Raw genomic sequence first — 259,552 nt, 5'->3', positions numbered from 1 at the left:
AGGCCATCCCTTGGGGAGACGGACACTTGAATTGCGTGGAATAGCTCTCAGCTTTGGTAGTAACCCATGATCAATTTTTGTTCTGTCTGAATGACAGTGCTGATATCATAGGCTTGATATTACTGTGCCATGTGGTTAGCTTCATAAGAAAAAAGAAAAACCTACTTTTTTTTCTGTTCTCCTATCCCAGATTAAAATTAGCTCATCATTGTATCTATTAAACTTGATTGCAGTCCTCTTACCTAACGTGGAAGTAATAAGATGAAAGCATAGAGAAGCTGACATATCTCTTGTCTTTCTTTATCTGTGCAAAACCTTTTAGATTTTAGCTATTTTTGAGCATGGGAAATGATTACTTTAAAAAAACTTACTAAGTCCTATTTTCTGCTGAGCAGAAATAAAGATTTAGAAAGATAACTCCTCTTTAGTGATTAGCATATGAGCATATGTTTTTATAAGAAGAAACTACCCATCTACATGTAGTTTTAAAGTCATGTAACGATGGCTAACCACATAATTCAATGCACTTAGAAATCAGGGGAAGGACTTCTATTAATTTCAGTGGGTCCTGGGTCAGACTTTGAAACAAGATAAATTGGTGCAGTATACCTCAATTTTGGAACTTGGCCTGATTTAAGCTTGGGTATATTAATGGATATAGATGTCTTCCTGTGTTCACAAATGTAATACTTCAGCATTTTGAAGAAAATAAACAATGCGAACGGACATTCTTTCCTGCATTAAATGAAGTCTTGTTAATATTTACTTTGAATGGGTGTTTGCTTAGTGCAGCTAATGTGGAGCAGTCTACTTTGTCCAGAGAATGACATTTCCAAGTGCTGAGTAAATGGCTCAAATTATAAAATTAGTCATTCAAAATTTAGCCATAGGGATAATGTCACATTCTATGCAATTATGTATATACTCCAGGTATTAAATAGGTTTTGTTTCACTGCTGAAGTGTAACAATCCAGTTGCAAATAGAAGTGTTACAAGATTTTATTCCTATCTATTTTAAGAGAAGTATAGCATTATGCCTTTTTTGTATATTTTTAAGTCATATTTAGCATGAAGCACTTAAAAAATACCTCACTGACATTGTTTATACTGTTTATACAGTACTTTCCATGCACAAAAATATTATTGTGAATCCAACAGTGAGCACACAAAGAAAACAACCTGCTAAGTTTTTTTTCCTTTTTTTTCCATGTTTATTTTATAACATGCTGCACTTCTATTTATAGGCTAATGTTTCACAGCACACTCATGCCCTGTTTCTGTGCAGCTTCCTTGCCTATAGAAGCTGGTTCTTCTGTGCCAGCAGTCCTACTGCTGGATTCATTTAATTTCTCAGCTTTATTTTGGATGAGGAATAATTTTAGATTTGTGTGACTGATGCAGGTCACCTTCAGGCAAGGAAGGTCATTCTTACAGAATGCATCATACTCGGTATATAGACAATTGCCATAATTTCATCTAGATGGTCTGAATGATGCCCTACTATGACTGCACATCACATCATCAATCTTCAGAGAAATATTTAGATATCTATCTTTAATAATAACCACGTATCATCAGTTGTATATAAAACATGAATTAGCACCTTTTGGGGAGCGAGGAATATGTCCATATTATCAGGCTATGGGAAGGTTATGGAAATATAACCACATAGCAATTGCTTTATTATTTGTCACAATTTGTGTTTCAGTTAATAAATCTGATTATAACATAGGTATTGTATTAAGAAGCAAAATTAATATAACTGAATACCACTATTGCTGTTGTATAATTAGAGACTATCTGCTCATGGAGAATAAGATAAAAGCTAATTTCATGTGGATTTCTCATAATTAGCTGCTGATAAATGTAGCTTGATACTTCTTGTGCTCTTCTCCAGGTAGTCTTTCAGTCTGAAATGTATGGCAAAAAGAAATCCACTGATTCCTTTCAGCACCTATTATCCCTAAATATCATTTCATGTTTAACACCTACCCCCCTTTTCTCACAGTCATGTTAACTGCCATAACTATCTCTGTGGGGACTATTATGGTGAAGAATTGTATGGTCTATAACTACAACAGTGTTGCACAAAGTTAAATCAGGAGCAGGGAATAACTTTTCATGGGTGAGCTTGAAAATCCTGAGCGTCAGTGTATTTATTGGAACTGCATAGAGACAACGGGTGAAATCTTGGCTTCACTGCATGCAAGTGGCAAAGATCTCACTGCCTTCTTCAGTGTAGCCAGGATTTCACTAGTTGAGTATTTGAAGTGGTAATCCCTCTCAAAGGCTGACTGTTGTGGAGTGGCATTGGCAGAGCAGCAGCTATCCTACTGCAAGCCTTTTCCTCCCGGCTGATGAATTGGACGCAGCACCTCCTGTCAGGCTCTGACAAGAAGCGCTGATTGAGGAGTGCTGTTTCAGGGTACAAGAAGCAGCAGCACAGCTGGAGTGAAACTAAGTGATAGGCCAGGTTTCAGCATAGAGGCCTGATTAAAAGTACTTTCCAGTGGGCGTATTTCAATTAAATTTAAATTAAAACAAATACATGTGTTCAACAGCATTAATAAGGAAAGAGGTGTGACTGACAAGAAAGGAGAACAGTGGGCAGGGTCATGGAAGAAAACTGAGGATCAGAACATTTTAGTCAAGATTTACATTTATGTTGTTGGAGTTGTTCTTAGTCTTTGTACTTCCTCATACATATTCCTGTTAATGTAGTCTTACAATAACCTGCCCCCATTCCTCTTTTACAAATGGTGAAAATGAAACAAGGCAATGTTAAGGATAAGACTTATGTGCTCAAAAGTGGCTATGAAATCAATCTGCCTCAGAGGGACTCCTTACTCCTTCAGTCCTGTCGTGCTCCCCTTGCACCCTTCTGGTGCTTGTCTGACCACAAGGTAAGATGACTCAAGGAGCTAATCCAGAAGATATGTAAGCCCCCACAAGTGAATATTTCTGCCAGCTTAGCCCCCTGGATCTGTGAGGTCAGACCTGACCCAAGAAAAGCAGAAGCAGCTCGTGGGAGATAAGGTGGGAGCAGGACAGCCCTTTTACCAGCAGCTAGCCAGCTGATCAGTTTTGCCATAACATGAAACCTCACTCTTAGTTACTCAGAACTTGGCTTCAGATTTTTATGACTTCATCCAGAGAATATCCCATCTGACTGCAAGGAGAACTGCAGGTGTCCTGCACTTTAGAAAAGACAGGCTCAGTGTCTAAGGCAAAGCATCTGGAATTAGAAGCTGCTTTTAAATATCTGAATCTTTGTGATTCATGCGGTTAAGAAACAAGCCGGTGGCACAGTCTGAAATAGAACTGCTGCCTCCTGCCTCTCAGCCGTGCTCTCTATGCAGTAATTCTCATGCTAGACCCTGCCATCTCCCACATACTTTGTGACTCATTCTGTCCCTAAAATTATTTGCACCTGGTGTTTTATTAATGGTTTAAAATACGGCCTTCAGAAGCATTTAATTAAACCACAATAGTACCTGTATTCTTCCATGGCATTTTGCCCTTGACTCTGTTTAGCAGCAGTTAGGCTCAGATGCACAGATATGGTGAGGATGCAACTTCCATCTCCCTTACCTCCTGTTTCTACTTGGTATGCCCCACATACTCTTCTTTGTCACCATTAAATCCATCTTCAAAATTCACTTCTTCCACGAACCTTTCCTCCTGTGCTCCTCAGCAAAGACATCACTGTGTTTTTTGTTTTGTACTGTTCTGTGTTGCTAAGTCAGAGCATAATATCCTTAGAGCTGACACATTGCTTTACTAGAACACCAAAGGCACCTGCAGTGCTCATTAATATTACTACTGCCATCGCTCCCTTGGAATTCTTGAACTCTTATTCCCTTTTATAGCATAATCGATTCCCTGTGTATGGGTTTTGTATATCTTCTGGCATGAAATTAAGCAGGGCTGGGTTTGTGAATGTGACATGCATATCCCAGAAACTAAAAGATGGAAGTAAGCTAACTAGCCACCTAGAGATCCCTCTGATAGTGTAGCCACTTAGGATTACTTTGGTGATAAAGGCATAACATTTACAAAGAAGCAAACCTGTATAAAGAAAATACTGTGAGTACTGTAAGCCTTAAAATGAACACTGCATTTATGTTTGTTTCGCTCCTCCCTTCCAAACATGTTTGGACGTTCTAGTTGGAGGAGGAGCACAAGGTCTGTTCTGGCTTCTTCCCTGGGAGAAGGCATGAGAGCTACTTTCCACTACAGAATCATGTCCTTTGCTTGCTATTCTGTTGCACAGCAAATCTTGCTTCTTTGCTCACATCAGCTTCAATAGCCTGTATTCTGAGCACTTGGATTGTCTCCTGGGAAGGGAGATATGCGGACTTGAATTCACTGAGGCTGAAGAGGGATCTGAACTTAGATTTCCTACTTCAGATAAATGTTCTAGCCATTAGGTTGTATGGATAAGAAATTACCTGTGCCACTGGGAATGGGATCTGAAAGGGACAGCAAATGCAATTGTATTTTGTGAAGGATCTTATTCTCTCAGCTTCAGTTAAGTGTGCTTGGAGAGCATTTATGGAGCAAGTTTTACATGTCACTCTGCCAGGTTTCTAGGTCCTGTGGGATGGAGTGTAGAGGCTTGCCTGCTCTGGTGGGAACAGTTACAAATCAGATGGTACCTATGGGACTCTCAGGCCCCAAAGTTGTAAGCCTAATTTATAAAGTGGCCATTGTGTGGGTGAGGGTTGGCATCCCAGGTAAGGACTTAAAGAACCTCAAACATGGTGAAATCTTGCTTTAATTGCTCAAATCCTTTGCTAGATCTGACTAAGGCTACATATGGTAGCAAGCAGAAGAGATGGGAGTAGAATCCAGGATATTTTCTAGACCAGATTGTTTTGCCCCAAATCTCTCTTCAGCAAAACTCGTGTATGTAGGTCTGAGTGTATAAGGTCTCACTGATTTTTACAGCCTGCTTGGTTTATATAACCCCTCACTACACTGTATTAGTCTCAAATGAGATTCTTTGTTCTAAGACATTTACCATTTCTGATTTTGGTTTCCCAAGGAAAAAAAAAATTAAAACAGGCTGTCCATTGAGCTGATCCAGTGAGGAGTAAATCCTGGACACCACCCACATGGGACATGATTTGTTATCAGCATTTCAACCTTTAGTGCTTCAAAGAGAAGAATGGAAAGAAATGTTTAAAATGAAGTATTTGCCTTTCCTGCCAATTCTCAGGTATAATGTGTGACATTATATGATTTTGTTAAAAATAACTGATTCATTTTCAGCTGGAGTAAATGATAACCAGCCTCAGGTGGCAAGTTTTTGGAGTGACATTTCACATATTGGAGTGCCATACTTTTACTAATATGCTAATAAGCCTTTGTTAGGTGATCTAAAAATAGCTTTAGAAGATCTTTGGGGATAAGGGGTTGGGTTTAAAATGAGGTGTCAGAGACCAGGTATGTATATCTGTGATTAAATTATAGAATAACATTATAGACTAACAGATTTTTTAAAATAAAAGCATATACTCACCTGTCTTCTGTAGCTGAGACCAGTAGATTCAGATCCTTTCAGTCAGTGGTCAGTGATGGAGGTTTCACTTCTATTCATGAATTTGTGGAGCAGAACTAGACCATTCATAGTTCTGGGCAGCCTTGACTCCTTCTACCATCAGGAAACAGTTTCTTTCTATGACACAGCCTGATTTAATTCTAATGTAGAAGCAGCTACAAATAGAGATGAAATCAGCTTTTCTGAGGACAACTGAGCTGGCAGCCTATCTTTGTCTTCTGAGAGTTGTAGTTCCCTCCCAAATTTAACAGTGTGTGTGTGTGTGTGTGTGTGTGTGTGTTTTAATTTTGTGGAAAATACACAATAAACTGTAATGATCAGCAAAGAATGACAAAAGTACTTGTGGGTTTGTAGGCAATTACACCAGTCCTTGTAATGGTAAATGTCAGAACTACCAAGGAATGCTGACACAGGAGAGCCATCACATGTTCTTTCCTGCATATTTCTCATGTTACTAGTTATGTGTCCATTTGAATAGAACAAAGACATTCTTTATTTTGTTGGTTTAAAATAAATTATGATACTATGTATTGCATTATTTTACTGGTCTTGGAGCAATGGTTAACATGTGATAAGCTCTCCTCAGAGCAAAGGCATTAAATTGTTAACAAGTTGAAAAGTGTACACGTGTAGGTTTTACAGTATGGTATTGGATGTCTGCCACGGGGCTTCTAAGAGTGAGATGCTGTCGATTAAAATCTAGTTTTGCCACCAGCTTCAGGAGACCAGGATTTCACAGATCATGTAGAGCTACTGGAAAGAATTTTGAGCAGAATTCAGTATGAAGCAGCGTATTTCTCTCTCACTCAAGAACTTACTTAGTGTGCAACTAAGTGATGTCTTCATGAGAACTGTATGCGAATCTTACGACAAGAACTAGGGTGCATTTAAACTTGATGAGAAATATTGATTAAAAAACCCAGCAAGATGAGAGAAGTTTATTGCTCATCATTTCCTTTCTGGGGGACAAGACTCGCCACCACCCTACATTCCAGTTAGGTATTTGTTTTGGAAAATGTATTTCCTCTGATTCCCCACTCCACCCCTGCATGGAAAGTATCTAACCAAACAAAAGCTTCAGCTGAAAACTTCTAAGATAAGTGGTTTTAGGCAGCGATTGTTCAGCTATAGCCACCAGTATGCTATGGAACACACAGGACACAAGGCAAACAGAACTGCCTATTTGGTTTTGACTTCCTTAATTTTCAGCCTTCAGAATTTTTCTTCCTGAACCTGAAACCCCTCTTTTTAAAAAGATCTTGGACAGCATGGAAGTCACTGGACATTTTAATATAATCCTATCTTAAATTTAAGTCTTAGTGATTATATATTTTAATGTCTTCTTCAGTGACCACAGTTCAAATCTGAATTTTCTCTGTAATACCACTTTCCTGTATCATTAGAAAAAGAAATAATTACAGCAGAAGCTGACAAATGCTCTCCTTTAAGTAGCAGACACAGTCTATAAAATGAACGAGTTCTTGTCTAGTCCAGTTCCTAGTAAACTTGCATCTGTGTCTCAGAAACCACTGTCATGTCTTGTTGACCAGCTATACAGAATGGCTCACAAGAATGACTGGATGTTGAGACAGACCAGTGTTCTCACCTTTACATACAGCCTCTTCAGTAGCTCATGGTGGATTCCTGTGCTCTGAAAATGCTTTTGAAACTGAGAAGAAGAGTGCATTCTGAAAGCTGCAGGAGCAAGCTTTGCATTCAGGTTAGCTAGATCCAGAAAAAAATGCCCAAAAGGTCCTGTCGCGTGGATGTATTCTGGCCAAAGGATGGAAATCTTGTTTGTAGAAGCACATCTGTTCTCATGGCATGCACAACTCGAGGCTAAATTGCCAAGACTTTTCCTCTCTGAATCACAAAACCTAGGAAAGTGCTGATAGAGCAGAGCAGCTCTAGAGAAACAAGTATTTCTAACATTCGAATGAATTGTTAGAGAGAAATTCTCTTTGCTGATCAGATAGTTTTGCAGGTGGCAATTAGAAATTACGTAATACTTTTCTGCAGGGGCAGATCTTTGATGTTTTACACAGCTTTCTCTGTCCCCGTGAGTAGTGGCGGAGGCTGGGGATGGCTTATTTTCAAGTGTATTGTTTCAAAAAAGCCCAAAGAAATGTCTGGGTATATTCATTTCATCAGCACTGACAAATAATGGCCATTGTAAGATTCAGGACATTTTATTTCTCCACAGCTTAGTTCCATTTTTCAGTGAATTCCATATTTTGCTGCCAACATTACTCTGGATTCATGGTAACATGACTTGGCGTTTGTTTGTTTTTGTTTTTGTTTTTTTTAGTAAGATCTTTGGTTATTTCTCATGCTAACAAAACTAGGAAAATACATTACTTTTTCTTTTTATCCTTTAAGTTACGTGAATGGCCATTACTGTGCCACAAAGGCAATGTCACCAAAAAACTATTTATAAGAAATTCAACAGGTTTCTAGAAGGGAATCACAACTTGAAAAGAAAATGAAGGAATATCCCTGCTTGAAGTGGAAAATTCCATAAAAATGTAAAATCATTTTGAAAAAGCTACACTTTGAAGAGACATTGTGAGGGCAAGTAACATGATTGTTTGCTATTTATTAAAAGCACAGCAGGAATGAGGGATATGCTCTCACACTGAAAATGGCTGTTACTGAAGACAAAATTGACTAGCATTTATTACTTAAGAGAGACAGGTACATAATACTGAAGTTTTCATGTAAGTAAAAGTATGAAACATCCAGTTTAACTTGACACCATGTTATTTTGAGAGAGACTTAAGGACAAAATAATAGTCTCACCCTTTAAGCTTATATTTTTTTTTCTGTGTTTGTCTCATAATCTTAGTGTTTTAGATATCTATGAAGGATGGATAGAATGTTACTATTCTAAGGCTTACAGTAACATTTACTCTGTATATCATTTATCTATCAGACAAAAATGAGTTTGGGGGACATTCCAGTGTACTATTTCAATGAAAAATCCCAAATCTAGATAGCCAATCCGATAGTTTAGAAAATGACTACTCTGATAAATGCACTGCAGTGTTTATAAAAACATGTTTTATTTCTCTCTCATACACATTTAATCTCTATATTAGATTGTAAAGGTATAAAGTCCAATAAGACTTTAACGGAAAGAATTTGGAGCAAGCATGCTTTGGCATACATTTCTTATGCAGATCATCTTAAATTTACAGTAGTAAAACCTTCACGGTACCTGTGAGCATTAGTGTTTTGCCTATAGAACTTATTTTATATTTTGTTTTTTTCTCCTTCTCTCTCTTTTGTGCTTTTCTCTTGGAGGTACACTGTTTTACAGGGAAATAATTTTGTTATTTCCCTAGAGATTCATCATTGCATTACAAATCAGTTTTAATGACTTTTTAAATGTTCACAGTGGTTTTTTGATAAGTCAAATTTTGTGATTATCCTTACGATGACATGTGGTCAAAGTATGCTTATTGTTACTAATAACAGACTCATTCCTTCCCATTGTATTATTATACACTTCTGGTGTCTATGTCGTATACCTATCAAGTTAAGATGAATTAGCAAATACAGCTCTTGTGTCTTACCGCTTTGATATTAAGGACTGACTGGGAAATAGTTTAGGAAATGCTTCTGAAACTGTTTTGTTGTGTGAGATGACCTCTCATTTCTTGTTTGTTTTTTTTAAAATCCCCTGCTGGGTTGTGAAAAAAGTGTTCAGTGTTAATGTGGATCTACCCAGCATGCTTGTTCTGCTCCTAAAGCCAGCCAATCAGTAAATGGAGCACGGGCTACTTAATAACTATTAATCCCCAAATTATGTAGGAATCATATATGTTTAAAATACCAAAACAGGTAAAGCAAGATCTCTTTACATAATTCTGCTTAAAAAGGGTTGTTGCAGGATTTGCCAAGTGAGTAAAACAAAGCTGGCAAGTAAATCCATGTTAATTTCAATTTTTCTGGTCTTATAGTCGATAAGAAATTAAAATAAATACTCTTGAATAATCAGATTCATGTTGTAATAATAATAAAAGGAAGACAGGACCTTCAGTTTTCAAGAGCTAAATGCAAAGTCATAATTGCATGTTAAAGATGATTCCCTTGACATCTTTGTTTTTTAAATCTAAGTTTGTTTAGCTAAGTGGACAACATAAGGCCCAGATTTTGGCTCCGTTATAGCCTTGTCCTTTTACAACGTCAGTGGTCAGTATAATGGCAATATAGGAACATCCCCAGGACAGAGCTACCTGAGGCTGAGTTTTAAGCAGTTTCTGCTTCAGGGAGCTGCAGAAGCTGAAGTGGATAAGGCCGAGCAGGCTCATTAGCCTGGGCCCTGGACAGCCATGCAAGGCAGTCACGCAGAGACTGGTCCCTGGTGTAGGCTGGAGAACTCTGCGGGACGTCCTAACGGGGGGGCCCTTGTTACAACTCATGCCAGGGACCCTCACTGGAGCACTTCAGTGCGGTGCAACAGCATGCATACTTCACCACCTTGGCCTTTCCTCAGGATGAGCTGAACTTCTGTGTTGCACCTCCTCCGTGTTTGAGTATTCATTAAGTATTATAGTTCTTGCCTTGGATGCAATGAAAAGTTTGTTACTGACTTTGGTGGGCTTTGGCTCAGTCTGTGGTTAGCTGATGATCATCATCAAAAAATCACCATGGATATATGTATCTAATTTTATGTTTTAGAACTGTGATCTTCCAGCTGTGCTTCTGCAATTACAAAGACCTATCAATTAAAAAAATAAAACCATTTCTTTATACAAACAGCAGCTGATGCAAACTATCAACTAGGGTTTTTTTAAATCATCTTATAAATAGAAGTTCTTAGAACCCTAAACACATGCCAAACAATCAAAATCATTGGGAGTTTGGGACAGAAGGAATGCTGTCTTATTACATGCTCTGTCTGATGTGCTTCAGATGCAAACCCCTCCACTGGACACTTTTGCAATAACAGTCCCATAAGGAAAAACAAAAGGGCACTTGCCTTTTGGGATTATTTTTGCAATTGGCCCTGAAAGATGTTTGAGAAATTATAGCTATAAGACTCGACTGCATGACTAAATCCTACGTAGTTTGGGCTCTTAAGGGCATCTATAAGACTAGTCACAGTTATACTGTTAACACATGCTACAACCACATGCACACATGCTACATTGTCTAAATGTTAAGGCCTTGACAACTTTTGATCTTTGCTGTGCTTGTGGGTATGTTCAGGGCAATGGCACAGAACAATCTGAGCTATTAAAAATTCTGCTGTACACTTCCTTCTACTAGTGTGAGTGTGACTAACCATGAAATGGGACAGAAATCATACACAGGCTCATAGCTCAGTACTATAACACAGAAAAAAAAGTTCTTTTAACTACTTGAATTCCATGAGCTTTTTTCATTTCATCTCATCATTTTTCATTTCTTTTCATCTCTTTTTTTGTTTCAGGTTATAAATATTAGGCCCAATCATTCTGCTTACATCTCCTTGGGGTTAAATCCTGTTCATCTTGTATTTGTGCGTTTCCACACATTCCACCAATTTTGGTAGCGCTACATTTATATAAATGTATAAAGGGGGATCCCAGAATAATTGGAATAGCTCCGTGTTGAAATCTGTAGGAGCAAAATATTGTCCAGGTAGATCAGCAAAAGGTCCTGAGTTAGTTGCAATAGTTTTTTCAGTTGTTCTGATCCTTAAACAATCGCAAAATCTCATGCCCTTGGACTGTACAAACAGCTACGGCTAAGAATAATGGCAGCAAATACAGGTGGGAAAGGTGCTTGTACTGTACCTTTCAGCAAGAAAAATCCCCTTTAAAAATATTTTTCTTCATTTTATGGAAGAAAAACCATACATACCTGTGAATTGCAGACAAAGAGTTTAGAAAAATCGTAACCAGTGGAGAGGTTGGGGGTGAGCCACGAAAGAATGTGGTGAAAGCAGGGACGAGCTGTGCTGCTGCTGCTGTTTTGCTACTCCTTTTCTTTCGTTTGGATGCTCCTTACCAGATGGAATTTTTTTCAAAAGGTCACAGCTCACCTCCTTTCCACTCTGCCTTCCAGCAGAGAATGGCTCCAGTTCAGTGGTTCCCCACAAAAACACTGGGTATTGTCTCATAAATGCTACTTTTTCACCTGGGCAGGCATAAGAAAGAGCACAGGGCCAGTTTAGTAACCTGGCCCTCATAGGAGGGACTACAGCTTAACAGTTTGCTCCAGGCTGAGACTATGATTCTGCTTCTGGCTCTGCCACTGGGGCGTTGGGTAAACTGGGACCAGTAATTTCATCTCTTCATGTCTTCATTTCCCAGTCTGTCAAAGGTGTGGAGGGGGTCGGGGGGGAGGGGAAAGGAAACACAGGGGTGAGCACCGGTGATAAAAAGTACTAAGTTAATGTTCTATTTTCCTTTTTTTCAAAGAGGTTGAACATTTTATCAATATTGCAATTTACTACTAGTCAACCGTAAACAACAACTAACTGCAGATAGGGTTCTAATATACGTATTCAGGGATCTGCTGTGTAGCCTATAAGACATCACAGTCCCTAATCTGCCGGCCTTCTATTGTTGAGAGGAGAGCAAAACAGGCAGTGCCTGCCTTTGTTTTTCAGCTCTACAGCAAACTTGTCATTGGATATTTTTTTCCTGTGTGCCTCTTTGATGTATATAAATATATATATATATATAACATAAAAACTGACTTCCAAGCACATCACCTTTTTAGAAATTATTTTGCCTTAAAATGATATGGATAGCAAGGATTCCATTGGAGCATTATAAAAGGAAAGCTAATTTTTCAGCTTGGGAGAAATGGCTGCTAATTCTAAACTACCATTTTCATTTTTCTACAGCAGAAATGCACGTTTTCCCCAACCATAAAATTTTCTCATAATAGAAATGAGCCAGTCCCCAAGGGTGTGGTTATCAAAAGATAATCTCACCCCAATCTGATTAGAGGCATAAGGCTCATGCCTCAAAATGCTCCAGGGTGTGATTATCTTATGATAACCATACCCTGTATCATGTCTTATTGATTAACTAATAAAGCTTCAGCATTATTATTCAGAGGAGGAACTAAGATATCAGCAAGAGATCTGATTCTGGAATGGGAAAGATTCTTTGAAGCTCTCCAAATAACCTCTCTTGTTCCAATTATAACCTCTCTGAAATTATGGGGTCACCAGATGCCAGTTTTTGTTTCTTATTGGTGATTACATTGATGGTTTATATAAACTGAACCATACCCAGAAATATACTTATGTAAAGACACATTTTCACTAGACTGGTCCCATTGCCTTTATATTGAAGATTTAGATTACACAGTAGAATAGAATTAAGTTTTCTGGAGAGAATTTTGTAGTCCAGATGCTAACTGAGCACTTCATTCAGGGCAGCTCTAAGTCCTGTGTGTGGCTGTGGTATCGAGGGAGCTCTACTCCACTCCTTCCATGCTCACACACTGTATGTGAAGGGGGGATGATAAAGCCAGCCCTTGGGCTCCTGAGTCTCCCAGTCCAAGTCATCCAGAGTTACAGATTAGCACAACTGTTTAGCCCTTAAACCTCCTAAATGTTAGCACAAAGAGGCCTTAAACCAGCGCATGATCCTGTGCAGGAGCTTTAACTACAGAGCCACCTCCCCCTCTCTGCAGTGTAGTTTCAGTTCTGTAAAAAAAACTTACTTAATGATGTGGGACTTGCTCGAACAGGCAGTCTGAAGGCTAATGTCACAGGCAGCAGATTCTGATCTCTGCATCAATGAAAAGCTGGAATTATTTCACTGACTTCAGTGGAGCAAAACCAGGTTAATAGATACATCTAAGAAGAAAATGTGGCTGGTGTATGCAAAAAGAGCTTCACTAGGAATTTACTTGCAGTGTAACTTCTACACATTGACGGAAAGGAGGCAAAATGTCCCTCTCTGTTAGAGTTACATATGATTTTTGACACAAAAGGTAACATTTACTTACGCATTGCAGTCTTTTTTATAAAAAAGTGAAATGAGAATCTAAAACGATGAAATGTTTGATCAAACTTCTCTTGTAGGGATGTGCAGCTTACACCTAACAAAGGGATCATTATACAGCAATGCAATCCACACTACAGTAATCCACTGTAATGAATTCTTTGGCAAATTTGCTGTGTCTGTTGTGTTGCCATACGCTCCGTTAATGGAGAATGTTAATTTCTTTAGCTGGCTGGAGAGCTGTCAGCCTGCCCTTTCATGCTGTGTGGCAAAAATAGCTTGCTGTTCCTAATGCCAGCACAGCTCCATTCTGGATAGTCGCAGAGGGAATGTGGGTATAGATCAGGCTCTGGAAAACACTGGCATTTTCAGTATCGCGTTACCTGCAGCTTCCCAGAGCAGGTTCACGTAACTAGTAGCCAAAAAAGGCTGTTTTCCTTCAGCATTCTCACAGATACTTCCACCCCTGTGGCTGTGCTGCCAGTTTTATTTAGGATTGAAAGGGAACTGCAAAATCTCTAGAATAGACAAGGTGTTAAGACTGTAACCAGTCTCTATTCCAAATGTCTTTTGTGGGATTCATTCTACTCGAGCCATCTAAAGATTAGGCATAATTACACTCTGGGGTTTTATCATCTAGGTTCTATCTGCAGTCAAGGGAAAGAGATTAGGATCTTCAGAAGGTGAGTGATGCTATCCTAGGATAACAAGAGGCAGGAGAAGTCACCCTCTGGAGTGCCTGTCTCTCACCACTGACAAGAGAGGGAGCCAAGATGACTAATTTGGACAAGATGCCTAACTTCTAATACAACCATGTGAGGATGTATAAAAGTTTTTATATAACCATGTGAGGATTCCCGCCTTATTATAACATAGTTTTAACTAGACCTTGGATTATCAGTATTCAGATTCTTCACTGTTGTATTCCTTTCCTGATCCGCATGGTAAGTGCTGCTTTGCCAGGCTGCACACCATGGAGCTCTGGGCAGTGGAGCTACCTCTCTCCTGTGCCTAGGGTTTAGTGCCAGGCTCACTCTTGCGTCTCATCTTTCCCTGCACAGTGGCTTTCCTGCAGAGAGACCTACAACTCTTGCCAAGGACACATCCTAATGAGGAGGTTTCCCCCTTCATCAGTACCTTTCTGTTCCATTGTTAATCACTAAGAATAGAGTTCATCCTGAATCTTAATACATATTCTTCTTATCTTGAATACGTTACATTCCAGGTGACAGAAAGTGAAAAGGCAGAGCAGATTTAGAAGCCCAGAAAGTAAAATACACCCCCAAAGTGGTCTTATTTTAAATTTAAAGGTATTTTACCACTCTCATTCACCTATCTATGATAATCCTAATTTTGTTCTCCTGTGATGTCTATAAAATATTTTTCTGCTTTTGTTTCTGCTTTTGTCAATATGTTTCTTGTGGAAAATGTCATGTTCTCTATTCTAAGAACTATGGCCTTAATCTTCCTCCAAGAATTTTTTTTTCAGAGAGATAAAAAACAAATGGTCCTCCGGACTATAAAAAACAAAGTCAGTATCTTTCCATTTGCTGAAACATCCTAGAATGAAAAGCACACCTTCGGGACAGGGCAAATGGTTGCTACCAAAGTGAAGAATTCACAGACACAGTACATTATGCTGTCTACACATCTTAAGCAAAAGGCTGCTGGTTTATGTACGTGCAGAAAAGCAGTTCTCCTCCTCCTGCTCTCCACAGTGAGATGGACAAGGGACCTGACTTACTTACACTTGAAAAAGAGCGTTACAATGCTTGTGTACTCCAAAGGCCCTTTTGAAACTTAAGAACTGATCATCTGTTTCCAATACAATTACTTTACACATATGAAATGTATAGCCCAACATAAAATCTCCAGTCCTTCAAAATCTGTGGCACATCATTAAGTATAAGAAAGCATCTTGAGGCATGCCCTGCTGAATTCAGGCTTACATTCAATGGCCGGTGTTTTTTTTTTCCCCCAAACCTGTCTGCTTTCCTTGCAGATATACAAAGCAACAGCAGATACTATGAGACTGTTTGTTTGCCTTCCCTTCTCTGCATATGGCTTCTCTCTGCCTGCTCTGCTTGCTTGCTTGCCCTGCATCTTGCTGTGGGTTCCTGTCTAGCACCTGCCCCAGTGAGGCCCCCCCAGATGGGAGCAACAAGGAGCTGAGAATACTGTGCAGCCTGTGGAGCCGTGCAAGGAACTAAGTAAGTAAGTTCACTGATCTTCCAGCCCCCTTCAGCACACGCACAGATCATCAGCAACCAAACGTGTCATTTCAATGAGCCAAGAATAATTCATCCGAAATATGGTGGGCGCCCTCAGACAAGCCATTCTACACTATCACAAACCTGAATGTGTGTGTGTGTGTGCGTGCGCACGGGTGTGTGTTTGTGTGAGCCAATATTCAGAAACTGGTAGTACCTCATTTTAAACTTCAAATTTTCCTGACTTCTTGACTCATTTTCTCAAAATCTTAACAATATTTTGAGCCTCTTGGAGTAACAGAACATATAAACAGACTTCAATTTGGAGCATAGTAATTTGAAAAACAGTAAGTACTTCATTAAACTTGTGTGTGAGTAAAATAAAGAAGTAAAACATGTTTTGTCTGGACTATATTAATCCACAAATTCATATATAGTTTGTTGCTCATTTAAATGTAAGGGCATGCAGTTAATCACAAGGCAGGATTTATTGTTTATTTGTTTGCTAATTTGTTTGAGTTTTTGTTGGCATTATCCTAGACCATATATTGGATTTGCTACATGGTTGTAATTATGGAGGCACCACTGTCATGAAAGGTTAGAAGTTAATATCTTTACTATTACTGAAAGGTATTTTATTCCATAGATGGTTTCACTGATTTCAATAGGATAACTTGCAGAGTAAAATATTCCTTAATATCAGAAAAGGAATCAGAACCTAGCCATGTGTCATTTGAAATGTATTTTTGTCCACTGGAAGTTGGAGAGTAAATTTTAAAAATATGTGTTATTTTCATCCCTGCAACAGGAAATGCAGCTGCCTAAATCAATGTAAAAATGCATCCTATGTATTTAAACATGGTACCTAAAAGCAGTAGTGCAAGAGAAATGTTACTTTCGACCCTGAACAGTGCTAATTTTTTAATAAGGAGGTTTTGGCAGATTTTAATTTTTGTAGAGACCACAAAGTGTTGTTATTGTTGGATAAAAATAACAGCTGCAAGGGAGGCTAAAATTCTTTCTGAGATAACAAAGAACAAAGGAAGGACTCTGCATCAGGATTTGTGTCAGCTTTAACAGCTAAATTGTGCTCTCAGCTCGGTGGGCAGAATTACCACTGAAGTCATTGTGTGTCCACATTTGGCCATGTCTTTGGGTAGAATTTGGCCCAAATGAATGACCAAATTCAGGGCTGAGGGCCAACAGCCAGTGAATGAATTGTCCTTTCACTGAAGCCTTCCAGAAAGTGAAGTTCATACTAATGAGAGGCTTATCTTTAAGGCTGTGCACATGAGAGGAAAGGGAGGAAGAAGAGTTTAAACCATGTCAGTCCTCTACCCTGGCTGACAGTGCAGGCCAGCCAACATCTGTGCTAGCACAAGTGAGCAGGGAGTATATACCTCTCCTGAAGAAATGAAACATACCTGAGTGCCATTTTTAGAGTGCAGATCATGTTTATGCTGTTGCTCAGAAAATGAGTAATGTCTCTAAATGAGGCCCTTTGTTTTCAGGTCTATGACCAAACAAAACACAGTACTATCCCTGCTCCCCTGAGCCAGGAAAGGGCCTTTGTGTATGATGTGTATCAGTCTGGAATGTTTATTCTGCACAAACCAAAGAACAACAGGATAAAGCAGAGTTTGCTCATTCCTGAATAAGTTAGTATATGTGCCCTGGAGAGGTTCTGATCTTTGGTCTATGGCTTCTGAAAATTATATGCTGTTTCTAAGTCTTCGACTTTTCAAAAGACAATAGGGCCAGCCCTGCACAGTTTGGCAGTGCAGTGTGAAATGAAAAATGTAGATATGAATGATTTAAGAATGTATTTTTTTAATTATTGGAATATGTGTTTCATTTCACTGCAAATACAAGAGACAGAAGGGACTAGCAATTTGGGAGTCCCTGAGAGACTGAGGCCAAGATACAATACATAATATTCTCCCCTTGAACAGTGGCCCTGGGTTGAACTGACATAGACCAGTGACCTATCAAGTGCTACCTTTACTGTGTGCAGAGCTCAGATGGAAAGATGTAACTCACATCAGGGCAGACCCAGTACAAACAGCCACTTACATGTCACCAAAATCCTCAGTATGAAACTTACTTGGGACCTAGACTAATGCATGGCTCTGTGCAAGGGAATACTTCTGTTGAGAACGTTTTTCTCATTTTAGAAGTCAATAATATAATTTACCTGTAGTTACTGTAGATGTATGATGAGTTTGCTTGATTTAAAGCTTTTCTCCACTTGGGAATGAAGGACAGAACAGAATAATTTCATGTTGGACACTTTCCTGCTCTGTGGGTGACTTACAAGTTATATTTTAAGCACAGTCTTATGTTCTCCTAGCTTTTGCCTTGAGCTGGATGATATGAACCCCTGTCAGATGCAAATCCAACCAAGCAAATCAATCAATCAATCAATCAATCAATCATGACTAGATGTTACTGCTGAGCAATACACGTCTGAAAACAGGATAAAGGGAATGGAGAGATGTAAAATGTTTGCTTGAATATGAAAGAGATGTTTGTGGCCTTTTTGTTTGCTTCTTACAAATATTTGCATGCTCTCTGATTATTGCAAAGATTGAATATTAAGCTAGATATTTACCTGAAGCAAATAAACCCTCTATCAGAGTTTCACAGTTTGCACCAAGTCTGTAAAAAGTATACGAGCCCCTCATGAGCCATAGCACCTTGCTCATGCTCTTCCACTCTAAGCCGAGACTGTTTCAGCAGTGGTCACCTATGAGGGACTTCTCCTGGGTCTGTCACACTCAGCAGTATGGCTTGTTTGAAGTCTGTATCGCTTTGGCCCATGCTCTTACTGTGGCACGTGCGCCTATGGATCCTGCTGTAAAACTGGTGTCTTGTTTTCTTTTCTTTAGAAAGGAGGGGACTTAGTATCCAGTGCTTTTGCAGATTGGAAATTAGCAGTGCATGATCTGACACAGCCCAGAAAGAGGATGTCATTCCTACCTAAAATATATGTGAACAGCCCCTTTCTCTTTCCATATGGCTCTTGAGTGTCTTTGGGCTATATCCAAAAAGGGACTTGGACGTTATAACGCTGAAGGTCATAGTTCCTGAGTTGTAGGCACCCGTTGGCATTTTTAACATCCAAATTTGATCCATGGGTATGCTGGAAATTTGGCGCCTTGGAGTGGGATTTATAGAAGGCAGCTGAGTGGGGAGCTGCCAAAGCTGGGCAATAGCACTGCCAAGGAGAGAGGGGTACATTTTAAATTCTGTCCTTTGCTGAGAATTAAAAGTCTGACTCTGGGCAACAAAAGATGCCATTTTGGAATCACTCTCCTGAACCTTGTCCTGGAAGGTCGTCTTCTTTCTCTGAAGGAATGGAGGACTGTGTTTGGCTTTGAGAAAGTGCATGTTGTCCTGGTGTTTAGGAGTCTGCTGTAAGCCTCTGAAGAATGGCAGCTTGTTTCCATCAAGCTCTTTTCTTCCATGACATTTACAGAAGCCTGAATAAATCAGGCTACAGATGTGCAACGTGTACTGCCTGACAAGCTGACCATTACTGCCATTTTTCTTGTAGTTCCCTCTGTACCTACCTGTTGTCTCTTTTTTACATTAAGATTTTAAGTCATATAAGGAAGGAAATGTCATTTTGCTCTTTGATTTACTTTTTGACCTTTGCATGACATCAAGTTCACTGTGGTCCTAGACAAAGACAGAAATGAATTCCTCTGCAGATCTTACTCTGTGTGTGTTTTTACATCTATTCAGGAGACAGATGCAGTGTTGTCTGATGTGTAACCAAGAGAGCAGAAATTAGGACTATTGGCAGTGAGCATTTTGCAAACAGTTTGTTGGTAAGGAATTACTTGCTGACCTTCGTCATGAATAACTAACTTGGAAATCTGAAGTGGTGGGTAAGTTCAGAGAGTCTGTATACTTTATATGATATATTTATGCAAGGCCTGCCACCTTTACATCTGAGCAATTCTTTGCTGGCTGCTGAAACAGCAGGGAGTGGAAGAGAGAAACCTTTCAGCATCTTCCCCAGAATGTCATGGGCTCTGTGATATTTGTGATAGACTTTGATTAAAAGGCTACTATGGCACAGGATGAAAATGGTGCATTAATTGTCTTATGTGGAAACAAAACTGCTGCTAATCAACAGGCAGATCTGTAAGAGCTGGTTTGACCTGTTTAGCTACTAAATAAATATTTGGCTTCAGATAAGAGTTGACATTAAAAAAGAAAAAATCAACATCATTAACTTTGTAGAAGAACAGCTGGGAGATAGTATCAAAAGGAAACTCATATATCCCATGTTTATTTTTATCTATAGTGTGTGGACCTCATCTCACCTAATTTTTGCCATCTATAAGTTAGACACCTAGTTGTCTAGACTCCCTCTCTAGTCTATGGAGAAAGTGCTAGATGGGATGAATTGCCTGCCACAGGTGCCTCTCTTTAGAGATTTGTCTCATATGGCATGAATGTGTCTCTGGAAATGCCTGTTTCTCTTCTTTGACTGCAGGTGGATACTTGTGACTACCCCAGCTAAATGCCTAACTTTTAGATAGGCACAGCTAAGTAAGAGAAACCTTACGCTTCTGTGTCCTCCCTCCCCATCTGCTCCCCAAATCTGCTTTGTTTCACTGGAGATGGTAAAACTTTTTGATCAGGAATTTGCTTCTGTGCTAGCATGATGGGGTAGCCCTATACTACCCACTCCTTACTGCAAGGTTATTGTAATCACAAAGAGGTCTGGGCCAGAAAAGGCAGTCCTGAGCTGATGAGACACCTCTCATCTCCTTCTGAGAATCTGTGGGAAGTGCCAGGGCTCGCAGCTGCACTGGGAACATCAGGACCTCCTGGCCTCACAGGGCTCAGGGTGGCATCGGTGGTGGGGCTGCAGATTGCTTGTGGCCATGGTGCCAGCTACATATGCATGTGCCCCAGATCTGAATGAGCTAGAGGAACATGTCAGCTTTGCCTGGGGAATAGGAAATAGAGAGATTTCCATGCGGAAATAGTGATACGGACATGGAACAGACATAATTATTCACATGAGAGAAAGATTGGCAGTACTGCTACTATGTCCCCTCCTAGAGAGCTTCTCCTTTGCCCCTAGTAATTCCATATGCAGTGAATGCATAACTTTGGGTCCTTGTAGGCAGTGTGGAAAGAAATCAGACTGTGGTTGCCTCTTGCTTCTGCCAATAAAGCAAGAGTCATTCAAGTCATTCGTTCTTGTGCTCCATGCAATAGCAATCATTTGTGGGCAAGCTGAAATTGCCAAAAATTCACTTTTCTTAGCAAAAAAATTAATAAACAGCCTTGTGAAGCTCATGTGGATCTAGCCAGCTTAACCAGCTGCCAAACCCTGCTCAGGAAAGAAGGCAGATAAAAACAAATACGTTATCACTACACCTTGGCTAGCCCATACTGCAAACTTCTTTCTCTCCACTTGTCTGCTACTCAGACATCTAGACAGGCTGTCATTATCAGCCACCCGCTGCCCCAGCTTTGCCCCAATTTTTTTAAGCCCTACAGCACTGTCATTTGATGTGTCTGGTGAGAGAATTAAAGTAGATGAAGACTGAGGATACCACTCCCTTAGGTAATGATATATTCTGATTCCCTCCAGCTATCTTCCTGACAACCCAGTCCTCCTCATTCTGGCCCTACTCCCCTATTCCACAGACCAGAGAATAATTAAAACTCCTCTACATAAGGCATGGCTTCATTCAACATTCAGCTTAGTCTCTGTTAAAAATGCTTGTGACAGATGGGGTATATTCTGTGCCATAGCAGTAAGTTAGTTGGCATGCAATAGCCAGCAAGAAAAGCAGACAAAAATACCTGGCATGCAACAGACAGGAAGGAAGGGAGACAAAAACACTGAAGTGCTGTGTACTTTTGAAATACAGCCTTAAATAAGGCCTCATAAATATAAACAGCAAATCCTAGACCTTGAAATTATTGTGCAGGTATTATCCCGAATGCATTCAGCAGAGATAAAATCACAAAAATACATCTCCTGATCCATCAGCTATGCAAGACACATTAAGATGAGATGGGCTGTACAGTTATTTTGGAAATCCAGCAATACTGCAAGTCAGGAAAGCTGCATCTTGGAGGTCAGCATGATTGAGTCAAAATTACTTGCTCCAAATCATATTGGAAAGCAAAAGGGGGATCTTTAATGAAGTGAGCTACAGTCACTTTGAGTTACCTAATAAGGGAACTTTAGGAAGAAAGTTTCTAGAATAAGCAGCTCAGATTTCTTCAGCCTGTCAACATGTGCATACTGGGGTGATCCTGGAAATGTTCATTTTCAGAACTTGTGCTTTCTATCAGTAGTTCTGCTGGTCTCTGGTGTAATTAGTCACATGTTTATATGCGGCAGTTAGCACTAGGAAACTTCCTTCCTATCCTAAAGGTGCACACAAGTGAATCAAAAAGCTGTGTTCAAAAAATGCTACGAAAAATATACAGCTCATTTTTAACCCAAAGGCACCCATACCCAGTCATTCTGACAAAATGATACTCTCTTGAAAAGCAAAGCTCTCATGACTTGTGATATTATCACAGCCTTGGAATGTGTGCACTCGCAGAGTTACTGTTTTTTTTTTTTTCTTAATTGTGTTAAATAGTTGATGGATCACATGCTATTGTAACAAGAAAAACAGGTTTGTTAAAATGAAACAAATATTCCGGTGAATAGAACATGTAGTGATAGTTATTTTTTGAAGAGATAAAATAGGCAAACGTGAGAATTAGGGCCAGAATAAAACTGAATGTGCTATAGTTTCCTTAATTATGTGGACAGAGTTTCATGTTCCTCAGAAGCTGTACAAAAAATACACACTAGCCTCCAAATGATTGTTCTCTGAGCAGTTTTTCTTTGATAAATGTTGGGTAAGGCAATACGCATGGCTCTAACCCAGGCCCTGAAGGGAGCCCTGGCTGTGACGGGTCAGGCAACCCTGCAATGTTCATTTATTCCATTCTACAAACTCTGTATTGATTACAGTGCAACCTCAATTGTCCATTTTAAGTCAGGAAATAATAGAGAATGTCTGAGAAACTGAAATAGTCCTAGAAGGGTAAAAACCAATGGAGTAGTATTGCCTGGACAATGGAGGGTACTGCAGACTGCTAGTAACCCTTGGTGAGCAATTTTAAAAAGGGGAAGGAGAATTGCACCCAGTGAAGAGGAAGGAACTCACACCATGACCAAACTGGAAGAGTGATCATGAATACTGGGGAGCAGAAAAGATTGCACTCCCCTGTGGGATAGCGACAAAAGGAAAAAGAATCTCAGGCATAATGGGGATCCCCCAAAGGGCATATATTATTTTTTGCCTCTTAACTCTCTTGTGTTTTTCTGTGAGTGAAATGGGTGACTGCACGGTCAAGAAATTTGTTTGTGAAGGCTGTAAATGCTTTACCTACCACGTAATCCTCAGAGAGTTAAACTGGGAACTGGAACAGCTATGTCACAAACTGCATAATCCCCAGATGTACCAGAGAAAGCACCTACACCTGAGGAAAGTCCATGAAGGTGCATGAAGACTTAGAGACTTTGTGGATGTAATTGGCTTGAAAGCAAATAGGGTCCAAAAGGTGGATTCAATACATCTGTCCTGTGACGGCTCAGAGAAGGGAACTCAACCAGAGTTCTCTTGGGTAACGGTTTTCCTTGGGTCTGTGGCTGAAGATGTCTGATGGTCCCAAAGGTAAGGCATTACAAATTTTGTGGCCCTGTTTTTTGGTTTCATGACCTTCATGAATAGTTTCAGTTTTCAGGGGGTGTGGTTTAGATATCAGAAGTCATACATCAGCAGTTATAAGTTTATTTGCATATATAATCCTATTGCTTTTTCACCAAATAATCTAAGAACTGTCAGCTACTGTTATTTTCCTAATTGGTTGGTGCTGGTAGCCATGACTTCGGGCTAACATGGTGAAGAGAATGGATAATATCCAAAGGGATGGTGGCTGGGTAGAAGAATTGTTGTTGCTAAGTGTGAGGTATCCACTTCACCCACAGGAGAAGCTAGCTAGTTACAAAACAAAACAGAGAAAAGTTGGTCCCTGGTCAAGAGATCTTGCTGGAGTGGCTAATGTGAGAGTCTTTCAGCTAAGCTCATGAAAAGGAGGGTAGGGAGCTCATGAAAAAGCTCATGAAAAAGAGGGTACATGTATACTCTCTTACCTGGCAAGATATGCAGAAGGTAGCTTCCAAGAATTGGGGTCTGCTCAGTATTGCTGAGAAAGAAGATCTGAGTTTGTGGATTTTCCTTCTAAAGACAGCAAGGCTGAGCTGACTGGAACAGGAAACTATATTACTTTAAAGCATGGACTTTGCTTTGATATTTCCTGGTTGATAGTTGACCTCCTTGTCTGCGACTCAGAGGCTGTTTTATGGGAACGGCTCTACTGAAGATATAAGTTTCAGTATGGAAGACTGGGTTTCCTTACTTGTGTCCATATCTAATAAAGGAAGAGGAGTCACTTTCTGATCTATGCATTCTACCCTCTGTTGCCTATTATTCATGGAGATACCTAGGATAACAAATGATGTACTGAGCAGACCCAGCCTAACTATTTGGAAGAACATTCACAACAGGAAAAGCAGAGGGAGTGTGGAAGAATGTGGGATGAGAGAACAACTTTATTCTTCAAAACTGCTTTTGTAAAAAACCCTGTTAGACATGGGTGGCTCCTGATCCTTTTTTTTTTTAACGGAAATAAACTACAGCAGAGCATACTGCCCACCAGTGATTGCTAACTATGCCCAGCAATAGATAAAAGAAATACATTTAAGAGGTTTTTTTTAAAAGAAAAATTTAAAAAGGTATCAAGTTTGGTATTTCAGTATGAGTGAATTGAGCTGAGATTTGTCCATTATAACAGGAATACCATATCAAATTAAGTCAGAATGCATTTTTAATACATTTCTAGTTTTCTAAGCAAGTCAAAGATTTAACATGGCACTCTGATGACAGCCTGAGAATATGACTTTTCCGTTAGTAGTAGTAGTTTTGCTTAAGTTTCCTTAAATGTTTCTGAATATATATGCTCATGAAGTAAAAGTAATGTTGGGATTGAGAAACCAAATACTGAAAGTCAGAAAATTCTCTGAATTCAGTGTGCAAAATGTGCATCTTGTATTTTTTATAGGAGTAAGCCAATAATGAATTGCCATAGGCTTTCATTAGGAGTACATGCATAATATGGTCAGAATACCTGGGGCATTCCTGACCATACACAGCTAGTGGTCTGAAACCTTCTGCTTCTCGTAGCAAGGGTGTCAGAGCACACCTAAGAGCAAGTGGTTTGTGAATCTGCCTGCTTGTTGTTACCTCTCCTTCTCCTCTTCATTGCTCCCCCCCATCTCCTTGGTTATGGTTTCCCAGCTGGAGGTTTTTTCGTTGCTCCTACCCCGATGGCTCCAACTGCTCCTGCAGCTCTTTAGCTGCCCTCCCTCGCCCTCGTACTGACTCTAGCCAGTTCTTTTCCAATCTCGGTCACAACCTCACAGCTCCTGTTGGCTACCCCTCCCTCATTCCCACCTTCAAGTCTCATTGCAGAATATAACAAAAAATATCAGAATTGAGAAGTGAAATAAAATGTGAAACTTGGGGAAAAGTTGTGACTGCTTTGATGCTGATCACGCAAAAGATCTTAGCATGAATCTAACTGCATAAGCTTCTTTCTGCAGTGTGACTGAGAGTACGTGCATCTGCTAATTCTGACTCCACCTGCACCTAAGACTATGTTCATTTTCACTACAGAGCTATTATTCCTCCCCTTAGTCTCTTATTTATCTATCCCTGCATAGTGAAGTAGCAGGAACACTTTAAGCCTCATAACAGAAGAGTATCAAGAGAGTAACAGAGATTAATGCAGGCTGGAGTGAAAGAGAACCAGTGACAAGAACATTAAAAGTTCACTATTTGTGATGTATATTATGTTTTTTTCAATATCTGAGAGGCATTTGGAGAAGCAGAACATTAGGTCTTTATTGATGGAGCTCTAGAGAGATGTAAAACAGTGCACTCAAACAGGTAAAATGCTGCTGAAAATAATTTTGAAAATATTGTAAGGGGAAATATTGAATGATCATTCAAGGCCTCTTTTCTGTGATATGAACACTTGCTGCCATTGTCGGTGACACTAAATTTGTGTTAGCCAACATGATTTATAGTGGCATAAATATTGGGGCAAAGATTTAGCTGAAAGTCTCTTTAGAGATATCCCCCAAACTGCAGTTATTTTCTGGGAGTGTTACCTACCCTCAGCTGTAGCCCCAAACCAGTTGTTATCACCACAAAACTCAGCAATGACCCAGTGGCAGTGAAAAACTGAAGCTCTCTAATGTAGCTCCAATATCTTTTTCCCCGGCATCTCCTCCCAACTCTTTTGTTCCCTATCCAATAACAGAGGTAATTTGAAGACCATCTTATATTTATTTAGGACATCTTCCCATCTCTGCTTAAGAAATTATTAGGCTTAGTGGTTTCTTTAACCCTGTTCTTTTAAAAGTATAAGCACTGGGAGGTGAAAGCTGTAAAGACAACTAGCATAGATTTAGAGATGAATGCAGAGAAAATAGTAGGAAATGGAGAGTGCTGGTATTCTCAGTCATGGGTGCAATCAGTTGCTTCTTGACTTCAAGTGCTCTAACAATAACCAGTGATGTGGGGACCTCAGCAAACTGATAATGCAAAATAATTCAGTGTCATGCTGTTGGGTCATCAGGATCCATTCTAAGGCAAGCCCAGCGATAAATGCATGTTAGACAGGCAATGGAAAACTTTAATCCAGGTAAGGGAGTCCTCTCTCCATTCCCCTTCTGCTTACTCATGCACTGTAATTTACTTAAGCAATTACTGTGCAAATATAAACCAGTGCTGCAACTTGTATGGCACCTGATATTTGTACTTAAGCAAAGAAACATAACACTAGGAAAATAATGCAACTGCTTATTCTTATACTGTGTTATGCATCTTGCAAGAGCCTAGAAAAATGCAACAATAGGTTTAAATGCTCTGCAAGAGGCAGGACAAAGAAGCCCAATCTTGCACCCGGACACTACATGAAGGTATGTAGTCAGATAATGTACACACTCTGAAGCCTGGCAGACCAACAAAGGAAGTAAATTCAGATCCTTGGCTTTTCACTGCAGACATGTTTTTTCCATTTCTCAAGATGAACTGCTTGTGCCCTTGGTCTTTAAGAGAAGTCCATGATCTCTGGATACCTTGCTTTGCATCCCACTGTTTTTTCAGCATGGATGGTGCAGTGGGCAGACCAGGACTACAGAAAGGTAACACCAAGTGGTGGAGTAAGAAATGTATTAAAATATTTCTATTTGAGACAGTAGAGTACTTACTCATTTCTCATATACACCAAACATGAATCTCACTTGTTAGTTTAATATTATAATTACACAGCTAGGTGGATGTCAGTGATCTTCATATTTAAGAAAAGGAGCATATAATGGTTTCTTGACTGTAAATACACTCATATATATATACACACACACATATATATATGTATATATGCAAGAGAGACAAAAGACTGAGTCACTCTGCCACTGTAAGGTATGGAACATCCTATATCTGCTTAATATCCACATTGTTTCAACATCCAAAGATGAGGTAGGCCTAGAATCTAGCACAAACCAACCACCACCCATATATTAAATAGGAAACCCTTTTGATGACAGCAGGTCATAGGAAGCATGCTAAAAGTTCTTCTGACATCAGCATTTAATCAGCTTGTGTATCTATTTCATTTTATTTTATTTATAAAATTTATATTTCATGACCAACAAATCCAGTATTGAATTGGAATTATTCAGGCCTCCTTTCTTTGCTCCTGTCAGGAGGAAAAAAAAAAAATCAAAACCCAAACCTTGGCAGAATAATGGTATCTATTGTCCTACAGATTTTTATCTCTCAGGACTCCCCACAACCCAATCCCAGTCAAGAACTTCTCTACAGAAAAAGGGAAGCTTTTCTATGCATTAGGCATCATGAAATTGGTTGTTCACAAATGGAAATTATTTGGTGAGTTAGCCTAGATCTTGCTGCTGAAATGTTGCTAAACTGATACACAAAACCTGAATCTCTGTATGTTAATACGATTCAGATCAGAACAGGTATAGTTAGACAATGTATTTATTAAAGGCATATATTAAAGGCTAGGTCTCAGATTTCAGTGATGCAGAGATAACCAAACCATTATTTTCTCTTAAAACAGAGTATATTAGCTTTTCTAATTAAATTGCAATGTTGGTAGAAGATGGTGCTTGCAACACGTAAGTAAAGCGTACGTAATCCTAAATGGGAGCTACTACAGCTCTGATTGTAGTATTAGTGTCTGCGGTACGAGCAAAGTAGGGAGTATTCAAATTGGTAAGGATTTAAATTCTGGAATGATTTAACTTGTTTTTATTGTTTTTAATACTAAAGCAACACTTTTCTCATCTCTACAGAATAAATACAGAGTATTAGTTTTATACTATATTAATTTTTTTCTGTAATGAGTGTTCAGTGTCTTCTAAAAATCTCCAGCCAAAAAGAGGAGGAAGATATTTTTATTGCATATGAATATTTATTCTGCAGCAATTTTGCAGATCTTTTCATACCTAAAGACCAAGGCAAAGGCCAGGGCACTGGTTACATCCAGAGGTCCTTACTCAGGCAAAATTCCAGCCCACCATGTCATTATAGTGATTTGTAATATAATAGAACCTATGGGTCAAAATCAAATCTGGATTTCACAGACTGCACAAATCCATACCAAAATGCCAGCTCCTGTCCCAAAATGTTCTAGATTTATTACATGGTGTAACAATTTTTAGCAAATGGAAGGTAAGGGTGGAAATTTGAGAGAAAACAGAATGAGTAGGGTTTGCACAGCACACAAGAGTTTTTTCACCTGCTTAGCTGTTATCAACTGGCACTGTTACGTAGTATCTGTTACAACTTCAATCATTATAATTATAGGTTCAATTAGGACTTGTTTGCCTTACTCAGAATGTTCCAAACCTTCAGCTGGCCCAACCAGAAGATGAATATCCTTGGCAAAATATTTATTTGCAGTACATATACAACTATTTTTTTGAGCTTTTAACTAAGTTTGAATGAAATAAGACTGAAATTAAACTGTTATGCACACTCCTTTCTAAAAAATCCTCAAGATGGCTGCAATATTCATCAGACTTGCTTCTTCATTTTATTAATGCCTTGATATCTGCTTAAGTCCAGGACTCACACTGTAAGTGCTTCAGGCACATGGATAGTCTTTTTGTTCTTTATACAGCACCTAGCATGATGGGAGGCAGAGAGGACCTCATCCATGGGCAGGTGTAGGTGCCAAGGTGCCACATATAACAAATGACTGGAAATGAGCAGTGTCAGTTCTACCTTAGTCAAGTGGCGTGTGAGATGCAGCCTGTCTTTGCCTTCGCCAGACGGGCATGTGAATTCCCACTACCTGGAGCATTTCCCTCGCATTCTTCTTTCCCCGGCGTGCTCAGTTCCCCATGGGCCCCCCATTGCAGGACAAGTGTGGGTTACATTACAGGCTGTACTGTTTCCTCTGCACTACATTTAGCTTTTCATACTTGTTGGGCAAAGTCCTCAGCTAGTGCTTGGGCTTTCTCCACTTCTTTCAATTTAACTGGATGGATTTCTTAAATAGTAAAGTGTGCTTTGGGTTTTTCAAGTTTTAAAGGGGATACTAAGATTATGTTAAACTTGCCTTGCTGCTGTTCCCCATCTCTGTTCATCTGACTTTAACAGTGAAAGCAGACTGGTTGTTTTCACTTGCAGGTTCTCACTGACAAACACAAAATTGTTATCCTTGTTTCCAAAACAGCAGTATTTTTTTAATATTATAATTGTTAAACTTGCCTCATCTCCCTACTTTCACGCATTCCAAAGTAAAAAATCACAATAAATCTGAAATGTCTCAAGGAAGCACAGACTGTTCCTACATTGTCTCCTCAGAAAACTGTGATGCTGTTTCAATGCATGCTATCACAGGTAAGGAAATACAGTAATTGATTTGATGCTTTTAATAAGCTCATATTTTTATTAAATGTTTTTCTCCATTCCTTTATGCAAAAAAACTCTGAGATTTTTCATGTCTAAGACATATTTTAATATTGTTTAGGACATTTTAATATCATTTTCCATAGTTTTACATATATACTGGGTCTTAAGACTGTCTATGAATATGGTGGATACTGATGAAGTAGAAATGTGAAACTTGTGCATCATGTAGAACCAGAAGTGGTACACAATATTGGCACAAAGTTATTGTATATTTATTTAATGAATTTTTGTTTTGATTCTGATAACATCTTGTAGAAGTCAGGGCTAATGCAGTTCTCATGAAATTTTCCACAGATTATCTTGAGGCAAACATGTAGTAACTGGGTGTTGAAAAAATGTACTGCAGAAACAGCTCTAGACAAGTACAGTCTGTATTACTCAGGAAGTTGTAACATGTAAATACTTAAAGTGCATCTTTGAAATATAATGATACATAAATTCCTAGTTTAAGCATCATCAGCACAAGGACATTTATTGGTGTGGATGGAAACATTTTAGGGATAGAGGATTTGGTTTTTTTCTCTTTGTTATGTTAAAGTGAAATATAGTACTAAAGATACAACAGAGGGCTGACAGCTGACTTGGAGAATTCCAGAAAATTCTCAAGATGGTCAATGGCCTGTAAATATTTTTGTCCTAGTGAGGAATAAGTCTGACTGGAAAGCAACAATTTCATCGTGAAAAATTTCAAAAGGTGTTTTATTTGTATACTGTCACCGGATAGATCCTTTTACATTTTAAAAAGAGAAAAGACAATCCCACACAAACCTGTGGTCCAGGCGTGCTGGTTTTTCCCCGAGGCAGGGCAGGCTCGCACCTGGCTTCGGCTCCAGCTCCGCGCAGGGACCTCAGCTGGTGTCACCCCTGCCGAGGGGAGCACCATCCTGGGGGAGCCCCTCTGGCAGGCCTGCTCCCCCGACTGCTGCCCGTTCATACAAAGCAGAATATCTCTAGCGGGCACGCGCAGAGGGCTGAGCGCGGCTCAGCGTGAGAACTTGGGCCCGGGATGTGGGAAACCCCATTTCTCCCCGATGGGGACCCAGCTGCCGGCTGGCCCCCACCAGGGCTTTTCCCTTCTCACCCCCTGTAGTTACCCTGGACTACGGACACCTTTCGCAGGATTTTGTTTTGTCGCTGTTGTCCAAACTGTTACATTCCTGTGAAACATTCAGTTTCAACCAGCTGTTATTTTTAGATGGAAAAAAGCTTCCTTCAAAATGTTTCCACCTGCTGTGCACGCGCCTGCGCTTCAATAGAGCTGTTCAGGGCAGTCATTATTTGTGAGATCTTGGCCACGAACGGGTACCCCATTATTTTAAATGGGAAAAATATTAATGAAAAACCAAGGGCCCTATTTTGAATTATTTGAACACTTAAAGCTGTCCCTAACTTAAAAATCAGGCCCAACATAACCAAAGCTCCTGCAGTCATCAAGGTTGCCAGCTAACCGAAAAAAACAGTTGTTTAAAGGATTTGGCATTTTGTCTTTAAACTTCTCAGAATCAGTAATGCTGACTGCCAGCTTTACAGGAAGAGAAAACTTCCAACACTTGCCTATGGACATTTTTCAAAAATAAAAATGTTTATTTGGTTTCTTTTTTTTTAACCGAAATAATAGAAGCATACAACAAATGAGAATGATAAGTTAAAATACTGCTGTCTTAAGTAACAATGAAGAGCAAAGCCTGCTGATGCCTTGACCAATCTGACAGAAGTGTATCCAGGTAAGAAAGGTCTTAAAATGAAAAACAGGATAGGAAATGTGTCCATTTCTTTTAGACATTAGCTTGTCGAGTCTCCTTTCTCTCACTAGAGCAGTACTAGGGCTGAGTGGAGCACAACCGCTTTCAAGCCAGCTTGAAGCTGGTGGCTTTTTGCATGCAGACTTACCATTAGCCTCCTCTGCCAAGTACTGAAATGTTCCAGAAAGGTGTCATTTGGCAGGGGGAACATTATCAGGCTTTAGGACTCCTTTTACAGAATTGCTTGGTAATTACAGAAAATAAGTTCTGATTCAGTATTTACATTGTAATTGGATTTATCCAAGAAAATCATTTTGGATTTGGTTTGACAAGGTTTGAATTACAAAACAAGCTTTGCAAATACATTAATCAAGTCAGCCTGCTATCAGAATGACAGCGTGTTTTGCCACTGTGAGACTTTTTTGTTGATAGACTCAAGTGCCAAAATAAGCAGAAATGATGTGCTTGTTCTCTAGGGGCAAGTACAGGCCAGTGTGTTTTCAATTCACCTTTTGAAGACCTACCCACAAAATGATATAGGTGTAAGTCCTGTCAGAAGCTACTTGTAGCTGAGAGGAAAGTGGTCAGAATTCTCTAACGCATGAGCTTATTTAACAGACTGGCATTGTCTCTATTTGCAGCTTACTTGCAAGGGAAAACTCAGTTTAGATGTAGCATTTGTAGTTCAGCAATATGGATCCTTCATTTACCCTCTTTTCCAGGGGCATAAAAAGATCAGGGACTGAATAATGAGCCTGAACTTGAGCAACCTAGTAGCTTATGATCCATGATTGCAAGCATAACTGAACTAGGTCTAGTGGGCTCGCAGGTCATACCCAGCCCATCAGAAGAGTTTCAGCCCATGGCTGTTCCATGATGCTCTTTCCCAGGGCCATCCTTTTGGGCCAGAGAATTGTTCTGGCAACTGTTCCACCCTCTTTCCTAAGGGCTTTGTGTATCTTTCATTATATGCTTGGAAATGCACCCATCCATGCCCATGATGTGACAGGTCTATTCCTGTGGTATGAGAGTATGTAATAGACTCTCTTCTGACCACATTATTATGGAAAGACTGGGAGCTGGAGCCTGCGAGCGCTCTAACAGGAGGTGATGTGGCCCACCCCCAATAAAAAAAATCAGATAACACTGCTCTAATATAATAATAACCTCTTATGTAAGCACTTTTGATGTAAATGTTCACAGAGAAGAAAAGGTATTTGCCAAGGTCCTGTCTTGAACCCCTTAATTAGAGGAGTAGTCCTGTTAATTTCATAAGATTACTTGCCTAAATATGTACCACTCCTGAGAGGAAAGTGTTGTATTATTTAGCCCTAAACAAATTAGACTATGCCAAGCAGATTGACAGGTGAGGAGACCATTAAAAGATGAAAAGGAATCATAAAGCCTGTTTTGTTTTGAATGTTTGCTTGATTATTCTTTAGAAGGATACAGAGTGGAAGACATTTGGATCTTGTATTTATCAAGACTAAGCCAGTCCTTTCCTAATCTTTATTTTGTTTGGCTAAGTAAGGCAACATACAAAAATGTCTTTGATTTGCTATTTTCTTTCTAAGAGTAGTTCCTATGTATCCCCTGCACATTCTGGATCTGGAAGACTTGCATCCCCCAAGCACTCCAGCCTGTTTGCTTTCCTAACCTCCTACTGTGGTTCGGCTACCTCTTAGAAAGTTTGGAGAGCTTCTCTCACTGAAGCCGATAGCCTCTGGGAAAAGGGAAAGCTTCTGGGAAAAGAAGCTGTGCTGCTTCAGGGTAAGCTGGATAAGCAGCACCTAGAAAGCAAAAACCTGTTCAAAAGTGCTAGGTACATTGGTGGCAATATAAATAAAAATTAGAGAGGAGCATGATCATTTCTATTTAAATCATGTTTGCAGTGCCTCATAGCTTTCTGCCTAAAGGCACATTTTTTAAAAGTTCAAGCAATATCTTCTTCTGCAGAATCAGCTTTAGGGTCTAAAAGTGGGGGCAGCAATATAAAAGTTAGCACTCAGCCCCGTAGCAGAATGCTTCTACATGTCTCTGTGAATTCTGGGTTTACTTTGAATGTTAAGGTATTGAAAATTAAATTTATGTATGGTCATTGATAACTGTTCTTATAAACACTTGCCAACGACTGCTAAAAATCTGCCCTCTGCTTTTTGCCTTATTTATCTATCCTTAGCTTTTTAGAGTTCTGACTTATTCCAAGCAAGTCAAGTCCACAAATCCAGATGTTTTTGCCAATAATCATGCCTGATGATAGAAAAAAATACTGTTATTTTTTTTCCCTTCCTGAACTTCTGTCTTTCAGTTCAGTGAAGAACAGAGATGTTACTAGCTGGTGGTAGTAGAATATATTTCCTTTAACATCACTGACTGTTTACAGGCTGTCACCTTCTACCAGAGTTTCAAGGTATCATATTTTGACAGTTTGTTAAGAGTTTTTTGATGAAAGATGCTTTATAAAGATATTTAATGGTATATTTTAATTCACTGAGAAGTAGTGTATCAGATCACTTGTTTCATTAAGGTATGAACCTCGAAACTTAACTTAGTCAAGGCTACAGGATAAGAGTATAAGCTTTGGTTTCTAAAGAAGAAGTTGACAAATGAAGTCTGAATTAATGGGAACAAAATAGATATTTATCTAATTTTCTTTATGCACAATCGCTTTCTGCGAATGTTGGGTTTTATTTCATGTACTTTCTCTGGTAGTGAATACTGTCAAGGATGAGATAATAGAGAGTGAGGAACTCTTCTGTAGTATATACTAGTCCTGCTGTTTTACATAAACCAGGCATATAATTTACTGAATGTAGGTTTTTAGATTAAAATATAAATTTAGGTATTTAAGGCAATATAAGTAAAAAGCCCTTCAAGGTAACTAAAAGACTCATTTTTAATTATAGCTCTATTATCACAGATTTATTAAAATAATTCTCAGCAAAATTAATTTCCTTACAAGGAGCAGAACACTGAATTAAAAGAAAAGTAATTCTGAATCATGTGCTAAGATACCCAGTAGTGGTTAAATTTAATCAGTAAGCATCACATCTAATGAGTTCAGTTGCAGAGCTACCCAATTAATGTGTCCTTGCTATGGTGGAGTTAGTCTCAATTAAATACATGCTACCAAGAAGGAACTAGCTATTTAATCAGCTCTGTTAAGACATTAGTTTTTTTAACCTGTCACTATCTAAACCAGCAATGTAATGTTTAAAATATATCTGTCATTAAAGATAGGAACTTGATAGCAAAGACTGAGCCATCTCTTTTACTACAAGTCTTGAAACAGCAAGTTAGTTCTCTTAAACAACTAAAAGGAAATTTTTCTTTGGTTTATCCTTACTAAATGTTTTTAAATAAAACAAAAAGTATGGAACAAAACTTGAATGAGTGAATCTGACAAACTAATGCCGAAGAAATCTTATTAATTTAACATTGTTGAATGGGTTGAGTGGCAAAACAGCTTGGAAACCAGAGTGAGAGAAACATAAAATTTAAAAATGCTGTAAGCTCTAAATAAAACATAAAAACATTTTGTGTGTGGGGGGGGGGACCATTACACATAAGTCAGTGTTTGATATGTGGCATATAATTACAGGAAGTTTGTAGAAGGTGCCATGATACCTGTCAATTATCAGCAGGCAGAAAATGCAGATAACATACATAATTCATCAGCATACTGCCCTTTGTTGTTAAGCCGACAGATTTAGCTCCATAATATAACTGCTTATTCAAAACAAGACATTTAAATTCAAATGAAATACTGTTACCTCTACAAAATGTGATCAGTTATTATACTGATTCAGATGTATATGTATGCATTGCTAAATGTTAGCAAGAAACAATACAACTACACAAATTTACATGTGCACACAAGTCTGTTGTATTATGAGGAAAAAAAGAAGTGTTATCAATAACAGAAAAGCCAGTCCTTCTATTCTTGTATGCTAGAATGTTTTAGCCAATTATGACTTTCTACAGAAAACATTTAACAATTCAAACAATTTCAATATGTGCGTAATGTGTTATTTATTTTGCTATTCTCACACCAATTATTTTTAATAATTGAAAGTATACTTTAAAATTAATTAAAAAATCAGTGTATAGGTCAGTTCAGCTTGATTTTTCCTGTTATGCTCTTTAATTGTGCCTGCTTGAAGTCAGGTGGATCCTAATAATAAAACCAGCTCTCTAGATAAGAGCTAGCTGTAAGTGTGTTGATCAGATTATGTGTGGAAGGTTTTATGCTTTTTTCTGAGTGTCCTCACCTGAAATAATATGCTCAATTCTCTTTTTACCTGTTTTAAAGTAAAAACGTAAAAACAAAATCTATCAAGATTAAAAAGCCTGACAGAAAAATAGGGGTTCTAGAAATTACTAGAGTCCAATGCTTGTGTATGAAGAGATAGAAAACAATTCAATGCTTAGGAGGAGACAGATCTAAGATACAATAGAAATTTCTGTACTGTATACAAAAATTACAGAGGAGAGAAATGAGCCTCTTTTATTTAATATTTCATGATACAAGAAGGAGGAAGCAGATTGTGAAACCAGAAGGGCAACAAAGAGAAAACTTACTAAGGGAAATACATGCTATATGATAGACAGGTTGTAGCAGTTGGAGTTCACTTCCACAAAGTGAGAGGGAGCAAAGAGTGCTTTGCTTCTAAAGCAGGGAGCTTAGTAGGATTTCTAAAATGTTTGAACTTTTATGAGCGAAGAGGGCATTCAACACCTGTATATAAAGAAAGCTGTGAATGTTCTCATTTTGTATAAAGGTCCATGCTACTGTACCAAAGCTCCACTATCTGATGGATACATTTCCCTTATGAGTAGGTTGTCAGCATTTCCCGTGCTGTGGCTGGTACTGGATAGGTAGATATATTATGTACCTACAGTATATTAGATACTGTGTATTACTTAGAAATAAGCATAAAAACCTTCCATGAGGCAAATTTTTTTAATATCAGGAAATTATTTTCCTACAATATCAATTTCCCAGTGAAACTCAGTTTTGTATTATAAGGTAGCTCTTATGTCACGCCATGCCTGTCCTTAACTGTAGTGACAACATTTTGGGTCATACAGTGTACGTTTTTGATGGCAGCTGGATGTGAGGATGAGGAAAGCATTGGATTGCTTGTTCTACTGGATACACAACAATAGGCCTGGTCAGAGATATAGTTGCTATGGTCTTGTGAAGCTGGGTTGCTTTGCTCTTTTCTCCTCACTGAGAAGGCAGTGCCCAAGTCTTGCTGCTTGATGTTCACATACCATTCCCAGGCTGACAGGACCTACACATTTTTTTCAAATGACACTGCTACTTAAAGGAGAGAAGGATCAATTTGAACTCAAGCCCCTCTGAGTTTTAAACTTTTGACCAAAAAGACAGGGACATTCAGAGCTGGTGTTAGGGACTGCTCAAACTAGGTGAGGTGAGTATTCATACATGAGATCTAATGTCACTGAGGCAAATGGTGTTATTCTAGACTGTAGATGTAACTGTTCCAACAGCAGTGGTGAGCATGGCTGACAAAACATAGTCAACAAACTTTGTAGGCTAGCCCAAGATTAATGGAGTATGCCAGAACAGGGAGGAGCAGGATCACAAGGAAAGCACGAATAGTAAGACTGTGGTTTTGCTTAGGTTGTTATTTCTCTGCTTTTTAAGGGCAGTGTAAACTAGCGCTGACACGAAATTAGTGACAGAAGAGGGTAGGAATAAGGCTCCATAGTTGTGGAAGGGAGACTGGGCAGAGAAGGATATCAGGTGGCAAGGAGAAATAACAAAATCAAGTAAATCGGATGACATGTAGAGACACATGACAGAACTGATTCAGAAAAGGAAGAAAGGTAGAAAGATGGGCCAGGGATCTGTTCTGTCCTCCTGGCTTGCAGCTGACCCAAGACCCTTGCTCCCAGCTTGCCCTTTCCAAGTTTGTGTGTTGTATTTCCACTGCTGGCCTGAAAGAGACACAGACCAGAGTAAAATCTCACATAGTTCAGCCTGGCAAAATGTTTTTGGCACAGTTTTTGTAAGATTTTTGATGGAAATAGTGAAGCATTTGATTACACCCCAGCTAATATATTTTAAACAAAAAGAGGGACTGGCTGCAAAATTAGCTGTGTGGGAGGAGCTGGTGCTGACTCACTCCCCCCCCCCCCCCCCCCGAAGACTGCTGGAGCACAAGCCCTTTCCTCCCCAGCTGCCAAGGTAAGGGCTGCACTGCTGTTCCACTTGAGTAGTTGTCGCTCAGATGAAACCATGCCTGTACTTCTTCAGGACTGTGAATATCCCTTGAATGCAGAGTTGGCACAATTTGAACCAAAAAAAACCAACAATTGGTGCCCTTAGTGTATGATAATTCACAGCAGAGGGACACATTAATTAACAGTCAGTCCTCTTATTTCTGATACACTTGCTATTTATAAAATTTAAAAGGACATTGTTTTAATTTTTGTATGTGCAGCTGGGTGGAATGGCTATTTCAGTGCCTCTTATAATTACATGGAGAGGTGTTCAGGTAAACATGTGAAGATAACTTCACTTGACTTGAAGTTGAGGGTACTGCATCTCATTTTATATTTTATCATCCAAATCCCTGTCTGCCATAAGAAGCTATTTAATCTACAAAATACAGGAATCCTACAAAATTGAATATCCATAATTAAGATCAGTTTTTGGATATGGCAATTTGGTTAGCTGCAAATAAATTCAAATCAATTTGCCAGCATGTCAGATAATGCAAGTGCTGCCATATTTGTGTCCAACACATAACATACAACACATAACATACACCATTTATCTATCCATAGCAGCATTGTAAATTAACACAGGAAGTTCCATCTGAATATGAGGAAAAACTTCTTCACTGTGAGGGTGACAGAGCACTGGAACAGGTTGCCCAGAGAGGCTGTGGAGTCTCCTTCTCTGGAGATATTCAAAACCCGCCTGGACGCAATCCTGTGCAATGTGCTCTAGGTGACCCTGCTTGAGCAGGGGGGTTGGACTAGATGATCTCCAGCGGTCCCTTCCAACCTCAACCATTCTGTGATTCTGTGATTGTAAAAACTAAATAGCATATTACAGAGCACATGTAGAAGAAATATTCTTCTCGTGAGTAAAGCTATCCTCAAACATACATGTTGCATAAACAAAATATTTAGTATGTTTACAAAATGTAAACCCTAAATGTAAAAATAACTGTACTTCTGGTTATTTCCTCTGAGTTTATATAAAATACTCCCAAGGGAAGAAGACTATCAGGCTAGTTCAAACACACCTCAGGCTTACTGCAGACTCACTGAGGTGATGTTCTCCATGCATTTATTTGTCTTTGTTCCCCTTTCTCTTGCCCTCTGTGATTACTTTATACAGTCCCCTAAGTGGGATCAGAATGATGGCAGTGAGCCTCACAGAAGAGTGAGGAATGTAAGAGCTGAAAAGCAGATACAGTTTGGCAGAGGTAGGGGACATTTTCCCTCTGCAGTAAGATGAAGGAGTCACCCTAAAGGGGACAGTAGTCAAGGGTAAAGGCACTGGGAGGCAGGGAAAAGGCGAAAAGAGCTAAGTTTGGGGAGATTCTTGCTGAAGTTTTGCCACCAACCTAAAGATAAGGACACTTTTCCTGTGCTTAGTGGAGTTTGTTTACCTAAGGTTAACAGGGTCATTTTTGTCATGCTTATGTTTGCACCTCTAAAAGGCTTGTGAAGGGCAAATGTGTTTCTTTTGCAGGTACCAGGCACTACTGGATGATGCTGCTACAACTGCTATCTAAAGCAACTAACCCAGGATCCCTTAACCAAGGCTCCTCTACTGTAGTAGGACCTGACATGCACTATCAAAATACCTCCCACAATTTAGGATCGTAAACACTCTATGTAAACAGCTAGTTTCTTTGGATTGGTGAGTCATAACGTATACTTGTTTACACATTTCTAAGTGAATTTGATTAAGGAGGAAAAAGCAAAAATGCTCCCCCCTTGCCCACACCTAATACCATAAATGGGGGTTTTAGGGCTTGGAGCTAGCTAGAGATTTCTTAAAGTATGTATTAGGGTAGTATGAAGAAGAGATGATAGCAGAGGAAACATGAAGCTCTAGAGATGTAGAAGATGAGCTTTGGGTAGCAGGAAAAGAACAGAAAAGCTCATTTCCTATAATCCAGTATTTTGTTATCTATCAATGCTTCAACTCGTGCATACCAGGAAAAAAGTTACTTTTGGGTCCAGATGGATGTAAAGTCTTTGTAAAATGTAAGGACAATCAGACCAGTGATTTCTGAGGAACAAGTTGGAATGAACCTTTTCTTTCTCACTAACCTGCTGAGGAGGGTTTTTGAGCATTGACAGAAACTTCTGTCATTCACTAAAGGTGTCCCCACTGAGTAGCAGTCAAAGAGCCTGTCTGGACCAGGTCTGAATGTGATTTATAGAAAGGGGGCTGTTTAGATCTATGTGCTGTTGTTACTAAAAGAAAGAGCACAACTGTATATAAATTTTAAAGTAATTGGGGAAACAGTTTCATGCTTTATGGTACAAATAGTTCTTACAGGCAAAACTGCATAACATACTCCAGTAAATCAAGAACTATAAATAAAGAAGACATATTCTCTTCAAACATACAGTGACAGACATTTTATTGGCAATATCACACACTGGAATAGGTCAGAGATCATGTTTTCTAAAAATATTTTACAAATTCTTACCATATTCTTGATATAGATAGTTGATGTCTATGCAATCTCATATTCTTTACAAGTTCAAATGGATACTAAATACTGAGTAATGTTCATCTGGCTTGAAGATGAATATAGAAATAAAAAGTAAAACTCATTAAAGTGATAAAGCTAAGTAGCTGCTCTAAAATATCATACATAACAATGTGCAATGTTCATGGTCAGCATGAAGATATGACTAGCTTCTAGCAGAGCCAAACTCACAGGCTTCACCAAAGGAATGTTGGCTTTTTGGGTCTCCCGGCAAAGTTGCTGTCAAGGATTATGGTAGTCTCTGTTCAACTTTCATTTTTGCTAAAATACAGGACACAATGCCAGTTACCAGGACACAGGGCAGAGAACTCTAATTCTCTAGTATGCAATGGTCTGCTGGCAGATGAGTAACAGCTATTAAGATAGCTAGATTCAGGCACATACTAGGCACTTATCATTTTTCAGGTTAGTTATAATAGCAGCTGCTTTTCATTACAGGGTTTTCAAATGCAGAACCTCAGCTGGTATAAATTATCAAATCCATTGAAGTCAACTGGAACTATGATAATTTACACCAGATGAGAATCTGAGCTATCGTTGAAGATCCAGTCTCACTACAGGAATCTTAAATGAGAAATGCTGCCTAGTGGATACAGCAAAAAGACTGGAAAATCATTCGATCTGATTGTGTCAGTCAGCCCATATGTTAAAAGCAAGGTGTGATAGTCTGGGGAATGACTGCCAGTTTGTGGATATGATTTCATTGTAATTTAAAGTGCAGATTAGACTCTCCATTTTGTAGCAGAAGCAAGATGATATCTATGAAGTTGAACCAGCCTTCAAGAGTACTGCAACCAGGAACACTTTCAGCCTGCTAGAGCAATTGGATTGCTACTAGTACCAACAAACAATTGACTTGTGTTGCAGCACTCTGACATAAGCTTGGTGCATATTCTGGGAAAATCTCATCAGAAGTAGCAGACAAGATGCTGAATCTGCTTTCAAAAGACTTGGGCTCTTTCAGAAAAGAGACCTCCTTCAAAGACAGAGAGCAAAACTGCTGAAAGGAGGATGGAGAAGGTTTTGCCTCCTCTCCTCACAGACACAGACCAAAATTTGTTTCCTCAGATAATTATGAGAAAGAGGGAAATTATAGTCAAGTATAGTTGTGTGTACACCAGCAAATGCTGTGCTGAGTGAGTGCATGTGAGAAGCTGCTTTGCAAGATCTGTTCTTGTGACTTTGCTGCAAGACAAACTACAGCATGAGAGGCGAGAAGGCAAAATCAACTGGAGGCTGAGGGGCTAAGGCCTGGTCTCAGGACAGTTGTACTCTTAGTCTCCTGTCTCAGTGAGAGCTGCTGGGCAGAGTTTGTACCGCAGAGGGGACCCCAAGGATCCCAAGTTAAAGATGATTCTTAGAAGCACAAAATCCAAAACTGGAGTTCCCCAGGCATGGAACCATGAGACCTGAATCCACCTGAGATTCAGACCTATAATATAAGACCTAACTAGAAATCAGATGTTCTGCTTAGCTGTAGATTTTCAGAGTATTTTCTTTTTTAAGTATAATCAACCAGCTATCTGATTCCTCAGTGGATGAGGAGGCAGTGACATATCAATGACCAGTGAAACTACAAAGAATACAAAAGGCAGTCTGATGAGAATGTCACAGAGAAAAGCTACCCTTCAAAGTGAATGAAGAGTCTCCTTATTAGTAAATGTGACTCTGTTTGGCAGCCTACCTGGAAATACACTTCAACTGAATACAGACTAAGCACTGGAGCCTACTCCTGCCAAAGGCAGCAGTCAGTGCAGTTCCTTTATGGTCAGTGCCGCAACAACCATGTGACCAATGCTACCTACTACCTTCAGGAAACTACTGGCACTCTTCTTTCTGTTGACTTCTTAAGACCATTCAATTTATTAGCTTCTTCAACACTGGACAGGAGAACACAGGGGCCCTTCCACAATGCAATTCTTTTAACACATCCCTTGATATCCTATACAAATCTCCTAAATCCAGTATCAAAGCATTTAAAGTTTAGAAGATCTGTGCAGGGTGCCAAGGCCAACTTTGCCCCAAAAGGCCGGTAAGATGGATTGCTATCAGGTACAAGGTCTCAGCTTGGAGGAAGCTTAATAGAAAATTCAGATGATCAGTCATAAAAAAAAAAAAAAAGACTGTGAACAGAGATACAAATATCCAATTCTTTTTAGGGACTACTTGGAATGCTGATCTCATTCAAACATGTTTCCCAACTTATTTTAAACATCTTACGTAATTGTATTCTTTTTTCAAGTTCCTGTCACTGCACAGAGGTCCCTTTTGTATAAGTTCATATTCAGGTCGAGTTCAGAGAGGCTTCATAGCCATCAGAGACAGGATATTGTCCTTCTGCCAATGTGGTTTTGCCCCAAGCTGCAAGAGGGCTGAAGTAACCATTGTAAGGGATCTTTGCATTTGTTATTGCTCAGAGAAAGGAAATTTTCAGCTAAGCAATGATATCGTTTTAATTTTCTATGTACAAAGAGGGAAATGGGTTATTGTAAATAATGATAAGCAAATGTTACTAATTACTTTTGTACATTTTATTTGAAGGACTAAATATCACTTTGTAAACAAGAGTCCAAACTCAAGTTGTGAATTTTGGGCAACTCAAAAGATCAGGTGTCTATATGTTTCCTTGGTGCATTTAAAATCAGGCAGGAATAAATCAGTTGATATGTGAACTAGGACTGTTAATCCAAAAACAGTATTCTACCTTCTGTATACGGCCACAAGCTTATATACAGCATGGAACTACCAGATGCATTATTAATTCACAAGATTGTTGCTCAGAAACTGGAAGAGGCAGGAAAAAGAAGTGCTAAAATTCCATGTGTGGCTGACTGTCTTCTGTGTACATCTTTGGGACAGGCTTTTCTGCAGTCTGGCTCCCTTGCTGTACTATACCATTTACATCGATGATTATGCCCTTTCTTAGACTACTGCAGCTGCACGAAAGCTACAGTACAACTGTTAGCATCCATAGGTAGAAAACTGAAGTAAGCCTATAGCAGAGTTGAAGGAAGAACCAAAAATGCCTTGCTCCACATCACAGATAGGGCTAGAATATCCTCTGTGAACATCTGGGCTGATCTGTTTCATCACAGAAGTCACTGGGATTTCCTGGATTATTTCTGAGCTCAGCTAGAATATGTCTTTTAAGATGGACATCTCTTGAGGTTAAAACCACCAGAGACACAAAATCTATTATAATTCTCAGCAAACTGTTCCAATGGTTAACTACTCCTCATCATTTAGGAAAAATTGTACCACTCAACTCCAGTTTGATTTTGTTCAGCTTCGACATCCAGCAATTGGATCCTGTTATGTCTTTGTCAGCTAGACTGAAAGCCAGGTATCAAGTTTCTATTTCATTGCAGATACTTTTGGACCGCAGACAATACACTTTTATGTCTGATATACCAAACAGAAAAACTTCCTTCCATCCTTTACTCTATGCCACATGAATCAATTATTTTTCTGGCTCTTCTCTGAACCTTTTCTGCCTACCAACACTCTTCTTAAATCCTAGAACTGGACAAAGAATTCCAACAAAAACTGTTTCAGTGCCAAACATAGAACTAATTGTCTCTGTAGTCTCTAGAGGTTTCTCTTTTTATAGCCAAGAACTACATGAGGCTTTTTGTCCGCAGCACCATATCTAGGAGTTCATTCACTGTTACCTTTGATACCCCTGCTACCTCTGCACCCCTTCATTTTTCCTCCAAATCCCCAAATCAACAAAAAAGCTGGTTAACAGAATAAAAATCCCAACTAGCATCTTCTGTTCTTCTTAAATCCAGCAAAACACAAATTTCTGAAAATGAAAAAAGGCAAAAGCAGCATTAACTTTGCCCTAACATGATTAGTGATTAGACCATGTGAAATTTGTTATAGCTGTATCAACAGACTTGTTCAGAAATGATCTAGAGCGATTTCGTAGAGCTCTAACTCTGATATTAGTGAAGCTTGGAAGGCCATAGAAGAATGAGCACATGGAAAGAACAGTACATACGTTATTTCAGAGATCCTCTAGTTTTAATACTGCCTTGTATAAGCTGGGCCAGTAACAGAGCTAAAAGAGCCTTTAACATGGGGATTGTTTGCACAGGGGAAAAACATGCTCTATACGCTTGCTGATGATAAGATGGAAATGTAGTCCTGAATGATATCATATACATATAAAAAAGACTGATTCGATAATGTTCAAAAGTAGAGTAAATCTATAGCATGGGAATATTACAGCATTACTCTGAGATGCCGTAATAAAGTTGTGTAAGCATATAACATAACTGCGTGTTTCAGAGATGATCAGTCAAGATACACACAAGGAAACCTGGGGAAACAAGTCAGAGGCTTGGTCTCCCCTAAAATAAGAGGCAGTGTTTTCTAGGGAATTGTATTTTGAAAACACCTTGTTCAGCTGGCTCCCAAATTTGGAGGTCCTCTCTGTTCTTTCTTGAGTGCTGGTATTTGGTGGGCAGATTGAATAAACAGGTAAAAAGGACAGGCTGCCTTCACTGTTCACTGATATATTACTTTACAGTTAGCCACAAAACACTTGTCTGCTTGCAACCAACTTATTAAACAAAGTCATCTGGATTGCATCAGTGACTTATCTTTGTTGTTTATTACATCCCCAATCTTTTGGGTCATCTATGAGCTATCATTAATAACTCTGTAAATCTTGGATATCATTTAAAACAAACATTAAATAACACATGGCTAAAAGCAATTCCTAAAATAATCCCTGTATGGATATACTTGCTAGTTAGAATTCTTCATGTACTGTTTCATTTTGAGTTGTCAGTTAACCAATATTCAGTTAATTAACAGGCCATATTGATTAAACTAGCATGATACATAAAAAGTGTCATGCAGCAATAAGTCAAAATGTCTGCAAAAGTCTAAGTATTATATAAACACTGCTATTACATAAACACTTATTTCTATCAAGTGTGTTGTTTAATAAAAATGGGGTCAATACATCTGTTTTTCATACACCCATATGGACTGATATTAATTTTACTGACTTCCTTTAAAAGCTTACTGATACGACTTGTATGAGTTATCTATTATTTTGCCTAGATAGGTGTTAGACTGATGGCGAATAAACGTCTGGGTCGTCCTACTTACCCTTTTTACTATGACTACTCTAGCTACATCAAGTCCTCCGGATTGCCTTTGTGTTTCTAATTTACAGAAAATAACAAATCAGAGAGCTGCTCAGTCAGTTTAAAAATAGATAATGAAAGTTATCTGAATGTGGTTCTTTAAACCTAACTTTGATGGCTAACAGGCTCCTTAGTTACTGCTGGAGTAGGATGCATTTCCTTCCTTGTGAGGTGATAAAAAATTAGTTTTTACCCACATGCGCCAAACAGAACAAATATTCAGTGTTTTGGTCTTTTGTGTTTTCCTAGTGACAATTCCATCATTTCTATAGATCCATATCATTGTTAGGATTAACATACCCGTCCCTAAGTGTATCACTTCTAGTCTTGAGGGCAGCAAGGGAGATGAATGACGCTGTGTTCTTTGCAGACGTAATTGTCATTTACACCACTGACTCAGAGGAAGTAGTAATTCTGCATAAAATATTCCATCAGACTGGCTGATGTGTTATCCCAAAATGGTATGCTGAGGCAATAAAGAACAGTCACTTTTCTGAGCATCTGTTAAAAGGGCAGAGTCAGCTTAAAATCTAGCCAACTTATAAAAGTTAGTTAAAAGTAGTTCTACATTTTCCTACACATCTCCTAAATGATTTATGAAGCTTATTTGTAGAAACATATGTCTTTATGTGACAGATGCACACAAAAGATGAAACTGAATTAAACAAAAACAGTGAAGTTAGCCACAGATAAAAGTGCAGGCAAAAGTAACCAGGGAAATATTTTTGTTCAGCATTACTTGCAACAGCTGGTATGACTCTCAATAAGAAATGTGTAGTTACATTGATTATGTTCCTTTCAGAAAGAAGTGACCTGTGGAGAGACATGAAGAAACAAGCTATTATTCAGTCCAGCTTCATTCTCTTAGACCACCACTTCAATGAAACAACAAGCAACAACAAAGTTAGCTGTTAGATTAAGTTTATCGATATCAATAGTTAACCAATACATTACCTGGGACAGCAAAGGACTAACTCAGAAAGTTTCTATTACATCCCTCTCTTTATTTGCATTGACCCCTCACCTCTTTTCTTTATATGCAAAAAGTAGAACCTTCATCTTGTCTAGGAACTGTAATCCTATATATTTTCCAAGCAAAGTAATTTTAACCATCCAACCAACTACAGTTGAGCATAAAAGGTTATTAGCATTTGTATTTTTAGGTGTACTTCACGCAAAATGCTATGAGGCTTGTCAGAATCAAAGCTGGATATATGTATTTATATCATTATGCTTTTACTTAGACAGGTAAGACCTATACAAATGATACCACAAAAACTTTTGGTGAGATTACCTTAAGATGAAGTAGTAAGTTTTGCATAATGTTCACTCTGCAGATGCTGAAGTTTATCATTATCCTGACTGTAGTCTGAAACATGATTTTTAGCTCTCAAGCCACTTTCAAACAGTTGTCTTCTGACTGCTAATTTCACTCTTGTGTTGGCAGATCCATACAGAGTGTGTAATGAATGTTGCCATGGTTATACTCCCAATTTAGTAAACAGTATGAAATAAACCCACATTCAATGGCAATAATGGAATTTAGACTGATCCCTAGGTACTATTAAAGTGGTTCCTCTTCATTTACATTTCTTAAAAACCTGAGTAAACAGAAGTTGCATTTTCATTTCCAAGTTGCTAATATTGGGGATACCATTCCTTTCAAGAAGTGCTCAAACTCAGCAAACAATTTTTCACTCCTAGGTCCATCACTGCAGAGAAGGCAAGAGATTCTGAACAAAGGGAAAAAGTTGCCTTCTTCCCCTTAACAGATGTGGTGACTACAACTCATGAGTACCAGATGGAGGTCATCACCACAGCATCAGTTATTGGGAGAGGAAACTGCAACTTTTGTAAGGCCCAGAGTTATTTTAGGAGGATTTTCCTGATGTTAGAATCAGTCCAGGGTGGATCCAATTTCCCTGGCAGCAAATGCCATTTAGAGGGTGGAGCTGGCAAAGGGCTGGGCGCTAGATCATCCTCCAAATCTTGCTTGCATTACTTCTGCCCTTCTCTTCCTCAGTTCTTCCACTCCTGACTGATTCCCTAGTGATTTCTTATTTTCCTGTTAAAAAAAAAATCTCTAGCTTTCCTACAGAACATGAAAAACAGCCATTCAACCACAACTGGTAAACTTTTGTTTTAAAATACAAAAATCAATGCCTTTATGTTTGCAAAGATAAGCTGAAAGGTCAGAATATGGTGGAAATTGATGCAGTATTGGCTGTCCAAGTTTGCATTTGGAGAGCTTTGGTGCCTTTGCTGCTGCCCTGAGCAAAGTGAAAACTGGACGGCATCTGCCAGGCTTTGCTGCTGCTACTCAGAACCACTGAAACCACAGAAGAACAAGTTGATTTTTGTACTGGTTGTAACGAAGCTCTGAGAAGCACGTATGCAAGTTACTAACTGGGAAGCAGTTCTGACTCAGGGTACTGGAGAGATTCTTCCTTCTTCACAGTTTGGGGAGATCAGTAATATAGCATTGGACCTTCACTGCAGCCATCACAGCTCAATAAATTTAGAGGCTTCACAGACACCTGTCCCTACCCAGAACCTCCATTTTTTGGAACAACTGAAAAAATGTATTTTACATGAACACACCAGAACAGATTTCTATCCTTCCTGCTCATGGATCACAGCATCCCTAGGGTGACTGATGGTGACATCTGCCTAAGCCTGCAGCCAGCCTGACACAGTATCTCCTATAGCATGTGAAGCACACCACAAATAGTGCTTCTATCTATTGCTTCTGAAGGTCCCCAAATACAGCTCAGTAGAGGACAGTGTCTAGCAATAAAATGGATGTCCCATGAGTCCTACCCAATTTATTTAAGCAAAGAAACATGGATACATATTAAGTATCAAGAAGTCCCTTCCTTTTCAATAGCTAAAACTGAGAAATACTGACAAATTCTTGCAGATTCTAATATCCCCATGGAAGAGGCTCAAAGCACTAACACTCTGGAAAAGTAAGAGTACATTGTGCCACTGTTATTCCAAGTGTAGAAGTGCAGTGGAGGCATATCTCTCTGCTCATCTTAATCCCTGGAGCACAGAAGAGGAAAAAGAATGTTCTCCCTTTCTATTCAGAGCAACTTCAAAAGTTGGATGCTGTTTAGCCACATGCCAGTGGAAAAAAATTAAAGCCCTGCTCCAAGAAAGGGATTCCAATGAAACCTTTGAAGCTACTGAAGTAGAAAGTAGTACTGGGGTTCCTAACAAAGTTTTACTGCAGAGCTCTAACCATATTTTATCACTATCTTCTGAATTTGATTACAAAGCTTAGCTGAGATATTAGCTCTCATACAATTTCCAAGACTGCGGAACAGGAAGAATAAGAAGTAGGTACATAAGTGGGCGAAATGTTTAGGGGGCATTAGTTAGAAAAAAGAAGTATAATGTCTGTTTCTACACTGAACTGTCACTGTCAAAGGGATATGGGAAAGAGAAAGAAGTGATAGAAACAGACTAATATACAAAGAAAATATATACAGTTAGTGTAAAATAAAGTAAAAGCATATCAAGATCACCCAAGATACTCATTGGTAAACTGTGTTTAACTTAGTTAACTGCTCCAATGGGATGCAGCATCCCACAGGTCAGTCACTTGGCTTTGCAGGAATAGCATGATAAAACAAGCATACATCATTCTAGTTAGCACTTGGGCTACAAAATTTCTAATACTTTTTTTAAGCCCTGCGCCAAATGCCAAAGTTTTTACTTAGTTCAACCCAATCTGATAGAATACCACAGCTTTTAAATGGCAGTTTGCTTAAGGATGGAGCTGACACCAAATACAGCTATGCAGCTACAACAAGTAGAAGATGAAAACTGAAGAGAGTAAAAACAAATCCCCCAAAGGTTATATCCTCTCATCAGGTCTTTCCTAATTATTCTTCCATGTTGTTCTCTTTGCCTAAATGAAGCTTAACACGATGGCACATTTCTGCAATACAGGAAGTCTCAGTCTTTTATTTCACAGAGTGTCTGAGTTACAAAGAAGCCCTTATATCCAATCCAGATAGGCTGAGAAACAGAATAAGACTTTGTACTTCATTAAACTATTTTATGAAAAATAAAGAGCTTAGTCCACATCACAGACTGTATTCACTGTGTCCTACAACTGAAAAAAACCAGGGGGCACTGTGTCACAGAGCAGCTACAATACTACTTGGGTTTTCTGTTTCCTGTGAGAAATTTTGAGTGTAGGTTTGTCTAATTTGTACCTGAAGACAGATTCAATTACCCCAAGTTGTGACCACAGTTTGAGTGGGCTAAAACTGCACAATGGGAACCAGCTGCTAGACCACTACCTTGCAAGCTTGTCTCTGATACAACCAAGAAAAGACTACTCTACAAATCTTAACTGGATGTATTTCAGCTCCAGCAAAGCTACAGGCTGGTTTAATACTCTTTGAATATTTGTGAATTAAGCATTTAACAATCAGTAGGAATCAAAGCATAAATGAATTGTTAAGAAAATTCACGCAGTTTCCCCAGTTTGCCATATGCAATCACTGGTGACTAAGTTAGAGGAAGTAGACATTGTACCTAGCTTTTTAAAAGAATGACGGTTGTTTAAACAGGAACCATTTTAATATTGCTGAGCAATGTCTGACTTTCCTCTGCCTCCATAACTTCTGCAGGTCCTCAGTTATCATTTATAAAGGCAGAGCAGTTCACAGAAGACTGGCAAATAGTCGAAGCAATTGCTGGCTAACTAGCTGTACTTTCTTCTCCTTGCACTGCTGTCTTGGCTGGGTTGGTGGAGACACAGAGGCAGCAGCACAGCAAGGGCCCTACAAATAGGCACCACATCTGTACATCATAGGGCAGGAGCTTCAACTCCTGCAGGGAGCATAGCTTTTCAGTTTTTGGCAGATCTAACCTGTTTCCTTGTAAGTACAGCGCTCTCACCATCACAAATGAATCTGGACTCAGGCTTACTGAGATGGGAAGAAGAGTTTTTTTCTTTTTTTCTTTTTCTTTTCTCTCAGAGCTATTCTACCAGCACTTAAAAAATGGACTTTGGAGTACTTTTAGTTACAGTTGTGCGGGTAGTCATTTTCTCTTTCTTTGCTACAGGTAAAGCAACTGGGTAAAGCATCTGGATAAGCATTGATTTTTGTTCCTGACATTAGTGGATTGAGGTTTGCATGCTCTTCTTTATGTAGAGCTTCCAGCCAAAAATACATTGCCTGCCATAGCCCAGTGGCTATTGGGTAGGATCTACTACAAAGAAGTCTAAAGTGGTGGTGCAGTTTGAAGGGAGGAAGCTAGAGGTGATAAAAGTTAAGTTTGTTAGTGTAGAATGCTTATCCACAAGAAGCCAGTCCAATTATATTTCCATTTAGACCATCAGTAGCATAATTTTGACTAAACAGTACTTCACTATCTGTACATTATATATGCTGAGAAGTTCCTATAAATGTTGGAAGACAGATCAGTGGCATTTTGCAACTGATTAACTTCTGAATTGGTCTATCACATTTCTGGGAGAGAATGTGTGACACCAGAACAGGTTAAAGCTTCAGGAATCTTTTGCTTTTATTTTTTGGATTTCACAACCACCTTACCATAATTAAGTGTACGTAGTTGCATTAAAGGGGAAAAAAACCATACCTAGATGGAAAAGTTTTTGGCAAACTTATATTGAACCTAGAAAAATATATACCTTTAAAAATAAAGTTTACAAAGATTTGCAAGAGGAATAACACTATTCTAACTTTGAGAGTTCAAAAATTTTGCAACTTAGATCTGTAGAAGGTCACAACAAATCTACAGTGATGTTAACTCCAGCTTCCTCTCAGAGACAGAATTTTCTGCTTTAGACTTTTGCAAATGTTAAATGAATAAGTTAAAACTCCAAAGAAAGGTGAGATGATCTTATTCCTCTATTCCAAGACTTTGAAATTCTGAACCTTCTAAATCAGTTCAACATGTTTAATTTTCAGGAGTCACTTGAACACTTTCACTTTACTTGCAACAGTGATGCTTTTATCCCTAGTAACTCAGTAGTGAGCTAAACTGTCCCAACAGATATCCCAACACAAGGCTCCTTATAAGGAAGAAATAATTCATTCCCAGGGTCTATTCTCAATAAATGTAAACTGAATGTGCTCATTCCTTGAGGAAATACAGAGCAGTATTAATTCACACAGCTCTGGGACTCTGGCATACACAATGCCCTCCCCTTCAGTCCATCTCAGAATGACTTCATAAGTCAAGTATCAAGCCACAAAAAGGCAGAGGACATAGCAATGAATGTCAAGAGGATTTAGCTCAAATTAAGATGTTTGTCTCTTTACACTATTCTAGAAAACCGGTAATGCATGCTTAGTATTTTAAGTACATTTTCCTAAATGTTTTTATATTCCAGCATCTGACTCTGGTTTTGGAATCACTGCAGAATTTAATTAGAATAAAAAGCTGCATTTTGAAAGGTCTCATTCAGTGCTGCTAGTTTATTTTCACTTTAATGGAAGGACTCTAAAGTCTTAAAAGTACTGGCAATATTTATCCTAGAGTGTTTGGTTTGATTTAAAAGGCTTTTAAAGGCAGACTTTCTATTTTTAACTAATAGGTAAAAATAGTTTCTGAACACAGTGAATAAAGCTATTTAAGAAAAAATTTAAAAACTGAAGCTATTGATCAAATAACACTATTTTCTCCACCTACAATCTTAAGATGATCACTTCATCAGTTCTCATCCCTGCTGTCTGTTTTCCCAAAGAATTTGATAACTGTGAACTTCATGCAACTGACACAAACTGTAGTGGTATTAGCTGCCTTTTCCTACAGCATCATTTTTCAAGCTTTCAATCAATAAATACATTTGGAATCCATAATATCTATAGCTTTCTTACAGGAATTAAAGTGCTTAGTTATCTGAAAAAAACTTTAAAGGAACAGATTAAAAAAAAAGATGTGTTTAGCATTGTAAATTCATCTGCTTCAGTATACCCATCAGCCTTTCTTGTACTCAATTATTAAACTTTTAATTAACTCTTAGTAATTTTTCTTAAAGCTTTAGCTCTGACATCCTCCCAATTTCAGCCTCCTTTCCCAAATTTTTTCCTCTGCATCTCTGACCCCCTGCCCTCCCAGTGTTTAGAAATATTTCATGCAAAGCATGAATTTGGATTCTTGTTCTACTTAAATGCAGTAATGGCATGTCTCCCCTTAATGGTTATTGTTCTCGTTTTCATCTTTCCAGACAAGTTTCAACCACCAGGGTGACTTGTGTTGTCCAGCACTCAGTTGTCTGAAGTCTAGAGTTTTCTACATACAGATCATTTTTTACTTCCTACAGAGACAACTGTACAGCTGTATGTGATTTTAAATAAGCAAAACCTATAGAATACCTAAGCCTTGTATGTGTTACTGCAATGACTGAAAATGATCACAAGTGGCCTAGTGCTTTGAAATATTATTAAGAAAGGGCTTAACTGAGCTGTTGCCAAGGCTGTATTTCCAAGTAGCTTGCAGAATAGCCTTTGGCTAAGTGCAGGATGTTAACCAAGTTCAGGTTGCTGCTCTGCGGCCATTCTTTCCTCTCTGCGCAACTCTGGAATACAGCCCTTCTATAAGCATGAAGCAGAAAAAGAGGAAATGAATGCTCAGTAAGGTCTCCCCACAAAAGAGCATCCAGTGAAAGAAAAACTAACTATAAATTTAACAGTTATGGTATGGCTTTAACACACCTTAATTTCTTCCCTAGGATTAACGTTACTTCCCAGTTGCTTTCAGAGAGCTAAATGATCTCAAAGGGCAACACTGGCAGGACAGAGGAACTTCAGGTTTAGATTACAACTTGTAAGCTGTTAGTGCTACCGCTGTTGTACAGGTACATCAACGCAGAAGGAGCACAGGAGAAGTGCACCTGATGCTTGTAGCATAACCTCAAGAAAAAAGATGCCATTACTTCTTCATTTACTCCCTAGCCCATAAAAGAAAAAAGCTTAAGCAGCATCCTGTGTAGCTATTAATATTCATAGACTTAATGGAAAGCAGCTATTCCTGCTGAGTGTAGATGAATGAAACAGGTGCATCTATGGGCTTTTTCATCTGCTTTTCTCTAGGATTTATGTCAACTTTTTATTATCATTTTCCCCAGATCTGAAAAGGTAGAAAAATTACTAAGTTGAAATAATTGACTCACAGGCTACTTCTGCTTGTCATAGATATTTATTTCTCATTGGCATACTTCTCACTCTTCTTATTTCTCAATTTTTAGTGTACAGCTTGTTTATTATGACATGAAGAATTCTTCCAGTGGTATTAGGGTGTTATTTTTATTGCAGCAAGTGGCTAAGACTTGGTAAAGAACAAGTCATTACCCAATTTAGAAGAGTATTTTTACTGACTTGCTAGACACTTGTTTAAAACAGAAATAATGCTCGAACAACACAGAAGAAAAATTGCTTCAAGATGTGGAGAATTCTTAACAAAGATTAAGTAATGGGGACAAAATTAAATATATATTTCCTCTGTTCTCATATATATAAATATATTTATAGGCAATCATAAAGTTGTTCATTTCTTACTTTCTACATTCCCTTTTCTCTACTCTCAGAAATACTGAAGTCAATACTATTTTAATAGCAAAAGAAAACACGATGTCCTCATTTTTTGCTTGTAGTGTTCAGGCTCCCAAATATCCCCCAAATTTAGTCAAGTTAAGTATATAAATGCAGTAGATCCCTTGGAAGATACATGCCTAAAATGATGAAAAGCCAGCTGACATCCTAGCAAAGTGTCTGCAAATTTGTGAAACCAATGCCTCAAGAGTGATTATTTATACTTGGGAAGCACCTTGCATCACTTTACACTCATTTCCTTTCCAGAAGGTAGCTCTCATGATACCAAGGAAAAAAAACAAGTTGTAGAATATACAGAAAATAAGGTGCGCTGAACATAGTTTAGACCCTGTTAGTCTGCAGTTTAAATTTTGTTTAAAACCATTAACTGCTTTCTTAATATGAGCAAATGATGGTAACAAAAAAGCAAAATAAGTTCAATTCCTAGCCACAGGAAAATTCTCTCGAGAAATTACAAATCAACGCTACTAAGAGCTTAGTAGCATACCAAAAAGCCAATACTCGCATATTCTAAGCCATTGTCAGGTTTTCCACCGATCTTTCTCTAGAAATCTAAATCAGCAAGTTTGATAAAGTAGACTGAATTTCTCATCCATTTTTAATGGAAAATGCAGTTTCTGCAAAACTATTCAATCGTCTGTTTAAAAAATAAATTATTGCCCTAGTCTAGGTTTTTGGTGAAAACAAAAATAGGTATTAAGTTTCAAATCAGCTTGATGTTATTTGTATTTCCCAGATCTTATGCCTGACACCCTTGACACCCTTGAAGCAGTATTCCCTGATGGAGCCATCTCCCCTGATGTGCACCTCCCAACTACACAGTTGCATTGCATCATGGAAAATGCAGTCCAGCTGGATAACTTAGCCTACATGAGCAAATGAAGCAATAAGGCACTCAAACTATGGATTCTGCATAACATGTCAGCAACTGCTATTCATTGTTAAAAGGAAGCAAGATATATAGGTGTTTTTTCCACTGTAAGTTACTAAAAAATGCTATTTTCAAGGTAAGGTTTATCAGAACGTTTAATTCCACTCAAAAGAAGAAAAGTTGATTGTTCTAAAATAAGGTTATATCAAAGTCTCCCTCCACGAGGAAAAAAAAAAGTTATCAGTTTCATTAGTTAGCCCTAATCTTTCCTGTGTGGTATTTCTATAACATTTTGCATCAGCAGACCAGCTGTAATTAGGGCTAGAGTTGTATCCATTATTCCCTGCTGCAAGCAGAGGTAACTGAACACAGACTTCATTTGGGGTTTACTCCGTTTTATTTAGGAGTCTTATATTCTGATTTTGAGCCTGCTATTGTGTTTTCTTTTTCAAGGAAGGACATTTAATTTGGACAGCTAGTATGACTTTTGAATGGTTTATTTGAGTGGATCCTGAAAAAAAAAATCCTTTTTACTTTACACACTGTGGAAACTGCAAGCATTACACCCATTATACACACTTGCTAAAAATTAACCAGAACAGATGGTTAATATCATTTTTTTTTTAAGGGATCTTTCAACACCAAGGCAAACATAATATTTTAATTGCGTTCAATTTACTCACTGCGAGTTGTGGCACCAAGCCCTTCACCTTGGGCTACCGGAGCGCTTCCAGCCCGGACCATCTGCGGAGCGAGGCGGCAACGTCCAGCTCGCCCCCCGCGCTCCTCGCGGGAGTAACGGCCGCGGGGCCGCGCGTGGGGCCGCGCGACTACCGTAGTGCCTCTGATAGACGGGAGAGCTTGAGGGACGGGGGAGGGGGGAGCTGTTTGCGTCACGCGTGGGGAAACCGACCGCGGCTCCTGCCCCGGGGGCGACCTGAAACTGGCTTCGCCCCACAGAGCCGCGCCCAGGGCTGTTTCAGTCGCGCGTGGGGAAAACGACCCCGGCTCCTGCCCCAGCGGGGGGCTGAAACGGGCGAAGCCCAGGCCTCTCTCTCCCCGCGCGGGGCCGGAGCCGTTGCGAGCCGGCTGGGGGCGCCTCTCACCTGCTCTCTGCCGCGTCTCCGCCGTCTTGCCGCAGCTCCAGCGCCGGCGGCGCCCCGGCTGAGAGGCTGGAAGCGGAACAGCCCCCGCCTTCCCCCGGGAGGCCGCCGCCGCCGCTCCCGTGTCATTACCGTATTTCTCTGCGTTCGCTCCCTCCCCCCCTCAACCCGGCTTTCCCAGCAGAGGTGACCGGGTTGAGGCCGCGGCGGCTCCGCCCCCGCATTCCATTCCCTACATGGTGGCACTGAGGGCGCCGCCAGCACCACCCCCTTTTCCCACCACGCGCGCGAGGCGCGCCCGGGCTTGCGCGCTTGACATCAGCGGAGGGTGCGGGGAAGAAGAAGGCGACACATCGGCACGGCGTCCCCGCCCCGCCTCGCCTCGCACAGCCGGAGGCAGGCGAGAGAGCGCGCGCGCCCCTCACCCCCTCCCACCAGCGCGCGGAGCGAACCTTCCTCGGGCCGTTCTATTTATGTTTGTGGCGTCGATTTGCATACGCCGCCGCCCCCTCGCCGTGGGTGAGGCGGGAGGCCACGCCCCCGAGGCCATGTAAGGGCAAAGGGGGCGGGGCGCGCGGCGCTCGCGGCCGCTCGCTCGCTTCCTGGTGCCGTTTATAGGGTACAGCCACTTCCGCTGTCTGCTTAGAAGCGGCGCGATCATGGCGGAGCGCGGTCAGCTCCCTCCCCCCGCGAAGCGCCTCTGCTGCAGACCCGGCTATGGCTCGGGGTGCAGGCCGGGCCAGCGGGCGGGCGGCGCCGGACCCGGCAGCGGGGCGCTCTGCGCCGGACCCTCCTCTGCAGCTGCCGCCGCCGCCCTGGGGCTGCTGCCGCTCGGCAAGACCCAGAGCCCCGAGTCCCTGCTGGACATCGCGGCTCGCAAGGTGGCGGAGAAGTGGCCCTTCCAGCGGGTGGAGGAGCGCTTCGAGCGGATCCCGGAGCCGGTGCAGCGGAGGATCGTCTACTGGTCCTTCCCCCGCAGCGAGAGGGAGATCTGCATGTACTCCTCCTTCAACACGGGCGCCGAGGACCCCGCCGCCGCCCCCGGGGGGGCCGCCGCCGGCACCGCGCCCGGCGGGGCCGCCGACACGGCCGCCGCCGACGAGAACCGCCTGCCCTTCCGCAGGGGCATCGCACTGCTCGACGGCGGCTGCGTCGATAACGTCCTGCAAGTCGGTGAGTCACTGGCCGGGGCCGCGCCGCCGGCCCCCTCCGCGGGCAGGGCGCCGCCGGCCGTGCCGTGCCCCCGGGCTCCCCCGGTGCCGCCACCTGCGGTCCCGGCGCCGCCCCCTACCCTCCCCTCCCTTCCCCTCGCCGCCGCCGCGCCCGGCGGCTCCCGCGGGAGCGCGGCGCCCGCCGGCCGCGGCGATGCGGGCCGGGAGCCCCCTCGCCCGGCGCTCCGGTGCGCGCAGCGCCGCACTTCCCCTGTAATCCCGGCCGTGCAACTTCCTCTGCCGGTCTCCTCCCCCTCGCCCGGAATACATAACTCCTTCGGCCCCTTTGCCGGGCACGGCCGGGCCGGGCGCGCCGCCCCGCCGCTCCCGGCACGTAGCGCTGCCCGCCGCGGCCGCCCCCGGCCCTGCCCGGTGATGGGGGCCGCGCAGTGTCGCGCGGCCCGGCCCCTCCCCGCCTCCAGCCCGGTAATCCGGGTCATCCTGGTACCCCGAGCCACAATGGAGCGGGGCTGCCGCCGCCGCCGCCCCCTCCCCCCGGGACCGCGGCCGCGGGTGGAAATGAATCAGCAGAAGGCCGCACAGGGGGGCGGAGGGGGGAAGGGGGCGGAATGCGCCGTTCGCCGAAATAAAGAAATAAAAACGGCGGCGAGACCCCGCGAGCGGATCCGCGGCGCGAGCGCGGCGGCGGCGGCGGGGGCAGCCGCGAACAAAGGCATTTCCCGGGCAGCGGCGGCGGCCGGCGGCGGCCCCGCACCCCGCGGCCGGGCGGCGGGGGCCGGGGCCGCCCATGACAGCACCGGGGGGGGGGTCACACGCCGCCGCGCTCCCTCCCGCGGGAACAATGCGCCCGGCCGCCGCCGCCGCCGCCTCGCCGCGCTGGCCCCGCGCCCGGCCGTCGCGGGCGCGCAGCCCCGGGCAGTGACGCCTCCCGCGGCCCCGGAGGTGGGTGCCCGCCCCCGCCGCGCCGCGGGACGGGGAGTCCCGGGGGCGCGGGCCCGCATCGCCCCCCCGCGGGGCCTGGCCGGGCGACGGCGGCCCCGCCCGGGGGGGTGTCGCTCCCCGGTGAAACTTCCGCGGGGGGGGGGGGGGGGGTCGGGCCGCGGCGCTTTGTGCGCGCGGGGCGCCCGGGCGCGCTCCGCTCTCCGCGCCCCGCTCCGCACCCCGCGCCGCGCCGCCAGGCGATGCCCCGCGGAGCAGGAGGGGGCCGGGCACTTTGTTCTCATTTTCATGTTTATTTGTGTCCTTTTCAGTTTTCTGTCGCTCCCCTCCCCCCTCCCCGAAAGGGGAAGCCAGACGAAAGAGGCTCTTTATTTCTTTTCACTGCCGGCGAAACGGCGAGGCTCTGACAAAGCGGGAGGAGGGCCGCCGGGGCCGCGCCGCGCTCCCGCCGGCCCGGCCCGGCCGTGCCCGGTCGCCGCCTTTTGTTGCGGGAGGCGGCGGGGCCGCGCCGGGGCGGGGGGCGGCGGGGAGCTCGGCGCCCGCGGCCCGGCTCCGCACGGCCGCCCGGTTTCCGAGGGGAAGCTCTGCTGCTTTTCCTAGGCTCGGTGCCCTTCCCTTCTGCCTAGGGGGAGTTCAGCTTTGAGACAATCACTTCTTTTTTTTTTTTAATCTAATTAACTTTCTTATAAGTTTCATCTTTGGCTTTCCTTCTCTTTGCAAAGGTCTGAGACACATCTGTGGTTCCTCAGGACTGGCAAAACCAGAAGTAGGGCTTTCTTAGTTTGGCAATGCTGAGATTTTTTTTTTTTTCTTTTGCTTGCACTTGATTCTGTTTGCAAGCGATGAGGAATGACAGGAGTGCACATAGGGAGGGTTTCTTGGCTGATTACATTTAAGCCAGGAATTCACTGTGAAAATAAAGCCAAGGGGCGATAAATAAAAGATGCAATCTTCTCCAGGAGACAGACACCCAGCATGGGCTTTGCTTTGCTTGCTTTCAGCAGTGGAATAGGCCTCAGTGAGTAGTTGTGAAAGAAAAAAGTAACTTTTTGTATAGCTTCAAAAGGGGGGGGCATTGAGTAATGTTGGCAAGGGTCAATGTGAAGAAAGAAAATATGCATAAATACGACTGAAGTGTTGACTGCTGCTTCTGGAGCCCTTAAACACATTCCAAACAAACGCTATACGTACTGCTGAAAACACGCTCTTTTTTAACTTAGGAGAGCCTCTTCTGGAAAGCTGTACAAAAATAGTGGAAACTGGTGATAGGAAACATGTCCATTGCTCTGACAGAGGCTTTGGGCTTGGCCAGGGAGGGAGCAGTGGAACGCTTCGGGTGGGCTGGTTCTCGTAGGAAACTTCATGTATAGTTTGGGGTAACTGTGTCATTAGGGCTGGTAAAGACTCTTGCCAGTGAGATACTCCTTGTGAAGCAAAAAGGGGCAACTGTGAAAGCAAATTCAACTGCACTGAGTTATATTGGGTGGAGAATGGAATTGGTTCCATATAATACGGCTGAATATGTAGCATTGAGGAAAACTTAATGTTGAGTTTATATAAGTGCATGTTTAGTGACCATATAAATGTGAACTTATGTTCTTTGCGGTATGAGTAATGGAAACTCTGTAAATGTTTACTATTGTACTACGGAAAAGTGCAGTTATTGGACAAAGTACATTTTATTACATATCAGTTCTAACAGCCTTACTTGTTACACTAAGTATTACTATAAACGGGGAATGCAGGATTTGATATCTGAGGGAGACACATAAATTCCATTTTAGAGCTAGTTAATGGAACCATTTGCTTCTGAATTTTACATTTTGCAATCTAGCTGTGTATAAACATCCAGTCATATTTATCATAGCAACTTTTTTTCAAGCAGTAGATTTTAAAACCCTTATTTCTACACTCTTTTTCTAAAACTCTTCATCTTACACTGCTTCATGCTCCCCTTTAACTTTTTGTTTCCTATCTGTAATTAAAAGGAAATCCTAAATAAAAGGAAGATAACACATTAGTCATACACATAAGTTTTAATAATCAAGCAGAAATGCTGTCTGCTACTGTATTTTGAAGTTAAATGATATTGCTCCAGCATAATAATTAGTGTCACTTCATTTTGAAAGATTTTTCTCAAAAGAAGTTGGCTTAAAAACTCTATTTGCATCAAATTTATTGATGGCCTTTCTCTTTCCTTTTTTTTTTAGTGTATTTTTTTTTAAGTGGTATGTTTGAACCAGACAAAGGATTTTTTTTTCTTAGCTTATTAAAAAAAGATTCAGAATTCAGGCTTCTAAAGCAAACCTTTTCAACTGTATAAAACAAAGCTTTTCTACTATACTTGTTTTTTGTTTATTTCAAACTAAATATTTTTAGTGATAATTGCAGTCTAAACATGAAAATACTTTGAGTAAGTACAACAATCTGGAAGGAAAATTAGAAATTGACTGTGTTTCATTTGGTCAAATTTATAAGGATGCCAAGAGTGAGCAGACAGTTTTAGATGGTGAAGTGTATGTTTGGTTTCTGAGGTTAGTCCTGAATTAGTATACAGTGCTGTATTGTCGTCACAGCTGTGTCTGTCAAGGTTAGGAAGAGGCGTGATCCCTCAATAGCACAGTTGACCTGGCGAGGGCCCTTAACTAACGCAGCTATTCTAGGAGAAGGGAAAAAAACCCTGTGCTGTGTGTTGGTATGACTCTTTTTGCTTGGGGAGAGACAGAGACTGCATTGGCTGCAGTGGTATAAAGCTCAGCTTTGCTGCTGTAGCTGCATCCACATTGCAAGTACTTGAAGTGATTTTCTGATATGTCATGTAAGTACTCCTAGAATATCCTTGTCCATCTTTAATTTGAGGTCATCTTGTCTTTGCTGCATAGACCTTGCTTGCTCATGCAGGCCTTCCTTTAAGGCATTACAGCCCTGTACACAGTAGTGCAAGACTTTATAATCACAGTAGTCATGCCTCTTAGGTATGAATGGCAGGAGAGTGAGTTGGAGGGAAGAAACTCCTAGGGAAGGAAAATAATGTAAAGAACTAATTGACTGGTGCTTACCACAGCTCTAGAATTTAATGTTAATATTGTAAGCTAGAAAAAAACCCTACCTTGCTTCTGGAAGAGGGTTCAGCTGAACAGAATCATCAGTGTAGAACTGCAGATTCATTTTCTACAGCCTATCAGTGAGATGTGATCAGGGGGATGTAACTAAAAAGTAAAATTTCTCAAGTGTAAAGTAACTGTTGGAACTCCCTGGATGTTTCCTTAGTTGATTCTTAAATGAAGTTAAGGCTTGTGATTTTTTTTTTTTTCATTTTTCTTTTAATGAGAAGTATTTATCTTCTGACTCAGAGGTGCTTTTATCATCTACTGTTACAGCTAATTATCCCCCCCCATCTTCTTTTTTTTGCAAATATGAGCTAAAACTTGGTAATTGCTTTCAGAACCAGGAGAAGCCTTTTTTTTTCCACCAGGAACAGAAAGCTTTACAAGACCGTGTTGGTAACTGCTCTCTCTAATTCTGGTTGAATGCAATCTATATGTATTGTGATCAGCAACTTTCAGATCCTTTCAAAGGATGATGATTCTAGTAAATCATTTTTTTGTTCTTCATAGCCATCTTTGCCCAAAATAACATGAAATTGTAGAGCAAGCAAAACAAACGGAATTTGTTTTGTAAATGTAAAGTTTAATTGTTGTAGTGCCAACAGTATTGTGTGAAACACCTTTCCGTTGATAAAATGACACTGCGTATTTTATTATCAAAGCTGGCACAAACATCTTTGTGCTATGAATCGAAATGCACCTTTTGGCAGACATGATGTTCTCCACTGAAGCGTGCAATATATACCTAATTGTTGATGAAACCTGTAGGGCATGTGGATTTAGTAAAACCTTTTTTAAAAATGTAAGTAATACTAGATTGCATTACTCTACTAAGGCTGTCATTTCTGGAGCTGTAAGCAGTCTGTTTTGCATTAACTTTTTGGTGTCCTCTGGTTCTGAATTATCCTGGTATGTGTAGTGACCCTCTTCCAACGGGAGAAGGTTGTGTTAAACTTCTTGTCCTCCTCAAATAGGCAGTTTGGCATGTCTGCTGACATGCCAAAGAAACAAGCGTGGTTTCTTCAGCAGTTGGCCTGATGTTGGGGTTTGGTTAGGAATGTATGACTAAAACAAGTAATCCAGAATTTGTTAATACAATATTGTGGTAGGGGAGTAAACAAATGATGTCTGACTTCTTGCTGGATTTTTTTTTTTTTGAATCAGTTCCAAGACTATTAGTCTTGCAAAAATATCTTCAGTGATTCCAGTTTCAGTTCACTTTAAGAAGTGTCTACCAATATTTCTGAGTTACGGAACAGAAACCAGTGAACTCATTTTTAAAGATTTCTTCCTGAAAGAGAGACATGTGAATTCATTCCAGTTTTCTTGTTAGACTTGGAATGCAATGCATTAATTAGGGAACACGCAAGCTATTTTCAGTGTGTGCATGTGTGCTCTAATGTACTATCCTTGACCTTGAATAATTTATTTGGAAACCTTAAAAAAAAAATTTCAAGACCAGATTACTAAACGTGGAAAACTTAATAAATCAGCTTATGCCTTTTTTTAATCTTTCCTAAAATATCTAATCTGAATTTCAAGAGAAAGTAAGTATTTTAAAGAGATTCTAAGAGGTAAAAATAAAACTTTCTACTATTTTTCTTTGTAATTATTAATGTAGAATAATTCTTTAAAAGGACAGTGTTATTACTTCTGTTCTAGAGTTATTTTTAAGGAGAAACAATGATCTGTAAATCATTTCCCATTAAAATTTTTAAAACACAGAAACCTCTTTTATAGAAACATATTGTGTTGACCTAAAAAAATTTCATTATTTGTTTTTATGTCAGTTTTCATGTTTCTCATGTTTCATTTCCCTCCTAATTTCAAGGCTTTCCTCACTTTCAAGTAAACAATTTCCATTTTCAAAGCTTGCTTTCTGTTTAAGAAAGTGATTCCATCTCTGTATATGATCAGATGTTTTGGTATGTAGCAGTTCTTGAATTGGAGCCAGTTGTCATGCCAGCAGCTGATGCTTTTTTTTTTCTCTCTCTCTCCTCTAACTTTCAGAGATGAACAATTAATTAAAAGCAAAATCTGTATGTCAGGATAGGCTGAAGCTATTTGAAAGTCAGCACTGGACAAATTGGTTCCCTTAAAAATCCGTAACTATTCCTGGTTGCCATGTTTTGCCATAGTGTTTGCTATTTTTCTCATAAACCTGTTAAAATGAACCTTTATATAAGACTAGGTGACTGACTATTAACAAAAAAATAACCTATTTATAATGGGGGGAAGTGTGCTATCATGTATAGCAGTTTTTACTGGTGAAGGATAAAGTATGCTAGGTTGCATGATATACGATACATCTTTGTGGATTCAATTTTAATGTAACCTCCTATCTAGGTAATTAGTTATTATGTCAAGACAAATCCTGAAGCTTTTTAATAACAAAATACTGGTGCAAAGTGTTATGGTAGTTTAGGAATGCAGTTGACACCCCTTAACTTTCTCTTTAGCAGATTTTCATTGGGGATTAGGTGGGAGAACTTAATGCATTTAAAAAACAAAAATAAAAACTATTTTAACTGACAAAAGCTATCCTAATTTTTGAATATGCTCTCTGTGACAGGAACTAATTTGAAATTTTAAAAAGCTTTCATCTGTAACAAGGGTACAGATTTAATGTGAATTCTGATTGCCTGGAATGCAGTCAGCCTGAGAGCATGTGAATACTTGAGTACTGTCCAATAACTACACTTGTTGTTCTGGGAGATCTGTCTCCTTGAACTTCCAGTTTTTCCTCTTGGTTTACTATCTAAACTACCTATGTAAAATGCCGTTCTCTGCTGGATGTGTATGTAGTTCTTGACATGGCTTCATAACCTTCAGTGACCTGGATCTCTAGAGATGTCGGCTGGTGCTGTGTGCTGGTTTGCATTCTCCTTCTAGCTACATGCCAATTACCATGATTTATGTGATGTCCTTGCGATGCATTACCATGCTGTCTTTTGACTTGGTAGCCATGTGCATCTAGTCTTTTGTTGCATTTGCCCTACTGTTAAGGGCCAGGATGTCTAGAGAACTTGTGATCTAAGTCATGATCTGAAAATAGCTTTTTTCTGACTTAATTCTGCAGATGTGTAAACAGACCAGGGGAGTGTAGCCTTCTAATAGTAACTGAAGAGTAGGGAATTCCTTTGTGGTTAAGTCAGAACTGATAAAAGGCCTCCTGTAGGAACTTAGTGGTTGTACAAAAGACTTTTTCTGATTTGACACAGCCCCTTGTAGACTGAAGTGTCTCTTAATGCAGACTTTTTACCTATATTTGATTAAACCTTTCTGAAAATAGAAAAACAAAGTGTGGAAGAGGAGAATCCTTATCTGTATTTAAAGTCCATTTTAAGATAATTGTGATGTCCACCATCACATGCTTTAAAAAGGAGAACTTGCTTTTTTTTTTTTTTTTTTTTAAACTCGAACCCTCTACTCCTTGTTGCAAGTGAGTGCATTTGACAATTTTTGAAATATCTGGAAGTTTTTGCTTTGCAAATGCATGGGCAATGGCTGAGAAGGTCTGACGTTAATTGGAAGGATGCAGTAAAACCTGTCAGTAAGTTTAAATGCGCACTAGTAGAGCTAGCTGATCAGATAAATCGGAAGCTCATTTACTGAATTAATGTGCTAAAAATTCAGGTGACTTACCTTTTGTCCTGCTTTATTTAACAATCTGCCTGTTTACATAAGTCATCTTTCATTGTTAATTGGTGTCAGACCTCTAATACATTATGGAATTGTCTGAAAAATATGTGGGGGGAAATGGCATAATAGGAAGAAATTTCACAGAAGTAGGCGTTAATATATTTTTATTGTGTCTTTATTGTATTTTTTTTTCTTGGCCAAAAGTTAATTACATTCAAACAATCATTTTAAAGACTGAGAAAATCAAATGTTGCATAGCTGTATGACTTCTAAGAAATGAGACGCTTTGTTGTATGCATGCCAAGCTTAACTGCTAACTGGTTACTGACAGCTGGTAGTAATGCAAATACAGTGCAGGAACTGTGCAGGAATTGTGCAGCTGACTACAATGTTTAATTTACACTGACTAATGATATAAAGAACATTTGACCATTGAGGCACTTAAAATTGGATAAACTGTTTTATAAAGTGTGAGACAATTTACAATCTGTAATACACTAGATAAATCAAGTTCACATGTATTCTAATTATGTTCATATTTTTAATATTAAACTTGCGTTAAAAGCAATATTTTTGGTAAAGGTTTTTATCAGCATTGGCTCTTTTGGATTTGTTTCCTTTTGCTTAGAGTTTAACTTCTTCCTATTTTATACTAGTGGCTTGTCTTCTTTCTGCATACACATGCTCAGCAACGCGTGCTGAGCATAGAGGCAGCACAAACTCTCTTCATCAAATTGGCTTCTAGCTTACCCTTGTCAGGAGCAGCTGGTGAGTTTTATTAATATTTAATTTCTAGATTCAGCTTTGATATTTTGACCAGTCTAAAGTTCATAGAGCATCAATTCATATTTGGTAATTAGTGATGAGCTTAAGAGTACATTTGTGGAAAGTACAAGTAAATGCAAATAGTGTTGTCACCAGGGTTTCACATGCTTGGTGACTGGTTGTCTTTGCCAGTTTAGTTTTGGCTGTAACATAATGGTGGATAAAACGCCTGTGTTAAGAATTTATTAGCAAAAATGTTTACAGGTATTCTTCCTGGAATCTTCTGGAAAACAGGAGCTGGTTAGTGAGTTTGTGTGAAGGATCTTACAGTAAGCTATTGATTACTTGCGCAGCAGTAGCCTCAGTGGAGTGCTGCTTTTCCTTCTTGTTTTTGTGGAATACAGTGCACTGCTCTGGGCGCTTGAGAAGTAGTCTTGGTAAAACCCTCGTTTGCACATTTACAAAGTTGGCCTCAGTGACCACGCTAAGTGTGACATGTGATGCTTCATGACATTTCTGCTGTCCATTGGCTTTAACAGTTGAAGAACAGGGAAGAACTGATAGTCTAAATGTATTGTTTAATATATTGACTACTGGAAGGAATCCTGGAATGGTTTTATTATGAAATACTCTGTTATGACCAATGACAACTGGGACAACTGGCTGTACTGCTGCTGTTGTAGATGCAAAATGAGTCTCAGTCCCTCCATTGATTTAGGTTGTAAACTGAAACCTTGCAAACGGACTACAATTAGTGTCTTGGGGATAAAATATCAAGTCCATTATATTCTGTATCTGTGTCTGGATTTAGTGTAGCTATATTACATAGAAGCTTGAAGCTTCAATTTTGCTGCTTCTAGTGCAGAGGGATGAGGACAATATAAAATGTGTAACTGTGTTTTTTTAGCTCTTTGTTATTGCAGGCCATGATATGTGAGAGAACCATTGTGCAGTTCTCTTGGTCAAACCTAAATGCATGAATTAATAGAGATGATTTCAGCTGTATGTGCTACTCGGGAATGGTAGATGGTGACTAGAAATGGGACTTGATGTAACAGATGCCATGGTAGTCTGATGGGATAAGGAAGCTGACAATAACTTGATTAGTGCTACTTAGAAATTTTAGAAGCAACATACTGCTTAGTTTTACTGACAGTTTTCTGACTTTACATTGTTTGTCATGTATCTTGGCAGTAATTCACAGGCATTAATTTCTAGTTACATAGGTGGTAAATAAAAGTGACTGGCGGGAGTGAAGAAGCATTTGGGAGTGAATAAGAGTTTGGCACATGCTCTTGGAGAGAAGAAAGATAGTAAACTGCTGGGCTGACCTTTATAGGTGAGAGGCTAGGAGAAGTGGGGAGGTAATGATATGTGCGATAAGGTAGAGGTCAAAGAGAGCTCAATAGATCCTGGAAGCGGTGTATTTAGTGAGGATACAGTGCGAATGACTGCTCGCTCTATCTGATCTACTTCCAGTGGGTATTAGCATGGAAGCTGATGGATTCTTTCCTACAAAATGAAACAAAGCTTTCAAAATGGACAGCAGATTGGCAAGCTATAACCTGACTGTCCTGTAGCTTTTGAAACCATAAACGGTGCTTAAGGTTATGAACTGGGTCTTCTCTGTTGTTTTCCATTTTATTTATAAAACTGAAATTGGGATGTAAGGTATCTGACACACTGAGGAAGTATTTTTTCTTCAGAAAGTGCTAACCTTCTATTTAAACTGCAGGGTGTTTGTCAGACTGTACTTTGAGTTTATCAAAAGTGGAAGCTACTTCTCTTGGGTCACAGAGGCCCCCTAGTCACAATGGTAAAACAAAGCCATTGACTCCATTTTGTACAACTGTTTGAAACAGATTTATTCATAGGATTAAATGTATATTGATAGGATCCCATATAGAATAAAACTGAATTTGTTTTACTAAAAAGTATAGTCAAACGGTGTCTTAAGTTGCCTTAACAAGCAATAAGTGGCTTAGATTTAAGGCATTCTATATTGCAAAAAGAGGAATTGGGCAGGGATGTGTTTTCTTATCCTATTTTTTCCTAGTAGTAAATATTTGTGTCACCCAGACACATGAACAACTGATTTTGTTTTGGGTTTTTTTTTGGGGGGGGGGGCTATATATTGTATATATTATATATAACCCTGGAAAAGTTAGAAGTGTAGAACAAAGGTGAGTATTGTAATCTTAATAGTTAAAAGATCCAAAGTTTTTTTTTTTTAGGTTTGAAAGACTTACATTCGCACAGGAAAAGGGGGACAAGGAAGGGTGCTGATGTAGTCAGAAAACTGAATACTCCCAGTAACCTCAGAAGGAGCAAGATGGCAGCAAGATCAAAGCTGCTACTTCCTGATTACTCAAACATGTGAAAGGATAGCTAGTGAAATGTTAGACTGGATAAATGGAGAGAGCGTGAATCATGGGCAAGCACTTTAGTGAATCCCTGCCTATAATGAGGTCTGACTTCCCCTCCCTTCTTGAATAACAAAAGGAAGTTAAGAAGTAGGGATAACTGTTGAGAAACATCTACTGAAAGGAGGAAGCAGAGGAGGATGTCTGTGCGATGAAACACTAAGCTGTGATTTTAGGAAGTAAAAAGAGAACCACAAAAGCCGGTAAAGGTCAAAAGTTCTCAGAGAAGAGTCGTCAATCTATAGAAGCACTGAAAGGTAAAAGAATCCAAATCCTGAAGCGTATCCAGAAAGATCTTTGCTGGAGACGTCAGTGAGAGCAGTTGCAGTGCAGTGGCATCACGCTGGAACCAGAAAGTGCTCAATTGTAGAACGACGTTCCAGACAAGGGCCTCAGTGTACTCAGCTACTGGGCCATGAGAGAAGGTAGTGTTGTGGGGAAGGTGGTATGATACAACATGAGCACCTCTGACAGGTTACCTGGAGGAATGAGGTGGGGGAGAGAATGATATGGGTGCAGTCAGTAGCAGCAGTGTGCAAAAAGAAGTCTGTATATTAACAGCAAATATGTAGTTTAATTGGTAGGCAGCAGGGAAGGTTATTTATAACTGTATTTTGGGCCAGACAGCCTGGAAGGGGTAAATCGGATAGGACCTTTTGTAAGGAAATTTATGTCCTGAGCCTGGGGGTGGGGGAGTGTGGTGTGACAGAGTAAGAGGAAGTCAGAGCAGATCCACCTATCCTGCTGGTGCTGCCAGCTTACGCTGGGTTGAAGTGCCTATAAAGTACAGTGGGAAGGGTATCTATGCAGTGTGGTCTGGAGGTGAGATGCAGCTGAGGTAGACTTGTATGATTTAATCTTCGATGGGTGGCTTGGGTACAAGTAGCATAAGTCACCAGGAGCATGTTCAGCACAGCCTGGGGGGGCTTGTGCCCTGCAGAGCTCAGTGCCGTCACGCGCTGCTGTCAGCACCTGAGCAGCTCCCTTCTTCCACAGGCAAAAGCACTGCCGGGCTTTTGGTCAGTTTGCTTTCCTAGTGAACCGAATATATCTGTGAGCAAGGGGCTGTTGTGAAGTTTGTTGGTAGCCTGCTCTCCACGTGTCTAACAGCAGTGTCTAGTGTGGTTGTTATGGCTGATTTAGCCCCAATGTGGGCATGCTAGTGCAGTGATACAGGTACGGGGAGCTGGCCTTTTGATGAAGGGGCCTCTGTTAGCTCCAACTGTGCATGTCAGCTGTTCAGAGCCTATTGCCGGCCTGCGAATCCTGGACTGTGTCATAAAGGTGATGTACTGATCAAAGGCTGGCACCAGTAGTCTAAGCTCTCTGTAAATATAGATTTAAAGCTAAAATATAAGCCTGATGTCTATTTTCTTTCTAAGACTGGTAACCTTAGGTTGCTTTACAAAGATTATAAATAACAAAGGCCATAAACCTTTACTCTGAGACAAGCTGAAAGTGTATTTCCAGTTACAGTTTAGCAATGTTATCACTCTTTTCCCCTCCCTTTTTCTAGGGAGTGGGCACATTCCTCACTGACCAAGCCTGCTGCTGTAAGGAAACCTGCTGAAACAGCAGCAAAGTGTGGTCATAACGCTTCCTTGTGAGCTCAGGACTTCTTGTTCTCCAGAAGTCTGTTCTAGCAAACTTGCTCCCTCTTGTCATTAGGTGAACTCTTCTGAGGACGGACTGTGAAACAAGCCTATCAAAATAAATGTGTTCCATTGTGAAATACTCTAGTCATGAATATGGTAAATTAAATAACTGACTCGTTTACTGTGCTGTGACTCATTTACTGTTCTGTGTCTCATTGTGTAACTCTTGGAACAGAAAATATGTATTGCTGTGTTTATAAGTTTGTATTTTGAAAAGGTTTTTCATGAATCTCATTTTCCAGCTTCACCTACTGTGAAGACCACTGTGTGTGCTTCATGCTAAGGTTTCATGTTTGCTTTAGGCTGGCTTAAACGCAGGCTACTATCAAAGGGACATTGCTATTCTCCTCAAGCTCTCGCCTTGTGCCAGAGTTCATGTAGCTGCATGGTGAGCCAGAGAGAGAACTGGCCTGGTTGAGGATTTGGGTTTCACTAGGTGAGTTTTACCTTGTTGATTGGCCATGTAAACGCTACTGTTGATTCAAGGGAGAGGAAATTGGAAGAGGGGGGTGCAGGAAAGCATGAGAAGATTATGAAGCCCTGACTACTGCCTGGAAAGGAGATGGCTGTCATGCTTGAGAATTCGCTCTTGGCAAAAGGTGACCTGATTGTTCTAGAGACTGGAATGGATTGTGATGTGTGTTGGGCTTATATGAGTGAGGATAAGATGGATCTATCTTCCACACCTATTCATTCATAATATTTTTCCTTGTTACAAAACTTTGACTAAGAGATGAATGGTTCCCCTCTCCCCCGCCCCCCCCCCCCCCCCGCTTTTTCCCTCTCCTTCTCCCAGTGGTTAAAAGAAAGCTGGACAAATGTTTACCTGAAGAGTACAGGAAAAGGGAAAGAAAATACTTAACTATTTCCTCTGATCATACATGTTCACTTATTTCTACATCTCTACAGCTCTTGCAACAGATGCTGCTCCCCTCCAAGTTCAAATGTTGCCTATGCTGGTGAGACAGAACTGAGCTTCGGCATACCTATGCATAAGAAAGACTTTCAAGGCAATTTTTCCTCCTTATTCCCCAGTTGTTTAAATGGTGACCAGGTTACATGTTCCGTATTTTTCTTTCATAGCTGTTGACTTAAGTTGCTAAAATAAGTGTTAACAGCTTTTTGTTCTGTTAGCCCTGCTGAGCCAACATAGCTAAGAATGAGCTGGATTCTCCTCTTTGTTTCTTAGGCTTCGATAAGTTACACCTCTGCAGCCTCTCTGAAGGATGTAAGGTCATGCAGGTGTAGCAGAGATTTTAGCTGCTTTGTAGAATCCTTATTACTGGTAGTAATGCCGGTAATGGAAGGAAATGATACAGTGTGACTTGCAGATCTCAAGCTGAGTTTGTAGGGCTGGCACTTGGGGGGGCAGGGAGGGGATCCTTACTGCTTGTAAACTGAGAACTTTTGATACAGACCTCACTGAGAATCTAAAATGGCTTTGGTGGGTTCCACTTTCATTGCTACTTTCCCAAGTAGAACATCAATTGAGCAGAATGTTGCTGCTTTTGTATAGCTTGTGCAGTGTGCTAGGGCAGACAGCTGCTCCAATAAGTGAATCCTGTTTACTGAAATGATCTGTCTTCAAGACTAGAATAAAGCAGATGTGTGATCTATTCCAGATGGTTGTGAGTAACGCAGAACTAAGCACACCCATGACTTTAAGGGGGGGGGGGGAGAAGTGCATTGAAAGCCCTGTTACACACTCAGCAGTGTGGAAGAGCAGAGCAGAAATGGCTTTCCTTTACTGTAAAGGGAAGAGATTTGGTGGGGCTTTGTGTGGGATAGGATGCTTTGGCTTCCTCAACTGCTTGGGCTGGGGGAGATGAAAGCCTTTTACTGGCTCTTTTTGTTTCACTGGGAACAGATTGATCCAGGTTGCTCACTTCCTAGAGCCCTCCTATGGCTCTGCCTGGGGGATTATGGCTCTGCGTAGACTCCTAAGGCATGCATGGGTGAGAACCTAGTCCTTAAGTTGTACAGTATTTAAACAGAGTATTTTACCTTTCCCGGTTGTCTGCTGCTGGAAAGGAGCCTGCATGACCTCCAACCCTAACTGAAGTGTCTAGTTTCCTTCCTAACCTCTGCAGATAGTGTTTATTGTCATTAATGTACGTGTTTATCTAGGCTCCTAAACCAAATATATTCTCATTGGGGAAAGTGAAGTTATTCAGTCTCATCTCTCCAGCTCCATGGCTGCACTGCTGACTAACTTACTAAATTAGATGGTTATTCTCTGTCAAATCATATTTTAGGCTGATCACAGGTGTTTAATGTCTCACTTGAGTGAGATCACCATGATTTCTGCAAGCCAGGTTCATTAAAGGAATGCCAGCTTGAACTTTCCTCCACTTAAAGAATGAAGAGCAGAGCCAGGTACATCACTCCTTGAATTTTTGTACCAATTAGTCTGGTTTCACAATTGTCTTCCTTTTAACCCATCCACCTCTACCCCCACTTCCTCTTTGCTATTTTGAAGACAAATACAATTGGGGGAAACTGGCTGTTCAGAACAGTGTACTGAACTATATACAAAGTGTTATTGCTCCCATAAAGCTGACATAGAAGAAAGAGCAATCCTCTGAGTAATGCAAGAGGTTCTCTAACACAATCAAATGAAACAAAAACAATCAATTTTGAAGCTTGGCTAAGATGTAACCAGTGTAAGAAGTACTATCCCAGGAAGGGTAAATGGCTTGCAGGACTTGATTGGGGGAAAAGGAGAGGAACAGTGTTTGTAGGATTCATTTCTCTTGATGAAATTCTTAAATTATTTCATCTGCTATGGATGAATTTGTATACTTTTATATTTACCCAAATCAAAAATCATGACACAAATTCAGGTTGGTTTAGGAAAAGTATTTTAAGTCACATTTTATTCATAACTAAGTATATTTAATTCTTCATCTTGGGAATACTTTTTTTTCCTCAGTGAAAAAGCACTGTTTTGTTGGAAAAGCATTTAAGAGGGTTAAAAACCTGGGATTCTGTGTGCTACAAATGAGCAAGCCTCCCCAAACCTCCAAAACTTAAAACTCAGTGGGTTTTATTTTTCTTAATGGAACAGACGTGGCTCACAACGGATGTTCTCATCAAAACTCCGGACTGAGTGAAAAATGGTCGATCACCAAAAAACCTGAAAAACCTACTTAGTTCTTTGTGTACAGATTTACTCGCATGTTTAGAATTTTGCAAAACGGGATCAGAAAGCTTGACTTACACTTACTGTCCTTCCCAAAGCCATCCAGAAGCGTTACATAAATACCTTCATACCAGCTGAAGGTGAGAATGCTGCCTATGGGTACAAGGTCAGAAGCTGCTACATGTCAGCTGCTCACTGTAATTTCCTCTCTTCAGAGCTTTATTTTACACCTTCCTGAAAGACAGCTGACCCCTTTCCACCAAGGGGTAAAGTACTGTGGATTACTTTCCAATCAGTGTTGGGAGACTGTCCACAGGGCAGTTTCCACAGTGCAATGAACCTGTCACCAGCCGTGCCTTTGCATAGTTTTTGTTCCTGCAGTAAATGGGAAGTTATGCAACATTGTTTGGCCTAGTAGACAAGTCTAAGACAGCTCTTTGATTTTAAATTTTGAAGATATGAGATAGAGGTCGTACTGGGTTCAGGTAACTGATACCACTGAAATTTTTCTTGTAGTTTTATCCACTTTGGTGTTGTTTGAATTCAGACCAGACAGTTGCTGTCAGTTACGCTGTGCAGGTGACAGGTCTGGTTCATCCAGCAGTCTCTTTAAATGTATCCATCTTTAAAGATAAAATCAAGCACAGACTAGGGTCTGGGACTCATGAAATTACTTTCACCACAGATTTTCTGTTAAATACATCCCAGCAGACCTTAAGACTGTGTAAAATGATTTGGTAGGCTTCCATCGGGTTGAATCTGTTACAGATTTGGGATACGAGTACTGGCTCTGTTTTCACTCAGGATACTTAGGCAGAAAGAACAGACATAAAACTGACTAGCCCAAAACTTTGAGGTGCACGCTTTTTTTAAGAGGTAGAGTCTTCCCAGGAATAACACTGCACCAGATAATAAAGCAAATAAAGATGTGTTCTGTGTAAACTGATTGAAACCTTTGCTATTGGGATGCCTCAGAACATTCTTCACTCAAATGAAGTATATGAAACTCACATTTAGATGGGAATGGCTATTCTTGATTTTAGACCTTTGCAAATGTTTAGTAAATCAAGACATTAAAAGCAGTGTGTCAGTTTTGGAAATACTAGCTTTCTCAAAAGAAGGAAGGTCTGTATTAGGTGATGACTTATGGTGAGTATACAGGTCCATGCTGTACTTACCATCATGAGTTTCTCATAATCAAGCATCATGAGCTTCATGATGCTTTCAGTTTATTTCCTTCTCTTCCTTTTTTCCCCCACCATGTAGTGATGACAAGAGGAGGAGGCAAAGCTGAACAACCTCATGCTGCCTATCATGAGAACACCACTAAACACAGAGATGGTTCAGATTTAGACCTTCTGATTTATAAGCAGAATGTGACATTGACCTCATTAGATGCAATAAGGTTGTGAATGTTTTGAGGTCCTTTAACTCTTAATTACTAAAAACTTGAAATTCATTCCTGATGATTGCAAACTTTTTTATAACTTGTGTTCTGGTTATTTTGAATGCAGGTTGGTACATCTTGAGAAGACCTGCTGTAAGCTGATGCATGCAGACAGAATGAACAGAACTCAAGTGACAAATCTTAGTTCTTTCAGTTGGCAATTGAAATAGCTGAACTGCACTCAGCCTTGTCATTTAGGAAAAAATGTTTCCTCAGAAAATGGAATAAAGTATGCATGTGCTGTGTCTTGGTCATCATTTGAAGTTTGATATTATGCCTGAAATAGAATCTCAAAGCAGAAACTGTAGCATAATTGTCAGGTTATTTTAGAATGAAAAATATAGCAAGTGAAAGGAATCTGTGGCTTTTAACCAATTCACTGAAAGTTATGCAATTCTTGAGTATGCCTGTAAAAGCAGGAAAGCCTTTTTCTTCTGTTACAAAATTCAGAATTGATGTACATCTGCCCTGTGTTTAGATTTGTATCAGCCCACCTAGCATTTTACACAAAACAGGAACATGACTGTAGGAAAGCCTTCATTAACCCTATGGGCTGATGATGACTCCGCTGCTCCTCTTGCTAATGTTTTTGCATTTCACGTTAGCACTTATCAGGGAGATATCCTATTTTTGGCACTCTGAGGTTAATTAATTTTATCATGCTGTTTACACAGTAATTTTGAAGGCTCTCACAAACAGATGCGGGAGTGAGGGGGGGGAAAAAGATCTTTCAGAATATATTGAAATGCTTATGTGTTTTGGAGACTTTCTTCCATTATAAGTACAGAAAATACTTGCCAGCTTTCATTTTTCAGCTAGTAGTAATAGGTTTTCCATGCATCCACAGCTGTTTATTGTGTGAACAGCTGACAAAAGCTCACAAGGCTTTCAGGGGTAAGGTGAGCTGGCCCCTGGGTAGAACAAAGACCTTTGGTGGAGGGGGAAAGGATTTTTTTCCTCAAGAAGCACAAGTGTAAAGGCAGCTGGCAGCATGACTGCGAATCAGAAACATATCTGGAAACTTAAGTCCCCCAAATATGGTGTTACTGAAGTGCAAGGATTTATTTTTACTTTATTGTCTTTGAAGGATGTTAATATTTAGCAAATAAAATTGCAAGGCACTGCTTTTTGGATTGCAAAAAATGCTGTAATGCACAAAGAATAATCCTGTTGAAATAAAGGGAAGGAACTGCTTGCACAAATGGTGTGCTTTGTCTTGTGGTGGGGAATCGGTGGGGGGGGGGGCGGGTCGCTGGGGTTAAACTAGATTAAATAAATAAACCCTGTAGGTCTTGGAGCTGTTGGGTTTTCCTGAATTTGGCATTATGTGGGAGTGTTTTGGAAACACTCATTAAAAAAAAAAAAAGCAACCCCTGATGTTTGTAAACCAATATCTTGATGTGCTTCCTTTGTAATACTCTTTCCGCAGCCACAGTACCTCTTATTTTGCATATGTATCATTACTTAGATAACCTTAGAGGAATGCTGCTCAGCTCCCCCATATTTTTTCTAGGTATCTAAATCATTACCACCAACCATTGATCTGCTGTGTGACTGCTTTAACTCTTAAGTTGTTTGTTTACTCTGCCATTTAACCATATAACTAGGCAGCAATGCTCAGAAGTTTCTTAAGGAGAAATGCATGTTCTGCTTTGAAGGGTAGCAACTGCTAACATGTGTGACTGGGCTGGGGGAGGGTGTGTGGGGGGAAATCAAATCGAATTCTCCAGGCACAAAGAAGAACTTGAGCACAACAGCATGATAATGAGAAAGCAGTGCAATTTCACTGTACAGGCTAAATGGCGTATAGAAAGTAAACTCTTGCACAAATGGATCAAGACAATGTTGTATAATTCAGCTTGTTCATTCGCTCAGAGCAAATTGCTTTATCTTGATGAACAAAATAAAAAAAAAAGCTTTATTATAACCTTCATGGTTGGCAAACAGATATTTTTGTGTTACTATTTATAAATTATGTCACAAACGCTACCACTTTAAAACCAACAGTGCAAGCTACTTGTGTAATTTAAAGAGTATTTCTAATATGACTTACTACCCCCTTTTAAAATGTGCACTATCGAACACTTCTGGAGTCTGCCTGGAAGAAAGAGCTATTAACCTAGCTGAGTTATGTGATCTCAAACAAAGTAAAATTTCTGAGTTTAATATTTTGTTTGGAACTTAACTGATACCGAATATGGAATATGAAAATATTTAACCAATTAGAATAAGTTATTATAGTATACTAGTTGAAGTACTTTTTTTTTTTTTTAATCTTGTTCAGTCCCATGCCACTCATAAAATCTTCCTAAATAATGCACCGGTCTAAATTCCATGTTTTGCATACAGTAGGCATTGAGCTTAGTTACAGCAGACTTGAGTGCTCAGACTGCTTTTACAGAGGATAAGATGCAATGTGTTCATTGAGCAATAGAAAGCAATTTAAAATTGGTTACAGCCACCTTTTTTTCTCAGCTCTTTATGCTGCTTTTAGATTACTCTGCTTTGCAATTATTCAACTATATTGTCCATGAAGAGCAAGAGATTGTCACATTTTAGGATTCTTTTCTTAAAGGGCATAGTGCATATTTGAAAAGCTGTTGAGCTAGAACAGTTCACTGACTTATGATGTATAGGGCTATCAAAACATAGCATGCTCAACACTGAAAAATACAGTGAATTATGTCGTTCGAAATGCTCTTCTGTATTAGAGGTAATGTTGAGCTGACTCTGACACAGAAAGATCATGGATGGCAATCATTCTGTTCCCCCACCAAGCCAAAATGACCTGTCTCTATTGTAGAGGTGAGGCTCTTTTCTTATCTTGCTCGTGGCAAGCTCTTTGTTAGCTATCGAAGGCACCTTCTAGATTATGGAGAGCAACATTACCTGAGCTCAGAAAGTCATTTGGGGATCTCTTTAGCTAGATACTGGTATCAACATGCTCCCTTTTCTCTTCTCTGAAGCTCTCTCCCAATTTGTTTACTGTACTGTGTTCATCTGTTACAACTGGATAATGAGGTGAAGTCCATTGTCAGTGACCCTCATTATATTTTTTTCTTATCTCATGTCTTCTGAAAGCTCTTGTACTTTGTACTACTTGAATAGAACAAATGATTGTTGACAGTAAGAACTGATCTGTTGTGTATTGTGTGTCTGAAACCTTGTATAAAGTGTCTTACCTTCTTCAAGGGCCATTTTCAGTTCTTGAAATATGGTTCATTCTGTGAAGAACTGCATGCAATAAGGTTAATTAAAATATAGTTTGCTTTTTCTTTGCAGTTTTAGAATGTGATTGCCTTTATAGAAAGATGGGGCTATGCTGTACCAAGAAGGTGCATGTATTGGCACTGTATGTCATTGGACAATTCCTGGTATTGACATAGGTTTAACATAGCTTTGGCTACATCTGCAGCTGAAGAACACGTACTCTGGCAGTGTTGATGGGCCTTAAATTGAGTTTACATGACATATATGTGCTTTGAAGCGTATACTGCTAATATGGAACTTACTGAAATTTGATAAATGATTGAAGAACTTGAAACTAATTTTCACTGAAAATGGAAACCCTTGTAGTCCTGTGTTAAGAGTACTTTATACCTAAATGTGTGGACAAGTGTATAACTCAACGGTAGTTATGTAGCTAATCACTTGGTTCATGTTTGTATTTGTTGGCACTAAAATGTCTTTTAAATAAATAGGCCCTCACTGGTTTCTTTCAAGAAATAACTGCTCCATGAAGAATGAGCTTTAACAAGAGATTTTTAAACAAAAACAACTCTGCCCCTTTTCTTTTGAACCTTTCAGATCTTTCAGCAGTCATTAACCACTTTTGATGGCGTCTTTGCTGGCAGCTGAATTTAAGCTTTAGAAGTTTTTTGGGCAGTTATCAGTATAGTTTAGGCCTATTGTCTCCTTAAAAAAAAGAAAAAAAAAAGTGACTAGCTGAGAGTTGAAACTCTTGAGTCTGTATTTTTGGCAGAATTAATCCTGGGAGAATTCTGGGAGAATCCTGGACTAGTAATTTTGTTTCTGAGATTTTGAACTCTCAGTCAAGATTGAAGAATATTGGCAGGCATACCTGTCAAACTGATAAAGCAATACATGCAAACTACTTAGGAATCAGCTATTTTATCAGACTCTTTCCTGAGATTTCTAGTTAGTGTTCCAGCCATGGCCTGGAAAATGCTGGTAAGAAAGGATATGTTATTTTCTTCTATATGCTACTTACCTATATGTGGCAAGTAAACTTAATAGAATTTCATAAAACCAGGGTATTGATCAGAAAATGCTTTTCTCGCACTTGGAAAGCTAACAGAAGGAAAAGCTGGATCTAATAGGATGACTAATTTCTCTTATTTATATAAACTCTTCTGCCTGTGTGAGGCTTGTATCTCAAAGGTTAGATCATCTGAAGGAGTGCAGCAGCCTGCCACTGGAAGGAACTGGTTACAAATAATGGAAGCATGAGGCTGAATTTTGATAATTGTTTTATTTGGACTTGGACTCCAAAGAGAACATGGCAAAGTATGAGAAGGGGAAAAGACAAAGCTTTATGAGTAGCTGTCAAAATAGTGCTTAAAAATATCTTGATGTCACTGCCCAGAAGCTTGCACAGCGGGTACTGCATGAGAACTTGAGTTGATTTATTCTTGGGCACAAGAGGTTTTTCCCAAAGAAGTTGTAGCCAGTCTAGTAGATTCCTTGGGTCTGAGCCTGTGGTAACTACCTTTTTTCTGCCCATGGAACTCCATATCAAATTTAGGGTCTTAGATCTCTTTAACATGCTCAGTGGTCTGGTTTAGTTTAGTTTAGAGCAAACCTGACTACTGGGGCTGACAAATTATCTTGCACTCAGTAAGAGCATCTGCTAAACTGACCAAGTCCCAAAGTAGCTTTAAGAAGCATTCTTGATCTTTCAAGTACAGTGTGCATCACTTTGGTTAGCAGAGAGCCTTATAAGAAACATCCTGCATCCCTTTATTCCTCAAATCTACTTAGATTTTGCTTGAGAAGGGGGATAACTGTTGGAGCAGGAAGAAAAGCTACATAGAAGTAATGCTAGTCATGTTTTTAATCTGGGATGCAGATACCATGGAGATAGCTGTAAATAGTGATCGTGTTTTGAAGTTTAAAATTCTTTTCTGCTCTATTTTGGAGTGCGAGTCCCACTCGCTGTAGATCTTGGAGAAGTACAGCTTGGTGAAAGTAATTTGCTTTTTTCAGTCTGGAAGTTCAGGGTAGTTAATGGTGGCTCTGGCTGCAAATAGAATACAAATTATTTCCTTATGAGTATCTTGGGTGCCTTTTTCAAAGTTATTCTAAGCTTGTTAATGAATGAGACCTTGGACTTGTTTGTGAGACTGGAGTTTCTGTTGTTTTATTGATTTTTTTTTCCTAATATAAATGAAGAGTTTAAGCATTAACTTTTTAAGCTTCTAATTATTTTTCATCCATCAATCAAGAAACAAACATAAAAAGAGAGTAATTTAACTTTTTTTAGCTTCAGAGTTTCAGACTCCCCTTAACCCCAAAGAGCAGCGAAATAAAAACACTTGTTTTAATTAAAAAACAATAATGAATCCTCATTTACCCTGCCTGTGTAATTGGAACAATTTCATTCTTAACTGTAGGAGGGGGGAGTAGTTTTAAAGCTTGAATTTACACCACCAGCATTAATACCTGTAGGTTGGTGCATGGGGTTTGGAATTGGTGCTGCTTTCATTTGGGAGGAGCTACAGAATGACTCCATTAATTGTGTATTTTCTCCTCTGTTATCATATTGTTTGCTAACCAGAGTATGTTTGTCATGGTTATTTCTATGACTTTTTTGGATTTCTGCTTAATAGAACTTGGTTGCAGGTGATCCATTTGCTGCTTTCCTTCTCGCAGACAGATTTTTGGGGTGTAGGGGTAATAATGTAAGGTTTACCTGGATTGCTCCCCCCAGCTCCTTTCTGACCCCCAAAATTATCTTGAATAGAGCAAAGCATCCGTAAGGAAGAGTTAAGGATAATCTCTTGGAAAAGCTTTTGTTTGATTACATCATCTCTTTTGCATACAGTAGGCAACTACTACATTTTAAGTAAGTGTTTTTAATAGAAGATTTTCAGAGCGCTATGCAGTAGTTTAACCTTCTGGCTCTGTTACCAGCCTGCTTTGAATCAAAACAGTGGTGTGGGTTGAGAAGGCTATCCATTAGGATCTGGTCCTTGCTCTTTCTTTTTCTTCTCTCTCTTTCTGTCTCCCTTTCACCAGCAAATATCACAATATAGCTCTTTCTTACTCTTCCAAAATGTAAGTATTTCTTATGATGAGTCTCCTGCAAATGAATGGTACTTCAAAACAAAAACTGTAGTTACAAAATACATCTGAGTGTTTAGTTTCTGTTCAGATCAAGTAGAATGTTTTAGTGTAGAGTTGCAGATGGGGAGAATGCTGAGAGCTAAGTGGTTTTCAAGACAATGATTATTTGATCTTAATAAGCATCTCTTTTTTTAAATTGGGTTCATCACAGTTATAGAGAAGGTAAAAAGGAAGAAAAGCAGATGCAAAATTACGTTTGAGAAGTGAAATTATTTAAATACTCTTTAAACAGCACATCTTTTCCTGAAAGTGGTCTGAAAGACTCTCAGTTTTCACAGTCTACACATGTGACTTTTCTGTGTACAGTAAAGCTTACAGAAGAAGCATTTTCATACATGTGAATGGATAACTATATATGACTGCTAAACTATATATATACTTGCTATAATATAACAAGTATATACTGGTGGCTTTATTCTCTTCCCTAAAGAAAAGCTGGGGTTCATGTGTACAGTTCAGTTCAGAAGCTAGCTGTCAAATGGAAAGGGAGACTACTGATCCATACATTCATCCTTTCTGCTCTTCCTTCCACACTGAAAGTCACTTCTAGTATCTGCAGAAGCCTTTTTTAGCCTCTCTTGAGATGGGTAGTGCAGGAGGAACTTAAAAAAAAAAAAAAAGTAGTAAGAAAAAATTACCACATTTTTAAATGGGTTTTATTTTCTAAAACTTACATGTAGAGTCCATTATTGTTTTTGTTGTCATTGTAACAAGCAACTTTAAATTACTCGTGGTTGCTTTATTTTTGGATTACAGGTAGGCTGTGGTTTAAGGAAAAGACTGGCATATGAATAGATGACTGGAATGTAGATGATTGTGTGTATATATGTGTGTATATATATATGTGTGTATGTGTGTGTTACACACACACACACACATATATATATATAAGTATATATATATGTATAGCCTTCCAGTTGAAGTTTTAGCCGTCACTTACCCTCAGTGAATTTATGTTTGTTTTTTTTCCTGTTTATGAATTTATTTCTTGTCATGTAGTTGAAACAACTATAATATCATAGGTCCAATCTTTTGTCTTGTGACCTTTAGTGTAATCAGTAGTTCAGGCCTGATGTAATGAAAAACTATATAATCTTTGTTCAGATTGACACATTTCTTGAGTATAGTGCAGTTTATCTTTGCAAGGTAGTTGTACCTAGTTAACTTTGCATATGACTGCATTAACATCAAAATATTTGCCATGTAACCACGGTTTCTTAGATGCCAGTGTTACCTGTCAAATTTCAGTTTAGCACTGTTCAAAAAACAAAATAAAATTCTGCCAATGTGTCTTTGACTACTGTGTGTGCTGGGCCCCTGTCTCAGTAGAATTGTAGTAGTGTTTCCTTTGCAAATTCTCATGTTTTAAAATCGTCATCCTTTAGAGTAGTTTAAACAAAATTTCCTAAACCTCATTTTTACCTGTGAAAATCTGCTTACGTCTTTGAACACTTGGTGGAAAACCTCAAGCATTTTTAAGCATTACCTCTAGCTATGTAAGGATGACGTCGTAGCCACAACCTAACTGTCAGACACTCGCTTCTCGCTGGGCGTATTGCTATGGGTGGACCTAAGCTGACTTGGAACCTTTTAAACCGTCTTTCTACATACTCTTGAGGACATACTGCAGCAGGTGGATATAAACATGCAGGAAAAGTTCATGGTAGAGATTATTTGGCTGCTTCAAAGTGTTTTGTTTAGAATTCATTGCAGAAGCATTACTGTTGCTGATAAGAGGATGTCTGAAAAATTTTAAGTTAGAGTTACATCTTCAAGTCACATCTTGAATGTAATACAGATTTTGTGATAATTTAAGGTAAGTTCGTGTATTCTGTAATGGATCATTGAAGATGTAAGACCTAATAAAATCTCATGTGTTTAAGGTCATGCCAGACATAGGAAACTCTCTCAAATACAGCTAGAGGACTCAAAATTATTACATTAATGACAAGTGACCTACTAGATGCTTGCTCATTCATATTCTCTCCATGCCATGAACACATTTAGCTAAGTCCCCACCAATTCCACCCCACTAAAATTTTGCTGCTCCCTTGCATCTTGGCTAAAACTACTTTTTTTCCAATCACCAAAAGGGGTACGGGAATGTTTAGTTTGAGTGCAAGGAAGTTAGTGTAAATTAGAGTCTTCTAAAAATAAGAGTGAATTAGGCAGAATTCTGAGTATTACAAGTCCACGGTCAAATGACACAATAATGGAATGTGGGGACTGAACAGCATGTTAATGGCTGGATCTAAATAACTAACTAAAGGAGGCAAATGGTTACTTTCAGTCCAAAAAAGGCAAGGATATTTGGGTCTAAGCAGCTTGGTTTTGCAAGGCTGTTGGTGCAAACATGTGGATAGTTGTTGTGGTTCTGACAGGGAAACCAGCAGCTAATAAAAGTTATCTTTGGCTCTTTCTGTTTGTTCTGTTCATGTCCTCTGCGTCTACAGTTCACTCTCTCTCTCACTGGAGAGCAGTATGTCTGAGACAACGTTGTCTGCTTTGGGATCCTGAGCAGAATTTCAACACATTTTTTTCAGTTTTCTGATCTGTTCTGTCAAGACAGCAGTGACAGAAGATTTCCCATCAGCAGAGGATGCAAGCAGGCAAATGGCAGTCTGTTGACTCTGGCAGGCAGTGCTTTGGATCCTTTTGATGGTAATTAGAGTGGCAGGTTGGGCTAACCTCTCTTGCCTAAAATGTTTGTAACACAAAATAGACCTACGTGAGGTTCAGACATTGTGAGCAGATGAGGTCTGGATTTGGCAGAGTAGAGGTCTTTCTTTCCTTCAGTGACTTTAGATTAAGAAGTTTTTACTTTGCTCAGAGATTAGGCCATTAATATGTCTTGTGAGGCAACTAGGATGAAGCCATATTTCCTTCCCAGTTCTCTCATTCCTTGCAGGGCCAGTGAAGCAACAGGAGAAAATAGCCTGCAAATACCTTGGTAGAGTCTGTTTAGAACTTGCTTTCTGCAAAGCAGGGACTTGCTTAAGACTGTTGTCTCGATTCGCATCTCCTTTTTCTTCAGCCCATTTCATTTTACAGAAAGGAAAGTGGCACTCTTCTCGCCAGCACCATCCCGGAGGGAGAAGATAATGTAACTTTATGTTTCAATTAGAGAAATATTTTCTAGCTCAGAAGCAGACGTTGCTGCAACCAAATCTGTGACAGCAGTTAACTAAACGCTTTAGTTTCTTCTGTAAACCATTAATGTCTTTACCTTCTACAGTGACTTCTAAGGTCGTCCCTTCTATCAAAAGGCAGTGCTTCCTTAGGGCCTGAGACATGGAGTGATTTCTCAGTAGGGGTTTTGGCTTAGCTTTGGCTTACACATTATAATTTATGCCCCCTGCATTGTGACTAAGTGTGGTATCAGGTTTTCAGATAAAATCTGAGGTAATCACCACCAGTCAGTTGCCTAATTGGAAGACTTGCAAGGCTGTTCTTTTTAAAGATAATTTTTAAAAGTTGTATTCCCAGAAATAACATCAATGAAATAAAAGGGTATGAACTACGGAATTTTACTGATGATTTAGCCCTGGAGAAATAGGGTAGTTTAGGAGCAACAGGAAAGAAATTTCATTTAAATGTTGTTTGTACTTCATTGTTGGTAAGCCCTTTGTATTAAATCTTCAGGAGACTTTAAACTAAGTTGACCATTCTGAAGAAACAGGTGGCCCTTGGGGACCATTTTTTTCTGAAAGATCTTTGGAGAAAATGAGTTACACAGGGTTGGATTGGTTTCCACATCTCAATTTTGCGAGGCCAATTTCTATAGTTCTGTCTGTTGGGAAGTTTCCAGGAGGCTACTAGGTGGCTGCTAATCTGCATTGACCTTTACCCTTACCTTCTTAGAGACACTGTCCCTTTTACAAGGGCAATCTGGATTGAACTCCCTGGGACCTCAGCACTGTTACCATTAGCTCAGACAGTCCTTTTTATTTTATATCCTATCCTTAATTTGGGGATGAAACCACGTAATACCTCAGGATACAAATGAAGCATTCTGTAAATAGAACTGGAGCCCGGCAGCTTTGTAACTAACTGTTAATATTACCCCTGTAGGCGGTGTTGTTGCTATGTTCTTTAAACATCCTGCAAAGTAGCATGTTTGGCATTTTACTGCTGTCTCAACTTTTTTTCTGTAATGGTCGCTTTTCTTGGATGATAAATGTGATATTACCCATTCTTTTGGCATTTGTTGGGGTAGTTTTGAGTCACTAATGCCTCTTAATTTTGCCCTTTAGCAGTTGCACTGCAATGTTTTAATGGACTTGGCAATCCTGTTTGTTCATTTTATTTTATGTTTTGCCTCAGCAATACCACAGTTTTAACAACTGGCTTTTCTTTTTTTGGTGCAAGGCAGGAATTTTTCCAATTTTTTCTGATCCATTAAGAAGTCAATAATGAGGGGTGATTCCTCCGAAGGATCCGTTTTGAACAGATAATTGGCTAGCAGCTTATGAACTTACATTAAGTCTCTGAACTTCCTCCTTTGCATGATGTTTTCTTTTGCCCAATATATAACTGTAACTACTGTATTGCTGGAGCATCCTAATATACTGCCATTGCATTTTTACTTTGCATTTGTACCCTGTGATGACACACTTTCAAACCAGAGACTTTCAGTTCTAACTAGCTGATGCTTTGTTGCAGATGAAACCATTTTATTATGAGTGCTATATTGTAGGCAGCAAATACAGCAAAGGTTCTAATTTGAACGAGAACAGCTCTCTCTGAAGGTTGGAAAATGCCATAGTAAACTCCAGTAGGTTATATAAACAGGCTTAACACTTGTTAAAAGTTTGTAGAACTGTTCTGAAAGAGAGAAACGAGCAATATATTCCCCAAACGAAGTCATAATGAAACACAGAAGCTGGAACATGAAGTCTTTTACTTAAAATTGGAGGGGGTACGGTTATGTGTATTCAGAGCACTTGTGAAAGTTTCAGGCTGTTTCAGGCGTGTTTGTGCTGTGGTGGCTTATTAGCTAAAGTAGTGCTCAGAATAAAAATGTTCAGGAACTGATATTTTCATGTGAGATCAGCAATTTAACCGACAAATATGTGGCTTCTGGGTTTTTTAGAATTTGACAGTTCTCTGAAAGTACAGTGGGAGAGAACAAAGGTTACTGCTGTGCATGTGCATACGCACTATCTCTGGGTGGGAAACTCTTGCATTTTTGGTTCAGCCAGTCTTATTTTGAAATGTATGTTTTAAACTGGTGAAAACCTATTAAAATAATTCCTAAGATAGGTTAAAGATTTGAAAGTATGTCTTACTATGTGCTGTGGCCAGTGGGGGAACTCAATACATACTTAAGTAGGATTTAGGCTGTGGTTCCGTACATGTTTCTTGCAGTGTCAGTATCAGCTGAAGTTGCTCTAGAGTGTTTCTGTGTGTTTCTCTGTGTGTGTGTGCGTGCATGTGGCCTGGTGGTGATGTGGATCAGGGAACTTATCCAGGGAAAGATGGCTTATGTTTTTTGTTTTTTTTTTCTCCTAGCTGGGTCCCTTCCTTGATTTAGGTCAGGGTGCAAGAGCATGGAGAGGAATTTTGGTATACCTTGAGAGGTCAGAGTGAGGGGACAAGAATGAGTGTCAGTGGCTAGTGACATTTTCTGCAAGCTCCTGGCAACACACATGAAGCCGTGCCCTTAAGTGTGTTAGCCTGAGGTACTACGGATTTCCCAATGCTAATCATAAGCCATTAATGGTATACTTTATTGCCTTCTTTCTTCTAATCTGTGCTTATGCTAAGGCAGCAAATCTCTCTTGAAGGAGGAGAGGGGAGCCCCTTTTGTATCTGGCTCATCTAGTTTCTCCAAGCCAGCTGTTAAATTTCATCAGGCCTGGCTGCCGGCAAAGTTGTTCCAAAGCACAGAATTGGAGGGGGGATCAATGACCATCCCTTGTAACCCAAAACTAAAGGGAGGAAGAAAAATACCTGACAACAAAACATCCCTTTCCCCAAAGTGGTTCTTCCAAGGATTTGATTTATCTGATGTAGTTCTCCATGTAAAAAAGTCCATACAATTTGGCCTTGGTGGGCTGGTTTCTTCCTATTTTTCTCTCTGCTGACTGGAAAAAGGGAATATATGCTGCCCTGCTTTCTGAAATGTATCCAGGCTGGCTGAGAAAATTGAAGGAGTGTCGTTCCATAACTGCTAATGTGGGACTGTTCCCTCTGCAGCATCTGTCCCTTCTTAGGTCTTTGCTGTAGATCTCTTGAAACGGCCTGGCCCACAACACTTTGTTTTTAGCCCTAAGAAAGCAGGCAATAGGCCACAGTGCATCTTAATAAAGACTGTTTGAAAACGCATAGGATCTGTGCTCTTAACTATCTGTTGTAGTACAAATTGTAGCAGTGAAGGAAGAAAGGGACAAGTAAGGTCATTGAAACTTCCTTTTTTTGACCTCCTAGGAATGAAATATGGGCTTGCGGAGATGAGCATAGACCAAGAACTAGATGTTTTGAGAGTGCAGAGCTCGCATGAGAAATCCATGCCTTGGTCTGCAAAAATAAACCATAAGAGTTCAGTTTGTTCCTAAATAGAACCTGTGAAGAGTTGCCAACTTTAAAAGGGTGCAGTTTAGCATTGAAGTTTGTCTTTAAATATAATTGCAAAGCTTGTAATTTATATGTAACTGCAATAAAAATAAAGATGCTTATTGGTTATAAGAATGACCTTAGCTTTTCTCTTGAAATGGAAATTTGAGCTGTATGATCTTCATGCTGAACTGTCCTTTTGCTTCCCTTCACTTCCTTGTTCGTCTGTCAAGTTTTCCTCCCTGGATTTCCGGTTTCGAACTGTTCATGTTTAGAGGCTTTTTTAATACCATATTCATCCACCTTACAAAGTGTGAATGCTTTGTTTAGAGTTTATAAAGTTGTCTTTGGTTGATTTGACAGAGGAGTTGCCCCTACACGACTAAAGGAAGGATTTCTTCAGGGCATGTGGACACAGCCTCTACAGTGCTTTCCCATCACCTCTGCCCATACCCACCTGTACGCTGCTGCACACTGTGTATTATTTTATCCTGTTTGTTGTGCTAGATCCTGTACAAACTCATGTTACTGGTCAGTCCTAGCTTTGAAAAGTTTAGTCTTAAAATATGATGCAAAAAAGTGTAGCAAAAAAATGAGGAATAAGGTATGAAAACAAACATGAATGTGTGGTTTCACAGACTAAATAGGTTCATAATTACACAGTATTGCATAACTGTCAGCTAAAGTGTTCAAAAATCGTGATTGATTTCCTCTGAAATCAAAAGGCTTAAAAAAAATTTAAAAAGAGATATTTTTGAAATTCCATGGTTATTTGCCTTTTGTAATGCTTTATGGGTTTGCAGTTTTCAAACTGCTCTCTGCAGCTAAAAAGAGAAGTTTAAAATCAATCCAAAGGCCAAAAATGGGACACAAATAAAACTTAACTCTGTTAAATGAGAGAGGCTCAAAGGCAAATAGAAAACTCTGAGCAATTTAAGACTGGGATTATTTTAAGAAAACTTTTTGACAGTAGTGGGAATTGCCTGGGCTGGTATTGAGATGTTCAGCTTTTTCAAATGGTAAGCCAGTAGTGAAGCACAAATTTGGTAATAATAAATGCTGCTAGAATTGGAGTGGTTGGTAGACCATCAGTCATTTTCCTGTTTTCAAATCCCCAAGAGGAGCCAGAAACAGCACTTAATGTGATTGGCTTCTGTGCCGATGATCTTTTTTTTTTTATTTTCTTTTGAGGACTACTGAGATAATTGTGATGGTGATACAGCAAAACCATCAAAATGACATTATTTTCAATGAGATGCTGCCTGCATTAGTCTTGAGGAAGTATTATAAATAAGACATAAAGCTAAATCTAAATTAAAAATATATTTCTACTTCTACATCTGTAAATAATATTAATTTGAGTTTTATAACTCTCTCTGAAGTGTCTAGAAATGAGATGTACTAAATATCTCTCAACTTGTGTTTTATCAGAAAAGGTGATTTAGGAGCATAACTGGAACAAAAGTAAGAAGGAAGACGCAAGGGGAGTTATTTCTAATGGTTCATGCAAGTGCCGCAAAAGAAAACCTAAAACTGGGAAAATGGAAACTCAGTAATTGAAATCCCTTTAACACCACTGTCAGTTACCCAGTGGAGCATTTGAGTTAGTTTGTGGAACTGACATCATTAGGGTATTTCAGGAAGGTAAATGATTTTATAAATCTGTGAATCCTGCTCTGTAGTGATAGAATAGATCAGATAAAGCAACAGATCCTTTCCAACCCAATTATCTAGTAAATGCAAGATAAATACAGAGCTGGCATGTTTAAAGCAGAGACCAAATTTGTAAATGTCAAGAAAACTAAAAGTTATGGCCCCCACAGCAAATATTAAGTCATTCCCTAGTGCATTTGAGTTTTTTTGTGTTGCTCTATACGCTGATAAAGTCTTGCTTTAAAATATATGTTGTGGCAGTTATGGTAACTATGGGGAACTTTTATTCAAATAAGTGCCCTGGTGCTTGGAAGACATTGAACTGATTCATTCCATGCATTTAGATACTGGTGTCAGTTAGGCATTCAGATAAAATGCTTTTACTTGTAGTAGTTAACTGTTCAATTTGTCCAGTTTGCCAGCAAATGCAATCCATGCAAGATTTATAAAACTTTAGATGAAAGGAGAAGTAGAAATGTTTGGTAGCTGTTAATATTTGAAATCCTTTGTACTATCAGTTAAAGTAATATGTGGCATATGTGTTGCAGTCTGCTAACATTGTAAAGCTTCAACTCTGGAGAGCCTTGACAGCTAGAGCTTCTGTGCTTCCTGAGGGTGGTGGTTACAGGAGATTGGAAAAGGGAATTTCTTTCAAACCGTGTTTCAGATTGCCAATGCAGCATGGAGGGAGTGCTAGGGAACAGACGTCCTTTCTTTTTTCCTGTCCTAGCTGCTCATGCAATATAGGAGCACAGGTATTGGGAAGCTGAACTGGTATTCTGTAATATCTCTTCCAAACTGAAATGTAGTGTGGAAATTACGGTTTCAGAAGACAAAGCTTTTATTGTGCTTTAACCATCCCTGAGCACTGTCCAGTTCTGAGGAATGCTAGATTTTTTTTTTAAAGTGGGGAACTTAAGTTTTTCCAATTAAAACATGAACACCCATTTTAAGAACTTTTAGTTTGTCATTTAAAAAAAAAAGGTAGTCTGTAATGTTATGAGACTTTGCCAACACTGTATTTGCCCCTCTTCAGGGAGTACACAGATGTTTTTTTCCTTTGGGCTTGTGTCACCTGACATGGTTGTAGCAAGGTGTCTTGTGTTGTGAATGTGCATTGCCAACAATTTGTTTTCTAGCTGAGTTAAAACTGTACTTCTGAATTTACTCTGATATTGCTCAGAGATTATCTGATTCAGGTTTTTGGTATCTGTGAAGTTATGGTGCTTATCTAGTGTTAACAATCAGAAGCAAAGAATTTGATACAAATATTTCCTAGGGTGACCGTTAATCTGTTTTAAAATTGGTGCCCCTTAATGGATGAGGCAAACTATACTGGATAGCTGTTCATCTAGAAGGGCCAGAACCCTGACATGTGCTAGAAGAGTATTTCTGTATGGCATGTATTCAGAAAAATAGAGCTAAACTTGAAGGTCTAGCGTAGGGTTCTGTGATCAGCAGGTGTTACAAAATGGAAGACTGCAAGTACGCTTTCTCTGTGAATTTGCTGCATGCTGTGGTTGACCCTTGCACTGGGCACTGTTAAACTGGTTTTAGCTCTTGTATATAATTTCATTCTTAAAAGCTTCTTTTAAAAAAAGTGGTTCAGGAGAAGTGAAGCTTTCTTTGATATTTGTCGTTCTTGGTGTTAACTGTGAAACAACCGGTGAGTGTTTTTGCAGTGTGCGTGTTTGGACAGGGGAGCGCCTGAGCAGTGATAATCCCGTGGCCGTAACGGAGAACTGGCATCTAGGTTCAGCACTCTATAAATGGGCCGCCTTTTTCAGAGGTCTGCAGCAGTGTGGGTGCAGTGGTGGGAAGGAGTTTACTGCACTAGACTGTCTTAATAGCTCTTAAATAGGAAATGTGAGGTCTCAAAAATATTAAGACTGTGTGAATGAAACATGGAAATCAAGGTTACATGACATTCAGAAAACTTCCTTTATTTTTTTCAGATTTGTAGAGATTATTGGAAATCATTTGCATAGTTTATGTATGTACCAGACTATTACCACAGCTATTCTTAGCCTCACCCCCACCTCTAGTTTTAGATCCACTTGTTTTCGGTCTTAAGTTAGGTTGCCAGCTCAGCGTGACAAGAACCACATCTTCCTGTGTTTGTGCTGCGCCCTGCGCTGTGGAGCCCTGAGCCTGGCCCGACCCTTGGGTTCCTGTTGCAGCGCACATAGCCAGCCTCCAGTGTGGCTGGTTTATATGGATGAATCCGTATGATCAGAGTGGCATTTTCATGTTTCAGGATGGTAAGCATCATATATTATATATAAGTCTGATTAAAATCAGAGCTGCAGAAAATACAGTATTTGCATCTGGCTGTCTCTCTGTGTCAACACACACACTCGCACAGAACCAGAGGAAATTAAGGTAATCTTTTGGCTGTGAATGGTACTGCTTAATTTGCATGTGCTTTGTGGTACTTCAGATTAGTTCCCCCTTTTTTCTTTTTAGACATTTACTTTTGAGGAGTAAAAGTGCAGATAGCCCCCCTGGTTACTACGGCCTCTCAATTTGTTTTTCTGTATTTCTAGGAACTGCTGGACTAACACTGCATGAGCTGGTGACATGAAAGAACTGCAGCTGTAAACTCTATTCAGGGGTGAAAAGGGGTAAATAAAGGGTTAAAGGTGGAACTGGCTAAGGCATTATGCAAGCTGTTAAGTAAAAAGGAAGTGCATTACAAAATGCTGAGCTCAGTAGTCTGGCTTCCAGCCAAGCCTTTGCTTTCTTCACTACAGCTGAGGGCTTTCTAAGCTTCCCACCAGTGGGTTTGTCTGCACTGTTCAGGAATGCTGCCTCAGTCGCCAGCTGACGTCAGCGCAGGCGGTTCAGCCGAGGGCCAGGCGGGCTGACAGCGCCGGAGGGACCGCCGCCACCGCCACCACCGCCACCACTGCCACCGCCACTGCGTGGGTGGCTGCGGGGCGCCCAGCCCCGCGCGCCGCCTCCGCCCTTGCCCGGACCCGGTGCCCGGAGGTGCCCTCTTCTCCAGGTGGCTCGTGCTTTGTGGAGATCTCGCTGGCGTTCTGGCGCTTTTCCCCCCTCTTCGCCTCGGGCCGTCGTACCGGGCCTGTGCTGTGAAGGCAAAGTGGGAGCGCAGCTGAGAACAATTAATAATAACCGCCCTCCCCCAACAGCCTGAGCTGTGTTTTCATATTTCCTTTTCAGGACTTCAGATGATCAGTTGAAGAGGTGAAGAGGGCGGCAAAAGACCGCCTTTAGCTTCTGTGGTTTCAGGCTTGGAGGAGCTTGGGAAATACTTCAGCCTGGCTCGCGGGCTGTGTACATTTTCCACTGTCAGAACTGGAGCTCCTTTCCCGCCTGCCTTTCCGGCTGTCTTCAGTTCAGCAAGAATTCTGAAGCAGAAGGTAGCAACCTGTGCGTGTGTTGTCTGCCCTTTGCAAGGAAGTGACTTGTCTGGTGTGAATTACGGCCAGAAGAACTGCAGCAGCATGGATGCCGCTGTGCCGTCACAGGTCCTTTTTAAAATTGAGGGAAAACTTCTTTAGAAATATATTTCTAGGATGAAAAGGTGTAAAGTTTTCTGTTCTTAATGAATAAAAACAGCCTATTTTTAGATCTGATTGTCTTCTGGATTATGTTCTCTTCAGCTCTGTAGTGCAGATTTATGGTTTTGATATTATGAGAAGAAGAATACAAAATATGTTTGTATCTGGAAAATATGCAGGTCTCAGGAGAGTGACAGAAGGCACGTTTCAATTTCAGCATTACTGGCAATATCAGTAAATGAAACATTACTTATATGTCTGTTTTTTTGATTTTAGGAGAACTGTTGATTGTAGAGGCTTCTAGACTGCCTGGATGCTTGTTAAACAGGTCCAGGAAGCTTCTTTGAAGCGGCTCCCTTGTTTTTTTTATTTAGTTTCATTGTTTTGGACTACCTCCTGTAACCAGTCTTATTGCTTCTAGTCTTCACTGATAGATCTGCAAAACTTCTGGGGCAGTGTTCCTCATCACAGATCTCCAGTCAGTGCGTACTTGTCACTAAGTCTTCTATAAAACAAACACTTTAATCCTGTTGTAAATTAGTGGAACAGAATGCAGGACTCCATTCAGAGTTTAAATATAATTACATAATGGAGCTGAGGTACTAACAGAGTTCTGTGTTGGAGAAGGGGAGACAGAAGAAACCAAGAAAAGCCCTGTTCTTTCTGTTCTTCCACTTCCTATCCTGTGAATGATATTGCAGATGTAGGCGGCATCAGTGTAGTTTACCCGTCCATAATAATAAAGAAGACAAATGAGAGAACAGTCAGCAGAATGGACATACCAAATTTTGAAACTAATAAAAGGAAAAACTTGTTTGTGCAAGGCAAGACTAGTCCATGAAATTCGTTGTCAGATGGTACTGGGGCCAAGTTTTAAGCAGAGTCAAAAAGACCAGATGTACTAGTATGGAAAACACCTTTTAAAATTTGTGTTTCACACATAACCTAGTCAGTGGTGGGGCTTTAGGAGTCAGAAGAGATGAATTTCTTCTGTACCACTGCGCTGCTGTATGACTCTGGGTGAGTCACGCTCTTGTGCGTGTTGCTTTCTCCTCTGTCCTTTTCCTGTCTTGTCTGTTGGAGATTATTAAATTTCGTGACTGCTACTGGACAGCGCATACCACAGTGGTGCCTCAAGTTTTGTCTGGGGCATCCAGGCAGTAGTGATACAATAGCTTGACTACGTTGAAGCCTCTGGGTTGCCTGCATGAATCAGACTACTTTTACACCTCTCATTCCAGTGAGTGCAATCTGGGATTTCCTCTTCAGCTGTAAAATGACTAAGGCTAGTTAAACGCAGCACTGAACATACAGAACAGGACTTTGGAGCTTTCAAGCTACCTAAATGTTGCTGTATATTGTATAGGAATTGGGTTTGAGCAATGAGACTCATTGATGTTCTGTGTTTCCACAAAGAATAGGCACCACATAAAACTTAACATCTCATAACTACTTCTGAAATTCACTTTTAGAGGTTTAATATGTGAAAATGGATTAAATTTCTGGGTTGTGGATTTTACTAAAATGTCTATCTAAGTGTGCATTTCTTTCCATTTGTTCTTTTTTTGTTTGTTTGTCTGTTTGTTAAATCTGTGAATTAACGTGACAGAAGCAATCTTTATTGTGTAGTTAGTTTTCATTGGTTATGGTCGATAGCGTTCTTCATAGTTGCTGTTTCACTTCGCTGTTTTGGAGCCTGGTTTGCAAGGTGCAGTGCCCCTTGCACTTGCACCTTGAAGTCCCACATCATGGTGACTCATAATGAAAGAAACCTAGAAGCAATGTGGGAAAGAAATACTCTTCCCCTGTAAACTGAAGGGGAATGTATCCAGAAATGTCTCTACTAAGAAATCCTGTGTGGCATATTATTGGCTGTGATTTTGGAAAGACTAGGAGAAGTACAGACCAGTGCTATAGTGCTGATATCCAGGTGACACCCTGTTTTCCCTTTGTGCTCTACCAGCTGATGGTCCTGTCTTGTGTAGGTCCTGCCCGTCTGTATTGATGCAGTATTAACAATTCAGTAGGATGTCAGTGTAAGTATGTAGGAACAGACCACCCGAATGCTTCTAAAAAACTGAAACAAAATAGCAGCAACTGCTCTGTAATTTTAGGTGTTGTCCTGTCCCCCTGTTACTAGGCAGAGGATAGCAGGCAAAGAGATCAAACTTCTAGTGAAGGCCATGAGTGTGCACTCACTACGTTCAGTGGGCGATCTTCCTTTCCCTCACAGTCTATTAAGTACCATGTTGATTTTTTTCCTGTATTGACTACTTTATCTAAAGGGTCACTGGTGCTAAAATTGCACCCTTGTCTGAGTTCTAATAACTGAAGAGGTTTGAAACAGAGCATGTCATTGTCTCAGTTGTTTTCTAGAGGCGATAACTAAAAGGCAACCTCACGTGCAGCTTGTACAGAAACTACCTTAGCAAGGCTAACTAAAACACCACTTCTTTCTTGCCTTCCTTTCCCCCACTAGGTCTATCTTTGGGGACTGCCCATCTGGTGAACTCCCTAAAGCCAGAGAGTTGAGAGCAGAGCTCTCCCTCACAGCTGGTGGATCATTTAGAAATAATAAATTAGGCAGTTATTTGATTAGGTAAGAAAATAATACTCAACAGAACTAGTTTCCTGAGTATTATGGGCAGCTAAAAAACATTTGTTTTAAGTGCAGCAAAAGGCATTTCTAGTCATTCTGAGTAGAACTTTTTTGCAGAAGGCGAATGTGGAGATTTACCAAGTGTCACCCCCCCTCCCCTTTCTAATGTGCCATGGCAAGTAAATGGCTTTGTTTTGCAGCTGTTACTTGATTTTCATGGGGTGTGGGGATGGAGATGCCCCTCTGGCTACAAAAAAAGGCAGAGTCTTTCTCTGTCTCCCTTCCTTCCTCCCTCCCTCTGGTTTGCTGAATGAGGAGAATGGAAATCTTTCTTGCTGATCACTTGCCTTGATAGGTTTTGGACACGGTGGTGGTGGTGACAAATAAACAAACAGTCTTTCTGTCCCATCCCATTTACTGCATATCACTTCCTTTTCCATCTCTCCTTCCCCAGACACTTGGCAGCTTTCGCTTCAAGTCTGTCTGCCCCACATCCCATATTGTTCCTGCACCAGGATATGAGACATCGTGGCGTAGTAGCTGGTGCCCTTTGCCAGGAGATCTTGTGGGACTGCAGAGTCTCGGTAGAGCAGCAGTGATGGGGGAGTGAATGCTAATATGCCGTCTTGGAGAGCCCCACGCCAAATGCAGGGTGTAGCTCAGAAAGCTGTTACGGGCAATGCAGACTTGACTGTGTGTGGCTAGCTTGACCATCATAATAGTTATTTACATTTCCTCTTAATGCTTCTGATAATAAATTAACTGTATCCAGGGGGGACTGTAGCTACATAAGTGAGTTGAGCCTTTCTTAAAAACTGTTGTTAAAATGTCTTTTCAGGCCCTGTAGAAGGTACTTGGTTAACTTTGAACTTGATTGTAGCTTTTTGACTTGAACTTTTTGATGCCAACCTTATTCCATTTTTTGCATTTTTTTAAAAATATAAACTCTGTTTCACAGACTTTAGAATATAAATGGCATAATTCATCATGCTGACTCTATCTCTTGTTTGCATCCCAAAGGAAGAACGCTAGTTGGCATATTTCGTATGGGTTTGCCTGTCTTAGTAGGAGGCCCAGAATTAGGAAAAACTGGATCTTGCTCAGTTACAATTTGACGAAGAGATTTTTGAATAGTCTTTGCTGTTAACTGCTTCTGATGGCTCAAGCGTGCATGATTAATTTCTGTAAAACATGGTGTTCCCTACTTTTATCCTTGAAATGTATTACAGAGCTCTTTTGTACTAGTTGACAAATTCTCATATCACAGTATGGTACTTGTGTCACAGAGGGACTGTAATAGTACATTGAGATACAGCATCATGTGTATTTCTCCAGTGCTTTGAGATCTTTAGTATCTGTAGGTGTAGACCAGAAGAATAAAAGCCCATTTTTGGCCAACCTCATGAAATCTTGATTTTTTTTTTTCTCTGAAAGGTTATTTCAAAGTAGGCTCTTTGAAGTCAGAGTTGCTGCACAGTTCCTTGTAATGGATAGTTTACGGTAGTGCTAGCTAAAATTAAAAACAGTAAGGAAAAGGATTCACATAAATTTCCATTTGTTGCTTCTACCTGGCTGGAATTACTTTGCTGTTTTATTAAAAGTTTATTACAAGTTTATTGGTTGCAGAATTGATAATGTAAAAGTATAGTATCTGGCTTTTCATGCTGAGAACTGCACACACCAAAAGAATAATTCTGCTGTGTTCGGAAGTAACATCTGTGGTTAACTCTGTACTAATACTTTTTCCTTTCCGTGCATTGAAGTTTCAACAAATAACACAAACAACAATTGCAGGAAAGTGACAAAGCAGCACTTTATAAGCAGATTTATGCAGTTTTTTTTTTTTTACTCACTGCTTTTTTCCCCCATTTTGGCATAAAACAGTGAGATAATTTTCCCATATCAACAGGTGGAAACATGAAGAAAATTTTGACTTCACTTGCCTTGTGTAAGATTCTGTTGTCTGACATTTTTTGCTGTCTTCAAAATAACAGCTGTTTTTGTACCAGCAATTTACAATTGTATTTACTATGAACTAGTGCCTAGCAACATCTAGGCAATGTTTTTGTTGCTGCAGATTGCTCTGTCACAGGGCTTATATTATCTATTTGATTTTTAGGTGAGCAGTGTCTGTTTAAAATATGGTGGAGCGCCTGAGTTTGTGAGTCTTGCCCTGTCTAGAACTGAGGCATTGCGTTTGGTACAAGGTATTTGAGCTTTCCTGTATGCTGAGCCTGAAATAGTTATGATTGTGAAAGAGCTTAGAGGTTCTTCTTTTCGGCAAAAAGATTTAGATAATTCTTAAAAATTTTTCTTTTGACTGACTGAGCATGTGGCTCGTTTTCCATAAATACGAATTTCCCATTTGAATGGAGCATTAAAAATCAATCCCCCCTGAATTGTGGGCGATGCTGTCTGGCAGGTGAGGAGGTTTCCCAGGGCGATTGCCAACATAAACACGTTGCGTTGCATTGCATTGCGTTGGGCGCTACCTTGGGCTCCTCCCGCCGCCCCACCTCTCTGCAACCCCGGGTGGCTGGCGCTGCCTGTGCCAGCCGCTCGCTGGCTCGCTCGCTGGTGTGCAGGCTGCTGGAGCTGTGCGAGGGCTGCTATTGTTTGGGGCTTGTTGCCTAAAATTAGAAGCCCTTTAGCCAGCAAGACCTGCATATGGCAGGGAGCGTTATCTGCAGTTTGTATTCCTGTCTCCGTCTGCTGGGACGGGGAAATGAATGCAACACAGCTGAACAGGTTGCAGAGAGCTTGAGAAAGCAAATGAGCAGGTATGAGCTTTTGCTCAGATTGTACCTGTTTGGAATAATTTATGAGTTCAACTTGATTATTTTTGAAAATTATTTGGGAATGTTTTATAGGCTTGTAAGGCTTTCTCTGAGATACAATTTTTCATTTAGGTGATGCTGGTTGTGAAGAGTAGATGAAAACCACAGGTGCTTTTAGAGATGGGGAGTGCAGGGCCTAATGTTTAGAGAACTTGATCCCAAATATTTATGGTTATCTAGTTTAAAAGCACATAGGCTTTGTTTACTTCTTAAAAAAAAAGAAAAAAAAACAGCACTTATAAATAATTGTATTTGTGTTACGAGTAGAGACTTAGTTTATTAAAACCCGGACTAGCAAGAGCAGTGTTGTGTGAAAGATTACAAGTCAGTGCAAAGCATGCTAGGGAGTTGCTGCTGTCAGTGGGGATTTCACGTTGGGAGTATTGGAGCTGATGTATGGGCAGAGGAGAGAGGAAGCTGTATATGACATGCCAAAAAGTATTTCTTTGGTAATTAAACAATATTTTTTTTTGACACCATTTCAACTACCTGCTTAATTTGTGAGGTTTAATTAAGATATAGTCAGCTTGTGCTGACATGGACGTAAAATCAATGCCTAGTTTGCCTGAAGAAAAGGCTCTCTTTCCTTTTGGGGTCTGACCAAGTCTTTTTTTCTTTTTCTTTCTTTTTCTTTTTCTCTTTTTTTTTAAAGCATTAGCAATTCAGAGAGCAGAAGCAAATAGCCATTTTTAAAATTCATGTCCTCAAATGTTAATTTGATGCTTTGAGGCATAAATGACCTTTCTAACCAGCCCAAACTTGTCAAACAAAGGAACGATAGAAACAAGCTGCTTTGTTCTAATACAACAGGCTGCTTTTCAGGGAGAATTTCAAAACAATTCTGCCTCCCTCTTCTCAACAACATTAAATTAAACTTTGGCCTGTGCTACATTTGAATTCAGATGCGTATGCATCATTGGAGAGATGGTGATGGAATCTAGACAACCTGTGCAAATTGAACCATAGACTTCGGCTTCTGAAGCCCAGGGCAAGGGAATAATGCTTCCATCCATAGCTGCCCCAGCTGGTATTGCTTAGTCCTGGAAAAGCAGTTAGGTGTGGGTCAGAACAGAGGGGAGAATTAAAAGGGGATTTCTTGTTGTCTCAAACCTTGGGGGGATGGAGGGGGAGAGCAGATACAAGCATCACCACCACTTCTTGAGACCTTTCATTTAAGTGTTTAGACTGAGGTATACATCTTGGAAATCAGATTTAAAAACTAAATACAGATTTTAGTAACTCCTAGGGTTTCATTGAGACTAAAACTGTGTGTAAATATGTGCTATACAAACAGGAAAAACAGTCCATGCATCAGTGCCAACTCTCTATCATTATGAGATTTACCAGATAAAAGAAACACGTTACAGGTGGGGTGGAAGATGTAAGGCAATATCAAAAATGAATGTATTCTTTTTTCTGTCTCTTTCCAAAAAGAAATTAGAATAAATTTGTTACTTGAATATCCTTCTCTCCTGCCTTCTTTGCTTGTAGAAATCTGAAATTAAGCTCTGAAAGAGTGATGTGTTTTTGAAGCATGCAATACAGTAAATTTTTTCTCTGGAAGATAAATTTATATTCCAGAGTTAAAGAATAATAACCTGGTGTTGTAGTTCTTGTGTCTTGTAATTTTTTTTTTGTCTTGGTGAGTGTTCACCCATTGATCCACATCCAAAAAAGGAATATCCAATTCCTAAATTTGTTTCAACATTTAAAAAAATGAAAGGAAAGTCTTTTAATTGTTCACAATTTTTTCAGTTACTCATCTGTTCAGAGCTTTTTATGGCATGTTCTGCTGTGTAATCTGTGTTACTTTGTTTACCTAAAGTGCAGACCTGCCATAAGCTTCTCAACTGGATGGAAGGAGGCAGCGTTGGTCATTCTCAGATATACAGCAGCTGAACAGTATCTTAAAATCCAAAAATCATGTTATTACTGTTCATTAATATTTGATTCATTGAATCTTTTAAGTTATAGTTTATTTTATTTTAAAAGTGTAATATGGGGTGTGTTAGGGAAATACTTGCAGCAAGCTAATGTGGCCTCCTTAGCTTTTCTTTTTAGATAATATTCTCAAAGCTGTTTTGTATAATATGGCAAGAAAAGAAAATACTTACCTTGTTGGTTTATCTTTCTGGCCTAATAGATGGTTCACATGGTAAAACCTCTAGTGCTTATTTTTCTGACAATTTTACCCTGATAGACCTGTTGATTTCCATATTTATTGCATGATTTTCTTACATATGAATCAAATGTGTATTTAGTTTTGTTTTAAAGCCTTCTATTTTTTGATCACTGTTTTATTTGGTCAGATACCAAAACTCTTGCTATTCCTTAGCAAGGAGAAACTGTTTCGATGTCCTGAAATCTTACATAAAGCCCTCCTGTCCACTTAGGCTAGAACTTGGCCAAATGCTGTACCTGCGTCAGTCGTGGTGGACCAGAACATGTGACTGGGGTTATCTAGCTCCAAGGATAGGAGAAACAAAAGTGAAAACTTAATTATTGCTTCCAAGAATGCTGAATTCTCTCTAAAACATCAACATGTGAACAAACTGTAGCATGCAAAATTCTGCTTTCTGGATGAGAACAAAGAGACCCTTCTTGTGTACTACAGTGTCTGCAAAATCTGTCTGCAGAGCTGTTCTGGACTGTAAGGTGCCTTATCAGTCTGCAGTCGTCATTCAGATCCAGGAATTAGCTGTGACTGCTGCAAGGAATGCATATGCATGTACCAAACTTGTACCAAGTTGCTGGTAGAAAACTTGGGCCAACAGCACATAGCTCAGCATATTCACGTAAGTATGAACTACACTTGTAATTATCCCATAGCTTATTAAGTTCACAGTTGATTCTGGTAGTTGATCCAAATTGCTGTCAGACTGTATTTCCTTACACACAAACACATGTGCTTTTGCTTTAAATTGGTACAACTACTTCAAACCTAGTTGTGCATATTTTAAGCAACTGTTAGGTTATTTTATATTTGGTTATTTGACTACTGAAATGAATAGATAGCTGGATAGAGCTCTAGGTGAAGTTTAACCACACACACACAAAAAAAAAGCCTGTTGTAATTACATTAACATTGGCCTTTATCCAGTCAGGGATTTCAGTCCTCCGAGGCTGTGAGCCTTTTTTTAATGATCAGACTTCTTCTATATGCTGGATACCTGTAAGATATCCAAGTAGTAAGCTGCTGAAAATGCTTCTTCACCTGTTTGGCCTTGAGAGTGTTTTGTGCTGCCATGACAACTTGGTCACAAAGAGCCTTGGGCTTGTGGTTTCCAGCCCTGATTAATACAATGAACTGTAATTAGGAATAGGAAAAACCCCCACAGGCTTTTTTCCAATTTAAATATTCCCATTGCTCCCAAGACTTCCCCAGTTTTCATTGTGCATTGTTTCAGATTAGTCATAATTGAAATATTTATTTTGTTTAGTGTGGCCTAGACATTGGGAAGAGTCCCTGGAATTTATCAGAACTTTCAGCCTCTGAACAGCTTGGTACTGGGGTCTCTTTGAGAGATTTGTATAATTTGATAAGTACCCTAAGTACAACTTGAAGTACTAGTATTACAACATTTCTACCTTTATAGCACCAGTACTCATCCAGAAGGGAATTACATGTAATATAAGCAAGACTACCTATTTAGCTCTTGACAAATTCTTCAGTCACTGTTACTTCTTTCTTGTGTCAGTATAGATGGGAAATAAGTTGGTGAAAAACATTAAAAAGAACATTAAAGCAATGAACTGGGAAAGAAAGCAAAACACACAAAGCTACATATCTTTCATTTTTCTAGGTGCAATGGTAACTGGTTTGATAAAACATTTTTAGAGCTTTTTTTTTTTTTAATGTGAATTGTAACTTAACCAAATGGTATCACTTAAAATTTTTGACTACAGCTGCTGTGGAAATGTGTGCACAGCTACTGTTTTGGTAAACAAAACCTAGTAACCAGATGGCAGTAATATTTAAAAAGTTGAGCGATATGGTTTGGGAAGCATCCAACTGGAATATGCTGTGCTTTGCCTAGGTACCTTAGATTTAGTACACACTGGAAGACTTTAAATGTGTTATCACTGCAGTGGCTTGAAAGAACAAATAGACTATTATGTAGAATACAAATAATGCTTATTAAGCTTGCAGTTGATTCTTTCTGATAGATGATCCAAATTGCTGTCAGACTATATTTACTTACACATAAACAGATGTGCTCCTGCTCTAAATCAGGGTAACTCTTCCAAACCTAGTTATGCATATTTTAAACAACTGTTAAATACTGTGTTTCAAATAATTTCTGGCTTCATGAAAACTTAATTTTTGTAATAGGTCCTTTCCTCACCCTGATTCTGTTCAATCCTTCTACTTCAAATGGTAAATCTTAGCGTATTTGGTTAGCTGCTATATGATCGAAGAACTACTGCTGAGGGGAGGAGGAAGATAGTTTTTTGCAGACAGTGGATGTCCAGAGAACTCCACTTTTCTTTGTATATTTTTAATCTGTCAGATAATTGTTTATCATGGCACATTAAAACAGTCAGTTTAGTGTTTTTTCCTAGTTTCTAAAAGTAAGCTGTAGACCATGTTGAAGGATTCTTAGCACCAACTTAGTTACCTTCAAATTAGTAGGGAGATAATGGATCAGATACAGCTGTTGGTGACACAACTATGGGAAAATACGGTCTTTGGAATACTAAGCTTGAACCTTTTCTAAGACTTGAAGTAAGTCTAATGATAGCAGACTTCTTTTTTTGTTATTAAAAATAAGGTAGATCTTTTTGCATCCCCTCCTCACCGTTTTGATGTGTGAAGAGTCTTTACCGTGAAACAGTTGAAGCAAACAAGCTGAAGTGCTCCCCTGTGCCGTCTCAACTGCCTGTTCCTCCTGCAAAGATCTTCCTTGGCCCAAACATTGCTCGCAGGTTATGCTGCTCCGTCATGGGCTCTCTTCTCCTTTCTTATTGAGTTCACCTCCTGTTGGAGTTATGCAGCCTTTCATCTGACCTTCTGTTTACCCATTTTACCCTGAAAGCTTTTAGATATAAACTTCTGTTTTTTCAGACTGCTGCAAATATGAGCCAGTTTTTGGCAACTGCAATCTGTCGGCTCTTCTCTCTGGGGTGAAGAGGCCCGTGTGCGGTAAATGCGTTCCTCATGGTCAGTTGTCAGAGTTTCTGTGGCTTAGCCCAGTCTGCCACTGTACCATGCCTGCACTGCTTTCCTCAACTCTGCAGTGCAAAATCAATACTGAAGGGAGAAATGCGTCTCCCCCAACACACACCAGTGCCAATGATTTTTGTGGACCAGGAGCATAAATAATGCTCTGTAGTGCTGCAAATGCTAGCCAACTGCCTCTGGTGTTTTTGAAGTTTCTTCTCTGCCCTTTGAAGTGGTTGTGGAATGGGGCAATGGTACGTGACTATCCAAGTGTTGGAGTGAGTTACTTCCTTACAGCAAGGCCTTTGGAGTCCTGGGAGGGGGCAACTTCATTAGGTGGTTGGAGACATGGGTACTTAGGAAGATTATTGTCATTTTCTTTTTGTTCACCACCCTTAAAGAACACTAAGAAGAAAGGTCTTCTCAGCTTTGAAGAAAGGAATTTTCTTTTTGGAGGCTACCAGGCCAGGAGCTCTGAATCCAAACAAATTCTGTCTTCTTTTATTTCAGCTTTTTTTTCCCCTTGTTTAGCAGTGTAATTAAGAAAAAAAAAAAAACAGTAGTTTTGTTTCAGTAAGTTTTACTTCTGGATTCAGTATTAACTCTTCAAAGAATAAATACAATACAAGTAGTATTTGTTTTGAACTGGTCAGATTCTAGAAACTGTTTAAAGTAATTGCTCCTTCTCTTACCACCATGCCATTGCAGCAATAGGTACTACCAGTGTCCTCAGAAAAACTTTGCATGTTTGGCTATAAAAATTAATCCCTGTAAAAATTTCCTGTCCAAGTGTGGTAAATGATAAGTTTGTAGGAGACAAATAGACTAAAAACAAGATTTTTGAAACTCACCTAAAATAGAAAGAATGCTTTTGGCTTTTTCAGAGAAAATATCAAGGTTACCTCTCTTAATATCTGGGACAACTTTTTTTTTTTTGGTCTAGGTTTTTTCAGAAAGAAGAATTATAGTGCTTTAAGGAACTGTTTCTTCAGCCATCTTTTTTTTTTCATAGTCTAAAAGGTTTGGGATTTACATTGCCCTCTCATGCAAAAAGCAAACATCACCTTTCAAAACAAAACATGTGAACTGAGACATCCATACCCTTAAAAAGAAAAGAAATGTTTTTTTCTGGAACAATTTTATCTCTGGCAAGAATATGTTAAAAGCCTACTAAATTTGCAAAACCCAAATGTACCAGTCCCATTTTCTACTTCATGAATTTTATGTAGATGAATAAAAAAAAAATAGAAATGAATTAACCTTTTTTAGAAGAGACTTGATTCAGCTTCATGATTTGGGTATTTGGGTTGTTTCTCTTCGTAGGGACTGCAAGGTGATTGTCCTTGTTAAATCTGCCTGTGATGGAAGGAAGAAATGGATTCTGTTCTGATTCTGCCGTGGTTTATATGAGCAGTGGCTCCACTTAAACCTCATATGCTTCACAGATTTCAATAGTTGTGACTGTCCTTCCTCACTGACTGGGTCACCATTACTCTAATGTTTTATCTAGGCAAGTCCATGTCCTCATCATCTGGAGAGGTAATGACATGTTGTTTGAACAGCTTACTGCTTTAAAAAGAAAAATTTTGTAGAGTCCAGTAACAGCACAAAAGAGGATTAAGATATCCTTGTTGCTTAATAGAATGCCTTAAACAGATCCAAGGTGCAAAAGACTAACTGATAATTTTCCTGTTGTTCTAACTGCATGCAAATTGTGCACGTGTGTGTGCATGGGGTGGTGGTGGTGGTTAGTGTTTCCTTTTATGAGTTCTCCGTGGTACAGTCTTCTCAGTGTCTGCAGTCCATACTCTGGTAAGTGCTGCATAACAGGCAGTGGCTTATTTCAGCCTATTGCTTTCTCCAAGCTACTGCAGTGCAGTTTCTGCTTTACCAAATTCTCAGTACAGCCTTTGGGTCGCACATTGGAGCAGCCTATACATGTGCTTTGGATAGCAGAAAGGCCCAGTCCACTGGAATTTCTTGGTCCTCAGGAATGAGGCTTGTCTACTGCATATATAAAAAAGGGAGGGATAGGATAGCCTTGGGCATCCTTTCATATCAAAACAATGGGCTCTTTGACTATCACATGCTAATATCAGATAAGAGGAGACTGGATTGAAGCTTTGTCTGTCCAAGAAGTGGTCTCTCTGTCTCTGCTCTCTCATGTTTAGATTTATTTGCAGTTTGGAACAACAAGAATGCATCAGTTGGAATTTTATTTTTAATATATTAAAGTAGCCTGTGGGGTACTTGCATGTTGTCATAGTTCCCAAGTCTTAACATCAAAATGATCTGAAGACTAATTGGGGAGCAAACGTCTGCATGCACAATCTGGAACGTCTAGCTTAGATAAAGCTTGTTTTAGCAAAGTGTACTTGGAATCTCCTCTGCCTTGCATTACATTGACCCTCCAACAGAGAGCAGATTATCACTTGCTCCAAAGAAAGTTTAAATTACTGCTTCCCAGAGGGCTTCACTTTAGTAATGCAGAGTAGCTTCATTACGCTTACTTGGGCTTCTTTGGAAACATGTGATTAAGGTCCAAAGCTGAGCTAGGAACCATACATACTAGTGCTCACTGCATTCTAGACCAAATGGCCAATCATTTTGTCGCCTGGCTTAAACGTATTAATAATTTGATTTCCCTGAATTAAAAAAAAATAAACAGTTGGCCTTCCAGTGTAGGGATGATTGGTGATACTGTCTTAAAAAAGGACATTTGGTATAGGGGCATATTGAGGTCTTCCCGAAGGATATAAAACATTTTATGTGCAGTGGTTCAATATTAGACTCCCCAAACCTTGTTTCTGTAGTTTAAAACTTCCATCTCCTTCTCCTGAAGTCGTTTGCTATTTTGAAAAAAAAGATTAATAAATATATGTAATAGTTAATATTACTATTTTGAGTTTACTCTAATAGAGAAAAATCTGTTGCGAAGATTGCTGCTATAATATAAGTATTGATATTTCCAGTGGCAAGAGTAACTTGGAGCAGGTTTGCCACCAGTTGTTGAGATATGATTCCCTTTCCACTTCCCTTCATATCAAAACAATGTAAAACTATACACTGGGGATTGAGACCCAGAATATAAATGGAATTACATTAGTAGTTGCTGGCCAGAAGCTTGTCGCATTTGGTTACCTCACCTGCAGTCACTTTTTTTTGGTCTGGAATAGTCCACAAGCCACTCATTTGGGAATCTGTTACAAAGAACACTAGGGAGAAAGCCTAATAAAAAGTACAGTGTTTTTCAAAGGGAATAATGCTACTTAAGAGTATATAATATCTGAACAAACAGGCAATGAACAGCATATAATTCTGCACATTATGGAGCAGCATTAAATATACATATTAGTAAGGTAGCAGATGCTGTAGTTCTGAAATTGCCATGTAAAGTAGCAGTCTTTCACAGCAGGGTGCTGCTCTATGTGAGACTCCTTCACATGTAATGAATAGCTAATTTCGGTTCTATAGTCCATGAGAGACTGAAGGGGATCGGGGAGGGGTAGAGCATTCCAGCAACCAAACCCAGCAGGATGTGCTGAGATGTGCTTTTAATGGAGCAACATTTCAGAGCTCTTGGGGGTAAATTCATAAAGAGGGATGCTCATCTCTTACTTTGTATTCAAACTGAGGAATTATTATTGCAAACGGACAAGCAGGCATGTGAAGTGTGCATTACAGTGAGTTGAAGGTAATAGGTTTCTGTGCCTGTTCTGAGTTGATGGATATCTTGCATTTTATTTTATTTTATTTTATTTTATTTTATTTTATTTTATTTTTTAAGCAGCCAAAAGATGAAATAAAAACAAACAAAAACATCCACAAGAACTGGCACTGAAAAGGTGAGCAGTGTTTTCCCTCATCCCTCTTTCAGAGCGTGTGAGGACGCTTGTTGATCCAATTAATTTATGTCACAGATTGGAAGATCCAACTAGCAACTGAATCTAACACTCATGCGTCTCATGGGCATTCTCTTGCAAGAGGTGAGAAATAGGGTTTTCTTGATGAGTAAGCAGGGGTCAACAAGCTTTGGGTGCTCCAGACTTACTACTGGTATATTCTATGTTTTCAAAGTATTTTGAAAACAGTTGGTCTAATTTTCAAATATTCATGTAGGAAAGTGACTCCATTTTACCTTAAAACATCATCTTTGCTAGTTAGGAGTAAGCTAGGTTAATGAATCTGAACTTCTAAGACTTGCTTGGAGAGTAAAAGCAAGGTGATGGACATTATATGGACATCTGTCACAACTCTGATCCAGAGGCTTAGACTGGAGAGAGGAAAGGCAGATTTTTAAGGAAATGGCTGATAATGTTTGCTGTTTCTGATATCTGTCTCACTCCTTATCAGAGGAGTAAGCCTCCTGTTTGGCTAAGTAAACAGGAAAAACCGGATGTAGGGAGTAGTAATCCTTGCTGCATAGTCTAATCTACCTTGCTGTAGTGAATGGTCTATTTAAACCCTCTCTCAATAGATAAAAATAACCTAATTGTAGAGTAATCAACCTTTTGGAAGCATGACACTGGTTAAACAGTTTCCTTCCCAGCTGACTGAAGAAGGTAGAGGTTGATTTTTGGGGGAGTTATTTTGATTTAGAAAAGTGGGCAACTCTGGTAGAGTACCCAGCTGCTTCCTTTGAATTGCTCTGCCCAAGTGAGACATGTGAAGAGTATTAGTAGGGATGTTGTTGCAGGGGACAAGACTGGAGGTACCCTTTCTAGATATTTTAAATTTCTTTTGAACCATTTAAAATATAAAGCAAATCAATCAATAGTCTTCTGTTTCAGTGGCCTGACTTACTTTGAAGTGCTTCCATTTATTTTGATGAGAGCTAAGGTATTGGCAGTGTTAAAAGTTAAATGCCCAGTTTTCAGTTTACTCATCTTCAGCCTCATAATAGAGGCTAGATATAGAATTGAACTCTGTTCCGTTTCTGCCTTTCTCATTGTAATATAGAGAATTACTTAAAGTACTAGCAAATTTCTCAATTTGAGTATCTTGGACAATACTAAAAACTAATTAATATGTAATCTTATCTCAGTCTTGCAAGTGCACTATGAGAACACGTTAGGCAGGTGACACGGTACAACGTAATTCCAGTATGATAATTCCAGTACCTTTTGGAGTTCCATCTTATTTAATCTGACCCAGAAAGCAAGTTTTAACCAATAGTAATAACAGTAAAAATATCAACAATGGTGATGTTAGAGGAATGGTTCCCGTTTAACTTTCCTGCAAGAGGAGGGCATCCCCTCTGTCTTTACCTGCATGTGTTTCAAAGTTCATATAAACATCTGCATAGGCATTTTTCCTTTAAGAACTTGTAATTTTTCTTTTTTTCCCCCTGGTTCTTGTTAGTGTAGGTTATGATGAAAGTTAAAAGAATATAAAAAGAGAATCTTTTCCTCTAACAAAAGATAGACCGGTAGACACAAGACCTGTATCAAAAAGGAGATTTAGTACCAGGACTACAGATCTATGTGTAGCTTGAGATAAGTAAAATAGACAAACAATGTTGAATCACAAAATTAGTCAGCAATGTGCTTAGTCTTGTGGGTTGGGTTTCATGTTCATCATCAAGCCAACCCTTGACTGTTTTTAGTAGGCAACCAAAGCTAACAAAATGAAGTATCAACCACATTCCCACAAGCACAACACGTAACAACTTACCACAAATGCTAATAGTTGTAAAATAGATAGATTATCAAAAGCCAAAACCCAAAAAATAAATGGCAAGGGAATGCAGATGTCTAGAGGGGAGATAGAAATCTTTCCAGTATGAAGATGAGTTATTTCACCACTGCATAAAGAAGCTCTTTGGCTGGCTCGTTGCCAGCTAGAGAGACCTACCACCCTTGAGGTTTTTGTCTTCTGCCTCCTTGTTCTGGTATTTCCCCGCAGTGGACTGTAAAAGTGAAATAAATGACGTTTTTTTTGCAGTTGTTTCCGTATCCTTGTCAAAGGATAGTTGTAAGGTGTTTCTTGGCTTTTCAGTGAAGGATGTACATAAAAATGTTACCAGCAGTGCTTTTTGTTGGGGTCCTCAGTCTAATAACTTATACACTGTAGAACCTGGTCTGAAGGCATAACCACAGCATGCTAAATTCCAGTAACTGGAATAACTGAAATAAATATAAATGAAAAATTAGACCATGTTTAGTTGTATAATTTTTCCTCCTCCCTTAAATTGTTTTCTTTCTCTAATTTACCCTGGCAGTTTTGCTTCTTTGATAGTGCAGTTCTATTCTTTCCTGTTTTCCCCCTGCTTTCCCAAACTTATTCACTATCTTGCTCTGTGTTGTTGTCTGGGAAGTTTTGATTTTCTGGATGAGACACTTCTTTTTTTAAAAAAAAGAGAAGGAAAAAAAAGAACCCCCCACCCATAATGCATTTTATTTTTCAACACTACATCTGTTAATAGAGGCTTGGATAGCATGTTAAGATACTAAAATACTATCTAGAATCTGATTAATTGTGAGAATAACTATAGTTTGTTAAACTTCTGGGTGCTGCAGGGTAGAAGTAAATATTCCTAAGAATTTCTTGGCTCTGACGACTAAGAATGGTATGCTTTGCTCATTCGAGGGGAATTAGTATGTGACTTTAAAGGAAGGGGTGGGCTCCTAAACTACCTCTGTAAGAAAACTGCACATTAATCTTATCTGCATTGTTTGAGGAGCAGTCTTGTGCTCCGAATGCGCTGGTGTGGTGGCAAGATTTGACTTAGTCAGTAGCAGAACATACCTGAGGCTCCCCACCCACACACACCCACCCCTCACCTGCTTCAAGTGCTTGCTGTGCCTGTGGCTTCCAGAAAGCAGAGAGGCCAAGAAATTAGGGCTTGGTAAGCAGACCTAATTTTTAATTGAACTAACAGGTCTTTATGTTTTATAAATACAAAAAGGTATGTAAGCAAATGATGCTTAGAATTTTCAGCGCCTTTGGAAAAAAAAATTTCTCACGTGAAGCCTATTCCCACATCTGCATCCCATGTCTGAAAAGAGATGGTGCATGTCTATATGGAGGAGTAATAGTATGACAAGTCGTACCAGCCAGTTTTGATGATGGGGTGCACTAGCCAGGACTTCTGTATTCTAATTTGATTTAATGGAAAAATAATTTGAATACTGTGAAGTGAGTTAGTTTCTAGCCCAGCAACACTAGGGAAAAGCTGAGAGGGAGGAGAACCTGTTTCATACAGTGTGTCCACTTGTTGCTATTGTGTGGGTTTAGGCTGTGTGCCAGCGTTATCAAGGATAGTCTGATTTATGATGCAGGTGACCTTTGAATGTGCCTTTTTTTATACTTTTACTTTTATTGTTATTACAATAGTGCCCCAAGATTCCAGTCTGGATTTGGGGCTCCATTGTGTTTGGCAGTTTATAGCTAGAAAAAGAATGATGCTTTCCCCTAAAGCTGGCTTCGGCTGCGCAAGGGTGACTCATCTGTGATGCTGGTGTTTTTATAAACTTTCATCCTGGAACTCTTTCAGCACTATGGTTTCAGTGGCCTTTTCTGTGCTGCTTTGTCAGGAAATACTACGTCGTACTTCATTATTTTTGCTGGAATCCCTTGTAATGCTCTGATGACCAGAGGAAGTTACTGAAAATATTTATGCTATGAAATTTGCAGTCCAGGCTGAGCCTTTCCTGAAGTCCTACATGATGACTGTGTTTTTTCACTTAAAAACCTCTTTTCCTCCTTTTTCGTCCATTTCGATTATGAATAAACAGGAATTAATCCTGTTGCACTAATATACTATATACAAATACTTGTTATAAATAAAATTAAAGTAATAAAAGAATTTTGCAAATGTTAGGAATTAAATCTTTCTGAATGTATCAATACAAGTTAAAGAGTGAAACTGTAGCAATAAAGAAAGGTTTTAGGGTCTCCCTGACTTTCTGGGAGTTTGAATGCTATTTTTCATTTGTTATAAATGCACCATTGATCTTTTTTTTTCCTTCTTCTTAAACAAAAGAAATGATTTACTCCACTACTAGCAATGGAAATGGGAGTGGCAATTTCCTCTTTTAGGCCAAATATAACATTTCCTGATGGAAGGTCAGTATAGCAGTTTCAAAATTATATTGGCTTGCACTTTTGCATGGCTTAAACTAGAACTGTTTGAGTGCAATCCTACATTACTCTATCAGTTAAATGTTTTATGTTGTTGGGATGACCTAAATACCTCTTACTGCAGGATGCCTGTGCTTCAAACATCCTGTGCTGGATTTTCCCAAACTTTAAGTATCCTTATGGAAATCCAGACATGCTCTTTTCAGGAAGTAGTCATTTTCTAATCTTTTTTAAATCTCTTCTCAGGTTTATATCAGTGATTACTGTGTTCTTTCTTTTTTGGGTTTGATCCACTTCCCACTAAATACAGTGGGAGTTTGATCAAGTCTTTATTAGGAGGATGAGAAGGCAGTTTTTCCTGATTAAGCAGTGTTATGAGTCAAACAGGATGTAATTTTTAAAGCATTTTCCTTCTTCATCTTGCTTTCACCCATCTTTTCTGATGAAGCTGTATGCTGTTCCGTAGAACATATTAATTCAGTTCAGTTTGTCTTTGAAAAACCATGTAGAAAGTTGCTCTCCAATTTAGATTTGACGCTTTTAAGGAATAGCTGCTAAATGATGGTATCCATTTTAAGACTTACTACTGTTAATCATTCTTATTTTGTAAAAGTCAAGGAGTGTTGGGGCCTTACAGAAGCACTGTACAAATTGAATTGAGGATGAACCCTAAATTTCGACAATAAAGTAATGTTGATACAGCCTGCATGACATAAGCAAAGGAAATATGGTAACAGCAAACATTAATAAAATAAATGCTGATATGGGGAGTGATAAAAAGTGGGAAAGCATGTGAAAAGTGCATGCTTTGAGCCAACCCAAGGTGAAGAGAGCAGAGGTGAGGCTGGACTGATGGAGGGAGTTTTCAAGCAAATTCAGTTAGAGCTGGACTCTTCCCCTCTTTCCTCTCCCTTTAAAGCAAGCAGATCTTGCTGGAGGTTTTCTTCAGTCTCAGATGAGTTAATTTATTTTATTTCCTTTTGGTGGAGATACAGATGATTCTTAGTTGAGGGTAAGCCTTAAAGTGTAGGGAGGTAATATGGAAAATTTCTCCTCTTAGCAATAAGAATTTAAATAGCAACTCTAAAAAATGACCATACTATATCTGTTTGACAGGCAAGGCATCTTCTAAGTTACTTAAAACAACTGATAGTCTCTAAATATTTACTTCCATGAATGTAAGAGCAGCCTATTTCTTGTTCTATTGCTTTAAGGCTATTTTATTGAAAGCAGGAGGTTCAATCTGAGTTTGTTTGGCTTTGCTGCTTCTCATTTGCAGTCAGTTTCCCATTTGCGATATTTATACTTGTGCTGTAGCAACCAAACATAATTTCTCTCTGCAAATTGTCGTGATGTGAAAACTAAGTGGTAGTAAAAGCTAAAATGGCATCACCTTGGGAGATACCCTGGGCTTATGGGATGAATCTCTGCTTCCTGCAGGAGGGATGCCAGCTTCTGCCCACTCTAGTAGAGCAAATTCCTCCTCAAAACCTAGCAGCAAATGTCTTCACACTGATCCTCTGAAGACTGGTAGTATTCAGTCCTTGTTCTTGGGCTCCCAAAGCATATTCCCGGGATGGAGGTCCTTGCAGACTGTTTGCACATCCTGCTGTCTCAATCTGTTCCCTTCGCAAAACGACAGGGCCCACTAAGTTCACCAGCTTTATCCTAGTTTGCTTTTTTTCCCTCAAACTGCATAGGTTTATGGTGAAACAGAGTGAAGGTTTGTTTATCAAAACTTAACTGAAGATTAGTAATCTATCTTAACCTTTTGTTTCCAGCTTTTGTTATGATTGAACTTAAACTTGAGCCTGATGCCTGCCTGTATTTATATTCCATTACAACTCGCCTGTAAACATTTAAGTGTGTATTAGCTGGTATAACTAGCTGGCCTGGTTAGTTAAAAGCTCACTTATTTTGGAGTAACTCCACTGCTAGCAACTTTCTCGAGTACTGATTATCCTTTTTTCTTACTCTTCCTTCTGAATTTACTTCCAGTTTCTCTTCAGTGCTAGTAGTAGTTTTGATGACTCCCGCTCCGCACTTTTGTTGCAGCAAGCTATTGCAACACGGTTCCAGGCAGCTTCCCTCGGCTCAGATAGCCTATTAAGTCTCCCTCAAAACTTTGAGGCTTACCATATTCCATGCATCATAAATCATAAAATGTTAATTTGCACACATTCTGTGAAGCTTATGATTTCTTGGGCATCCTTAATTTTTAATAGCTGTCACATGTTCTCTGGGGGGTGTATTATTAGAAAAATTGTAGGATGTATTGATAAATCTCCTGTCTGCTCATATCTTGCAGCAAACTGTACTTTTCTACCCATCAGCCTCAGGGTTTCCAGGGTCACCCGGAGGGTTTGGGTTTTGTTTTCTTTTGCTCTTGTACTGAGAGAGGTTGTTAAACTCTTAGCAGAGAGAAGCAATTTTTGTTTTAATCTGATATCCTTTTTAAAAAAAGGCTTGGATTACATACCTGATCTGGTGGCCTGCAGCCACTGATTGCTACCCTTCTTTATCTGAAAGAAATCTGTCAGCATTCACGCTTCTAGAGAACATTGTGCACTATATTAAACTTTTAATTGAAGAGACTTTACTGCTTCTGCTCTGCTTGTGCTCTGTGGGCCATAAGCATCATTTGTCGGAGTGTCCTAGATCACAATTTGAGCATCGCTGTGCTAGAGGTAGAGTTCTGTTACTGCTGTCCAGAAGCCAATTTTTTTTTTTTAAGGTATCTCTTACTTATACCAAGACTGTGCTGCTTTCACTTTGCTAGCTAGGCTAATGCTTGCAACCACCTAAAATGGGCTCGATTATATCCATATTAAATGATTGGAGTGCAGACTCTTTTCAGGTTTTTGCAGAGGTTTGATCTAAGGATGAGAGCAATGCTGATAGGAACATCATTCTGTCGTTTCTGTAGTGTATTCTTTGGTTCGTATGGGGTGGGTTGGAAGTTGTTTAGCCAGAGGAATAGGAGCAAAACTTTGAAGGACCCTTGAGGCAGTGCTCATGGGGAGCATGTTTTTTTTCTATGCCTCCACCTCCAGGCAGCAGGAGCTGCTGCAGCCTGCATCTGTCCTAAAACAGACCAGCTCTCGGAAGGCTGTGGGGCAGGGGAAGGCATTTGGCTGCATTATTTGCTGTTTGAACAGCCTTTCCTTCTCTCTAGGGAAGAGAGGGGTGGATAGATGTATCCCATCCACAGTCATGCATGACCCCTGCTTGGACCACACTGTTAAATGGTTGCTTTTGAGCGGCAGAGATGTGATACAGAGGTATCATGTAGCTCTGCTTCAGGGATGAGTGAAGGCCTTTGTCAGACATAATTAGTTCAGCAGTTCTTAGACTTGAAGGTTTGGGCTGCTGAAGAAAGTCCTGGAAGAATTTTGTCTTTAAATATGGCTGTTGAAATCACAGTGTTGGGACAAATAAGTCTCAGTGCTGGAGCTGCTAGCGCTGGCCCTGTTGCCACGTACCCGTTCTCAGACACGCGCCCAAGGCAGGGAGCTTCCAGGTTACTGGGGGAGCAAGGTGCGTGGAGTTACATAGCGCTCCTTCCACTCCCTCCCTTGCACGCAACAGTCCAAAATGTCAAATCCTGACTTGTCTTTATGAATGTGAGTCATGGATCTGTGGCAGCTATGTGACAGGTCCTCCGTTAATGTTTGGGTGCAGTGCTGATGCAAAATTTATTCTAGGTGTCAAGGCTCTCAAAACATAAGCTATACTATACTTTGTGCATTCACTGCATACAGTAAACATCTTAGGTGCCGCCTCTGTTATTCTTTTTTCCACTCCTTATTACCTTTTGTGCCAGCATGTTTAAGGTACTACAGGTAAGTATGTTCCATTTTAAATCACTGTTTTCTCTGGTTTATAAAGAAGCTGTTAACATTAGCTCCAGGTTGAGTGGTGGCATGCAAAGTTTTGACTTAAAAATAATTTCAAAGTGTATTGTTGATCTGTTTTTAGAGTGTTCCACAGTTCAGACAGAATTGAATTTAGGATACTACTTTGCCATCTTAAAGGAAAACCACTTCTTAAAAAACAAAATTTAAATGAGGTAAACATGGTTTAGACTTTTGCTTGTTTTGGGGAAAAAAAATGCAACCACTGATCTAAGTTATGAAAAAATAGCTAATGGGCACAGTTGGGAACTACTTGCCATAAGGGTTTCTTCTTGTTTGGTAGGCAAGATGAAGCAAAGATTTTTATTTTTTAAAAGGGATTATATGTTTGCCAAGTAATATAGTAGTCTGAATAAATTAGTTGGCAGGCCTGTAAGTTAATTTGAATGACTGTTGAAGACAGAGGGTATGATACTGCTTGCTAACATATATAGGAGGAGGTTATCTGTACAGGGCTTGCTCACTGAAGACTCTCCAGTGCTCAGACCAAGCTGCTCAGATTTTTTGCATTTCACTTTTCTATCAGGAAGGAAAGGTCTTCTATAAGTAAACTTCATCTGTTGATCTGTTCTTCCAAACTGTGTGAATGTAAAACAGCCCAGTTTATCTGAATAGGAGTAAAAGATAGTTTTTGTAATTACTTGAAAAAAATTAAGGGTTAGTGGGTCAGTAATTAAGGAGCACTTCTGTTTTCCAACTTCAGTTGCTAGCATACTTCCGAATTTTGAGATAATATATGCATGGTGGATGAGGTATGCATTGTGTTCTCAAGAGGCACATGGCAGCAAGTTATTCAAAGTCACTTTTTAAACTTTAGGATATTTCTGTAAGACAGTTCTGACATTTTTATATTTTTCATAAATAATAAACTATGCACAGTGGTGACGTATGGTTGTTTCTCAATCAAAGCTTTCAACTGGAGGCGCGAAGCTTAGAGCATTTTTTTTTTTTTAGTCACCAGAATTCTCAACAGCAAAGTTTTGTTGTTGTTTTTGTTTTTAATATATGTAGTCCATGTTTGGATTTTTTTCTTATGAATTATGTTAAAGAGGTACTATCATATGTTCATAAGAAAAGCCTGCTATTTTTTAATCTGTTAATGTGTTTTGATGTCATGTTATTGGTATTTTTGAATAGGGGCTAAAAAGTTCAGCAAAGTAAAATCTCAGCATAAACTTCAAGGTATCTTTTTTCAGTATTTTACACAGCTTGTCATTCTGATTTGTGTGTGTGTGTTTTGGTAAGTATCTTTTAAAATACATCTTTGGACTTGGGTAGATTGAGGAAGATACTTTGTTACACGAGGTGACAGTAGAAATGAATAAAGTTTGTGAGATATCATTGACACTTCTTATTTACTGTAGTAAATTTGCTGGTTATTGTGTTGAATTAATGGAACTCACTGTTTCTTTGACCTGAGTTTGCTTGACTTGAGTAACTGAAAACCAACCTGTTAATGCTTCTCCCCATGTCACCACCATCTCTCTTCTTAATTCTTACAATTTGAAGTTTCTTTTATTTTTGTTTTATTCTGAAGCATGTATTTTCTGTGACAGAACTCAGAAGTACATCTGAAGAATATGTAGTTGCACTAGCAAGTAATACATTGTAGTAATATGAATGTACATTTATCAAACTGTTTTACAGTCCCAAAATGCTTTAAGCTAATGCGTAGGATGCTGTCAGACAGGTTGTGACAAAAATTACTTTGTAAAATTCAGTGACTTCTTAACATTTTCCTCCTGATGGCACTTTGGCACAGTCCCCTTCCAGAAGTACAGCAGCTTTTCAGCTGTTAAATAATTTTTGCAGTGCATTTGTCTCTGCGGTGAGTGTTCAGCAACGGAAGCAAACAGCGAGTTTCATTTGATATGTTGTCCTAGTGCTCTAACTGCTTTTCTAAATACATTTTTCCAGAATGCAAACCCTCTGCACATTGAAAATGTCAGTAGAGCTTGAATTACTGGTCACGTGCTGTTCTGAAAACATGAAAATGTTTGGAAGTGCAGCAGCTGAAGGGAAAAGGTGAAACACGCTTGCTCCATAAATAGCTTCTGGAGTGAACACCCACTTTGCTGCTTGCAACTCTTTTGTTGGCTTTAGGTATAAATGAAGGAGCTATTTATTTTAAAGGTGAAACACTAGAGTTCTGGGGGATTTTCTTTGGAAAGGCGAAGTGTTTTCAGTAAACATTTATAACTGTGGGTAGAAGATGAATTTTCTCTTTGAAGGGAAATACGTATTTGGAGGGAAGGTTTACAGCTTCTAGCAAACGAGACTTTCTGCTCCTTTGGATCTGTGAGTGAAATGTCCCCATCCTCGAGTCCCAGTGCAGGTGATTCTTCTGACCTCCTTCAAGGAGCACGTAACTTCTCTCTTCTTGTTCGGCTATAGGTTACTGTTGAATTCACTGTTTCTTTTTAGTAACGTACAGTGAGTCTGTTTTTTTCTTTTTTTCTTTTTTTTTCCTGCTACAAATTTCTGATACTTTTAGTTTGGGGGATATTGAAAGGCGAGGTAAAAAAAATAAAATTAAATTAAGGATATGCCTACACAAGGGGAACAGCCTTCCCTGTATAGTTTTCTGCATTGTTGCAGACTAGTGCGAAAGGTCGTATTTGCTGTCTGAGAGATCTCATTCTAACAGCCTTGCCAGGACTTCTGAGGTGAAATTTCCTGTAATGTTTTCTGTGGCATGTTGAAACCTTTTTAAGGGTCATAGTTACGAACAACAATTTGTTTCTTTAAATACACAGACAGAAAAAGAAGAGGAAAATAGTGCTTCATAATTACCAGGCATAGTGTATCATTGCATCATAGTTAATGAAGAGCTGCTACTTCTTAGGCTGCAGTGGCAGTTGATCTTTTTGTTTAAATCCTCTGTAACTTAAGCAGGGTGGGTTAGGTAACCTTACTGTATTAGCACTGTCGTTGTTTAGACCAGGACCTCTGTTTATAAATGTTGCTGCTTGTAACATGAATTCTCAAAAAATCTCTGTGGAGGGGGCGGGGGAGCGGGGAGCTAGGTTTCTGTTTGAACATGAGTAGGGCTTAAAGGCAGTTCTTCTCTTAACTCCAATATTTCTGGAGATGTTCATCTTTCCAGGAAGATTGCAACCTTTTGAATGCTTGAATTGTATACTGACAAATTAAAAGTGATAATATGATTGGAGTAGCTGGTTGGCCACAATTTTTTCAATCCATTTCATGGAAAATCTTTCATTGTGTCTTTGTCTATCAGAATTAATGGGAGTTTAACTGTTTACTGCAAGTAGGAAGGAAGTGGGATCAGGTCATTTCAGTCTTGCTATTCAAGTGCTGGGCTTTTCCTCAGCTCATAGAGGAGAAATAGTTCTGTGTATGCCTCACAGGAAACTGTTATTAAAAAGAAAATCTCCCATACAATACAACATGCAACATACTCCCATACAAATTTCTTTGAGACCACCAATCCAACTTTCATATACTGGGAAGCGGCCTGAAATAAATAGAGCTGGCTAAGTTTTAACAAAGCCTCTTTTTTTTGGCTTGTTTGTTTTGGAGAGAGCACTCACAGGAGCATGTCATGGCTACTTAAAAAAAAAAGAAAAATGGGGGCCCATAGGGAGGAGTTCATGATTGGAAGGGCAGTTCTACTCCCCTTCTCTACTTAAGTGTTGAGTGGAGCCAAGAGCAACAATACCAAATACGCTTGGGCTTGCTCCTCCTCCCTCCCATTCCTCTCTGTGTGCTTTGCAGCTTGCTGCCTCTTGAGTTTCAACTCTAACTAACTGGTAAACATCCTCTTGCAAAGTCTAGGTTAGTGTGTGCATATGACCTTCTTCAGAATAGCGTATCAGAGTACTGTAGTTGAATGTAATCCAGACAGTGATGCTGACTACACAGCCTGTTCTGAAATGTACAGTGTAAACACATGGAAAAAATGAGACGTTTTCCTCTTTGTTTCCAGTAACTCAAAGAGCTTTTTTTGAAACAATTGGAGGTATAACATTTTGGACTAGAGATACATATATATTTCTTTTTTTCCACCTGATTCTCATGTGAAGCCTCTTCCTACAACATTTTTCTTGTGTTTTAAGAATACTAAATCAGTTTTGGACTTTAAGGGAGTGTGTTTTTATGTTATTTCCATTATAAATAGTTAACATGTAACCTCTTACTTGTTAGGGTCTGTTCCAGATTAGTTCTATTTTATATGCACTGTTTACTAATACAGCATATGAAATTTGGTTGTATTGCTCTGTATTTATGCCTCTGACTTAATGCTTGAAGCCAAAATCAGTGTCATGTTTACATAAAATCTAAAAAAAAAAGAACCCAAATTCTGCTGTTCCAAGATAAAGTATTGAGAGCAAAAGTTGTGTCTTCATGTTGGGAAATAGGTAGATTTAGGTCTGATCTTCAGAGCACAGTGTCTGAGACCTTGATTCAATGCTCTTTTTTGAGTCTTGGAGTCTTTGTTGAAGTGAACATCTTTTTTGCTCTGTACCATACCTTCTTACAATATAAGAAAGCTCTGCTCTTCTGCCTTGTCCTTCATCATGCTGAATGGAAAACAAGCTCATAATGCAGACTTCTAAAAGGGTGCGTGCGTGTCTGATTCAGTACTATAAATCTGGTTTCCTGTAAGTTGGTAACTGCAGCAGTTTCCATCTCCAAAGAGCTATACAAATATAGCTGTGTTGTTGCATCGCTTGTGTGAAGGTGAGCTTTAGCATCAGCTTACTGTTGGAGAGGTGAAAGCAAAGAGGTTAAGTGACTTGTACAAATGAATCAGTGGCAGAGTTGAGATTAAGACCTGGGTTCATGCCACTAGAGTGCACCACTTCCCTCTTGCTTCTTGCGAGAATGTTTAAATTTGCTCATAGGTGTACTCTTCGTGGTGTGGGGTTTGGAAAATTGCTGCAAACTTGCTGAGCTACTGGGAGTTTCGCTTTGGTCTTATCAGGTGAAACTCTGCTTCTACAGCTATCTTTTACCAAATATTTTTCTTATTATCAGACTTTTATGCATGTTACGGAATGGCAAAAAGGGCTCATAAACGGGCTTTTTACCTCTGATAGATTTTATTGGAGATGAAAAGGGTACTTAGGAAAAAAAGGGTTCCTTATAGGTGAGTGTAATTAAAGCAAGATCTTTAAAATATTATCGTAAAGACTTTTCTTTTACTCTTTTAATGAAGGGTAATTGACAATGAGATTGTAGTATTTTACCAAATAATGTAAGCATTCTTGGTTTTTTTTGCACAGGTTTCCACTTGAGTGGCACAGTGACAGAGCCTGCAATGCAATCGGAGCCAGAAACTGTTTGCAATGTAGCTATCAGCTTTGATCGTTGCAAGATTACCTCAGTGACCTGTAGCTGTGGAAACAAGGACATATTTTACTGTGCCCACGTTGTGGCACTCTCTTTATACCGGATCCGCAAGCCAGATCAGGTCAAACTGCATCTTCCCATTTCAGAGACACTCTTTCAAATGAACAGAGACCAACTACAAAAATTTGTACAGTATTTGATCACAGTGCACCACACAGAAGTTTTGCCAACTGCTCAAAAATTAGCAGATGAAATTCTTTCTCAGAATTCAGAAATCAATCAAGTCCATGGTAAGTTTGATACCTGTTCTTTTCCTCATTCTTTGGTTTTGAGCTTTTTTTGTGGCATTCACAAGGAGTGTGACCTCCTGAAGTCCCTTCCAACCTGAATTACTCTGTGATTGTGTGATATTTTCAGAAGAGGATTATGTTGTTGAAACTTTGCTTTAAGATGCTCTGGAAAAGAGAAAAGAATTCATAAGCAATGAGATTGATGCCTGCAATTCTGTTAATATGTGGTCTGATCTACTTCATAATTGTATTTTCCAGCTAGGAAAGCTGAGTGTTCGTCTTTGTATAGACACATTGCTCAAAGAAACTACCTTGCAGTCAACTTACCTACTGCATCTTTTTGTTGTTTTGTTCTTTTAAAGCTAATCTTTCAAGAATTTGATTGTGTAATTTTGTTTAATGGCAAAGTATAAAAGCAAGTCAGTGTTACTGTTTTTTCATTCATTAAATATGCATTTATTATCCTTTGGGGTTTCGTTTCTGTATGAAGTCAGGAGAAATGTAAATCCTGTATTTCAATATTGTTTTCCTATTACTTTTGCAGCAGTCTTACAGCATCAGCCAAGGTTTGCATCTTTCTGCTCTCTTTCTGCAGCAGATAGTTGTAATGGCTTTCAGTTTCTTGTACTAAACTTCTTATGTCTGTTAAAGGGTGCTGACTGTGATTTGAGGCTTCTGAGGTGGCTGTTCATGCTGGACTAAAAGTGGGTAATTGAGGGTTTGAGTTGACCCAGCTAGTTTCTTAAAGTCCTGTGTTCCTGTAATGTAAGCTGATAGAAATGTCCTCTAATGTGACCAGTGCTATAACTCTAAGTGCAGTTGAGAGGGAAAGAATAAGTAATCTAAATGTTTTGTTTGTTCATTTACAGCAAGAATTATTATGTGTTAGATTTTTAAGAGGGATGACCACTATGCTACAGAATTTGCAATGCAAGTACAATCAAGCTGCCTAATATTAGAGGTAGAAAAATATACTTGTTCATGAGATACAATGTGGATAGAACAAAAGAAGCAAGTCTTTCTGGTAGCAGGGCTCATCTGCAAATTAGCACATCTTCATATGGTCCAGTGACCTATAGGCAGGTGGTGCTAGGAGTAGTCCTTGAGGATAATAGGGAGGGGATATACCAAGGGGTCAGAGTGATGGTGCAAAGCTCTGTGATGGTGACAGGAAACTTTGTTCAAATGTGACTGGATAGGAAGCTTATAGAATGAATGAAAATAATCATTGCATGATGGAATTTGGATTCAAGATGAAGCCAAGAAGATGAGTTTCAGGAGTAGTGTTCTTTTACCAGCCCTGCGGAGGTGGCCAGAGGTAGGGCTGTGTCTTTAATTGTTGCAGAGCAAATGAGAAGGTGGATGCAGAGCTGTCTGGGAGTGGGAAGAAAGGGAAGATAAAGCAGATGGAGAACGTGAAACAATAGAGGAAGATGCTTCAGATGTGAAAGCTGAAGGAATGTGTAGTGTGAGAATTGTAATAGCCTGAACATAAGGAATTGAGGGGAAGGAAGAACAATTATGGTGTGTATGTGACTGGCACAGAGAAGACATACAGTTGAGAGTGATTAGAAAAGGTGGGGGGGGGGGAGGCAAAGGTGACAGAAGAAAGGCTGATCAATTATGAACTCTCACAATAAGTTTGAGTAGGGTAATTTAAAAATATCCACAAAACTTAAACTTTTGTCTTATGCTCCATGGTGCTTTCCTACTAAATGAAATTACTCTGTGTCTTTGTTGACTGTTGGTGTTTCTTAATAAAATACCAAAAACTGAACTAGAAAATCTAGGCAGCATAAACTGCTATTACCAAAGAAAAGCTGAGTTACAAAAAGAGATCTATAGCTTTCTGTTCTTCCTCTTGAACTCTCATAAAAATATAGTCTTATTTTTTAAGTATGTTTGCTATGCTAAAAAAATACAGGATTCTTTTAAGGAAAAAGTAAGCTCCTCTGATTACATAGCAAGTAAGCATTCTTTTGGGATTCATACTGTAATTAGTTATTTTGATCTCTAGTCAAATTTCTTGAAATTAAAAAAAAAACTATTCAAAAGAAATCCACTCTTGGTTCTAGTAGCACACATGGATAAACACAAGATCCCCATTCATTTTCTCTTATGTCTTGTGCTGTATATGTTCTGTTTGTAATGCAAAACTGTCTTGTAGACCTGTAGACTGTCCTTTGAACAGTTTAACCTCACTAAACCATTGATTGAAGAGAAATTATATTGAACACTGCTTGAAGGCACGGGTAAGTAAGAGGAAAAACTTACAAAAGTAAGAGGAGACCTATCACTGAAATATCAAAAATAGCTTTAATCAAAGGGAAGTCCTGAATCTGTAGTTGGATGAGAAAATTATCTTCAGTGTTACCTAGAGGTTTTTTTGATTTCTTCTTCGTTATATGTAACTTCTATTTTTTTTCACTTGTTGTGACTGTACTAGTTCTTATAATTCCAGTAATAAGCAAAAGAAATGAGGTCTCTTGAATACTTTTTATTATTATTTAAGAATGATCCATGGCTTTCAAGAGCTTTGACCACAACATTTTTGTTGACTTGCTTATGAACTGGCTAGGGAGATGGAATAACTGTGCAGTACTTTCCTTTCACAAAAGGTAAATTGGATAATTGTTCATTTCTTCAAATTTTTGTCTTATGCAGCATTTGATGACTGGTTTTGGCCATCTCGCTGTGAAAGAGGTTACTGGGGGAACTAGTGAAGTGACTTGCACTGATGACACAGGTTTCGAGATGACAAATCCCTTTGAGTTCCTTGGTGGATACAAGTGATGCAACATCCGTTCTTGTTTCCTGACTGAGACTTGCTCCAGGAAAAAATAAGGGGATGCTGCTAGAAGCACAGGAATATGTGGTCTGTTCACTAACTTCTTCAGAGAAGCTGAGTGACATATTGGAAACCCTCTTCTGTCTTTGCCATGCTAATTTACGCTTAGTGGTGATTGCCTTCCAAGTGACTTTTTGAATGTCTTGAGTACACAAAAGCACTTGCTGTATTTGAGAGGATATGGTGTGTCGGATTTTCTCGTGTAATGCTGTAGTTGCTACAACTCTGCGCGTTCCTGACAGTCTCAAAGCTGGAGAGCTGTGGGGTCGTAGTCACCTCTGAGGACCGCTGGGGATATCGATGTTGATACCCTGGTGGTCTGCGCTCGCTCGCTGCCGGCTTCAAACAGCGCTGCTGGTCGGCGGCGCGGGATCCAGCCCGGCCGAGCTCCCTCCTCGCTGTGGCACGCTCGCAGCCGAGGCGGCGGGCTGGAGCAGGATGTGCAGGGTGGCGGGCTGCCGTGTCAGCCGCAGTTGTCGTGAGTTACCATCGCATGCAGAGCGAGAAGAGGCCTGCCTTTGCTCGTAGGAACGCAGCCTGACAAACCAATGCCCTCTCTCGTGTTAAGCTGTATTGCTTTTTTCTTGAGTGTTTGATGCTGCTGTTGTAATCTCTTCCGTTAGAGAAACCATATGGAATTTTCCAGAATTTCTCCTATTTTTTAACTAAATACAAAATCTGTGTTACTTTTTGATAAGAAACCAATGCGGATGAGCTGAAATTTAACAGGGAGGGACTGTGAGAAAGGGCGTTGGGTACGTTTGTCCTTCTGCGCGCTCTGAAGCAGAGGTGCCCGGGCAGCCGGCCATGATTTCTCCTCTGTAAACGTTCCCCTGTAACGTGCATAACAAGAGCTCTCCTGGAGGCAGGTGAGGAGGAAAAACTGGCCGAAGATACTCAGATTTGATTTCTTTTTTTTTTTTAAAAAAAGGACCCTATCGCCTGAAGATTTCAGACTATCTAGTGCTGTTCCGGTCCTGTAGGTTTCTAAGGCTAATCCAGACACGCAGATGAATGTGTCTTAATCTAGACCTGTTGTATTTAATTGAAATGACAGGGTTTTTTTGGTGGAAAATTATAGAATAGGGCCGAGCGACAGAAAACTACGTATTGGTAATCTGCTGGAATTCTTTAAAAATGAAAAAGGGAACTGATTACCATTAAGGCATATAAATTATATAAAAGATTGATAATCTTTCATATGGCCCTGTTAAACCAGCAAAATTGATTGAGAAACGAGTTTTAAGAGAAGAATATGGGAAATGGCAGTTTTCCTTTCAAGAAGGATAAACGTAAAGTGCTCCAGTGTTTGGCATTAGACTTGTTTGATCTGGATTTGGGAAGGAAGGAAGTAACAAGAGGTAAAACTGCAGGTGAAGAAGAAAACTAGTCAAAACTAGAAGTATTTCAGAAATCCAAGTACAGGTAAATTAGTGAAATGTAAAATGAAATTAAGGGCTGATAACTGCAAGATAATATGAAAACCTGTATGAAGTCTGGATTTTTAGGAAAGGTTTTACAGATACATTAAACATATTAAAATAAAACTTGTTTTATAGAAAATAAATCAGGATATTTTGTTCCGAGACATGGAACAGAAAATAAGGGGACCCAATGAAAATATTGCATGCTGCTTTATACTGGTAAGGAAATTCTTCCGTCCACCACGTGTGAGCGGACTTTGAAACTTAATGCTAGTAATGTTTGTGAGACAAGGATTTTAGCAGGAGAGATTAGATACTTTCAGGAGATAAGTTTATGCATTTTGCTGTATGTGCAGATGAAGGGGAATGGAGAAGTGTTTGAAAGTTAAAAACGTTGAGGGTTTGTTAACCTTCCTCGCCAACTTACTGTAGCTGGTACTGTATTTACATTTGCTGGTATTAAAACTGGTTGCTTCACAGCAGTTGCTGTTTTTCTTTAACGATGTGCATGGCTTAACAGGTGCTATATTCCACCCAAGAACTCTGAAATTAAGTGCAAGAGGAAGTGACTTATGTATAAACTTTGAACCATTTGGGGAATCAAAGGCATAATAATATTTTTGAATCATTATTTTTATGATCTTTGTTTTTATATAATTATTGTTTAGAATAATTCTGAGTACACTAAGTTTATGAAATCAGTTATCATTCTGTTGTGAGTCAGTGTGCAGCAGCCTCGCTCTCTAGCTGTGACCATTCAATCTTTGTATAGTACCCAGTAAGTCATGCTTTTTATTTGTAATCTTTTTCCATATCTTCTCCTTAATGCTGACGTGGGATGACATTTAATAAAATTTAACTGATCTACAGTTCATTTGTATACTTAAGCTCATAAGATTTTCATAAAATGAAGTTAAAAACTGCAGTATTGCTATGAGTAAGTAGTTTGATGTGATTTCATTTGAAGATGGAAACAACTGTTGTGATACTTCAGAAATAAGGATCAAAGAAGCAGTTTGTCTTAAAGACTCTGCGTTCTATTGTCATTTTATCCAAATTACACTGTTGATCTGCTGCGGAGTAGTTTGCAGCTTAGGCTATTTTTAGGCTATATTCTATCCACTCTTGATATAGATTTGAAAGAAAAGTCAGTGACCCGTGCTTTGCCTCTGTTTTCTTTTAGAAGTTCAGTTTTCCATATTCAACACAACTTCTTGAATGCAGCTGCTAATTTTAAAAGCAGTTGCTCTTAAAATTGCTATGTAAATGATGAAAGTGTCCTTAATTTTTTTAAAATGCTTCTGCAGCTTAGAACTTGGGAGTAGATTCTTTTTAACATGTAACGTGTTAGGACCATAAATATAAAGGCCTCAACCCCCTTTTAAAAATTTTATTCAGGTGTACCTTTTTACAAACAATTGTGCACAGTGTTCCTGCTTTGACTGCTAAGATTGTATGGATGTTTCAATTTTCAGTAATAGAGCATGAGTAAAAATGTATGGCCATATCTATATACTTAGGATAAAGATTTTATTTAATGTATTTAACTATCTGTAGGTACATAACATAAAACCTATTTCAGAGACCAGTCATGACAGAAGTTAACAAAGCCAGAGGTTGGGGGGAGGGAGATTAATATGTGAGTGTCTATAAACTGACACCGTTTAATTACAGGTTTTAATATTTAGTATAATTATACAGTGCTTTTCACTTTCATAGTTCAAATGTGAACTAATCATCCTCATGGCACCCTCTGAAGCATGTAAGTAATATTTATGCCCAGTTTACAAGTGGGGAAAGGGAGGTGGTCTTAGCACCAAACAGTGTTGTAGAGATTAAATTCAGCAGCCAAGCCACCCTTCAAGACCCGGGGCCTCGTGGTGCTCAGAGCCGCGCAGGATCCGAAGCGAAGCTGCCGTCTTTGCAACTGAACCTTGCGATTTTCCTGGCTTTGAACTTGACCCTTCTTGCCAGTTATTATTAGGGCGTCATTTTTCGGCCTCAGAGGCAGCGCCCTCCTCGAATCTCGTTGCTTGTTTAAGTAGCTTCTTGTCTATTAACCTGGTACCATGTCTGCAAAAGAAAAGTGCCAGTTTGGATATCGTGTCCCTAGCTCAAGAGTGAAGTGTGTGTGTGAGTGAGAGAGAGAGGAAAAAAAGCTACCTCAGTGAATGTTTTACCTTCTAGTAAGTGAGGGGTCTTGAAAAGTGCTCAAGTGGGAGGCCTGGAGAAACTCTTGTGTCTACCCACAGCGCGAGTGCGACGTGGGCAGGGGGCTGAGGCTGCCTGAGCACACCGCAGGGCTGCTGCTGGGGGTTCGGGCTCGTGCCCGTTCGGACACGCCGTCTTCTCGCCGTGTTCATCTGCCGCTATTGCTGGAGACCGCTGGCTGCGTTGAAAGAGTAGTGAGCTACAACTTGCTGGGGACTGTAAATTGTATACCGGAATTTCTTTATACGTCCTAATTTTCCTAATGAACAAATTTGATCATACAGACTGTAGCCTATATACAATCTTGTGAAAAAAAACAACTTTGAATCAGAAGTATCTGTAGTACTGTGCTGAACAGCATCTTAGAGCTCAGACCCTTGGCTTGGTATCTTCAGACCCTTCACTTGTACCTCTTCTAACCTCCTGGCATGAAAGTCATGCTGGTGCAAGTGTAGTGATGCTGAGCCCCTGGAGAAGGTGTATTTGGGATCACGGCAACAATGTTAAAGGTAATGTTTTTTGTAAAAAAAAAAAAATATATATATATATATATATATATATGTTAAAAAGAAGAGGCCTGGGGGAGGTGGCAGGGGGGCAAAGCAACTGGCCTGGGGTGATGGGCACCCTCGTTCCAATAAGGGAATGCTGCTATTAAAGAGTCGGCAGTAGCTATGTTGAAATTTAACCTTCTAGCACAAACTGACCAATGAGCTTTTGATAAAATGTAAACAGTTACGGAAGGAATTTTGTTTTTTTCCCTAAATAGGGAAGCTTAGCTGAGGAATCTTAGGCTATTTTTAATACAATTTAGAAGTAGCCATACTGAGATTGCTTAAAGGTAAATCTCCATTGAAGTAAGGAATAAAACACATTAAGTTTATTTTGTGTATATATATTTAAATAATTCCTTTTCACAAGTCTTTTCTATGTGTTTTAGAGCAGTGAAATATTTAAACTATTTGCAAGGTGATACTACAAACCTGGATCTGTGCAACAGCTGCACTGCTTGTTCTTGTGTGGCTTGATTTCCCTTTTTATCTTGTTCTCTGCAACTGAAAACTTACCAGCACGTGTTTCATGTAGCTGACTGAATTGAAAGCCCCTTAAAACTAACATAGTAATGATGGAAGCACTCACAGAATGAGCAAGTTTTTCATTCCTTAGTTTTTGTACTGTGTGGGGCTTGATTCCTGTCTTTGGAGACACTTACAGTTCCTGTGGAAGGCAGGAGAATTCTTTCACATCTTCAAAGACACAATTTCTTATTAATCTAAAAATATATATAAGGACAAGACCAGTTCAGCACTCCCAGTTGGAGGTTCTTAAGTTGGAGGCAGGTTAGGAAGTTGCTGAGCTGTATGATTTTTTGACTTTCTCAGCAACTAGTAGCTGCGTACCAGATATCTCTCTGACCCTAGAAATCTTCCAGTTGTATTTTCACTGAATAAAGATTTCATGGTTCTCTGTAACCACCTAAAAGCTTTACCTGCATGACAGAGCTGCAGTTGTGAAAAGGATGGTTAAATCAATGGAATCAATGTTTAATTCCTATAAAGCTGAAGAATTGTAGCTATCTCTTCTTTTCAAGTTCTCAGGACTTGTCTAGATGCAAGCTTTTGCAAACCTGACAATGTAGTTTCCCTTCCCTGGCTGTAGCCTTCTTTTAATATTGGTTATACAGGTAAAGTGGCCTGGGATTTAAAGGTGATATACTGTGTAATGTGGTTCTGTTGCTAACTTCTAGAAACCTAATGGAGATAGAGATTATATCTTAGAAGGAGCTCATTTCAGCAAAAGCAGGTGCTTTGTCCTGATTAGAGCTGTGGGAAGATCATGTTGATTACATACATTAACTTCTATACCAAAAATTGTACCTTTAAATCCTGGCCTAACAAAGTTCCATGAAGTGCAATCGTGACAAGCCCCAAATCCTAAATGTCAAGTTAACTTGAGTCTAGGGCATGCTTAAAATACCTTACATCTGGTATGGTGGTGCATTAACTCGAGTTTCTCTGGCAGTCTAGAGAAGTGCTCTTCAACCATTTCAGTTTGAATACCTCTAAAAAAAAATATCCAGTGGAGGTGCAGGCTTCTTCAGAAATATGTAGATTGCTGGATGGTGCAAAAACTTGTTTTAGATAGTTTTGTCAGCCCTTTAGAAGAGGTCTCAAGTGGAAAATCACTGATCTCGACGGTAAAGCTTGAGTTAGAGCAACCTGTTGCCAGAGTGCTTCCTGGTGTAAATCCAGTCACTCTAGTTTGCGCTGAGCTAATAATCAAGGACGAGTTAAGTAGAATTAACTCAGTGGTAATAAGATCACCTATGCAAAAATCTTCCTTCAAGAGCACCACACTCTTGAACAGCTGTGATTTTTATTTATTTTAGGAAATGCCTTTAGTGCTTTAAGACATCGGATTTGTTTGGGGGTTTTTTTTACTCTTTGTTTAGCTTTGCAGAGCTATCACAGTTCAGAGGCACCAAGGTGATGATTTTCCTCATGCTCATCAATAGCAGTGCTCACTATCAATCATGTATACCTGAGCAAGATTGCTGAAGGAACAGGAATTGCACAGGTGTTTTGGGGAGAGTGGTTTTAATATCACAATTATAGAAATACTATACAAAGTGTAAATTGCCATGTAAAATTTTCTTTCCTCAACAGCTATACTAGAAAAAAAAAAAACCTTGATTTTAATGTTGTTATTATAAAATACTGCTTATTTAAATGCCATTTCCTGGGTTGTCATTTCTTCATAGGTTAATGAGGAGAAATTTAAGTCTATTTTAAAGACTGTTTAGATTAAAGCCAAGACATCCAAAACAGGACAGAACACAAATCCAAAAAGCTCTGCATTACTCTTCTCCCTTGCACCCATGAGCCTCTGATCTTTATATAGAATGTAATGATTTTTTTTTCTTGCTGTTTGCAGGTGCTCCTGATCCAACAGCAGGTGCTAGCATAGATGATGAAAACTGCTGGCATTTGGATGAGGAACAGGTCCAAGAACAGGTTAAACTCTTCCTCTCCCAGGGTGGATACCACGGATCAGGGAAGCAGCTCAATTTGCTTTTTGCAAAGGTTTGTTGAGTATTCTAAACCTTCTCTTTTTTTCTGTCTTTTTCCCCCCCTCTAGCCAGTCTATACTTGTTAGCCATCTTGCTCAAAGTTCAGTTGTTTTTAAATAAGACTAAGTCTTGGGAACATGATGGCAAGTTAATGAGTTGTTCTACAGTGATCGACCACAATCTGATGTGTCTTGAGATCAGTTTAAGGATATGAAGTAATATTTCCCATCTTCAGCTTTGCCATTTTCTTCCTCCTCACCTCCAAAATGTGAGAGAAACTGGTATGATAATCTTGCAGCAGCTTGCATAGCACACCAGTGGATTACTTGCAGAAGAAGTGTGTTTGAAGAGTTGCAATGGCATACTGAAATCCAAAGTCATTGTTAAATTGGGAAGGCAGACTATTTTTTTTTTCTGCTTCAAAAATTCATGTCAGTTATATTAATTGTACTTCTTATTTAGCGGAGAGGTAGAATGTTTAACACTGCAGCATACTGTGTATACTATGTGGCTTTTTTTTTCCAAGTTTGTATTAAAAGACTCATTTTCTAGGTGCGAGAGATGCTAAAGATGAGAGATTCAAATGGAGCTCGCATGTTGACATTGATAACAGAACAGTTCATGGCTGACCCTCGTCTGTCACTTTGGAGACAACAAGGAACTGCAATGACTGACAAGTATAGGCAGCTCTGGGATGAACTGGGTAAATGCACAGATTTCACAGTCATCTAGGTTTTCATGTGTATAATGGAGAAACAATTAAATGTTTGGGGGAGGGGAGAAGCTTTATTGTGGTACTAGATAAAACAGATTGGAGGTTTTTGCACTTTTTTTTGTTCAGTTAAGGTTGAGTGAAATTGAATTTCTGATCTACTGCGTGAGAAAATAGCAGTGGAAGAAAAGGAAGCATGGTAAGAAAAAAGTACAATTCCAACAGGTTGTAAATGACCTTGGGAACTAAAAGAAATCAAACAAAAAGTAGAAACATATCTATACAGCTGAGGGTAAGTATATAAACCAATAACCAACAAGAAAGGTTAAGGAAGAAATCTGTTCACCGCTAGAGAGGGATAGAAGACAAAGAGAATATTTGTTAAAAGTATGAGAAGATATTCTTAACAGAAGAGCAGAAGTCCATTACTGAGCAGGGAAGGAGATCAAATAACAGAGGGCTAAAACAATTCCTGCTTTCTAGCAAGTGTTAATTGTGACAGGATACACGAATAAGTTCTAGAAGAGTTAGAGGAACACAGGCAGTAATGGTAAAAGAATATTTAAACTGGTAAAGTCTGATACTTGCTCTAAAGTATTCCAGAAACTAGCTGACACAGTTTGAGCTATATGTAACTGCTTCAGAAGTTCTGAAAATCTATGAGAATTTGTGACAGTGAGGGGAAGTTCAAAACTGCTTAAAGGTAAATGACACTGATCTTTTAAAGAAGGGTGGGTGGCAGTAAGAAACAATAGACCACGAGCATTGCTGGAACAAACTACTAATCTGTTGGTGTGTAAGCATGTAGAAGATAACAGTGACAAACAACAACCTGAATTATTTAAAATATAGTGGTAAATCTAATTTGTTTCTCTAAAAAATAATTCATTAAGTGTATGAGGGAAGGGATTAATGTGGTATGTGTTAGCTGTAGTAAGGTTTTGATGCTGTCGTGGAGGCTTTGTCAAAGCAAATTGAAGATGTACAGCCTAAATGGAATAGTCTTGTGGTTCGTGGAACTTGGAGTAGTTACCTGTGCTCCTACTCAATCTGAAAATACGCTTCAAGTATAGTCTTACAGGAGTCTGTCTTCAGCTGTGTTCTGGTCAATATTTCTATTCCTGATTTATGCGGAATGGAATACGTATATAAAACTTATAGATGATGCCCCATAGGATAAGTTGTAAACACTGAAAGAGCCAAAAATCAAAGTGAGCTTAATAAATTTTAAAGGTCCAGAATCGAGCTAAATGAAATTAAATAAAAACAAGAGTGAAATGCTTCATTTAGGATGAAAAAGTCAAAAGCAGAACTTGAGTTTTCCACTTGTAAAGGTTAAAGATGACCATGATTAATTGCCCACTGTCTAGTGGGATTAAGACTGGATAGAATCTGTTCAGCATAAATTATGTTTACTCAGAATGAAGCATTAGGCCAGTAAAGCACTGGCTGTGTAGCTGAAGTTGTAGACTTCTGTGGTGGAAGCTTTCAGATCAGAGCAGACAAAACTCTGTCAGACAGTCTAGATATAACTATTCTATTTCAAATTTAGTAACCCTTTTAGCATGTCATTTTTATGATCTTGCCTTGGCTTGGAGTGGGGGGGAAGGGGAATAGCACCTTTTGCCACACATGGCAGGTGCTTAGATGGACACATGCACAGCAAAATTGTATTGTTGCGAAAACTGGAAGGTCTCATGCTTCGTTGCTTATGTGGGTTGAGCTGGTAGGTGGTGGGAGAGACAGAAATGTGTTCTCCATCTGTTTACCTGTAGCAGTCTTACCACATGCTGCCAATAAACATAAAAGGTTTTGATAAATTGTCTTAGTGGCTCCTCTTCTTGTTTCATCAGTTTCATATTAACATCATCTCCTTGACAGCATGCACCTGAAGGTGGAGGAATTGGAATCTCTGCCTGCAGCATCAAATAACCAATATTTCACATTAATTGAATTGAGTAGTTTACCCTTGTTTCATCAGAATTATATTTGCCACTCCCCAAAAGCTGCAGTGCAAATTTCCAGCCTCACTACTACCTCAGTCACTGTATCTGTAATCTTAAGAAGTCCCTACTATTTCAGTCCTGAACTGCTCTGCCTCCTGCAGCACTAGCACAATATTTTGATCCTGTACCACAGTTTCTATTACAAATCAATTTCAGCCCACTTCAAGCATGCAGTAGGGTAAAGGCAGAACAATGACTGGATAACGTAACCTGGTTCTTCCACCTCCAGCTGTAGGTCTTGCGTTTATGTTGCTAAACTGTCCAGTTTTTCCCCACATTGGTAGAATTGCTTCCACTCTTGCTTAGCAAGTTCTGTAAAAACTGCAATTAACTGGAGCTGGAGTCTCTCCAGCTTGACTGCTACCTTGTGTGAAAAGTACAAGCTGCTGCCATGTTTTTGCTATAATTTTGCCTTGAGTTTCACTCAAGGTAAAAAGTAACCCTTTTTCAAGGTGAACATGCTTCTCTAAATAAACATGAATGTTAGGACAGACCAGACCATTGTTAGGACAATAACAAACTGCAGAAGGAGGAGCAGAATGTCCCTCCAGACCAAAGACTTGGGCTAGTAGTGACGGAGATAGCTCAGACATGAGCTAAGGGAGTGATGGTATCATTGTGTTCTAAAATATCTAGTTCCTACCTTGTCGTCTTCTCCTAGGATGGGACTAAAATATCAATAAAGAAATTGGGACAGACCTTTGCAGACCTTTTTGTATCTGTTCAGAGTAATCTGAGATTGGCATTTATCTATGTCTTTAAAAAAAATTGTCTTAGCTGTGATCATTGTAGTTACAGAGGATTTTAGCACACGTAAAATATGTAAATCTAGGCTTCACTTAATAAAGGCCTGTTTGCTTGCCTTGGGATGCCGTCTACCAACTGTTAGGCATACGGCTGCTTTGTCAGGTTTGTCTTGGCCTAGGATTTTCAGCATACTTAAATACCTTCAGCTTTGCTCCTTGATTGGGTCACTTGAGCCATTCATTAAAGCTTAACTGATGCTTCCTCTCTGGCACTGGGCATTGGCAGAGACACATTGGACTCTGATCAGAATTCCTGCTGAATTTTGGTAACTTGCGTTAGCTTCAGTAGAAGTCAGATTGATCTTTGAATGTTTGAAGGTGCTGATTTAATTAAAAAAAAAAACAAACCCTACCCCCATCACACTTCCCCCAAAACTTTGCAACTAGTGTGATCCTCACCATTTTTTGAGAAGTCAATACCAAGTCTTAATTCCATAAGCAATTTACAATTTGAGGGCCTCAAGTTAGCTAGCTATATGTTAAGGTGGTTTTTTTGTTTGTTTTTAAAGCTTTTAGATCAGGAGGAAGAATATTATAACTAGGTTAAGCTGATTCCCCTGTTGTACCTCAAAGAATGGATTGAGCTAAAAGCTACTTGTTAGACTCCAGAGATGATGTATTGGCAAGATCAAGATTACACTTTGAAGCTATAAGACTAGCATTCTTCTCATGCTAGAAGGATTTAGATGTGACTTCAGTGATGCATTGGTGATCACTTCCAACTTGGAACAATAATACAGGAATGCACTTTGCAGAGTTTGACGTTGAGCTGGAATTCTTCATGTTGTTGCTGTTTAAATGGTGTCTCAGTAGGTAAATTTCACATGCTGATCTTTAGATGTTTAACTCTCAATGACCATGGTTCAAGACTTAACTATATCAGAATGATTAATTATATGAAGCCCCTTGGTCTGTCTTTTTAATTAAATTGCATTGATAAGATGGAAGAATATGGAAATGCGCAGTAAATATCTGCCGATGGCTGATGAACAGAGATCTCTGATTTCAAGAAAAGGTCAGTTAACCTTCTTTGCACTCTGGAGGAAAAAAGATAGTCCATGCAGTCTTACTTCAGTAATAATTTTTAAATATTCATCCATCAAGAATTAAGTAAAAGTTGCTTGTGGTCTACAAAAGTGAAAAAATTTCCTTAATAAAAGGGGAAAATTTGACTTTGTGCCCCAGAACACAGGGATCATGATGGCTGCAAGGCTCTGCTTTGGAATTAAATGTTGAGAACTGCCAGATGCCAGACATCGAGAAGAGGCTGAGTTTTGTTGGCAAATGGGATCTGCAAGTTAATTGGTGTTTTCTGCAGGCTTCTGGCTGTGAAATGAAATTGGAAGCCCTTTAGCCACATGGATAATACAGGACCTGAATACAAATGTCACATGTCACCATCAGGGCCCACTGTGAAACAATAGTGTTCCCACTCGAACACTGCGCCATTACAGATCATTTAAATATGGGGATTACATTTAAACTAAAAGCCCCATTTGCCTTTTACTGCAATTTAAATGTCCTCTTAGCAAAAGCTAAGTGACAAATTAAATGAAAAAAATGCCCACATTTTTAAAGCTGTAATGCAAAACAACCTTTTATTGCTTCTCATGTGCCACGAATGAATCATTATACTTGTCAACCCTAAACCAAGCCATAATTGGAGCAGCTACTGTTATCAAAGCGGGGCCGCTCTTGTGACAGCTTAATAAAGCTGAAACTGTTAAATTAAATCCCAGATGCTTAATCTGATGAAAGCAGTCAAGCAGAAGAATCTAAGACAAGTATCTACTGCTTGGTGGAGTGATGGAGCCCAACAGCTTGTCAACACGTAGATTACAGGATCAAATATTTTTTTTTGTGAACTACCATTTTCAGTATCTTTATATCCTCTTGCCTGCCTTTGCGGTGAAGCAACTTCACACAATTTGCATGTTTCAAAACAAACATTTCTAATAGATTTCCTCCATTTTTATATTTAAGAATCATTTAAGGGGGAGGGGAGCTGTTTTTTAAGTCAAGGAATATTTTCTTAAGGAACAAAAATAAGATGTCTGTGTCCTGGGGAAAAGAGTGTATCCAGAAAGCTCTTGCAAGGCAGGGCAGTGGATAATTGGCCAACATATTCCGGGCTTTCCTCATTCTGATCCTGATCTCTGATTCTTATATTTCACAGAGTTGAGGAGAACTTAAAGGTAATCTGTACTTCCAGGTGGGTACTCTCTACGTCTTAATGCGTAAGCTTTTCCTGTCTACCTCAGCCACTTGTCGGTATCTAATGTTTATAAGTGTAGACCCTCTTGTGATATTGCCATGTGTCTCATTTGTGGCATAAAGCTTTCATGGGCGACACTCAAAATCCTTTGTTATGCATACTAAATGAGTTGTTCTTGTTAAGGCGTTTCTTGAGTGGAGTAACATATCTTTGCTTAATGCATTATCTTAGTAGTTTTTCACTGCCACTATGCCTTACTGCAGGTTGCTTTTCAGTGTAGGAACATTCTGGTGGACTAATTAGAATTCATATTTGCTAATATTTTGGCCGTTTTTTGGATCAGAGTGATATATCTGTGTGTTGAGATTTAAAACTAAAATATCATTTACAAGGTCGTCATGCAGAGAAATAATATATTTGTCCTTTTTTCCTGAAAGATTATGCCTAAACTTTTATTAGTAACTCTTTGCTCCTCATCTAAACTTAATTTAAAATGTTGAATTTAAGCAAGGAATCATTATGGATTAGTTAAGAAAGATTTAGTTACTATTTTACCATGAGCAAACTAATGATTGAGTGTTAAATAATGTGGGTTTTTTGGTTCAGAAAACACTGAATTTTTCTGATAGACGTTTATATTCATTTCTAGAAAATACTAAGTTAGATTCTTTCAGCCTTAACTAAATGAAGCTATTCTCCATCTATATTTCTATCTCAGGCATTCCTTCCCTTTGCAATTAGAGAGACAAACTTGTATTAATGGGACATGCCAGCTGTTCTAAACAGATTATCTCTGCTTAGTACTTAAGGGAAGGGAAAAAAAGGACAAAAGCAGCTAGGGTTGTCGCCAGTACGCCCCTAGAGAAATTCCTTCCTGATGCCAAATTTGGTGACTACTTCAGTGTTGCCATGAAAAAGTATCACTGAAGTTAAGCATTCATTACACTTTTTGCACTCTAATACCATTTTTTCTGGAGCTGCATAAATTAGTGCAATCCCTTTTTAGAATCATCTTTGCAGCAGAGACATTTGCTTTTCCCCATGTTTTATGGTATTTCTGAAATGGTACAGTGAGGCTGTAATTTTCAAATTTGAGCGCCAAGCTTATATCCATATTTAGATGATCTCTTTGGGTACCTGAGTTTCTAATTGAATCTAAATGAATTGAATGTTCTACCTTAAAATTGATGAGAGTGCAAATGCCCTGCACGTTTAGAAAATGAAGTTACTTTAAAATTGGTTTCTTAGTTTAGATTAATCAATTGCACTATAATATCTTAAATTCTTGGCCTTGAAGTGAAAGGTATAGGAATATCTATGTTTCAAAGGAGGTGGGATGCACCACGCTTTGTGTGGTTTCCCTTGGTCTTTCATCATGGGACTTCTAGGTGGAGTGGTATTTTACACCTGTTTTTGTCTGCAACCGCGTCATTTCCTGTAGGCTACCCTTGCTTAATTGCTAATCCTTTTCTTACAGTTAGTTTTTTGAGTCTTAGCTGTGTGGTTGCCATACAGTTATAAAATGTGTGTGCCTTTGGTTCACTCACATATGATTCCACCTCCTTTTTCACAGAATATGCTGTTAATATATGTCAATGTATTTGAATGACTTATGCCACTGGAGGCACTAAATTAACAGTATTTCTGAGTTAGCATCACAAGACAGTTTTCCTGCTCTAAGGCCTGAGTTATGGATGACAACTTAAAGAAATTGCTGTCTGGCCCTACAGTGTCTCAGTTGTTGCTGTCACCTTCATTTCCCCTGTGACTGAAACCAGGCTGCGATTCTGCAAAAATGGGTTCTGTCCATCTTCTCTGAGGATGATTTCCTTCCTCTTTCATTATGAGCAGCGGCAGATTATTGGCATGTGTCATGATGGTATCTGAACTGAGGGTACTTGTGCCTGTAGTGTGATAGCCAGTGGGAGCTATTTTCAAAGAGGGTATTCTTTCCTGTGGTAAAACTGCATCTACAAGACTTGAAGAGTAATGGTGGAAGTAATTACCTTTAGTCTATAAGCATGGTCTTAGGGATTTAATTTTGATGCTGTACAGAAAGCTTGGTTCATTTGGATGAAAGTACTTTGTCAGTAGGAGCCAAATTTCTTCAAGAATCTGCTTTAAAACATTTTTTTAAAGTTTTTATTTGTAAGCTGTTTAACTGATTTCCTTACAAAAGTTCTGGAAAATTGTTGTTTTAGAGCTGCTACAAAACTCATTGTGGCCATATCTGTGGAATAATCTTGGAATCATGACTTCCAAGATTAAGATCAGACTTTTACTATGAACTCAAATTAATAGTGTTTTTTTTTTCTTTCCTCCTACTTTTTATTTTTAATACCTTAGTAAGGTTGAACTGTCCCTTAATTTTCTGATATCGCTTCTAGTAAATACCAGAGCATAGAGAGAAGCAGTGAGCTTTACTGTAGTCCAGCAATCTGTCCTTGTGATATTTTCCTGTTTTCTTTCTGGAATGGATACTGGGAAAATAACTGAAAAATCAGAAAAGTAATTTAAAGTGAAAGTTGCAAGAATCCCAGTGTGCTTGTGCCCATCAAATAAGATGAAGGAGAATGATCTCCTTCATGATTTGAAAAAGCTACGTAGAAAAATAACTTAGTAGTGAAGACTTTTCTACCAAGCAAACAAAAGGTTGGTGAAAATTGTAATTGAAGCTGGATACATTTAACCAGAAATAAGCTTAGAATTTGGAGCCATGGTAACCAGCCAGTGGAACAGCTTACCAAGGGCTGTGCTAGATTCTCTTACTGGAAATTTTTAAAATTGAAATATGCTGTTTTTTCTAGAAACTCAACTATCACTTTTGGACTTGAAGCAACAGTTAACTCAGGGAATCTTAGACTACGAAGGAAGTCAAACTATGTGTTCTTCTGGCCATTTATAGTGGGTTTTCTTAGGTTCTGTGAGCATAATAGTGGCGATCATATTTATTTTTCTGTCCTTTCCCACTATGCAGTGGAATGTTTGAACTTACCTACTTTTCTGTAAGATGAGAGCTATTTTTCTCCCTTTCTTTAATGAAGATCTTGTTTTGTTTGACGAACTTCTCAAACTTTCTAGTTCTGCATCTTCCTAAGAAAGCCAAATGTGAGAGGAATTGATTCCTCTCTGTGAGAAATTTAAGTAGAAGTAGGGTTATTATTTATAGTTAATGATCATAATAACTTTTATCTGAAAACAGGCTAATTGTTGAGAATGTATTCGTACCAGTTAAAACATTTGGTAAAATGTCTAGATTGTATTTTGGGCAGGAGCACACTTTGAGTTCACCACCTGGCTGTGAATAGTGGTAACTACTTAAAAAAAACTTGTGAAGAATCATCTGAGGATGCTCATAAAGGAGTGTTTTTGTACTGTTTGTAATAGTATTAGCAATGCTTTTATTTATTGTGAACGAATGAATGAACAGGGTTGTGGATATTAGGGAAGTTAATCAGTGAGTTTCATTTGCAGGTGCTCTATACATTCCCCTGGGTTTGTGGACCTTGTGGACAAGCCCTTGCCTTGTTATGATGATTAGAAGTGGTTATAAGGTACCATTAGTGAGAGGGCAACTAATGGACTTGTGAGGGATCCCTAGGTGCTCTCACAGAGAGACTATAGTCTCAGGCTGTGAAGCTGTAAACTGTGCCTTTTGAGTCAATGTCTGTGCCTATATGAAGCCCCCTGGTCAAATGGCAGTGAGTGTCTGTAAAGATAGAGCAGTTTGTAAACCAAGCTAAAACAGGCATAACCTGGAACAAAGGGCTTGTGCAAAATGACAGAAGTACTTGGTTAGTTGCTATTTCCATTGTGCTAAAAGGCAAAAACATGGGAAAATGCGAGCCAAAGTCTTCATTACCTGACTCACGTACTTCAGAGCATGTAGTTGACAATAGCTTAGAACAGAATCTCAAAATGCAAATACCCATTTCCTTTCAGCAGAATACATGTATGCCTTCAACCCTTGGAGCATAGATATACAGGGAGAGAGCAGGGGAAGCTTAAGGAACTGGAAATTTTTTGTCCCTGCGTTATACCTATGCTCCCTCTAACGCACATTCAGAGTTCACTGTGCAGAAGGGCAATGATTCCCTCTTGCCATCAGTGCTGCAGGTAATCTATTGCATTAATCAGCCAGCTAGTGTGAAATGCATGGGGAGTGATTATACTATCATACACAATACAATCAGCATGAAGCACTTGTCAAGACCAATACATCAAAGTTTAATTCAGTAATAGAATGAATTAGAGCAAAATGAAACATTCTGTTCTCCAAGAAACACAGCACCCATAGCAGGCTTCTTTTTTTTTTTTCTGAAGGCTGCATAGAGAAACCAGAGTGCATTAAGGAATTGTTTTTATGAATAAAATTGCAACTTAGATCCAACTGAATACTGAGATTACTTTTCCTTGGGGTTCATATCGAGGAGGGAACAACACTGAAGTGCTTTGCCTATCTTCACTGTTCCATAAAAGCAACTGTTTAATTGGAGCATTCTGCAGTGGGACTTCTGATTATGCTTTGTTCTAATGGAGATCTCTTACTGCCTGGAGGAGGGAGGTGGTTTTGCCAGTCATTCTGAAGGCACTTGTCCTTCTTGTTGAAAAGCAATAAATATCATATACTGCCTTCTTTGAGGTTTCCAAGTGGCTGTCCCAGTGAAAGTGTGTATGTGTTTAAAAACCAGATGTAAACCACTTTAAAATCCTTTGCTGACACTTCTATTTTAAAGGGGTCATAGGTTCCGTCTCCTATTATTGTTTCTATTCTGGCACTTCCAATGCTGTAAAATGATGCTTTTGTAATAGAATTGATTAGGCTCAAATGGGGCACAGTGGCAAGTGTGCAGCAGTGCTGAAGCTGATTTGTCTGCTGCACAAAGGGAATGATCTTGATTACCTGGCTCCATTTTCTCTGAAAGGATAGATTGCTACTAATTTGGTAGTTTATGGGGTTTTATTTTGTAAATGACAGATTTGGATTAATGGGAAGAGCAAAGAAATATCAAAGTAGATGTGCATCCATAACTTGCTTATTTTAATTTTGCAAATGAACAAATTGATCTTAAGTATATTAAATGTAAAATTCCAAGGCAAAGGCCAAGTTTCAGCCACTGATTACACTGGTATTGTAAATGAGGATATGCTGACCCCAGCTACACTACATAGCAGCCCTGACAATATATCATAATATTTCTAGGAAAAGCAGATTTCTTGGGAGGACTGTAATCAAACAGAATTGTAGGCTGAATCTTCACTCATGCTCAGTGTCCTAACCCCTGGTAATGCTTGCGGTTTGGGGTTGTTTTTTTTTTCCCCTCCCCATTTACTGAGGCAAGAAGAAAATATAATGGGATTTATGGAAACTGAGCAATGCTTAATCTCTAAGGAGAATCTGTATACATTCCCTGCACTTCCTTTAGGTTCATGAATACATGCATACACAGACTGTGTAATTATTACGACACCTACTTTTACAGTGACTGAATACTTTTTAATGTTTTTCAGTCTGCATATTTAAATTCTGATCAGTATAAAGGCATGCTGTCCCTTTCTCCCCCATGAATTCAGAGGTTTGGTTGTCCACTGAGAAATACAAACGTACTGACGTCCGCCTGTATGTATAAGGAAGGCACTCACTGTATAGAGCTGTAAGAAAACCTATTTTTTGTGGTGTGAGGTGAACTAAAGATGAATTATAACTGTGCATTTTCAAAAAGAGGGCTCTTTTAACCCAAGGTCTGTTTTGGCAAAGCTGTTTTTTTCCAGGTCAAGAGGATTATTGTTGTACCAAAACAGGCCTCACTGCAATGTGACAGTTTTAATATTCATTCCCTTGTGAAATTAATATCAAATTGCAGTCACAGCATGACTTATCCTCCAATTATCTTCTGGGGAAAAAATTTTGCGTATTTGTTGGTGATATTTTGCCTCTGCTGTGAAGAGTTGTACTGGGTCACACTCAAAGGAACCAAATCAAAACTTTACTTATGGTTTAGTAGCATGTAGTTCTGGGGAGGAGTGTTTCAGTCTTCTAGGATCTAGTATGAAAACATCTCTAATGCCTGGGGGAAAGGGGAGACAGGAGAAAGAGAGAAAACTATCTTAGAGATAAAATATGTAAACACAAACTTATTCATACTATATTTTTTCCTTTAATGAGATGTTTGCTCATACTGTGAGTGGCATTGGTGACATCATTAAATCTAGACAGACAAGTAAACTTATTTGAGAATGCCAGGAACGTATTTTGGGGAACTTCTTCTGAGTTTAGATTGTTGTGAACAGCAGTTTCCAGATTGAAGTCACTAGCAATTGATTTAGATGTGTTTCCCTACAAATTACAAGTAGCTGCCATTGGTTTTTCCATGACCCTCATCTGTAATAAGGGATAAGCATGATCAGCAGTTTCCCCATATAGGAGCCATTAGGCAGAAAAAAAGAGAATCTCTGGTCTAAGGCCAGTAAAAGCCTTCAGGTTGGTGGTGACATTTAAGGGACAGCTCAAGGGGGCTTCCACTGAAGCAGCATCAGAGTTAAATAGAAAGATATCCTCCAGGCTCCTTCCAGTTGGCATGTGGTAAAATCTGGGCACAAGTGAACATTTTCCTCAGACTTTTCAGTGCTAGAAGCAGGACAGGAACCAGTGAATTGAAAGAGCCAGAATGGAGCAGATGTCAGGGGTGGGGGGAAGGCGCTTGGGGAGAAGGAGGAAGAAATATGAATACAGGCAAATACACACACCCACACAAAAAAAAGACACAACAGAAACCCAAAGAGGCTGAGGAGTGTGGGGTCACTGGCATTATGCTTCCTTCTCCCAGATGGTAGCCTTTGTAGCGCTACGCTACGGGAGCTAAGCCCGAGGCACTTTCTGTTCCCTTCTCTTCTAGCCAGGGAGTTTTGTCTCGCGCTCCTCTTCCTGCAGGGAATCGGGCAGCCTTGAAAGCTGTGTGAGGGCCTCGACGAGCTCAGCCGTGCCCGCAGCTCGCACTGGAGGCACTGGGAGCAGAGTGCAGTTGGGCTCTATTGAAATTTTGAGTGGTTTGTATGGGGTTTATTATAAATACACTTGTCCTCGTGCTTCATTTGCATAGCAATAGCCTGGGTGTCTGAGGCAATAGCTGCTGTCAATGGGGTTATACTTGGCATAGCTTTCCTCTTGAAATGAAAGTAGTTTTTAAAGAATTTTGGTACTTTTGGGTATCTCTTCCCTTTGCTGCCTTTTTGATGTAGTGCATGCATAGTGGACCTTCTGGAGAAAACAAGTGAATTCCTTTGCCTCTAGTGGTGTTTCTGAGAGGCAGAAAAATGAAAGGCTACTCAGTTTGTAGGGGGCACTGTGTAATCAATAGCGGGTGTTCTGCCATGCTTGGATAATTTGAAATAATTATTAAATGTCTTTAAAGTATTCCACTTTTCCTTTGCTTCAGTCTGGAAACACTGGGAATCTGGTTACAAAGTATTAAATTGCCTTTTTTATTACTACTATTTTAATGCTGAGAGTTGCTTTGTCTCCTAAGTGCCCTCAAGTAATGCTTTATTCTAAAAATAAATAAATAAATCCAAGCTAACTATTCTCCAAGGCTTTCCAGTATGCCACATCTTCTGTTTTGTTTTGCAGATTGCAAGACATATATTCTTTCTGGCCTGGGCAGTGCTGAATGCATTGATGCTTAAAAAATAATAATAATCTTTTGTAATTTGACTCTGTTTGGAGGGGGGTGAAGCTTGTTGAAGAGAATTTCTAACAAAGTCATATGACTTGATTTTAAAAGAAGTTTTAAAAACCAGTGTTGGTTTTTTGCACTCAAAGTGCAAGTTTCAGTCTCTTTAAAAAAAAAAAGATCGCTATACTATATTTAACTACAGTGCAACAATAATCTGCAGCAGTGTAGTGTCTTTCTCTGGTGTTCCACACATCTTATTTTGTAGCGGTTTTCAGATTTCTTTGGTATTACTTTCCCATTCTATGTCAATCTGAATATCTGGAGACTTACAACCTTCAGGATCAAGCTCTGTTTCCACTGGCTCCGGTGTTGTGGCATACCAACATGCTGAGTTACTTTAGGAATGAATGCAATGTGATGGCCCGTGCTATGGTTATCCATTTTGCATTCTTACTTAGCCAAATGATATTTGAATGTGAGAATTTTACTATCTTGGATGAACCAGCTGCATTTTTATTTTATTTAATTTAGCCTGTCATGAAGATTGCATAGTTTAAGCGTATTCTCTAAATCTCTTGTAGGGTATAAAGTACATTCTTAATGAGCAAATGAACTGTTGCTAAATAGCACTTTCAGACATCTTCATGCTTCTGTCAGAGTTCATGCTGATGAAGAGACAGCCGATTTAGAGAAAAATCTTTCCATTTGAAAATTGTTGCTAGAGACCCTGATGTATTTATGCCTGCCCTGTTATGCAGTGTCAGGGAGCAGGTTCTGAAGTGATGGTGTGTGTGAAATGTCAGCACAAATTAGCTTAGAGCTCTGTAAAGAGAAAATGTAAAACAAATTTTTCAGTGTAACCAAATTACTGAAGTAATTGCAGTAAAAATGTCTATTCCTGTTAGACTGCACAAAAACAGTGCTTAGTAGGTCTCTGAGATCCAGATGTGATTGAAAATGTATTATATGATGAGCAGTATTTCTGCTGGGTTTTGAGCATGGATGTATGTGTAGAAAATACATGTTTTACTAATGCACTTATTCGGTTTCTGTAATGCAAAGCTGGAAAATGTATAGTTCTTTTTCTCAGAAAACAACGTTTACTTTGGGTACAAAACTAAAAGAAAAGCTAGGGTAATTTCCTGCTGTAACTATGTGCAAGTTCTTGTTTGCTTTTGACTGATATTCCTGTCTGATAAGCCATACCTTGTGAAGACCTACTTAATGCCTTTTGGTTAGAAAGTTGGCTTGGTGCAGTCTTCCAACTACTTCCAACTGGCCGCGTTATCTCCAAGATTCAGAGTCAGGAATTCAGTCTACCTGCTATCAGGCTTATCCGGGAAGCAAACAGTGTAGCTTTTGAGGGGAGAAAAAATATTACAGTATAGAAGTTTGAAATTAGTCATTGGCTGCTGCATTTTTAATAGAAAACATAATTTAGCAATTTTTTTAAAATCAGGTGCTCTGTGGATGTGTATAGTCTTAAATCCCCACTGCAAGTTGGAGCAGAAGGCCAGTTGGCTAAAACAGCTGAAAAAATGGAACAGTGTGGATGTTTGTCCCTGGGAAGATGGAAACCATGGAAACGAGCTGCCCAATTTAACCAATGCTTTGCCTCAGGGTGCAAATGCTAACCAAGGTGAGCCTAAACATATGCACTGACTGCAACATATACTATAACCTCTATCTTATGTACTCTAGCCTTGCAGAATTCAACACACTTTCCTGGGACAAGTAACTTTCTTGTTGAGGATTGACCAGCCAAGTGTCAATTTATTTTCACTAATACTATCCTTGCAGAAAGAATAAATAGATTTTTGTGCTGGGGCTGCAGTGTTTTTAAAGCAAGTATTTGTGTTCAGTTAGGTCTTCTAACTTTTCACTTAGTCCTTCTAAATATTTGTTGCATGAAAATCAGATGTCCTTGAAGTATGTCATGTAAAAGCCTGTTGTTTCTTTGCTTGAGCTATAAACTTATATCCCTTCCGGTGTCGGGATTTTCATTTTGTTTGCAGTTACAAAGCCTTTGATACCTATTTAAAGAGAGATCTTTTGCAACTGAATTAAACTGGGTGTGCGAGAAACTAAAGCAGCTGTTTGTGGGCCGCACTCTGTGGTTTGCAGTCTGCACTGCCAGGTGTGTGCGGCGGGATGCAGAGGCAGTGCTTTGCCTTCTTGGAGGAGGTGTCTCTTCTTGCTCACGATCATGCTCTTTCTAATCAAAAATGTGATTACCAGATCTGATGGAGGCCCTGCCCAGTACTTTTCGAGCAACAATTGCTACTTTGCTAGCTGGGCAAGATGCAGAATATTTAACTGGGAAAAAAAGCATATAGCAATAATATTTTGATACATATTTCATACAGTTATGATAAAGTTAAAATTAAATGCTTGTAGGATGTGGCAGATTTGGGCTTACAAGAGTTTTTCCTTGTTTCTTTTTCTTGGAAAATTACCTCGGAAGGGAATAGTTAGACTTGGTTCCTTTTTAAATCTCACAGCTAGCTGGGGACAGAAGTTCATTCAGCATGTAACTCCCTGCAGAGGTGCTTTTCGGTCTGGATCTCTTGATGTTCAGCCCAACCTGGGCAGGCTAGGGGCAACTCTGACATGGCCCAGTCTCAACATTCATAGACAGGGCCATGTCAGCAGACTGCTTTTGCCATAGGAAGATGTCCAACAGGGATTATGTTAGTTCCATGGCTTTGATACATCCTTTTCTTTACAGTATTTGTATATGTTTGTGACACAAAATTATGCCAGTGCTCAGAGCTGATGTCACTTCTCAAAGAAAGCAAATAAAAGTCCCTCAGGTAATGTTTGTCCATCCCTTATTCTAGCAGCTGTGGGTCTGAGCTCTGGATCTGCGAAGGAGAGAAGTTGGAAGTGCTCAAGTAGCTGTGTGCTGTATAGTTTCTAGTTTATTTTTTAGGGGCGTTCTGTACACACTGTTGAATGTCCTTCATCTTTAGCTGTTCCCTTTGCAAAGTCCTGTTTAGTATTAGTCTTACTGTTTTGTAGATCTGTCTTTCTGAATGCAAAGCGAATGGCGCACCCTTCGTCTGATCTGCTTGGTAATAGGATGTGAAATGTCATCTGCAGCCTGCTCCTTGCAGAGGGGGCGAGGCAGGCTACCATCGGTTGGGGGCTGGTGAATAGGCAGAAGGCAAGAATACGGTGAATGACTTATTCACATATGAATGAGTAAAAGCTGATGCAGCTTTCTGAACTTGTGAAAATGACAGATTCATCGAACAGGCCACATCGGACGGTGTTCACTCGAGCCATTGAGGCGTGCGATCTTCACTGGCAGGACAGCCACTTACAGCACATTATCAGCAGTGACCTATACACCAACTACTGTTACCATGACGACACTGAGAACTCGCTCTTTGACTCTCACGGGTGGCCCCTCTGGCATGGTGAGTGGCTAAACCGGAAAGACGTTTCCGTGACTTGCTGCTTTGTTCTGTTTCTATGGTATTATTTTGGGGGGATGGTGGGGAGATGAATGAAAAGCCTGGCAAAAAGAACAGAGGCTCCCTTCAAATGCTGGTTCAGAAGTAGTCTTTTAAGTCTCTTTTGCATAGTTTTAAAAACAAAAAAAAACAAACAAAAAAGCCCTTTTGAGTAACCTAGCAAAACAGGCCATTGCAGACATGGAAGCATTGCTATTCCTTAATTATTTTTTCCATTTTAGAGCATGTTCCTACAGCCTGCGCGAGGGTGGATGCATTACGATCTCATGGATACCCAAGAGAAGCACTGAGGCTAGCAATAGCTATTGTTAATACACTAAGAAGGCAGCAGCAGAAACAGCTGGAAATGTTCCGGGCTCAGAAGAAAGGTAAATGTGGGGAAGAGAGACAGGCAAAGCACAGCACAGAGCATCAGTAACACTAGACTGGAACTTTGCATGAGAAAACTGTTTTTGAAACTAAAGTAAAAGAGCTGACTGTAACTCTTCATTACAAATGATCATAGTGGTAATGTAACTTTCTGGATGTCAGAGGTTTTCTCTTAGTTAGGTTGTGAGCTCTCCAGGGCGAGGACTATTCTGCTGTGTGTAGTACATCTAACGTGATTAGGGCTTTATCCCAATCAAGGTATTTGGTCACACAGTGTAAATATGCCTCCTGTGTAATTTGTAAGCTGTTAAACAGAGCTTTGTATTTGGCATGTCAGGTGTTTAAAATCATTTTTTCTTCTCAAGTAGAATTTAGCTGAGCTGTGTATTTCTATGATGGAAGCCTAGGTTGACACTGAGGGTAATACTGAGGCAAAGTCTTCACTACAGAAATGGATCAAATTTGGCGGTTTGTTCCAAAAGAGTCTCTTATGATATTAAAAATTTTACTGCTTCTGAATAGAGTTGGACTGATGTCACTGAAAAGGAGTTTTTGAAACACTTGTTTTATAAGATGTCCTGTGTTGTTCCTCTGATGAACACTACCCCTGTTTTTTGAAGGAACGTTCTCCTTTGGATATAGTTTCTATGCCATGTGGTCCTTCCTGTCCAAAATAATCCCACACTGAACTTTGTCGTAAGTTTGAGGTAGTGGAGGGAGAAAGGGTTGGCTTTGTGTTTCAGGAAAGAACATAGGAAAAGATGAATGATATTCTCAACTATTGCAAGAACACCTTAATCCTAATTTTATTTTAGATCTTGGTTGCTACTCTTAACCATGTATATCCTCATGCATTATAAGCAAAAACTGTGTGCAGTGTGCAGTCATGCATGTAAATTTTTTAAGTGTATGTGCAGGTGCTTTCATAGAAAAGGGCATCTAGAAGTATGAGTGAAGACAAGGTAGACACCTGATTAAAAAGAAAGTAGCTGGCAGTTCCTCTGTGCCTCAATTTTTGTTTCCCAGCACCCAAAGTACAGGTAGAAATTTTGTGCTTTATTGTAATTCCTGGATTTAAACAAAACTTAAAAGCAGTTGTGAGAACTTTTCTGCATGATTTCATCACGTAACATGTCTTCCCTTAACATACCATAGCTTTGCAGCTTTTTGAGCTTCTCAGGTTGAGAGTCGGGGAAGGAGGGTGTGTGTCTGTGTGTCGAACATACACACGCATAGGCACACTTACACAGGCACTATTCACACTGGCACTGTGTGAAGGGTCTGCTGGTGTCCTGTAGGAAGTGTGCTGACCACAGTACAGCTCCTTTCTATTCCCTGTTGCTAACTGCATATCTGGGCATTTAATATTTCTGTTAAGTTCCTTTTCCTTGTGAGCAATTTCTATAACTGTCAAATAATGTGCAAATAAAAGATGGAGTATGTGAAATGTGGTCCAACCTACCTTGAAACAAAAAGCTTTGTCATTTTTATGTTGTCACTCTGCTTTTTTTTTTTTTCTCTCTCTTACGTTTGGAATTTTTAAAATATTCTTTTAGTATCCCAAAGTGTGTTGGTCATCTCTAAGCAGATGAATTCTACAGTTCAGCTGCAGCCCAGCTTTAGGATTCAGTTCAGCAAACACCACATGCTTCTACTTAGCTTTTATTTGTGTGATTGATTTGAAGTCCATGGAACCACTTGCATGATTTAAAGTTAAACGTGTATGTGCACCTGGAGGACTGAAGCCTCTCTTTGGCATGACACAAACGAAGCTCGTAAGCAGACACAATAGATTAAACAGACTATAAGGGAGTTAGTAACAAGACAGTGTGATTAATTCTTTTTATTAATATTACTTGCTTCTGCCTGTAGTCTTTAGCACATGCTATTTATTAGTAAGATGATGATTCACTTGTTTGTTTTTCATGTTACATATCAATTGATTCTCCAGAAAAAAAGCCCTCCTGAACTCTCAGTTCAACAGCTCACTGGCTATGTTTCATTATTTAGCCTCACACATTTAAATAGATACGAAGCAGGCTTTCTAGTGTTTTAAGGCTTTGTGGTATTAAATGTGGTTAGTCAGAAAGAGGAATAAGAGAGAGCAGAGGCAGCTACATGTTAGTCTGTAGTAGGTAGAGAAACAAAGCATCATAAGGGTTTGTATACAGTTTTTAAATGGTTGCCCATAATGCATCTGATCTGTCACAGGTCAGTAATGTGTAGGGGAAACAAGCTGAGAACTGGAATCAAAGGGAAGTTACTGTCGTGAGACCTCTCATAAAAAGGGGATTTGGGAAACCTATTACCTCTATTACCATAGTCATGCTTCCTTCAATTCATTGTGCTAAACAGTAATTTTTTTCATGTTCTAGCTGATTGGTGAAGGCTACAAAATGAAGTATTTTGGGAGGTATTTGTTGACTGAAATTTTAGATTAAGAAAAAATGCACTTGATCTATTTAAAGGGCAAATTCTTGTATACCTAACTTAATTTTTTTATCTTTTTTTAAAGGAGCTATCATTCTGAGTTTATTACCTCAATAAATATTTAGATGCAAGATAAGCTCATATATTATTTATGGAAATGGAACATATTTTAAAGTATTTTCATTTATTTCTCTCAGGGCCATCAGATTCACTTAAAATGTATAAATGGTACTGTAACTTTTGAGTGAGGAGATAGTGGTAGAATTTTACAAAAAAGTAAAATGTAATTTTTTAGCAGACATTTTCAGAAGACTTAGTGGCATCTAGTAAGAGATGACTTTGCAGTTGAAGTTTTTGACCCATAATGGACTTTGATAGTATGCTCAAATGATGTTTGGCCTTTGTTCTTTTTTGCTTTTTTAACATAATCACAAAGGGCAATGAATTTAACCTAAAACATATTGTTTTCTCCCTCTAAGCAGAGGCTACTGAAAATATTTTGAATGCTGTACTGAAAACATTTTAATCAGTTTTACTTCTATATTGTTTTGAGTGGCTGAAATTCACCTTCTCCCCTTACACCCCCTCCTTTTTCCTAATACAGAACTTCTCCACAAAGGAGTAACCTCAATAACGAACCTTGAAGGTTGGGTGGGACACCCTTTGGACCCGATCGGCACCCTCTTCAGTAGCCTGATGGAAGCCTGCCGGGTAGATGATGAGAGCTTCCATGGATTCTCAGACTTCACGGGTAAGACTGTGCAAAGGGGACTATCTTTTATATGTCTCGAGTAACCAGAGGCATTTTTATACCTCTCCATTCAGAATTAACTGAAGCCAGTGTTTTCATTGAGTATAGGAACTCACATTCTCACTCCCTAAGAAAACACGAGGGAGAGAAAATGTTTGAAGTAAAGTTTTGTTTTAAATTATATGAAAACACTTCAAAAATTACCAGTAATTCATTCTTGAAGAAAATTCTGTATTTCACACTTGAAATAAAACCAAATAAAACTTCATAGCAGCCACTCTTGCCACATGTATTACTCTCTTATCGTTCTGAGAAATTACAGAAAATATTTAAAACTGATGATCTATTTGATCTTTAAAGAATATGAATTGGAAGGTAGTGCTTCAGAATTAGGACATGATTTAGGACAGGATGTGTATGCCCATTTTAATTTCAGTATTTGCCTCCCAGGAGCTTAACTGATTCATACCTTATCCTCCATCTTTTTCCATCTCTGCAATACTTTCTTGTTGCCTTCTGTGTGGACAGAAACTGGATTCAGCCCTCTACCTACAGCTCTTCTACATGAGTATCCCCACTGCTCTTTGGGCTTTGCCTCAAAGTTCATTTTATTCAGTTAGGTTTTCTTCAATTAGATTTTCTTCAATAAGCTTCTACTTTCATATCCACCACTTCTGGAAGAGCTTTTAAGTAAAGTATCAGAAATCAGAATGCTTACAATTAGCAAAAAACACATGAAATTAATATAGTGTGTGTTAAAAAGTAACCTCCCTCTGCACACGCAATCTACCAAATGCATTCTGCCTTCTCATTTGCTGCAGTTGTCCATTTCCTTACATCTGTCTATAATAACTCTTTTTGTTCCCAAATTAGACTGTAAACTGCTAGAGGTTGGAATAGCATTTTGTCATCTGGTAGATCTGTAAAATACCAATTGAATCAATAGTACTCCTTAAAGCAATTTATGACTTGGTCTGTATGGAATTTGCAAGTAATCTTTACTAAAATAAGACTTTTAGTGTAAATAAAATTCAGAAGTATACTTGTTTATCGTAAACACATCTGTAACATTTAAATAAAAAAACGCTAAACAGAGCTCTGACAAATGGAGGATGCTTAAAAGGCCTATTGTATTTGCACAATCCTAATAACTTCAGCGGAAATCTATGCAGATGTACGAGCAACTTTCCCTTTCCACTTTATCCAACATCAAGGCTTTAAGTACATACAGAAATGAGTGGAGAAAACAAAAAATTGAAAGGGGTTTTCCAATTTTGGCCTTATTAACACGGAGCTAAAGAAACTGCCTTTCTCTAAATGATGCAGCTTAATTATGAAAACTTTTATTTTTACTTGAGTGGGTTTTTTTAAAATGTAATTATTTTGTGTATTTCTGCCTTGTAGAATTGAATTCGGTAGTTTACATTGGATCATTGGATCTTGAGATTTATATAGTCAATTAAATTATTTTTAAAAAATAAAAATTAAATACTGACAGAGGAAGCATTTGTAAATGTGGGATTATAGGCAGATTATGGATTAGAATGATTTTTGATGTGTTATTCTTTTTGTGTCACCCTTTACAGAGAACATGGGGCAATGCAAATCTCTGGAGTACCAGCACCTGCCTGCACATAAGTTCTTAGAAGAAGGGGAATCTTATTTAACGCTGGCTGTGGAAGTAGCATTGATAGGGCTGGGACAGCAACGAATAATGCCAGATGGCTTGTATGCACAAGAGAAGGTTTGTCGAAATGAGGAGCAGCTCATTTCTAAGCTACAGGAAATTGAATTGGATGATACTCTGGTGAAGATTTTTCGAAAACAAGCAGTCTTCCTATTAGAAGGTAGCTCAATATAGATGCTAACTGCTTCTTTAAACTGTCTTCAATTACAAAACCCCACAGAACCCTTCCTGTGGAAGCTGACTTACATAAGTTGTTTTCTGAAGTAGAACTCCAGCAAAATTTCCTTCCCAGGCTCTTATAAAAATTAATACACTTCAAATATCACATGACTGTAGAGATAAGGCATCTACTGACCTATAGGCCCCTAATTTTAATTTTTATTGCCTTTTGCTTTTTAGATTTGATGCTCATCATGATCTCAGTGTCCTAGTTATACAACCCAGGCCCACAATTAAATAATAAAGACATTGATTATCATCAACAATTCTCAGGTAGCAAAATTCTAAATTTCACTTTTAGCCTGAAAAGGGACTGGCAGCTTTGTAAAAGGATGAAGATTTTTACCTCTGTTCTCAACTAAAAAGCTCAAAGAATTCACTTACAATTGCTGGGACAGAAATACAACAACATTTTTTGGTAGGAATTAAAAAAATGTGCATCATACATGAAAATCTAAATATGTGGTAAAATATTGAGGCTTAGGTCCTGATCTTGTGACTAAATTTTGATTGAGACAAGCAATTCATGTTTTTGAATCATCATAATGGATTGCTGTAAAATGAGTGGAAAAAATTGCTTGCTTTTGTCTTAGCTTTAAAAAGGTCTTAATATGTAGTACTTAAGTCTTGTGTTCAGAGGGTAGTCTTGTGGATTCTGAGGTTTTCTTTCTAGTTTTTGTTTTTTAAATGGAAGAAAACACTTTAAAGAAATCAAATAGTCCAAGGCATGGTCCAAGTTTTGAGTGCTTGCTCAAGGGAGGGTGGAGAATGCAATGGTGCTCTAGGTGAGTTTTGAACACTGTTATACAGGTCAAAGAATTTTTGCTTGCTTTCTGTAAGAAATTTGTCTTTTAAAACTTCTTTAATAGAAGTGATGCAGTATGTTATTTAGGGCTCTCAGCTTTGAGTCACTATTATTGCCCAGATCCTTCAAAACTTTGATACCTACTGATGGTGCCATTTGAAACTGTAGAGAAGCTGCACCATAGGGAGAGTTTCCATTATGGTGCAGCTCTACTGCTGTTTTATGGTCTTTGGACAAGAATAGCTACTCTCTGGATCCAGTTATTGACAACCACTGTATCCTATGGTTTATTGAATCGACCTGCTGCCTTTATTTACTATCAAGGATGCTTCATGAGGGAAAAGCAGGGTTTATCTCAAGTGTTCCCTGGTACTTCTAGTTTACTACTTTGATCACTGATACTCTTTTTGTGATTGCCAAAAGTAGTAAACAAGTGATCATAGCAGGGAATCTGCTGAAGTAACTGCCTAGGAAATTGCTGTGGTGAGGAGTATGTGAAGAGGGTATTGCATTACTGTGTGCTAAGAAGTCTGGCTTTCTTGCAGTAGCTTCAGTTTACTCCAGGTGAGGCAGAAACTGTCAGCTCACATGGAGGAAAAACTGTGCAGTGATTTAAGTTCCTAATTATATCAATTGTGGTTTTATAGTTAAAGTCCTGCAGATATAATAAAGAAAGCTTAATCCAATATTAAGCTGATTTCTAGACTGTTAATGTAGATTAGTGCGTACTGTGTGTAGCTACCATTTGAATGTGTGGGAAAGCAGAAGATAGACTATGTTGCAAGAACTGTTCTGTTTGCTTGACTGCTATGTTAATGATAGAACATATTTTCATTTAGATGCTTTGTCATGCATTCCCCATGTCCTGGCTTATCTCTCTGACTGGACCACCAATCAGCAAACATACATGAAATGGCTTCCTTCACTGAAGCAATGCCAGATAGTTTTGGATGGCTTTGAACTTCATTTCCAATGATTATATGAGACACACTATGTCACCTTTTAAATCTTCAGTGACATTTCTTTTGGAATCTGCCCCAGTGTTCAGAAACATCCACCTGTAGAGTTGAGATTTTTTCATGCCTAGTGATTTTTATCTTTGTGTGTTGTGCTAAGGCACCAGTCAGAAAAATATTGCCGAAACTGCTGTGCTGGTCTAAGTTGTTACTGCCTCTCATGAAGTTCATCACCCTCTGCAGCAGAAGTGGCTGAATAAATTGTGTGAGTACTCCTCATCTGCTTCAGTGTAGGGTTGTCCACGTTAGTTTGAATCGCCGCTGGAGGCTGTTTAAATGGCACGTGTGACTGCAGTGAAGAGGAAGAAGTGTGCTCACACAGTCATTCATCTAACCAAGTGTGGTGGGCTGAAATCTCTAGTAGAGGAGGAAATTCTTCTCCCATAATAAATTCTGTAACTCCTGACTGCTATCTGTGCAATAATTATCCTATAATACTTAGTTTAAGATTTTTGTCCTGTATCTTGCAACATTTAATGCCTAAACCTGTAACTGCTGATGTAAAAAACTTCATGACACAATTCTCCTATTAATAGAAACAACAGCCTTAAGGCTTCAGGAAAAATGTAAAAATGGGATTCATAGGCACCATGGAAGTTTAGAATTCAACAAAGCAATAGTTCCTTTCACTTTTTTTTTAAATCATCGTGTCTCTTGCCAATCCTGACGCTGCTGTTATGAAGTTGAAATAGTGCACTGACTGCACTGAGTGTGAGCAAAATCTGTAGCCCCAACAATGGGTATAATTTCTCAAGAGCAAATATAATTTCCAAGACCATGTGGCTGTGAGAGACTAACAAAATTGGCTTCAGTGCAAGATCTGACCCAGTCCTCTCTGGGGACAAAGCCCAGACCACAGAGTTATTTAAATGCCTAATGTCAGATGAAGTTAATAGGAATTGGGTGCTGCAGTAGTGATTGGTCACATAACTACAATTGAAGATATGTACGTTTCCACTGTAAATACTCCTTCTGGCAGATCTGTGATCAAGTATTCATGCACCACTGGACAGTGCATAGGGATTCATGCATACATTATAACTGTGCAGAGGCGAAGTAGGGATTATCACCTTCCACTTTTGCATGGCATAAACTTGTTGAATAAGCTCTACGGAGCACTAGAACCATTCAGTCATTCGTATTTGCACTGGTAGTGTGCTTACTACCATGCAGTCTGCAGTCTGTCTCCTTGTCTCAAAGAGTATATGGCATGTAATATATGTAAGCATTTCCCCCAAAATATCAATATAGTTTTAATTCTTGTACAGCAGTCTCTATCTCTGAGTACCAATAACAACTCCAAGGTATAGTCAGTGTTTTTAAAGATCCAGAAGTTTGGGGGTTTTAACACTCTGTAAAGACTGTCATTCTCTTTCTCTTTCATACAGCTGGACCATATAGTGGTTTAGGCGAAGTCATCCATCGAGAGAGCGTTCCAATGCACACATTTGCCAAGTATCTCTTCACCTCTCTCCTACCTCATGATGCTGAATTGGCATACAAAACTGCACTGAGAGCCATGCGGTACGTATTCACAGCTCATGTAGGAAGAGAGAGAAAAAAAAAAAACTGTTGGGAAAAAGGGGAAAAAGTATGGCAGTCAAGTGGGTTTTTTGTTCTAAAAGAAGCATTGTTCCCTTTAAGGAAAAGTTACTTTGATTCATCTGTAAAAGCAATTGAAGTCTGTAGTAAGTACAGTATAATCATTTATAAATATACAACTAAGTGTTTATTTCCAATTGTAAAACAGAATTCTCTGTTTTAAATCCTTCCTTCTAGGATTCCACTCTTGGGGAATGCAGCTTTGTGTAAAACTGACAGCTTTAGCACATGTGTTCTCTTACCTGCGTGTGTGCATGTGTGCGTGTGTGGTGATAACAGTGGGCAAATGAGGAAAGAGGCATCTCACCAGCAGCATGAATCTTCTTTATAGATGAAGATGTCAGGTCTCAGTATCTTCTGCTGCATAGCCTGTTCTGCAAGACTCTTTGTTCCACCAACCTCCTTTATAAATTAACTCTAGATGGTAGATTTGAAACCATATGGTGTGGTCTGAGCCAGTATATTTTTTGTGTGCTTCATCACTAAGCAGTCTTGCACAGTTCTAGAACACTGGAATTTAAATGGAGTATATCATATGACAACAAAATACTGACTTGCATGCCATTTGTCTTCAGTAATTGGGAGAAAGTTGCTTCTCAGGGAGAGATCAGTGAGTGCTGGCTTTATCTCAGGGAAGGCTGAATTGTTAATGGTGGCTAAGAAAGTCCTTCTGAAGGAAGTTTCAGAGGCTTAAATGATCAATGGTAAATCTGTGCTGTCCACATACAGTGCAGGGAAGAAACTAGTCCCATCTGGATTGGCTTAGATTTGGTTGTTGTCAAGAACTTGGAGTAAATGATGGTTGACAAAAAAGAGCCACAACTGAGTACGAGGAACATATCGAGTCTCAGAATAAAAACATGAATGTTGGATTTTCCAGGTCATCATTATCAAGAATGATTGCACAGTAGTTGAAGGACATAGTATCCACATAAGTGGTATTTAAATTACATGCATATTAATCAGACAGGTTGTATCCTGGTGATTTGTAGATGTGTACTCTGGAACCAGTTTCTCCAGAAAGCAAAACAGAGGGAGAAATAGTTTTATGTTCAAAGAACTAAACAGGAGGGCATGCATAAGAACAAAACCTAACTGTTATCAGGTCAGGTCAAAGATCTGTTTAGCCTGGTATTTGTCTCAAAGAGTGTCCAGTAACAGATGTTAGGGAAGGAAATGTGGAGAGTATACTTGTATATTTGCTGCTTATGATCAGCAATTTAGGAATTAGATTAAGAAGAAGAAAGTGCATTATTGATGAACTGTGAGAACATTCAAATGTAAGATCAGAAAGCTGACTGGGCCATTTAAGTACACCCCTTTTCTGTCATCGCAAGTAAATATATCTATAACCCTCGTCATATCAGATCAGTAAGGTAGTAGAAAAGGTGTATTTAAAAAAAATTGGCTGGTCCATTTTGTAAAATAGACTTGTGTCCTTACATTTATTTCCAGTCACTACTTCAAGTGCTTCTCAGAGATTATGTTTGTATGGAGTTTTCCTCCTTAAACTAAGCTGCTAAAACCATGTTGAAGGGCTGGAATAGACATCCATCAACAGTTTCACACAGTGCACTGAACGCTTCAGTGAAGGTGATAGCAGCATGCCATTCCTCTTGAACAAGGACTTGGGCTCTCCCCGGAAAGAAATCATAACAGAAAGCTTCTTTTTCTGGAAGTTTCCTTTCTCAACTGGAAAAACAAGCAAGGTGCTGAAAGATTCAAGATGATGAAACCTCCAGTTAGTCTTGGGGAGCTCCAGCCCTCTTTTGGCATGAAGATGCCCTCTCAGCCTGAGAAGTTATTTCTCAAACAGACCAGTATCAGAAAGAGCCTTCTGTTCCATTCTATCTGGTAAAATCACAGGAGACATCAGCATAATCAGAGCTGTTCTCCTTAGGCCTTTTTGGCATCGCTTTGTAAGGCAAATGAGAGTTCAGCCCTAGACAGTAATCAGTCTTTCTGCAGTTTGGTATTTGGCACTCTTCAGATACGTGGATTTGCTACCTTGAATTGTGATGGCAGATGCGGACACTTGCTATTCTGTGTCTGTCTGCATTCCTCAGTGCGTCTCAAAAATTCTCTTAAAGAAGGTTACACTTTTCTTTGACACTAAAGTGATAGCTCAGTGGTTCAAAGGAGAAAAAAAAAGACTTCTGATGTAAACCAAATGAGAAGCTAACTTGATGATATTTTGAGTGGGAAAGAAGAAAACAAACATGAAGACTGAATATCTGTCTGATGGTTGTGAGGTGGGACTGTTCATAAAATGAAATTGGAGCATCTCTTCCTGCATGGCAGGGAGGAAATAGCCATGACATGGATGAAAATCTTGTCTGGAAATTTGTAAAGGTGCTGCATAGATCTTTGTGCGCAGTTACTCTTGCTTTTAGGAACAGAGCATCTTTCTTTCTTCCTTCAACATTTTTCAAAAAAGTTGACTTTCCAAGACCATATCATGGCTAGTTGCTCTTAACATATAGAAGTTGGTCTACGTATGAGAGAGGTCAGCTCTTGAGTATTTTGCCTCTGTATTCAAATCTGCTGCTTCATTTTTTGGAGCCGCTTTTTGAGTGTGGAATATTCAGTATGAAATCAGTGGAAGCTGAGACCCTACTGCCTTTCATACACCTCAGGTCTAAAAGGACAGTGTGTGCAATCCTTGATGGTCATTTCTGCCTAGAGTTCTCTGCCTGCAGCACTGAAACATGTGGAGTGGAGGTTTGGAGAATGTGGATCTGCTGTGACCTAGCTGACTGATCACTTGGAATCTGAACTTCAATTTTTGGCTTAGTTTGGCTGATTCTGGGTTAAACATGAATTTCATCTGGGCTTTGGGAGCCAGACTTTAATGGCAATGTTTAATCACGAGGTAGCTTTGCTAAATCCTGGCTAAATAATTGATGTTTGAAAGGAAAAAAAGTGAAGAATGCTAAATCTGCTGCGGCTTGTGCTTGTTCTGATGCTCCTTAATCTTGCCAAAATTACATGAAAGCCACCAATTCACAACAGCATTTCTTTTCACAGCAAAGGAACACAGAAGCTGGCAATGGAATTCAAACTGACAAAAGTTTTCCCTAAAACAGCCTCTTCCTTTCATGCTTTTTGTGTATTTACTGTTACTCATAACCTAATAATCCCTTTTGCATTATGTAGTTGGGATTTTTTTCTGTTTATTGAAACCATTTAATAATACATCTCTTTTTCCTTTTCTCTGTGCTTGGAAAATATCAACTGAAGAATTTATATGTATTTTATTTTTACATATGTAAAGCTAAAGAGGTTTCTCAGTGGTACTAGGGAAATAACTTGACTCCTAATACAAATCAAAAGTGGAGTTAGTTGACTTGAGATTTTTTTTCATATTAGCACGCACTTATATGTGTCAGAAAATGTTAGCACAACCTGCTGATGGTTATGTATGGTGTGTTGTATTTATATATGCCTACTAGATACCTGAGCATATGTTCAAAATGACATTTCTCTGAGAATTCTTAAAGGTATTCTTGTATGCCTCAGGAACCTACAGAAAACTGATGGACTTTCTTCTGCAGCTATCTTAAAACTGTCTTAAGGTCTCCATTCTTGCTGTGAAAAAATCTCATGCGCTCCAGTCACTTAAAGAACTTAGGTATTTATTTAAGTGAAAAAATTTGTAAATTACATTTAAAGTAGTTTATTCCATAAGAAATATTCTATCACAAAACGTCACAATGCAATGGATTTTTAATATTATTCAATATTTTCGATATTTTTGACAAAACAGATCCAGCTTCCCTTGTCCTCCTAGATGACTTCCTGGTAAAAAGTCACTTGGATATGAAAACTGGTAGAAATAGAAGCCTGGATCACAATCAGATTTTAGAAGTTCCAAGCCAGTACATCCATAAAACAATAGGATTATATCAAATTTGCTCATGTGGACTTTTGGGATAGGGTGCGGGCATGCCCCAAGAGAGCATTCGATGTGACAGGTATGAGGGAATTTTATTGAATATGCATAGAAGACTGAGAATAGCTTACAATATATCTATTCTGCAGATACACCTTTTCCTACAGCTCCTGTAGAAGTAAACTAGCTTTGCTACTGGTGAGGTTATAGCTGCCTCAGCTTAGAGGGTCAGAATGGTCTTCAGAAAACTTCTGAGAATTCAAACTTATCTGTGGTTCACTTGCACTAGTGTTTGAGCTAGTTACTTTAGACCTAGCCTGGGTGTGTCCACGTGAACTGTGTTGTAGACATATCCTGAGATAGGATCATATCACTGTTGCTGTTCTGCATCTGACCTTTTACAACATCTCCTTGGAGTCTGAAGAAGTAGGGATGCGTGTTCCAGTTGGGGGTTCCTGCTAGTCGTTGTGCAGTAGTTTGGAGAATTTCAGCTGGTTATGGAGGATGCTGCACTGAGGCTCAGCACGCATGCAAGCACACACACTTTCAGGCTTCAGTTTTTATCTGATAGCAAGAAAGAGGACACTCTTAGACAAGGAACAGTTGACAAGTTAAAGGAGTGAGTCATTAGAAAGTGTTCGGTGTAGGAGCACACTAACAGATAACAGTCTTTCCTTTTTTTACTATAACTTGTCAGAGCATTGTGACTGCCCAGGAAACTAAGATGTTAATGCTAATCAAGAAACCAACTGTTAGAAAGGTTTTGCTTCTGGACATTGTGTATTATTATCATCTGATGTCTTGTTGACCTTTCATATCCTGAACCTATGCTTTATTGTTTTGAATAAAAACAGTTATTTTCCTTCAGCCATTCTTACTTTTTGTGTTGGCATTTATCTTATCTAATATATTGCTTTTGGGTGGGAGAGGGGCCATCAGTTGAGTGTCTGGTGTGGACCATCAGTTCTGTTGTAGTTGTAGTAGCCAAAAACAAACACAGTGATTTTGAGTTTTCTGCTTGTGAATTCTCCTCTGTGGGTAAGACTGTTTTAGATTGGAGCACACTCAAAGAAATTCATATTTCAGGATTAGACAATGGAGTCTGAAAAGTAACTTTAAAGGAAAATTCCTCTGTCACTGTTGTTTGGGACCTTAACATTGGATTATGTTACATCATAAAATTTGGAAGGCTGGAATTTCAGGACTTTAAAAAGTAGTTTGTAATTGCAGAGTAAAATGTACTGGTTTTGTGTCTGAATTTATTGCAAAGTCAAAATCCAAACGACTTGTTGAATGATCCTGCCCCCTCCCTTTGCTACAGAATTTTCAAGTAAAGAAAGTTGCATTTGCACATGAAGTAATATTGGAAAATATTTACATGTTCTCAGTATGATGGAGAGCAACTCCACTTAGCTCGAAGGGTTGTGATTCAAAGCTGAAACAACAACAAAAAAGCTCTAGCTCTGTGGATGATGAGAAAGTCTCTGCTGCCTTGGCTAGTGAATGGCTTAATTGTCCTGTGAATTCCTATAGATGCCCACTTCTGTAGTCAAGTTTGGCAAATGGACTTTTAAGATTCCCCCTCAAAAGAAGTGGTTCTGCAATATCCTTTCTTGTAGCCAAAAAAAAGCATAATTCTTAAAAAAAAAAAAAAAAAAAGTGTGTTTTTATGGCTTTAGTTTTGCTCATGGGTAACCAAATGTAATAATGATTGAAGAGGGTTTTTTCCTTTTTTCAGTTTGCTAGTATTGGAATCTACAGCTCCGTCAGGAGACATGTCCCGCCCGCACCACATTGCATCAGTTGTTCCAAACCGGTACCCCCGCTGGTTCACCCTAAGTCACATTGAATCCCAGCAGTGTGAGCTGGCATCGACCATGCTAACAGCAGCCAAAGGTACAGTGCTGTCAGTTACATACTCAACTAAATGTATGTTTTTAATATTACATAGAGTAAACAGATTTTAAAACCTGTGTTGAGGAATCCAAATTGTAGTCTGACAGTAGTGTGAAATGGCAACAACGAACTGAACTGACTTAAGCTTGTCACTTAATTTTCTAGCAAAGTAGTTAACTTAGCTGGCTGAAAGCCAGATGGGCTTGACCTGAGGCCGATGAGACGGCTTTTTGTTCTTCTGACACAGTCTCTGAGACCCAGGAGTGGACAAATCACTTCTAGAATTCAGAAATCAAGAGGACTTTTTGACATGTACTGCATTAACACCACCAGGCACTAGAGGAATTTGTGCTGTCTTGTGTCTTTTGTTCATATATGATTTAATTACAGAGGGTTTATAAAAACAAAATGCGTATAATTGAAACACCATACTATTGCTGTAGTACTGACAGACTCAATTTTAATGCATCTCTGGATGTTTTGGGAGGTTGTTCTCTTTAGGTGATTCTGTTTACACCTTGCAGGTGATGTTCAGAGGCTGGAAACAGTGTTAGAATCCATCCAGAAAAATATCCACTCCTCATCACACATCTTCAAACTTGCCCAGGATGCATTTAAAATAGCAACACTCATGGACAGCTTGCCGGACATCACTCTTCTGAAAGTTTCTCTGGAGCTGGGCCTTCAGGTATTTCCCTTGTTCATTACTGCTGTAGTAGAAGACAGGAATTTGACCCTGTTTTGGTGGGTACAGCTCTCTTGAAATCACTGAGGACCATACCCACTTGGGCTTTGCCTGGAGCTTTTAGGTTCTGTTTGCTGACATAAAGTACAGTTGGCTGGTAAACACAGAGCAAGGGCTGCCTCGACCCCTTTGTGCCCCTGGATGAGACAGAACTGGGAGTGGCTGGCTGCAGGGCATTTGTCTGTTCAGGGGTGACAGAGGCCCAACGCAAATGGCCTCAGGAGTGTATGTAGGGGTGGCTAGGGAGCAAAATTATTCTACATGCCAGAAAAGTGAATAAGCAGAAATGCACCAGATCTTTTTCGGGTCCTGGGGGGTTTCTTAGCATTCCTTCCTTCCTTCCTTTCTTCCCCTTAACTACCTTCCCTTCCCTTTCCCCAAACAAGATTTGGAGGGTGCTTGCTGAATTACTAAAGAAAGTCAAGGTCAATCATAATGTCCTATTTCTAAGGGAGACTGTGCTAGCAGTAGCCCCCTCCCTTCCTTCATCAGAGGAGAATCAAATCATACACTCCACAGGCTGTGGGATGGTCATCTGCATCAGACTGCTTCAAGTGTACAAGAACCTCAGATGAGTTTTTAACCTGTTAGGAGAGAGTTTACAAGCTAAGAGGAGATAGCTAAGTTTTCGATACCTGAAGTAATATTGTCTTACATTGATGAATCTTGGAGTTTTCACAGTTCATTTCAACAAAAATAAATCTATTCATCCCTCTTCAGGGAGTTCTTCAAAAAACATGCAAAGATCAGAAAACCATTTATTACTTTACTTCAGTAAACAAAGCTCCAAAGACTTCTGGGGAAAGGATTTTATCCCAGTTACTTCTCATGCCAAAGAGAAAGGTACTATTTGCCTATTCTAGACTTCTAGAAGCTAAAATCTTTAATCAGAAAGCTGAGATTCTCTGTGCTTTGCTAGCCTTTCTTATTCCCAAGGTTGCTGTGGAAATCTGCTGCTTTTTTTGCATGTCAGTATGTTTCTGCCTTAAATGTTTCTTTTTCTTGAGAGAGAAAGATCCTTATGTTTAACCTATGTGTCATCTCAAGTATTCACCAAGTGTTATTCAGTGGTAACAGCACACCTTGAACATCACTGTATTGATACACACCTGTGTGTGGCTGGTGGGCTCATCAGAATGTCCTCAGTGAGGTCTAACGAAAGAAATACCATAAACCTTTACTTTCTCATAAATCCAAGTTTTTGTAATGAACTGGTAGAAATTGTCCACTGTTCTGCCCCAAGCTTACTAAGGTATTTTTTTTGAATCTTAAAGGTAGTTTGCTTTCCAGAAGAAAGATGCATAACAATTTGCTGGTAGTAACTTACTGTTGTGTACTTTTCTACAGCTACATTCTTCCCACAAAGGCACCATCTTTAATGGCCGGTGGATGCTTCCCCCCGCAAACTTAATGACAGTTAGATTGTCTATATTCACTATCTAGTATCTGACTGCTTATGACATTTTTGTGCCCTAGAAAACTCTGTTTTACACCTCACATGATAAAGTGAGTGCCAGTGACCTTGCAGGTATTCTGTTCTGCCTCTGAACCATGACACTGAGAAGTTTGCTGATGGACTGAGGAGATAATGCCAGCAATTTCACAACTCAGTCACTGGGATTTCTGTGACAGACAAATCTCTTATATTGCTTTAGATTTGGGAGTAAGGTATGGACTCCTGGGTCCTTTCTCCCTATTCCCGGTGGCTGAAGACTATTAGCATGTTTTAAGTGAATGAGCCAAGGAAAGGCATTTAAACTAGCTGTGGAAAGAGGTCATCAGTGTGGCAAGTAGGCATAGAGCATCTCAAGTGTATTCTGTCCCTCAGTACCTTACAGTCATAGAAGTTGTATCTTCAGGTACAGGCAGGACTTCTATTCCTCCTCCTATTGTGTGCTACACCAGTGCAAATAAGTGTTACTGTACATATGCAAAGATGTACTGCTGGCAGAACTGCCGAGCACATTAGTGCAGGTGATCACTCAATGTGTATTTGGCAAATAGTGTCCTTTTCCTGAAAGCCTGTAAAAAAGAAATAAATCTCATTCCAGTGTGCATGATTCAGAGGTTTTACATTGGTTGGTTGTCCATTGCTGCCTTTCTTGCATTGTGAGAGCTCCTGTTCCTCTAGGCAAGAAATTCTTTAAAAAATCCAGCACGACAAAGTCAAGGTTATTCTCTGTGGGAGAGAACTTGACTTTCAGATAAGCTGCATAATTCATGGGGATGTAAGTGTCTGTCTCTGCATTTTCAGACTTACTGACCTATTCAGAAGCTCTCTTCGCTTGACAGCATGGATCTTGGATAGGTCAGTTCTTTACCTGCACAGTTATGCTATAAATTCGCTTCAGTTTCTCCTTGGTCCGGATGTCAATAAATGCTTTATATAAAATCATTGGGTTTTTTTTTATCGTCAGTAAAGGCCTCTCTCTTAGTATTCTCAGCTTTTCGCAGTTTAATGAAATGAAAGAATACATAATACTGTGCAAAGGGCTTTATTCTAGAACAGTTCAAATCATGAAATTTCTTGAAACCAGATATGGTGGTGTTTTTTGCTCTCAAGTTAATACAGCCTGCACTGGAGCTGTTATAGCCACTATGTTTGCTGAAGGCTCTTGTGACTAATCATTGTTTTACAGCCACCACAGAGAGGAAAGTCATCAGAGAAGACTTCCAGAGAAGTCATTATTCACAAAAAATTTTTTTTCTGCTTCCTTCCCCCACCAGTAGCAGAATTCAATCTTTATCAGTCCATAACCTTTCTGTACTTTCTCTTGGATTCATTCCCACTCAGGTGAAGCTAAAAAATTCGTCTTGGATACTGCGAGAGTGTTAGCCTTCAATTTGCATGTGACTCAATACAAGAAGTCACTTAGACTCCTTCTGAAGTCTCCATCAAAGGATGAAGAGGACAGTTATGCTCCAAAGCATTTTGACTGGAGGGTGCCTGTTTTTCTTTCAGAAAGGCTTCAAGAAAAAAATGATTCCATGTTCTACCTTAGACATATTTTCATATTTTAAAATGTGTAGGGTTGCTCCTTAGAGATCAGTTTGCTTTCTTTTGAAATGCTATTCCTGATCTGGCACTTAGATTACTGTTTAGTAGGAATGATACCATAATCTCTGAAGCCAACAAGACCAACAAATTTCTTGTCCTGTTATTTTGAGTGGAATACTACCACTTACCAAGTTCCCCAAGGTAGGAATATTTGGAGGCCAGCGTGCAATCCCTGACGTTTGCTTATAATTAGACTTCTCAAAGATCCTCTGGGCACTCATACTCCTCAGCAGTTATTCAGTCTTCTTAATTACCCTATCTACACCTTAGGACTAAATGAGGTAGCAGGAATAACTAGTATGACAAAGAGGGCTACAGGTCACTTTGAAGTTGCCTTAGGATTGGGAGGGGATATGGGGTAAGAACCCTCTTACAAGTGCTGGTAACTCCAAGATGTTTCATGAATGCATTTTATGAGTTTAATATGGAGAGAACATCTCTGAGAGCTCTGTGATTGACCTGTGGTAATGACCAAATAGTAATGCGTAGTATGATCACTGATATTGTGAGGGGAAAACTGCTTGCTTTCTTCATCGAGGTGTCTATGGGGTCTGTCCAATTAGCTGAACCAAGCTTTCCATGCAATTTCAGATACTGAAAAAGCATGTGCTTGTTGTTTGTCCACATTTTGGGAAATAACATAGGCAGTAACTGTAGGGGATATAAAATGAGCATTACAATTGAAGCTTAAAAAAAATCTTGTTCTAGGATTCTGATGGTCTTACGATAGGACTTCTTTGTGTAGAGTCTTTTTCCAAATGAGAGAAACTATTGCTATGGGCTTTTTAGTAATATCTGGGTATATCTAGAAGTGTGTATGTATATCTTTGCAGAATAAACAGCCAGTCAAATCACAGTACACAGTAGCTGCTGTCTGTATCACTGAAGTCAATGAAAAGAAGTACAAATGTGGGGAAGAAGTGAATAGGTTAGTTTGCTCGACATGAGTGGACACATTTCCACTTTAAAGACTACTATTCATAAAGGGAGGAGTCACAATATAATTTAATTTGAATAATCAGTTATTGGGTTGGTTTGGGATTTTTCTTTTTGTATTGTGTTTTGTTGTGGGTTTTTTTCTGGACAAAACAGTCTCTCCTCTAGCCTTGAAAGACTCGCAATTGGAATTACTCTCTGCATGCTCTTCTAAGATAACTGAGCAGTATTTTTCAAATCTTTTGACATGTCAGCTAAAAAGAGTTGACAGAATGGAGAGAGCAAGAGACTACCATTTTGAGTCTCACTGTATCTGAATAACTTGAAACCCTTATTGTTTGTATATTGCTTTGATTTTGCTATTGGATTAATTTGTACTTTGTTTTGTTTTAATAGGTGATGCGGATGACGCTGTCAACGCTGAATTGGCGGCGGCGGGAAATGGTGAGGTGGTTGGTAACATGTGCAACAGAAGTAGGTATGTTCTGGGGTACTGCTTAAGGACTTCTGTCTTTTCATCAGCTAATCTTAGAGAATTTGATCTTGTTTATCAATGCCCAGGCTCCACAAGTGTCACCCGCTTTCTGTTGGCCTGTAAAATCCCTTTGGTTAGAAGACATTAATTATGGCAATGACAAGAGATTTTCTTGAGCATATGATAAAATAGGCACAGATCAAGTGAGACTTAGCTGAGTAACACAGTGTTATTTATATGTTTATTTCTCCCCCACAAGGTAGGGGTGAGCATGAACTCAGTGGGATGGAAGGAGTGCTGTTGTGCTTTCACGTGACTCTGACTGTGTGATGTTGGGATATCCCAGACTTTCCCTCTCCACTTCCTCTTGGGTCTAGGTTTGAGGTTGCAGCAGAGAAAAGGCATGTGTTTAATGACTCTTGCACTGTGCTACAGCTTTGCTTGCTCTGAAAACCCAGGTTCAGGGTGCAGGTGCAATAGCAATCTGGTCAGCTCTGTGCCACGTGGGGTAGGAGGAACCAGAAAGCAGCTGAACAAAGTGCCGAAAATGTCTGAGTTGTGTAGGAGACAGGATCTTGTGGGGGTTGGGGGGGTGGTCCCATTTTTTTTAAGCCACTGGATAAATCCAGGCTTAGAATGTAATTCATCTTTGCAATGTGCCTATGGCATTGTGTAGGCCCCTCCTCGGCCACTGAAATGCAAATCAAATACCAAAGTGCCCATCGTTAACTCCTCCAGGGAAGAAGAATAAGGTGGGAGCAGATTCCAGCCTCATACTTAGAGGACAGCAGTGGGAGGATAGTGCATTTAGCAGGGCATCCTCTGGCAAAGCACAGGAATGAGCAGATGTCCTGTGTGTCTTGGTGAGGAGTCCTTTAGCTTCTGTACTCCAGTTTCCAACTTGCAAGATGAGGATGGAGTATCTGAAAAGTGAAGGGCATTAAAAACTATGTAACTAAAAATTCAGCAGCTGTGGTAGTGGGGACAATATAAGTACTATGACGAGGGAGCAGTTTTAATTGTCACTAGAGGTAATTCTGGAAAGCATGCTTCTCTTTGCATTTATTCCTTTCTCTTTCATACATTTGAGTTGGATTGTGTCTCAGTGATGCTTCTTGAGTTTCAGAACTTTAGAAAATTGCTGCTGCTTATTCTCTGGATTAGTTTATCTTTTGCTTTGTGCTTAACTGGGAAATTAATGTTGTCAGTAGCTTGGGAAAATACAGCTTGCCTTTGTATGCCCTCAGCCAGAAAGTGGTTTGTCTGCAAATTTTCATGCAATGCGCTTGTTTTATTGCTTTTATATCTTTTCTAAGATAATTATTACTGAGGCTATCTTATAGATATTAGTGCCTGGGTATTATTTTTTGCAGTTGCATACTGGCAAATAAAATGCAGGTTTTAATACTGCTTTAAATTAGTTTACATATTCTAATAGAAGTATCCCATAAAGAACCTATAATGTCATGCAAAGTACTCTTGAGACTTAATCAAGTTGGTAAAGCAAGGAATCTGTTTATTTAAATGAAGATCTGGTATTCTCTGGCTATGCTGAATTTTTGTACATGAGTGAAGGGGTGCACAGGAAGCATCAGAGTCCTACAGAGAAAATGAGGACCTCTGGGTGTGGTTTAGGTGGGTTCACAGATGTGTGTAAACTACCTCTAGCAATAATAAGGCACTCTAGTTGCCTATAAGCTTCAATTTATGGAACCCATCGGTCACTCTTTCCCCCTTCCTCCCCCTGCCGCACACAGACACACACACGCAGACACACACACACACACGCAGACACACACACACACACACACACACACACACTCCAGCAATAAGGTGATGCCAAGGAAAATTCCACATTTCACATAAAAGCCAGTAGTGCATATTGCTTAGTGTGTTTCCATAACAAGGAGCTTGGTGTTCAGATGCATATCAATTTGGTACAAGACCTATCTGAAAAGCCTGTCTGGGCAGTGTGTGTGTGGGGAGGTAGGGGGGTTAGGGTTTTCTTGTCCTTTTTTTTTTAAGGTGTGCTTATTATTAAATGGCATGGTGTTTTAGTGAGTGAGTCATTTAGAGTGCTTTAATGCTCTTTTGTGCATGCGCTGTGCTTTGAGATGCACATTGAGAAAAGAAATTAAAATTACCTTTTTAAAATGTTAAATGTGAGGGCTGCTTTTGAGTAATGTGATGAGATGTCGAATTTTTGAGCTCTGTAACTCCACCCAAATGGGTCAGAACTCATTATCCAAATTGTTTTAAATAACAAGTAAAACAGCTCAGTTACCAAACCAGGAGATTAAAGCAGATTCTTCCAGACTTTTTTTTGTTGTTACTGTTCTCTGTGTCTCAGCGATTGCTGTAGAGATTGCACAGTAGCCTTTATTTTCATATCCTTTTTTAGACATGTTATCTGGTTTAGCCTTTCTTGCTGAGGTAGCTTCACCTTGGATGTACTGCTAACCTCTTAGGCTTTGCTGAAAACCTGGTCTCCTGCTGAACATCTTTATCTGGTAGGTTTTATCAATTGTGGCTAATCCTTTCTCTCTTTCCCAGGTGTTTATGCACTGGATAGCATCATGCAAAGCTGGTTTACACTTTTCACTCCAACAGAAGCCACTAGTATTGTTGCTACAACAGTGATGTCCAACAGCACCATTGTCCGTCTGCATTTGGACTGCCATCAGCAGGAGAAGCTGGCTGGCAGTGCTAGGACGCTTGCTCTACAGTGTGCCATGAAGGATCCTCAAAACTGTGCCCTCTCTGCACTGACCTTATGTGAAAAGGATCACATAGCTTTTGAGACCGCTTACCAAATCGTTCTAGATGCTGCTACAACCGGCATGAGCTACTCTCAGCTTTTTACTATAGCACGATACATGGAGCACCGTGGTTACCCCATGCGGGCCTACAAGCTGGCCACTTTGGCCATGACACATCTCAACCTGAGTTACAATCAGGACACACACCCTGCCATTAATGACGTTCTATGGGCATGTGCGCTCAGCCACTCCCTTGGGAAAAATGAGCTAGCAGCTATAATACCTCTGGTGGTCAAAAGTGTCAAATGTGCAACAGTACTGTCAGACATTTTGCGTAGGTGTACTTTGACCACTCCTGGCATGGTGGGACTTCACGGAAGGAGGAACTCTGGTAAGCTCATGTCACTGGACAAAGCCCCTTTGAGGCAACTCTTGGATGCCACAATCGGAGCCTACATTAACACAACTCATTCTCGTCTCACTCACATCAGCCCTCGACACTATAGTGAGTTTATAGAGTTCCTCAGCAAGGCCCGAGAGACCTTCTTAATGGCTCATGATGGACACATCCAGTTTACACAGTTTATTGACAACCTAAAACAAATCTACAAAGGCAAAAAGAAACTGATGATGTTGGTTCGTGAGCGGTTTGGTTGACGAAAATGTGTGAATGGGGGGTGGGGGGAGGGAAGGGGTGGTTTGTTTTTACTTGAGCCTGCCTTTGTATCCTTTTTAACTTAAAGAAACAGAGCCACACCGGTATTATATGTGTATAGTTATATTGAGTTTGCAAACTAAACTGTCATGTTGTGAAAGTTTGTGTGTTTAATTTTTTTTCCTTTTTTCTGTTTTGTATGAGAGAGAGGTTAAAAAAGGTTTGGTTTACACTGAGTATATGTTGTCAAGTGGCAAAAGCCCACATTGCTCTCCTGTTCTTTCTGTATACGTTCACAGCCTCAAAAACAAACATATATTGCAATGGCTTTAAAAACCAAACAAAACACCTCCATCCTGTGATAAGTACCTCGAATGGATTCAGCTTTACTCCTTTGTAACTCATCCTTACATTTCAGCATATTTAAACAAACCAACAAATGAAATACTAATAGTTAAAAGGCTGACCACGTGGCTTTGCAGTGCTGTTCATCCAGAAGCATGGCACACAATGCTTGTGCATGTGGAAACTTAGCGACTGTCAACATACATTCTCAGGGATTTATCAAAAAAATTAAAAAAAGAATGAGAGCATTTATTGTACTGTATATATATTATAGTATATGTCTGAATATTGAAAAATATAACATTAACTAATTTATAAAAAAATCTATGTAATGCAAAATACTTGAAGCTGCAGTAGCTTGGTTTTAAACAAAAAAAGAAAACCTATCAGAAGGACTAAAGTGCGCCTTGCTTCAGGGTTGGCTCAGGTGGTGAACTATATGCTGGGCATCTATGCAGAGCCACCTTTTGGATTGCATGGTTGGACTGATACCTATTGGGGGAAATTTTATATATATATATTTATACAACCTGTGTATACATATATATGTATACACACATACACACATGCTTGTAACAGGCACTATAGTAAAGAGGGACAACAAAAAATACACAGCCAGAGCAGCAAGCCTTAGCATTAAGAATACAGTATGCCAGAATCGGGGTTTGTGCCTCCTAGCCTAGAAAACTTAAAGAAATATCCTTTTTGACACAAAACGCAAATTGTTTTCCAAAATGATTGACATGATACATTTACGCCTTTGCAGTGAGCTAATAATAAGCTAACCTTTGTGCACAAATAACATATATATATATTATATATATATATTCTGCATAGGTATTTTGACTTTGTGCAGGACAGAAAGTTGTGTAGGTATGACTGTTCTACTTTTCAGTTTGTTTTTTTAATATATTTTATTTTCTCTAGAATTACTCAAACAAAAGCAGCCTTCTATCTTGCCTTGTCTTAATGCTTTAAAATAACCAAACTGGAGATCTAACTACCAAACTGTTCATTATATTATTAAATACCAACTTTGGTTACAGTATAGTGTCTTTACTTTAGCTGATGGTTCTGTATCCTTGTGCTTTTTAAAGCAGTTTTTATGTTTTGGTGCAAAAGTTGTCCAGTGTCTCTTGTTCCCTTCATTAGAGAACATGCTAGAGGTATGTTTGTAGGTATTTTTGTTTAGAAAAACTATTTCATGCTCTCCATTTTATTTATTATAATAGATAAAAAGGTTGTACTTCATCACCCATGTAAACATGCTCATGAAGTTGAAAGTAATTAAGATTTGATACACTGATATCAATTTATTTATGTAACTAAATCACTGTTTTATAAACTTGTTAATGATCAACAATTTTTTTGTTTTGATTAAAATTAGTTTTTTGAAAGTTGATTCTGCCTCCTTTATGGTGTCTGTTACTGGAGTGGAATTGTGTATGGATATTTCATAGATCTTAAATACCCAGCTTTCCACTTTGTGTGTTAGGATAGTGAGTAATGTGACCACCAAGACCGGGAAAGAAATGTTTGTTTTTTTTTTCCTCAGAAATCTGCTGAGGACTGGCTGTGTTCAAAATTGTGCCAGCTCCTATGCCAAAGATGCAGGAAGACCCGGCACTTCAGAGGAAGGACCAAATGCTGCTTGTGACTGAAGATGCCTGGTCTGTACAACAAACAGTAAGCCTTGACATACTGCCCTGGCGGATGGTGGAGCGTGTGGAGGCATTGCTCTCACTGAATGGATTAGTTAGGTGGACACGGGAGTTGAGATGTACTGCAAATATATGTAAGGACAGTTCTTGCCGTTCTTTGGCTTTTCTAAAGTATTTTGTGTATTCTGAACTGTGCAGTCCAGTCCACCTGGCATGGAGTTCTTGCTGACCTGCTGACATCCAATATTTCTGCTTTTTTGGAGCCCTTGTTCTGTAGGATTTGTGTCAATTTTTCTAGTCCTCAGTGAATACTGGGATACGGCATGGCTGAAAATTGAAGAGGAGCTCTCTGTTTTTCTAGGAACTTTGTCGTCTAAGGAATGTTATATGATGCCATATTTGACCATGTGATCTCAACACCTTCACTTTTGTTTTTAGTATCTTCAGCTGAAAGAAGAATTAGCGTGCAGCAAGAAACTATCAGAGGTGCCAATGTACCCATGATTTCTGACAGTGAGGCTTGTGTCACCAGAAGATTAAGGAGGAAGAGTTCTGAATCTTTGTACAACTTCTGATATAAAATGTGAACCTTTACTAAGCCCTGCTAACGGCTGAGTTGTCGTGACTTGGTAGTACTAGCATTCTGCAGCCTCTGCAGCTTCCAAGCATTCAGTCCTCACTGTTTTTCCCTGGTTACTTTGTCCTAGATGAGTGTCCTATTACAGACAATAAGGAACAAGAGGGAGACCCTGTTCTGTGATAGGGGTTACCTCTTTTTTCTCCCTCCTCTTACATGTAATGCACTATTGATGATAGTGTAGGTTGCACTGAAACCTATTTAAAAACAAGGCTTTGAATCAAATGCAGTCCTGATGGTTGCCACTTGCTTTTAATGAGCACGATGGCCTGCTCTTTCTCCAGAACTGATGGAAGTTTAACTTGTTTCTGTGACTGATTTATGTCTTTTATGTGTCCTCAGTGGCGCTGCACAGTGCAGTTCATACCATTTTAAAAGTCCTCATGGACCAACATATGTTTGGTCAGTCTCCCTAGCAAACACGTCCAGATGTGTACTGCTCTTGTTTTGTGGAGGTAGGAAGGGTCCAGGAAAAAGATTCCAGGAAAAAAATCGGAGGGTCTTTTTGGTGACAACTTTCAATTGGCCGTGATTGAATATTTCTAATGCAATTTGTAAAACTATACTTTGGAATGAATTTTGGAGTCTGGTTAAGCATATGGAAACTTTCTGTTAAAAATAGAATGGCTTCAAATTCCCTTATCATCTCTTCAGTGCAACATATTTGAGATATCTAACTGACTACCACTGATATCACTGTCCTAAAACGTTGCAGTGCTTTTCAACACTCCTTTAAATGAGAACTTTCTTTGCTTTGTTTTTAATCCAAGGTCTCACAGGTTATTTGGTAGAGAAGGGAACTGAGCATGGCTCTCCCATATCATAGACCACCATTGAATCTTCATTTTTTTGGTGAGTTGAGTGAAATTCTAAAGGATGTGGCATTCCTTCTGTCTTATGAGACTGTCTTGTGGCCCAACAAACTGCCTTTTGCCCATAGATTTGTTTTTAGATTTCCTCTATAGTCTACTGACTCTGCCAGAAAGAAGAGACGGCAGATTTTTCCTACCCAGATTACATCACCTTCATTTAGCCCTTTAGTGGTTCAACACTTACTTAATTTCCATATCAATTTTTTTCTTTAGAAAGAGGCTCATATTTCCAGGGTTGGGAGATTAATATTGCAGATTAATGGATAAAAGGAAAACAGATTTTTAAGCTTTTGCGCAACTTTTTATCATGAAAAAAGAAAGAAGGGCACAGAGAGAGCCTCAGACTTTGGATACTAGGCTGCAATCAAAATCCAAGACAGTTTTCCTCTGAGTATGTGATGTCTTATTCTCAGAATCTTTTGCTTTTAATGCTATGGCAATGGATCTAAATGTAGATTGCATGTACATGACAGAGAATTTGCTAGATTGTTTGAGAGAAATTGCAGGTAATATTCTGAGGCCAGAACAGCAAGTAGAAGGCTGGGACTGCAGATTGCCATGGGTCTCCAGCAGAACAGATGGAACTCGTTCAGGACGATGAAGCTGCCAATATGTGCAATCAGTGCTTTGGATGACTGATCAGCAGCTTTTGCAGTACAGATGAAATTCTGAAGGACTTTTTTCTTTTTGAATATCAAAAAAGGAAGAATAGCTTCCTAGTATTTTTAGGTATAGAAGATACTCTGAGTGCTTTGCATTAGTAAATTTTCTGTTTTGTAGACCCATATTCCATCATTTTCTTTGTATCCATAGACTATCTTGATTCCACTACTAATGCAAGTCTGATGTTGCAAGCTTTCAAAAGTCTCTGTGAAAGTCACTTTTCAGCAATGTTTTAGTGTTCTGTCAAATCAGTTTGAGCTACAATTTTCTTTAAAGTTTGTCCACTAGAAATTAAGTTTTCATGTAAGTGGGTATAAGTAACATAAGTGCATCAAAACTGGGGGTGCTGTTTACATGCAGGGAAACTTCGTTATATGAGTTGTGCCAATTTAGATTTGTAGTTCCATAGAGTGGATTTGCACTAGAAGTAAATTTATTTCATTGAGACACCTTCAGTTGGATTAAAATATCATAGATTTTCACTGAACAATCAGCCAGCCTTCTGATTTTGATTTAAAAACAAAAGCCCTGATAATTCACCTACTTTTAATGCAGGATATAACTTGAAAAATAGCTATATAGCTGGTACCTTTACAGAACTGGGAAATATAATAACCTCAAGGATTCTCTTGTTCTGCACTTCTGGCTAGGGGTGAAATATATTGTGTTCACAGGCAAACATTAACCTGTCCTTTTAACTGCCCATCCCTTGAAAGTATGTTTTTTGCAAGGGTGAGTGGGGAAGGATGGAGCACAAACCACAGCCTTATGTTTAACCTTTGCCTTGTGACAAAGCAACAGGTAGTGGAGATTTAGAGGGTGTTTCAGCATGTTAGGAGCTACACTGAATATTAGCAGAAGAGCTTCGTAAGATGCTTAACTGGAGTAATGACGAGTTTTCTGGGGTGGCTTTACTGAGAAAAGAGGCAGCTGGGATTTGCCTCACCTTGTTGAAGTGTATGCTCCATACCACGCATGGTAAGAAAAGAGTGTTGCCTCCGCTAACACCCTGGGCTGTCAACATCAAGTAGCACCCAACCCTCATTTGGAAAGGTTTTGTAATCAATCCCTACAGGTAGCCCTAAAGGGAGTAAAAGTAGAGCATTATTGGCTCTGAAGAAAAGAACCTGTCTTAAAAAGAAAATTATGTCAGATGCTATATTTGCAGACATCTGCAAGGTCATAGGATCAAAGATGTCTCTTAACATGTATTGGCTACAAAGTTATTTCTAAAACCACCCTTGACAGATTTCAATAGCTTCTAGTTGTAGAACATGGTTATGACTAGAAGGTACCACAATCATGAAATGCCTCTTTTTTAATATTACCCTTTCTTATCTGCACAATATAAAGAGCTGTCTCAAATTCTTTTCTTCCTTAATTATCTAATCCAAACATTTAATGTTTTTGTGCTAGTGGTCTTGTTTTCTTTCTTTTGTTGTTTGCTGTTAAACCTGGTATTTTGAAGACTGAAAAGCAAAAGTTACCCACAAATAGTAGAATCCCTCTTCCAGGTGTTCCATATTACAGGTGGGCTCCAGTGTATCCCTGGAATCAAAAAGTAGAGGAAGAAATGCTGATGCTCCGGCCTTTATTTAGCTGCATAGGTCACAACCTCTGAGTTTTGAGCTGTCTTGTCAGTCCAGGAGCCATCTAGTGAGTAGTCTCCTACTGAGTTTTGTACCAATTGCATTTCTTTTCTATAACTTCCCTTGTCTTCCTCTTTAGCCTTTGTCGCCTTGTGTAATTTTAAGAGCTTTATCTCGGGAAAAATGCTTATCTGACAGATGAAATTCATGGTATTTCTCACTTAGGATCTGATGATGTAAAAAGAGAGATGGAGCTATTGCTTGATAATGGCAGTTCATGGCCAAGCTCTGCTTGGTCTGTGTTGGAAATACCCATGGAGCAGTGAATGAGAAAGGTGAACTGTTCAGTCACTCTTATTTTCAGGACCCAATGAACTGAGACCTAAGGCACCAGACACAAATAGCATGTAGAATGGGCACTGTCTGCCTTTCTAACCCACCACTCTGACATCAGAATTGCTTGTCCAACCACAAAGAAGGCTTGATTTGGTGTCCTAGGAATCAAAGACAAATCACTGTTCAGAGAAGGATTCTGAAAAGTTAAAAAAATGGGTGAGGGTGATTAAGGACAGAGCTAAATAACCCTCTGGTGAAGTTGCTGGAATTACATCAAGGCTCAACTTGGCACATACTTTTAGGAGGTCTGTTAGTTATAAGAGCAACAGTGGTGAGAGAAGTAGTGCCAAATTCTGCCCAGTCAGTGGGCAGGAAAAATCATTTGGGGTTTGTGGCCTCTAATTCCAGATGACCTGAATTTAGTTAAACAGCAGAATGACTATCTGTAATGCTTTTGTTATTGCTTGGCTGTTCCTATGTGCAAGGAAGCAAGTCAGACAGACTGCAACTCATCTCTTAGATGCACTACGTATGGAACAACCAGAGCCTTCTCTCCTTTCTGAAAATGAGGGGTCTGGGACAAACGATGGCCTTGCTTAGGCCAGCTTGCCTACATGTTAAGGGACCTTTAACAGCACAACCAAACCAATTCAGCAGGCTAAAGCTGCAACAGGGAAAATTGGATGAAAGATTTTCCCAGCAAGATCCTATTTTTATAATGCTAAACAGCAGTTGTTCACTTAAATGAGTGGAAATCATGGTTTGTAATGAAAACGTGATTTCTTTTGTGCATCTAATTGACATTTGAAACATGTTTAATGGATTAGTATGGTAACTAAAAATATCCCAAATAACCACCAAAGTGGAAGACATGATTGTCCTGTTAACTTGTTGCTGAAAGGAACAAATGTACTTGAAGAAGAATTTCTTTGCAATCATCCTCTGCCCGCCTCACCTTAAAGAAGAAACTGTGAAAGGCAGCTGCTATCAACAGTGCTACAAGCATCAGCCCTCTCTGGCTGGGTTTTGAGAGGGGGAAGGAAAGGAGATATTTTTGGAAGGTATTTTGTTTCCTGTGTTTAAATGCCTTTTCCCTCTAGACATGGCTGACTTCTATTGGTCTGTTACAGGATATTAACCGACCAATATGTTCTAGATACAGAAGTAGCCATGGGAATACTCTGCCCAATTATTCAGTATGTCTTTACTCCCCGACTCCTCTGTGTCAATACAAATGTTGACACAATGCATACTTCGGTCTTGAGCTTCCCAGTACATTGGAATTTTTACATCCTTGTGGAGGCTGTCTCCACCCCTTCTACTAAACAGTGAGGTCTGGAGGCTTTTGGTTTTGAAAGCTGAGCTTCCCCGATCTTATTCAAGAATCCAGGGTCCCAATTAAAAACATTAAGCATCACAATACTTTGCGATCAATCCCTACAAGCAATATCAGTATCCCTAAAGGGAGTAAAAGTAGGGCATTATATGATCTGAGAAAAAGTCAGTAAAAGTAAGCAGTCTTGCTTACTTGCTTGCTACCTGCTCATTTGGGAGGTCTTTCATATCCCATGTCTAAATTATATACTAGGCATGTTGGGAAATTTAATGTGAGATGGTACCTAAATCCTGAAGAAGAAACTTCAGCAATGGCTGAAGGTGAGGTGATTGTAGAGGGAGGCCATATTCTTGCCTTTCAAGCCTCTCTGAAATTCTTATGCTTTTGAGGGGAAGGTTATTCCTTTATGAAAAGCAATAAGTGTTGTACTAGCACAGTGTCTTCTTTTTAATAGCTTGCATTTTCCCAGCTGTCATTGTATGATCCATCAAGAATGATCTAGGACTTTTGCATACCTTAGCAAGAATGATCTAGGACTTTTGCATACCTTAGCAATTCTCTTTTTCTCTCTGTATTTCACTACTTGGAAAGCTTACTATACAGTGTCATTCCATGTTCTTCATGTTGGGCTACATATATGGCAAATACAGTGTGGCCAGTTTTGTTTGGTCTTTTATACCTGCTGGAAACCTTGGTTCTTACACTGATCAGTTCATATCTCTCAGAGGTAATTAAGGACCATATACATTGTGGAAGAAGTGGCCATGGCTCATGAGGAAGTGATATGATGCTATTCTGAGTTTGATGTCATTCATTTTGTGAGCGTATTGACTTCCTCAAATAGGAAATGAAAGCTGAAAAGCCAATGGCTAAAAAGAAGCATTTTTTTTTCTAAAAAGACAAATGTTTTTCAGCTTTTGCTCTTTCATCACAAAGGAATCAAGTCAGGAAAACAGTGGTTATTGATAAGAGTTTGGAGTGCATCACTGCCAAGGCATAAGTTGTCCATTCCTAGAAAAGTCCAGACAAATCAGAGGATGATTTACTCTTTTAGTTGCCTGTTTTTCAGTACCCAGATGGTCTGTTTAGTTTGGGGGGGGGGGGGCGGGGGGATGATCTAATGGGATGCACTCAAATGGCACTGACTCTACTCAGCCCAGTGTGAAAATGCTGGTTTATGCACCTGTTTGTCCTGCTGAATTGGAGAATAACAACTTGTATTTCTGGTGTGCTTGCCACATTGGCACTCTCCCTGTGCTGTCACATTGCTCACTCTGCATTACTTACAATACATCTAGGTTATCTGGTACCAGCAGCAATCCCGGGTCTCTGTTTTCTAGTGATGGGAAATAAAATGAAAGGCATTTCTTGCATTTGGACTGATGCTTGAGAAGTGCAGCTGAATTGAGAGCATGGAGCAGAAGCCTGAGCATTAGGAACTGATTAGCCCTGGGCCTGCATTTGCCAGTAATTCACAGGGGTTTTGTCTTTACTGCTAGTCAAGTATGTGCCATCGATATTGCTTACAGGCGAGCGTGTTCAACAGGAGTCCAAGCCTGAACACGGCTATTAACCACAGGCCAAGCTTTTCTGTAGGTGTTGCAGATGGGTGAAACATTACTGGAGCTAAGTGCAGGGCAGCCTGGCTCACTAGCTGATGCCCTTAGCTTGAGTCTTTCCAAGCAGCATGTGCACCCTGTGAGGACGTGCTACGGCAGGAACAAAGGACAGCAAAGGGGTGTAAAACAACCAGGTAATGCATTTATGTTTCTGGCCACAACTACACAGTTTGATAAACCATGGGTGTAGGTAGTCCTGGGGAAACTGCTTGTTTCCTCTTTCCCCGGTACTAAATGCTTCTTTACTGGACAAATGAAGGTGAAGATTATGGCAGCAGGGTGAGCCCTGCACAGGGCAGGTGACTGAGAGATTTCAGAGATCTTCTGCATAGCCTCTCTGTGTTGTTTCTCCCAATGCTATCTCATAGGTGAGCCTGAGCAGTCACTGCCTCTGCTCCTTTGTTTGGAGCGAACATGTTTTTGTGCAGCTCTTGGCTTTCTACAGATGTTTTAACTTGCCAGAAATTCTGGTGATCTTCTGTATGTAAGAACTGTGAGGAATTTGTGATTAAACTCAGCAATGACAGTTTTGGAAAACAGTTATAAAATATTCCTTGGCTTGTTTGGTGGATCCTTGACGTCTGGGTTTTCCAAACAATGCTGACTTTTAGCATGCAGTATTTACTGTGCTATCGGCAGCACGATTGCAGAACGCTCTCAGCACTGCAGAATGCAAATACAAGACACTACTCTCTGAAAGTTGTGTTTTCCAAAAGACTAAACACATCTGGTTTTTGTTTTTTCCATGAATTCTTGTGCTATGTACTAGGCCAGTAGCAGTTCCCATGGCAGACCTCTGAAATCCCTCACATGAAGACCAGATATAAAGCTGGGACATTCTTATTGATTTAGGCCCCTGGATTGGCAAGATATGGGAGCACACAGTTGAGTTCCTGCATGTGAATAGTCCTTTTGAGGTCAATGGCGATTCTCACTTCCTTGAAGTACTTTGCTAAAATGAGGACTTAACAGCGCAGCCTAGCAAAGTCTCCTCCTTCAGAAGCCAGTGGGAGCGATGCCTTCCGCACAAAGTACATGGTCCTTGGTGAGGATTTGCCTAGTGCTCTCCGGGAACAGCTCCCATTTCTACCTGTCACAGGCAAGCTCCTCCAGCAGCTCCTGAAGGAAGCCTGTGCTGCCCTGCTGGCGAGACCTGCAGCCTTCATTGTGAGAGATGCGGGGCTCCTCAGAGATTCAGAAATGGGCACAAGGCGTACACTAGGGAGGCTGGAGAGACAACGGCCAGGTTCTCCTAAATGGAGAGGCTTTTCATTTAATTTCCTTTTTTTTCTTTTTAACAGCTTAAAATAAATAGCAGAACAAGAGCGAAAGATAAAACTTAAACAAATTGCTTCTTGGCAGCTCTGTTTCACTCGCTGGTATTTTGCAAATGTATCAAAGCTCTTTGCAGCCTAGCATTTAAAAAAAAATCTCCTATTTACAGGTAAAGGCGGTTTCCAGACTGCTGCTTGTTTACCAAATAGCTCGCTTTAGGGCTACTGTTGTAGAAACGTGCATGGGGAGGATGAGGGAGGCTCCCTCCTTAGGTAAAAAAACTCCCATTGCAGTAACACTGTAACCCTCAAGAGAAGTGGGTACTGTATAAGAGCAGTTGCTTTTAAGGTTTGACAAACAAATTATAACTGGCTACAACAGGAGAGCAGTGAAAGTAAAGGGCTATGTCACAGGCTAAAGACAAATTATTCTTTTGATTTAGAGCCTTTTGTGCTACACTAGTGCATTAAAGACTAAGATCTCACAATTTTTTGTATATGTGTGTGTGTATGCCTGTGCGCACACACTTTTTAACGTTCTTGTATAGAAACAGATGAATTGAGTCTGTCTATGCCAAGTGCCATATGTTTACAGCTGAGTTATAAAACACTTTAAAATAGGGGTTTATAATGGAAACACTGACACATCCTTAAATATGTTGATACTAATAGGCACCACTATAATAAATCCCATAGAGGTTTTAAAAGATATATCTGTTGTTCTGGAAGAGAATATACTGGCTTCTGCCTGAAGTGAAGCTTGTCATTTCTGTTCTTCAAACCATTTGAATCTTCAATGGCATGTAAGTAGCCCTGGATTATATCTAACACTTCAGATGGTGCCAGTATGTAGCAAAATAATGTGTTTGATATCTAAAAGCTTTCCCAATTGCAGTATGGGAACCACAGTCCTTTTCAGAATGTGTAATTTCACCTGTGTATGTCTGATATAGGGCATGAAGGCATTCCAGCTTTTTCCCTGTTTTTTATTTCCTGAAATAGATCCCGCTATGGAGCAACTCTGTGTCTTTTGTATACTGACTGAAATAACAGATTCCTGCTTTTGTTAGAATTCATCCCAGGAGAAATCTATGTCCTTCTTGTTAGCTTTATTCCTAATTATTTTCATACTGATTTTAGTAGGCTTCTGTCTTTCCTGTATATAACAGTAGACAGAAGCACACTCTAGCATTTATATGTGCTAATATCTTTCACCTAGGCTCCAGTGAGTGCTCTAAGAGGAGATCTTTTCACTGCCACTGGTGAGCTGCAGCCAGCTCTGGGCTAGACACGGCAGCTGTGTAACACAGCTGTATAACATCATACGGTAGCTCAAGGGCAGGAAGTTACACTGCCACACTGACAACTGCAAGGGGAGTTAAGTAAACTCAGTGCAATGACAGGATTTGGAATTTAGCTGTGCCATGCTACCTGGGATAACATCCTTGTTCTTAAAAGCAGTACAAGCAGGAAGCAAGGATATTAAATTACACAGGAATGCTGCTATTTTGGTGATAATCATTCTTCTCTGTCTCTTTTTAAACACAGCCTCTTCTAGGTAGTTAACAGAAAGATTTTCGTACAGTTTCATCGAGAGATGCCCCCTTATCCTTTGCTTCTCCCCACGTACGCATTGTCTTTCCTAAAATTGCACAGGGGGTTGGCAGGTGCAGCCACATACTGAAGATAGAGTGGGGGAGTTGCTGGTGATTTAGATATTTAAATGGCTGCTATCACCACGATGTTTGAGCATCTATTTGCATGCACAGGATGTGAACAGAAAACCAAAAATAGTCCTTTCCATGCTGCTCTTGCCATAGAAATGTAATCTTAGCTCGAGAAGAGTGTGCTGGGCTGTGGGATTGCTGCGCGTGACAGGTCCCACCTTCTCGCTGCAAAGCCTGACTCCTGGGGTCTTGCTCAGCAGCACAGTTTTGTGGGCCATGGTGAGCTCCCTGGACTAGCACCGCTCGTACAGGCGATGGGGAAGGCGTGGACAGCTGTGGCCTCTCTGGCTCAGCATTTCCAGCTGGCGAGGCTGAGGCCAAGGCGAGAGGACACTGCCTCACCAACCTAGCTGCTGCTGTAAGGGGAAGATTGGTAGTGGTGCCAGCTCTCCGTCTTGTCGCAAAACGTGACTCTGGCTGGGTTTTCTTACATCCACAGCTTCTGCAGGGAGGTAGTAGTCTAGGAGCCCTGGTTTATCTTGGGGAAGGGATGAAAGCCTTGTTGCTGGTAGGACTGACCACCTTCCTGATCTTACAAACCACATATCGAAGTCTTTGTAGGCAACCAAAGACAGATGGTGCTGGCAACATTTCCTGGGGGAAAAAGGCAGACAGCTCCACAGGAGTCCTGCTAGGCCTGTGGGGATGGGATCAGGCTGTCCCAGCAGTGTCCTGGCTCCTGTCCCCTCACAGCCAGGCAGTCGCTTTGCCCAGCAGTTCCCGTGACAGCCCTGTCCCACCGCCAGCCACACCATCCAGCTCTGACGCACATTGGCATCTTCAACTGGGGAAGCTGAGAAGCTGGGAAGTGAAACCCCCTGAAGTCTTTTTAAAGCTTCAGAAGATAATTAGTGATGCCAAATCCTGTGTTTTCTAAAATGTCGTGACTTTTTTGATCAGCAGCACTGACCATTTCCAAGTGCCAGCAGTCAGCAGGCCTGTAGGAAACTCTGAGGCTGTAGCCTCAGCTGTCAGGAGCTTTGGCCTGGTGCTAACACCTTGGCCTGTGAGGTCCTGGCTCAGCACTGACAAGCTCCTGGCCTCACCTTGGGGGTTTTGCCATGACGTCACAGGTTTGCCACCTCAGCCTGTTTTTTCTGGGATTATTTCAAGGCTCAGATTTCTCGGCCCTTTCTCTGTTCTAGGACTAAATTTTTGGCCGCAGTCAAGGCGCAGTCCCCTGCGAGGTCAAAAGATCAGCACTGGGAGCGTGTGAGGCCATGGTGGGGGAGGTCCCATGAGGTCGCTGGCTGTACGGATGGTCCCACATCAGGGCAGGGAGCATCTGAGGTTACTGACTCTGAACCTCTCCTTTGGCAGTTGGTGAGCTTCAAGCTGATATGGGATCCATGCACATGCTTCTCAGCACATTTTCTTGCCCAGGGATCAGTCTTTGCTGGGCTGAAACCAAAATAAGTGTCACTGCAGTGGCAAGCCCAAGAAGAGTCCTGGATGGAGCAGGAGAAGGCAAAGCTCAGCAGTTCCGTTGGCTCCGTGATGTCATAGTTTTCTCCTCAAATATCTTTGAGAGCAGGTGGCAACAGAGTAGAGAAATGGGCACAAGGGAACACATATATGCGGAGGGCAAGACCCATAACCAGTTAAACCGTAAGTGTGAGTGCAGCCCAGTCCTGCCTGCATCCTTGGCTCCCCAGCCTCAGGACCACCAGCGAGAAAGATAGAGGTAACAAGTTTGCTCCATTTCCCTCATCTTCTAACTGTGTGGGACGGTTCGGTCTGCCTTTTTTGCTCATAGATAGCCAGAGGCAACAGGCAGGTCTTCTTTTCCTTCTCTGCTATCTTGAAAATTAGCAGCAGGAAAAAACATTGCCTTCTGACTGGCTCAGTCTGCAATGATGGGTAAACTTTATCCTGTTAGCTTGCTCCTAAGTAGGTGCTATTTTGGTCCTTTTTCCCCTTTCGTGTAGCTCTTAGGGAACACATATTGGGGACCGAGTCCTGCTCCTTCAGTGAAACTGAAATTCCCATTACTGCTTTCAGCAGGAGCAGCAGTGAGGCCTGTGTTTTCAGCATTGCCATCAGAAAAGCCTAGAGCTTGCTATCATGATCTTCCCATTCTCTTTAATGAGGTTTAGTGACTGCACGCTTAGTCTTTTGTTGTTGTTGTTGCATTTCCTTGCTATTCATCATGGAACAAAATGTTCCCTGGCCAGTGGCTTTCCTGGTATGTGCCAGGAGCCTGCTTCAATCGGAGAAAAGCCTCATGCCCTGAGTGAACTATGTGGGAGGAAGCTATGTTGATCGTAGGGTGAAAAATTGTGCAGTATGTCTGAGGAGGCTTAAAGACAAGGCAGAGAGTGTTGCAATGTCAGACTTCAGGGCTGTGCAAAGAGGAGCTTTCACAGGATAGTGAAAAGGGGGTCAGGTTGCTGTGGGGTGAAACACTGAGCTGTGTACCGGCAGAAAGAAAAAAATGGAAAAAATCACTGGAAAATCTCAGTGAAACAAAACAGGTAACAGCCCAGTTTGTGAGGGTGACCGGGAACATCCTTGTTCCTGTTTTCTGAGTTGTGGTGGCTAGCGGTTATTTTAACTAGGAGTGACAGAAACCAGGCATATAATTCCTTTTGTATACTGAGCAAGGTCCTCCTGCTAGCCTCCTAAAAGCTTTCTTATTTCCAGCGTGCAGGAGGAGGCCCAGAGAAGTCAGTTAAAGTATTTATTCGATGTGCAGAGCGGGGCGAAGCGGTGCTCTGCAAAACTCCAGGCCGGAGACTGGAGCTGAGGGCGGGGAGTGAGGAGGACAGAGCTGTGGGCACCTTCCTGTCCCTCGCAGCGGCTGCTGCTGGCAGAGGCGGGTGGCGGAGGGGTGCGACGTGGCAACGCGGCGACCTGCCGGTTCTGCTCGCACACCTGTACGGTTCAATGCACAGTGGCCGAACGTAGGTGCCGGAGAGCCCTCAGCTCACTAGTGTGGCAACTCCATCCCTGCAAGAGGTCCATCAGGGACTGAGCTGCAACATCGCTCATTAAGATTTCACATGTGTGTGCACAAAGAAAAACCTGATGAAATGTAGAGTCTTTTAAATAACCTACGCAGCCCTCAGAAAGGCACCAGCTTCCTGAAAGCCTAGAGTCCCTGTAAATGGATTTAAAGTAGTTTCTTCTGCAGAAGAGTACCAAAACCTTTAAAATAAATATCCTGAAGTTCCATTAGCTTATTTATCGCCTTTTACTTCCAAAGACTCAGTTTTCCCCCCATCCTGCCTTCCCTCTGAATCAATCCCAGAGAGATGTTTTTTTCAGGTTAAGGACCTATATTTAAGTAAAATGTTACCCCAAAGTGGTCGCACAACGTGTGACTCAGGTGACAACAGATAGGAAACCTGAGCAACCAATTCAGTCTTTGAACAAGGGTGAGCTTACTGAAAGAACTGCAAATAATGAATAGAAACTATCATTTGTACTAGATGATTCACAAATACAATAATGGCTTTGTTACCTGAATAAACCACTCACTGTGAGCTGTTTGCATGCTTCCTGTGATAATTAATAATTCCTGAATTGAAGTTGTAAGACAACAGTAAATGCTTATATTATGCTAGTGTCTAAAGACCCCAGCATGGGCCCATGTCTCTCGCACAGACTGTGCTTCAAGCATAGGCATGAGAATCATCGGACAGACAGAATCCTTCCATTCAAACCATATGGCATTTCTCTGGCAGCTCCCTCTGCCCCTAGTCTGGTGCCTTTCCAAGAAAGGTGAAAGGCTGCTGCCGTGCAATATCTTCTGACTAATCAGTCTGTCTTCACTGCTCAAATATTATCAGTGTGGTAGCATACGAACCTCAGATATGAATTGCAATAACATAATTTATGTAGTAATCAGGAGGAAAATTAAGTTACAAGTTGGTAATACTTGTGGGATTGTTTACAGTTTCCATAGAGCAGAACAAAATTTGAGGGATCAGGATCAGCAGGCTGCTTAGCTTTCCGACACAGCTGGATAAAAACAGCTTTATCAGAACAGTGTTGCCATTAGGTTTTTCCTCTGTGCATTTTGGTTCCCCAACAGTGGGACAGTGGATGAGCTGGATCCTATTATTAATTTGTCTCAAAGTACCACGTGAAATTAATAAGTGTAGAGAAGGAGTGCTTTCATATCTTGAGTGAATTAAGAATGTCAGAGACAACATGGACTTAAATATGTAATGGGAAGTAAGCTGCATTCGGGGATTTCTGTAACAAAGATAATGGAACCCTTAAATGCAAGAGGGTCAGTGAACTCTTGTTTTGATCTTATTTGCTCTGTAAAAACTGCCCTAATATTGGATCTAATTACAAAACTTCACTATCCCATCACATTTACACCATGCTTTAGGTAAGATGAATACTTGTGCTTTAACCACATTCTCTAACTGTGCCCTTCTGACAGCCATTGTTAAAAGGTAGATTGGGAATCTGGTTTAAGCACAGTTTGGACTCAGCAAAACTAAGTGATACTTTAGGTGAAGCCATACTGAGTTACTAGATGGTCCTCTCAATAGTTCCTATTGGATCATATTAAAATCAGTTGCCTCAGATACAGCTTACTTAGCGGAGGTAATTTCTTCAGCCAGTCTTGACCAGTCTTTCCTCTCCTCTGTACCTTTTCAGAAAAACTAAGTTTAATCTCACCTCCTATGGCACAGCAAGCTGTACGTTCCTCTTGTCTCACACCAGAACTGATTGTGGGATTTCATTGCAACTGAGCAGCCTCTTCTGAAAATGATGGTAATCAAAAGCTATGGCTTGCTTGGCAGGGACAGTTTAATCAGCAAAAAGTAATAAGGTGTTTTGTTTTGTTTCATTTTTTCCCAGAGCAAACCTCTGCAATTTACAGAACACGGCAGAAGCCAGCCAGCCAGGATAGTGAACACCAGAGCCAGTGCAGGGACCTGATCAAGTTTAAACTTGGAGAAGTTCTCAGGCCTGGATGCTGACGAGTGCCTGCCAGGTCACAGGAAGTTTGCAACATGTGAGAAAAGTATCTCAATACGGCTCCTAAACAGATTTGCTGGGAAGGATCTTTTCCTTCATTGTAGGATCTCTTGGCAGATTTATAACAGGTAAAGCAGAAGGATCTTGGTTTGACTCAGTGCTAAATATGACATTGTAAATAGGAAATCAGAGATGAGGTGAGGAATCCTACCTGTTGGTTAAAAATGTTTTAAAGTCTATTGTCATGAAACACATATTGTCTTTCCCTATTCAAAAGTCTGTCTGGTTAAAGAGGGGTCACACACACACAAGATTGTTCCCAATAGTTATCCTCACAGGTGCCTTCACTCCTCCCCAAAGAGCCCTCCAAGGACTGTGTTGCAAGTCCCTCCACCGCAGAGTGGGCTTTAACGATACCTAGACCTCAAAAGCCTCAAACTTTGATTTGGCTCTGAATCCACTGTGACTTGTCATTTTCCATGAAACCCTTCCCCCCTCAATTCCCAGTTTTTTTATTCTAACTTCAGTGATATTGAAATTTGGTTCTTTTCATATTGGACAGCAGAAAGCCAAGCATCTGAATCTGGGAATACACAACACTGTAAGACACCTGTAAGTTCTACCATGCCATCCTTGTTTTGTGCAAGCTAATAGGTGCTCGAAAAGCCAAGGTAGCGGCTAAGAAGGCATCCTTCCTTCGTGGTTTGAGCGCAGGGCTGCACTGAGGGTTTGTGACACAGGAAGGTAGGTGCAAAAAGTCTTGTGCCAGGGTGGTGGGAGGATCTGGAATTTTGGTCCTTGTTCAAATTTCAGTCCATCATGTAAAGAATGTTTTGTACTTCTGGCCAAGACAAATTTGAGACCTTTATTGAGTCTCATGGCTTTCTTTACTGACTTCCTGTCAGAGTCTTTCTTCTGAAGTTTGGAACAACTAACTTTTCTTAAAGTAGAGTGTTCTGGAGAGAGCCTTAACCTGAAATTCCCACAGTCACTCCGCTGCAAACCCCACAGCTCTCCACTCAGTAATTTTAGTGTTTTTTCCCCCCACATACTCATTAAAATAGCTAGAATATTCTTTTTCTGTGCTTAAAGAGCTTTTCAGTGGGAGAGGGGCTTTCTGTCTCTTCTCCAAAGCTATAACCTCAGTATCAGCTAGTATTTTCTAGGCTAGACTACCACAGCTCGTTATGTCTGGGCTGAACACATTTGCTTTGTGGAAGCTGTAGCTATGGCTGTAGGCATCGGCAACAGAAATGGATGTCAACATGGTTCACTTGCATTTCCTGGATTGCACTGGATCCCTCTTTGCTCCTAGAATAAATTAATACAGAAAAACACAGCTGAGCTCAAGAGCTAGCTGCTACTGAGAGCCCACCAAAAAGGAATGCCTGGCAGCAATGATGTGCCTAGGAAGAGTCAGCAAGAAGTGAGCTCAGTTACTGCATGAGTCTTGCAGAGCCTTCTCCAGTGCTGGCCAACCACAGCCTGGATCTCACTGTGTTCAGATGGGAATATATAGGCCAAACATTAAGCCATCTTCCCAAAGTTCACAACACTCTTTCTGAGGAACCATGCAATGTCAGATCAGAGCATGCCTGTGGGTTATATTACAACTTTTTGCTGAAGTGTGCTCAATTCTTGGGTGATATTTTAGAAATAGTTATTGTAAAATAGAGATCCATCAGTGTGATATTCAGGTCATAAGAGCTTCCAGAATGGGACAGAGAGGTGTTCTCCCCTGGTCCCAGCTGCTATGTGCGCTCCCTGCATGACACAACAGCCAAGGGTCTCGCAGTGTGAGAACGTGATTCCACCAGAGAGATTTCTCCCACATCAAAAAGTTGACAGAGCCAGCTCCCAAGGCAGCCACGGCTGCATGACTGCAAGAATCATGTAGGTGGGCTTGGTTGCACTAATTCACAAATGATATAAACAGTGCCCAGAAAGACTAAGGCCAGAAAGACTATGGCTGCTGAAGCTTATGTTAGGGTTGGGGCAGTCTAACTGGCTTTGTAAATCATTTTGCATCATAGCCCCTGTCGAGTGCAACAGAGTGAATAACTCCTCTCTGGCTCTACTGATATTTTTGTCTCCTGTTATTCCAGCCAATCCTCCCCAAAATACAAGTACCTCTTCCATTTATATTCTTTTAATACGGAGAATGTGCAAAAACACTCCATTTACAGCACTGACACAGGTTGTAACTTTTGTGGAAGGTGTGACTGCAGCTTTTAAAGGCATATTTGCCTAAATATGCCAAGTATTTGACTTCTGGCTAGCTTGGATAGGAAGAGTGAAGTCATGCCCTTCAGTAAAGACTTCACAAGGTTGGCTTGTTACATGCTTACTTGGAGGATTATTTTGGTGCCTAAGTTCAACAAAACGTTCAATAATTCTTTCCAAGCCCCTGTATGGTCAGGTGGGAAGGAAGAACCACTAAATTCACACTTATAATAAATGAGTTGAACACAGTACCTACATATGTATAGCAGCTAATTGCTCTGCACTGTAAGAGAATGGTCTTCATACATGGAATCTGAGAGATTCACAGTCAACATGCACGACACATCTGCAAAAACAGAGTCTAAATGCAACAGTTGGAGCCACTGGAGAGCTAGACAGGAATCTGGGGTGGGAAAAAAAAAGTCAGCAATGTATATTATTCATCATTTGTCATTTGCAGTTGAGGAAATGGAATGCCCTCTGACACATCTGAAGAAGTTCATGATTTATTGGAAGTAGTGAAAGAAGTATAAAGCCAAATAGTAATAAAATCCCCTGGGGATGGCTTGCTACAGTCTTTTACATAGCATTAGAGCCACTGTAAATAGTTGGACTCGGATAAAAATCCTGGCAAACATTCAGCATGAAATGCTTGAGATATGAAACTATTCATTCTGTGAAGTCAAGAGATTTTAGCCTTGTCCAGCATCATAATACTAAAACCCCATTACATTTGTTGAAAAATCATTCAAACTCACAAAACCAAATGCATTAAGATGAGAATTCTACCCTTTCTCATCCTACACCAATCCTCCTGTTACTGGAGGCATCCCAGGACAGTGGATGGCATTAGCTGCAGAACCTCAGCTTGTGGGACCTGTTGTTGCAGCAAGAGAACCCTGTTAATTCATGGTGATCAGAGCGGGCATTGTATGAAGGTTGCTTTTGACCTGGGAACATATTACCATCATTTATTTTCAATAACCAGTACAAATAGAATCACATCATAGAAAGTGGCCAGATGGAACAAAATACTCGATGCCTTAAAAAGTGGCAATATGCAATAGTGATTATGGAAATTTAATGAGCTAATGTGAGTAAACGTTTTCCAAATATTACCTATAAATATCATTTATGCATGCATGCCTAAATGCAGAAGCAGTGCAGCTTCCTAAACTGGAAATCAGTAAGTGCTCCTGAGAAATAGTACTGATTTAACAAATGATATATATGCAGCCCTTCACGCCTAGACTTAAACCTACACAACCTGACATTTGTGGCATGACCACACACTGGTTTCTTCCTGTCACTGCCTTGCAGGTTACTTAGTTTGCTTTGTGGACCAGGAATTCCATGCATTAGAGTATGGATGGAAACAAGGGGAAGAGGATATAGAAACTAAATCAAGAATTCACCTGTCATGAGTCCAAACAGTAGAAAACACATGCTGTTTAGGTATGCTTGCTATGGTCTTTTAAATAGCACTCAAGCCACTGTAAATAGCTGCACTCAGACAAAAATAAATGGTGCTGGAGAGTTGGTTTGTGGCCGTATGTTATGTAACATCTCCAAAGTTCATCTGTATTCTTGTGTTTTGTCCTTGGACAGTGCTTTTTCTCTAAATTATCACAAATGTGAATTTGTCATGAAACAATCAGCAATATGTACACGAAAGTCAGCAGATCTGACTTTGTGCATGGTAAGCAGGGGAAAAATCTAAAGCTGAGAAGTTACCAGTGCAAGCGCAAGTTAGTTCAATGATTCATGTGTCAACAAAGTTCACGTAGCAAATCATATGGAATAGTGCTGTAAGTGACATCCTAAGGCAGGAAAACAAGAACCACTTGTCAGTGTCAAATAGCTCTATGCAGTTATAAAATGGTTGTGTCAAACAGAGCAGGGTTAAACTCAGCTTTTGTGAGTTCAGGTGTCATGCAGTCCTCTTGCAGTTCAAACACAGACACAGTTCCTTTTTCTTGTTGTTAATCTCCTCATTTTTGCATGTGTAAGAAGGTATCGTTAATAATATTAGACCTTATTATCACACCCCTATCATTATTTTCCTGTTTTTTCTCCCTATATCAGATAATTTTAGCGGCCAGTTTCACAAATGAAAATGCACACTTCATCTGACTTTGGACACAAATGTTCCAGATGCGTAGCCAGTGTATGGTAGCGAGTTCACGCTCTGGCAGTTTGGCCATTGAAATTGTCAGCCATTTAAACAGAGTTCAAACACAGCTTGGAAATGCTGCTTATAGCCCGGAGCAGGCACAGCTGAAGATTCAGAAATGCCTAGTGAGATTTTCCTAAGCGTGCTGCAGGACAGGCACATCTGTGTTTCACAATACGTACAGCTGACTAGCCCAAACATTTGACAAAGTGTTCCCCTTTTGTCAATCACCACTGAAGTCTCTGGCACCCCTCATAGGTACCTCAGCACGTACTGACATCTCTTTTCTGAGAGAATGTTATAATGATTTGGCCTGTCTTGTGCAGTCTCATTTTCTTCTATGATTTTTTTTCTCCCCAAATTATAGGCACTTGTGGTGTAGCGTGATGACTTCCCAGCTGCACATTGCATTTGGACGGTCTCTTACATGGCCTATGTGAAGTATGTTGTCCATTATATTCTTCGTAGTCCCTGAACAGTCAAGGTACCTTTCATTACGTGTTGCTGTCAGCTCGGCTAGCCCTCAGCCTTCATGCGAAAGGGGTTAATGTTCCTGAATAAGCCCAAGTTTCCTCCTTCTTGCCCAGCTGGTTTTCCTACTGATAAGCTGACTGAGTTAGCAATTGTGAGGCAGTTGCCCACAGACTCCATTACTCTGGTCCCTCACAGGGCTATGTGCCATGTACATTGTCTTGCAGTGCATGTGTGCTAAAGATTTCCTAGGACAGAAAAGCACTCGAAGGGTTTTGCAAAGTCTGTAAGTGGATACATAGATGGAAGTGCAAAAGCAGCATTGAAAGCACTGGTTTAATCTCAATGAAATAAACATTTACAGCTTTTCTGACCTTTTCCTGTAGATCATGTCAAGCCCTTCATCAAGTTCAGTGTGATTTAAAATTTAGAGCAACACTCCCTTTAGGCTGTTACATTAAAGTCCAGATGCGAGTGAACGTTCAGGCTCAATCTGAAATTTTCCACCAACTTCCAAATTCATAACCTTCAGGCAACTGCAAGAAGGTTGGCTGCCCATGCCTATTTATTGATCCCAAACAGGGACTCTCTGTACTCAATGGCAGAGGGATGATGTAGTTTCCCCCTTACTGCTTTGAAATAAAGATAATTTACTAACATGGCAATTTTTTTGAGAACCTGCATTTGGCACATTTTGTTCTAATCTTTAGTTTGCAGGCTATTTGCTTATTTACTCTACTGAAGTATTGTTAACATCTAGGATAAAGAAATATTTCTTATTACCTAAAATTTATACTTATTCTACAACATCAAATATTCTCCAGCTGCTCTAGTCTTCACTTAAGGCCATAGATCTGTATCATGTTAAGAAGATGATGATGTGCACAGAATCTCTTAACTAGGGTGATGCAAATAGGACTCTGGGAAACCGTCTTTGACTTTGGTCAAGGAGGTAGGACAGAATTAAGGAACATATTTTCAAGGAATAGCTCATATTGCTGCAGGCCCAGGGACAGGAGCTAACATGTTGCAGCCACCTACCTGCCATACTCCTCCTGGTTAGTGCTAGCAGGGAAGGCGTCTCCCCCAGCATGAATTACAATTGCCCGGCCCTGGACACCGCTGAACCACAGCGCTGTTTGGCATTGCTACTTTGCTGTTCGTCTGTAGCCCCAGCTCCAACTGCATCCACCATGTCTGTCCTGTAGTTTTCTAGAGGTCCTACAAAAGGCCAGGCCCTTATCCCAGGCTCAGAGGACACTTCTTGCCTGCTCAGGAATAGCCTTTTCCAGCTGTCTTGTGTTGCTAAAGCAACTTTTGAAGGACTGGAAGATAGAAACACTCTTTCTCTAGATAGATGCAGCTATTCAGTCTTACGCTGAAATTTTGCCCAAGTGCTCACATTTGTCACACCCCAGGGGTGTAATTCTTGTGTTTATAGTGTTGTTTATGGCCTAGACATCCATAATGCACCTTCACCGGTGACCAGGCAGCCTCAGGTGTGTCTGACACATCTGTTTTGGCTGAGCCTGTGAATCCAAGTCACTACTGCTGCTCTTAGCTTGTGTCCAGGTGAGAGGCAAGCAGAGCTACATCCTATACTCGTTCCCCGCTTGTGTGTATGCCATTGAAAGGAATGCAATAATGTGGTGCTTTTATTATAGTTAATCATCTACTGTAACAGGTTTAGATTTTTTTAGCCTAATCATATCTTTATGATAGGTCTAGAAACACATAAGATTGAGCATTTCTCCTTAAAAGGGGAGAAGTAAGGATGTTTGGGACAGCAAGGCAAGAAAAAAGTGCAAGGATTCCTCAGATGTGGCTGAGAGGTGAATAGCAGAGTCCAAAATCTCTGGGCTGAGTACCATCATCCCTCCCCTGCCTTGAGGCTTGCAGGAGGTCAGAGTTTGCATGTGGGTGTTGCAACTTGGCCCCTCCTGTAATTTCATGGTTACTGGAAAATCACACTGATTCACACTGCTGGTGCCTCTTATACTTCCTGTGTTTCTCAAGACTTCCCCATTCTCTTTTCTTTTCTTTCTATGTCCCAACCTCGCTTCGGTGTTGTCCTCCCGCTGTGCTCTCTATTCCTGGTCACAAACAGCACTGTACCAGGCCACCCTATGCAATGGGTTTTCTCTTGCTTGCCCATGGTCAGAAACCTGTGTAGGAATTGGGGTTTCTTCCTGAACACCTTACCTAATCTATAAAGCTAGCTAGCAACATAGGAATCTGTCCAAAATCAGGCACATTTTTAAACTCTATGAATTTCATGTGAGAATGAATCATAGAAAGAGTCATTTGCTTCTCATGCTGAATAAGGAACTGTATTAAAATTGGGAAACAAAATGATTTGTAAAGCGACTTTCTTCCATCTGAACATGAGGAAAAACTTTTTCACTGTGAGGGTGACAGAGCACTGGAACAGGTTGCCCAGAGAGGTTGTGGAGTCTCCTTCTCTGGAGATATTCAAAAGCCGCCTGGACGCGACCCTGTGCAATGTGCTCTAGGTGACCCTGCTTGAGCAGGGGGGTTGGACTAGATGATCTCCAGAGGTCCCTTCCAACCTCAACCATTCTGTGATTCTGTGTGATTCTTTGTTCCATCTTAAGATATCCTCCCTAAGCTCCCAACTCCCCTCTCCTTTTTTCCTAAATTTAATTTAGAGAAAAAGACATGGTTCTCCCCTCCATCCAAAGAATAAAACAAAACATCTTGTTTTGGGTCAAATTAAGCATTTTAATCCACAATGAATCTTCCCCTGCCAAAAAAGCAGATAAACTACTTTAGGTTGACTTGTAACAAAAAAAGTGTTTTGGTGTCGCCACCAAACCAAATGAATCCATTACTCACACAGCTTGAGAGAAAGGTCTGCTTTGAGTCAAGTGCTGAAAGATGAACTTAATGTTGCATTTGACCTTGCTGATTCTCAGAAAAGGAAGACGCTTGAGTCAGCTACAGATCAATGAGGTCCTGAAGCACCAGTTAAACATGGTAGGGACATGAAGTGTGACAAGGCAGCATTAGACACAGGCCTAGCGTGGACAACAGTACTGAAGTGCCTTTTTATGCTACTATTCCTAAGGCCCACCACAGCAACCTCCATTTTGGTGAGACATTTCACATGAGAGGCCTGTGACCGGCTCCTTAGCCTAGTCATGATATTTGCTTTAGGCTGGAGAAAGAAAAAGAAAGAAAGAAAGAAAGAAAGAAAGAAAGAAAGAAAGAGAAAAGAAAGAAAGAAAGAAAGAAAGAAAGAAAGAAAGAAATGCATATAGGGAGCTGCTTTGCCCACCCTTGCCCAGCTACACAGTGTTGGCAACTGCTTTGTCCTACCATGTGCCATCACAGGAGGCTTTGTGCCTCCCCAAAACTGTCCTTCCCTCACCCTGAGAGAGACTGAGCTCTCTCCGCAGGACTTGCAGGCCACTCAGCTCATACTGATTTGCCCTAAAACTCAGGTGGTGCATGCACCCCTGTTTTGCCAGGAGGACATCCGTGCTGTTGTGTCTCCCAGTGCCTCCCATTCCCTCTCATTCCCTCCCTCCCTGGCGCAGAGCCTGCAGGCTTTTCTCCTGTCCTTGGCTGGTGCCGCGCCGCTCTCAGCGCATCGCCTGAGCCGGGGTGCGGAGGAACCGCGTGTAGCGCTCTCCCTGGAGGGTGAAGATCATTGCCTCCACGATGCTCCCAGCCCCACTAATTCCTGGAACAAATGACCCAAGGTAGATAATCTGAACCGAGCCTCCCATTTGACAGTACGTTGCATCCAGTTATTAGGCTGGAGCCTGCTGCTTTACTTTCCAAGTTTTATTAATTTCAATGTGTACTGCTGTTGCCTGTGCTTCTCAATAGCTAGTGTTTTTTCTGCTACAGATGGAGAATAGGCACATACAAGGAGCTGTTTTCAAATGCAAGCCTTGAGGGGCCTGAACTTGAGAACATTGGTGCGCATTTGTGGTGTGCCACCAAGTGCAGGCAGTAATTTAAAAGCATCTGCACCTCTGTTTGCATGGGCTGTGTTCAAGGACTTTCCTAAGTGATGTGAAACAAAGTAGAAATGTCAGGGAACAGTGCTGCTCAAGCAGCTCCTCTGCCCTGATGTCCCTGCACTGAGCGCAGGAGAATCCAGGCCCTCTAATTGCCTTGATGTGTGCTTGCAATCTTCATGCTGATGCACAAGACATTTTGCTGCCAGTGCTAAAGTGTTCAAACATCCTAAGAGGCCAGAAGGTGGCTGGATGGGATTTCTCCAGCTAAAAGGAGATGGGGCGGTGTATTCTCCATATATTTCCCTTCAAATTAAAAGGGCTTGGAATACATTGTACCAGTCACTGTAATTTAACCAGCAGAAGTTTTAACTGTCTATTGTTCACAACCAGTGGAGAAGGGATTTCTTCCTCCCGTCCCCTTGCAGGGTGAGGAGCGTTCAGGGACGCTGCTTTTGCTCTTCACTTCCCGGTTTTGCAGGGAAGCTTGCTGGGCTGGGACCTTGGCCCTGCAGGCCGCTCTTGGCCGTTCCCTCCGATGGCCACTCCCTCGGGCACCCGTGGAGAAAAGGATCAGCACGCTTGTGTGACACAGCATTTTTAGGATTTGTACAAATATCAGTTAACCCCCGTAGCGACTGAATCCCAGCAGTATGTGTCACCCTCATCATTTAGCTGAGAAAACCTGATTCACTCTTATGGCTCTTGGGAGATGGGGGGATCCGGCGCTGGAGAGCACTGCGGTCAACAGGCAACTCGTCCCATTGTCTTCGAGGAGGAAATGAGATGAACTGAGCTTTTCCCTCCATGAGACTTCCCTTACTTCTGGAGGACAATAGAAGAAGAGAAACTGAAAGTACATGAGGAAGGTGTAAAACAAGAGGAAGCAAAAAAAAAAGGAAGAAAGGCTGGCAGAAAAAAAGACAAACTGTCTTAATGCAAAGATGTGACTATGAAAACAAACCTACCAAATGATACTGGGAAATGCACCAAGACACCTCTGAGGAAATGGATTTGCTCTTGTTCCTATCCTTAAGCACCAGGCTCCTGAAAAAAGAGAGAGAGATAACTTACACTTCTAATCTCAGCAGCAATAATACTAGGTCTTACCTGTAACACTAGGAGATAAAAAGTGCCACACAATTTAAGTTGCTGGTCTCTCTTTGAGTTCTCTGCAGCTGCAGCTTCGCTATTGAGATGGTAAGGGTGGTTTACTGCGTAGCTCTGCTCCTCTGACAACATCTTTTGCTGTACAGTATCATCCTCATGTTTAATATTTTTTCATTCAATTGACACTGCAGGCGAGTGCGAGAAATGGAAAATGTGTGTGAATTTAGTATTCAAGACAGAAAATCTTATACCATTTTGTACTTTATAACTTGAGTGAGCCGAGCATAGTGAGTGAAAATATGCAAACAGATTTTTCAGTCTCTCTGTTACTGTCTCTTACAGTTGGCTGTTTTGGGTAACAAAGCACTAGAGATATTACAGAAACCACCATAATTTTTTGAGGCTAGAACTCTGGCACCTACAAAATCAATAACATTTATTAGAAACACAGAGTCTTGTACAGGGCCTGCTTTTTGACCCATTTCACTGGTTTGTTGCTTTTATATTAAAAATGTGCCCATCAAATATTGTTTACACTTTTTCCTCCCCATAAAACTTTTACCTTCACAGCTTCTCCCTGGCCTTTCCTCACCTCTGGCATTTTTGTTTCTGTTGCAGCTCTGGAAGACTTACTCTCTTTGAAAAAGTATCTTTTAAAAAGTTAACCTTACTTTTTAATTTGAGATGTTAAGGACTGTCTCATGACCTCTGGCAATAATACTAAGGCAAGGGGACAAGCAGGCCCAGAACTCTCTTGGAGGTGATATTCATTGCTGAAGAACGTGATGAACGGTTGGAAGCAGCAACACCAGAAGTGGTACCAGAAGAGGAGCCCTGCCCAGTCCAGCGAGCAGGACTGTGTGTAAGCATGGCAGGGGAGGCAGGGAGGACGGCTCCTCGGCTCAGTGCCAGCCCTTCCTTGGTCATTTGCAGACTTCTCCTTCCTTCCTCCAGCAGAAGTGCCAAGACATACACAGTTCCTGCCTGACTTCTGTAGAGATTTAAATGTATCAAGAGCTTTGGCAAACCTTTACTCTTTATTTCTACCTCTACTCCTGCTACTTTAGACTTTGTTTGCCTCCAAGTCACCGTGTTTTTCTGGCATGTTTGGCTCTGTGTTGCTATTCTTTCAGCACGGTACACGATGCCCAATGGTAGTGTCTGTGTCTCTGGCTTCGCCCGCCAGCCAGCCTCCTTGTTCTCCTTCCATAGTCACACATTTTGTCCTTCTTCCCACGTCTTCAGTCCAACTAGTTTTTAAAACTGTGCCTTTTCATTCTCCCCCCTGCTTCCCTGTCCTCCCATCCCTCTCCTCCACTCATCTCTCCTTCCACCAGCCCTTCCTGGGGTGCCACACGCTCTCCTGCCCTGGGCCACGGCACTGGCGCTGTCTTGGCCGTGCCTTCCCCAGAGTCTGGCCTCAGCAGTGCTCCCCTTCACCCTCTTCCTGTCCTTCTGGGCACAGGTGTCACGACACATGTGGAGCTGGAGGGAAGCGAGGTTCGTGATGGCTCTTCCAGAGGCCCTGCAACGTACCAGCAGCTCTCCTCTGAAGGGGAGGAGGAGTGAAGTGTGGGAATTATTTCCAGGGTTAGAGTGAGCGAAATGATTGAAAATAGGAACAAGAGGCCAGATTCAGAGTATCTACGGAGGGTTTCCAACGTAGACCTCGCACTTTCTAAAAATGCAGGTGTCCAGCCCCAGCGGGGTGGTTCAGAAGTTGAAGCGGGGTACCTGAACTCCGGTGCATTCAATGGGAAGGGCAACAGAGCTCCAAAGGGTAATTGCCAAATTCCTGTACTGGGTAGGCAGCAGCCTGGAGCCAGTCAGTAGGAAACATTAAGCAAGATGTTTGCCTCTGTTCCCACTCCTCCCTGGTGCCTAAATCAGAGCTGTGCCTCTGGTGCTCTCCACCCCTCAGACCCAGAGTGCAGAGACTTTCTTGATGCTGGGTAGGTAAGTGGGTGAGAAGGCCTTGCTTCTTCAGAGGTGTTTTCTGTCATGATGGTGCTACTGTTTGCCATTGCTTTTACTAATATTTAGAGGGTTTGTTCAGAAAAGGGCCTCGGGGCAGGGCTACCTTCTTCCACAGGCTGCCCAGGCCACTAGGTTACAAAATCAGTTTCTCTTGATTTGTGTTTCCCCCCCAGCTTCACTCATCATGTGGCAGCACTCATCTTGTTGCCTGGTGAGCAGGAAATTTCAACAAGGGTGAGGGGTGTCCACACCTAGAGGACTCTCAGTTTCGGAAGGATCGCCTCGTGGGAACTGAGAGGATTGTGACTACGTGCCTTCTGGCTGAGAAGGAAGCTGAACACAGATTTCCCATTTTCTAGGTAAGTACTCTCCCCACCAGGCTGAAAGCTGACTTTATTTATTTATTCATTTGAATTTATAGGTTTTTTTTCACATTTTATTGACTGCACATGTGAACACACAAAATTTATTCTCCTAGGAATGTGCAAAGGAATTGAAAATGTTATAGGTATTGGTGAAAAAATGTATTTGACTGATTGCTCTCATTTTTAAAACATGCAATTTGAAAATGCTTCTTGGACTAGGGAGTTACAAGGAGAACAGAAAAAATACTGCAAGGCTTCCGTGACCAATCACACAGTCCAACTAGTGAGCACTCAATAACTGTGACACAGCATTCACAAGTAAGTACACAGTCTGCAAGATGTTCCCATGCATTATTCAGTGAATAATTCTAAATAATGAAAACACTGAAATCTGTGCTTAGATGTAATACAAGGGACCAAATTAAATGCATTGTTCAATAGGAGAAGCTGACCCAGCTCTAGTGAAGAACAACCGCAACTGTTTAGAAAACCTGTAAGACTATGTAACATGAATTTACTGTGTGTTAGCAACAGTAATCCGAGTCCAGCAATCTATAGTGACTGGTAGGTAACATTCAAAGTGATGAACCTGTTGCCAGGCTCTGTAAGCTTCAGTCAGAGTCTACACCTTCACTGTAAAATCACTTCCCGAGTCACTTTTGTTTTCTGCATTGGCTCCTCTTGAGCTGGCGATGGTCAGAGGAGAACAACTGTGGTGCTACATAACACTCACATGGCACAGCTCAGCCATTTGCAGCCTAGAGTGATCCCAGGAGCAGCTGATGAGCTGTTGTTACTCAGACTGTAGCCAACACCCTCAACACAACAGCCATGTCACATTACATGCAAGTTAAGAGCCCTTTGTATACATATTAGCCTTAAATTAATGACAACATGCAGGTTATAATATGAATTAATTCTTACAAGAAGATAGTCACTTATTTGTATCAATTTGGTGATATTACAACTTCTGCATATATTTGGTTGTTTTATTTTGAGCTCTAGCACATATTCAAATAGATTAGAACAATAACTTTTTCCTGTTTAAGGTACCCATTAAAGTTAGCATAAACATAACCCCTCCCTAACCCTTGAAGCAAAAATGGCGCATGACCAACACCTTCTTGCTCGTGATAATTATAACTTATTTCCTAAGCTATGATCTAAGGGGCAAGGGCTAAAGCTTATAGATAATTTCTCTTTTGTTTTTGAAATGTTCCCACTTGATGCAAGAAAAAACCTTTGGAAAGTTACTGAAGGGCAGTGGGGAATAACAGAGGGTTTAGATTTAAACAAGAAAACTAGATTAAGGTAAGATGTTTTGCAAAGCCATAGCTTGTCATAATGCCAGATACGGTTGAGTAAATTCTAGTAAAAAGTTGCACATGCTTATTGATTCTTGATTGCATTTTTAATTTTGTCCATGCAGGCAATGTGTTGCTGGTATGCAATTAAGACCTGACATTAGGAGAAAGAATAGTAACAAGAAATTGCATCAGTCATTTGTTTGAAACTAAGCCAAAAACAACAATATGGGGGGAAAGGAAGGAACTTGTGAAAGATCTACTTACTGTTGTATTTCCAACATTCAACTCTTTAGCTTTAACAGCGCTTAAAATACCAGTCACAATTTGTGGTTGTGAAGGGAAATACACAGTGTTTTGTCATGACTGAGTGTTTTATTCTAAAGGCACCACAGGAGAAGAATGTCTTGGGGCTTCGGCAGATTTTAAATGTTGTACAAGGAGTCAGAAAGAAATTGATCTAAAAGATGCAGTAAATGGATTTACAAGTCTTATTGACTAGCATGCTGAGTTACTGCTTCCAAAAGGCTCTCAAGTCCAGGTCTGTACTAAAGGCTTTTCCTTTCAGGTATTCAATCTGCACAGTCTGCTGGTATTCAGCATCAATACACACTTTTATTTTCACTGGAAAAATACAAGAGGCAGGCTGATGAAGTTTTGTTTTGCTCAGGTTTTGACTATCAGAAATCATAAGCACTCTGGAATATCTGGGATCTTTTTATCCAAACTATCCAAGTTTTGGGATTTTGTGATAGAGCATGAGCCAACCTGTATTTTATTCTAGTTGATACAGAGAGCCAAAGCAGCGTGGCTGTATGGACATTAGCAGCATAGGGTTTTTTTTTCAAAACCATGCAAAAATCTGGATCAGGTTGTATTTTTACCAGAACCGTATATCTGGATAGATGAAGGTTAGATACCCCCCTTCCCCAAAACCTCTGACTTTATGCCACTGCGAGAAAGCATGGCTGTTATCTGAATGCATGTGGTTGCAGAGGCTGCAGTGCAGTGTATTTCTTAGGTAAACCTTTCAATCGATGCTTGAAAGAGGCATTTCAAAATGAAGAACCATCTGCCAAGTGGCCTAATGGAAAAGCTTCATCTGTACATGTCTTCTGACTTGGCATTAAAGTGGGTATGAACTGGGTCTTTGGGGTTTGAGAGTGAAGCACTTTTGGCCAGTGTTATCTTGTTCCGGGAGTTAAAGCTGCAGGGAGGGAGTTTTCATCACGATGGAGGGACAAACTGGTCTGAGGGGAGCAGACTGGGTTTTCGGAACAACCTATACTGTTGTCTCTAATTGTAGGGCTCTAAGGCTACTGTTTTCCCAGGAATATGGGCTAGAGCTCCCATGGCCAGTCCTGGAGAATTCCCAGCCAATCTGTCACTAAAACTGAGGAGAGGAGGTCCTCCTGCAAAATGTGGTGTCCTGAGCAGCTCTGGCAGTCCGTGCTTGGAGCAGCTCATCCTGGGACTGAACAGAACTACGTTAACAACAATCTGCAAGAAAGCTGCGGGAAACCAGAAAGGACCCATGAGTACCTTCTGGAAATTCCCAACCAAAATGCTGTGTTTTGCAAAATCTCAGCATTAGGCTCCTCTTTGGAGGAGGTGAGTAATTGTATGCTTTGGAAAAAAGTAATTTTAAGGTTATTCCAGGTTAGCTAAGGAAAATTATGAAGGCATGGGCTATGCTTTTGTTTGTACCTTCAACATAGAGAGGGATTGGCAAGGTTCAGGGCTAAGAGTTTTATGTACATTTTAGCTTGTTGAAAGATAGTCATTAATGAAACTTGAAAGGTAATTCTGTCAGTGTTAACAGCCATGGAAATGTCAGACTAGGTATGGAATCCTCAGTATTAACCCCCCAAAAGTCTACTTTCGTTTTCAAGCATTCTTTGTTAATCAAATACACATCAAAATGAGATGTATAAAGAACAGAAAACAGAGAGAAATGTCTGTTTTCCAAAAGGCAAAAGTTGTAAAGAAAATTATTCTCATATTTGTAACTGTATTCTATCTTTTAGTTCAAAAAAGCTATAATATACTGGAAAGCAAGGAAAAAAAGAGTGAAACTTCAAAACAATGCAATCTTTCATTATTTCTTAAAACTCAAAAACATATAATCAAAAAGTTTTTCCCCATTTTTCTCTGTACCATTCTTTCCCTCACAAGAAAAATGTCATTGTCAGATTTGGGACAGGCTTTCCTCATTCCTAAGGGCACTTCTTCATTGCATCTCTAGCTTCAAATATGTCTGTACTGACTTTGAGCAATTTAATCTAGCTTGGGCAAAGCAAGCAGAGTGACTGCAAGTAACCAGGAGCTCTAACCAGGTTAGCTTTGAGCCAAAGCATTTCCCCACATTCTTGGTCAGGTTTTTTGCCTGTGTTGTTTCATGTTGCTGTAACATGCTGCTGGCTATACCCAAGTCAAAATACTATGGCCGTGTGTGTCTATGTGAGTAGCAGATCTCAGTAGTAATTGCAACATTAATGTACCCACAGTGCTGATGCACGACTAAGGCAGGATCTTTCCATCACCACACTCCAGGCCTGCAGTTTGGAGGGGGAAATCTGTGAAGTAGCTATCACAGAGTACTGGTTTCCAAAGATTTGTTATCAGCAGTGTGGGAACAGCAGCTTGAGTAAATTTAGATGAAGATTAGAAAAATATTTCCTGCCTGTGAAACTAGAACAATACGCCAGGAATGTGTATGAAGTCCCATAGCTTGATACATTTAAGCTCTAAACTCTAAGGAACAACCCTGCAATGGCAGGGAAGGGTGCAACTATTTTAAGTGACTTTTCTTCATCTCTGCTTTTTAAAATCTATATTTACATTAGATACCTGGGGATATGCTGGGGTTAACCTAACTCTGTATGTGACAGGATGGTGAAGGCATGTGTGTTAAGTGATGCCAGCACACCTTGTTTTGAATGATGTAATCGGGACACCTTTGCATGATACGTCATGTGAGGGGAAAGGCTGGTGGCACACAACGTCAGGCAGGAGGAGGCAGTAGTACCCTCACTTTTCATCTCTTCGTCTCCTGCGACTGCGGTCACCTTCCCTCCAGCTCCTTCAGCGTGATGTGTGGAGCTGGGGGACTGGAAAGGAGACGCAGTCTCACAACAGAAACACCAGCGCATGGATGGGGGAGGAAAGAAGGAGGGGTAGTAGATAGGGAACACGTGAAGGAATTAAATCCCATGTGACACCAAGGTAGGTCTCTGCCTGGAATATGGTTCCACTACCAAGTTCTTATGAAGTAATTTTGGGCATGCAGATAAACCACGTCTGCTGTTTCTTGAACACTGACTAGGAGTAGGCTCTTGCCCATAGTATATGTGGAGCTCCTTTTTCCCTGAGGGAAGAGAGAGACGCTGGTGTACGTCTGCCCTGGAGTGAGAGCACCTCCGTGGGTGGCTACCCCAAGCAGCCAGCATCCTGGTTGCTCACATCTCAGCTTAGCTTGTGATAAGTTGTTTGTGTGCACAGATGCGAAGATCTTAAGAAGAAAATAGTCTTTTAAAGACCTAAATATCAGCTTTCTTTTTCTAAAGGAGAGAGGATTTCCTGGCATATTTTATTATGGAATTTATTTATAGTATTTACATATGAATTCTGTAAAAAGTTATCAAAATTGAAAATGAAAAGATCAGTAGCTGTACAGTAGTGTCACAAATGATGCCAGCAGGGCATATGGCATCATATGATATGATTAACATGAAATTCTCTGCTGCTGCAGTAAATCACTACAGTGTTTAACATCTTTTTCTCAATGTATGCTGAAGGTGAGCATAGGTATTTTATGCTAGGAGACAATTCATTATTCCAGGCACAAAATCCTCTGCTATGAACCACAATGCACTATCATTCAAATGAGCCACAAACAATAGGAGAAAAATATCGAGGCAGATTTTTTCCTTTTTCCTTCTGCAGTCTTTCTCCAATCACTGTAATTACAAGCAGACAGATAGTTTGGATATTGGAGCATATGGGATACAGGGGTGTTCTCTGTATCATTTTGTACACAACTGCTCAGCAATTATTATAGGAATAGGAGCTCCAGTCAGGCCTTACTTCATGACAACGTGTTTTTATCATGCATTCTTTCAGGTTTTCATGTTAAAAAATATATCAATGGGATAAAGTTTGTCTACAATTTTTTGTAAGCTTTTACTTTCAGAATTTTGTTTTGGCTAGTCTTGGTCCCTGACATTTTGTGTGCTGAGCTCAGCAGGCTTCTTTTTGTTCATTTTTCTTTTCTATGCCATTATCTTTCATTTCACTCAAAGTACCATGGGAATACATTTTCCTCTAGTATTTTCAGTGGAACATGTAATGGAATACACTGTGCGCTTCACGTCCTTTTTGTCAAGCCGTTTGTTGTGTCTGTGTATGTGTGGATACGGAGATAATATATACATTTTAGTGGTTAATTATAGACTAAGCCATTTTTGTCTGATAGAAATCTAATCTATTCTATGAAGATAACCATTGTGTAACAGGAGAAAATAGTATCAGCTCTGGACAAAGAACTCTAAACAATTAAACCTTGATTGTAGCAATCTCATTACTAGATTCCTTTTGTGTTAGACCTGTTATATTCCCTTTCACTGTCAGTGACTAGGGTTCCCACTGATCCAGCTAGCACATAATTATGAAAACCAGGACATGCACAACAATAACTACAAGGGACCAGAAAGGAAATCACAGCATCATGACCAATTGCCGCGTACACAAAGGCTTGATCCGGGATGACAGATGTACGTCTGGCTGAGGAATGGCCAGCGCTGCAGCGAGACATGGAGAATTTCATCCAGTGCCTCCTAAGACTGGTCCATCTAGCTCACAAACTCAGGTTCACCCTGATCGCAAGATTTAGGAACCGGATTTAGAGGAACAATGCGGCTGGTGGAGAACCTGTAGCGTGGCTTTTCTGCAGAGAGCAGCTCCGCGTAGCAGGTCCAGGACATTGGGCACAGCTGACCCCAGGTCTGAGATGTTTTGCAACAGCAATCCCTCATAAACCGACAAGGGCCCTATTTTGAGGTGTGCTCCTGCTGTGTGGCAGTAATGCAGCTATATGCAGAGACCCCGACCCCCTGACCTGGGTGCCTGCCCGCCCTGCGACAGCAAGCACGCAGCAGCAGTGGCTCCCTGGGGAGCTGGGCTGACCGCCTCCGCTGGCCTTTTCAGCCGAAGAGGCAGCCAGCATGCACCCACCTCCTTCCTCGGGAGGGAGAAAGAGATCCTGAGGGGAGGGCCAAGACGAGCCCAGGTACGGCTGGTGCGGCCGTGCCTGTTGCAATGGATGTAGGCGCAAAAGGAGCCTCAGCTCTTTCCAGCTCAGCTTTCACACGCGATGGACTTGAATGTGTGGTATCGCTGATGGAGCTGCTGCGGCTCGTGGTGGTGCGTGGACAGCATCTGTGCCTCTAGGACATGCTGGCCGGACATCAGGCCACCTCTGCAAGGCCCAGCAGGCCAAAAGGCACAAAAACAAACCTCTGGAGCTTCTGTGTTCAGCTCGAGGGGATGTCATGGCCTCACGAGGGCTGGGGTCTCATAGCAGAGGCAGGACCTGCAGGTGGGAACAGGCATCACCGGGGTTTGCCAGCAGGTAATGACAGCCCAGGCTGTGCCAGCAAAAAAAAGATATGCCCAGAAGAAGGCCCTAAAGCAGACTGATCCTGAAATTACTTTTATACTACCTGCAAAAGTTCCCAGATGTCGATCTCCCTTACCTTCACCTTTGTTTTACCACGGAGGGGAGCTCAGTCCCTCTCTTCTCCGCTGCACTCTGACCAGTCAGGATTGCTCCAGTGACCCAGGGAGGGAGGAGAAATGCTGGCCTCTGTAAGTGACTTTGCCTTTTCCAGGGCTACTTCATTCCTAGGGGGCTCACAACCTTTTGGGAACTTAACTTCCTAGCTGAGTGTGTCTTAATGTCTTCAGCAGCAAACATTCTTCAGGGTTTTTTTCAAATACATATTTAAAATATAAATCTGAGGAGGCAGAGAGCCTGGGTATAGATTTTTGGCATTTTTCTTTCTGCTGCATAGGAGAAAGATGGTTTTCCCTAGATCTTGTATATGCTAAATGGTTTCTGTGAGATTGCTTATGGACTTTGATTACACAGTAAAAATATAAATTCCAAGCTGTGATAATAGCCATCACTTTGGTGACAAAAGTCTGCTCAGCTGGGGGACGTGGGGAGGAAAGGAATGCATGCTAATATGGCAGAGGAGGGATACAGGAGCTATGTGATTGTAGAAATTCTGGAAACTGGAATGAAAAGGAGTGTAAAAATGCAATCAGCCATCTAGACTTCCTCATGCTCTCTTGCCATTTTGTGAAGACTTTCTTCGTCCAAATGAGGAACGAAAAATTACCGTGGGCTGGGTGGTGGCTGCTGGAGGGGTAGGAAGCATTGTTGGCACTGAAGGGGATCAGAGTATCTCAGGGGAAAGATCAGATGAAATAGCAGGTGGGACTAGCAGATGTGGTGTGGGATTTGCTGCTGCATAGACAGGGTTACTCCCTCACTGGGTGACCAACATTTCTGCTATAAGGTTGTCAGCTGGCAGCAGAAGAAAGACCTGAGACAATCTGCTGAACATAAGGTAGCCATAAATACAGTGGACCCGTGAAAAAATGGCATAAGATGGCATAATTAGAAATAGTAGAGATAGAATTATGAATACGCCCATTTTGTACATGCTAGAGGGTGCAATACTGAAGAGATCCTATCTAGAAATGTGTATGTAGGTCTGGTCTCCTGTGTTTAGTGCATACATTCAGATGGGAGTTGGTGGGAAAGAGGCTCCTAAGGCCACCGTGACAGCGGGGAGCCTGTCCTGCAAGAGAGGGTCTCACGTGCTTGCCTTCTGCCCCTGAGAAAGGGACATGGCCACTCCTTGTAATATCTTGGGAAACAGAATGGTTTAACTCCCAAGAAGAAAAGGAGATATTTACAGCTAAGAGAAAATACTGACAGAAAAGCAACTGGATAATAACTGTCCATGAAAAAATATGGACTAGAAATTAGCAGCAAATTTCTATTGACCAGAGGAGTGAGGTGTTTTAACAGCCTCCTAGCTGGGCTGCTGGGGACATAAACCTATTTTTATGTTTAGCTTAATGCATTTATGAAACAGTGTATTTTGATGCAGTTGCCTGGGGCACCCGGTCTGTCCTCCATTTCCCTTCCAGTCCTGTGCTCCACGGGAGCTGGATTCATAGGAGACTGCAGTGGTTGAAGTCATGCTTGTAGTAGACCTGGCATGGGGACAATTTCTGTAAAGACTTATGCCAGAACCTTAAGCCAATTCCTAGAGTACTCATCTCATAGTGTAAGAGACGATCCCTTAGTCAATGCCAGAGACAGCATCAGTCATACTGGAAGTTTGGAAGTGGAAGCAGACATCAAGGTAAATCTCTCTTTCAGGATGGTGACAGAGCAGTTTGGGGGGGAAATGTAAAGGCACAGGACAGAGCCTATAGAGGAGGGAGCAGCATGTATTTCAAGGCCTTATATGCCAGTTATGTGAAGATCATGTGCTAGCATACAGCCCAAAGTCACAAGAGAGATGAATTATTTGGGAATCCTCTGAGAAAAAATCCAAACATTACTCAGCTATAGGTTCAGTGACCAAGACAACTTACACTTTTAAGTATGCTTCTTAAAGTACAAGGGTTTTCCCTTTGCCACAGATTACGTACTTGAAATTTTTGTGGCTCACAGGTTCAAATGTGGCTCAGACCCGTAGCAAACTGACCTGATAATATGATCTCTCTTGAATATATTTATAAGAGAAATGGATTGCTGTCTCAACCTACTTATTGATAGCCTATATCTTTAAAATTCTACCAGTGCATTTAAAATCTTGGTGACTGTCTCAGGAAAGGTGTCAATGTGCTGAAAGACTTCCCACATTTTCCTAAGTGGTGAAAAGACTACTCTTACCAGCACAAAATATTTTGAAAAATTTTGTAAAAGCATGTTCTTCCATACCACTTACATGGCATCCTTCTCAATGTTTTTATATGGTATTTAAAAGAAATATCAACAAGCACATGCAATCCTGCAAAAAGCAGTGATTTCTCCTGAAAATTTAGAAATGACTTGTCCTTAGGCTGTTGTAAATGGTTATAAGCTTTGTCTTATTGCACTCGTTCCTCTGGAAGAGAGGGGGTAGTAGCTGTAGTCTGATGTTTTATGTCACACATGAAAGAGAAATCTTTTTTATAATGTGCATTAGGGTAAGGTTAGTGTCCCACAGTGTTGGCAAATAAAACAAAGTCCAGCGCAACTGAACCTCAAACGGTTCACAGTTGCTCCAGAAACAATGCAAATTGTTAAGGAAAGCCCTTCAAGGTCTCTCGAGGATTTCCCAACCCCTCCCTCCTGCTGTCCTACAGATAAAGAAAAAAAATGGTACTTTCCTTCATAGCCTGCAACTGCTTCTCGGCCTACAGGACACTTCCTTGGCCCTCCTGGACCTGTCCCCAGGCGGGACCATCTCTGTGCCCTTCCCTGTGGGCAATGCTGGGTTGGTATCTGTCTTCTGCCAGACTGGGCTCTGCCAGCTCTTAACCCATGTCCCCACTGGTGCCTGGGTTGCCTCTCCCACCTGCTCCTGCTCCTGCGGGGATGTCCCAGCGCCGTTATCAATGCAAGGGGTCGGGGACTGGCGGCAGAGGGCAGAGGGACCTGGCCAGGAAAGTCCTCCTGCAAAAGGCTGGTTGCTGGCAGAGGAGGTCCCTCCTCTACCAAAGCACGCAGAAAAAGAGAGCACGCAGCAGGTTGGCTGCTGGTGCGGCAGATTTTGCCCAGCAGAAGGAGGTCCCACACGGGACTGTGGCCACTGGGAGAGGCAAGGGCTGCTGGAGCTGGCCTCACCATGGCTGGAGCTCAGGAGGGCTGAGCAGCCCCATCCTGCAGGCTGGCACAGCGGGCACCCGCTTCCCCTGGAGCAGCATCTCCAGCAGCCTCAGCTCCTCATTTGGGAAAGAAAAGGTGTTCTCCTAAGAGCATTAGTTCAAACAGAAGTTAATGCAGGAATATCCTGGGACCTTTGTTACAAAAGGGGTCAGATCGGATGATCACAGTTGCCCTATCTGGCCTTATATTACATTATTATATTATAAGTAATAGAACGATAAAGGCAGCCCCACAAATAATTATATCTGCGATAGGGAATCCCAGTGATGATTCCTTGCAGAGAGAAATGTCCACTCAGGCAGCCCAGCTCTGCTGGGCTGTAGCCAGAACTTTGCTCCTCTATGCTACTCTGTGAGTAGAGGATGGTCAATGTTTAATGACTCTCCACTGTAAATTTTGTGCCACTGCTTGTTGAATGGTCATCCGCAAGGAGATTAAAAAAAGAAAGAAGACAGTCAAGCTTCCTAATTAACACAGGGTTTTCAAGTTGATAAAAACATATGTAGAAAATCACACAAAATCAAATGGAATTAATATATAGACAGATTCTCCAAACCAGTACAAGAAAATTCTCGTTTTCCTGAATCAATTTTCATATCCCCTGTCCAGCATCAAAACTATTACTTTGTAGTGCCATTCTGAAGAATATGTACAGCAAAGTGCTCTAGAATTAAATAGACGATGATAACCTTTCCTCAGAGTTTTTTAAACCATCGTATAGAATGTAATAGAAATATATAGTGTTACTGCAGAATTTCATAGGGTTGTTAAAATATAAAGAAAGGAGATTACTCTTTATGAAAGCTATTGGGTTTTGAAATGATTTCTTTAGATTCCTTCTGATTTCAGTCCTATTACATACATGGAACTTTTTCAGCACAAAGGCAGATGTCTTTCACAGGCCCATAGCTGAGATCTTCTGTAAACCCGCTGCTGAACCAAATACAGTGATCCTGACATGTTGTTGGATGCATTTATTGGTTCACTTTTGGGTAACTGATAAAGAAAAAGAGGCGCATTTCACAGCCTAAAAATGAAACAGCATTAAATTTAATGGAACATTCTTAATGTAATAAGGCTTGATACTTTATAGCTAAATTCATGCACCATCATTCATTAATTAGTCCTAAGAGGTTGTGAAGAAAATAATATCCCCATACTACAGATGAAGAAACTTAAGAAATGGACTTCAGAATAATATTTAGAAAAGGTTGATGTTCCTAGTTCTTCTCTAATAGATTATTCTTCAGACCAAAGGGGAGTGTCTAGACCTCAGACTGTATTAGGAGAGAGGGGCCCAGATCAATATGCCTTGGAAATTCATACAAAATTAGAAAGTGTGCACGGTGTTGCTCAAGCACATCTGTATTTGATGTGGTTTAGAAAAGTTCTATTTGTCTTCAAAGCAATAATAGTTTGCTCTCTCATTTCTCACTAATGAGCCCTTCAGAAATGTAAAATACTTCCGGAGGGAGTCTACTTCAGGAAATCTCTGTTCTTCCCAAGCTGGCTGCTTGCACTAATGGAGGCAGAAATGTCAGTCTCCAGCTATAGTGCTGGAGACATAGTTTTGATGCTGCTGCAGACATACTCTAAAATAGTGACAGACCCCACGTTATTGCACGCTGATTCTAATTTAATGCAATATCAAGCAGTACCAGTGCTGTGACGTGTGCTGTGTTGTGCTGCGTGGCGCTGACCCCGACTGTGCACCCTGCTCCCGGCTGTGCCGCTCCCCACTTCTCCCTTCCCCTCCTCGCGGCAGAGCAATGCCACAGGCCGGCTCCCCTGCGGCCATGGGGCGAAAGGCGAGGGACGGCAGCCGGGCACCGTTCCCAGCTCGCTGCCCTGCGCGCGGGACTCCCGGCAATGCACGGACCCGCATTGCTGTGCGGGATCACTGGGCTCCAGAGCACCTCCTCTTCCTCTCCCGACCCCTGAGAGCTGTCTGACGAATGAGAAGAGGGAGAGAGACCTTTGCCACCTGCCCACTGCTCCCTGAACTGCCATCGCCCTTCCCCATGCTGCAGAAAACCTGGTGATACGGTGGTAGCTTTTGGTATCTTTGGCGCGACAGGTTCAAAGCTGGCTGCTCTGCAAGCCCAGCCCTGGCCCAGCCGCCTGGTGCAGGGCTCCCCGCTCGGGCCCCCAAAGCAGGGAGCAGGAGGCAGCGTGGCTTCCTTGGCCGCGGCCGCGCGGCTTCCCGGGGCCCGCGCGTGGCTCGCTGCGCGGTGTGTGCGCAGGGGGCAGCGGCCACCCCGGCTTTATAACGTGCTTAATGTCTTCTGGGGCAGGCTAGTGTGTCAAGGGATGCAAATTTTAATAAATATGGGCTGTAAAGGATTTTGCCATCTTTACTGAAATTTATTAGGCAAGATTGTGCTGTAATTTAACCAACGCAGCCGTGGGAAGTCAGTCAGTGGTTTTGCACAGCAGTGAGGGGTGGTGTTTAGCTCACTTAATTCCTTTTTCCTAAATAATGAGGAAGAGGATGGGGGACTAATTTAAAAGTTTATTCTGATTTAATTAAACCATTTCTTGTTATCAGACCTACTCTGAGTTTTTGTGGCTGCATTTGATTCCTTATATTCCATTCAGACTTGATCTGAGATTACTGGTGAAATTCCTTTTGGCATCATAAAAAGCAGGATCAAGCCAAGGGCTCAGACTACTAATATTAAGGTCTAAATTTCTGGAAAGGAGTGCACAGACCCTGAGGGACAGGTGAAATCAGTCCTGTAACACGCTTTTGGGTGATTTCTGGAACCTGTCTTTCCTCCCCATTTTCCCTAGTTTTTCTTTCCCTGATGTTTTCTATTCCAGTGCAGCTATGTTCACCCAGGGTGTCACTGCGCACTTTTACAGTGTTTTCCTCTATATTTTTGTCTTATCTGGCAGTACATCAAGTTGCATGCCACAGAACGCAGTGATATAGATAGGAGCAGGAGCTTCAAATTCATCTTGGTGAGCTGATGCAAACTCCTGCCTCCCTTCTCTGTGCATGTTCAGGGAGTGGGGAGCAAACTCAATAAATGTATAGAAAAATATCATGTGAAAAGAAAACTGAAAAGATGCAAGGAAATGCATATGTATAAAAAATGCACCATATATTCTCACATGATGGTGGGATAATATTTAATATCAGCAAACTATCAAAGCAGCCTGAGGCTCAGGAACCTGGGGTTACTTTGCTTTTCTTCTTCATGCTCTTGTCCACCCTTCAAACAGCACTCACTGCATTCACAGCATAAGTAATAATCAAACCAGGCAAAAGCAGTAAACGCACAAAAGCTCTGAAGAGTAACTGGTGTTACGTCACCTTAGTTTGTGGCAATATATACTCTCAGTAAAGGGTGAGATATGGGCTGACTGCTCAGCGCTAGAAGGATACACACAGAGGTGGATGTGCAGTGGAGTAAGAAGATGCACAGTGTGGTATGCAGACTCCAGGCTTGTAGCTAACATCTGCCGTCTCTGTGAGTGCTGCCTTGGATAAGGCACCCGTGTGCCTCTGCATGTGTCTCCCCCAGCCGTGGACCCACACTTACAAACCTTTGCCATCTGCCTACTTTTGAGAAGTGTTATGAGGGTTCACTAGGTAAAATCTGGAAAATGCAAAAACATTAATGAGAGGAACTGAAATGGTCTATTTTCAGTCTGAAGAAAGGCATTCCAACTTCCTCAGCCTAAATGTCCAGAGGGACTCCACTGTTAAAATGCTCCATAGGTCAACTATTGATGCAAACTATTCATGTCCCAGCCATGACAGAAGGCCTGTGTTCGCTGATATTTGAATGGTTTCTACTTTCCTTCTCAAGCTCTTGAGATCAAATCTTCTCTCTGGTGAAGTTAATGAGCCCTGGTTAACTTAAACTTTAGAGTGGTTATAGAAAAGCAGGTTTTGCTTGATTTTTAAGTCCAGAGGAGATTCCATCACTCACCTGAACAAAAATGCAGGACTTGAGAGACTACCTCGGTTCCTGCTTTAGCTTTTTTGGAGCATTCCAGATTTTGCTTTCATCCTCCCATGCCCATGAAAATCAAACACATCAAAGTATGAACTAACAAATGAAAAGGAATAGCATGCACTTGCATATGCAATTACATGCCTTGTACATGAGGCATTGCTACAATTTTAAAACCATGGAAGCTCGCCAAATTCCAGTGTATACTGAAATGTTTTCTGGAACTGGAGAGCTAATTAGAATTTTTAGATTAGCCATCAGTGAGGATACATCAAGCTCAGGAAAGGTATAATTTATTTGTCTGTATAAAATTTTCTCCTATTATAATTAGAGATGTTCTGATAACATAAATTCATAGGCACATAGGATTGGGAGGTACTTTCTATGCCGTCATGTCCAGTTCTCTAGTTCTGAAGGCAACCATACCATGTAATGCCTACTACAAACTGTCTAAGTTGCATCTTAAAGATAGCTAGTGCTTTGTTTTCTTTTTTCTTTTTTTCCCCACATTGCTGGAAAGACATAGGCTGAGGACTCAAAGTTTGTTAATGAATGTTTTACAAAAAGTGAAATAGGGCTAGATTTGTTAAGCATCTTATTCTTGTAGCTAATTTGAGAACATCTACTAATGATGCTGATGAAATGCTGTCTGGACAACCATTGTACCTCTTAAGAAAACAACTGTCTGAAGACTTGCTACTCAGAAATATAGATTCCTTAGAAGTGTGGTGTTTACATACTTTCGAAGTTTTAAATCATGGAGCTTCTCTAATTGGAAGTGCTATAAAAATAAGGCACAGAGCAAATCCTTGGACGTGTATATATTGCATTTTGTTTATTTTCCCTGTTCTGTGTAATCCTCAAAACTTGTGATGCTCTATAAGAAAGAAGTCAGCTGCATTATTGTCGAGACAAACAACAACTGCATTTTCCGATATATAAGACTCTGCTAATATGCCATAAAAAACTATTAGATTGTTTTTGCGATAGTGCTTATAACCTGTGTAAATATAGTGTCTATCCTAATGATTATTTAAGTTTTTCACCAAACACTATTGATTGGGTGCGATTCATAAAGGCTAGTCTGAATTCTTGAGGGTTCCTTCCTCAGCCAATAGAGAGAAATGGGTTTCACCAGGCAGCAATCATAGTGCGGTTGTGCTCCCTACTGGAATAACCCACCACAGGAGCCTTTCTCTGACCAAAATCAATCAGGTTAGCCTTTGTGACTACCCACAGTTGACTTATGCCACAGATAAACTTGGCTCATTGTTTTAACGTTGGAGAATACAACAGCAGTTGTCATAGGCAATGCGCTTGCTCCTGGAGGACTGCCTACTCTGATATTTACTGTGATGGAAAGAAATTCTCTAGCTACCTACAAAATGGCAGGATCAAGCCCCATTACTTAGTCCTGCCATTACTTAGTCATGTCATATAACCCCTTTCATTAATTGATCAGGAATATGATAGAGGTTAACTCCTTGCCCACTAAGGAGTAAGCAGAAGCTCCATATCCTTTAGAGGAAACACCTCACTGAGCCTGTAAACTTACATAGAAAGCCACATGAGAGTAAGGGAAATTTCCAAAATGCCTTGTCTGCAAAGAACCTATACAACTCTGAAGCACAGCTACTCCTTTTGGTTGCAGCTTGAAGCCCTGAGGGGTGTTTGGGGCTTGGTAAAGCACGCCCAAGTCCTCATATGACCTCATTTCTGCTGCCCACACTGTATTAATCTGTACTTGCCCAAAAAGGAATGAGCATATTGCAGAAAACCAGGGGTTTTGCTAGGAAAGTGTGGAGATTCATGATGCCAAGACGGGACTGAAAAGAGAGCTGGACATCCCAGCCCAAGTGGTGTCAGAAAGACACCCAGGCTCATCTTCCCTCTTGTTCTTCCTCCTCCAGAGCACTCTGGGCTCTGTTTTCATTCACCAAGGAGGGCAGGACCCGAGGGGGACAACAGTCCTCAAACACCAGCCAAAGTCATGGCAGGCGCTCGTAGATGGGTCCTGCCCGAGCTGGATATGGCTGCGTGCAGCGTGAGCCCTGTGAAAGGCTGCCAGCGGGGACCAGCCGGGCTTCCTGCATAGCCACGAGGACCCCCAAGCAGAACAGTGCCTGCAATAAAAAAGTTAACAGTGAGCATGTTATCCTGCTTTACTAGGTTCAACAGAGAATTTAAACAATCCTAAAAGCATCACAAAATCAGCCAATATATAGCTTATGATCCACACAGCAGGCATGGCCTCCTACTTTTGCATTTGTACTGGGAATAGAGGGGGGAATAAATCTAGTTTTGTGGGTCATTCAGTTTGCTAAGGAGGTGATAGCTGGGAAATGAGAGGTAAAAGAAAAAAAAAACCCTTTCTGATTATCAAAACATGTAGATCTGTTTCCATCCCTGAAAAAATTAAAAGATACATGTTCACATGCAACTCCAGGGGCTTATTAATTAGGGGATGGAGGAAGGGAAATATGTAAAAGTTTGGTATCTTAATGCTTGAAGGTACCAAAATTTCTCTTGAGTCTTTAGTGACTACTGCTCAGCTCTTTATCTTCTGGAAGTTCAGTAAAATATCTTATTAAATTCCAGCCCTGATATGTATTGCAGTACAGAAGCAGCTGGTAATTTTGAAGGAATATTTGTGTTAACTGCTGTGTTCTGTGGAGACTTAATATAAAGAAATATATTCAGGAACTCAGTTCGCTATATTGGCAATGGGAATTGGGAGCATCACTGAAAGGAGCTGCCTCTTATTCATTTCTCAGGTTTAATTTTATTAACGGATGCAAATGATTTGTTAAACAAATATAAAACAAAAGGAAAAGGAGAATGAACTCTGTGTCAACACTGGGCTCTTCAGTCTAAACATCCCATAAAAATAACCCCAAAACCCTAGGTATTAAGTGCATTTTATCTTAGATTTACACATATAGTCTTAATAAAAGGCCTTGAAAGGAAACAGCTAAAGAAACCACCTTAAAACTTCAGCGTTTTTGTGTCAGTCACACATTTTCTTGAAGGCCAGGTCCCTGTTTAAGGTCTAATGTGTTTGGAGAGCAAAAAGAACTGTGTGTTATTAGACAGAATCCCTTTTATACACAGGGAACTGGATCAATTTGACCCTGATTGTCTCTCTCCACTTTATTGTCCCACTACTTCAAACACCCGGCCCTTGGCATTATCTTAAGGAAGAGGTTGATTGAACTGTAGGTCTGACACTTGTCAGTTGTGGATAATGTTGGTTTCAGTCGGTCATGTTCACACATAAATGAGCCATGACAGAGATAGACTGTTGAATAGAAAAAGCAGTTTTACTGTGGATAACCTTCTTGTATAAAAGCAACAAATAATAAAGTCTCTTCCTCAGGAAAACAGCCTGAAATATGTAACAGAGTGATATATTATTTCTTTTGCTACCAGGAATTGTCCATTTTGAAATGGACAACTTACTGGAAAAATGGTAAAATGACCATAATTAGAAAAGTTACTTCTGTTGCATAATATAACTCAGAGAACTCCAGCACTGTTTGCGCTCATGAATGGGAGACATTGTTGTATATGAAGAATGGCAGCGGTGTCATTATGACATCAATTTTGCCGTCGAAAATGGTGACGCACGTCTTGATTAAAACAGCCGAAATAATAGAAATTCCATCTCTTTTCTCTCTCTCTCTCTCGTCTGACTTTTCTTTCTTTCTGTTTGTCTAGAAATCAGAAATCTCAAACATACTTCCATTCTAAAGAGAGAGTGGAAAGCGTGATTCAAGTTCAGAGTCTTCTAACTGGAAAAAATTAAAAACAATACAAGCTCATTTCTATCCATGTGATGTCACTACAACTCTGCAATGCTCAGTGTAGAAGGAAAGAAAAAAGAAAAAAGGAAGAAAGGGTGGAAGGAAGGAATTTTTTTTTTTTTAAGTAAATACAACTCCACCACACTTTCAAAACAATTTGCATAAACGTCTCTCCCATGATTTTTTAATTTATGGCCCCTAAGTTTCTAATTAAATACTAATTAATACTATCACCAGAATTGTCTCCCATCCTCATCTCTTCATAGCTTTGTCACTTTGATTAATGCATAGTCATTTATTAACTTATTTAACAAGCTGAGGTGCCTCATGACAAACCAGATTAAATTATCCCTGTAACAGTCTCATTATTGCAAAAAAGGAGTTTTAAACTTAATAAAAATTATCCTCAATAATGTTAAAGCTTTTTCATTGCAACCTTAGAAGATGGAAATAGGTTTTTTGTTTGATTTATAATATATGGAATTGTATAAAGCATCCATTAATAAAATTTATATGTTCATTTAAGCTTGATCATTACAGCGGTTCTGTAGCCCTGGGTGCTTATTATTTAACTTTTGCTGTATTTATGAAGATAATTAATGTTCTGACCAGACAGGGATTAAAATACCCACTAGAATGAGATAATTAGGGGTATAAATAACATTTAGGTCATGTGTTTTGCTTTTTTAATTAATTGTTTTGTTTTCCAACTAAACCTGATAAAGAGGAATCAGAGTTTGCCTAGGGATTATGATGACTTTGCATGAAACAACTTAAAACTGCTGGAATCAGCTGGGATGCTGCGTCGGGGACTGCTGGCCTCTGCCCTGATGGGTCGGGTGCAGGGCCACGGGATCCCTCCCGGGATCTTCCCAGCCTCATCCCAGCCTCTTCCCCCCCAACCGGAGGAGAGCTGAGCGGAGGCAGGAGCGAGCGTCCCGCCAGAGAGCCTCCCGGCTGCAGGGTGAGGAGGATGGAGACACCCACTCTATAGGTAATGAGGATACTCATAACGAAGCGTGCCGAAAACCGCAGCCTGCTGTCAGGCCGAGAGGGACGGGGAGCCGTTGCGAGCTGCGAGAGCCCCTCGAATATACAGGCTCGCAGGCTCCCAGAGGAAGCACTGGTTTCGAGCTGCAGCCCTTCTGCTATTTGATTTCCACATGCAGGAAGGGTTGAAATAGGCTGGCAAGCAGCAGTTCACTGCATTTACTCCTAGAGATTCATTCTTCCCCAGGGTTATTTTCATAATGTTATATTTATTATTTATTCCAGTTTCCTTTAACGAGAACCCCCCTGTCATTCTACCTATGTGCGCCTTAAACAACATGTATAAATTATATAAAAATAATAGGAATGTAGTCATTTGAATGGAAAACAAAGTCACTCCTCCTTAGCACCCAGTTTCTCCTAATTCCAGTGCATTCCCCGACTGGGAGCAGAGATAAGTCTTATGAAATAGTTAGCGCATTTGGAGAAAAGGGAAGGTATGTTCCCAAGATGAGGTGTTCTGGAGAAAATGCTAACTATTCATTGCTGTGCCTGAGGAGTAGATCAAGTGATACTTTAAAGCAAAAAAAGCAGCAAAGCCCAGATAGTCTAGAATATGCTGTGGCAAGTTCCCAGTGATTGCATATAAAGAGCAGTTGCACCCTAAATAGCTTTTGAGCCTGGATGTTAAACATTAATTTTACAGTCTACCGGGTTATTCCCTATTCTGGTAAATAGAAGCCACATCTTAGGGGGTTTTGTTCCCAGTGACCTGGATTTCAGTATGTAATATGACCCCATAAAGCTGATTAGAATGATGGTCTTTTCCCCAGCCTCTGATGAATGTTTGCAACAAAATGACACCTCTAACTGCGGAGCCTTAGGACATAAAAAGTAAAAGTGTGTGGCAGGTTAAAATTAAAACACAATGACAGAAGTGTGTGTAGAAACCACTCAACAGTCTGTGCTACTCTTGCTTTTCTTCTGCGGTAGGTCAGCCTTACTACCTTCTCATATATGGCCTCTTCTTTCTTTTTCCTCTTGCCTTTCCCTGCTATTATCTCTTTATTCCCTACTGGGTTTTTATTTTGTAGAAGCTGAAAATGGGTGATAGCAGGTTGGTACGCAGGTAGAGGTCAGTCTGACAGCATAGCAACCGAAGGCCTTTGCCTGGGTTAATTTCACGGTTTAATAATGATTACAGAATCTGGGCTAAGTCCAGGTTAAATAAGCGAATCTTCGTTTGATTCCTACTATTAAATAAATTAAAATAAATGGTTCCTCAGAGAAGAAGGAAGCACAAGAAAAATACAGTAATGAGGAAGAATCAGACAGTGATTTGTAGGATCATTATGGCATACCCAATGCTTGCCAAGCTCCGCGACAAGCTCTCTGCATGGAGAGAACACGTCAGTGGTTATGCAAATAGGACAAAGAATTCAACTTTTTCTTCTGTATGTGAGAATGGGAGATTTTCATTGTGTTACCTGTTCATCCAACTTGTGTGAAGTATTCAGAGATCTTCTGTATTGCCCTAAGACCCTCTGTTAAGCTTGTGGGTTGCTATGACAGCAAGAGGAGCTGACACTTGCCTTCAAAGGCCTTCAACCAATCTAGAGTCTCTTTCAAAACTCTAAATTTCAGGGCCAAAAACATGGCAATAGAAGAGTTCAAGGATTTTGAACCTGTGTTGAATTAAATAGCCTGAGGCAAGGAATTGCTACAAGTAATGCTGAAGTTATGCTAGATCCAAAAGAAAAGAAAAGAGAGAAACGACAAAAAGAGTCTGAGCCAGCTAAGACATAAAATGTCGTGAAATCAGTCCCTAACAAAGGAAATGTCATGTGGATTAAAAGCATTAGAGCTGTAACTAGGAAAAATGAAGGAATAAAATGTGTGGGATCAGTTTTTAATAACTGATTCATACAATATCTTGAAAACCTACTTGCAGGTTGTTCTTAAAAATAATAATTAAAAATAATGCAGCCTAGCCTATTTCTAGTTCCAAGCACTCCTATTTCATCTGGACAGCAGACTGACTGGAAACAGGAAAAGTAAAACATTGCTATTAATAAAATAACCACCTCCTAAAAGACTCCAATAGAGATCAGAGAGGATGCTCAGTAGTAGAGGATCTAATAATGAGAAAGTCCCAGCTATCTTTTTCAAATTAAAACTCAAGATTAAACCTCTAGGTAACCTACCTCAGGTTAGAGCAATAAACAGTCTTATTACTTTACTTGCAGATCTTTATGGCTTCTTTCCTGAAGTACAATACCTTTATTATACTAGTCCCAGATTTCTCTTGAATAGCAGTTGTCAGTACTGCAGGATTTTGCTAAATTGTAGTATGGATGATCTTTCTGTACAGTAGCTCCATCTTAAAAACAGTTTGGTTCCTCATTCCTGTTTTTTTATTAGAGGGTTCTTATTTCCTTCTTATTTCCATCTTATGTGTATTTCTGTCCGCCTTATGTATGTTTCCGCTTGCACCAGCATCATCTCTGTGCTTAAATAGCATGTCCCTCTCCCCCGTGTTTGTATAGACAGAGGGGACAAATGACATTGAGCTCCCTTCTGTTGCATTTCATAGAGGCATGCACCTTGCTGGTGGTTCAGATGCAATCATTGATTTTCTGATACCACACAGACCTCTTTCTTTCTCTGCTGTTTTGTTTCCAACTGATGAGACCTTGCATTTGCTAGTCAAAATTCTTGTCATTAGACTCTCGGCACATGATCTTCATTCTTAACTATAAATTTAATCCTAATTTCATTGCAGTCATCCCTAATATCACCCAGTGCTTCCTAGATGATAACATTGTGATCCTCATCTGCATCAATGATGCCTCACATCTCAGTGTTACTAGTGTATTTAATTAGTGCAGTACTAAAATTTGTGCCATGTGTGTCTATGAGTGTGCATCTGTGTGTACACATGCTTGTTTATACATAGACAGAGAGGAACCAAATGAGACTTTTCCTTTTCAAAATACAAGAAGTCCCAGTTTATAAATGGGATTTTTCAATGGGGTTTACAAATTAGGTAGCTGAGTCCTATGGAATTTCTTTCTTCTTGAGGTATCTGACTCCTTTATGCTGTCTAAAAAACCTTAACCTTACAGAAAAGAAAATGACTGGAGCAAATTCTGTTATATTTATGAATGCAAGCCATTATTTTTAAGGGGTCTGGACCAATTTAACTAAAGATGAGTTTGTATCATTAAATGAGAAACTGCAACCTTATTTCCTCCTATTTTCTTGATAAGAGAGAGTAAGCTGTGAAAATTCAGTGTGAGGAAATGTACAGCATCTAACCGCTAAAAGAATTGCATTTCTACCAGCCAAACCAGTGCACCGTTACCCTGGAGAGCAGGGAACTGTTGTCACTTCTCACTCAGTTGATGGATAAGATATAAAGTTAAATTTCAAGGTGGAGAAACACCCAAGAGGTTGCTCAGACTCCCTTAATACATGAGATGTCTTTGACACCACTGCATAGGTTCTTCTGTACTTTTTATACAGCAGAGTTGATAAATGCATTAAATGCATAAAATATTTATTGGTTCTGGGACAGGATACAACACGACAAGAAATGAGATCTTTCCCTACAATGCTACAACATATGAAAATTGAAACTGTATTTTTCCCCACTCAGAAGCATTATGCAAGTGACAATTTTTTCTTTGAAGAATTAAAGTATAGAAATGCTCTGGCAATTGAAAGTTGCAGGTTTGCAGAATCAGTTAATATTTATTATGTTTTTAAATAAGTCATTGTGCAAATCGAGGAAGCAATATTGCTAGTCATTATCTCTTTAGTACATTCCAATTTAATGTCAGCCGCTAGGTAAGATTTAACAAGATACGTCAATTTAACTACATCAAACTAAATGACAAGAGACTTCCAAGTCAGGAGAGGAATGAAAGTTTTGTGTGTATGGAGAGAGGTGGGAGGTGGAGCTGTTCTCATTGAATGTTGTGTGCCCTAAAAAAGTGTTTAATTATTTAAATGAATTGAGGAAACACACTGACATATAGGTTTAGATACCAATATCCTCTCTTTAACAGCAAAGTAGGCGCAAGACAACCACTGGAAGTGTAGCTCCGGAGCGCTGCCTTCAGTGGTGGTCTGGGACACTCCCGGCTGCTGGCGGCTCAATCTCCATGTCCACTTAACCCAACACCTCTGTTAACCTCTGTCCTCGAAGGGGCCAGCTGGGATAGCCAACACCTGTCATCAAAGCACACAGACCTTCAGGCTTGTTGTCACCGCATGCAGACATCACACCCAGCCCCAGCTGCATTTAAACCATGGCAAAGACATCACCAATCTTCTGAGCGTCTCATTCCCTGTCATGGGCGGAAAAAACCACCCTCATGCCAGGGCTGTTGAGCAGAGCCATAACAGAGGGCTGGGGGAGACACGCTGGTGACCCCTGGCTCAGGCTCTCCAGGTGGCAGCAGGTGAATACATCGGAGGTGTCCGGGAGGTCATGAGGCGCTGGGCTTTAAACAGGAAAGGACTAAGACACTGCTTTCAATTGCTGGAAAGTTTGCATCTGTTCCAAATTGTAATTTAGCTGAAACAGATTCATATTTCCAGTGCAGAAAATTACAGTGTTTGTGTGTTTGCATGCACGGATGTGTAAATGCAATCATGAACGATTGTCAGGGATTCTGAGAAGGTATAAATCAGAAAAAACATTACTGACACTTAATCAGCCTTTGTAATATGCTTTGTAATTCAACTAAGAAATTAACTGTAACTGGAAAATGGAAATTCTTTGTATTAGCATGTATTCTGTAGGGGAGAACTTGCTGTCCCCTGAACACTGGTGTGTCAGCTCATGGGGAGCTAACAGTACATGGCAGCTTGCAGGACCACGTTTGGTGGTTTGCTTTTCTGTATTCTTCAGGATGGAAGATACAGGGCTGTGTGGCACCTCCTACAACACTGAATTTAGTCCTGTGGCCTCATGAGCATATTACATATCATCCCTCTATCCTGATCCATCTTAAAACTAGTTAGATTTCTGGCTCCCAATATTTCTATTGCTGTAGGAAGTCACTCCTCAGAGGACTGGAAACCTCCGATTTTCAGCCTGTGGAAATTTATGGTCATTTGATACCTTTTGCTCCCCTTCCGACACTGTCAATTAACTTAAATAGTTCTTTTCCTTCCCAGTATTTATAAATGGTAGCTCTAGAGCCTTTTAGCCTTTATTTGCTAAAATAGACAAGCTGTATTGCCTCCACTTCCAAAAGAGGGTCTCCAATCCCCTTGTTGTGCCAGTTGTCTTTCTTCATACCTGTTTCTGTTTTAACTCATGTTCCTTGAAACACGGCAGCCTCAACTGCATATGGATGTTGTCTCCCCGGGGCCTTGTCTAGTGGCATTGCTGCTCCTTATACATCCTTGGTTTGTATTTGCTTTTCTTGTGTGGCCACATCTTATTAGTAGCAAATGTCATCCTCGGGGAGATCAGTGTGTCTAAATCTCCCTCCTGTACTACCATTTCCAGTGGATGAGGTCCCAGTTTTTAGCATAAATCTGTATAAACTCCAAGTTCCTGATCTTGCATTTGGATGTTTAAATTTAATCCTGTTTTGTAGTCTCGATCTCAGTTTCTTTCATTTTTTCTTCTGTGATATTCTGATTGTCATTCATTCCATAGCCCTACTTTCTGTGTTATGGTAAAAGAATGAATTAATATCTGTTCTGAAACATATTGATAAGAAGCTACATTGACAAATCTCTGTGCCTATAGTTTTCTTCCAGACAGATACGTTGTTTTATCTTTCTCTTGGCTAGTTTCATGCATATCTTAAAATAATTTGACTCACTCCTATTTTTACCATTCTAACTAGTAATTTCTCATGTGGCAGAATATTAAATAATAAGTAAATAATACATTTTATGAAGATTCAGTTTAGATTTAATCTAACTTCTATTAAAAAAAATTAATACTTTAGTAAAACAGGATAATAAGTTGCTCTGACATGATTTATCTTTAGAAAATTTCTTTTGCACCATCAGTCTAACAGTCCTGTAGTTCAGTTTCTTTCTCCTCTTTCCTTAAATATAGATGCTATGTATGCTATTCTGCAGTCATGCAGCATTGTTTCAACCTGAAAGATTTATGAAAAATCCTTGCTCCTGGACCTTCTATTTCACGTGCCAGCTCTTTTACTACTGTGGGTGGTGATTGTCTGCCTCCTCCCCCCCCCCCCCAAGTTGAATACATTAAGCTCTTTTAGTTTTATTTGCCTACTCCTTATACCTTTTTGAAAATGGCATTTATCCAGCCATGTCTGAAGTCCATAACAGTTTTTTTCTCTTTTCTTAATTCCAAGAGTTTTTGTATCTTTTACTTAAGAGAATTCCTGGATTCCACACATTCAGTTTCTTCAGCACTTCAAACTGATTTCACCAACTTGTTTCCTTTATTTTGCAGTTTGTCTTTTTTAAATAGAAAATACTCTAGACTTATTTTTGTTTAGCCCTCCTTTTAATTTAAACTGAATCTTCTCATGTCAAGTTAATCTGAGTTTATCTTCCATGATTGATTGTTCTATAATTTTCTCACTACCTACCAAACCCATGCCTGACATAGTATTATCTCTAGTAGGTTCAGTGATTATTTGGCAAAGATGTCTGTCAGCTATCATGTCCAATAAAAAGTAAGCAATACCATTAGTTGTTGCATTTGCTTCTTAATCTATATCTGGGAAGTGAATGACACAATAATAATACATCCCTGGTAGTATTTATCTCTCTACTAGTATTGCAGAGATCTTCATCCATTTCTAAATCTAACCCTGTAGATGACAACAAATACTATTCCAGGAAAAGTTTGGAATTTAATACTTAGATATAAATCAGTTAGTTCAGACAAATTCAGTTCTTTCACAGATTATAAGGCCTCTCTGACCAATATTCACACCCTTATAAGTGTATTTCCTTTCTCTATAGTATTCAACTGTTGATGATCCTTGACCTGTTGCCACATCTTTCTTTTTTTAACCTGATTTTCCAATCCTTGTATGTCAAAACCCAGAGGAGATTGTGTCTCTCCTGCCTTTTATACCATTCCAAGTATTTTAAAGCAGACCCATATATCCAGCCAAATTTCAATTACATTACAAAGAAGATGAGCTATGCAAGTGTCCAACAGAGAGCTGCTGTAGAAATAAATAAATAAATAAATAAATAAATAAATTACTAACATAATAATGGCTCCTGATGTCACATCATAGATGTCATTGTGTGCTCAATAAGGTAAGTGCTGCTCAGCTTAATCTTACAGTCTTTTTCCTTGCTTAAATGTCACACAATGACACTACTAATACAAAAAGAGATGTCAGAAGTGGTTATAATTAGATAACATTAGGCAGATTAGAATATTTCTGTATCAAATACTTATGCAGAAAGCTGGCTCCAATCCATCCCAGAATAGACTGCCTTTCTGTGGTACACGGCAGATTAGACAAAATATACAGTCGTCATTATACCATTCCACATTCAAAAATATTGTCATGAAAAATGGCAAATAAATGATAATTTTACTATTTTATTGTACCAATTGTGCAAATAAAATATAACCTTTTCAGTTTTCTGGTGATCTCTTTGACTTTTGAAATCACATAATCTTGACTTAAATAATGGTTCATTATACTCTAACAAAAGCACCTAGAAAATTAATCTGCAGCATTAAGACTCTGAGAGACAAGCTTTGGAAAATATTGCTGCAGAGGTCTTGTAAGTTACTACCACAATCGTCTTTTTGTTTTTCTTTTTGGAAGTCAGCATCTCAGTTACAGAGCTGGTAGAGCAGAGTGTGTCCCCCCACCTTGGCTGCTCCAGGGCACATACTGGTGCGTTCGCTTAATCTGCTGAAGGAGGTACATTAACTCACATGTTTGTTCTGCCAGCCCTGCTATGCAAGGTGTGTTGCTCAGTAGGGAGTGATAGCAAACTGCCGATGAACTGACAACATCTTTAGCTGATGCAGCTGTGAGCCAATGCCCATATCAGATCCCCAGCACCCATAGGTGCTAGACAAGAACTTAGATTTGAAGCATGCAAGTTTGCAACTTGCAGACCTGTTAGGTACAGCTGAGATTTTGAAGACAGCTGATATTTTGTTTATGTGAATTGTTTAATTTCAATTCTGATCCCATTAAGATGAAAGCTCTTTTCTCTTGTTATTGGTACTACCCTCATGGGTTTTTTTAATGATGACAGAGGGCTGAGCAGGCAAAGATATTCTTTGCCCCATAGCATGTAAGAGATAGAAACAGAAAGGAGACAGTGCCTTGGGAAAGGCAACAATAGCTCTTAAATATGTTCCCCTATCTTTCTAGAGAATATTAGTATGGAAAGAAATGCCTGCATACCTGCCAAATCTAAGAGGGCTGCTTTTTTTCATATTATGTATTTTCTAACATTCAGTCCTAAAAATTCACAGTAGACATCCTCTGAATACATCCTGTCTCACACACCTTTCTGTATCTATTCATGTTCAAATCCTGTATCGAGTACAAATACTATTCATCACTAACCACATTCTTTTGGCACGTATACTGGTACCAAAGAATGGCAGACCAGCCTCTGTATAGCTTCTGATGGAGAATATTAATTCAGAAAGGGAACAGCAGCCACTGCACCATTATTTCTGAATAGGTACCTTTCTTTCCTATCAGTCTTTGGGGTTGAAGAATTCACATACTTCTCAACATGGGTGCATTTATCAGTCTACTTTAATTAATTTGCTGACAGCTACTAGCTTATCATTATGTCACAGGTATTGCACATCCCACCTAACTATTTTAAGTTGTTGCTCAGTGCACCTCTGTGTGCAACATCCATTCCTTAAAAAGAAATCCATGGCTGAGGCAATCTCCAGGAATGTCTCTGTGGCTGGTGTTGCTCTGCATATTGGGGGCATATGAAGTCTCCAGAAGGTCAAAAAGCAGTCCTCTCCCCTCCCATCAGGTTGTTTCCCCAGCTCTGCTTTTACCTCAGCAGCTGAAGATGGGGGTCTGCTTTTCCATCCCATGGTTTTGTGGCCGGAGTAACCACAGATAGCAAGTAAAGAAGATGGAAAGATATTGTAGGGCTACAGCTTGAGACAGATAAAGCTGTTTTATTTGTAAAGCTGGTGGCCTGTAATTCTAGGTCAGCCACCTTCAACCTTTTTTTAACTTTTGTGGAGGGAACCATGGGGCACATGGCAGAAAGGTGCAGTGGCCACGCTCTGGCCAGTGTCCCATCTGGCTGGTGTGGAGACAAAGCCTCCAGCTGTGCTGACTGGTACATGTGGCCAGAGGTGTAGATGTTGACTTGAATGGGGGGGCAGGATATGGAGGTGACTGCTAAATAAGATGCTATCCAGGGAGGGCTAGCAACATTAGACAGCAGTTGCAGACCCAGAGGACTCCAGGGAGCCTTCTCCTCTCTCTTCTCTGAACAAAACCAAAACCTCTCCAGCTGAAGGAAGTGCTGATGACTCCCACACGCCCGGCGGTCAGGCTCCCCAATGTGTCTCAGGTCACAGGACATGGCTGTGGCAGCCCTCTCAGTGGGGCCAAGCACGTGAGGGACGGCTGTGCCAGAGGACACTTTGTTAGCCTCTCTGGCTGTGATTAGGTAGCTTGTGATAAAATGTCTACTTACTCTCTCTATGGCCATACTCATGCTGTGGTTCCCGCACTGATTTGGTGTTACCTTTTTTTGCTGCAGTGAAGTTTTCTTCTCCCACCACCCCACAAGACAGAGGTGTATAGAAGAGGTCTATGGACAGAAGTGCAGCCTTCCAAGGGTGTTGACAGTAAGTGACTCCAGATTTGTTGGAGAACAGCTTAAGTTAGGTGTACTTAGTTAGTATCTTAACAATTAAAGTTCACCCAAACCACAGTTTTATATTTACTGGTTTCACAGGAAGTAATGCATAGCCCAGGATGTACAGATTATATGGTAGAAGAAAAGGACAATTGCAGAAACAAGTGCCCTGCAATGGTATATATGAAAGATAAAGACCTGTGTTCACTTTCCAAACTTCCGGAAATGATTTGCCAGCAACTGTTTTTCTAGATCCTAGTGGGTGTCAGCTTCCCAGGCTCTCTTCTCAGTCTCTGTTTGCTCTAAGTGAGAAAGGAGGAATATCAGGGAAATCCTTCCTACAGTGTTCTAAGAAGAGCCATGGTTTGAACAGCTGGCATTTTAAAATGTGATGTATTTGCCAGCATCTTCTGCAAGGTCTGTAATCCTTGCATCTTCTGTAAATAGAAATGTTGCCACCCATCCCTTAGGGCTGGTATACAGCACCACACAGAATCTGTTTTTAATTAAACTGATGTAACCTCTGTGTGTGGATTTAAAAAAAAAAAAAAAGCCTTCCAGTGGGTTGTATGAATTTAACCTGTGCCTATAAATTCAACAGTGCAAGATGGCCTAAGATAAGCAAGGTTTCAACTGATATGGGTGTCCGCATATTCATTAATTACAAATGATGTAATTTATATCAGCTGAATTAAGCCAACGCAGCTTTATGCAACATAAAATTACACCTTTAGTCATAATAACACAACTTTGCAGAGGGTTGACATCAGATAAAAACCTGGTAAATGAAATGTATTTGTGTTTCCAAAAACCTTGCTAGCATGCATTGCAAGAGCTTACTAGGAAGTCTAAATAATTGCAGAGGAAAAGACGATGTTCCATCATGGTTTAGAAATTGGCTAAGTAGAGACAAAGATGAATGGAGATAGAATCATTTCCCAACATGAAAGGAGCAATATATGAAGCTAACATGACTGGCATCATGACTCGTCTTGTCTGGTTTTCTTCTATGCACTGTGAGGTAATTTGGTCCCATATGCAACAGGGATAATTTTCAGCCCCGTCTTGGTAGACATAACCTGAGCTGGTCAAGAAGCGTTAAGATATCTTTGCAGAAGAATACAATATTAATTTCCATTCTGCAAGTTTGGAAGTTGTTGGTTTTTTTAATCATTCCAGTTGTTTGGTGTAAGTCTGTCAAAAATCTTTGGGAAAAATTGGGTTGCTTTAGAGGAGCAAGGAGGAATTTGAAAGTCAGGTTGCTTCTCTCCCAGTATCTCTCTTCCTTTCCCAGTTTGTTAAAATTTTTTTTCATTTTGGACCTGGAAGAAAGAAAGAAAATGGATGAAGAGAAAAGGATCCTTTTCCAACTAAAGGTTCTTTAAAAAATTCCAGTGAGCTCTGCGGGTACTAATCATGGATAATAACTATGTGGGAGAAGGAACAGACTCATTTTCTTTCCATGTGACTGGAAAGCTGTTCCATCTCGGTGGCTTTTGGCTTTTCAGCCGGGGCGCTGCAGAGGCAGGAGGTGGGCAGCTCGCGGGGCGCTGGGGCGAGCGCCCTTTCCCCATCTGACAGCGACAGGGTGGGAGATTTCTCCAGGCGCATTATAAACACAGCCGGTCCCTTGTTTGGCAAAGGACTGTACAACATCAGTAGTTGTCTGGGAATCTTGTAATTACGTCTTAAGCTGCCTCTGTAAGTAAACCTAGACTAACGTTTTTTTCCCCTTCCTCCTGCTTTTTGTGGTACTGGGAGGACCGGCAGGGGCCAGGCTCTGCCCCCCCAGCCGAGGTGGGCGGCTGGTCCCAGGCGCCAGCAGCAGCGCCCAGGGCAGCCTGGCTGCGGCCACGGCTGCAGGGCTCCCCTGGCTCCCGCCGCTTCCCTCCCGGCGCCGCCGGGGCCCAGCACCTCCTAACAGCGCCGGCACCAGCCACCTCAAGGGGGAATGAGAAACCCCGCAGCAAAGAAGCGCAGAAAAAAACCTAACCACCCCATTTTTCCTCATCTCTAGGAGGTGTTAGTTGTTCTGTATCCTAAAGCACAGGTGTTTCTAACAGGAGAGCTTTCCTAGCCCAAACTACTCGTGTGCAACATTTTGCAGTGCTTTAACACATAAGGTGCTACACAAGTCCCTCTTCTTTTTTTTTTTTTTTTTTTGTTCTGTTTATTTTCTGTCTGTTTCAGAGCCGCCAAGGCCGAGTGGCGGAGAAGCCCGTTTCGCCCTCCGTCAGCGTCGATTCTCTCGGCATACCACCTGCACTGGCTCTCCGCAGGCAGCAGAGGCGGCAGCGGGGTAGGGTGTCAAACCAGTGAGGCCAAGGGCCCCCTCAGCCCACGAGCTACTGACTTGATTTTGTTTACACAGTACATCTGCTCCGCAAAGACCGGCCGCCTTCCTGCACCTCGGCTCCAGCAAACACCTGGCGCGGCTCCCTCCACCTTCCTTGCAGCCCCAGCTGACGCAGTTAGCGGCGGCGTGGCTGGCGGCGGGCTGCTCTCCTGCCTGCCCAGCCGGTAGCACCATCAGTCAAACGCCGGACTGCAAGGGAATTTGACCCCGTGAACTCCTAGGAACTCCTGAGTCACTCGTCTTTTACACTCGCCCCACGTACTGCCTCGCTGGCTGGGTGCCGGAGCTGTTTTCTAACTAAAAGGGGAGAAACCCCCATGGACCTTACGCTGGGCCTCGTATACAGGCTCGATACGCTGGCGGCAGTCTCGGTCAGTGCCCTTGAGTTTCTGCCTGCGAAGGGCAGAGTTACCCAGCACCTAATTATACGTTTCACGAAGCAATACTTCACCTTGTGTGTAACACAACATCTTGTTTCTTATGGATATTCTTTTGCCAAGAGTTTTTACCTAGCCACCGAAGTGCGTGTGTTTTGGTTTTTAAACTCAGCTCTTCTGCTGCTCTCAGGACTCTGGTTCAGCAATAGTTTCCGCCCCTTTTTAAATAATTATTTTCATTTAGCTTTGAGCTGTGAAATAAATCCAGATTTGCTGAACAATAAAGTGGTACAGTGCCTTATAAGGAGATATTGCATATGAGTGAGATTTGTAACATAGCCTGGCCCTTATGGGTTGAGAAAAGTTTCATTTATAAAAAGCAACATATTGGCAGGAAACGTATGTTTCGAACCCCACAAACCTTAAGGGAATTAGTGATGTTGCAAGGTTCATGCCTATGGCATACTGTGAACAAAACTGCTAAGTGAGGTTGCAGTGACTTCCCAAGTTCTCTCCCCAGACGGAATAACCAGCTATTTTCAGCTCTGAGGAGTCAAACAGGGGGGTTGCTAGTGAAAGCGTGAAATATTCCCACCGCAATGTAAACGGAGGCTGCCTCATAGCAGCAGCCAGGCCCACATAGTAAAGGGGGAGATGGCGATGAAGGGGATTAATATTATATTCCCTCCTTCTCAAGTTTCACCATGCCATTGCCCCATGTTTCTTCTGCTCCCAAACTGTGGTCAGCCCTGGAAAATGAGCTTTTGTATGACTTGTAGCTCATGCCGTAGCAGCACTCAGACTCTTTCCCCCCTCTTGCACCTTCACAGAGTCGCGCAGCCGCCGGAGCCCCAGCTGGAGAGCAGGGGTGAGGGGGTGCCTGAGGCGAGCGTGGCTCCCCGCTTCATCTGCTCACCAGGGACCTTCGATGGTGAAGTGGGGACTTGGGCTCTTTCAGGTATGCAGAACGGGCCAAAATGACATTGCGGAGAGGGCTTCAGAGGAAAGATCTGAGCATGAGTAAACAGCTCAAAGACTCAGATAACTTGATACTAGAAATGAACAAATAATTTGTAATGAATAATGTATTGATGATTTTCATCTCTTTCTGATTACAAATTGTCCATGAACAAGTCACAGTTTATCAAATATTCACTTTTCAAAACACCAAATTACTGTGAATAATTCATGAGGTACAACTTGTTCTTGCGTTACTTCTTTAAATATTTAATACTCAAAATATGAGTTGTTTTGATTGAACATGTATGCCACGTGGTGCAGTTATGTTACTCCTGTGTATGATCTCATGTCTCTGAGTCAGGTGTGTGGTGTGACTTGACAATGGCACATGCCGAGAGCTTTCTATACTTTCCCCTCTCCAGCATGTCTTCCAGCACAGTGGATTTCCACCAGGTACTCAGCGATGGGACACATGAATAACACAGATGGGATGGAAACAAATTCATGCGCCCTGACCAAATAGTCATGGCAGAATGATTAACTAGTTGAACTGATGAGCTCCTAATAGATGTAGTCAAATACTAAGGGATAATCTGAATTGTTTGAGAAGTTACCATCCGGCAGTGGAGACACAATAAGTGATTATGTGGACATTCAAAGACTTCTCCAATGCAAGGTAAAGCAGCTTGAATCACCCTCACTTGTAAATCTGGCATTACGTTATAGTGTTTTCCATGCATACTGAAATCAAGCAGAGTTCTGTGTAGTGCCCATCTTCTCCCTTCCCCCATTTTCAAAAGTAGCATCATTTTGGGCCTTTTCTAGTCTTATGGTTCCTTAGCCATCCTCCAGAAGGTCTCCAGGATCACTGCTAATGACTCAGCCAGTTCTTCAGGCACCCTCAGCTGATGTTCATCAGACCACTTGATTTGAATACATTTAACTTTTCCTTGTACTCTCTAAGCTTATACCAGGCAGAGATTTTACTCCTTTTGTTGCTAGCATTAATTGTGCTATTTACCTGCTCACAACTGCTTTTTAGTAAAGATCTCCCAGATCTCTGAAACTATATCACAAATACTGTTTTCTCAGTCTCTCATGTTGGAGGTTTCACTCCTATAAATAAGAAAATTTATTTATTGGAGCAGGAACTTGAACTGGACCTGCCAAACCCCTAGAGACCATGTAAGTCAGCAGATTATAGGGTGTCTGTTGGGTTCTAGTGAAAAATCTTTTTTGTTGGAATGTTCTTGATCTGTCTATCTTTCTCATTATGTATTTTGCTTTCCACAGCCTAGCTTCTGGAGAAAAATCTATCTTTTTTTTCTGTTAGATTGCCTAAAGAAAGGGATAAAGGACTGGTCTCTGCATATGTTACAGTAAAACAGAGTGGAAAAAAGGCATTAGACAGGCCAATTCTAAAAAAAAACCTCAAATCCCCAACCCCCCACAAACTAACTATATGTCTGTAATAGCCATATTATAATTGCAGGTATGTGAGCTTCTTGAGAAACCCTTGCTATAACTTGATTCCTCAACTGCAGAATGAGTCAGTCTCAAGGAGATCTATTTCTTCCTAGATTTTGAAGAAATTTGCTGTATCTTGTGGGTTTTAGTATCATATCCTCCATATGCTTCAATGGAGCACTGGAAATGGGATGTGCTCATCTGGGTTCCATATGTGTGTCCATCTTGATTCATTGTGCAATGTGAGGATGAGGAGTTGTCCAAACCAGAGGATGTGGGAGCGAAGGATTTTTCTGATGAGCATCATCAGACTGTTCAGACTGGTAAAAGAATGTAGGAATGGAAAAGACTCCCAGGGTCAATAAGTGCAGTTATTTCAGGCAGCCTTATATAACCTGTTTGCAACCCCACAGAAAGATTATTTAGGTTATTTGCTTCTACTGCTCCTACTGGAAGGCAGTTCCTCCACTTCTAATGGTCAGAAATCTTTTTCTAGTTTCCAACTTAAATTTATGCTTGGTCAAAGGATACACATTTTTCTTGTGCCAGTGCTAGTCTTCGGTTCATCTTCCTGAGTGCAGTATTTTGGAAATTCATCGCTGTTTTACAACAGCAATATATTGGTTTTTTTGCAGACGTAAGAGTGGTGACAGCACAGTAATTATATTTTTATGGTTATAAATATGTGCAAATATGTGTTCATATTTGATAATATGTGAAGTGCCATATTTATCATTTTTCATCTGTAGGTTCCCACGTGCTGCATAGCAGTGGCTATTTCATACATTCTCCCTATTTTACAGATGAGAAAATAGAATTATGCACTTTCACACCCTGGAGTGTAAGCTTATTGTATAAATCCATATTTAAACTTCTGAATAAATGATCTGATGTTCAGAGGTATGGTGTGTTTCTCAGATCCCAGGGATTTAATATCAGCTAAAGTTAAGCACTTAACTATTGGCGTCTATGTTCAAAAACGCTGGTCTTAGCCACCCTTTTCTTCAATTGAAATTTCTAGTGTGAAGAACTTGCCTAAAACCATGTGGCAAACTATGGGCAGAACTGAGAATAGAAAACAGCTTCCCAGCTTGGTGCCTGATTCACCCAGTTTCATTTCATGTTATGTAATGAAGCTAAGTGAGTTGTCAGTGTCTTATTTAGCGTACTGGATCTCCAGAATGCACTAATTTCATTTGTGATAGCACCCAAAGTCTTGCATTTTTGGCATCAACTTATGGACTTGCAAAAGTGAGCTAAAACTGTCTTCTGAAAAAAATGGCTATTTTTTGATTTTAGCATCTTTTTTTGCTCTCACGTGTCTTCTGCACTGACTCCTAATAACTAGAGATTCACAAACATTTTGTAATGCAATGAAACCACCAAGCACAGTCTCTGGTATGATCTGAAACTTCTGAGCATTACACAGCTCTAGTGAGAACGAAATGGTTTGAGTTCTATATTTTTGAGATTTGATTTATTTTCCACACAATTCGAGGAGGAAGTTGCTATTGTAATCTCATATGCCAGGTTTACCCTGTTATTATTACTTTCCCCAGTATAGCTTTATCTTGAAACTTCTGTATATAAAGAGTTCACTAGCGTATACAATAAGGTAGGCACCCAATTTAACATTGCTTTCCCATGTGCTATTGATCTGCCTCGAAGAAATTGTTCTTGTTTCAGGGGACACTGCTGCCTACCTTCCAGGAGAAACTAATTTTAACTTGATCATTAAAATTTGCATGTAAAGTACATATTTTAATTAGAGCACCCGATATTGCTAAAGGGAAAAGACTTTTGGGTCTGGGGGTTTGGGATACTTCAAAGAAGTCAGAAAGTAATGTCTTAATTCTGATTTCCTCAGGGCAAAAAGTGGGGGAAGGGAAAGGAAGGGAGAAAGAGCTTTTCATATCAGGAGGAGGAGATTTGGGGAGGATGGCGGCAGTGTGTGTGCTGTGAGGGCTGTTTTGTGAGGCAGATGCCATACGTAAACAACTCTCACTGTAACATTTTTGTATTGGAAAATCAAACCTAATAGACTTGGCTCATTTCAATCTCTTCACAAATAAGGTGATTAAAAAAAAATCATCGCACTTGTGCTCAGGATATTGCCAGCCTATTGTTCTTGAGCATCTCTGCATGTCACCTGCCGTGCATAGCCAGCACTTCATTCTCCACTGGCCACGAACATGGTAACAGAGCTGCAACCAGTGGAAAAGGCTGATGTTTCAAATATTTTTGTTTGAATTGGCTTCAAAAATCAAATTTAAGAAAAATGGAAAGAACATTTTATTTCAACTTCATTATGTTTCATTTCATTTCAATAAGATTGAAATTGTTTCATTTTGAAAAGGTCAGAATGTTCTTTTTTGATTTGACTTTTCCATGGCATTGTTTTTCAGACTGCAAATACCTTACACCCTTGCTGAAAACTTAGACTCCAATTGATCAGTATTTTCCAATGAAAAGAATTCTGCTGAAACATTTTGAACCAACCTTGCTAAACAGGAAAGATATAATGAGCTTAAGTTTATGATATAGTGAAGAAAGGGGAAGTTATTTGTACTAGGTCCTGTGCATACAAGGAGCACTTCAGTTTGCATGAGTGATTTTAACCAGACTGACAGGAGACCATTAGCAAGCAAAACAATGGAAAAGATATTGTCAGCGGGATCCAGTTCCTGGAGGTAACAGTGGGGAAATTATTTGTTGTGGACTATTCAATTCAGCTTGCAACTTGCATCCTGACCAGCAGCAAAGAGGACATCAAATTGCTACAGCTGCCACTTGTAGGGAAATCAAGTGTGGAGCAGTTGGTGGTAGCTGGGCATGAGGCTCTGAAAAAGAGAAAGGCATTACTATAGACAACAGTATAAAATAAGCAGCGCCTGGGAAGGTGCTCAGGCAAAGCAACAAGATCATCTATGCTGTGAAACCCTGACAACAGTCTCTAGCCCAGGGCAACTGGCACGGGCCCAAACCTCAGTACAGTTCAGGGTCCATTCCCAGCGGGTGGTTTGCATGCAGCCAGTGAGTGTTGGTGGGTCAGAGCGTTTGCTAACATAGACGTGGGCTGTTGCAAGCCAGTTGGCCTCAGTGCCCAGGAACATTCCTGGGCACGTCTAATTTACTGGGATGGGCTGAGCCAGAGGGTGTGACAGCAACTGGTTTTTGCTCCAGCTGAGAAGCAGGGCTCTCTAGGCTGCAATACTTTACAAAATATTCAAGACTTGCAAGGAAAGAATAAAGGCACATAGATCTTCTGTTGTGTTATCCAATTTCTCCCTTTGCCATGCTTACCTTTGGGTGAATCAAAAATCAAAAGAGCATGGCCCAGGGATCACGTTGCAACCTGAGCTAAAAACCAGAGAGCTTGACTTAGTCAAAGGCTGTTTTTCTCTGCCTGTAAGAAGGAGTGGAGCTTGGGGCCAGCCAGGTTTGTTTCCCAGCACAAACCCTTGCAAGAAATGTCTGGTGAGCGACAGGGCAGCAGGGGCCTGATGTTGCTGGAGAGCAGCCCTCAGCCTGGGGGAGAAGGGCAGCTGGGGCTGACTGTGGGAGCCTGGGGGCAGTCGTGGCAGCCTGTGTGGGTCTGATGGAGGGGGCACCCCGCAAAGTGGAGATGTACTGGCAGCAGTCTGAGCTGGGAGTCCTTTCACAGCGTTGGGGTAGCTGTGGGGCTGCCCTCTCACGGCAGAGGTGTGCTCTGGCAGAGCACTGTTTTGTCTCTTGTAGATTACTGAGTTATAGTAATATCCTGGAAATTAAAGCTAATATATCCTGGGAAAGGCAGATCAGTACTCATGCTGGAAACCAGAGAGATGCTCTTGGCAGACAAACAGAAAGCTTTCCGTCTGGAGGCTCATCATCTCAGGAGGGTCTTCATCAGAGGTTGATTTTATCTCAGAAGTCACCAGTTCATCGGCCCCATGTAAGCCATCTGCTTTAGCATACACTGGCTCCCATTTTGGCAGTGCTGATCTCTCTCCTTTCTCTGCTAAGGGATTTTAGGGTGGCTAAACCATCTGCAGGTGTCTGTGTTTGGTCAGATTAATATCATCCCACACCTCTGACTTCACTGAAACCTGTTGCATCACTCATTTCTGAAAGTTAATAGAAAAGAAGAAAGAAAATGACTACAGAAGTTTTCATTTGTAAATACAGAAGAAAGCAGTGTGCACAATTACAGAAGACTTCTTTCGGTATTGCAATGCTGAGCACCCTAAAAACTGATTCAAGGCCTGTTTAAGTTAGTGGGAGGTTCCCACTTACTCTGGGAGATTCCCATTTACTTTGAAAGTTTCTGGATTGAGGACACAGGTGGGAATTACTGATTAACTGGAGAAGAAAGAAAGATTAGGATGAAGAAAAGGTATGTTTCTGATGAGAGAGGAGGGGTCCAGGCAAGGAAGTGGGGCTGGGTGGTGGGTCTGGACCCCAGCCCTCACCGAGACCTGCTGGGAAGCCAAAGCACCTCATACTGCCTGCCCAGAGACCCTGCTCCATCCAGGCATGCCAGCCCTCTGCACAGCACAGTAGTGCAGGGTGGTGGCCCCAGCAAGTGGAGAAAGCAGAACTATTTTCCCTGAATCTGTACTGTTTTTCATGAGCTGTGCAGGCTCACCTCATCTGCCGTACATGTGCAGTCTTCCCCTGAATGTCTCTGCCCAACTGCAGATCTCACGGCTGATGGGATTTTTAGGGGATCGGACTTGCTCTGTGTGATGTAAAAAGGCATGATCTCCATGCTCCGAAAGGCTGAATGAGGTGGCGCGTCCGAAGATCAGTCCTTCTCATATGTCTTTCAGCCTGTCTCATTTCCATTAGTTTTACTTTAGGTAAGATGAAGCAAACCTGGTCAGGAAGTCTTGTTTGTGCCTTATGGTCTGATGTCAGATAATGCTTTTTAATGGATTCACTCTTCCTTCACAGCAGGGTCAGTATTAAAAAATTCACCTGTATCATGAATTATATATAAACCTTTAGTTTATACCAGTTTGTTTAGAGCAAGATGCTGGACAGAGAATTGCAAACATGCCCAGATTGAAGAAGGCAGGTTTGTAACTATTAGGACAGCTGTCCCTAGAGCCTGCATCTGCGTGCAAGAGGGGAAATGACTCTCTCATTTCAAGGAATAGGACATGAGGAAGAAGAAGGATTTAATAATTTTGTGCCAAGTCTTAAGGCAGGAGAGAGAGAGCAAGAGGCTGATAGTGATGTTTTCATTTCACAGGGAGATGGAAGTTTCCCTCTTCTCCTAACCCAAAATATTGAGGTTTCATCTGGTTAAGGTGGTATCTACCTCTTTAATAGGACTGTGACTCAGAGAGCAGGTGATGGCTGCTGCTTTCTGTGTATAGAATGATAATCCTTCTCAATTATCAAAGACATAAATTACTATTATTTCCTTACCAGATCGAACATCTTCCTTAAATATGTGAAAGAAAAATTGTAGGTTGTCTAGTGAATTTTCCTCTTGGAAAAACTGCCTATTCTTAATATACAAGTTCAACGAAAGTTCAAAAGTTTATCAGTGCAAAGCCTGTATTCTAATAATTTATCTGCCAGCTTCTCAGCTCATATTTTGATACTTTGAATTAAGAGACATTTTTGTACTCCCTTCATGTAAAAGTAATCAAACAGCACTTTTCACAGGCATATCACAATATCTATTGATCATAATCAAACTACAGATAGTGTTAGTATTAGAGGGCTCTTGTGTAGGACAATTTGTCAATCACCAGAGCAAACTGATGGTGACTGTCGCAGGACATCGTTTTCCTTGACCAATATAACTCCATCAGGTTTCACCCAATGAAGAACTGTCATGAGGCAATGCTCAGGGAGTTTGTGGATAAATCAGATGTTTTCACACTTGCTGGACTCAGTGAACCTCACTCCTAAGGTAATACAAGAGCCATCTGATGAAGTCTCAACACTATTAGTAGTATCTTCAAGAGCCTGTTGTGGAAAAGTGAGGTGGCAGAGAGGCGGGGAGAACAAAGTGTCGATCTTTATGAAGTGGGGTAAAATGAAGAGGAATCCAGACTTAAAGACCTCTCAGGTTATTGCCGATTTCTGGAAAATGTTAAAACAATTAACACAAACCATTTTTAAACCTCTAGGAGGAAACAAGAAAGTGAGTAGAAGCAAACTTAGAGTTATCAAGAATAAATAATGACAGTCATTTTAATGCCATTTGATAAACAATTTTTCAGACAGAGAAACAAAAGTGATCAGATACCCTGATTTTAGGGAGATTTTCTTGCTATTTCATATGACATTTTCCTAAGCCAACTAAGGAAGAATGGTCTGGATGGAGGCAACTTCTAAGATGGGGACAATATTATCTAGGTGAAAAGAAACAACCAGGATCTATTAGTAATAGAAGTTGTAGCTGGTGAAGTTCTGCAGGAGTCAGTTCTGGATCCAGTTCTGTTCTGTATTTTCAATGCCAATCTAGGTGGGGAAAAATAAAGTAAGCATATTAAATTTCCAAATGACCAGTTCATTGGGACTGACCACAGATAATTTTGAAGATAATATTAAAATTAAAAATGATCCTGACAGTTGGGGAAGATGTTCCAAAAAAAAGTATTGTGCAGTTCAATAACATAAAATGCAAGGTATTACTTTTAGGAAGGCTTCATCAAATAAATATAGGATAGAAAACAACTGGTAAAATAGAGGCCCTTCATGAAAGCATCAGAGTACTACTGTGGATCATGGACTGAGGATGAGGAAATAGTTGCAAAACCAGCAAATGTTGTAGCTGTATAAACAGAAATATAGGCTACAAGATGTGTGAGGAAACCCTTCCATTCTGTTCAGCACTGGTAAGCCTGAACTGCTGGCACAGCTGCAGGACTGTGTCCAGTCTTGGGTAATCTCTTTTGAAAAACATGTGGATGAACTGTAGAAAGTTCAGAGGAGACCAAAGAACTGGTTAGAAGTCTAGAAAGGAAGTGAACAAATCATTTGTGGTTATTTTAGCCCAAAATCGCAGAAGGCCAAGGAAAGATTCAATTGCTACAAACATAGCAACACAAAGTGGCTGAATGGGATGATTTGTTTTCCATGTCCATGGTCGCTAAGACAAGTTTTAGGCTTAAACTGGAGCAATTAAAATTCAGGTGAGACATTAGGAAAAGCTTACTACTGGGAAAGATAATGAAGGACTGGAACAGAGAGACTGAGGTATAAGGAAAGTTATCTCTGAAAAGAATGCATAATGAAAATTGCTGTCACTTGGAAAACAAATTCATGTTTGAATTGGGGCACATATACATGTATCATTTTTAATGGTGCAGTATAGGAAAGGGCCACAACCTTCTGGAAAGCTGCCAAATTATTTCTACTGTGATCTGCTAGTCTGACTACTTTTCGCGAGGTAGGACCTGTGCCTGGGTGACCAGCAGGATAAAGTCAGTCTCACATCTACAAGGCCTCCTCCATTGAGGTGGCAAATGGTAATGAGCACCTCCACCAGGGTTAGGGCTAGAAATTAATAGGGAGGACTGGAGAGACCAGTGCAGCTCAGAGGCAGCCACAGGACTGCTCCAGAGACACTTCAGTGCTCGGTTGTTTTGGGGGCTGCACCTCTTGCTCGCTCTCTATGGCTAATGTTCTGGGTGAATTTGGGTGCTTGCCTTAAGGAGGAAGATGTCACACAGTGGCTGCAGCTACTCCATACACAATATGCCAGCAGAATTTCCAGTAAAAGCTTAGCTTATTCTATCCTCCCCTAGTCTTACCAATCTCAACTGTGACAGATTTTCCCTAGCCCCAGGTCTAGACTATCTATCTACAAAAGCTGTGAAAAATCAGCCATGATTTTCTGAAATGGAATTAAAAAAATCTTAGCATTGATTAAAACCAGTACCTACAGAAGAGGTAAACTTTTACTGGATAAAATATTCAGTGGACTTCTTGAGCTATAATTTATTACCTGGGACTAAAATTCAGTTGCTTACAAAAGTTTATTTGCTGATTAAGACATTGACATGGGGGTGACGATTACAGTATGATGGATGGCTGAAGGAAACCTAAGCTTTAGGACACCGTTGGGAAGAGGTTGGTTTTGCCTGTTTGTTTGAAGGAAATCTCTAGATCTTTATTCTGCACAAACAAACCTCAAAGTGTAAATTGTTCAGTTTAGAGGGACAGCAGCAGTCCTAGAAGGAGTCTTTCTAAGCTCTCTCAAGATACTCTGTTGCAGCTCACCTATAAGCAGCACTTCTCAGGACTGAAGTCTCAGAATTAACTCAGCAGAGTCATGCTGATGCAGAATCTGGTAAGTGAGAGGAGTGTGACTTGCACTTCTTTCTCTGACTCATAAGTCAACAAAAAAGATATTGATGTGCTTACTGCTCCCCTAAACCGACTACAAATTATGTTACTTTCTATATGGTCACCCAACTGTGGAGCAGTCTTTGCAATGACTATTATAAATTAAAAAGAAATGAGTTTTTAAATAGATTTCTCAGTCTGAAGCAGGGTAACTTGTCTCACCTTCCACACTAGTACTAGAAAGCTGAAAAAAATAGGCATAGTTCTCTGGTTCAGCATTTGCATATGTTGTAATAAATATTGTCATTTAGTGTGGAAAAAGTCCATTCATTTTTATCATATGCAGTAACACGGAACAATATTATGTAGCAAGTTCATTGCCTCTTACCTCATGCTTGCTGAATGGCATCCATAAATACTGAACATGCCTGTGACATACTTTTGGTATCTTGGATTACACATTTCTGGGGTTTAGGGAATGCCTGACCAGGGGTGAACTTCTCCAGCACATCATCTTTTTCCAGAACGTATTGTTCTTGGATCCATCCCAAAACATACACAGGGATGGTCCAATGTTTCTGTGGACAGTCATTTTCTTTTCCTTGGACAGTTCAACTTTTGTTTTGGATGGAAACTAATGCTTAACACTATCATAATCAAAACCTATTTACTCTCACCCCTCAAGAAAAATAAAGAAAGTTCAAGAAAAATCCAGCCGGTTCTGGTAGAATCAGCCAATGTCCAGCCAATCCATTTATTCTGGATACATCTTAATCATTTATACTTATTCAGATTTTTCATCAAATGCCAAAACACACTTAAGAACACTCCTTTTCTGTGTCCCTTACTAGTTTATTACCATTTTCCAAAGGCACTATCCTGTTACCCTTGAAGATAATGAAAAACTCCCATTGACTTCAATATCAGCAGAAAATTACCCTAAATGAGCAGTTTCATCAATTGGAAATTACTTATTTCTTAAATGACTTGGTCCTGTGAGTTACTGAATGTCTTCTAACAAGTTCTGAGAACATTTGGCTTCCACTGATTTCAATGGGAGTTGAGAGCACTCAGTAACTTGCAGTACTAGATCAAAATTAAAAAAAAAAAAGAAGTAATTTTAGGTGAAGTGTAAAACACAAAGTAACATCTTTTCTGGCATCTGTATTTTTTATCACAGTATATAACCTGAAAGCTGTGTGGAAATTATACCTTTTCAGCTATAACAACTTTTTCCAAAGTTTAGACACATTCTTACACTGAGAAATGTTTGCCACATTCTGTTCATGCTCATAAGGTCGTGACTAAGATAAATAGATTTTAGAGAAACATTAGAGTGGGAGTATGTGGGAGGAATTTCATATTACTAGCTCATTTTTTAGCAGATAGAATTTTAAAAGCTTGTTGAATTTTGTGCTTGATTCCATTAAAAGGGAATATGACACAGGTTCCTATAGAATATATATTCTTATAGAATAGCACAGTTTAATTTGGTATGAAATGGAATATATCATGAAAAGCTACTGAATAATATCTGAAGAAAACAACTTTAAATCCTAACAAGTAAAAGCATGGCAAAGGATTGACTATTCCGACATGACTTTAAGTAACTTTAAAAGGGTGTAAGACTTGGCCCAGCTCCTCTCCAAGCTAGCGACAGGGCTCCCATTGCATATTAATGGGAACTGGATGAGGCACCAAATCCTGGAGTCTTTACTTGGAATTCTCTAAATCCTTCTTCTGGCAAAACTCCTCTGTGGCTGTGCCCTGGGTGGCTCTGAGCTTCTGCTGAGATTCTGCCATTCTCGTTGACTTCAGCAAGACTGTCTCAACAAAATGGGGCTAAGCCAAAGCCAGAGTTTTCTCTGTGTATTTCAGCTGCAATAATTAATAGATGTCTTTAGGTGAAGGTGAGGATTATGTCTGGAAGCCAAGTGTAAGACCTAGCACAGTGAGCTTTCCACAGGAAGGAGGGTGGGAAGTGCCCATGGACCATAGGTGAGGATGGGCCAGGAAGCAATAGGGCATCCAGCTGATGAATTCAGGCCTTGTCTCCTGGTTTTATCAGTCATACAGATCTAATCCAGTCCACAGATAAATATGTTTTTCTGGGTAACAGAAGGATAAGTGCAAACAAATGGACCCATAGGAGCGAACAGTCCAAAGTGTGGACTCCTGAGGGATAGCAAGAGTTGAACCTTAGAAAATGATGACAGAGAGAACAACAGGATGGCCTTAGTCTGGGAGGAGGAGAGGGGTCAAGGAGAGCTCCTGGCCTGAGGAAGGCTGGAGGTGTTATCAACAACCACGGAAATCAAAAGATAAGAAAGGCCTTGGCAGAAAAGATTAAAAGATTTAATGTGTTGCCATCCTCTGTCTGTTTCCTCCCATCTTCCTCTCTCGCTTCATCCTGTTGTGAAAAAGTAAAGCTGGATTTGCGACATCTTTTAGCAGTAGACTGAATATTACAGCCATAGGATTATGATTTTACTGAAGAATGAAATCGAGAAGAAAGCTTTCATTCTAGATCAATATCTATCCAAATCACAATAGCAATAGAAAGAGATCGGCAGATAAATCACAGGTTTTTTACATGTGATCAGTTTTTCCAAGAAAAGACCCTTTCTAACCCTTTAAATTGTATGAAATGGTTTCCTTAGGAGTGCTTGGGACTAAAAATCCAGTGCTTGGCACAGACTCTGTATTGATACTTTCTCTATGACTGCTGGTAGGGTCCTTTACAAGCCAAATCCCATGTGTGTTGTATAGTACATTCATCTTTATTTCTCATTTGGGCAGTCTTGTTATCCCAGCTCTTCTCCTTCAGTGTGCTTGAATATATGTCAGAAGTGGGAAGCCAAGTGGTTGTTTCTGGTTTCCAGGCTGACCAAACAGACCGCTGGGACGGGAACACAGATAACACAGTGCCTGGTCCAGTTTCCCACAAGACCAAAGGTGCTTTGGTGCCCAGTCATTGAGTAGGAAGCTCATGGAGAAAGTCCCTGGTGAGATTTGATGCCATCAGTCCTCTCATGGCAGCAGTTCTCATGCAAAGGGGACACTCAAGACGCTCCTTTTTAGCCCTGCAAAGAGGCTGGCTGCTAGTGAGGGTGCTCTCAGGAGGAAGGCTTGTTGCGCAGCGTCCAGGGACCAGTTGTATGGAGCAGGCTGGCATCTAGGCCAGTGCCAAATACAGTTTGAGCACTGCTGCTTGCACCAGGAACCTGAAAAGAGGGAAAGTTTCCAGAGGTACAGTGATACCAAGGTGACTCATCAGAGCATGGTGTGTGGTTCCTCTCTTCCCTAGGGCACAAGTAGGGTAAGCAGGGTTGTAATTTTTGTTTTTAGGCCCAACAAATAAATTTCAGAAGGAAAAAAATGGTATGGTTTGGCCATTTATATTGCCACCTATTGCTACTTACATGCCATTGCCAAGTCCTACTCACCAGAAAGCTCAGCTGTGGTTAAAAGTTTGCCTGTGCAATCTGGAGATGTACCCAAGCTGCAACGCTTCAGGGTGTTGAACACATTTGTGCAGTTTTTGCTTTCAACCTCCTGTGCCTTTAACTGGGATGCTTGCATTCAGTCTAAGATCACTAAGCGAGAATACCTGTCAAGAAGTAATGAATATTTGCCAAGCAACCATGTTAATCACCTCATTTCAGTCTGCTTGTATATTTACAGCAACGTGACTGCAAGACATGCCTTGCTTGGCATGTAAAAAGTTACACGAGCCACTGGGTGAATGGAAAAGCTGCCAGCTATAACTTTAAAGCACGATTGCCGACCCGCTGCCCTCAAACTGACTTTGGGCTCGTGTGCACCAGCGGGGCTGGCTATTGTATTAGTCAGTTTGGCAAACAAGTCATATACTTCTGTGAATATTTCCAATTTCGACCTGGGTGAAAAATGAAGGATAATTAGATTACTAGTTAGTAACTTTCCAACAGATTATTATTTGCGAGAAAGATGACAGCAAGTTTCTGGATGATTTGTGGAAAATCTGTTATCACTTGGCAGTCCTAGCTATAAAGTTCACAGTCTGGGGCTCCAAAAGCGGTAACCAGTGCCCATTGTGTTAGGCCGTGAGCTTTGACTGTTCACTGAAATAGTTGTATGGTGCCTGCCATACAAATAGCAGTAGGCAAAATCCCTGTTTAGAGTCCCTAGATCTGGAAAGAAAGAAAACAAGCACAGCTGTCAGCAAAGGTGAGTGGGGCCCGGGGGTGGTTGTGGCAGGCCTGGCTGGTGCTGCAGCCAAGGAGGGCCGTGTGCCGTGAGCCCCAGGAAGCGGGTGGCAGAGGCTCCCAGGAAGCAGGTGTCCTCTTTGCAGGGTCTACGTTGGGTGTGTGTGCTTTGTTCTGTTATGGAGATAGGCACTACATCTTCCTGTTTGTAAACAGTGGTGACTCAATTTAGAAAGGAAGGACCGAGAAGTCAGAAAAGGGATAGAATAAAGAAAATCCACAGCAGGATGTTTGCTGTGCTCAGGCTCTTCTGCATTTAATTCTCATCCACCAAAGTTTTTTAATCCTCATGTTTAGCTTTTCCATCACACATTCATTTCAAATGCAGGCATGGTGTTTTGAAGGGCACTTTGTAATGGTTTTATCCAGATTCAGATTATTTGTAATCCAGGGGGGAAAGCACGAATTCTTTGCAAGGCAAGTAGAAAACATATCTGAACACAAATCAAAAGAATGATTACGGCACGCACGCTCTGTACCCATTACTGAATCCCCAAGGCTCTTTCTGTTTGTTTAGGCGCTTTTTCTTCTGCTGCCTCTGGTTGGACTGGGTGTAAACTCAGCAATGAATAAGAATGGTTAAAATGGATAACGTAAAAAGATGTGACATTCTTGAAAGATCCCATGTTTCAAACTTAGACTCAAGTGAAAGCTACCAAAGGAAAACCTCCCAGTGGTCTCAAGTAGATCTTTCTTCAGTACATCAGAGGTTTGCATATCCATCTGTCATAGGGTGCTCTTCTGATCTCATTTCAATCCCAAGCAAGCTCAGATTCACTGTGTAATGAAAAATGGCATTTGCACAAAGTGGAGAGAAAAAGCATTGCTTCTATAGCACATTATGTTTTACACTGCTTATGAGACGATGTTTCATATCCCATAAAAAAACATTATCTGTAACTTACTGTGCATGCCAGAAAAAGCAACATTGTGTCTTTAAAAGAGATGTCTTGTTTCTGAAAACACTTTATCTCTTACATTTCCCTCCCCACAAAGTAACCTGTGTTTATAAGCAAATCCACTCAACCCCCTAATAATGACCTAGAGTAAACATCCGACATGCACTGCTTTCAAGCTCTTCTTTGTTTAGGCATGAATTGTTCATTTTTATGTCTTTTGTATACTGCCTAAAGGAAAGACAAATGATACAAGGGATGTTTTACATTATCAATTGCGGCAGAGGTTACGCCTGTGTTTATCTGATCCTCTTTTATTGCATTACAAATGGTAAGATAAACTGCCCGGCATACAATGGTCATTAATTTCAGGGCACATTTTCACACTGGATTTTTAATTTAAAATGTATTAGATGCAAGATAGCCAGTTGTCAAGGTTCCTAGTCATTTGCAAAACCTGTGTCAATCTCATGTAATAAAACATTTCTTTACAATATCAGTGCTCAACTCATTTTAAAATGTGAGTGCCTACTGGGTTTGCATTAGGAAAACACCTATTCTCTCAGCAGCCCACTTTCACAGTTCAATCGATTGTGGCAGTTCTGGAGTGTCCCGCCTTGGCGGAGCTCACCCTCCTCTGCTTTCTGCCAGTGCCAAACAAAACAGCAGCAGCAAAACCTTTTAGATGTGAGACTACACTGGGAGAGGGAGGGAGGCGGGGGGAAAGCAAAGAGTATGGTGGATACATTTCTGTAATGTACCAGTGTAACTGCGTGCACCCTCTTGTGCTTGCCACAATTTTCTGTCTGGGGAGAGCTTAATAAAATCAATACAGAACTTTGAAGGGGAAAAAATAACACATAAAGTATGTGCTTTTTTTTGTTCTGGGCTTAAGATTTCTTTGCTGCTTGACAGGACTCGCTGTCTTATGAACTACTTGCTTTAGCTGAAAGTAGTTGAAGCTCCAAACATAAATCTATCAATGAGGCAACTTGCTGGCTTGCTTTTCATCTCTAGATCTTGCAAACAACAGTCAGTTTTCAGAGTTTTCTGAGAAAGAAAAACTGGAAAAATGTTTACAGCAGAGACTGAGCCTCTGCTCAGTATTACCCAGAGAGGCTAAACACAGGCCGAACTGGTAGCAGGGCCCATGACTGAGGTTGCCTAGTTCTTTCTATTAAAGGTACCTGTTTTCTGTTTCTTACAATTCTGCAATGCCTTGGGCTGGCATTTCTGTGCTTCCTGCTTCAGGAAAAAAATAAATATTTAATAAATAAATTCATTTCAGCAAAAAGCATTCAGTGAGATCTGAGAATGAGGCTAACGAACAACAGGCGGTTTTGTTAACAGTTGTGTTTTTGTCTGTTTTGTATCTTTGAAGGCCTCTAGCAATCTGAAATTTGGCGAAGGGGTAGTCTAATGTCTCTGCTGACCTCATGGAGGACTACTAAGATATAGTCAAATTTTAAGACTGCAGGCTAAAATTTTGGGTACTGAATGAAATAAGTGAGTTCTAGTGCAAACTTCTCCTCTGGCAGTCTTTGTCTTTTGAGAACTGTTTTATATGTAAAGGGAAAAATGATACTTCAGGTAAATACTATCCTTCCTATCTAATGTAGAGAGGTGAGAAAGAGCTTTGTGGGGTGCTTTTGTGTGTTCGGCCCTCAGGAGGTGAAGAATAGTCTTTGAAGACACTGCCTTTTTTACTTCCAGGTCTTTGCAATAATCTTGACCCATAGATTCCAAATCTGACAAAACCCATAACTGTGTAGCATCTCAGGGTGACTGGTCTTTGACTTTTGAAGTGCAAGACACAGTGCCTTTTCCCTCCTTTGTGGAGGGATCACATCACTCCTCCCCACCAAGAGAGGAAGACAGATTAGCTCATTTTTGACACTACAAAAGCAGATTAATTTTTTCTTTCCCACAAAAATTTTGCTTTGATTGCAAATGTTCTGGGCAGTTCTCTTCCTACTGCCCAGCTGAGCTCTTCATATGGCCCTGGGGAGGGAAAGGGACAGGGGAGCAGCAGGGCAGGTGGTGGCTGGGCCCTGGGGTCCTGCGGGGCTCCCGTTGCACAGCAGCTCTGTGTGCACTGTGGCTGAGGGAGGGGAAATAGTTGAGGTTGGTTAGGGAAGCTGCAGAGTGGAGTTTTGAACGATTTCACTGGTTATTTCCTTGCTCCTTATAGCTTGTGCAGGGGAGCTGGACTATCTCACAACTTCTATTCAAAATGAACTCTTTCTATATGAGACAGATAAAATATCCAGGTTTTCCACCCTGAGAGCATAGCAGAACATGGAGTTATGCAGGGTGCAGGACATGGAGTTACTCGAGGTGTAGGCTCCAGGACACAATGAGGCACTGTGCATTTTGCTTTTTTTGTCTCTTTCTGTGACTATGCTGACTCTTGCCAGCCCAGCTGCACAGCTGTTTCGGAAGGGGCATAACAACAGTCTATTTGCAGGGCTGTATAGTCTTGCCATCAGCTCCACTTCAGAGTTATACCTCTCTGTGGGTTGTATCCCACTGCTGATTGACTCTAAATAGCAGTAGCCAAGGTCATGGTTTTGATAAAATAGATCTTACTTAAGAGCTAATAAAAACAGAAAGAAAAAAATCACATCCCCACATACAGGCCACAAAACCCTTAGCAAGTGGGAGGGGAAAGTTTATTTTATTTAATATTACCAAAAGTGCAGGCAGATAAAAGCAGAGTCGGACATATTTATATTGTATTTCTTGCTGTTATTTATATGTTCCCAGTCAGCAGCATAGGCAGGACGATGAGCAGAGAGATGGACCATTCTTGGCTAGGGATGAAACAATGCAGAGAGTTCAGGACTATCTGCAGAGGAGAAAAGGGGGATGATGTGAAGGAGCCAGAAGGGCATAATTCTAGTCTCCAAGTCCCTCTCTCTTTACGACATCTCTGTCTCCTGTAGGCAGGAGCACATCAGCACCAGCTTGGTGGCATGTGGCATCCACACACAACATAGTATTGGTGTATCCCAACTGTCTGTCAGGGGGCTAACGAAGGTCATGATGGCAGTAAAATCACAGGGGAGTGAAGTGCAAGGCCAGATAACTGCCCAGGTGTTTCAGCTGCTGCCTGGTCTACTTTTGCATCTGGCACCAAGCTTTGTGCTGCCCCAGCCTGACTTTCCCAGCACCTGACTGAGATTGTTTGGAGCTGGCTTGGATGTGCCTGTGCCACATTGTGGGCAGAGCACTCAGTGTAGGCACAACAAACCATGCTTGCACCTCAAAAACATTCTGGGGCAAAACCAATGAAAATAAACATCTAAAATAAGACTACTACTGTAGCCTTTGTCTGCAGCCCTTACAGCTTTAATATCCCTCAGGCTCACAGAGTTTGCTCATAAATTGAATGAGGTTTGTGACTATAACCCCTCCCAGAATGCTCTTGCTAGAAGAGAGGTTCTGCTAAATTCAGTTAGCAAGTATTACCTCCTTGTGCTCCCTCAACTGATGTTAAGATAGTACAGTGACAGCTGGGCTGGTATTACCTCTGTCAGGCATCTAGAAAGTGGTAATTTCCCATCTGGAAAAATCCACTTGTTCCCTGAACATTACGGTGAAACTTCTTCAGTTTTGGGTGCCAGCTCACACTAAACAATTTTTCTTCTTTCCAAATCAAAGCTTAGCAAATATTTGGCATTTTATTTGATCACTGTTGCTTCCTCCCCTCCCCTCCCCTCCCCACTAGAAACTCAATTCAAGTCCTATTGTTAATAATGAGGTACCTCTGACAAAGTCAGTGTCACATGGCGGGAGGAAAAGTCAAAGATAGTCTTCTTTAAGTTTTAACCTTAGGGGCCAATCCTGTGTCCTCTTCTAGAGGTGAGTCATACCGTATTTATTTGCAGAGTAAGGTGACAAATGCTGGTTCCTGTAACTGAATCTGTGTCTTTTCAGAAGCAAGAAGCAGTCTTCCTTGCACCTACCTTCCCCACCTCCTTCCCTCCAGATGCTGTTTCTAACTGAACTAGATGGTCTTTGTTTTCTGTCCTACAGGGCTGGGTTGTATCGCTTTGCACCATTGCTGCATTCATTGCAGAGATGACTGTGTTTTAATAGGAGCGGAAGCGATCCCTGCGCAGAGTTGGTGTATCAGAGTAGGTTTCTAAAGCAAGCTGAGGTCCTCTGGGAGGAGAGGCACCACAGAAATGTAAGATCATAATCATTATCATCATTAGACACACAAAGCAAGAAAATTAACATTTTCCCCCATATAATAAAATAACTCTTTTGTGGTGGTGTGTTGCAGCACACCTCACAAAGAACATCACTCTAATCGGTTTATTAGGTTGTCACAGGAGCAAACTGGTAACGAAGGGGTAGAGTGGGAGACTTTCTTTGTCTCTTGCTATGTTGGGAGGAGAGAAAGGCAGGGTGAGGGGGAAAAGGGAGAAAAGAAAGAGCTGTCCTCTTACTGCAGTAGCTCTCCATATATTAAAAAAAGAATGCCTGGAATTTATGGCGAAAAGACACGTGTGTCCATATTCATCCTAAAGTACAGAGGGTCTGACTGTAGCTATCTTCTGTGTTTCCCCAGGGCAATAAAAGAGTGTAAGTTTCCTCACAGGTGCCTGCACTGATTGGCAAAGCCTAGGAAGGTGGGAGCACAGAGGAGAGAAGCAGTGGCTTCCCGGGGTTGGTGCCTCCCCAACCCACGCAGTTACATGGGAGCTGTGGGAATTGGGATCTTTCTGCCAGCTTCAGCAGGCTTTGTGGCGGGCCCTGCAAAAACACCTCGGAGCATCAGATCCTAATTGTCTTGGGGCTTATTAGGCAAATGCATAGCTGAAAGTAAAAAAAAAATAATAAAATAAAATAAAATAAAAAATTTCCCTTCCTCCCCACTGTTTCTCTTCCCACTCTCATATTTCTGAACATGAGTTATTTTTCTTTTACCTTATATTGTAAATCATGACTGACAATACCATGTAAGAAAACGAGGAAAATAAATTAAAAAGAAAAGATCACCCTAATGTCAAAACTTGCTGATAAAATAACATTTTAAAAATAATATTTTTCACATGTATGGATTAGCACACCAAGGAAATAGCAGATATTAGCTGACAATAAATGTGTATGAACATATAAATGTATGTGATTGGGTAGCTGTTGAGTCACATCTGGATTGTTCATTGCTAACATGGAAAAAAAACCTGGAAATTCTTCTGGTGATCTCTCACATAAATAAAAGTTGTATAATTGAAAGCTGTCCAGGGCTGGTTTAAATGCATATTCCTTGATTTTTCCTTTTTATATTTTCTTTAACAGTAATCAGCACACAGAATGGTTTTAAGCTGAGCAAGTTATTCTCTAGATTAAAGGTGAGGGGTTTCTTGTTACACTGAAATAAATTCTGAACATTCCCTATGAAGAAAACAGAAACAGGCTTGATGCCCTGAATTAGCACTGTGACAAATAGAGAACTGGCTTTTAATTTCTTCTTCAATTTTCTCCAGGACAGTTTCTTTCCCATGGCCCAAGAGCCCTGGTTGGCGCAAACACCTTATCATGTGCTTCATTTCATGGCTGGCAATAATCCCATTGAAATGGCATGGTTTCACCAGTGGCTGTGTGAAGGCCAGAGGATTTGGTCCATACAATAGGAAGGTATAACCTCAGATGTGTGTCATTTGTACACATTTCTTTAATATTGTGAGGTGTTGATACTTACAGCCTCTCCTGCTAAACATATTTTAGGTTGTTTATTTAGTAAGTGACTGACATGATAAGAAGCATGCAAATCTGCAGTCATTCTTTTTCTCCGCTCAGTGTCATTGTAAGTCAGTGGATTGGATGGATGGGCAGAAACAAATCCTCAAGCAAAGCGTACAGACCACAAATTCTGACAGTTTCTTTTATATTGCATCTATTCTTACACCAAAGCAATTACATTGCAATGTGGCCAGTGCCCAGAAAATTTCCCTGCTAGAAATACTGAAAGACCTATCACAAAAATGAATGGGTTCCAGGCACACTTTTTCTCCAATTCAATAGTCTGAGTATTTGTGACCCAAATAGAACAATGTAGATGGAGGATTGTAGGAAGGTAGAAAGGCTTCTTTGGAAGAAGACAAAGAAGCATTTACTCAGAGTGACAGAGGACCCCTTTTCTCTGCTCTCATGGAAGACAGACCTGCTCTCCAATCTTCTGGCCCTCACCAGCTGATGGCAGACTTCTTTGATGGGAGATTGCCAAAACTCAAACCCTGTGCTCCTAATACATGCCTGGATTGGCTGGCAAGCAACACAGGTCTGCTTTTGCTCCTGTTATGTACTGTCTTATTTACTGTAAAATCTGTGTAATGTTTTTTCACTAGACATCGGGATCCTAGCCCATGGTTCATCTTATCTCTGAAGCACTTGTGAGAGTTGCATTGGTATGGGTATTAGATACTTCAAAGCAAAGCCTTTTTCTGCTTAGCTAAATACTCCTTAGATTCAGATTTTAAATCATTCCCTCTCACTAGGTCACAGCTTTCTTTGCCATGTTTGGCTGCAAATGTTTAGATTTGTATTAACTGAGTCGTTGCTGAAGGGAGAGATGGTTGGCTTATACATTTCTGCAAAAAGTGGGACTCGTGGCTATGACTATATTTTAAACAGTGATAGAAAAGTTCAGAAGAAGGCTGTGTGCATAAGGAATCCTGAATTTTGTGTGAGGCTTGTTGATTTTTCAGGCACTATGAGATTACAAACCTGGATTAGTCCTTGAGATAACATGGATTCAAGTCACCTTTGATTATGTCTGCATAGTAAGAAGTCATGAAGATCAAAGCAGCTAGTGCTGAGGACCCAAAATCTACACGGTAGGTATTTCAGAGGTTTTACTTTGGACTAGACTTAGTCTGGTTCTCTGGCCCATGCATTCCCCCAGTTGTCAGGTTTGAGGCTGCCAGGGGAGAGCTTTGCCTTCTGCTCTGCAGGTCTCTCAGGAGGCCCCACCAGTGCCACAATATTCTCCTGACTGCTGCTGGCAGGTGGTGGCAGCAGTCACCGCCTCTGGCACTGTCACCTGCGTAAGGCCTTGTGGGCAGAAGCAGACCCCTCTAGCAGCACTTCAGGTGAGCACTTGGGCTGGATCTTCACAGCATTGTTTTTATCCAAGAGTAGTCTATGCGTGCACCAGAACTGCTTTGCTCCTGTGTAGAAACTGTGGACAGTGCAGGACTCACCTCTCAAGCCTGCTGCTGCTCCAGACCACCCCTGCCAACTTCGATGGACCCCTCCACCCAGTATTGAAACCTACAACTCGGTACAAGCTCTGCTTTGGGGAAAGCTAGTCTGTTGGCCATGGCTTTACTTCAGCTTCACAGAAAAGTTTTTGTTATAATTTACAGTACACAAAGGACAACTGTGCATTTTATCTCAGTGACTTTTATAAAGAAAAACAACAGAATAAGAAACTTGAATTCTACAAAAGAAAAAACACAACAGGTAATTCATCTGGAACACCCTGAATAAAGTGCCTCATAATCCCTTGTACAAACAGCTGTTTGCTTTGAGAGAAACTGCCAAGTATACAGTAAGTCCATGACAGTTACCATCAATGGACAGTGGGCATGGACTTACTGGGGGAACATAAGCGATTTGTCCTGTCACCTCCCAGCGTGATCCTTTTCTATTGCCCAGGCACTTATAGAGGCACAAAGACATGTTGTCAATTACTGCACTAGCTTGGGAGTGCCTGGACAAGATGACTTCCCATCCTGACTTATTATAATTCTATGCTATTCATTCTATTTATTGGCTATCATTTTTGTTCTTTCTCCCAGGTTTCCCATGATACTTTGGAGAAGCTCCCTGTAAAGTTCTGCAAGATACTCTCATAATTATCTTCATATCTCACTTAAAACTTCCCTTTCCATAATGTCTCTAGAAATTCCAGCAATGCTCAGGCTGCTGATTTGCTACATCTCATCCTACCCTACTGAAAGACAGCACTGGGCAAGATGACAGAAGAGCTCAGTCTTTGTACATATGGAAGCTGGTGATATCTAAAATATGGGTAGGCAAAATTTACCTACCAAGTTTGCTTTGTTCTGGCTTCCACAAAAATAAAAGAATAATATTCTCCTGGCTCAGAAAATGTAATGATTTTAAGAATGAGGTGCTGGCAGAGATAGAGGTGCCCCAGAAAACCTGCTGCTGAAACAAAGTGATAAATTGAAAAGGAATAAGTCACCTGGTTCAGAGGAATGCACCCAGCAGCCCTGAAAGGTTTAAAGATGAAATGGCAGAGCTGAAGCCAACAAATCCTCACTAAAACTGGCAACTTTACCTGAAAATTTATGCACAGAAAATACTATGTTTACCTTCAGAAGTGAATGACCTGGAAAACCTGGCATGCCAGTTTTTGAATTTTGAATTGTTGGAATTATAATTAAAACAATAAAAAACACTAAAGATTACAATGGAGTCTAATTAGAACAGTTTCTTCAAAGGAAAATGGTGCCTCTTTAATCTTCTAGAATGTACTAATAAACTAATAGGGGATAAAATTTATTTGGACTTTCAATAGCCTTTAGTAAAGTCCACCGAGTGAAGCTACAAAAGAAACAAAGTGGTCAAGTACTCAGAGGAAAAACTCCTGCTTCAGAAACTGGTTAAGGGACACAAAAGAAAAAGAATAGACTTAATTTCTGAAATGATGAAGGTTAACAGTTGGAACTTTTGAAAATGTTTTTAATAGAACAGTTTTCTGCTAAAAAAAAAAGCAAATTTATTTAAATCACATTGTCTCATAGGAATGTGTTGATTTCAATGAAATTTGCTACGGAAAAGGTCAAAATGAGTCATCTGAACTTTGCAGTTTTAATTATGTTGCGATGTTTCATTATGACTAAAATTTCATTTTATGATATACAAATTTAGTGTTACCATTTTACTTATATTTACAATGTTATATAAAAATCAAGATGCTAAAGCAATAATGTTTGGGTAGTATTGAAATTAAACACATCAACATTACAAAGGAAACAAACAGTATTTCAGTTGTCTTACATCCATTTTTTTTCCCCAGATCTTTTGTTCTAAATGAAATTGAAAATTTGCTCTTGGATGAGAATTGTAAAAAAAATCCTTTCAAACTATTGACATTTTCTTTAGGATGGTGATTTGTTTCATTTCTGACCAATTCTGCTAATAAAAAAATTGACCAAGTCCCACTCTAGAATTATCATTCTCTAATCTGTTTGTTAAAACTGAAAGAGAAGCTGAGAAGTTGAGTTCGAACTCTTGCAATAACTCTCACATTTTTCAGGTTAATCACACACTGAAAAGATTTTGAGGAATTCTGCACACTGAAACAAACAAGAAGAGCAAGGGGTAGCAGTTTGGCAGGTGAAGCTCAGTGTTGCTATCTGAACTGTGAGGGAGGGAACAGCCTGTACTACTCATACATTATTTTTCAGATGCTAAGGGCATGTCTACAGGGCACATCCGCAAAGTATACTGATTTCAGTATCCAACAGGGCTCATTCACTGTGCTCACAAATAGTGCTGTGTGGATATATCATTAATTAAGTGCATATATTCAGGAAATAGTTCCACAGTAAAATTTTCAAAAGTGTGTGAGTCACCTGGGAATCATTGCTCTGGACAAATGGATAAAGAGCTTAGCTCAGCAAACAGCAACAGTCAGCAAAGCTACCAAGGTGTAAGGATCCATCAGGAGCAGAATGAAGAATAATGTACGAAAGACTATGATGCAATTATGTAAATCACATGTGGTGCCTTACTGGGAGCAGTGTTCAGTTCTCGCTGCTCCATCTCACAACAGGGTGCGGCAAAGACGGTGAAAACTTAGGGACGGCTTCAGACACAGGAAAGATTTAGAGGGCTGGGAAAGCTCCCACGTCATGAGGTGTAGACCAGGAATATTTATTTATGTATTTTGCTGTGCAAGGAGCATCCTGAGGTCAGCAGGATGCCACGCTGTCCCCTGGAGTGAGCTTCAGCATTAAAGGCGTCTGTGAACACGAGCTTCTGAGTGAGGAACATGCGTGGCCCCCAGCCTTGGGGAAAGGCCTTGCTTAAGCATGGGTGCATGCTTCCCTCTCGTGTAGACTTATCCTAAAGGCAAAGCACAAACCAGAAAGGGACACAATGAAAGCATGTCAAGTAATGAACAGCACAGAAAAGGTACATGAAGGATTAATAAAGATGTAAGTAATTAAACTAAGGTGTCACATTAAAAATAAAAAATTGCTTTTTCACAGAGCACAAAAGCCAGATTATAGAAGTCATTGCCACCAAGCAGAACTGAACCAGATTTACGAGAGTTCAAAAAGGAATTAGGAACATGGGCAGATTGCAGGAACAGTCAGTACTGAAATAATAAATAGTTTTCAGCAGAGCTCTGTAATCTTAAATGGTCTTGCATTAGGGTATATAGCAGTCTTTCTGTAATGGGGGTTGAGCAGAACACTTAAGTAAATTATCTTTAAGTCTTAGTTTTTATTTTTTAAATGTATTATTGTAAGTCTTTGGACTGTGCAGAATTGTGAAAATTGTGGAAAATACCTAGTTCATAGAGAATGTTATACCCAATATATAATTTTTTTTAAAAAAATGATACCATCTGAAGAATTCTACAACCAGGCTTTAAAATTATATCATAAGGTTATATTTTTTGATTTAAGCCCTGTAAGGGTTTCATGTATGGATAAGAGTAAAGACATTTCTCTCTGAAACCACACTGATTCTACTGAGTGGGTTTATCCTACATGCAGATTCATGGGTGAGCTCCTCATCCCAGCTGTAGCTCTCTCCCATGGCAACAGGAAGGGGTCCTACAACTTCAGGGGGTGCTGAGGGAAATTTTCCCCATCATAGCGGTAGAGATGAGTTCCAGCGTTGCTGCCGAGGTAGGGACTGGCAGGCAAGTTGCAGAGGCTGTGGCATCTCTAAATGACACGGAGCTGGGAGAAGACAGGATGGCCAAGCCCCAGCCTTGGTCTGGTGTTGGTGCAAAGCTACTTTGCCTCCTGCTGCCTCAGATATGCACCACAAAAACTCATTCTGTAGCTTTTTGGAGTCATTTCTGTATAGCTTTACTGATCCCACCCCTGTTATGCACAGTCTGTTGCTGTTTTCTATACAGTTGAGCATGTTTTAAATAAACATTTTGTATGACTTGAAACAACCACCAAAACCACAGTGGTTTTGTGTAACTAAACCAACCAGCTCAAAGCCAAGTTGAAAAGAGCTGTGGCAAACTAATACCACCGGACAGCTGGGAGGTTCTTTGCCTGGTTTGGTGACGTTGCCTTTAGATACACCTTTGATCTGAAGCCCAGGCAGCTCTGTCTGTTTCTAAAATAAGCACTTCAGCTTCATGAAATCTTTCTAGCTAGCTGAAACTGTTCCTGTGTTTGTTTAAGTGAAATGAGCTGGTCTGCAAATGACCATGTATGTCTTGTGTAAATTTAGACTCTGCTTTGAGGCCTACAGATGTCCCAAACCACTGCTTACCCATTTCAGTTTTTCGTTATGGATCAGAAAAACTCCACAGCCTACTGCTGTGTGAAAAAAAAAAAGAAGAGAAGAAGAAGAAGAAAAATTACATAATTTTTTCTGCACTGCTGTGTACGGAGGCTTTTTTGAGCATATAGTGGATATCCATGTGATTTAAGTGAAGCTGCCTATTTTTAACACAATATGAAATCTATCCAAATATAAATACATTCCATGTGGCACTTTGTGGTAGTATCTTGAAAATATTGCAATAATTAGTGGAAAGCCACAATAGAAAACCTATTAATTCTGTGCTGTTATCCTCCTATTCCTAGGTACCACATATGAAATGGAAGGGGTTACATCTGTAGTTTTATGTAGGGTTTTGTTTGATATACTGTACTGCATTATACACATATTCAAAACTGTACTAACACTGAAGTGTGAAACAGCTTACTCCTGAAAATATTCATGGCAGGATTTAGATCCAGCCTTTTGCTCCTGAGCCAGCATATATGTCTGGATCAATGACCAGAGCTGGCAGGGGTCTGTTGGAAAGAATCCATTTCCAGGGTCTGCCACTCTGCATCTTTGTGTAGAGAAGCTGAACAGTGGCACAGAAGCAATCAAAATACATATACGATAAATCACTGGCAAAATTTTGCTATGTTCAGTTTCCATAACATTTTCCCTCCATCGTCATCTTATATTACAACTGACTTTTTTATATAACAGAACCACGATAAGGAAAATGTTTTGCTACAGTCTAGGCCTTTCCATTGTACCACTTTGAATCAATTTCTTTATTCTTAACCTGACCTTGGTATCCATTTCCCTCAGTATTCAATTCAGCTGTAAAATCTTGAACTTCTTTAG

At 40.4% G+C, this 259,552-nt stretch overlaps 1 protein-coding gene across 1 annotated transcript; it reads left to right on the top strand.

Moving 5' to 3' along the window:
• The first annotated feature begins 56,606 nt into the window (after positions 1–56,606).
• Positions 56,607–172,166, top strand: ZSWIM6 (zinc finger SWIM-type containing 6). Its single transcript, XM_067316472.1, has 14 exons — positions 56,607–57,264; positions 120,324–120,680; positions 130,098–130,246; positions 130,786–130,936; positions 145,105–145,284; positions 146,891–147,067; positions 147,346–147,492; positions 150,528–150,674; positions 152,261–152,521; positions 155,790–155,925; positions 161,634–161,791; positions 162,316–162,479; positions 166,927–167,008; positions 169,559–172,166. The coding sequence occupies exons 1-14, from the start codon at positions 56,751–56,753 to the stop codon at positions 170,419–170,421; spliced, it is 3,486 nt and encodes a 1,161-aa protein (XP_067172573.1). The 5' UTR covers positions 56,607–56,750; the 3' UTR covers positions 170,422–172,166.
• Positions 172,167–259,552: the final 87,386 nt, after the last annotated feature.

Source organism: Apteryx mantelli, chromosome Z, assembly GCF_036417845.1.
Source record: "Apteryx mantelli isolate bAptMan1 chromosome Z, bAptMan1.hap1, whole genome shotgun sequence".
Lineage (NCBI taxonomy): Eukaryota > Metazoa > Chordata > Aves > Apterygiformes > Apterygidae > Apteryx > Apteryx mantelli.
This window is presented reverse-complemented; position numbering and strand designations above follow the sequence as displayed.

What these genes read in the sequence shown, in the direction of transcription:
- ZSWIM6 (XM_067316472.1), top strand. Translation starts at nt 56,751, where the DNA reads ATGGCGGAGCGCGGTCAGCTCCCTCCCCCCGCGAAGCGCCTCTGCTGC. An exon ending in CTCTGGAGCTGGGCCTTCAG is followed by an intron (nt 162,480 to 166,926) that starts GTATTTCCCTTG and finishes TTGTTTTAATAG; the next exon opens with GTGATGCGGATGACGCTGTC. An exon ending in AACATGTGCAACAGAAGTAG is followed by an intron (nt 167,009 to 169,558) that starts GTATGTTCTGGG and finishes TCTCTTTCCCAG; the next exon opens with GTGTTTATGCACTGGATAGC.